This window comes from Temnothorax americanus, unplaced genomic scaffold (genome assembly GCF_048541705.1).
Source record: "Temnothorax americanus isolate GAGA-0224 unplaced genomic scaffold, ASM4854170v1 Scaffold73, whole genome shotgun sequence".
NCBI classification, from domain to species: domain Eukaryota; kingdom Metazoa; phylum Arthropoda; class Insecta; order Hymenoptera; family Formicidae; genus Temnothorax; species Temnothorax americanus.
In genome coordinates, this window is record NW_027509796.1 from 107,572 (window position 1) to 320,000 (window position 212,429).

The window sequence follows — 212,429 nt, forward strand, 5'->3', positions numbered from 1 at the left end:
AGTCTTTAGGTGAACTCTTACACAAGCATTCGACAGGCAATTCGTGACAATAATGTTCTCGCAAGTCAGAAACCGAAGACTTTCCGGTATTCAGTCTTCAAGATCGTCTTAAGTAATGTCTTGAGACGCTAATACGGCTCTGTGATTGGTTCATGACATCTTAAGATTGAACTTAAGACGGTCTTAAATAACTATGAATACCGGCCTCAAAATAGTTATTTGTGTAACAAGTGCGGGAAGACGGAAATTCACGGGTGCGGAGTGGACGCACGAGCCGAAGGCGAGTGCGATCACCGCACCCGTGAATTTTCAACTTCACGCACGTGTTACACACCCTATTTTATATTACAAGTGCGTGGAAAGTGGTCTATCACGCGCGCGTTGCGCGCGGATGAATGGGCCACTTTCCACGCACGTGTGACATAAAAAGAATTTCGTTTTTGTATCACGATCGCTTAAATATTATAAATAACAAAGGAACTATAAAAGTAAAGAACAAAAGCGACTTACAGGCTTAGTGCGTTGTCAGCAAAATATAACGATGTGTTAGTAAAGTAAAAAAAAAATTCATTGGACGTCCATTGGAGGTTGTGTTCTGTGTGGGACCTAGCTGTTTATACTAAACATAAACTTTACGTTGGTTTGTGTACGACGGCTTTAATGTGCACTGAATGCCAGTGCAAAAAACGCTATTATAGCAATCAAAGAACGTTCTGCTTAAAACATTAACATATAGAATTCTACATTAATTACCTTAATTTCACTGGGTCACTCGGTTTAAACGATGGCTTGGCGCAAAAAGACAGGAAATACCGCCATGCTTGATCTTTCGCAATTTTCTGCCGATGTTAAGGCTTGTCGGAAATGACATCATAAAATGAAATGTTTTGATTGGATAACTCATAACGCGGCGTCGTGACGCGCGCGCGACACGTATAGTGGAAACGCACCCTTAGGCCCGTATTCATAGCCAGTTTTATAGATGTTAACCTTACATTTATAGAAATAAACCTTAAGGGTTGGTTTATAATAGCCGTAACCGTTGATTTAAGCCGTAATCTTTAAGAAATTGACCAATCACAGTCGATTATTCTTCTCACATTCGACTATGATTGGTCAATTTCTTAAAGATTACGGCTTAAATCAACGGTTACGGCTATTATAAATCAACCCTTAAAGCTATTGCACGTAACGCAGTTGTAGTCATAAATCGTAAGGTCGTAAGAAAATAGACCATTCACACTCGATTATTCTCCTTGAGCTCGAAAAATAATCGAGTGTGATTGGTCTATTTTCTTACGACCTTACGATTATGACTAAAACTTTGTTACGTGCATGGCCTATGCACATGTGTCTGGCTGGACCAATCAATTTTCTTATGCTTAATGCAGAAGTGTGTGCTCCGGGCTCCCCGCTTTTATGTGATTCTAAATTCTAACCTCTGAAAACATAACTTATTTTTTAGTGCTATATAGCTCCAGACTCCAAGGAGGGGGTGAAGGCACTTATCTTCCCTCACCCGAGGAAAACTCACAAAAAAAACCTATTTTTTAATTGCAAAATATTGTCGAGAAGATTTATGTAAAAAAACTGGAGCCTAGTTGGAGACACGATGATAGGAATGTGCCTATCCCAAATCAATTAAAAAAAAAAAGCGGAATATTGTATGAAGTTTAAAAAAAGGAGTCAGATTTGTGTAAAAAAAAACTAGGGTCGATTGGAGACAAGGTGATAAGACTAGACTAGTCTTATTACAAACATTAAAAAAAAAAAGTAAAATATTGTAAGGAGTGTAAATTTTTTAATTAAATTCATATTCAATCATGAGGAGGAACACGGACACTCGTATCAGCGGAACGAACGTAATTTTAGTACCGTATCAAGAAAAGCACGTTATAAAGTTTGTATTGTTGCATGTAAACTATCTCTTAACATTTAATCGGATGTGCCCTTACGACTGACACGCCGTCTCGGAAATCATGTTCAGGTATCACGAGTGGATGAAAAATCCTACATTGCAGTATTTGACGAGCTCCGAGCCGTTGACATTGGATGAAGAATTCAAGATGCAGAAAAGGTGGTTGGAGGATGAGGACAGTAATTATCATATAGACCTAGACTAACAGAAGGTTTTACACTAATACCAGCGAAGATATGTAATTCTGGGCATTGACTTGAAGTGTGTGTAACATTTTACACCCATTGTTTTTTTTCTCTTTTTTATCTCCACACATTGATCTCTTCCTATACTATTTTAAATATATGTGGATAGAAAGTCCTGCGCATTTCTTTACATTCACAAGTATATGCAATCAAAGCCATAATATTATTTCTACGTTTTGTATGTATATTTCTATATTAAAAATATTTTACATATATATATATATATATATATATATATATATACATATCATCTAATATAGATGATTTAAAAATGCAAATATATAAAAAACATGTGTTTTAATACACAATGCCAAAAAGAAATGAATGCTAAGGGGTATGAAAAAAGAAGACAATAGGCATGAACTACTAATATATGTAATGCCGAGAATTACAAATTTTTGATAGCTCTAAGCAAAACTAATACTTTAGAAATTCTTTTAATAACTCGCTATATAATAGTTACTCACACTTTTAGGTGATTTTCATACAATTTTGTGCTTGTGTTTTTATGTTGTAGAATGCACTTTCATTATTCTTGATAAACATGCCTACCTGCAAACCGGAAGTGAAGTAGGTATGTATCTTTAAGTGTCGTATCAATCAATCCGTCTCTTTCGACCGATTCGTTTCAGATGCCATGGCGGGGGACACCAATCTGTTTCTCCACAACTCGCAAGAATTATGTATCGCCGAAATAGAAATTATGATAGCCGACGAGGCAAGTCGGGGCAAAAGGAGGGGTTGGGAATCTGTTATTCTAATGTTACTCTATGGTAACTTGGCCGTACGATAACGATTATTTAACTCAACACTCCTCTTTATGATTTATATTTATTTTCGTAACAGGCGCCGAAACGTTGAATATTAATAAATTTTGCGCCAAAATCAAATTAGACAATGCAGTGAGCATAAGAATGTTTGAAAAACTTGGTTTCCGAGAGGTGGGTTAAACGGCGTGACTTTCTGTCGCGCATTTAGCATTAAATGTCTAAAGTCCAATTTCTTCGAGATCTCAATAGTTCAATGTAGTTTATATTTACGATTTAACATTTGTTTAAATTAAAAAATAAAATAGACTACAAGTTGTCTAAGTCACGCGCAGAAAATTAGCCATTTTTTAACGGAAATAACTAACTATAAATAATGACTATACAGACAAAATTATAATTTAGGTGGAAAGAAGTGAAGTGTTTCAAGAAGTTACCCTGGAGAAGGAAGCGTCTACTGATTGGATAAGTTGGTTGCATTCCGAACTACAAGCCGTTATGCCTAATTAACTATTACTGTTATTACAGCAAATTTATAATAATTGATACATTTATAATTGTACGACTTTAGAGAAAAATGTATAGAAAAAAATATTCAAAATATAAAAAATTTTTTAAATATAAAAATTCAACCTGTACGTTTCTCCTCCCTGCAATGTATGTACATTGTAATAGGGATTTGGGAAAGAGGGAGAGGAGATAATGCTGATGCCGATACAATTGACATAGTTGAGTCATGATTGAACGTGATTGAGTCTAAATGCTTAGTGCGGCCTTTTATACGCCAGTATCAGCGTCACTCTTCGAAGCGGCAATATCCAATTTCTTATTCAACACTAGTAAAACACTACGACAGCAGAGTATCCAGCTTATTTGATAACGCGTATCAAATAACGTGAAACAAGTGATAGGGAGTCGCGGCTGTAGTAAAAAGTAAGACTGTATTAAAATAAAAATAAAGTATGTCGTTGACAAAGGCTTTTCGAATTGTGAGTAGTGTTATGCAAAGAAGGCCGTTGTTGTTTAATTCGATGGTGTACGGTTTCTTCTACACGAGCGCCGAGTTCATCCGACAGAGCTTCAGTAAAATGTCCGAGGTGAAATTCCCGAATTTCGGAATTCTTTTACGAGTAAAATTCTTTCTACATTATATTCATCCTAATGAGCGGATTGTAATCTTGTAGCCGATTGCCGCGGAGTCCGAAATTTCTTCTAATGTCAAAGGACCAATATTAATTCAAGTACAAAAATTTTGCGAGACGTTAGATCTGGTAGATAAAAGTGCTGATTCGACGACCTACAACTGGCCGCAATTGAAGAGATACGCGATCTTCGGTTGCCTCTTGGCCGGACCGATGCTACACGGATGGTATTTCGGCAATGTTTTCATTAAGTTGTAAAGTACTTGTACAATTTCGTAATGAACTTACGAATTAATTTTATATATTAACGACAGGTACAAATGGCTCGATACGTTCTACAGTGGGAAAACCACGAAGATCGTGTTAAAAAAACTCTTCGCGGACCAATTTATCTTGACCCCACCATTACTTATCTTGTTCTTTATCAGTTCGTATCTTTGAACGCTTCATGTGAACGTTACTCAAATCTTTTTCACAGCTTAATCTGCCTCACAAATCTTACAGGTATGAGTTTAATGGAAGCTAAGTCGGATCTCCTTCGAGAGTGCAAAATTAAGTTCGTGCACACTTTTCAGGTTCGTTTCCAAATTCAAAAATTAATACATTACGGAAATTATATGTAACCTTTGTTTTTCAGACTTCGTGCGGCTATTGGTTGCCGGTGCAATTTGTGAACTTTCTATTAATTCCGCCGTCTTTTCGAGTGATATATGTCAGTGTTGCTGCTTTCTGCTGGGTCAACATTTTATGTTACTTGAAAAATTTACCCGTTTCCGAACACGAGCACAAAGCAGAATACTGAGATTTTTCATATGCATGCATGTACGTACCTGAATAATTAATTACTAATTCGTTAACGAGTCAGATTTCTCGATTTTTTACGTGATAATATCATTCCGTTTCTACTGTCAATAAAACATTTTCAGAAATGTCAAAATATTGAATGCACAATTAGCACATGTATAGACAATTCATTGTTTAATATTTACTTCCGAATATGATTTCATTTATGGAAATAGCTTAGGAGATCAAATAATTCTTTAGAGGAAATAATGAAAATGAGTGATAGGCCCTCAGAATTTATTTTGTATGTACAGAGTGTGTATCGTTATCACTTTGTGGCCTTATAAATGGTGGTCTAAATAAACCAGCTAAGAAAATAAAAAAAAGGAGAAAAGAAAATACTGCGAATCCGCGCGCGCGCGTGAATCTTTAAAATAATGTCTATCCTAAAGCTAGGTTTACCGTTCAATAGATTGTTCATAAGAGATTAGATCAAACTTCTGGAAGATAATTTCTTTTGGTGTTCCGAACGTTACACTGTCAAGAGACAAGTATCACGCATATTATTGCTAAGTAAAAATTCCTTGTAATGTTGTTACGATATACTGCCTGCCTACTCGGTTCGATCGTAAGCGACGCAAGTATTTATTTCGACGCAAGAGCGTTACCGAGGAGCGGTTGGTGCTTGCAGTTTATCCACGTTGATCAACATCTTCGAGCAGTCTTATGCGTATGTTTCTATGCTACATTAACCGTGCGCAAGTTAAATACATGACTCAACAGCAACAAGATGAGTAAGTAAACCGAAGCTATATGCGCCATTTCGCCTGCGTGCTGAGTCATGTATTTATTTCGGCAATACGATTCGAACGAATACCGGTGAATAATTAAGAAAGACGTCTAAGAGGAATCCAGCCCTATCTCGTGGACGAAAATATATTCATTGTTCCGCTTGCTGTGCGCTTTCTTACGAGTCTCGCCGCTACTGTAAATGAAAACCAACGTATACATTCGTATTTCTTTGGGTTAAAGTTTTTATACGTTCCGGGTACCGGCTTACCGGTCGCGTCCTGTGGCGTTAGCGGTTTATCTATTACTTTTTGGATCACGTTGATCCATTGCGATCTGTCTTCATCGCTTTGCGCAGAGAGCAGGTAAGTTCTATCAGGTGTTTCGAGAGTAAACGAAAATCCTTGATCCCTAGCACCTGGCGGTACGCCGGTCTTTACCGCAAAACCTTCGGAACTATGTCCCATAAAGATTTCACCTTTTGGATGGGCGTCCTTAAAAAGTAGAGAGGAAAATGTAGATCGTTTAAGTAACACAAGCTACTCAATACAAGTAAAAATTAGAACGTACCATAGGATCGTCATGATACATGAGTTTTCTACCGTCTAACGTGAACCATCTTTTTTTGTAAGCGTCTGTATGTCTCGGACCAGTTTTCCATAGAAAGCCTTCGCGCGGAAAATCCCTCGTGAGTTGCGACAGTAACTCGTTCTCACTCGCACCCGGATACGCCACTTGTAAACGATGCAGCTTCGCACACCTGATGGCGAGGTACCAATTTGTGATTACTTCCGGATCCTCGTGATACACGTAGATATGTCTCGTCGTACCATCCTTCATGAAGGACAATTGAAGACTGTTCTGATTGCCAGTTTTCGGTGGCGCAAACGCCACATTCAGTTCAGATATCCTTAGAACAGCTTTGGGTTCCTTCAAGTAAACGTGAGATTATGCACTTGTACTCTCCTGAACTTAAATTCATCACTATCTCACTCAGGTTACCTTATTTTCCTTAACGTGATACTTGAGTGTGTCCTCCGCCTCGCAGAGTACAAATTTACGAGGATGGTAACGCGAATCTTCCTTTCCACGTTTCATTAAAAATCCTTCCATGAATCCTGACACATAGTGATTTTGTCTTTCGGGGTGACAAAATTCCTCCCTCTCGTACTTCGCCCTTATCCACTGTTCAACTAAAACTCTATAAAGTTTTGTAAATTACTTTCTAAGGTAATTCAGTCACTTTACATAATATTGATTCAAATAAAAATACTATTAAGATACTAATTAAAATATAATACAACTGCCAGCTGATAACCATATCATAAGGCAATAACTAAAACAGGAAAACCACAGATAGCTTGATAACTCACTGTGGGGCATCTGGGCTTGGTCTACGGTAACAAGAGGGTACACGTTCCTCGTAGTGCAATCTCGCTGCGGCATTACCCACTTCGCATATCCTATTCACTTGAGAATCTTCCCATCTGTCTAACTTTAAGTGCTTCACTTTTGAAATATGTGCTCCCATAGACCTGTGTACACCGGCGCACCTCGTGCAAACGAATATACCTATATTGTAAGATGCCCATTCTGGATCTGAAACGTAATGACGGCCCAGTCAGTGACAATAGTGTGTGACGCTGTATAAGAAGAAAGAAAGAAGAGATATTGTGTGTGTATTCCCAGTAATCAAGAATACAACTTTCGTCGTTTAGTTTCAAGCGTACTATCGCTAACGATATCATCGAGTCCGGTCGTCGTTGGAATTCGTGACGCCGCACAAATCAAATATCAGGCGTCACGAGCCGTGACCGTTCTCGCGCGACGCTACATTATGTAATCGTAATATTTAATATCACGATAAAAACAAACATTCCGACGTCGCGGGACAAACGCCGGGAGGTTAAGAACGCACGTCGCGGCTGAATGTGTCTCGCTCGGCCGCGACGGCTCGGGTAAACGGGACCTCTTTTACGGAACACACTCACTTTTGGCCCCGCAGTCTGCACACACGTTGTTCCCAGGCTTTTTCAGGAGTTCCGCCAGCAACTTCTCATTCGCATCCGCCATCTTAAAACATTGACGAACGTGGGCGACGTTCATATACCGTGAACGAGCGGAGCGCCCTCCGTGCTTGTCCGACAAAAACGATCGCGTAGAGGGCTACGTTCGAAAACGTCACCCGGGTGCACCACGAGTGATGAAAATGAGTCCTGTTCGCGTTGCTTGCACTTTTTGCACTCATCATCTTCGCTTTCTCTCTCTCCAACGGCCGAATATTATATTTATCTCATTCAAGTGCAAAAATGTTTGGGGATTTCAAGCAACGCGAACAAGCCTAATATCTATAGCATGTGTCACGTGCACTATAGAATTTTCTAGGGTTTTCATCCATTGGGTGACGTCTTCGAATGCAGCCTAGGTAGTGGCGTTGCTAGGAAACGATAGGGAATGAACTCGGCCAATCAGCGCGCGCGCGCGCGCACTAATTTTACATTTGCGCACACGTTTCTCTCGCGAATGAATTCAAGAATCGAGCTCCAATAACCAACGGCATAGAGCCCGGTGTCCACGATGCAAGAACTTGATCCAAGTTTTGGTTAAAAGTCTTGTGTACACGATACTAGAAATTGGTCCAAGTTTCGGTTTAAACCAATCAACTTGCAGCTCTTACGGAAAAGCAGCAGTTTCATTGGTTTAAGGGGATCCTAAAGTGAAGGCTGAACTTCCTCGACGTCGGTAATGTCAACATTTCTAATCCTGTTTTCTATGTTATATATCTATATCTGTCCTTGTCTAACGAGAGGCATCTGTCCTTGTTTCGATTGCTGCGCCATCTCTCGCTATACGCAATGTCAACCTCTGAATGTGCTTTTGCACATATAAAAGTTTATTTAAACTAATCTTTTTTTCTAGGCTTTCAATCTTAGATCTAATTGCACGATATTGTTCTTAAATGTTGTCCCTAGGTCATGCCGGTCTAATTTTGTGGATATTTATTGTGGAATTTTTGTACAAAGCAAATATTGTCGTCACGTATACCAAAATTAACAAAAATATTAATTTTTTCTCGTTTTTGATATAAATTCGACCACCATGACCTAGATTTTGATGCGTACTTTAATTCTAGACAAGAATTTTGCATTTCTATAAAGCCACGTAAAAGATTAGTGCTAAGAAAAAAAGCCGGTATTACAGACGGCTTTAGGATCCCCTTAAACCGAAACTCGGACCGATTTCTAGTATCGTGTACACAAAGCTTAAGCCAATGAAACTGCTGCTTTTCTGTAATGCCCGGTGTCCAAGATGCAAAAATTGTGTCCAAGTTTCGGTTTAAGCCAATGAAACTGCTGCTTTTCTGTAAGAGCTGCAAGTTGATTGGCTTAAACCAAAACTTGGACCAAGTTCTTGCATCGTGGACACCGGGCATAATAATTGGTCGCGTTCAGCAGACCAAGCCGCTCAGTAGCAGTCGAACGTGATTGGCTCTTACTTTTAGAACGAACCAATCAAGGCAGATTGTTGATAAGACGAACTCAACAGTTGTGCAACAATTGTGTCTGCTGAACGCGCCCAATTGTCTCTCGCGCATGACCGAATCGCACAACCAACAACATGCGGCTGTAAACAATAAACATATGTAGTAGCAGTAGCTGCAACCTGCAACTGCAACACATCCATCCATAAAACGATTCATAACCTCTTAACAGTCACTCTTTAATCCGTCATTTAAATCCGTTGAGTATAATCAATATTGTGTTCAATTATTCCGTTAAAATCCAGTTAGTGCATACATATGAGTGAAAGTATGACTGAAAGAGGTGGATATCGTTGTGCCTTCAAAGGCTGCCGAAGTGCAAGTAATGACAAACGAGGGATAAAAGAAACTTTGTTTCGATTCCCAAAAGATACAGAAAGGTCAGTTTATATTATGTTACTTGCTTTCCACTTACTATAGGCTTTTAAGGCCGATTGCATGAAGTGTTGAAATATTAGACAGTGTTCAAATATTAGACCAATTTTAAAATTATCTTTGCATTTAAAGGTGAGTTTGATTTTATTTTTGAACCATGTTCTATAATCAGTTATTAAACAATTAATGAAAGTAATATTTGCCTATGTTTCTATTTAATACGACCAAAAGTATGATAAATTTAATTGTTATTGATACATAACAAAAATTTGAAAAAACAAAAAAGATAAGAAAGGCGCCTATTGCTTGAAGGTCAAAGTTATGGGTATCAGCCTGTGGTCGAGAGGAATTGACTTCAAAGACAGCCATACAACTTTATAAAGATTATAGAGTATGCAAACTCCATTTTGCAAATTATATGTTCTTAAATTATGAGAAAACGAGATTGCAGCCACATGCCGTTCCAAGTTATATTGTGAAAAATAATGGTAAGTTATTTTCAAATAATACAATAACCAATAACGTTAGAATAATATTATACATAATATATAATATTATTTCACAGATAAAGAAGCAATTTCAAGTAGCTCAAATGTAGAAACACGCTGTATAAATACCTCAAAAATTAAAAATACGCAAAAAGAAAATACTGCATTGGATTTGACTGTACCTAATAATATGGACCTGGATGTACTTACAGACAGAACAATAGCAAAAGTATCAGATGTATCAGAATCAGGAACACAAACGCCTTTGTCATTATCTTCTATATCTCTACGAAAAGTACATCAACGGATAACAGAATATAAAAGAAGGATAACCAATTTGGAGTTAGAATTACATCAAGCAAAAAAAGCCAAAAATGAAAATATTAATGAAGATATTAATGCATTAGATATGTTACTAGACAAATATTTTCCAAAACAGACATCCGATTTTCTAAAAATGCAAGCACGTCTCTTTCGAAATGCAAAAGGTAGAAAATACGATAGCGCTTCATTCAAATAATATTGTTTATCCATATATTTTTCAAGTTCCAAAGTATATAATAACTTAGCAAATAAATTATTTTACCTAGCTGTGCAACTCTAAAAAGATTTACACAAAATTGTCATATATGTCCCGGATTACAAAACAGCGTATTTCAAATATTAAAAATTAAGACTGACGGTTTGCCAGAAATTAATAAATACTGCATATTTTGTCTTTAAAAGCACACTTATTTTACAATATAACAACATACCAAGTTATAAGTTTTGAAGACATAGAATTGTTCACAGTTGCCTGCATGTAATGTAGCAGTGATTATGGTTAAGGGCATCTGTCAATCATGAAAAACCATTAAGTTATTTATTTTTAAACTCTACAATTAAAGGCATCTAATTTACTGACAATTATACCATAAGCAGTAAGAAAGATAAAAAGCATTGGTTTGAAAGTTGTTGGTCTTACTTCAGATGTGGGCTCCAACTTTTATCAATTAATCCGATCACTGGACTGGACTGATAATAGAAAAAACCGTATTTTACAATAGACGAAGAAACATTATATTACTTTTTTTATGTATTAAAAGCAACTATGTATCAAGTGCAGCATTTTTTAATTATATCACAGAATTGCATACAAAATTTTTCAAAAATATTAATATTATTACTCAAACAAGAGTGCAAAAGTTTCTGCAAAATCCACTATTCAGTTTATAAGTCGTTTCCATAATAAATACTTATATATCTTCAAATAAATTTAATAACAAAACTTACTAACAATAAAAACTTACACGAGAAAATAATCCCTAGTGTAACCTCTGCTAAAATTCCTGGTGAACATTTTCTCACAATTTATAAAAACAATTCACAGAATTTCTAAATTCTTTACAAACTTTTTAAATTATAATTATTTCTTATTACTTTTTTTTATCTGGGACATGCATTTGTTAAAAATGTCTTTGTTTCGCATTTAGTCTTGTATAATTTATTATTTATTTGTTATGCTAATTAATTAATATTTCTAAATATTTTTTCAGGGTACAATAAGAGTGCATCAGTAAAATCAAATTAAAGAGAAAAGAAGAATTGGACATGATATTTAAGTTTATGACTGATTGAAGACGGATACACATTTGTATATTCAATTTTACATCTATCAGATTATATTTTTCTAATCTCTTGCAATTTTAAACAAACTTCGATTTAATTTACTTATTTAAGGACTAAAATAATGAAGGTGTTCCGACATAGGTACGTGTCCACTAACTGTCCAGGCATTGATACATTTACCTTACAGTGATTTCAACAAAATTGTATTTCAATTAAAAGTAAATAATTAATAAAATCTTTTTATAGTATTTCTATATATATATATATATATATATATATATATATATATATATAGTATTGTTATTAGATATAGTATTGTTATTAGATATATATCTTTTTTTGATTGTATCGATTGCCTTTCAAATTAGAGCCCGCGCATAACCAGCGCAAAATATGGCGAAACCTATGGCCTAGGGAAGAAGTTCGAGGTCTGTCATTCGGAGTTGGTCCTTTTGGCCACTTTTGGGTTTGAGTCCTTCTTGATCTGTCACGATCAATCACGATCTGTTACTAATTTATAAACAGAAACGACGAGCTGAGAACTTTGACAATTCGAATGAGAAATTTTATTAGAGAGAAGATATTTGACGCATATATGAAAGATATTTTTGCCAATACTTTTTGCCATTCTATAGCGAAATGAATGCATTATTTTGATTTTTTGGGGTTAGATTACTCCAACTGACTACAGAGTAGCAAAGCGCCTTCAACTCTGTTCTTGGATTATCTGACAGAAAAGACTCTTAAACCATGTTATGATATATTCCTAAATCAAAGTGATTACATTGTTTACATTGTTCTAGATTGTATCAATTTACTCTAGAACACTAGAATTTGATATTTGAAGTATTAAAGTTTTTTCCACCATTTTATTGACAATTAATACTTTTTTGACATACAAATGACACGTACGTGTATGCATCTGCTGCAAATATCGTGCGAGCAAAGACGTATCACTGTCGGATGTGTCGCTTTTCGGGTAAGTGTACTTACAATATTAACATTCAATAAAGGTGGTCAGTCAGGTCGAATTAAACAACAATTTTATTAGTTATTACTGGCGAAGCAAAGGATTATTTTCTGTCTACTTACAGTTTCTTTACAATGAATATCGTATCTCGTTATTTACTTCGCAATTCATTTAAGGTTCCCAAAGTCGGACGAATTGCTGAAGAAATGGTCGCTCGTGATCGGCACGGACAAGAAGATTATCGGATCGTCGCAAATATGCTCACGTCACTTTAAGGAAGAGGACTTTAGGTACAGACTAGTCGGAGGCAAACGTTATTTGAAGAAGGAGGCGATACCGTCCCTCCATCTAAACAAGGATGAGACAGTTTGGACAGTTTCGAACAATCAAAGCACAATAATTAAAGAAAACCAGTCAACAAACACTGCTGTAATTGAATATAGCGAGAGAGCCCCTGAGAACAAAGTTTCAAATATTGTAGAATTACATATAAAAGCTGTAAGAGACGACAAACTGTCCGAAAGGTGAGAAATATTTAATATGTAATGATGCTCGGGTATTTATAAAAGTAAACAAAAAATACTAAATACAAAATAATTAATAATAATAAGTGAAACACGACCCCGTTATGATATACAATCAATTAAAGAGAAGAATGCCATTTATGGTCTGGACTAGATCTTATTGTTAGTAGTCTAATAATATTGTGTGAAAAAGTATATAAAATTCACACAATATTATTAGACTACCAAGATGTGCAGTCCAGACAAAATCCGTAAATGGCATTTTTTCTCTCTAATAAAATAATTAATTTTTTGTAGACTATCGCTCGCTCCAGCAGGCCCAAGTGAGCCGGAGAAGAACCGCAAGAAATATCTGTATGACGTTCGATGGGAAGAAATCTCCACATCGTCAGTGCAAGCTAAAATTTACTGGGAAGTGGTGATAAAAAAAATCATGCAGCAAAAGTTGACCGTAAGATTTTTGCGACGGAAAATCAGGAGACTAGAAAGGCAGATACTGGACTTACGGACTTGAGTAAAAAAAAAGCGATTACGGATATCTAATAAGTGTTAAGAAATGCTGTAAATAGTTGTGCGACGGACGAAAATTGTGATGTACAGTAACAATATAATTATATTTAATATAAATGAATTTTGATCGACATATTGTATGTTAAATAAACCGAATTTAAACGATTGGTGTTCCGAGACTCGTCGAAAAAAGACTCAACCTGTTTATGCTGCCAAACATTCAGAACTAAAATCACTGAATTCCTAGAGATACACAAGTATTTTTACGTAATATTTTCTTTAAATTCTTTAAACACTTTCTTTAGATATAATTATTTAATTATATCTAATTACTTTCTAATTAATGGCAAAAATAGGATCCGAATTACGTCCCATGATAGACATGGACAATCATCATGAATCTTGATATTTAGTTATCGTCATCTCCTACTAGGTGGCTCAGTAGATACATAGTCTGCCGTTTTCTTATATAGTAACATGCGAAGCAAAAAGCACTCGCGAGAAAGTATTTATCATTTTCTAAACATAAAATAATGTTAAATAAATGTATAACAATAACTTTTTCGGGAATGATAAAAAGGAATTGCGTGTTTCATTTTGCTCAAAATTAGAAAAAACGATATTTTTGTTATATAATACACGGTCGGTCTCGCTCCTCGCTCCGCGTGTACTTGGCGCGAGACACTACCGTGTCTCTTGATAAATATATATATGTTATATATTTTTATATAAACTTTCTAATAATAATTTGACATTTTATAAAACATATAAATATACAATACTTAATTATCTATTAAATAATTGTATAATATATCGATCTGTATCTTAGAGGTAATGAATCGTATTTCCATTATTATGAATTTAGAGAAAACAAAGTTTAAAGTTTTAAATAGAAAAATGATATATTTTTTTAGATATAAAATAAAAGTAGCAACTTGATTTATTGAATTTTTAATAAAGTAATTTAACTAACATATTTTTTAATAGTACAACTGCCAATAACATGTTGTATCTGGTTTAGAAATTAAGCACTATATACATTTTTAATATTACTTTTTCTAAGCATTATATCTTAGAAACTAGTATAATAATAGACGCGCGCGCGTAAGACGTTTTACCATTATACAATTTAAGCTCTCGTTATATTGAAAAATTAACTCCATTTTGGCAAAAACTGAAGATACGATATTCTTTACTTCTAAAATACAGATATGTGTGTATCTGTATTTATAATTTATATTCAATTACATTATTTATAATCAATAATGATAATCGATAATTGATTATAAATAAATAAGCCAGTTTATGTTATAGGTATATAAACGAATGAAGAAAGCACGTTAGTTATCACGTTTTACATTTTCGCCTTTTATTTTTTAGTTTTGGATTTATTTATAGTCGGGTTATTTTATATCAAATTATTAAAGCAAAAAAGAAACGATCGATATTTCGCTATTCCTATATTCTGCTTCTATCTATCTATCTATGTATTCTATCTGCCTCCGATTCAAATCTGAACCGCTGTAAGCTCGAAAATGTTTGTCGACGATCTATCGATGACAAAGTGCGTAGGACAAGCTTTGAAATAGACTGTGCAAACACCGAGCGACTTGTGATTAATGTTTTTGCAGACGGCCGTTGTCGAGAACGAGCCCATAGGGAGCTCTCACTGTTTTGTAGCCGACCATTTGCCACTCACCCTCTGGACATTCGTTACGAGTTGTTGGGCGTTTCGATTGCTGGCATCTTCGAACTATTTGGAGACCGTGTTTCTCTCGATTCAATGCGAAATTTTTCAAAATAAAAAATTTGCTGGAAAACTTTGTCTTTAAATTCTTCGATTTAAATAAAGTTATTATAAAATATAAATAGTCAAGTTCAAGCTATATAAGACTTTAAAAGTTAAAGATCTCTTTTCATGCTTTAAGGTTTAACAATCGAGATATTTAATATCGAACATTTGAGAGAGAGAGAAAGAGAAGGATTTGGAGAATTTATGAGATATTGGAATATTATAAAACAGTTACAAATAATTCCGTTTTTTCTTTAAGACGATCTTGTGTGAAGGAAAATTGACCTCGACCTCGTCGAAGAATCTGTTATTAAGATTAGGGTCTAGGAGACACTTTGGTATCGCTGTTGCGACAATAGGGAAATCGGAAACTTTCGCTCGCACCCTCGAATTCGAGATGCTAATTGGTGGGTGGTTAGCCCGTAGCCACCGGCAAGTTTTCCGAGATTTATGAGTGCGCGCGCGGGCATTGCGGCTAAAGGCGTGAATAAGCTCGAGTCGTGGCCAGGGAAGGGTAACACAAGATTTTGAATTAAATGTCAACCGCACGATGAGACACGAAACTAACGTCTCGCCGCAATGTCTGGCAATAACGACGCTTCTACAACTTCGCGCATTATTTCCACCTGGTAATAAGTTAACGACGAATGTTTCGCGATCTTGAACGACAAGTCAGTCGGTTATAGGCGAGATCCATATATCTGGCCAGCTCTAGGGCCATATATGCGTCGCGAATGACGATTTATGGGTCAATGTAATCGGAATTGTAGAAATCTAGGTATTATGAAGAGGAAATAAAGATGCAGAGTATCTAAAAAAAAATGTAGAGGACTTAAGAGTCACAAATTTGAAAAATTTAGAGAGAGGTTCACGAACTAATGTTCGAAAATCTAAGGATCAACGATTTTAAGTTACGAGGAAAAGTAGAAAAAAAATAGAAAAAAATATTTCATTTGAAATTGAAGTAGAAGGCTCTGATGTTATTGGATATCCAGAAATATATAGAAGAGGGCTAATTAAGAGCGTAATCTTCTATTTGTAAATTTCATTTGACTTAAAAATCTCTCGTATAGAGTAAAATATGTTTTAAATTAAAATTATGGAAGAGGTTGAGCTTGGACAGGAATTAGGATTATTAAATATCTTTTTTTTTTTTTTTAATAAAGATAAAAGTAGCCACGTTACACGGCTTGTATTTTTTATAGTTTCTGTGTGCCAGGTGTACGAAAATCACAACAAAATTTCAAAACACGGTTTCGTCGTAATTATCATTTGTTCACCGGCTGGTGTTATTTATCGCTGCTCGCTCGCGCCCGAGCGAATCTCACGTTGGTTTATTCACGCACCCGTATACGCTACGTTAAAGTATGAAAAATGACGTATCTTGCGTGGCTTAATGGTCCATCCCCTTTTTCCCACGCGCGTCGTTCGCGCACCGCGGCGAATCATTTTGGAAAATAATGATGCTATCGGTGGATACAGTCTAAAGATAAAATATCTTCGATGCGAATCATCGAGGAGAATTGCCATAAAAAAAAGCTAAAAGTGCCGAAAATAAAACAAAAGCCTCGAGAATCCCCCTTCTTTATGATATTATCCCCTTTCCTCGAACATCAGATTGCCCACAATTGCTCTCCAAACTTCGTGTTCAAAAAATTCTATAAATAAACGTAACGTGTAATAAATGTGTGATACGTGTGTTTCCACTTGAGTGGCTCTCGCCCCCTCCACCCCTAAAAAAACTAAGAAAGACGAAGAGGAGCTATAAATTGGGGGTGACGAAACTCGGCAAGATGCAAAGACCGTGGGGGCAAGTGCAATGAAAGTGCCATTTGGTACAGCACACACGACGCTCACCCCTACGACTGGCACGTGCCTCGAATATAATTTATTGCAGTTGGAATTTTGTGGGGTGTCTCGCGGATCCCCGGCGTGCTCTTTGTACCTATAGCGACGGGTACAAGCCACTTCTGTTGTCTGCTCGAAACACGGGATCCAGCTCCTGCCAATAATGACGATCACTCGACGGTGAGTGTGTTCGGCAAAACCACCTCTCTTTCTGTAGGGTAGAAAAAGGGAAAACAGACGCAGAGAATCATATAATATACATATAAGATTACGAGTCGTTTTAGCAAAAGATAAAATAAAGCCGTTAATCTAACGAAATCGTAAATCATTTTCTTAAAAAATATTGAATAGCGTTTAAATTTGTTATATTTTTTCAAAATGCGATAGGAAAAAAGAAAATGGAATGTAAATTCCTCCATCTATTCAAAGCTGATTAAAAACCTGCACAGAAGAAAAAGAAGTGTTAAATCAAGACTCACATACTTGTATATAAGCAAGAACCTATAATCTTCTTATAAGAGAATTTCAACTTTATATTTATTTCAACTATTTTTTTTATTAAACTATATAAATACCTTTATTTAAACAAGTTTTCTTCGTTTAACGCAATTTATCTTATTTCAAGATTATATAGATTCTTGCTTATACAACTTCTTGTATATAATTCTTGATTTAACACTTCTTTTTTTTTTGTCAAAAGCAGTATTGCTTCCTATAATAATTCTTGATAATTAAGCAATTTATATTATTTTATTATTAGCAGGACATTATTGAGAAGTAAAATTTGTTTCTCTATCCGTTTAATAACACGGTTTCTCATGTATTCCTAACGAGCTTGTTTTTCCACCCCCGTCGTGACAACCCGTTTGAAAGGAAGAACACTCGTGAACGATATATCGACTTCATATACGTGTCGCACTTGGAAATCGCGATGGTTTCGGTGGAACGTCCCAATAATTCGGATCTCGTATTTTGCCGAGAGCACCGCCCGGGCGAATCCCGGCTACCCTCATCGCCAAAACAACCACCCTCGCGTACGTGAGCGGGATGAACAAGCGGGATCAGGCGGGTGAGTGGGCTCAGCGGGAGGGAAGATCCCGAAGTTTTTGAGTTCGTGAAAAGTTCGACGGTCCCTTCACACGTCTTAGATTCTTTTTCCAGCAGAATGCCTCTCGTGCCGTGCAGCCGCGATCGAATCGCCCGCCGTCGACTTCGTTTGATTCGAGTTTATTTTGGACCGTTCATTATCCGACCTCGAATATAGCACTAACCGAACTAGAACGGATCGACAGTAATCGCATATCCGAAATAAAGATAATAATGATAACCGTATTAAAATAATCGATTTAAAAATGATCCTTGGCAACGCGCGCTTTGTGAAATTACGTCAAATGAGACTTTCTGATCTTCCGATTTTATTTTCACATCTCTTTCCCTTGCTCTTTCCTGGGTCTTTTCAATCTTCAAAATCAGTCTTTGAAATCCTCGAATTTCTTTTTTAGTCCCCCTATTAATTTCCGTCCATTTATTTCCATTTTCGAAAAGGCTATATGGAAACATGGAGATTAGGAAATGAATCGCGTATTTTTTTAGGATCAAATTAAAGCGCGGAGCTCTTTCAAATTGCAGACATGAATTTTTTTTCTACACGCTGCTTGGCAAAAACGCCGAGATTTTCCTCGAATTAAATGGCACCTTTCGAGATTGCCCCTTTCACCATTTCCGTTTGTGATATTCTTAAAGCGTATTAGCTTCCGTCACGAGTCCCGCGGGAGCAATCTCCTAGAAAGTTTCATTCAAGTTTGGTTGCCGGTTATATTCGTATATCCCTCCTGTCGTCTGTCCGTTAGGGAAATCCGAGATTAGATCAGTCGCAAGATTTATCAATTTATATCTCATCTAATTTGCGGGTCAACTCGCGCGAAGCTATATACATATATTTTCTTCATACCTCGGTCGAAAGTACGTACTTTCGTCCCTAATAGCAGGGACAAAAGTTTAACATTTACTCCCTGTGAGAAGTACACGCGCGCCCTCTATAACCTTAAACCTTAACGCCCTTTAACCTTAAAAATAGTCATCAATATTGTTCTGTCTCTCTCTCGTCAGTTAATTTAATATTAAAATATTATTAAAGTCAATTCAATAATCTAGCAAAAATGAACAATATGTCATCTGATGAATCCGTAGACGAGGAAGAAGTTATACGAAATTTCGATGCAGAAGCGCGATTGATAATAAATACAGATACGTTGCCAAAGAAGTCTGTTGATCGATACAATCTATTTTTGATAGAATGGAATTAATTTATTTTTACAAAATATGACAAGACTTGACTTTTCGACATGATGCCTGCCCCCACGACCAGCAGCACTCGCTTCGCTCGTGCCGCAAATGTCGGGGGCAGGCATAAAAAACATGCTTATTAACATTTAAAGTTAAAAAAAGTAAAATTAATAACGTACTTTCGACCGGTTATGAAGAAAAATCGTATACACTACGCGGGCCAAAAGTTGAAATCTCGGTCCTGCTCGTCATGATGCCCTCGGCTTCGCCTCGGAAATCATGACGCGCAGGGTCGAAAATTCAACTTTCGGCCCTTGTAGTGTAATATACTATTTATGACTCAAAATCGAAGCTGGTTAATCGATACACAGAAGAAAAAGCGAAGTGTCAAATTAACACTGATATGCTTGTAGGTATATATGCAAGAATATATACTCTTCTTATAAGAAATTCAACTTTTTTTTCTTAATTGAACCATATAAAACTTCGTTTAACTATATATAAATGACTTTATTCAAGCAAGTTTTTTTCGTTTAATGCAATATAATCTCATTTCAAGATTATACATATATCCTTGCGTATGTACAACTACATCAGTGTTGATTTGACACTTCTTTCTTTTCTCCATACGTGCCAGAAATAATAATGTAATATATCGTGTAGTATAAGAGTATAAATAATATCTTATAAACAATTTTTAATTTTAATTAAACAATTTTTAGACATTTTTAAAAATCTTGTCTAAAGACGTTGTAAACAACATTTGTGGGATCTAAACTGACGAATGTGTTCTGCAGAGAAGGTAAAATATATCATTGCGAGAGGTTCTCGTTAACAATATCGGAGGGCTGCGTGGATTCTGCGTGATGCATCGAGAGCATCACGGCGGGGGCGGCCGGGGGGGGGACGGCGTGGACGAGAGTAAGAGGGAGATGCTATAGATGTTACTACTGGACCGAAATCTGGCCTCAGTCGTGCGCGACGCGCCATATGCGGTGGACCATTTGTCAGCCCGCTCACAAAGGCCAATAATCTCGCGTGACACGTGTGCCTGCCCCGATAAAAAGCGTTACGTGTCGCGCGCTGGAAGCGTTCGTGGAAAAAGCTTTTTCCATCGCGACAGAGGGAATTCGGGTGTCACGCGGTGCGCCACGGGGCTCGTGACACCGGTAATATAACGCGACGATAACCGGATAACTCATTTCCCTATAAGTCTCAGGTATATCGAATATCGATTAAATTTAGTCGCCGAAAAAAATGTTCCTAATTATTATTCAAGTCGCGAATCTACCGAAGTAACCGAGGTCGGATTTGAATTTCATCGATCCGCGAGAATGTTCTGGCTCTGCTGCATCTCAATAATCTGGAGCACGTGGCAATCGCCGATGAGGAAGGCGCAGAGAACGTCGTGAGCGACTTCGTTATATGAAATAGGTAAGTATTCATATACTTATACTCATTTGCGTGCATCTTACATCAGATATACGTAAATATGAATGACTAACTTAATATGATTATAATAATGTATATATTATATAATGATTCAATTATATATTCGCGGTGATCGTTACAATTATGCACCACAAAGTTACCGCTCGTATTTCCTCTCCCTCTTTTTATGCCCGCATGCAAATGCGCTTTTACTACTAATACTATTTATTTTGATTACTTTCGCTATTCACGATAATCACGCACATAAATTCTTTATTCAACGTATCACGAGGGTAATTTCAGTGACAATTAAAGTTTAAACCTTTCGATGTAGAATTAAATTGCTTAATGGATTCCACAGATTCCTCGGAGTATCTGCAATTAAAACTTGATGCAATTGCGACGCGCCACCATCAAATAATGCGAACTTTCGGGAAAATTGATCCGCTTAGCGAGAGCTTACTTATTTAATTATCGAAAGCGTGTCATAGGAAATTAAAGAGCGTCGTACGGATCACGTTACAAAGTGCGCAAAAAAAGACAGGAAGAGAAGAAGAGAAAGAGAGAGAAAAAGAGAGAGAGAGAGAGGGGGGAGAGGGGGAGAAAGCGACGATATACGAGACATAAACTAATTTAACGGCGTGCCGAGAAATACCGTTATAAATATACCAAGATTTAGATAATTACGGGGGGTAAGACTGATTACACGCCCAACTCGGGCGGCTTTACATTTATTATATAGGGGCGGACAAAGCCCGGCCGAGATAAGAGCGCGCTGAATCACGGCCCTGATGAGATACGAGCGTGCAAATGTGTTTTCGGTGTAGCCGCGACAGTACTTAACAATTGCCCAAAATAACACCAGATTCTCTCGTGTGTCACTCCGGTGTGGAAAATGGTATTTTGCGCCGCGCGTGCCGCTAAATTCGGACCAAATCGAGAATCGAGATGTTTTCATGTGTGCATCATGCACGATTCGGTCGACTCGGCGCGACAACGTGCATTCATTTGCTTACCCCGCGCTATCCGCAGATCCTTTGACCGTAGAAGTAATAGTCAGAGCGCGCAGACTGAAATATATGTATCTACGAAATACCCGGGAGACATATCGCATCCCGAGAAGAATACTGTCACTACTCAAAAGTACACAATTTTCAGGAGAGAGAAAAAACAAATTTGATTCAATTTTTTTAAATCGTCAGATAAGTAACGCAATTACAATTACGATATTTTGTTATAATAAAACTTATATTGTTTTTTGAAGAAGTCTGCTGTAATTCACTTGTCAATTCACTTATGACGCTATATTCATCCAAGAAACCGCAATATAATCGGTTTATAAAAATAATAATTTCCCATGCAGCGAATTTCGTTCACTAAAAGAAAAAAAAATTGTTAATCCAATATAAAAAAACTAAATAAATTGTTGAAACAACTAATAATGTTTAGTTAACTAACTAAAATGTTTAGTTGAACGTATCGGATTAAATATTTTTTCGGATTAACATTTTTTTTTATTGTACGTAGACTTGTGACACTATTATAACATGTAGATAACATTTTAGGAGCATTCTTTTTATAGGCTGACAATATTCTTCTCGAGGTGCGATATGTATGTGAATTGAAGAAAAAAAAAGAAAATTGATAATTAATGCACGCAAAGTGTACGATACTTCAGTTATACGATATTTCAGCAACGTAATGAATTCTGATTTCAACTCTTTGAAATAATCCATTTACAAACAATTTTTCCATACCATATTAAAATGTTTATTAAACGTGACGTCATTTTATTATCTTCAAAAATAATTGCACGCGCGGAAGATAATTATAAATAATTATAACAAATACGTAAAATAATAAATGAATTACTCACCCCTGGTTATTCTCGCGCCGTTCGATGCCTCCTCGGTCTCCTCTTCTCTATTTTCTCCGTTGTTGCTTCTTCATGTCACAACACTCACTCGCGAAAATATAGCCTATATATTAGTAATTACATGCACAATGCATTTTGCGAATCTCGCAAAATATCCGTATTTAATAAACAGACGTATCACGACTTGACGTTACTTCGCGTGTTATTCTGCGATTTTAATCCGAGAGAACGACCGCCGAGTTACATATTGAGATGCGGAATATCCAAAGCGCGACGGAAAATCTATTCCATGTCATGGCGTCGTTAAAAGGATCGCTCGTATAAGCATCGTAATGAGACAGTAATTTATCGTAATAACACGTATCAATTTATAACATCCTGTTCTATACCGCTTCGATTCCCATTCCGAATGTACGAGTCGCGGGTAATATCTAATTAATATCTCTTATAATTATACGCCTGGATAAGCTTACGCGGGCCATCGATCGCGACAGTCGATGTTTGGTTGCTAAACGATCGCGGAAAGATTAATCGCGTTTCTTCGACACTATTTGCATCTCGAAGGATAATATTTGCGACAGCACACGAGCGCACTCGTGCCAATGTCTTCCCGCTCGAGCATTTTGTCGCGCAAATGACAAACGACCTCGTATACAGCACGCTATATACCAGCACATACACCGCCAGATAACTGCCGACGTGCCTACCGCGCGTTGTTGCACGAAGTGTTTTGAACGCGTATTATGCGCAAATGTAATATATATATTCTCCGTTCCTTTTCATCTCAAACTGATTTCGACGGATGGGTTGTTATCGCGCCGCGCGCGCTCCGTTTCGCGAAACTCGTTAGCGTCGCCCAAGACAACGATCAATATCCGCTCGACCATGAATTAAAGAAAACGCGTGAAATAATTTGTAGCAGTTAAAGTTTGCTATTCGTAATTAGTTTATCAAATCGTTCGCTTATAACCGAAATATCTTTTTAATTGTCAAATTTTACTGTAATAAATTATCGCAACGTAATCAAAGTAAATAACATCTTGCTAATAAAAAAAAATTCAAATAAAGGTTATTTTGGTCGATCGAGAAGTACAATCCGAAAATAAATCTTATTTTATTTTCCTTATTACCGCAAATGAGTTACGAGTCAGCAACTTGTTGCGCCGTCGTTTCTCATTTGCGCAATCCTTTCTTATTCTTCGATATTCCGACTTACAGCGACGAGAACCGATTACGAGCGCGCGTGATTCTTCCGCTCGGAGGAAAAGATAGTCGGAGGACTCCGAACTTCCGCGTCTCCGGGATAAAAAGGCCTGATTATCCTTTGTTTTTTTTCCTCACGGATAGTTCGGCCACCGCGCTACCCACCCGGGGGAGAAAAAGAGAGAGAAGGATCTCGGAAAGTTCCTAAAGACTGACGCTATTTCTTCGGGAAGGATCACTGGCCGTGACCTCTCTCTCTCTCTCTCTCTCTCTCTCTCTCTCTCTCTCTCTCTCTCTCTCTCTCTCTCTCTCTCTCTCTCTCTCTCTCGCTTTCTCTCCCTGAGATGGCTCAAACAACTTTAAGATTTTTCGTCGCGCGTCTTCCCAAAGTTACAAGGCTTACATATATCCTTCGTTCTTACTCGCCGCTTATCCACCATCCTTCAACTTTATCCCGCTTTTTATTTTTGCGCCGTTCGTCTCCGCCCGTAAAGAGGAGATACGTCGAGAGAATCTCAAATGAGCGGGCGAATTAAAAAGGAAGAACGATCGAATCAATTTCGCGAAAACTATACAAACTCTCGAGTCTCTCTTGCGGTATCAGTCTTTAACGTTCAACGCGATAGTTAAATTTGTACTTATTTCATCATATGGCACTAATGCCTAATACCTAAGGATAATTAATGAGTTAATGACCGTCGAGATAAGATCGCGAGATAAGTTCCCGACGTGGACGTTTTTCATTTCGCAGATAAGCGCACCTCGCACGGATAAGTTCGCCGCTTTTACGAAAGGTGAGCCTCCGCGATGAGAAGAGCGGAAAATGAGTAAAACCGGAAGGCGAGGAGGACGTGAAGCTGCAGGGCAAATCGCGCCATAATACACCGCGGGCGAAGATGAGATCGGAAACTGCGTTGTACCTGCTCTCGCTGCTGATCCTGTCGCTGAATGATCCTTCGTGGGCCTCCGCGGAGATCAGAGGTTCGTCGACGCCATTAAGTTTGTTCGCTAATTAGCGCTGCAAACGAGACATTGTTATCGGTTATTATCGAGTTGTAGATCAGCATAATTGTGGCTTTCTATATTTAACAAGCAAAAATCTACTAGTTTTCTTACAATAGACGCACCATATTTCTTCTTAAATAATTTATTTGTGATGTTATTCGCGTCGATGTGAATATGTTCGAGCAAATCGCGAATAATTTGATTGAAGAGAAACTGCAATTCCGGTAGAAGCCTCGGCGGGAATGAGATTGCGCAGCTTAACGAAGTACGAGGGCCGAAGCTCCATCGGGAAAGAACCGTTGATCACCTTTGTAATGGAATAACATTCGCCTAGATCGAGGGACAACGTATTTAGCACTATCCGTTGAAATTGCTGATGAGCGCGAGCAACAGATTAAATAACGTGCGTTTCGTCGTTTAAAACAGATGTAAAAAATTACGATTGCAATATTTTCGGAATTAAACGTGGCAGTATCTCTCCATGGCGGTAATGATACAATTAAAATACCCGTCTCAAGATGCCTGACGTGTTTTCCCTGTATTCGACGCGTTAGAGGAGCCGCTAGTTGATGACTATTCATGTCCCTTGTAACGAGAAAATCGTTACGTAGAGAAGCGTATACCGCCCGAAGATACTTGATGTAATTAATCGTATGCATTGTCACGCGTTTACGCGATACGGATGGCCCGCAGCGATCGTGCACCACTATCAATGGGAGGTACTAAATATATACTTGTTCGTAAGAAATAAAAGGGTACGGTATGTGATTTTCAAATCACATAAGGTACAAGGAGAATGAAAAGTAAAATATATGTAAAAATTAACTACATGTAAACAAAATGTAATACATATTTTATCTTGTTTATTACACGTTACACGGATCTAAAAATATAGCTAGATACAAATCTGAAAATAATTTTGTTGCACCATCAAAATAATTATGTAATAAGAACACTCAAACTAATGGCTAAAATGTCAAAATTTTTTACAGCATTATTATAATACTTCGGCGACTTACTATAATTATTTTTATGGTGCAACAAAATTATTTTCAGATCTGTTATGTATCTAGCTACATTTTTATAAATGCTTCGGCAAAACCGTTCTTTCCGTGTAATGCTTATGTTCGTTTACCGTAAAATAATACGTTTGCAATATTTAAGATTAAATTCCAGCAACGTTATTGAGGTTTAATTAAATATTCGGTATAATTTATAAAAGATATTTACGGAAATATATATTGCTAAACAATATTAATTAATTAGTCGGACAGTCGCATCGCACGAACACAGACATGTTTCTCCCGCGTGTACACGCATGCGTGCACGCATGATATAATTAAGATGACAAATATAGCTGAGTCGGGAAGCAGAAGTACACGGGACGAAACACGATATCGGCAAACCAGCAGCGCCTCAGTTCAGCGAGATTGCTTACATCAATGGCAATTAATTAGCCGGTAAACTCTGAGTAATTTCATTAGTCCGGTGAAGGGTTGGAGGGTCGTTATATATAAATGAGATCGCGTTTTCGTCGGCGAATACCGGCGGCATTTCGATAACCGTTTCTCGTCCTTTCCTGCGAGATAATTTATCTGACGAAAGATCTCGAGAAAATTTTGCGGAAGGAATATTGTAAAAAAAGAACCAGCGATATGCGAAATATTATTCGGAATAGCTGAACGCGTAATACTTGTCCAAAATATTACTCGAACATTTTCTATTATATATTATATATAATATGATTTATTATATATATATATATATATATATATATATATATATATATATATATATATATATATATATATATATATATATATATATATAATATGATTTATATGTATGTGCGCATACTTTTTGATAAAATAATGGAAAGTGAGAAATATATAATTATTTAATCGGTGCACTCTGCGTTTTGGAATACGCATCAGTGGGCCTATTCTGTAACTCTTAACGACAGTTTCGTTATCGTTATATTGTCGTGTTGCGCAGCTTTTTTACCATATATAATATCTGCGCAGTGCAAATATAACGATAATGGAACTGTCGTTGTAAGAGCTACAGAATAGACCCAGCACAGGTCTTTTCAGACAAGAATTTCACATTTTTTTTTTATTACGTATAATACCTGCGCTTGTTTTGCTATAAACGCAAGGTATCTAATATACACGTTATTTTTTTTTTTTTTTTCATTTGAATGATACATTTTTCGCGTTTACAATAGGATGCAATCGTACTATCAGAAATTCAGTTGGCTGGATTCGCTGGACGGGACGAATGGGTCGATGCATCGTGCGAATCAGAGCACCGCTCAAGGATCCGCAGGTTATTCGCAATTATATTTGCAATAATTATCTCTTCACAACGAATTACAACTATTTAATAAAAGAATAAATGCAATTATATAATCAAATAAAAGTCGAAGAGAAAAATAGATAATTAGTGTACGACAAATTTAATTAGTGGTTAAATTCACGATACGTGCGGGCTTATTGTAGGTGATCGAAGTGAAAGTCAGGAAGTTGCAGGTGGGCTTTCTGAAGGAGGCCCGTTGCGAAGGGGCGTATTTTCAATTCTCAGACAGCGCCGACGATCCCGACGACGAAACAACAGGTCGATATTGCGGCCACGTGACCGGAAACGCCACGAGGTACTCCATTCCCCTTTCGCGGACCGGGGTAGATCCCGTCGATTTCCGGGGGGTGGTTATCTAAATCCTCCCGTTCGTTTGCGATTCCGCAGGCTGTTTTTACGACGCGGTCCCAATCTGACGATCACCCTGTCGTCGGACGAGCAGTTCGCCTCGGCGCATCCGGTCATCTTCTCCGCTCAATTCTCCATCCTGCCAATCCGCCTGGCGGTCGAGCGTCATCGCGGCTACTCCGCCTCCACGTCGCCGACGTGCCCCGTGGAGTGCACCGTGCGCAACGAGCACAGATCCTGCAGGCTGACCTCGCCGGGCTATCCTAGCGTCTACCCACGTGGGATTAGGTGCGCGCACGTTCGACTACTTTGAGTTAAGCTCGAGTTCGCCGAAATTTCGGAACAAACGCGGTTCGCCAAGATAACAAACCTTTCCTTTGCGTCAGCAAACCGGTTGCAAATTCTGCTTTCTTACACGTCATCACGAATTATTTGTCAAATAATATCGAACAGTCGAGTCGTTCGAACGTTCTGGTGAAAGGAGAATGATCATTAAGGGCGTTTTCTCGCCCCCACAGGATTGCGAAAAACAATTTTTTTTGTATCGTACGATCACTAGGAATGTCAAAAGTAACTATCAGATGAGAAAAAACTCGATCCATAAAGCCAAAATTAATTATTAGTCAAGGTATGTTTATGGTACCTAAGCCTTTTTCAGGACTAATAAAATATTTTTGCTCATACAAAAAAAAATTGTTTTTTGAAAATCCCGTGGGGGCCAAAAATTATTTTATTGACCCTCCTTCTTTATCGAGCTAATTTGGAAACATGTTTTTCGAGAATAAGCGTCGATGAGAGAGATGAAATTCTCGCTATTTCAGAGTTCTAAAATTACCAACATTGCGCGATCGCGCGGTGAATCTTATTGAACGCCGAATTCGGTCGATTCGTATAATTCTCAGATGCAGGGTATCCTTGGAGTCGCACGCCGGTCGCTTCAGGATAGGCGGTCAGCCGGAGGACCTTTTCGACTTGATGAACTACACCGATCAGGAGAGCTGTCAGATGGAGGATTGCGAGGACTCCTTCGAGTCCGGGGAAAAGAGCGGATCGTCAATCGCCTGGGGTCGGGAACACGTCGAGGCGGATGAATCTATTATCGGGGACGATCGATCGAGAAATGAGCACAGGAGCCGGATTCCGGCGATGAGACGCACCGCGGAGACGAGTGGACAATTAACGAGGCTCAGGCATTACGAGAAAAAGGCGACGCAACGTTACAGCATGGGGAGGCAGTATCGTCACAAAGAGATGCCGCCTAGGTTCGACACAAGCGAGCCGAAGCTTCGCATAAAATCAATGCGTCCGAAGATAACGAGGAAGAACCATCGAGGGGTCGTCTTCAATGGCGATTCCGAAAGGCCGAGCGAGATGATCAGTAGCGCGACGGTATGTAGTTTAAGACCAAGGAAAGGCGCATTAGCGAACGATCAATGAACTTTTTTTTTGCTAATTGGCTAATAATTGCTCTGCAGAAAGAAATACATATGCGTTTTCTTCGCATACTTTATTATTCAATTAATAGTATTTTAAAGTGTTATTTCAATTGTTACACGGAAAAAACGATTTTGTTGAAGTATCTAAAAATTTAGCCAGATACAGATCTGAAAATAATTTTGTTGCATCATCAAAATAATTATAGTAAGTCGCTGAAGTATGATAATAATGCTGTAAAAAATTTTGACATTTTTAGCAATCAGTTTCAGTGTTCTACATAATTATTTTGATGGTGCAACAAAATTATTTTCAGCTCTGTATATCTAGCTAAATTTTTAGATATATATACTTCGGCAAAACCGCGTTTTTTTCCGTGTAGATATATTAGTTATTTAAAATAATGATCTATATATATATATATATAACAATGTTAAAATTCGATTTTTTCATCGTTATTTTCGAATAATACATTTCTCGCGTAGAACTGACAGTATATTTTATCGCATTAAAATATCGAGATTTAGAAGATGACTGCGCGAGGAGATTAACATTCTCGCTTAACGAGAATATTTAATCAAGGAATGTGTATTTCCGAATCCGAATCTACTTGTTCGCCTAAATCGATGTGCGCCCCGTATATAATCCATCAAGGCAGCGGAATCCAAATACCTCAGGGAGAATCGATCGACGGGAATCGCGTGCGGCAACGGCGACTATCTCGCGCTTCTGGAAAACGTGAACGGCAGAATTCTGGAGATCTCCAGGTTCTGCGGCAGCGGCCGGGTGCCGCGCATCTACTCGCGCGGGAAAAACGTGATCCTGGAGTTCGTTGCGCGCGAGGACGGCACCGTGACCCACGACGGCTTCCAGGTGACCCTGCACGAGGAGCGCGTCTCGCGGGAGGTGATGAGACGCGCGAGATGCGAATTCGCGTACAGGAGCACCGGGCGGCCGCGGAACGGCGGCAGGGAGAACATCCGTTCCCCGCGGAGTTGGTATCCCCCCGACACCGTGTGCATTTACAAGTTCCTCGGTAGAGCCTCGGAGAAGGTTTCCATCCACATAAAGATCCTCCGAAACGAGCCCGAGCACGAGAGGCCGGAAACGGGGAAGCAAAATTTCACCCTGAGCTCTTGTCCGGGCAACGAAATCACCGTTTATAATGGAGCACAGGTAAGCGCGAGCTCTGTCGTACTTGAAAAAAAGAATATTCTTGATTTAAAAATATCATTAGTTTCAATGTGGAAATCTTAAAATAAGACTATATTTTTATAGTAACTTTGAGTAATTAAAATTAATTTATCCATCACGCAAACGCGCGTTTATTTAACCGTGCAAACAAACATGGAGACAAAGAAATGTTAAACAAAGAAAACTCGCTTAAATAAAATCATCTTATATAGTTCAACCAAGAAAAAATGCTTTTAATATTACAAATTGTAATTTTAATTAAATAAACTTTAATTATACTAAAAATACGAAAATGGATGAGAGAGCAACGGGAAATTCGAAAATCTTTGCATATAGTCAACTTCGAAGATTGAAATCCTAAAGATCGATAAAAGGTTACGGGCATCTTTGCGAAATAAATCCTTTTTTTTCTTCTTTTTTCTTTGTAATTCATCTTTTATTCGCGGGATCGTCGCGTTCGCTTGTGAAACGTACTGAGCTGTGTTCTAAGAAACCGACACAACAATTAACAGGTAAACGACAGCTTCCTGATGTGGTCCTACTGCGACGCGTCTCACTGGGACATCAACAACATCCAAGTACCTTTGACGTCTAGCGGAAACGAATTATTGATCCAGTACTACAGCGCCAAAGGGTCCCACGATGGGCAGGGATTCACTTACGCCATATCCTACCGATTCGTCAGGAAGGAGCGGAACTCGACTGTCGCGAGACGCAATTACAAATCGATCTCCCTGAGGCCGGTCAACCTGTCGGCTCTCAATCTCAACGACACCGACGATTACGATTGCGACACCAGGATCGGCACGTTCAAGAACTGGTTCGCGGTGCTCGCGGTCTTCGGGATCGTTTCCTTCGTCGGGGCCGTCGTCACGATAGTCGCTCTGACAGTCAAATGCCTGAGGATCGGATCCTCTGAGAAGAAGCTCCTGCAAACCGCGAAATAATGAGGTCGCTCGCGCGCAAGGATCTCGGGGTTTCCCTTCGAGCGACAACGATCGAAGATATCGAGATTCTGGTTTTGTATAGGAAAACAGAGACGAGACGAGCTCGCGCAGAAATCATCGGGGGAAAAGAGGTCCCGTCGAGGCTTGAATTCAGGGGGTTCGGGTGGCGTACCTTGAAACGAGATGAAAATTACAGAAAGGGAACAGATCTACACTACTTAGATTTCGACAAATGAAATCGTAAATACTGTAGTAAATTTCCATACTTTTGTAATTTTCACCTCGTTTCAAGATACATAAATCGACTCCCAGAGGATCGCTGGATTCGGAGTGCCGCGGAGGGGGCCGCGGGATGCTCGGTCGAGCATTTCCACGAGTCGTCGGACAACGCGCGTAAATATTTGCGAGGAAAAGGAGAGACACGCGGCGGAGAGAGAAGTCGCTTGCGCAGAAGACCTGCAAAAGTTGACTTAAAAATTTTGACACCGCGCCAACGTCTCTTATCCGATATCACGCGGCGCTGACGGGGTTTTCCCGTTTCCCGACACCCGGAGAACGATGTACAACCAGTACAACTCTACCATTGTATACCGACCTGAATTTTTATACGTAATGTACGGAACAGTATATAGTGAACCGCAATAAAACACACGTGTAAGCAGAAATAGTTATTTGTGCAACAAGTGCTGTAAGGGAATTTTCATCATTACGCACGGCTTGCACACCCTATTTTATGTTGCAAGTGCGTGGAAAGTGGTCTATCACGCACGCGTAGCGTGCGCAATGGGCCACTTTCCCTGCACGTGTTACATAAATAAATTGGCGGATTCATTGCCGGCGATTACACTCCAACCAACTATATAATATAACTATAATTTAAAGTAATTTTTTTCTTGTTCTAAGAATTAGAAAAAGATAAAAAGTAAATTAAACTGAGATTAAAGTTAATCCACATTGATAGAAGTGGGCACAAATCAATCGGATTTGATCGCAATTACGTTCGCGTCAGTACGCGCTAGTCGCTATAATTGCAGAAACAGGTTATAATACTCACTTTTTTAAGGAAACGATCCCGCGATGTTCCTAAATCCAAATGCCGTCAACGTCACAAGTTTCATTGCACATACATTTAATCACCGGTCACTTTAACGTTCGCACGTATTACTTAATTTTCTTTCGAAATCGAGCGAAATTGCGAGACGCGGAACGTCTCCCAACTCCCAACATCCGGAGAAAGAGACACGATCAGACTATCAGACTTCTTCTTCTTCTTCTTCTTCTTCTTCTATGACCGGTAACCATAGTCTGTTCTTATATTTAAGACCATCTTAAGTACAATCTTAAGATGTTATTAACCAATCACAGAGCCGTATTAGCATCTTAAGATATTACTTAAGACGGTCTTGAAATAAGATCTGATTATGAATACCGGCCTATGATTGGCCTTCAAGCAGTACTGCTTCAAAAACGGCCAAGACGAACCAATTGTCGAACATCAGACTATCAGACATCAGACACGATTTGAATGCCGAAGACGCGGTAAATGTCACGTAAACCAACGTAAACTGTAGACACCGTGGCGCCGACAATCGTCGCGAGTCGACAAACCTCTGCACCGGGAACTACATACATACCTTCCGTACCGACAAAGGTTCACCAGGTGTTCGCATATCCGCCGCTCCTCTCCGCCATATGCGCACCATCTGTCGATACAGCTGCGCCTGAAACCTGAAAGTGAAAAGAACGTCGCTAGCGGAACGGGCCGAGGGGCGCGGGGCGGCGCGGGCCGCCGCCGTCTCGTCCGCCATATGTATAATCTCGCGCACGCGCGCCTCGCGGTGACGTCATGCGGCCGTGTGCGTATGCGCCCGCGCGGCGGCGGCGCGCGTGCGCGTGTGGTGTGGGTGCGAGCGTAAAGGTTACCGACCAAAGTCTCGCCGTCTCGCGGTCGAGACGACGACGACGACACACGACACGGACACTTGGCGTTGCTTGGCGTGCGAGCGGCAACTGCCCTGCGGAGAGGAATTTTCCGGTGACTCGCGGCCACGAGGAAACGCGAAACGCGTCGCGGCACAACGACGAAGGGAGAGATGGCCGGAGGAAACGGTGGTGGCGATGCCGCTGGCGGCAGCGGCAGCGGCAGCGGCGACGGTGTCTGCTCCACGGTCGTGAAGAAGCTCGGCCTGCGACCGGTCACGCGGTGCAACCTCGCCAAGTTCTACGCGCCGGCATTCGGCGCCGCCTCGTACACCGCGATGTCCGTCAACGTCATGAACCCGAGCCTCGTCGTCAAGTAAGTTCTCGTGGTCTTCGATTTAATGCGATGCAGGTGCGACGCGACGAGTGGCGAGTCTTCCTTCCTCTCGTTCCTTCTCTTTCTCTCTGTGTGTGTGTGTCTCTTTTTCTTTTCTTACGTAACTCCACGCAATTTATGGATGTCACGGCAAATAAATGTATCGCAGATTTTCAAGTCGGAGAATGTATGGCCGGTATTCATAGGCCGATATTCAGTCAGATTTTATATATAAGATCGTCTTAAGTTCGTCTTTAGATACATCGTAGCCAATGAAACGAGTCGTACAGCATCTGAAGTCATACAGAGAATCTTGAGACAATCTTAAATATAAGATCTGACTATGGATGATATATTCATATTCAGATTTTATATATAAAATTATCTTAAGTTTATCTTCAGATACTCCATAGCTAATAAAATGAGTCGTATAGCTTCTGAAGATATATAAACTTGAGACGATCTTAAATATAAGATCTGACTACGGATGATATTCATATTCAGATCTCTTAAGATTATCTCAAGTTCATCTTCAGATACTTTATACAGTGTCTGAAGATAAACTTGAAACAATCTTAAATATAAGATCTGACTACGGATGATATTCATATTCAGATCTCTTAAGATTATCTCAAGTTCATCTTCAGATACTTTATACAGCGTCTGAAGATAAACTTGAGATAATCTTAAATATAAAATCTGACTACGGATGATATTCATATTCAGATCTTGTAAGATTATCTCAAGTTCATCTTTAGATACTTTATACAGTGTCTGAAGATAAACTTGAAACAATCTTAAATATAAGATCTGACTGTAGTCGGTATTCATAGTCAGATCTTATGTATAAGATCGTTTTAAGTTCATCTCCAGATACTCTGTAGCCAATATAATGTATCGTACAGCATCTGAAGTCGTACAGAATCTTGAGATGATCTTTAAATGTAAGATCTGACTTATGAGTAGCACCCTTAAGAGAGACATTGTAAATAACGTTGGCTTGGTTTTTCAGAGTATTCCCAAAGAGCGATATTACGAATGTCTTGTTGGCTGGCACTTTGGTTGGCACCGGATCGTACATCTATACACGTGAACACATGAAATCCGCGCCGCAGTCTGTAAGGATTCTATACAGGTGAGGTTTCGTGTTGATGGATACGCTTATACGTGTATATTCCTTTCGAATAGAACTGAAACAAGAAAAGTTTATTGATTTTGACTTCTTAGAACTGAATTATTTTCCACTTCTATGTCCCGTCTACTTTTCAGCGCTACCGGAGCGGTGTTATTGAGTCTGGGATCGGTCTTGCTGTGGGCAGTGATACGTTCCATAGTACCGCCAAGCCCGGTCTGCTGTACGATAGCTGGAATCGGCACCGGAGTGGCGTTTCTGAAAGTCGGCTCGAGTTATCTCGAATTTGTGGATGGGCAAATAGCAAAAAAGTAGGCTGCTCCCATACGCTTTCTATCCTTTTCTTTCCTACTTTGGATTTGTATCTCGAATTTGTTACCGAATGAAATTGTATACTACGTCGAAACAAGGAACACGGCACCATTTGTCTGTTGCATTTTGAGCGCGGCTCTCTCGAATCTCGTGGAATTTTTGTTTCATGTGGCGAGAGATTGTGGAGAGCGATTCGACGCTTGATCGGTCGGATTCCCGAAACGTTTTTCGGGTACAAACTACGAGTATATGTAAGTAATTGTGTTTTTTCCACCACGAGTTTTATATACGCGCGTTTCCTTTCGAAAACCAAAAAGATAACAAAGAGAGATACGAGTGGATACTGCGACACTCGTATCGATTCCGAAAGTGTGAATTGTCGTATTGCACGAAAAAAAAATGTGACATCGGCGATTCTATAGCGTTGAAGATGGTTTTAGGTGAGTAGCGAACGCGTTAAATGAACAGTCGTACGCTTTTCTCTTCGCTCATCATTCACCGCAAAGCCGGCATGTTGAACGGCATTTGATAAATTGTTCGTTACGGTATATCGATAATGTGCACGCACTTTAGGAAACTTAAACCGTGACTCTCGTAATTCCGGCGCATTTAGGAAGTCGGGAAGTATGAGCGTCGTGTGTTTATTGACAAACGTGTTTTATATAATAATAAGCTGCATAAGGATGCATCGTCATGTGTAGATAACTTGTCACCATAAATATATAAATATATGGATTGTGACACGATAGAAAAAACGAATGAAAAAAACAATTTCCTCACCTGCCTGAATTCCATCGTCCATTTTGCATTTCTAATTCTTATTGTAAAGACGAAGGCCAAGTAATATTATCTACGTTAATCGAAGAGCGTTTAAAATTTATCACGCAAATTATTCTAGAAAATATCCTAAACGCGACATGGCTTTTGGTAGATAAACTCGATCGCGCGCGTTTAATAGTTGAAATAACTCGAAGGTGCACGTAAGAGTTGGAATGTCAGAAATGCGCGAAGCTTCGCGCGAAGAAGCGGCGTAAACGGATAGCTTACTGTCTCCTTCTTATTGTCTGAAACGTGTCTGTTTCTTCAAAACCTTTATCGTTTATTTACGCGTGCTATTGCACCCTCGTTCGATTATGGCGAGCATTGAGCCAGATAAGGTGGGAGCCTCAAAGCGATACAAACGAACATGCTCGCCGCGATACTTTGTCGAGTTCCTCGTAGTCTACCGTTCGATTCTCAATGCTCGTTGCTCGTCACGCGAGAAGATCCCCAATTAAGCTTTATTTGTAACGATAAATAAATGAAGCTGCGTAAAAATTGATACTTTTAAAATCGCGTGTCCAACGTGAAAAGTCCGTGATACGAATCTTGGGGTTGCTTTTCGATCATGAAGGACGAGATTAAACGCGATCGATTGACGAAGATTCGAATCTTGTCTTACTTTGCGCGTTGTGTTCGATACGTCCCTATAACTGCAGAAATCCGATAATTTATTTTGTTAAGACAGCACTCCGTACGTCGAGAGCCGCAGACGTACGAGGGCTTTTTATGGAGGGCCTATATACAGGGTGTCCAAGAGGCTTTCTTTCACTTAGCCGGTATTCTTCGCCAATTTAGAAGAAATTTGTTCTTGGCAAAAGAATCAAGTGTGTCGCCGTTTTTTTTTTTTTTTTGCAAACGACCGAAAATGACGAATGACTCTCCGGGAATCAGGCTCAACAGATGAAATTGTATCGTTCTCTTGACCTTAGGAAACAGGGACACCCTGCATATATACATATAACCGCAAACGTTGGTCGATCGCTGCATGGCGCATAGCGTGCCTCTTCGTGCCTCGACGCTGCCGCTATTGTTTCGACGCACCGCAAATAATGACGCGGCATGCTTTCCAATAATAACCGCTCACAACGCGACACCCGGATGACGTTTACGAAAGCGTTTTTGCCTCAGGGAGAATTTCAAAAGTGCGTTTTTCAAATAAGCGTGAATGATTTTTGCTATAGTCAATTCAAAAAGATAAGACTAGCTAGTCTTGAAACAATGAGATAAAAATAATAAAAATTCTACTAATTAACTTTCTATAAAAATATGAAGGAAGATGAATATTTAGGAAATCACGAGGTCTGAAAAATCTGCCGGATTCCCATTTCGTTCTATCGCTATAGGTAAAAGAATGCGACGGTCTTAATAAAAAATATCTGTGATAATTTATTAAAATTCCTTATTATAAATGCGCATAGCCTGCACGGATTCGTTGAGTTATTAGGAAATCGATGGACCGCGGCTCTCGCGATAAGCTCGGCGTCCATTTCTTTTTATATTGCTAGATCAACTGTGTAAACTCTAGAGAACGCCTTCGTACATTACTACCAATAAATATTTTCGATACCGTGGAGTATCTTGGTCTCGAAGGCACTTATTATAAATAATCATGCAACTACAGATTAACTTATTCACTATTCGTATCTAAAAAAAAAAAAAAAAATAAACTCGCCTCGTACACAAATATAATATATCGGCGCGCGAGCGTCTTTTACCGATCGCGACTTTGAGCGAGAAATTCTTCTGACCTATTCGCGATAGTCTAGCGAAAGCGTCAGAAGTCCGTAAAGTTTCTTCTCCGACGCGCAGTTTCCAGTCGGAGTTTCCAGTCGATGAAAGACGTACGTCTTATCGTAATGCAACGTTGCGCAGCGGTGCGCGACACGAGTTTCCCGCCGTTTGCGCCACGTCTGTGAGGAAAACGTGTGGTCTCGGATTCGCCGATCCGATTTTCCCCGGCGCGCAAAAATTCACACGGTAAAAAGTCAGCTCGACCCTGATCTACCTCTCTCGTCTCAATATCTCATTTTCTTATTTCGCTAAGTGATAAAAAAATGCGCGTGATAAGAGTCCCCTGAGTAAAGGCATCTCGAGAACCTCGAGCTTCCCGAGAGATCTTGATTGCGCTGAATCTCTGAAGAGGATTCAGCCGTGGAGCTTGGTACTTGCGGGAACCCGAACATCGGACCCCTAACTGCGCTGAGGGTTTAACGGGCTGATCTCGCTCGCGTCGTTCGACTGTCCCGTAGACGGCGAGGACGTGAAGGCGTTGGAGAGGGCCTCGGCGATGCTGTCGGTCACCTTGTCGATCGCCCCCGTGACGACGTTGTGCTTGTGATCGCGGTCGTGATCGCGATCGTGATCATGATCGTGGTCGCGATCGTGATCGTATTGCTCCTCCATCGTATGCGTGTGGTTGTGGCCATCGTGCGAATGCCCGTGCGAGTGGGAATGGGCGGCTGTAGACAGAAAGCGTGGATGTTTGAGATTTTCAGGCGATTTTTTTAAGCGCGGAGGTAACCAGTCGCGAGATCTGTGAAAGGAACTGGCGCGGCAATTCATTTTGCAAAGTTATACCTCCCCAATTGCGGAAATGAGGAATTAGAGTGATTGAACTGTTTTGCGCGTTTCTCCGTGTGTCTTAATTTCCGTTTTTCTAAATTAAGAAATAGGTTCTTCCATCTCTCTCTCTCTCTCTCTCTCTTTATTCCACATTTGTTATATTGTTAGATGAAGGAACAATTGAATTCTAAAGTCTCACTCCTTGATTTTTTAAATAAGTTAACTTTCGCGGGTAGCTTTTAATCGGCCCACCTGGCTACATTTATTATATTAATAGGTGCTTTTTATTTACATCAAAACTCAGATAATTCTCACTTGTGATGTCATTCTGTTTTTATTATGCATTAATTGCCAAAACGGATAGAACGACGTCACAAGTGAGAATTATCTGAGTTTTGATGTAATATGGAAAGCACCTAATATCATGACGTTTCGACGATGGTTTTTTGTTCTTATCAAGTGTGTGTGATATAGTAGATTCACAAAAAATTTTAACCAAGAGTCTTAAGTCTATTATATTACACACTTGTGTGTGTGTGTGTGAAACGTTGTGATATTAAATTAATAAATGTCGCCAGTTGGGTCGATTAAGAGCTATCTACATTAATTATTTAATTACTTACTGATGAAGCATAGTCATTGTTTTTGTTATTCAACTTTGTTATTTAACTTTGTGGAAATACATGTTTGTGAATTTATTTTAATTAAAAAATTATTTACTGGTGAAGCAAGTCATTATTGTTTTTGTTATTTAACTTTGCGGAAATACGTATTTGTGAATGTATTTTAATTTATTTTTAATTTATTATTATTTTTTAAATCTTCATATGCTTTTACGGGATAATTTGGTAAGAGCAAGAGATTAGTTTTTATTATAGTTATCATCGCGAAAGAGAAAGGTCGGCCCGTCGCGAAGCACGGTAATACTTAACGTTACATTATTGGACTCAACTAAGCATCGGAAAGTATCTAATCAACGATAATGTAGCGAATCTTCTGACGATAAAGCGAGCGGCTTGGTCGAGCCGAATATAAGAAAGCTCTCCAATAAGTAATAATCGACGATTTCAGTTATCATCCTGGAATCATCTCGATACCGTTATTAGTTATCTGAGCTAATAATACGTTAGTAATACAATGAATATAAAAGTTTCCTTGAAATATTATTTTTTGCGATAAAGTTTGAACTCCTATATAAACTTAAACGCGTGCCATGCTAGTCGCGCGTCTGATCATGCACCGTCCGTTTCCACTGCATCGGTCGGCAGCCGTTCATCGCGAAGCGCTCCGTAATTAACTTCCGCGCGTGTATACATATACATAAAAACTTCTCCAAACGGTACTCAGACACTCGACGGCAATTTCGTCATCGCAAAATGCCGTCAAACGGTCGAGAAAGCCGTCGAAAGTCGGTCGTCGATCGTCCATCGACCTACCCGTCCCGGGTCATTGCCATGGGCGGAGAGAAAGCCTTGGGATTATAAGCAGATCCCTTATGAGATCGAGATTCGTCTGCTTGTCGTCAGCATGACAATGTTCCCTCCCGTACTTAACGCACGGTCATTCCAGCGTGCCGCCACGTGAAACCCGTGCGTCTGTCTTGGAAGAAGTGGGTTGTTTCCGTATGCAATTTGCCAATCATATGGCAGCCGACGCGAGTTGTGTAAAAGTTCACGTTTCGTACAGTCACGAGTAGGAGTAACGAGCTCGTATTTTATGCAGAGTAAATGCTCCAATAAACCGTTTAACGGATATGGTATAGCAAGATTTGTTAATGCGTGTAGCATATTGCGTCATTTTGAGTGGAAACGGAACATTGCAGCTATACGATCTCTCGCGATCTTTCGCGAATCTTTCGCATTCTCGTGAGAAGGTCAGGATGCATTTAAGATTGCGTAACGGGTGACATCCGCAGAGGTGTATAACCGTTATTACGATTCATCTCTGCCACCTGTTGTTACTTTCTCGGCGAAATGACACGCGTGCAATCTGTTATTGGGTACAAAGTAATATATGCGGCATGCGGCATGCGTTCGATCGAATATCGCGTCAGCGATATTATAATTAAGTCTTCAACCTTGTCGAAAATATTCGGAATTAATGGAACGAGCTATACCGAGCCACATAAACTTTTTTTTATGTAGTCAGAGATGAAATCCTTTTAGGTGTTATTTCCAATTACATAATGTATTTGGTAATGTGTTGCATGTTTTTACATGCTGAAAAAATTAAAGAAGAGAAAAAGGCCTCGCTCTGGAGACGAAATATCGGATCGTAAAAATAAAGGCAAATGTCCTTGACTGTGAAAAGAGGAACGGGAATATAATCTCAAAGTACGAATTGGAATCAGATTTTCCGATTAATACGGAATAACTTGTCGCTTCTGCTAGAATCCATAATCCGCGTCATTTTATCAAAGTCATTAACTGCATTCGACTGGAATAACAATCACAACAAAGTAGCTTAAATTATCAAAAGCGAACAGAGTTTATCGGCTGGCGTTTCGAGAGCAGCGAATAATTTATCTGCGTACAGGCGTATTCGTACATACATATATGTATGCGTATGTCCCCTATACAAGTGTCTGCTGGATTCGTATGTAATTTTTAACGGAATAACTTCTCGATAAGATCTATTTTCGCGGCAAGTTTCGAACGAACGAGCGTTGCACGCTACGAGAATTTTTGCCACGAGAGATCCTTCCACTTCTCCCACTTCTCCAATTTGTCCTGACCCTGACTTTTCAGGTCGTACCTCGTCGGTTTAGGGCAAATCGATAGATTAGACAACTACGCGATGAACCAACACGTGAAGTGTATCAAGAGCGTACCTGTAACAGGTTTGCACCGAGACGGGAGCGATTCTGAAAATTTTTAATCGCGAGGATATCGAACGGCGCTCAATCGACTTTTCCGCCTAGAGAAAGTGCACATTGAATCGACAATCGACGCACACAAGTAAAATGTTACATAATACCTTAAAGCATCCTGGAAAAAATGTCTGAATTATTCAGGATAAAACTGGCCTCTGTGAATAATAAATGCATCCTCGTATACGTCATGCAAATTTGAATCGAGGAAGTCGAGGAAGAGATGGCTTCCGGTGAATCCTAATGGTGCCCCGGGATGGACTTTCACCCTACGGCAATAAATTCGCGCGCCGCGCGATTTCCCGGTTTTGACACGCGGAAATTCACCGGTCACGCGAGAAGCAAGAGGAAAACGGAAACGCGCAGTATGCGCGGGCCACGCTGAAGGACGACGGTTCGGAGCGCGATGACGATAATGCATTTATCCGGCGCATCGGCGGTGTGTCGCGTCGCGATACGCTTCGATGCGCCTCTAGAGACGCGCGGGATTCCCCTCGTCTTCCGGGAAACGAACTCACTGGCGATCTGCAGGCCCAGCATCAGCGCGAAGCCGATAATGATTGCGACCAGCTGCAGCAAGCCGCTCTTCTCGTTCGCCCTCTCCCGCGCCAGCACCTCGAAGAACACCACGTAGAGCAGGGTGCCGGCCGCCATGCCCTGGAGTATGGTGGGTGTAGGCCCCAGGTTCTCGCTGTCGTTCTTGAAATGATCGAGGACGAGTCCCACGGCGATCCCGATCGGCGTGACCATGGAGAAGATCGACAGGTAGCCGAGGATGGTCTTGGTCGACGCGCCGGCCACGTAGAGCTCCATTCCCACGCAGAAGGAGATCACCAGTTTGTGAGTCGCGATAGCGGCCGCCAGATACACGACCGAACTGATGGACGGTTCCAGACCCACCGCCAGACCCTCGAATATCGCGTGAAAGGACAACGCGAGCACGGTCAGCAGTCCTTGCACCGAGGTATTCTGCATCATCGCGCCGTGCTGATGATGGTCGTGGGAATGATGATGATGATGATGATGATTGACCGAGTAGCCCAGTTCCGGCATCGCTAGCTCTAAATCGGAATGCTTCTGGACAACCCGATGTCCCTCGTCCGCTAACGCGACCGGCAGGACGAATATAGCCGGCAGCACCTTGTCGTCCTTGCCCGCCTGATCGCGAGAATCGTCGAGCTGGAGTTTTGACCGGTCTACGTTCACTCGATGCAGGTTACCCTCGGTATCGTCGGTGTCTTTCCACACGGTGGACTTGGTCGTCGTGGACACGGTGGTGATCGAGCCGTTCGACATCATCGACGAACCCGACGGACCCGTCTGATTGTTGTTGCATCTTCGCACCGACACCGTCCGGTAGAGCAACGCCTCCGAAGACTCGGGTTTGCCGGTGAGGACGGCATGCACGGCTTCCTCGACCAGATAAACGAGGAAGAAGCCGCTGCAGAAGAGCAGCTCCGCCAGACCGAGGGTACCCAAATTGGGCAGCTGTCCGTTCGACTGGTGATTCTCAACGCTGGCGCGCACTTCCGGTGCCAGATGTACGAACGTCGTAAACAGGAGCACGCCGCCGCCGAAGCAGAGCAAGAGCGACGTCAAGAGACCCTGAGGACGATGCCGCGATGCTTTGGGATCCATATTTTTTTAGGATTTATATTTGTTAGATAGGGCGCTCGGGTTACCAATTTCTACAGACTCTTTGACCGCTTTGGAGTCGCTTTTTAAATTATACGAAAAAGTTGCAATTGATCGTTTAAATTTTTACTTGCTTCCGCTACTATAATTAAATACATGTACACGGTGTTTGCAGCTAAAAGAATCAAGACTCAATTGACTCCAAATAGTCCACAAATTGCCAATTGTAAAATACCGAGCACCCCGTAATCAGCAGCTACTCCGGATAACAAGATCGAGCGTCAATCATTAAGCGAGTTGTGGAAGTAAACATCTTTTGCAAGCACGGCCTCCCTATTCCCTTATTCCTTCCAATCAAATGTTATCAAATATTATCCGTCTCGACTTTGTGCCGTTTTAGGTATGTTTGCGATTGCGCGTATATTGATACATTAGATAGTACTTAAAAGACACGTAAAGACTCAGTGACGGTATTATAGAACGTAAAACTGATTGATATTCAGGAATTTAAAACACCGTAGAATTAAAAAGAAACGGTCTACATATGCAGCGCAAATATATTTAATAGATATGCTAGGATATCGGTGTCAAGGATATTCCACCGGTATCCTTAGTTATATCCGTTATTTTTCCACGAATATGACTTTGACTGAAAACATCAGCGGCAAGTCGAATTCGATTTACGACCGGCACAAAGACGAGCCTTCCGGAGAGCTGCGGAAGTGGACCAGATATTGCTAACTCTATCGAGGATTTCTCAGACCGTTTCTCAGACGTACTTGCTTGTTCGTCGCGGAGGCCGAGTCGACGATCGGCGTGGACGCGTTGGACGTCGAGGTCGACGTGAAGGTGCTGGAATGATTGGAGGAGATCGCTTGGCGACGTTTCTCACGAAGTCGCCTCTTGGTCCTGTAACGTCCCACCATCAACGGCAACGTTCCCAGGGCGAGGGAACCGAAGCCAAGACCAACCATCGCGCCGATCTTCGACATCAGAAGAATATTGGACGTCTTGTCCACCTCCATTTCGTTCGACCGATATTGATATAACGAAGATATGAAGAAAGGAACTTTGCTCCCTCGTCTTCTTTTTCGAGGATTTCACAATATCGAGGCAGCAATCACCACGTATATCTCGGCAAACATACGCGAGTGAAGTGTCGAGAGTAAAATCTGCCTGCAAGAGAGTTTACTTCTCTCGTCACCACTTCACCACTTCTCTCATTCGCGCGTTCCTGTCGACGAGATTCATCTCCCAATCCCCACACTTTCTATCGAGGACGTCCCGTTCTCCGATTCTCGAGGACTCTCTCGCGCGAGGACAATCGAGAGGACGTTCGCGGCAACCCGCGTCGGAAACTGGAACCTGAGGTTCCTCGATTGGCTGTATCTTTTGCGATCTTGCGCGAAACGAACGATCGCGAACGGCGGTAAGCTCCACGCGGCGCGACGGCCGATCGGACACTACTCCGGACTCCGGTCTCGAGGGGAACTCGGCTCGATCGGACCCCTCGGCCGCCGCCTCGTCGTCTTACATAGTGCGAACCGAACCGTTTCCTGCCCACTCTCGCGACCGCTACGCTCGTCCTTGTCCAACGTTCACTTGTCAGCGTGCATACTCTTTCTGGCACCTGCACCACGACTGATCGTCCCTCATTAAGTGGCGTACAAGACTGACGGCCCTCGTCGAGATGCACGCGAAATCGAAGGAGGGGAGAAAAAAGAGAACGGGAACGCACGGGGAACGGAAGTAGAATGGAAAGGAGGAGGAAAAAACGGAAAAGAAGAAAAGGAAGGACGTGAGAGAAGATAAAAATATAGAGAAAAAGTGTGCGATACAAAGAACTTGACTGCCATGAATTAAATGAAGCGAGGAAAGGACAAGTAAAGGAGCTCGAGGAGAAGAAAGCAATAAGGAAGAAAAGTTAAGTGAATGCTGAATTTCCATTTTGTTTTTAAGCAATTGTTGGGCATGCTAAACATCGGTTACACCGCAGTAACTGGTCCGTGTCCGACGAGGAGCGACGCGTGATGCGTTTTCCCTCCTTCGCGCAGACGGCGGAGGGAACGCGTTCGTGCGTAGGCGCGTGTACAACACACGTGCACACGCGTGAATGGAAAGAGGTTCGTCGACGACACTCGGAGACGTCGTCGTGTATACGTGCAAAGGGCACGCGTGCAGACGCGGTCTATTACACGTTCGCGCCCACAGTGTCGTAAATAACGTTCGCGCCGCGAATTAGACCGCAAAAGAAATGAATCTTCTTGAGTGTGGCGGCGGCATAACGAGGATGACTGACAATAAGAGGCTGACAAGTAAGTGAAGGAACGGAGAGATAAGAAGAGTCCGAAAATTCCCAAGAAATCAACCCCCCTGGAGCTTTCTTCCCGAGAAGATTCAGCGGCGCAATTTCGTAGAAATTAATTTCTCTTAATTGAGAGAGATTTATTCAATTTCTATTACGTTGTGATACGGATGAGAAAATGTAAAAGTAAAGACGTTGGCACTGCACTCGAAGTCACTTTCGAAGCAAAAGCGAATGAATTTAGCGATGTGGGCCAACGAGACGATCACGTCTCCGTGATTATTTGCCGGCTCTATATGGATACTTTCACCCTTTTCGCGCGAAAAGCGAAAGGATATACCATTATCACGTTGGATACTCCATTGAACGTCCTCGAAGTCATTAAAGCTCAAGTCGAAATCGACGACGGCGTAATTTACGTTACGTTTGCGATAATTTCCACATTTTTCCCTTTACTTCTTACGATCGCTGATGAGTGATAAGTCGCGCTAGCGAATTTGAAGGACACCGCGCGCGAGTCAAGAAAAGACACAATTTGATTGACTCATAAAATAAACCGAGCGAACGGAGCGCTTTTTCGTGTCGACAATTTTTCTGATTATCGTCGAACGACAATTGAGTGACTGCAAGCGGGAGAATTTTTCACGACGACGAGCAAAATCAAACGTTACGGGAAACCGTGCCGCGCATGAATCATCAGGCAGGATGTCCTTTGCGTTTTGTGCTCCATTCTCTTTCTCCCCCCTCTCCCTTTCCGCTCTTCCCATGCTATATCATATCCTGCAGTATGTACAATTTGTACGTCATTTTGAATGTTAGCTTCGACAAAAGCGCGTTGCCTGTTCGCTCTTTTAAAACTATAACGAACGCGCGTACGGACACTTATATACGTCGCGATAAGCTGACTGTTGACTAGCGACAATAATTACTCGCTGAGAATCGATAAGTGTCGGCCGCGTCGATGATCTTTGACCTCGGATACATACACTCGGCCATTATCCTCGTTCGGTACATCTCGAAATTTCATTCACACAATGCTGTCGCGTTCTTTCCCACTTGATTTGTGTGCTTTCATCTAATTAAAACGTATCTTTTCGTTCTTACGTTATATTAATGTGGATTTTGTTTGGAGAGAAAAAAGAATCGTATCTATTAATTATTAGAGAAAAACTCACATTGGTCGAAAATTATCCCAGCTAGGAACTTGAGAAATAAACTGATCATTAATTACGCATAATCTAGATTCTCTTATCGCGTAATGCTATTCTTACAAACTATTCTCGTTTATAAATATCATTTTTTTTATCGTTAGTTCTTATTTTTCCACGTAATTGATACGAGGAAAGATTGCGCACTTCCAGAAGACGGACGAGCCGATAAGTAAGTGCAAGACGTATCTCTCAACACAGTATTCTTATCTATTAAAATTCCCAGTCTTATTTGTTAGATATGAGAAACCCGTTTAACGGAGCGCAAAGATCGGGTGTTTACTTAAAGCGCTAAATACCCCGATTCTTATACGCCTGCTATCACCGAGGGATGTAAAAACGATGTCGTTTAGCGCGAAATAAAATCGTTTATACTTACTCAACATCTGGAGCCCGAACATCACGAGGAAGCCGATGAGGATCGAGAGGTACTGCCTCAGCCCGGTGCGATGCTCCTGCAAGATCTCGAAGAACACCACGTAGAGGAGGGTTCCCGACGCCAATCCCTGCGACGAGAAGAGAAAGCGATAAAGGTATTTTTTTTTCCACGCGTTTTTAAGGTAAAAATCAAAGATAAAAATATCTTTTATTTTAATTCGCGCGTTATACTTATTTAAAAATTAAAATTAAAAATTAAAATGATAAAGGTCCAGACGTAGGTCTTAAGTGTCCCGGCATCGGTATACATTTACCTTACATATACCGCGCTATTGCTGCTTGATCAGTCATAGATTACACAGAATCCCGAGTGTTATTTGAAAATGAAGATTTTCCTCTGACACGCGTATTATGAATGTGTCATCGGTTGTGTTATTGAAATGTTTTATCTCGTCGAATTGATATTTCCCCTCATCAAAAGATTGAGAAACTTGCCTGCAATATCACCGCCATCGGTCCGCTGCCGGACGCGCTTCCGCCGCCGACGAGTGCCATCCCGATGCCGATTCCTATCGGCGACACCACGGCGAACGTGCACGTGTAAATCACGGACAGGTACGTCCTGGTTCTGCACGCGATCAGTTCAACGCCGATGCAGAAGGCAATTACGAATTTATGCGACGCCACCGCGAGGAACATGTACCTACGGGCGAATCAGATAGAGTTCGTATTGTTTGTCATATCGCCGCTCTCGATCTTTTTACGAGAGCGACTTAAATCCGACGGTACGTGAAAATATGTGGCGCGATTACTAATTGTAAGGTGGACTTTATTAAGCATCAGCTAATTTAAGAGCTTACACTGCAAATCCAAGTGTGCTTTTTAGCTGAAGCTTTTCTTACACATTTTTTACCGTTTTTAAATCACGCACCATTTAACGCGATTGAACGTATTAACTTTTAATTTAATACGATTAACGTGATAAATGTGTTAAATAACGTAATTTAACACATGAAGAAACATGTAAAAAGAGCTATAGTCAAATATGTGTCATTTTTAGATATGCGTATAAAAATGACACACTTTTGAATTTGTATAGTGTAATCTCAGCGCTTATTAATTCAAGCTTAATAACAATGTTTTAAAAAACTTTATATTAATTTTAGTTCTTGAATCCAAATTATACCAATAAAATTGGTATAATTCAAAATTATTGAAACGTTTTTTTTTCATTACAATTACAAACGCAGAGCAGTTTGTGAAAATAATGCTACATTCAATAGCATGAGGGAGTTTGTCGGTCCCCGCTTTAACGGTTTAATTTAGAGCACGAGGGCAGATGAGCGCGGCTCGAATTAGGAATTGAAGAGACATTCGCGATGCAATTACCAGACGTGACCGGCTGAACTCTCTAAACCGATCGCCAGTCCCTCGAACAGCTCGTGCACGGATAAGCCAAGCACTATTAATAATCCTCTCAGCGAAGTTATCACGAAGTCGTCGTCCATTATCGCCGGTAAATGGCTGTGGCCCCTATAAATTAATAAGAGAGGATGAAGTTTTTCTCGCGGTTTCTTCGCGCCGCCGAAGTGTCATCGGCACGACATAATGATATATAAAACGATTGATAAAGTCGGGAGCGCGCAAACAGGCTTACGTGTGTGCGTGACCGCTGCAATCGCCCGGCGGCGGCATTTGGCCGCCGTTCTCCACCAATTCGTTCGTGCTGAGATTCACGTCCTTCTTGACGGTATCCTGCTTATCCGTTTGCCGCCTCCTGAGATACGTGTGCACAGACTCCTCCACGAGATACATAATGAAAAACCTGCGGTGGAAATCCGCGGTAAATTAATTGTCCTAATCCCGAAGTGTGTGCTATTTCAGCGATATTTGTAGATTTAACATTATTAAAAAATATAATAAGATTAACATGTCATCGTAAAATTGCGTTGAATTAAGTGTGCAAGTAATTTATCTTCATCGCGATTAGATAAATAATTTTAAATTTAATAATTTTTATACGATCAGATAAATAATTTCATTTTAAATTGAATAACAAATAATATATATTGCTTCTGATTGAGACGAAGATATCTCACTGGTGAGATACATATTCCACGTCCGCGGAGGTAATTTTTACTTTATTTTGCATCTATATTTTGCATCTAATGATGTCAAAGGATTCTGACTCACCCGGCGCATGCAAGCATGTCTGCCAGTGAAAAGTTGAGCCGTGCCATCTGGCCAGACTCAACGAGGTGGTCTACGCCTTCCGCGACTTCTGGTATCAAGTGGAGGAACGTCGTGCTGAAGAGCACGCCTCCGCCGAAGCCAAGTAGAATACTCACCATCCTCGTTGATCTACGCGCGATAAAACGATACTTATAGTGATTTAACTCGTCAACTTACATCCATCGGTCTTAAAACGATATCGGCGAGACACACGCAAATATATGTTATTTTATACCTATGTCATTTGAATTGTTCTTCGATTTTACTAATTTTTCGCGTACTCTTTGTCGTACGAGAGAGAGAATATTCGCGAAATATAAATAAATTAATTTCAATGTTTATATTTATCTCGTGGAGTTTTTCTACAGATAAGTAAAAGTATCAGAAAATATTATCAAGATTATTGTCATATAACTTATGAAAGTGTAAATAGTTGAACAGTTAAACAATACGCGATTAAGTAACTCTCTTGAGAACTATTGCGATAATTCTTATCGTGATCTATACGGTTAGACTGTTCCTCGCTTAAGATGACATTTTTACCTGGGATTTTGACCGCTCATGTCCCATTTCAACCACTTGGCCAGAAACATCGGCATGATGCCCATGATCGTGCTGACAGTGCACAAAACCACCATGGTGACGGCCTTAGCGACCAATACGTCATGTTCCGAGTCCTTGGGGTGATGATGGTCTCCATCGCCGTGATAAGACGACGTGTCGTTAATGCCCACCGCCGCGAGCAACGCATCTATTAGCGACATGGTGATGAATCTTCCGATTCCTCCTCACTGCAAACGCAACAAGTTTTAATAATGTGATCAATCTTACAAGATATCGCATTACAGATTCGCGTGAACAAAAAGATTAATTTCTGTTCTGTTAAATATTTAATTTATCGAATAATTATCGTACAAGAGATTTGGGTAAAGTGTTAAAAGATAATTTAAGATTTAACTGTCGAATCTAAATCTTAATCAATATCTTGAAAATACGTGGATGGAAATTGATAAAAAAATATTAAAATTATCTAATAATATAATATTGGATTAATCCACCGTTTAATGTTTTTCGCTTTCGCGTACTGCAGTTTCTGCTCGATCTCTTCAAAATTCGTTACGAAGATACGTGCCTAATCTGTTTTTACGACCGAGCTTTATCTGGACATTTCTCGTGCATCATTTATTACAGTCAGCAGTTAAAGACGCCGACTCGTGCATCTTTAATATATTTTCACGACTTCAGAGAGTTATTTCGTTACCGTGTAAATTCTGTGTCAGTGCAGTATATTAGCTTACTATAAAGAAATAGTATCTTCTCAGGTCTCCGAGAGCAATTTCCGCGTAGTCAAGCTTTTCACTGTTACATATATTTGTTTCAAAAGAAATATTTATCTCCATCTCTTCCTTACTCCCCCCTTTCATTGTTTAGATTTATCTTACCCAAAGCAATCTAATCTTTTTTGCGGATCAAGGATTGAAAGTTAAGTTTCTATACGATGTTATTGATGATAGTAAATCCTCACTTCCTGGATCTTATTAGAGATAATATTAGAGATAATAATTGCGCGATATCTACCTGCAGCATCTGACAAGAAGAGATATTTTTTTCATGTGTTATGACCCGGAGGGCATATTGTCAATTTATCGTGTTAGTTAATTAAAGATTCGCTTAGAGGAAATCACGTCGAATGAAAAGTATAAAAGTATTGTAATTACAATTTTTGGACAAAAGTGTTTTGCAAGAACTTTTCGTACGTCTAAAAGGGTCGGTTTCACCATCTCCGATTAACTGTATAACCTTCGATTAAACTCACTCTTCGTCTCTTTCTAAGGGGGACAGTTAGAAAAAGATGAAGAAGTGAGGTTAATCGAAGGTTACAGTTAATCGACGTTACTGGCCCTAAAAGAAGTATATTTCCCTTTGTTTTATCTCTTTTTTATTATTTTCTTAAAAAAAAGATATACAATTTTGTATATTAACCGGAGTATAATTAAACTCTCATAGTTTCACTTTTGGAAAAATAAAAATGTACATACGGGTAAGAACTTTTTTGAAAAATTACTGTTTTCCAATTCTTCCAGTACTTTTTTATTGTTATTGATACGAGATATATCTTATATCTTAAAAGAAACCAATTATCTCGTTAAACTTCGATAGAATGTACGATAATATGCAATTTTACTATCGCGCTGAAAATCTGGATAGCTTTATTATCTCGATTTGTATTCTAAATAGAGTTACGTAATTTATTCGATTCGACTCGAATATATTAGGAACGCTGAAAATTTGTCTCATTTAAAACACGGGTCGTAATTATCGAAAAATTAGATTGCATCAGCGGCAATGTGAAATCGCAGCAAAAAGCAATACAATCCGGTGTCAAAAACCTCAGTCAGTGGACGGCACGGTTTCATGGAACTTGTCAATAAAATTGTCGAATTATTCTTTGAAACACTAAAATCTCATTGCGCCGAAATTATATTTTATTGTTGTACTATAATTGTTAAATTTTGCAATATATTATGCAAGTAACTAATTTAATTATCATATGTGAACTTTATATTGGAGAAGCTAACATCGAGTAATCTTATATTACTCCGGACTTGTCACACGTAAAGACAATTTTTTTCGAAATGAAAAATATTGTGTAAACCATTCGTCAAGATATATCGTGGCAGAAATATCGCGCCGGTAACAAAAAAATTACACAATCAATTACGAACAGATCGCACAAAATCGGATAAATCAGCGATTGTTTCGTCGCTTCTACCTCTTTTAACGTCTTCTATCGGCTTTTCCCCTCACAATAGCACACTAACGCGTCCTTTCCCAACGCGTCCACAGCGAGCACACGTTTACGACACCGTGTATAATCGCGAGAGTCGACGCACTTAATAATCGCGCTGCCTTTTCCATCCGACGTATATATACGGTGTGTCATTCGGTATCATCTTCCGATCTCTTCACGTTACGATCGTCACGTCGTTGTCGCGAGTGTCGCGCGATAACGCGCCTGAGGATGGAAACGGGCCTCCCCAGTTGCCGGCGCGGCAACAGACATTTCCACATACGTATACACATACATGTTCACAATGTGTATGTGCACGTATGTGGGATACCTGCGTCTTTGTGCGTGGGGGGGGGGGAAACCGATAATGATCATCCGCGGTTGAAGGATAAGGAATCGTTGCCGCGAAAGACAGCATCTTACCCTGCGACGATCGGATGACGATCGATTACGACATAGAATTACAGCTAAAAGAAAAGAAACGAAAAGAAAGAAAATGATTCATGCAGATGCATGTTTTTTTCCATCGATTTTAATTCATTGATTCGTAATTAGAGATGTGATTAGAGATGCGATTTACAAAATTGTGCATCGCGATTGCGATCTTCTTTAAGAATCGCAGCGAATGTGATATATATCGCATCGCGATTTTTATGTTATATTTTTAATTGTGCGTTTAATTTTATAATTTATATCATAAACGCAGTTTTAAATCACGTGTCATTTTATATCGCAAAACGCCATTTTAAATTTAAATATTAAACTATTTATAAACATATACAAATGTTTATTCGCAATATGAAAAAATGGCATATATTTCTTCCATATCTTGCCGTAAATAAAAACTTGTACAGGTCCATAATAATTTTAAGTTTATTTTCTTAGTTCTACGTTTATTAAGGATGTATCACTGGTACAATCTTAGACAAAAGTGCATGAAATTTGAAATACTTGAATATCTACGCTTAACGCATAGTAAATCTAGATGTAAGATACTCAAATGATAGTAGGAGTCTTATTTTTACTCCTACAAAGGTATTTTTTACTTTACAAATGTTTTTTCTAGTATTATTTGCGATTTTTGTAATTTATGAGCCTAAACTTTTGGCAGTGAAAATGCTCTGATTTCAACTTTATAACGTCAAATTATTAATAAAATTAATAATTAATAATTAATAATTATTATTAATTATTAATTTATTTCTTTAAAACGGTGTAGTGAAGATAATTGAAACTTGGCAGATATTTTCATTTATTCGTATACTAGATGTACAAAAAATTCAAAATATTGGTAGCGCTCCTTCAACATTTTTTAGCTGTTTTATCCGTCAAAATCGTCTCTTCCCATAAGAATACGTGTAAAATCAGTGAAAATTAAAATCGTTATATCTCAGCAACCGTTTAGTGGATTTGTTTCTATTTTTTTTGTAGCACATCAGGAAGACTAAAAGAACATTCTTACAAATTTTTATCCACTTGGTAGCGCTTTGAAAATAGGTGCAATACATCTTTAAGGCCCGGTTACACCAACGACGCGTTAATGTTTAACCTTACTTTAAGGGGTTAGTCTACTCGAGAGAGCCAAAAACAGGCGAATTTTCAAGAATTAATTTCAGACGAAGTATCGGTGATAAATGAATGTTTTTTTTTTATTTTCTTTGTTAAAGTTTCGAGAACATGTCCAAACTTTTATGCGTTGAAAAATTTTAAGATGGCGATAAGGCACTCCTTCGCGCGCAACCATGTTTTTTAGAGGTGGTCAAACGGTGTACATGGTTTCTGGAATGTGGATGGTCTGAAACAAAGAAAAAAAATATAGTCATAAACTATATTGTATTGTCTACGGAATGACGAAGCGTTTTTTCTCTCCTTGTTTTTGGCGTCAAGAAAAAAATTCCTGAATTTTTTGCTGCATTTTTGGACTCAAATTACGTGTTATTATTATTAATAATTATTGAACAAAATATTATAATGATAAAATCGTTCGTCATTCCGTAACTACTATTCCATAGAATATGTGTACCAAATTTGAAGTCGATTCATCGATTAGAACTCGAGATATCGTGTACACCGTTTTGAAAAACATAGTTTTGAGAAAAACGCGTTTAAAGTTTCGGTACTAGTTTTTTGAGTGAAAAATTGCATTTTAAGCGTCTTACCGTTAATCAGCCATTCCTGCGTCATACAGTAAACCTTCCACCTCGTAAAAATTCTCTTCGAGAGCCGATTGTGCTATTCTTCTATTAATTCTTTCTTGTTTGGAGGTCTCGAACGACCGCTTGTCAGCAATCGCAATTCGCAGCTCATCCGCTTTATCGCACATTTCGACGGCATTTGGCCCAATTTGTAAGTTCAGGACGTCCATCATTTGTAGAATACTCTCGTACCCGTGATTAAAAATGCTTGCTGCAAAATACGATGCCACTTCCACGGTTTTCGCGCCACTAAACACTCGTTTCAGAGCAAAATGATGCAATATTGGCGTGCTGTCTGTTGAAAATACTTCTGACTGACTATAAAGTATTTTTAACGACATTTGTTGGTGTCGTTAGTGTATTAGAGAAATTTAAAATTGAATGGTAAATCGTTATGTTGTACCCGCCGAACAGGTAACGATTTGCAGCAGATAGACGTTTCGGAGCACTCCGGAGCGCTTGGGTAGGAGCTCGAAATTTCAATGAAAACGAGTTCTGGCAGGTATAAGACTTTTTGTCCCTTATTCTAGAGGGTTCAAAGGATTTTTTAAGCCAATAAAAAAAAATCGATTTTTTGACCATTCTCGAGTAGACTAACCCCTTAACTCACTTTTCGTCTCTTTCTAAGGAGACAGTTAGAAAGAGATGAAGGGTAAGTTAAGCTAAAGGGTTAAATATTATGCGATGTTGGTGCAACACACCGGGCCTAAATACCACATTCTATATAATACGAGATTTTTACGAATTAATAAAGGGGAACAAATTTCAAATAGATTAATTAAACCGTGCTAATAATAAGCATTCAATAATCGGAACCAAACGTGCATTCATTACATTTAAATCATTTTGTTTTACCATTTTCCTATATAAATATTTAATGAATATATATATAGGATATATATATAGGATAATAAATATTTCATTATATATATATATATATAGTGCAATTTTACATCGTGCAATTTTACGATTAAAAATTTAATTGCACATCGGATTGCGATTTAAGAAAAAAAATTGCGGTATATCGCAAAATTACACATCTCTATTCGTAATACCGAAAGCGTTATCTTAATCTATCCGATTCTTTCGGTTCTCATGTGTTCCCTCACGAATGGAGCAAGTCGCCTGGCGCGCGCGCGATGATGCCGATCCATCGATCGGTATATATATATATTTTTTTCCTTCGAAGTGAGGCGAAAGGAAATCGTTGCGAAAAGCTTGCGCGGAACGTGCATAGGAATCGGCGATCGTACCGCGCCGATCTTTTCCGTTCGTGCCGATTCAGTGGCGCGATTTAACAGTGCTCGTTCGTTAGTCGACTCGGCTCGGTGCAATCGACGCGAACAGCTTAACGAGAACGCCGCGGGAAGAAGTAACGGCCTTTTGAAATGTGCGGCAGTGCTAGGCACCGAGGAATCGACTGCAGTGAAAGTGTAGTACAGGCGTGACCCTCCGGCAGGGGGAAAAACAAGTCAAAAGTCATCGGGACGGGAGAGGGGGAAGAGATTTCTGTGTCGTTCAAGGTAAACGTTCGAGGAGATCGATCGCGAGAGCGATCGATCGTTTATCCTGGAAAGAATAAGGAATTCGTCGGTCTGTCTTTTTACCATAACTTTTACCATGATGTCCGCGAATTTTTGCGATTAAGTCGAACGTTAAACGCCGGAAAAATTTCTCGTCGAAAATTGAATTTGTGGGAACGGAATTATCGCGAAAAACGATTTTCCCCACACTGTTTACTCGTTAAATTAAATCGCTTTTTAATTATTTATGAGTACGTTTCCATCACCTTGATTGATCGAGGAGATTTATCAGGCATTTTTTCTCCCTGTCTTTTCCTCTGCTCTCTCTCTCTCTCTCTCTCTCTCTCTCTCTCTCTCTCTCTCTCTCTCTCCGGCCTGTTAATCCATTTAAACAGCTGATATCGCCACCTCGATATTTCTATGATTACACAATTGCGTAACAGACTCTTCATATGTAAATACGTATGTCGGTCGATTACGCATCGCTCGCACGTAGGAGCGATTATGAGAACGTACTTTATACTGTCAATCATGTCTTGTTGATTAATTGGTACCCGAATCGCGAATCGGCATCTCTCGCCGAATTTTAACTATATACGCGAACCAGAAACAGAGTTGCTTAATATAGATACGAGATTGAAGATAACGGAAAATATTGCTACCAAGATTATTTATAATTATATTTTTAGTTTTTATTTGTTTATTAGTTTAATTACTAACAATTACGTTCGATATCATCAATTTTATCAATATTAACATATCGCGAATTGTTAATAACCACATTTAACTTAATAATTATTAATAATTAAGTTATTAATTATTTTTAGTCGATCTTAGTGTAGGCATCACGTTCCAACTTCTCTCGCAGTTGAGTTATTATTAACTGTTGAAAATACCGCGTACATACACGAATCTGGTAAAAACCTGACAACTTTAAATGTTATCGCGGCGGTCCGGCCGATTGTACGGTTTCAAACGGCAATTAGGAGTCATCGCACGTACATACCTTTGTATTAGCATTTTACCGGGTGAGCCCCTCGAGCATCGGGGAATCCCCTCGCACGAGGAAAAATAGAGAAAAACCCGTTAAAAATGAAAATCCTGTTCTTTGTTACCGGATATACAATTTTTCGTATTTGTTCTTTAGTATTTATTTCTAATACTAGAGAATAATTTTAATTTTTACTGTACCCGATATATCGATTTTCGCGCGATTTTTGAAAAACGCTCGGCGTCTGCTTTCGCCTTTTGGAAAGAGAGCGATATTCGGAATTTTATTTATACATTTCGCCGCCCCGGTCGGTTTCGGGAGAATTTCGGGGAATACCCTCGTGCGTGTAATGAGGTACGCGTAAACTTGTGAGCGCTCGTGAGTCGCGTTCCGTATAAGTAGCACGCGCGTATTACTCAATATGCGATACGAGATGCATGTCAGTCTTGCTTAGCGCCACATACGCGTTCAGACGCAGCGTCAGCATAATTCATGGACCGCGTTCGGATGCGTTTGACTTAGCGTCGATTATCGTCGTGTCAGTATATAGCCGTAGAATATGCTAATAATATAGTATGCTAATGACGGGGATTTAATCGCCACTTTAATGCACTTTATCTTCAGTCCGAGTCGAGAATTCATTCCATTGCTACTACTTAATTCCGATTCAGTTCTTAACGAGACTGTTATTATTCTTCGAAATATAGCAAAGAAAAAGAATTTAAAGCTCATTAAACCGAAGACTAGGAATTTCTAACTTCACGAGACAATTTTTTTGCACTGTTAACATTGCTGTTAATACTCAAAATTATTAATTAATCACTAGCCAATAATCACTTACAGTATTTTTCTGTGAGGGTATTTAGGCGCGTATCGTTCAGTATATTCATTTCTTTTCTTACCCGAATCTTGCAGAATTTAATCACAGACTCTCAACGAGAAAGACGAACGTTCCGTCGTTTTCAGCGACGAGTATTCCACTGGTCTGACAGCCAATCAATCCGAGGAATGCGCCGGCGAAACACTGAACACTGATCACGAAACGCCTGATCGAACCTCGTGATCACGTCAACGAGGAACGAATGTAATTGCAAAACGTCACGATATAATCGAGATAATTGGTCAAATCAAAGGCCATAAATGATTTCTGATGGCGACGAGACACGTTGTTTAATGAAATAACAGAACGTCAACAGACAACGCAACGCGTCGTCGTCGCCAAGATTCGCCGTGAATCAACACACACTCGCGAGAAGCACCTTGCAATCCGCGATAACGATCGCCGGGCGTGGTGTATTAGATAATTTTCAGAATGTTTACAGTTCGCGCGCGCGGTGGATAAAGGAGGATAGACCACGCGCCGGGCGTAGTCGAGGCAAGGATGGACCACACCGGGTTGGATCTTTGAACCTGCGACGCCGAACGATGCCGGAGGCGGAGTAGTGACGCCGAAGACGCGCCGGTGACTTTAAAGAGGTACCCGGCAGAAGGGATTCTCACGACGAAGCACCGAGCTGGGTGGAATGCACGCACGAACGAGGCATGAGGCATCAGAGGATTCCGTCGGAGGCCATTCAGGATTACCTTCGTGGTGGGGAAGAGCACTGAGCAGCGGAGGAAGTTTCGACCCAACTTCGATTAACTTCAATCGATGTTTAAAGCAATCTTGCTGTTAGCAATTCTACGAATTCTGAGTTAACATCGATTAATATTAATCGGGTCAAAATGACCTTCTCCGCGAGCAAACCTATACGTTTTCATCCCGATTACGTGCGTGATGCAATACGAAATGAAGAGAGACAGAGAAAGAGAGAGAGAGAGAGAGAGAGAGAGAGAGAGAGAGAGAGAGAGAGAGAGAGAGAGGGCATCCGAGTCCGGAATGCAGTTAACGACGATCGAATAATCGGTCAGAATGCCGGATGACGTCGTCGTATCTCTCGCATATGATTATCTTCCTTCGCGCGCGGTTTCCCATGTTATCGTCTATTCTCCCGCGAGAATTCCCCGGTGAGGGGAAGCCCCTGTCATCACGCTTTCTGGCAGATCTTCGCGCGTGCGAGAGAAAAGAGATCTAATTGCGGGTTTCGTAGATCGGAGATAACGTTTCTGGTGTAACAAGAGGCGTGCAGTGTTTAATTAAGATTACCCTCTGATCAATGCGTTATGATTATACGTATACAACTTATAGAAGATAACCGAATGATGATTATATTTACAGTTTTATCGTATCATTTTTGCAGCATCTGTACATTCAGAAATTACGAAGAAATTAGTGTAGATATTTAAATATTATGCACGGCACACGTACGTACAGAAAAGTGCATGCCACCTGCAAGCAAATATTATTTATTCTAAGTTTTTAATAAGTATATTTAATAAGTTCTGAGTATTTTTTTAATAAGTTTATTTGCGTAACAAAATTTGTAACAAATTTGTTACGATATTGTTATGATTTCTTTAATTCTCAAGTGGAACACAGGGCCTCTTAAGAGGTTCTCGTGCGGAGGAGTACAGTTTGGAACATTAAAATTCTCGCGATCAGGTAAACTCGAAATCCGGTCCTTTGGTTACGAGTCTAACTTTACCAGACCATACTAGACACTAGACACTAGATCGTACCCTCTGATTATATTCTTAGTGCTGCAGTATTTAGTTTTCAGAAAAAGTAATTTATTAATTTCAGGTCGTTCATATATATATATTCTTACTTAAAGAATCATAATAAACTAGCCTATGAAAATAAAAGAAATTACTTGTTCTGAGATAACATATTGTTTCTAAAATAAATATAGCGTTTTTCTTCTCCCGCATTTTCCGACTGCTCCACGTCACCCTCAGCCTCATCTCCAATCTCTCGTCCTCCTCTCAACTTCCTTCTTACATTCCTTCAACCCTGCACCTCCGTCTCTCTCTTCGTCCCTTTACCACTCCTCAACTTATCCACCTGATCCCCGCCGAGGGCTACGGGGGGGCTCTCTAAAATAAATATATTTATTTGAATTGAGAATGGATTTACTTAAAGCAAGAATTCATAATATATACAATAATATTATATATAATATTAGATATAATATTATAATATAATACATAATATATACAAGAATAACTTTTTTTCTTCCAAACTATATTCATTTTTTTCGATAAAGTTTCATAATATTCTTAAAAGAAGAATAAATTCTTCTTTTGAGCACAAAACGTTGAGCTTTTCTAAGACTTGTATATCTTATGCCAAGTATATCTTAAAACTATTATTAAAAAAATATTCTTTGTTGAATAAAACTATTATTTAAATTAAAAGAAATAAAATATAAAATAAGTAGATGCTTTCCTTGACTACGATATTTTTTTGTGTATCCATATTATTAATTAAAAGTAAATTTAAATTAACGTGACTAATATGCATGAGTTAATAGACATACAGTAAACAGAGTTAAGTGATAAGTAAGAGTAATACAAAACATTTTATTTGAGTTTTTCTTCTATTTCTTCACCTTTTTCTATTCTTAGAAGCATATTCTTAGAAGCACCGGGGAACACTAAAAGTTATCGAAACAGAAAATATATTAAAGTTGGTGAGTTATCGTAATTGTAAGTCATTTCGTTCTTACCAGAATCGCAAATGTTTTCAGTTTAACCGATATAAATATTTCCTTATTTTTGCTGCTCGCTTCGTTCTCCTTTTAATTCACTTATCGTTTAATATGTTCTCTTTTACGGCCTTGCAAAATTCCATAACGTCAATGTATTACTCATTTTTTTTGCTGATGTCAGATATTTTCGCGAAAAAAAAAGAATGATTTGAAATATGTTGAGAAAGAGTTAAATATACATTTTTGCAAATTAAGAATTAGCTTTAACAATCTTGGCTCTTTTATAAATCGTTTGATTGAAATAAAAACAAGTAGGAATATATCGAAAGAAATTCAGGAAGCCCCTTCAGGAAGGATTTTAAAGGTAAGGAATTTCTAACTTCACAAAACGGGTTTCCGTTGACGACCATTTCTTCAAGTCACTCGTTTCGTGCACAGATTCATCAGAACTGTGGGACCTTTGTCAGCGTCTGCGATACTCCCACACGTTTATTTCACGTAGTTTTTTTCCCTTTCCATTCTTTGACGAACGTAATTACGTCGAATTTGAATATCTGACTTAATGGCATCGGGAAAGCAACACTTGCCGATGGTATTCGTGCATGCTGCACGAATCGTGCATCGCAAAACAAGCGCATTATCTGATGCGCACGCGTATTGTTTGTTACGAAATAAATTAAGCGTTAAAATATAATTGGTTTACATCACCTTTTGCGAGTCATTCGCAAAGGATCTCGATCGCAGGCGACCGAACGGCGCAATTCATCATCGTCGTTGTCTTCGGCGCTGTCCGTAAACGTTCACGACGAAAATAAAGGACACCGTAAAATCGACGCCGCATACATTTTGCTTGTTACTTGTTACTCGGATATTTACATTTGCGATATAACGTGAATTACAACTGACGGGTGACTAAGAAGATGTCACGAACCACGTTTGGAATTCGTGAAGAAAGAACTCGCTTTTATGACGCGCGTTTTGTTACATTTTCTGTTCACAAAATTAAGTAGAATATGAGTCACTCTTCTTATCTTTTGTTTAATCAAATTAATTTTTCATTTTTAAAAGTAAACATTTATTTATGATAAAATCGTGAAGTAGAATATGAGTCACTTCTGTTGTCTTTTGTTTATTTTAATTTTAAACAGATCAATTTTTTGTTTTGAAGTTAACAAGTATTTATGTAGACTGTTTTATTACAGTTTGTGAAAAGAGGAGATCGATACAGATATTTCATCTAAAATAAAAATAAAAATCTTTTTAAAAAATTTACATTGGAATTATATTATAGTTCCGTTTTACGCTATACGCACAGTGGGTCGAAACCGGTCAAAAGCTGGACAAAACTTCATGCGAATGAGAAAATGCATTTTTACAGAGAGTTTTTGAGGTCGCTGAATTCGAATTTCACCTCAAAAGTATCCGTTAGATCCCCGCTCTCGGCACTATCCAAGATCAATGACGTGGACGTGGCGAGGATTTGAACCTGCTTGTGCATGTGTGTATCTTTGTTTGGTTGTGTGTGTGTCAGCAAAGTTATAAGGACCCTACGGTTCGTCGCACTCTCGCAGTATTTAAAGACTCCAAATTCTCTCTGCTATATGTGCTAAATGTGCGTGCGTGCATGGGATGAAATTCCTGGAAAATAAGGTTCACTCAAATCCTCTGGCGAAAATATGTTTATGAGATGTTTGCTTAAATGTTGAGTAGAATGTTTCATTGAATTTTAAAAAACATTTAATAAATTGTTTATGAGATGTTCACGGCTATGTTTTTCTTATGAAATGTTTAAATGGCGTTTAATAACATAGTCTGAAACGTTTCTCCATTATAGTTTTTTAAGTATTTATAAAATCGTTTGTTAGCAGAGGGTTAAACAAGTGTTTGCAACGTGCTTTCAAACAGTGTAAACATCAATAAAACTCTTCATAAATAGTGTGATCATTGATAAGACTCTTCATAAACAAATATAAACACAATCTCTCACTAAAAATTTTCGCCAGTAAGCAATAAGACTTATATTCAATAATAAAATTATAAACCACACACACACATACATATTCTGTATGAGAGTTACACAATTTTAATTGCGATTTACATTTATTAATACCTATACTGAATGAGAACAAGAACATCATGGAAGAACTTATGCTTATGCAAAATTTTATCTCAAGAAGTAAGGAAAACAAAAATATATTGCGAAATAAATTTGGAAATAAATGCAAAAATGGATTTTTGTCCGGTTCTTGACTTACTGTGTGCTACGTTTAAAAATTCTACTTGTCCAGAAATGGGAGAGCGTTATGTGTTCAAGTTTTGTATTATCTTTAATCGGATTGATTCTTGCGATATATTTTTTCCATAAGGAAAGTATTTGTTAAACGATAATTAAGAATGTGAAGTGTGATGTATCGATAAAAAATGTTCTCGCTACTTTCAAGGACCTCCACACTACACTGCACTATGACGAACACGAAATTCTGTTTCAGGTACTTTACTTAGCTTTCACCGAGAAACCGTCGAGATAACGAAGTTGCGCGAGATCGCGAACGCGTTGCCCGTTCGACGATTGCGATTGTGAAAATCGCGAAATTGTTAGAGTTCAATGCCAGAGCGAACTATTTGTTACTTTATCGCGTTACATTGATCTCGTATTATCACGTAGAACGTAGAACCGATGATTTCGATTGTTTGTCAAATAATACGCTTGTTTGTCCGTATATATGATTAATATTGTGTACTAACTTTTTCTGTGCCATCTGCGACCATGGTGGGCAAGAGATAAGGTGATGTACTTCTCGTTAAATATTAATCGCTCGTAAAATGAAAAACAAGATTACAACTCGTCAGTCCTGTTTCCCTTGTCCACGTCTCCTTGTCCTCGATATCGGAATTATCTAGAAAAAAATAGCATTCTTGTCTTGTTTTAGCTAATGCATGTAGTTAGATTTGTAATCGCAGCGATTAGATCTTTCTGGTTACCAGCCAGAAGTGCTCGATGTTAGAATAACTTGAAATCTAATTGCGTAATATCACAATTAGCTTCCTTCTTAAAATTAGACTTCTTTTCCTTTCTGTCCGTGAGAGCCTATGAAAGAATTTGTGGAAACTGTTCGATCAAACTGTTATTTACATTCAAATTGTAAAGAGAAGATTAAATTGAAAACGCAGGAAAATAAAACTATCTTGTTTGACAAAAATAAACCGTCAGCGGGATTATCGCTGGGTAACATCATCAAACTCGTACATACCAGATCGTACAAAGTATGCATTTGCAGAATCGAGGCAATGATAAACAACGCTCATTCTTTTGCCGAACGTGCATTTCGGAGTACCTAAATAAAATATTGAGATCTCAAAATCTCGAGTACTCGCAACTCGCGCGTTCGCGTAAAAGAGTTCCGGTGCAATCTCGCTTCGCGTGTACTTGGCGTGTACTACCGTGTCTCTTGACAAGTAATTTTACATTTTTAAACAAAGATATTTGTTAAATTGTATGCAGGAAATCTATTAAAAATTAAAAAGTTATGCACACAATCACATTAAAAATAAAGAAGAAATAAAGAAGAAATAAAAAGAAAGAAGAAATAAAGAAAAAAATGAAGAAGAAATAAAGAAGATAAAGATACTATGTAACAGAAAATCCTTGGAATCTTATATAGACTGTCTGGGACAATTACGATAACTTTGGCCCCTCGAAATGTTAATGGTTTTTGGAGGCATTTTTGGTTGGCGAGGAACACGGGAAAGATACCAAAAAAATTTTCCGAGGTTTATCCTACACGAACCGAGTTTTATCATTGTACGATTCGGGTTTCTGACTTTCTACACGAACCAAGATCTATCCCCACCCAACCCAGCCTGCGGGGGCTACCGCCGCTCCCCCGCCTATATGTGTACATGTCTAATGTCTATATACACACAATCAAAGTAGTATTTAAAAATTTATATTTATTTTTTCAACATTAACACTGTATATCTCGAAAACTAGAGCAATTAATTCTATAAGACCTGTATAATTTTTTGTTCAGCGTAAAAAATATGGGAAACCATCAAATCAAAAGGCCAAAGCTATTGTAATCGTGCCGACTTTTTTTTTATACTTTGTTGATTTTTGAGATTCGTTGAGTCTCGAAACTTTGAATTCGAAACAAATGCGCTCGAAATTCTGAATAATTTGAAAAAGCAAAGAAAAAGAGGAATGAATCTTATTCATAATAATCATTCGTAATATTCAGCTATAGAGTAGAGTTAAAAAATGTTGAAAATAAAGTTCATGCAATAAATGCATCTTGTTACATGTTCCAACTCTTCAATTGCAGGTGTCCAAAGTGGTAAGTATAAGGGCCATGGCACACAAGAAAACTTAAGCGGTAAATAGATCAGCCAATTACAGTGAAGAACTTAAAGGCATAACGCAAGCAATAGCAAACTGTTCTAAACTGTTGATTTTCTCACTGCTTTTTTGTGTGCCATGGCCCTAAGAAGAAGAGGAGAGCGTAAAGACGAACTCGGTGCTGCTCGATTGCTGATAACGGTATTTACTTGCGTCTTATGCTTATATTACTAGAGATTACACATTTACACACCTTTCTTAATTATTATTATTTATAATATCTTTGAACTACTGGATTTTTTAATCACATCTCTTTCTGATCCGATTTTCTTTATTAACGAAGATATTGATTAATGCGCCGATGCAATCTATTATATTTATAGTACGTCGATAATTTACCTAATGTCATAATTAATTTGTTATATTTAACAAAATACCAACATTCGATAAATTCACACGCTGGCGCTGTCGGTAACTATCAACGTCAGTTGATCGACAGAATTTAAATTCAAAAATTGGCAAAGTAAACTGTATATTAATAATAACATAATAATCTATTTCTATTGCGTTATAAAACAGCGATCTATGTTAGAAATATATAATATTATATACAATTTATTATATAATAGATATATATCAATATAGTAATCTAATAAGTGAATAAATTAGATAATCATATATGTTACGCTTATGATATAAAAATCATTATTTTATATTAAATAATACAGATAAGTTATTATATTACCTCCGCAATCACACTAAAATACATATCTAAATAAAAAAAACACATGTAAACTACAAAAATTATTTTTTATTACATTATTTATTGCAATTACTGATTACGGATTTAATTTGCATTTCATCTTAACGTTCCGCGTTCTTCCGCTGATCTCAAGATCGAGTACATCGCTAGTACCAGCAACAACAATACCATCGCGAGAATGAACCAAATTCACAATTTGAGATTCATACTTCAAGTGGCGAACAGTTTAACCTCCGCATCTGCAAATTCACTTTATTTGCACGCTCCACATCGTGAACCCCTCGGTTCTTATAACATTCTGAGGGTTCTACAATAAGATCATCTCCGAATACTGGGGTACTGGGGAGGGGGGGGGAGTACCACTGAGCGACAGCGACGGCGGCGGTACGCGCGATCTACGTGCTGGTGGTACGATCGCTGTTTGCCGCGTGGCATCGGCGGAAACGGCCGTGGATCGCCGAGCGAGCGAGCGGGCTCGTCGCTCCGGAGTCGCGCCGACACTGCCGACAGTTGCATGTCGGATTTTGTGCCGTTCGTATATAGTATCGCCCCGGCCGGCTGACTGTCCTCGCACGGCGAGACGGTGAGTAAATCTGCCCTGTAAACCGTTCGTTCGCGAAAATCGGTTTTTGCGACTCGCCAAACTCGCCGGAGCCGCGATCGCGCGCGCTCCGCCGCGTAGACCGATATAAGAGCCGATCTTCGATCACCTTCGCTCGAGCGCGCGATTGAATCCGTTATATTTTCGACAGGTGTAAATGGCGATATTGTCTTCGTGTAATTCGTCGCGAGTACGTGCTCGATATTTCGATCCGCCGGGGATAAACTTTGCGAATGTATATAAGAACAACAAAACCGGGTGCGAGCGTCGAACGAATCGGAGATCAACTTGTGCTAGCGACGCGATTCAAAGACAAGTTTGGAGAACCGGTAACTCCAGAAATATAAACAGTTCATACAACACGGAATATATATATATTGTTCTCTATTTTTTCCAATATTTTGCAATTAATTTCTGAATAGAAGCTCCGATATTTCCAGTTTCGGAGACGCGAAAATAAATTCGCGCTGAGAAGGGAAAGCCATATGATGTATCGATTCTTCATTTATTTTAAAAGATGTCCTGTTTTACAAAAGATAACAATTTAAAGGAATAACAAATTAAAGGAAAACGTTAATGATAATTTACCCAGATAACGTAACGTTCAAAATCGGGACATAAGACGTCCTATGCGGATATAACGTCTTGAGTGTGTTATCTGGATAAATTATTATTAACGTTGTCTTTTAGTAAATTATCTTTTGCAAAACAGAACATTTCTTAAAATTAATATCTTAAAATTAAGACGTTGTATGCCCCAATTTGGGATATTGTGTTGTCTGGGTATTAACTTCAGCTCTTGCATCGCCAAGAAGTGGACTTGGGTTTACAATTTTTCCTTAACACACACTCATATTATTTATACAACCCCTACAATCTTTATATTTATTACTACCTATTCTAAAGGGAAATGTGAAAATCAACACATTCGTTGTTACCAATTTGGTCAACAATAAATAAGCGGGGCAAATGATTCAGGCGCTCGGGCGCGCATAAGCTTTACGTAATGTATCACCGTGTATCCCTTTTACGGTGCGGCGGAGCGGGAATGAAAAATCGCCGTTGGGAAGTCTTTTTCCTTTATGTGCATGCACGCTCGCCGGTTTATCTAGTCCGTGATTAGGAGAGTGGAACGGCGGAGGGGGGGGGGGGCGGGCGCGGCGCGCGGCAGTGCACCTGCAGCAATGCGCGAATGCAAAAGCGCGCGGCGCGGTCTGGCCCGTGTGAATTAGTGTGTGAACCTGGCGTAAGCGCCTACGTGCACCTCGGTAAAACAATCCTAGCGGCCGGGGGTTGGGGGACGAAACGGGAGAGGGGGGGGAAGGAGAAAGAGAAAAATTGCCCGCGCTCTCTTGCGCGTAATGCACGATGATACGCGGCACCTCGCTCGCGAAACGCTCGGCGTTTCGATTGCGAAATATATAGGCGGGTGGATGAGTACCTTTGCAAAACCGTAATCACCGTTGCCGCGGTTGCGCAGTTTTTCCGCGTGTTTTCGCAACGGCGTCGTTTTTTTCTTTTATTTTTCAGGAGAAAGAGAGAGGGGGAGGGAATTACGAAAACAATGATCTTATAGACCTGAGACAGATCCCGATAACGATATACAAGTGATAACGACGTGTGAAAGAATTTTTCTCAGATAAGTGCGATATATACAATGAATCAGAGCGAATTGCGAGCGGTCGCTGTTTAGAGCGTTCGTATATTTGCGCTTAATTCACTATAAGTATATGTGTATACATGTCGCGAGTCGCGTTCCTCGTTAAGGTTCGAGATTGTCTTAATTACCGCTGAATTCCTAATTACGCACCTTATCTCGGATTTCTTATCGAACGCGTCGCGTAATTACGAGACGCTCGGTGTTACGCCGTTCTTCTGCAGTTTAATCATTCATGCCGCGCGCCATATTAATCGCGAACCTTAATAGGGACAGTTAAACCAATTTCACGATTCCTCGGAATTCCTCCCCGCATTAATCGCTGTTGTTCGAAAGAAGCATCATCATCAACGAGTCCAGTAATCATGATTAGCTTTAAATTTAGAGAGCGACCAGTTTGCTCTCGAGTATTTTCAAACTCGATCGAAATCTTTCGTCTGAGAGATTGAGTACTTTACACATGTATTTCTGAATACATTTTTTCCCGCAAGCTATCGAGATTATCCCGATCTCAGCGACTCTGCAAGGGACCACGTGCGATACGCTCTCACGTGTTAATATATCTTCGGTATATTTTCACACAGCCACAGTCTAATGATATCTACGAAACTCATCGAAATAATCGGAGATATAGCGACGAGCGTTCACCCCCCGTTGTATCTTTTAGCGAAAGTGCCGCGGCGAAAGTGAGTCGACAGAATCGAGATTACCCCCGTCGCGAAAAGAACTTCGCTGTCATTTTAGCGGATCCTTTCGACGAACGTGTCGTGTACGGATGTATTATGACGCGGCGTGGAGTCGCGTTACGCAACCGCGGAAAAAGAATTGCACGATCCTATATATGTATATATGTAGGTGCGGGCGAGTGCCGTGTGCTGTGCGCTTATGTGCCGTGAGAGACATCGAGGACGCCCATGACTCATATCCAGCACGGTCTCGATCGGCGGGTGCACATAAACGGCGGATCGTCGCCACTTCCGATCGCGCCGTTCGGTTCCCGAGGTCATTATCGATCGGTTCTCTCTTTCACGCGGAGAATAAATCGTCCGTCAAAAATTTGCATACCGAGCCTCGGCTACGGCGAGCACTCGCCAAGATCAATTTCCGGCCGTTTTGAGGGATAAATGTTACGCACATTGTTAAACCGATGACATTTGCGATGCATTTTGCAAGGAGTCGCGTTACATCATTGATCGAAAAAAGTTGACATATACACAGCAATATAGTATCTTAAAATGAGATCATATTATGTTAAACGAAGAAAAGGTGTCTGAGTAAAATCATTTATATTATAGAACTAGTGATTTGCTTCAAAGGCTTCGATATTCGAAGCTTCGACATAAAAATCTTCGAAGATCGAAGTTTCGAAGAATCAAAATTATACAATTGTTAATTTAACATAATAGTAATAGTACTGCAAATAGGCACACATTTATTAAATTTATACGACAAAATCCGAATAAAATTTTTAATGTTGCTATTATGTCGTTTATGTCGCAAATATATTTTTCGAAGACACCTGAAGTTTCGAAGGTTCGAAGCTTAACAGCCTAACACCAGTTCGTATCGAAGAGTAACAGCCTCAATTTATATAGTTAGTTATTAAACGAAGTTTTACATGGTTCAACCATGAAAAAGAAAATTGAAATAAAACGTTAAAATTCTTATAAAAAGATTATATATCCATTGTTGCGTACATATACTAATATCTCAGTGTTGATTTAACACTTCTTTTTTTCGTGTAACCAATGCCATTTAATGGTGGTAAGCGGAATAATAAGCAGTTAATTTAGCGGTAATATCCGCATATTGCGCAAATTAATGGAGAATCTGTCCACTAATATTTCGGTGCATCGAGGGCGGATACGGTTGAACTATTTTGCCAAATGTGCCGCTCCATTAATCGGCGCAAAATGCTGAGCGGAACTGGATGCAAATGGGAGATCGCGGGACCGAAAGCTCGACCCACACTGCACTCGATCTAATCACCAAGTGCTCTTGATGACGGCGATGGTGCTGCTGCGAAGGTTGTTCCAATTAATGTTAAACGACGTAAAATGATGAAACATACATCGCCGCGGCCGTGATTGAAACAAGAAACTCATCATCGCGCGGCGAATTTATTATAATTAGATCTCGCGTTTGCTGAAGTTTATTAATTAACACTCTGGGGGAATAAATTACTGGTATTTTAATAAACGCATCTCGAACTGTATTAACATATTATTACTCGCCGACTTCATTTTCGATATTGCGATCCGGGATAATTTCCGCAAAGAATGTTTATAGTAATGCGATTAATGTCGGACTAATAAGTCACGATATTACACGAGGATTATATATCCGTCGTTTTTTAAATTTTAGGTACGCCGTTAATAAAATAATAATAGATATAAACTGTCACATATATGGATCTATTTTCTCGAGAAAGCATTATATTAAACAAATTTTTTTTCCTTTTATTTTGGCCGTGGGTTTCGGTGCGGTAAATTCGGCGAGCGCTCACGCGTGTCTCCCTGTTTCGGTATGCCGGTCCCACCTGCCGTTTCCTGCTTCCTCTCGCGTCCCTTTCATTCCCTCCCGAACGGGCGCCCTTTCAATGGATTGGGGGCCTGTCGCGCGGTACGCGTCAGCGCGAGGCATCTCCGCCGCACGCAAAGTGCATTCGGATCCGATCCCGAGGTGCGCGTTAGCGCGCGATTGTCTCCGCGAGAGCGTGAGGTCGCGCGAACGGAGGCGCGGAGAACGCGAGAGGAGGCACCGCGCCTCTCGCTCGTCGGAGAACAATACCGGGAAAGCGATCTCATCTCTGACGGGTCGGGCGGAAGAAGAGCAGAGACGCCGTGCCCGCGCGAGGCGACCCGGGAGGGATCGATACCACCGCGCCTTGCTGTGCCGCGAATTAAAAAAAAGGGAAAAGAAAAAAAGGAAATGGTTAACGAGACGACGGTGAGGGGAAAGGAGGAAAACGACACAACATCTGGACGTTACGGTTTCTTCTGCTATATAGTAAAAGAAGGTGAACGAACCGAAGGCGAACGATTCCTCGCCTCTCTCTTTTTCCTCTTCTCTCTCTCTCTCTCTTTCTCTTTTTCTCTTTGCAATGCACCTCGCATCTCTCGGAACGCAGAAAATTGCTTCTTAGCATGCTTAGACGCCGCGACGTGTTGCAACATTGTTCGCCTCGTCGTTCGGCCGTATCGCTTCGGTAGGGATCGATTTGAGGAGCCGTTTCGATATATACGTCGTCGCCGTTGTTCATCACGCGGAGATTCGTTCTTGTGGATTAGCGCGATTCAAAACGCATACATCGCCGCGTCGCGTCGCCGCCGTCCCGTAGCCGCGATGTCCTGCGGATCGATGCAAGGATTTACCGCTGGCTTTTACCGTTACGATATCTCTAACGGGATGCGGAGAGTACGACAGAAGGAACAAGGCAATTTCTCGCGCTTTCCAGATCGACCGCGCGTTCCCAGCAGTTGCGACTGCTACTCGACACGGTATAATCGCGGTGTTACATATCAAGTAACAATTGCGGGCATTCAGAGTGTCTTTTATTTAGCTACTCCACCGAACTGTACCGAGTTTTGCGTTTTGTCACGAGAGCTCGTCTCATTGTCAGATATTTTATTTTAATTTAGAACGAAACATAAAATTAGCGCATTCAGAGGCGTAACAAACTGAAGACAAATGAAAGTAAAGATAAATAAAAGTAAAGATGATTATACCTAGATTTTTATACAGGGTGTTCGAGGTAAAATTTCAGGGTATTGTAGGAAATTGAATTTGGAACAAAAAAGTTCTTATAAATATAGGGGGGAAATGCTTCGTTGAAAAGTTATAGCTATAATAAACTTTAAAAAATTACGGTTTTTTTTATTATTTTTAAAAATATAACTTCAAAACTTTTTATTTATTTGAAAAAAGTAACAAAATAAGCTTTATAGGTAATTAAACAACAAACTAAATTACACCAATTTCATTTAATTGTGATAAGGCCTTGAAAAGAAAATAAGCTCAAAACCATTAAAAAAGCAGAAACTTGAAAAAACCATTATTCGATGATCTTCGTATAAACACTATATTTGTAGCATTCGCGCTTTTAGTGTAACAATTAGTAGCATGGTTATTTTTAAAAGTCACCAAAGAACGTGATTTTTAAAATTTTTATTAGCTATAACTTTTTAACGAAGCGTTTCCGGACTCATGTTTATACGAGCTTTTTTGTTCCAAATTTAATGTCCTATAAGACCCTGAAGTTTTATTGACCTGACCTGGAACACCCTGTATACGGAGTTTCGCGTTTTGTCACGAGCTCGTCTCAGACTATTTTATTTTAATTTAGAACGAAACAAAATTTTGGGGCATTCGAAGGTGTAACAAGCCGAAGACAAAAATGTAAAATAAATAAAAGTGCAAATGAATACTTATATCTAGATTTTTATTCAAATACTCTACCGAACTGTATACCAAGTTTCGCCGTTTTGTCAGAAACTGGTTTCAGATATTTTATTTTAACTTAGAACAAAGCATAAAATTGACAGATGAAGACAAAAAGAAAGTATTGTACGATAATAATAAGAATAAAGATGAATATATCTAGATTCTTCCGCAGCTCGCTTTTTTTTAAGTAAAAACGTTGTTCATATCGGATGCGCTCGCATGCAAATGTGACAGGTTTAGTGCACCGTGTCGCAACCGACGACAAGGGGACGAGGACGACGGGGGGCTTTTTCGAAATTCTGTCACGGCGCGCCGGCGCGGCGGCGCGTGTAAAAACGCGAGATGCAGCCGCTCGTGACGACCTTTGATCGCGCTTGCTTGCCTGTCGGATTGTCGAATCTGATGGTGACGCCGGAAAATACATATATACGGAACGGCGCGGCGTGGCGTGGCGTGGCGTGGCGCGGCCGTGTCGCCAGAACGACGGAGGAAATGACAAAACGACCCGTCGTTTTGTGCCTCTCTGTGTCTACGATTTTATCGTATGCCGTGCACGACCACCTGCACAACCCCGGAACGTGTCCGCCGCGCAAGCTGAACTCGAAAATTGTCGGAAGGACTGCGTTATGCAATCGCAGTTATATCTCTGCGCGATAGCAGACAGATGGATGAAAAATTGAGGAATTTGTGAATAATAATACCACTTTGAAAAAAAAAAAAAAAAAAAAAAAAACAGATCTCCAATTTCTACACGGTGTGTCGAGAGTTGCCCACATTTTTGTTTCATCTAAAGATCCTCATCATTTGGTAGTCAATATTTTAATCATAAGTCGCGCCCCATCTCTGGAGAATGAGTTGACGAAGACAAAATAAGTCGAAAATAAAGAATGACGAAATTACGTTTGAGAGTTTGAGCCTTCTTTAAAGAGTCAAATAATCAAAAAATTTATTTGGATTATCATTTTTATTTGAATAGGTTTGTAATTGTTTTGATAACAATAAGAACTTAAGAATTTTTTAGAAGTTATACTAAAGAAGACTATATAGATTAGAAGGAAATACGTATACTTTTTAAAAGTTATTTGATTGAAATTCTTTAAAGAAGGCTCAAATGTAATTTAGTCATTCTTTATTTTCGACTTACTTTTTGGCTTCGTTGATTCATTCTCCAGAGATGGGTCGTGACTTATATATATATATGATACACTCTATATAAATATATTAATTTTAAAAGCGGTTTTTTTTAAGTAAAAACGACAGCTTTAAAAAAACTGTGTTACTATTTTATATTTTATATATGGAATTTCTTTCGTGGAACACACACACACACACATTAATACCGAAAGAGATATAATTCGACAAGTGGAACATAATCCGACAATGTCTGTTGTTTTAAGAAAAAAGATATGGAAAGAATACATAGAGCAGCTGCACCATGTTTCGCCGAAGAGAAACGGCGATTATTTTGGAGTTGTCGTATACCTTCCGTCGCCGTCGCTTATCTCGATAACGCGTCGCGATAAGCGATAAATTGAAACCGAGAATTTCGATTTTCGCGTTCAGTCGCGCCGGAGGCGAGGGCCGAGTCGTCGAAATACACAGGGTATTAACGTTACAAGTGCAAACCTAGTTCCATCTGTCAATTTTCAAACCGATAAGCTTCTGCTTCCGTCATTACTGCAAAATTGTCTTGCGCGGCACGAGATGATATACGGGGTGTCCTAAAACCGTCGATCTTAATTCTACCAGCAGACAGTATCTTAGACACCTTGAGAATACTTATAATTATAATTCGAATAAGATCGAAGAAAAATTTTTTAGCGGAATGTAGAATTAATTAAATAACTTTTTATTTTATTCGAAAGTAAAATTAAAAATATTTTTAATATCGATTCGAATTTAAGAGACTGAAGAAACGATTTCATAGAAGTTTATAACTTTTTGACCATCAAATACAATGAGATTCATATTTTGTTTCCGAATATACATTCTGATAACGCTCGATAGTCATTTATCAGAATTGTTTATCTATATAAAGCTTTAACTTGAGAGATCCTCACGGACCACCGTTTGGACTGCGACCAATCCTCAATCTTTATCGACCGTCATGGCACTTTTGTTGCTTCTTCCGTCAATAATGCGCGGCTTAAAATAAGACCGAGAATCGCCGGGACTGCTAAGAATCTCCATTCAGCATACGTGGTAGAGCGGAAGTCAGGACGGACGGACACGATTCATTCGCCGTAAACTTGTTCCCCGAAAGACACGGTGCTAAAAAGTATGTCCGCGCCAGCAGAAGCTGTCGTCGGCGATTTGCGTTCCGCATAAGCGCGCGAGAATGACACACGGATTCATCATTTTGTCTTTACAACACTAGCTCGCTCGCATCGATCGCTCTCGTTGCGAATTTCAACGTGAGTCTGCGCTTTCGTACGGGATAATTCCGCGAAACTACCGGATATCCGTTTAACTATAGATATGCCTCGTTCAATTTGAAGTCGATTTTCTCTCAGCGAAGATATCGAGGAAGGTCGTCGTTTACCGCAATTTTCTAATATATATTATGTATTTCTATACCCTTAAGAAAGAATCAAATTGAAATTAAATTAAAATCTTGATGAAGCACACTTAAAATTGTTTAATTAATGTTGTTTGTCCAAGGATTAATTTGAAAAGGATTCTTCGATTTTTCAACAATTAATTTCCCGAAAGTTATCAACGACGCAATCTCCATGCTTTTGTTGAAAGAATATTAAATCAGCTGAGGAATTAATTGTGAAATAGCTAGAAAAACGTCGGGTGATCTCAAGATAGACTACGTACTAAAATGACATTTCTCATAAATAATTTAATTGTATTTTTCTCGCGTTAGAATTATAATTTATATCTATTAATATTATACGAAACGTTCCAGCTAATGCACTTTCTCTCTTCTCCATCTAAAACGAAGACTAAAGTAACGACGATGGAGAATAGAGCGGAGTGCATCATCTCGATCGTATAATCATATATGTTCCAGAGTGAAGCTCGGGATGGAGAACCAACAGGTGTGGGTCCGTGACCCCCAGGAGGGTTTCATAATCGGGAAATTCACGGACATGGTGGACGGGGATGCCCTGATCGTGCCCCTCGACCCGAAATATCCGCAACGCACCTGTCCGCTGGACGAAGTACATCCCGCCGGCGAATATACCAAAGATGTCGAGGACAATTGTAAATATTTCCGCGGCACATGCGCGTTATCTCGTGCGCGTTTACGAAAAAGAGACAGAGGAAAAATTTCGAGAAACGGTTCGACCTCGTAAAGGCAACGAGACTGATTTTACGCCGCGGATGTTGTGAAGGAAGAGAGAACGGAGCGAAGAGATATAGCGTTAATAGCGCCTGTTTACTCGCGATTGCTCCCTCCGATTGTTATACACCGTGACGTGTGCCTGTGCGTTTCGTTCATTTTATATACATATATCAGAAGATTAAGATCGCGCGGTCACGCTCGCTTCTCACGCGGGACTTTCGCTCTTTTGCAAAGGCACTTTCACTGATTTTTTTCTCCTCCTCATCTCCATTTTCTCTAAATTGTCTTCCCCCAGGTGCCCTGATGTACCTGAACGAGGCCACGCTGCTGAATAATATTCGCACTCGCTACTTCAAGGACAGGATATACGTGAGTAATTACGGCGGCGACGCTGAGAGGTCGAGTCGCTCTCCCTGCGTTTCCATTTTTTAATCTCTCGTTCCGCTATTAAATTTCAGACTTACGTCGCCAACATTCTGATAGCCGTGAACCCGTATTACGAGGTGAAGGATCTCTACTCGCCGAGGACCATCAAGTCTTATCAGGGAAAGTCCTTGGGTGAAACGCCACCGCACGTCTTCGCCATCGGTACGCGTATAACGACCCCTCTGGCACCCCCTTTCCCCATTTGATACGCTCCTGACGACAATACAGAGCAATTGTCCTTTATCTTCGCAGGCGACAAAGCATTCAGAGACATGAAAGTGCTGAAACAATCTCAGAGCATTATCGTATCCGGCGAATCGGGAGCGGGTAAGACCGAGTCGACCAAGTATCTCCTGCGGTATCTCTGCGATCTCTGGGGCTCGACGGCCGGCCCGATCGAACAAAGGATTCTCGATGGTAAACAAAAGAATTATAAGAACTTGATGAAGTCAGCGAAGTGTAATTCAAATCAATTAACACCGCGTGAAGACGTGTGCAAAAAATTGCGCAAGCTGAGATATGTGTCCTAAGAAAATATCTTCGTCGCGGTTCAACAAGTTAAAATTCAAATTATGACGTTTGTTTTTTGCTACAATTTTAATCCGCAGCGACTCCGGTGTTGGAAGCGTTCGGCAACGCGAAGACAAAGCGCAACAATAACAGTTCGCGTTTCGGCAAGTTCATGGAGGTGCACTTCGACGCCAAGTGCCAGGTGGTCGGCGGGTACATCTCCCACTACTTGCTGGAGAAGTCCAGGGTGTGCCTGCAGAGCCCGGACGAGCGGAACTACCACGTGTTCTACATGATGTGCGCTGGCGCGCCGGCCGATCTGCGCGCGAAATTGGGGATCACCAAGCCGGACGACTTTCATTATCTGAGGAATGGCTGCACCCAGTATTTCTGCAACGCGAGATCGGAGAAACGATTGAACGAGGCGCAAAAGAGTCGCGAGCAGATACAGAAGGGCAGCCTCCACGATCCCATCTTGGACGATGTTGAAGGGTTCAACGCTATCGATCAGGTATACGCTGGCGAAATTTCTTCTAATGTGCGACATTAAATCCCATGATCTTCGAACAAATTGAAAACTTGAAAAATTTCCGATGATTATTTATTCTCATTTTATTGATAAATGTCTAAGCTTTCTTATCTTTTGCGCTATTATTTTAATCATTTTCCGCGTTTCTAAATTCTTTATTATCTTTCTTATATCAAAGGCGTTTACCCGACTCGGCTTAACGGATGCCGAACGCATGGAGATTTACACGATGGTGGCCGCGGTGCTTCATCTCGGCAACATCACGTTCGAGGACAATCCGGAGGACACGAAGGGCGGCTGCAGAATAACCGCCGACTCCGGAAAAGCGGTGACGATATCCGCAAAATTACTGGGGGTGGATCCCGAGGAGCTGCGACAAGCTCTGGTCTCGAAAGTGATGCAAACCAGTCGGGGTGGCATTAAAGGAACGGTCATCATGTGAGTGCACAAAAATTTCAAAGAATATACCTGTTTTTATTGTTTTTTTTTTACGGATTTAAATATTTTTTAAATTTTCTTTTATAATGCAACCTTCCTCGAGTACTTTTACTGATTTGTCTAATCGTGACAGGGTGCCCCTGAAGGTTTACGAAGCCAATAACGCTAGGGACGCCTTGAGCAAGGCTATTTATAGCAAACTGTTTGATCACATTGTCGCGCGGATCAACAAGAGCATACCTTTCAAGGCCTCGAGTTACTACATCGGCGTGCTAGATATCGCAGGATTCGGTGAGAAAATTATTCTCGATCAGCGAACTTTCTTCCGGATTGTATAAAAACGAATCGCAATTATTTTTCTTTTTCGCACGTGTTTGCAGAATACTTTAAAGTCAACAGTTTCGAGCAGTTCTGCATAAACTACTGCAACGAGAAGCTTCAGCAGTTCTTCAACGAGCGGATCCTGAAGTACGAGCAGGAGCTTTACGCCCGAGAGGCCTTGAACGTCCCGAAAATCTCCTACGTCGACAATCAGGATTGCATCGGTGCGTGAAATTGAAATTGCGTGATAGAGTGCAAAATCACAAATTCGAACACTTATTCCTCAAAATTAAAAAAAGCACAAATCATGTAATTATCAAATAATGAATTATGCAGATTTTATTATTTTTAATATAAAGATAATTTAGAAGCGGTGTCGTTTTATCCGAATAAATTCTTTCAAAGTTTTACTTAAGATAAATCACGGATAAAAATGATAAATAGTTAAATATAGTACTTCCGCTTATAGATTTTAAAGATAAATCGCGTGTCACGCTAACTTTCAGATTTAATCGAATCGAAGAATACGGGTATCTTCAGCCTGCTGGACGAGGAATCGAAACTGCCGACTCACAGTTTTGCGCATTTCACCAACGAGGTTCATCGCGCATGGAGCGGTCATTTCCGCATCACTTTACCGCGAACGTCACGATTGAAGGCTCATCGAGAATTACGAGACGACGAGGGCTTCGTGATTCGCCATTACGCCGGTGGTGTTTGCTATCAAACGGTAAAGCAATGTGTTGCCCACAAAATAGTGTATAAAAAACGTCATAAATCATATTTGTTTAATAAGCACTTCCTGATTTCCTTTAGACGCATTTTGCATCTTTGCGTTCGGAAAAGAAATCTATATATCTGTATCTTGCACAAGTAAAGAATCGTATCTCCAGTTTTTACCAAAATGGAGTTAATACATTTTTTAATACATAAACTTAAATTGTATAATGGTAAAGTGTTTATTACTAGTTCCTAAGATATAATGTTTAGAAAAAAGTTGCATTGAAAATTTTTATAGTGTTTAATTTTTAAACCAGATGAAATGTGTTATTGACAGTTATACTATGAAATCAAATTAGAATCAAAAGCCATACGATCCAAGCTTGGTTCTAATTTAATTATATATCGTAACAGTCCCCCCTATTTCTCTTATTGTTATTTAATAAATCAAGTTGCTACTTTTTATATCTAAAAAGATATATTATTTCCCTATTTAAAACTTTAAACCTTGTTTTCTCTGAATTCATAATAACAGAGATACGATTCTTTACCTCTAAGGTAAAGCATGTAACAAATATATGTATATATACCTATATAAAATTGTGAGTTTATATTTTATTCCCGCAGAATCAGTTCATTGAAAAGAACAACGATGCGTTGCACGCCTCCCTGGAGGGTCTCATTCAGGAAAGCGGTAATAAATTCCTCAGGACGCAGTTCGCCAATCATTCGTTGCAAAAGGGGAAGCTCACCTTCATCAGCGTCGGCAGTAAGTTCAAGACGCAGCTCGGCGAACTTATGGACAAGTTAAAAAGCAATGTAAGAATAAAGATTTTTTAAACTTACAGAATTTCTACTGAATGCTTCAAGTTTTTTATTTACAATTCTTATTTGAATTTTTTTTAGGGAACAAATTTTATAAGATGCATCAAGCCGAATAGCGATATGGTGGCGCATCAGTTCGACGGCAACAGCATTATGAATCAGTTACGCTGCTCGGGAATGACGTCGGTTCTGGAATTGATGGAGCACGGATATCCGAGTCGGGTGCCGTTCCACGAGCTTTACAACATGTACAAGTCGTACCTGCCACCGGAGCTCGCCAAGCTCGATCCAAGATTCTTCTGCGAGGCGCTGCTGCACAGCTTAAAGCTGAACCAGAAGGACTTCAAGTTCGGCATCACCCGAGTCTTCTTCAAGCCGGGCAAGTTCGCGGAGTTCGACCGGATCATGAGGTCCGATCCGGAAAATCTGCGCAAGCTGGTCGCCAACGTGAAGAAGTGGTTGCTGAAGTCGCGCTGGAACAAGCTGCAGTTCTGCGCGTTGTCGGTGATCAAACTGAAGAACAAGATCATCTATCGCCGGCAGCATTTGATCGTCTTGCAAAAAACGGCGAGAATGTACATCGCGAAGAAGCAGCATCGGCCGCGTATCCGCGGTATCATGAAGATTAAAAATCTGCGGAAGCAGCTGACGCGAATGGAGGAGACCGCGAGTCAATTGAAGAATCGAGAGCGATCGACGCAGGACATGAAGAGGCTCGACGACGATCTAGAGGCGGCTATGCGCAAGATCAAAAACAATCCGAGGATCGCGCCGACGGAGATCGACGGTCTCTACACGTCTTTAGTGAATCAAGTGAACAAGCAAATGGCCTCTCTTCAAGATATGGTGAAGCAGCAAAAAGTCGCCGAGGAACAGGCGAGATTGAGGAAGATTCAGCAGGAGCTCGAGCTGGAAAAGAAACGAAAGGAGGAAGAGGAACGTAGGAAGAGAGAGGAGGAGGTGAACAGGCGGAAAAAGCTGGATATGGAAGCCAGGAGAAAGATCGAGGAGAAGCAAAGGAGGAAACAGGAGGAGGAGGATCAGAAAACTGCGGCTGCTCTCCAGGTTCGTCGAATTTCTATATGACCGCACTAATTTATAAACAAGTAATTTCAATATAAACATCTAAAATATTTTAGAGTTGCAAATTGTACATACAGTTGCAAATTGTTTAGCTTACTTTTAAATTTGAAAAATAATTAATATTCGACAAGAAAATAATATTTTTGTTTGCCAAAGAATGTCTGACAAATAATCAGACAATTTTTCGTAAGTGATTGTTGATATACATTATGCTTTTATTAAGGCCCAATTGGAGAAAGAAGCCGTGGAAGAAAGTCGGTATCGAGAATTACTGGAGCAAGAAAGAAGAGACCACGAATTGGCGGTCAGGCTTGCTCAAGAATCGAATGGACAAGTCGAGGATTCTCCGCCGCCTATACGAAGGTAAAACCTTTTTCGTTGATTAATATGTATAATTGGCTCAACCAAATGTACGAGCGATTTCTAAACTATTAAAATTCAGGAGAGCCTATACTTAGTTTATTATTATTAAAATTAAATATTAGACGGATGTATAATGTATTAAAGAAATCGGCCTTGGATAGTATCTCGATAATTACGTTGATTAATATGATTTAAGCCAACTACGCGGTTTACTACTGATTAAACTAATTATATATTGATTAAGTGTATCGATATCAGTTAAAATTTTATCTAACTGTAGTTTCTCATCGGTATCTATAATCGATAATATATATACTGTATTCAACTCATCCGTTCAAATACGATTCTGACGTCGCGAGAAGAATCATATAGAAAGTTGCTGAAACAGAAATAAGATATGTATTATTTTGTTGTTTAAATTGACACAGTGGCTCCGACGTACGAGCACCTATGAACAACAACAGGCTAATAAGGTATCGTATAAATTACTCGGGTTTCTTGCATGAAAGACTAATGACTAACGACTAATGATCCTTCACTCCTCCCCCCTTTCCTCAATTGAATTAATCCTTGTCGTCACTTATGCTCATTTTTCATTGGCCATTCTTCGATGAACCTTATTTCGCAAATAAATCTAGTCGAAAGAAAACGCGACATCGTTTATTGTAATTTTCAAAGATTCCTCGAAGAATCTGTCATGGAAAGTAGATGATGATTCTCTTTTCATACATTTCCAGGCATGCCTAATCGCAGAGATTTATTTTAAAATTTCAGCTTTTTGCGTAGATTTCTCTTTACTCACTCTGAATCGCATGAGCCAATAGAATTTCAATTATATAATTTCAAATCATTTCTATTTCGCACTAACTTTCCCATATAACGCACCGCGTGTCTTTAGCGTGTCTCGGCGTGTCCTAATCTTAAAAAGTGTTGCGTCACGAAATATTGTGAAACCGCGATTACGTATTATTTTCTTATGTACATACATCTGTCATGCGATGTAGATCGGAGCAGGTGCGTAACCAGCAGGCGGCTATGAGCAACAAGAAGTACGACTTGTCTAAGTGGAAGTACTCGGAGCTGCGGGATGCAATCAATACGTCTTGCGACATCGAGCTACTTGAGGTACGTGCACGCATATATATATATCGGTTGAATAACCGTAAATTTTTTATTTGGAAAAAAAACCCGTTCGTTCCAGGCCTGTCGTCACGAGTTTCATCGCAGACTGAAAGTTTATCACGCCTGGAAAGCGAGAAACCGCAGGAGGACCATCATGGACGAGAACGAGAGAGCGCCAAAGTCCATCATGGAAGAGGGTAAATAATTATAATCACTGCAAATGAATAATAATGAAATAGTGTTAATTGCAATTAGATTGGTACATTAATTAGCAATAGCCCAGTGAACACCGAACATTACACTAAATAATGTAAATAAAAAAAAATAACATAGATAATGTAACATATAGATGTAATGTAAAACTGATGTTTGATGTTTACTGAAAGATTGATATAGCGGTCGGTGACTGATAAAATATCATATGCGACCGGCCTTGCAAGCGATATTTCAAGCGAAAGGTGTTGCATTTTCCAGCTGCGAAAACACCGAGGACACCGTTGAAGCAACAGATAGTCGAGTCGTCCCAGAGATACTTCCGAATCCCCTTCGTCCGTTCCTCCGCGGCCGGGCAGCAGGAGAACCCGCACGGCGGCGGCAAGCGGGGCTGGTGGTACGCGCACTTTGACGGGCAATACGTGGCGCGGCAAATGGAGCTTCATCCCGATAAACCGCCGATACTCCTCGTGGCAGGTAAAGTCCCCGGTCTCATACGTCGCATTTATGTCTTTCCATGTATTTATTGCTCATGCTAATACAAACGCTCTGCATTGCAAATAACGTTCTGAATCGCGGCAGTAAATTCCGAAACTAATGAATATAACGATTAGGCCAGGTCAAAGCGATCATCAGTCTTGTGAGACGATGATAAATAAACGTAGCTATAACGGCGATAAAGGAAATAAAATATAAAATTATAGAGAACTGCAGAAACTAGAATGATTACTTATACTTATTCATAGGTACTAAGGGGTTTTTATCACTTCGCAGAAGTCTCCGAACAGAAATGCTTTTAATTTGTATTTATACTTTGCACGTTGAGTCACCCTGTTATAATACAATTTTCATTTCAAAGAAATTGTTCTTCTCTTCGCCAGGTATTGACGATATGCAGATGTGCGAGTTGAGCCTGGACGAGACCGGATTAACGAGGAAACGCGGTGCCGAAGTTCTGGAACACGAATTCAACCGCGAATGGGAAAAGTACGGCGGTAAACCGTACGTGGCGCCGTGCGATCGCAAAAAGTGAGGAATTCGTGACGGGAGTCACGTATGGGAGAATTATATATTTTTGCGTCATCACGTCGTCGTGAAAAAAAAAAGAAAAAAAAACGCTGCATAAATCAACTTTGCGATGATCTTTCCTACGTAGTTTCTCGCCCGATAAATACATCGGCGATTCTGTGCCTTGCGAGATGTGCCTTGTGCATTACGGCACGGACGATACATTTGTATTGTAAATTACATGTACTGTAAATTACGTCACAGTTACGTAAGTCGAAGAATTTTTTCGTCGATATATTATCGAATATTAAAAGTCCTATTTTTTTAGATTTAATTAGCTGTTCTAGAAATTGTGTCGACCTGATTCAGTATTCCATGACGCGTTTCATAAAAAAAATATATTTAAAAAATTGGCGACATCGCGTGTTGTATAACTCTAAAAAACGTGCAAGTTATAACAGTTTGCTTTTTCGCCGTCAAGTTTTGCAATTTAAAACAGTCATTATAAACTAGCTGAACAATAAGATAAGAAAATATAGGGAGGTTCCTTTTGATAAGCTTATGCATTGTGAGCATACATTTGTAATCTATAAAAATATAATTTTGGTATTTGCAAGATTCGTTTACGTTAGTTTAATGACGATATTTAGTAGATATGTAAGTCATTCGGAAGAAAGATGGTAGTAAAGAGAAAACGTACATGAGCGATTTATTACTGTTACTTGTACTGCGCAAGTCGAATGATTGCGAACGCGGTGATATATCGAGTTAAATTTTGCAAAGATTTTGCGCGATGAATAATAGTTATGAAGCGGTAGGTGATCTCATTTGGGTGATCTATTATGAATCCACGTGGTGCGCATATGAATAGTTACACGATATTAATAAATATTTATACATATAGTATATATAATATATATTAATAAATATTTAGCAACAGAGAGCATATATTTTTTATTTAGAAACATTATATTTTCAAGTTTGTTTGGAAATATTGTAAAAGAAATGACCGCAGCAGATCGTTACCTTATTTGCAGCTTGCATGCAAAGATACAGATACAACCCTCAACTTAATTGAACTTACTTACAAAATAAATTAAAAGCCTTCGAACATTCATTAATCACTTATCGATACTGATGGTGGCACCCACCCACCGAAGGCCATCTCCAGCTCTTTCGCAACCGCCAGGCAGAGACGGTCTTGATAAGGCGCGGCTATGACCTACAAGTTTTTATATGCATTACGCATCGAAGCGATTATTCTACTCTGCTTTATGTCGTACACGTGTTTAAAATTTTTTTAATTGCAAGAAGTAGAAGAACCTTGATCTTTTGACCAGTGAGATTTACCTGAACGCCTATGGGCATCCCCTCGTGATTAAGCCCCATCGGCACGTGCGCCGCGGGAAAGCCGACAATATTGAAGAAACCGCAGCTCGAAGTGGACAGTATTTCGCATAACACAAGCTGTGGAAGAATCGGGTTTCGGAAGGTGGGGTAAATAAATACTCCGTTGTCCCCCAACAGGTCCTGCGGTAGGGACAAAGAGAGAAAACGGCACATGTATAACGGCACTGGTAACGAATTAACTCGTATAGACATGATAATTGTGTCGGACTTCGTCAGGACACTAACCAGCAGCTTCTGTCGAATCTCCTCTCCCTGCTTCGTGTAATGCAATATTTCTGAATCCGTGAATGGGAAATGCGTTTCAATCAGCAGATTGAAGAAAATCATCTGCTTCGTGTGTTGCGACAGGCCGAACAGAGCTTTCAGCAACTCGACCGATACGTTTTTCTGGTGCTGCAAAAAAACAGGAAAATTAATATCAAGATGAATAGCACAACCCTTACGGGAAAATACTACAGAAAGGCTACTGTAGTTGTGAAAAAACTATACATGAAACTATGGTAAATATTACAGCAATTACTATAGTCTTATGTGCTTTTTTTCGCAACTATAGTAGTTTTTCCATAAGGGAAAACTTATAAGCATATATCTTTTACATGTAGATATACTACGTGTAAATATATATTTAATGTAACAATATATATAAATACAAACACAATATATATCCTCTTCTAAAAAGGGCATGTCGTAGGTATTGTTGTCATTTTTCCGCGATGCCGATTAATTCTCTTGCTGCGGTTACTTCATTTGCAGCTGTCATTGTATATTTTGACAGTTGTGTGTATCAAGGGTTAATAGTGTAATAGCAATATCATAATGTTAAAGCTAAATAGCGCGCGCGAAGCGCGCGTCTGTAGTGTCTAGTTTATAAAATAGAAGATTATATATTAATCTTATAATTAAATTAATTATTAATATTATATTAATCTTCCGTTTTTTATTTGTCTCGATTCCTGTGATATTCTAAATGATAATGATATTTATATGTATCGTAACAATGATAAAATAACGCATTCCACTTCTGAAATAAACGTTGCGGCAATACTACGCTACGCGGCTGCAATACACCGTAATGCTTCGCAGTGAAATACGTCCGCGTTTTTTTTCACCGCGATATGAAAAGGGCACGAACGTGACGTGACTTTCACGTACGGAAAATAAGCTGGTTATAATTATAAATTTTCCTCCTCCATCTCTACGTAAAACTACATTTTAGCAACAGTCAGCGAGGCGCTAAAAGTATTAAATTATTTAATATAACGATCCTCGTGTGTATATTTTACAGCGGAAAAATAAACCGCTCGTCTTGTATACCTTGGGATTGTTCGTGTCTATCAGCATTTGAGGGGGCTTCATATTCATGAACCCCGTTAGCACAATTTCGATGATTGTCACTGGCCACTCTATTGGTAACTGTAACGTCAAATTAACGTATACGTTAAATCTCTAGCGTGTACACACCGGTACCCCGTTGCGAAACATTTGTTACCTTCTCCGCGCAGACGTCATACCGCGCGAAATGATTAGCAGCTCTCAGAACGCACTTCTCAATTTCCGCCGTCATCGGCAAAACGCCGAGGGACCTGTCCAAACTTTGTCGATAGTAAATTTTTAATTGCCTCAAGTCCACCGGCACATCTAGACGCAGGTCGCGATTGCATTTCAATGTCATCACTCTCATAAGCAGGCCGAGATCCTCGGCGTATCTAGTCATCGGGCCGAAGGTCGCGAACTTTTGAAAGTATTCGTCATCGGTGTATGGGAAGTGTCCATCGATCGGAATAAGTCCTGCAAGACAAAGAGAGAATGCAATTAATATTATAGCGGACTTTTTAATTTTCAACTTTATGGGAAATGTTCATCAATCACGGAATAAATCCTGCAAGACAAGAAGAGAATGCAATTAATATTACAGCCGCCTCTTTTCATTTTTTATTTTATCTCGACCATTATAATGAATTTGTAAAATGTCTCTTTTTTTCAATAATAGGCTTTTTAACATATATAATAAATGTTACCAAAAAAATAATCTAAAGAAAATAAATTCAATTAAAGGATTTAAAGTCCAATTAGGTCCCTCAAAGGATCAGTGATGAAAGGGTGTAGAATACAAACATATTAAAGAATATCGATTTACCAGGTGTGGATTTGTGTCCAAAAACGCCATTCAAGAAAGACGGTACTCTTATAGAGCCAGCCATGTCCGAACCAAGTCCGATCACAGAAGCACCTGCCCCGAGCAGCGCACCCTTAAACAAGAATTTATTTAAACGTTATTTTCTTTCTATTTAGAGCGTATCAAATCGTTTCATTTTAAACAGGAGTTATAAATACAATTTATTTAGTAATTTAGTCGATACATATCTTAGTTGGATAATACTTACAAGGGGACCTTCAGGCTAACGGATTTTTTTTTTTTTTCGTACTTACTGTACTTGAGAGTTATCATTCGGACATCAATTTCCCAAAGTATTAAGGCGCGCTTTTCAGAAAAACTCGAGAAAATCGACTTTGAAGAATTCCGAGCGCGCTATGTACACAGAATTTTAATTTTAATGTAAAATTTATCAAATCCATGTTAATTAATATTTAATCGTTTTTAATTTCGTTTTTAATAAAAAATTTACACCTTCTTATTTTGAATATTGGTACAAAAATGAAAAACGTCAGGTAGGAAATAAAATGGTTTTATATTTTTGAAAATTACGAGAAAATACAGCGCAAAAATGATATTAATAAAAATATTGTTTAATTTTTAAAAGTGAATTATATGATATGAAATATATAGTTTAAAATATATTGTATACAGTCGTTTTACACGTCAATATTGCACGAACCAGGATGATATTCATCGTAAAAGCAAGGGAAACAGTAAGTTTCACGGCATCTAGCACATCGTAGGAACGCATATATTTTACAGGCATTTTAATTAATTCTCGAGAAAATTGCATTAAAATTCAATCTATTGTACATCACCAGCTGTTCTCTCCAATCTTTAAGAACATGATTCGATACGCGTGGCGATTCGCTTCAAACCTTTGTGATGACAGAGACATTTTTATGAACGTCAATGAAGTATGTTTTCCAATAGACATTTAAAAAAAAACCTTGCGCCTGTAAAATATCTGCGTTCGTACGGTTTTTCATTGAAAACGAAATTGAAAACGATTAAATATTAATTAGCATAGATTTGATAAATTTTACATTAAAATTAAAATTCTGTGTACATAGCGCGCTCGGAATTCTTCGAAGTCGATTTTCTCGAGTTTTTTTTTGAAAAGCGCGCCTTAATACTTTGGGAAATTGATGTCCGAGTGATGACCCTCAAGTACAGTATAAGTACGAAAAAAAAACAAAAATCCGTTAGCCTGAAGGTCCGAAGGTCCCCTTGTTAGATAACAAAGTAAGGATATTGCGTGGTGCTGCGTTTATGTTTCCCGAGAAAGGAAAGTGTTCTGAGTGAAAGTAGTTTTATGAGTAATAAATGACAACGTATCTCTCGCTCGCGTAAGATTGTTGGAATTTCGATGTTTCGAAGTTATCACCTGGAAAATGAATTCTCGCGGATAATCTGCGTTCGCAACCGATGAAGCAACGTCAGTAACTTTGCTGGTCGGTTTTTTTTATAAACTGGAGGAAAATGTTTCTTTTCTTGTAACACACTTTACGTTATTCTTTCGATCTACCTCGTCTATTTTATACACAGAAGAAAAGAAGTGTCAAATCAAAATATATACTCGTATTATATGGAACAATCTATGATTCTTCTTATATAAGAATTTCTATTTTTTATTTCAACTTTCTTTTTAGTCGAATATATAAGTGACTTTATCCAAGCAAGTTTTCGTCTGCAATACATGTCTCATTTCAAGATTATAAATTTTGCAGTATATACCATAGAGATATAAGAGTTTCGCATGCGCGCGTAGACAAAGACAGAAAGGGCCTATATATGCAGCGTTCTTTTTCTATTCCTATATCGCAGCCTCTTACGTGCTAGCATATGAGAGACTCGCGCATTCTATTCTTATATCTCTATGCATGGTATATATACTGAGTATAATAAATCTTGATCTGACACTTCTTTTTTTTCTGCGCACAGACAATGATTTCTCAAATATTTAATAATCAGAGAGCTGAATTACTTCTCCACCGGACGATCCACCGGCGGAATATCTAGTGTCGTAAGGATTACAAGTGCGGCCGCAAAGCAGATTCGTGCTGTCGAACCCGCCGCACATCTCCGGCGTGTTCGTGACGCACAGCGGTATCGCGCCGGCATTTCGGAGCATCTCGACGACCACGGCATCGTGGTCCGCCTTCACCCCTTTGCGAGGCAAAGTGCAACCTGTGTGGCTGCAACCTGCAATCGTATAGTAAACGTTTATTTATACAAAAAAAATAGAAGTGTTAAATCAAGACTTATATGCTTGTATATAAGCAAGAATCTATAATCTTGAAATGAGATATAAATTGCGTTAAACGAAGAAAATTTGTTTGATTAAAGGTATTTATATAGTTTAATCAAGAAAAAAAAATTGAAATTCTTGTAAGAGAATCATAGATTCTTGCTTATGTACATACAAGAATATACGTCCGATTTAACACTTCTTTTTTTCTATGTAACTGTTAAATAAAATTGCCCACAAATACTCGCTTTAATGTACTTAATTAAAATATTAAATATAATTTAAGCTAACGTTTTCTACTTTTGTACATTTTTATATGTATATATATATGTATTTGATTTTTTTAAATGTAAAGAGACACATTTAATAAAGTATTAACATCGAGGAATTCATACCTTTTAAAGCACAACATTCTTTGATGGTAATTGGAACGCCATAGAGCGGCTTTTCCTTTTCCAAAGTCTCGACATCGAATTTGCCCTCTTTCAATTGTTTGTCGCAGGTTTTCGCCTCGATTATCGCGTCGAGAAATCGATTGTCAACGACAGCGTTTAGGAAAGGATCTACTTCCTTGATGCGCGTTACATACGCTTGCACCACTTCGTAGCTCGTAATCTGTTTTTTGTTTAAATACATTTAAATATACGTTTAAGATAATTTCTATTTATAGAAACTTTTCCTAAGGACACATACTTTGTATCTATAGGGGAACGGGGGGTATAATAGCCCCGGACAGTGGGTAGCTCCGGACATTATTGAAATTCAAGTATACCGCGTATCTATGGCAATTGTTTAAACATTCTAATATTCCCTTCTGATGCGTATCTCGACATATGCAGAATGTTTAAACAATGGCCATAGATACGCGGTATACTTAACCCTTAAATGACCAGTGGGGTCCAGCGGACCCCAGATTCTTTAGAATGATATATTTTCAAATGTTCTTGCCAAAAATGGAGCTCATGTTCCCATTGATAATAGTTGAGTAATTGACCTACCCGTTTGTACACTTAGCAGTACTCAGTTTACTTAATTTTTTATACTATGTTGAAATTGAAATTTGAACAATATTAGCATTTTATACTCTTCTCTAGACCTTGAACAACATTGCAAGAAGTTGTCATAACTAAAGATAAAAAAATCAATGAGTAAGGAGACATTTTTCATGCTGGGGTCTTCTAGACCCCTCAGTGAACTTACGAGATTCTTGAGGGGTGTGGCATTTAAGGGTTAAATTTCAATAATGTTCGAGGCTACCTACTGTCCGGGGCTATTCTCCGTTCCCCTACGTGTTACAAAGTATATAGCGAATTGTAAAAATAAAAATTTATCGTAATAATTATATGCAACTGGCACAAAGCAAAGGAATAACCATCGCTAAAATTACGCGCAGAGGAATATCGCTAAAAATATAGCGAACAACTCACCTCTCTCTGTCTAATTTTTTTAGCGAGCGTCGTGGCGCTTAACATGTATATGAAATGAGTAATCGGTGGTATACTTGGCGGTTTCTTGTAAATAAATAACAAGATCCGACGAAATATTTCATATATGACATTTATGACGCAGAACACATAACGTATTTTCAACAACATTATGCCTGTAAGGTAAACACATTTATTCAATATGTATATATAAATTAATATTTATACATAAATTATTTACGCTAATTGACATAAACAAACTCAGACGATTTGACTTTTAAGCCGAAAAAAATGTTTAAATACCCGCCTATTTGGACGTACGTCGATACCTATATATTATTTGAAGAATCGAGATGCTTATCAGCGAAACATCGAACGGCCGAGATTAGCATTACGCAATTGCGCAACAAGTTTTAAAATCATGGACACACCTCACACACCGCATCATTATCAACAACCGCACATACATAGCTTTGCGATGCTGGCTAGGTGGTCTTATTGAATTTCGCGTCACGGTTCGCGGAGCTCCGGATAATCGTAACCATAAGTCTATCGCGTGCCTGGCGCGCACAGATCATTGAATAACAATGCCATGTTTACGATGGCTTCTTTCGCAATTGGCCGCAACTAGATATTTCGGGGCCAATAATCGTATTACATCACGTTTCGCATTTGCGGCGCAGGTAAATCCGAACGCGTTCTTCCAAGGCCTCGCGCCACACTTTCCTCCTTCCCTTCCCCACCCGAGAAATTTTATAATTTAATCTCGTTTATTATAAGGATAAACAAATTATACATTTTTTTTTAATTCTCATGAATATAGAAACCGGTCTAACTAATAACCAGCGCGGTAAATAATGCGCAAAAGTTTTATTTATACTTTTATTTTACATATTTTTCAACCTTTGACTGCGTGCCGACTAGATTTGTCAGACTTGAAACACAGCTCCGGTTGGAGTAGTAAAATCCTCCCCCCCTTACATCGATTCGATTTAATTTTTGATGATATATATGCATCTAAATATAACTATAAAGAAGGGGGAGGATTTTACTACTCCAACCGGAGCTGTGTTTCAAGTCTGACAAATCTAGTCGGCACGCAGTCAAGGTTGAAATATATGTAAAATAAAAATATAAATAAAACTTTCGCGCATCATTTACCGTGCTGGTTCTTAGTTAACCCGGTTTCTATATATGCGGATTTCTAATTGGAACCTATACTTCGCTTTTTAATTCTATTCTAAAAATTATATTTTTTTATCTTTATATAATACGAATATATATTATATATGTAATATATGTATATCGTATTTGATAATTCGCAGGTGCTTTTTTGCGTCTGCGTCAGCGAAGAGCTCGGTATGTCAACATGGTATAATAAACTCTCGTTTGTTTTTTCGCCTTTTACGTTAATGTTTTCTGCGGAAAAAGGACCCAAGTAGCAAAGATGACGTCTAAAGACGTCTTATTGACGTCACAGACGTCATTAAGACGTTATTAAGACGTCATTTGACGTCACTTTGCTACTTATTGGAGAATGACTAAACGCTCGTGTAAATTGACCGACGCGACCCGGGGACTGCTCTTTGGTCAAGTACACTCCCACTACGGACACTTGCGCGACGTACAAAATATCTAGACCCGGATACACGGAGCTACGTGTATCCTGAATAATTCAATTCTTCCCGCGCGGGGTGCCATGTAAGGCGATTTCCTCATCATCGGCCGCGAACGTAGACGAAAGAGAGCTTTCGCTCTCGACAATATTCAGCGCGATCCTCGCGCGGACGGTTTCGACATCCACGACAAAATCGGCCACATCGGTTACATCGAAAAAGCCTTCTCCAGCACGAAAATTATTACGGAAGATTATATTCGACTCTCAAGATCCCCAATAAGAACAGTATCGTTTTATATAAGTTTATTAAACGTAAGTATGGTATAAAACTGGTATAGGTATATGGCATATACGCATTAACGTTTTTTATACGATATAGTGTAATATACGTTTATAACACTTGTTTTTACTACGTATGTTTAATACGAAACGTACTTTATACGTTGAAAAATAGTTTATGTAACACCAGTATTTCATCTACGTTTATAATACGTATAAAAATAATATAATATTCTATTTAAATAAGCGTTTTTTTTTAATACGTTTATAACTTGCAAAAAATATCTCTTTAAATAACGTCTTAGGAATAGGATTTAATAATATCCAGGTATGATATACTTTTTAAATACGTTAATAAAAGATTGAGCGTATATTATATTTATATGCTTTCACCGCGGCAATTTTTAACAAATAATAAACGTATTTTATACCACATGTGCAGCTAATTACAAATTCGTTGAAATATTATTTATGAAATAAAAAACATAAACATTTGGGGAATACGATTATAATCCAGGTACAATTATTCAATTTTAATTATATTCTTTTTTTCGTCATTATATTCTTTTTTCATAAATATATTTACGAACACAACATTTTATAATGAGCCGGCACTGGTTTCTGACATTCACCCGACATTAAGGAATATTATATCATATATCCAATTCCAAATTCTATTACTCTTTTTAAACTGAATTTGTTTCTTAAGATGATTTTTGAAAAATTATATATTTGCGCTGGTTATGACATATGTAGACTATATATATAACGCTTACATCAAGGAGTAGTCTACCACGTAAGGCAGTTAGCTCACGATGCAGAGGTCCCGAATTCGAATCCCACCAATAAGGTGTAAGTGTGTTTTTAAAATACTAGAAAATATTTATAATCACAGACTGCATCTTATATAAGGTAGTTGTATCGCGACAGTATTAGTAAAAAATAATGGTCACACTGCAATACGATAATGTACGGAAAACTCTACTTATCTGTGTAAAACTTTTGACTGAGCTTGTACTGTTTTTACTATTTTCACTCGCGTCAGTAATGTCAGTTTACCATTGAGATTAAGGAGGTTCGATGGCTTTATCGGAGGGAGTAATGGGACGCGGGGGTTCTGGAAACAGCGCACTAGCGTTTGAAGTAGTGGGAATGAAAGGGATTGCTCTGATTGGTCGCCGCGTGCGTATAATGCGTGCTGGGTCATGTTCCAAAACTCACTCTAGTTAACTAAAATGCTATAGTGTACGTGACGTAAACTATAGATTTTAGTTACCCAGAGTGAGTTTTGGAACATGACCCTGCTGTTCGCGTCGTTCACGACCGTGGCAGTCTAGCAGACGAAAAATCAAGCAATTTAAGCTTTAATAAGTAATTAATTTTTCTACGAAATGTGCGGTAACCTTCCCCTTTCTTTTGCTCATTTATTTGTAAATTATTAAGTTACACGTGCATATTTTTCTTTTTTTATCATTTGCATTTTTTCTTGCGCACTTATTTCATCTGAAGGTATATGCAATATATCATTTCCCATAAAAACCTATGTTAAAAATGCAGCCAGTTTCATGAAATTTTAATATGTTGTTTTGAAATGCAAAATAGATATATGTGAATTTTTTGGGGATTTTTTTCAAAACGGGACGGTAAAAAATTCCCAAAAAATTCACATAATCTATTTTGCATTCCAAAACAACATATTAAAATTTCATGAAACTCTCTGCATTTTGTTGTAGCCATCGAACCTCCTTAACTCGCGACACTCGCGTTAGTATGCTATCGAGGTTAATTGTGTACTTTGTGTAACATATGCTTTAAAACTAAATAGATAAGGGTCTTGTACTTTTGTAAGAATATTTTTACAAGTCTCTTTTGTCATCTCTTCGTTTTTCATTAAAATCCTATGAGTAGTTTGATCGCTACAATTATAAACGTGATATAGGAAGCCGTTTTCGTCCCACGATACATGTAAAAAATGCTAAGTTTGATTTCCATTATTTCAACTTTGGTATAGTCAAGCTTTTTCTACTTGCACGCGTGTGTAGAGCGTGTTTACATTAATATGCTGTTCAAATTTTAAAAGATTCCTATGAAAATGGGTTTTGTGACACAACTATACCTTAAGAAACAAATTTAGTTAAAAAATAGCAATAAAATTTCGAAAAAAATAATTTTTTTACATCCGAATTTAATTCGTATATGTATAACGTTTAATACGCGAATAAAAATTGGTATATGAAAACGTATATGAGACGGTCATAGAAACGGAAATTATAACTCAAGTCATATACGTTTAATATATCATGTTTATACTATACGCTAATACCATAAATATACGTATATTATACCTTAATTCTCGTTCTTATATTGGGTCGTGACAATCGTCGGTTTTCTCGTGTTTTCACTAAATTGCACGAAGGCTCGCGCGGAACGTGTGAAAAAAAAACTCCCTTCTGCATAATTAAGTCATTAAAGTTGTCAACTATATTTTATATTATATTTCGAATGCATAATTTCTTGCGATATCGGAAATCATCTTTTAATCGGTCGTGACTTTCCGCGTTGCGCAGGAGCAATTAAACTGATACACCAGAGTTGGCTCCGATAAATGTCAGTTAAACTATATTACGCAAGCGCGAAATACTGATTGTGAGAGAAGTGTTTGTTTCAATAAAAACGTTTCGATAAAAACATATTTTCTTCGTCGGATTATAATTAATGATGTCTGAATTGTTGTAACAAATATCTTGTTGATAACAAGATATTTGTTACAACAATTCAGACATCATTAATTATAATCCGACGAAGAAAATATGCTGAGAAAATATCAATTAATAATTGAACAAATAATAATACAGCAGAGTCGATGTATTCATTAATTAAGCGATTCACATTACACATTATTCGAAGTATCTATACAAATATTTATCTTATCGGGTTTCGATATTGGCTCCGGATATCCAGTGCTTACTTTATACAGTATCGTCATGTAGAAGCGAATATAGTTGGTGCTTCTTAATGATAGACGACGCGTACGCCATACTAATCAAGAACGCGATATTCCAAACGTAGTTGTTTTTGTTCTAACCATTCTTTTTGCATAATGCGCATATAAAAAAAAACTAAAAAAAAAAACGAAATAATACGTAATAGGTCGAAAAAATATCAATAATTGAGCAAATAACAATACATCAGAATCGATATATTCATTAATTACACAGTAAAAAATGTAATGTCAATGAAAGTCTACTTCAAATATAAAATACCCAGGTAGCAAAGTGACGTCAAATGACGTCTATGACGTCTATGACGTCATTGACATTTTTTACAATGTATGTTTACAATAATGTAAAAATAACTTGTAAAAAATATTGATATAACATTTCTAAATGTCGACAAGGAACACGATGAATGAGTTATTTTAACACAAAATTTATAGAGTGGATTTTCATTGACATTTGGTACACAAAATTTTTTACTGTGTAAGATTCACGCACATTGTTCGAAATATTTATACAAATGTTTATCTTATCGGGTTTGGTGACGTTTGGCTCCGGATATCTGAAGTGCCTACTTTATGTTAGAAGCGAATATAATTGGTGCTTCTTAATGATAGGCAACACGTACGCCTTACTAATCAAGAACGTGCGATGATATTCAAACGTAATTGTTTTTGTTCTAATCATTCTTCTTGCATAGTGCGCATTAAAAAGAACTAAAAAAAAACGAAATCATACATAATAGATCGAGCAATCATTAGCTGCTGTATCTTTCCATCCTGTTATTTTCAATATCACTGTCAATGACAAATTTTTCTCGCGTTTGTCCGTCGTTATCACGCGCCCATACGATAACGTGCATTATGTAGGGCAAAATATACAATCTAAAATCTTAAGATAAAACGAGAAATGGAATCTTTACACATTTTTTTTTCTTACGTGTTTAATTTACGACGGCAAGTATGGAATTTTTTTTATTCAGCGTCTCTTAAGATAAAACAAGAACTAGAATATTAAAAAACTTTGTTTACATATGCTTAATTTATGCATGACTGCAGTTTTTATGATTTTACTTTGCGAGAAAAATTCTCCTTTTGTCGCACTGAAAGGATCACTGTCGTCACAAAAAGACAAATCGTTTTATTGCACACGTATTATACCGCCAAACAACGTTCCGATATTCAGCAAGTCGAATTCTGTTCAGACTTTTCTTTTCGGCCTCAACCGAAGAATTACTCGGAGAGAGTGTCAAAGGCGCCGCGGATGAGTAAAAGTACCGAATACTTACTTTCTAGCAGTTTGCTTTATTTGACGTGACGGTCTCTCGTCGTTTAAAAGTAAAACACCGCAGATCGGCGAATCCGCGAAAACGTACCGCTCCAAACGGTCCGGACGATTTGCGTAAGCGCGCGCGGGCAACCAGTTTCCACAGTCGCACCCCGAGAATGTGATTGACGCGCGGCACAGCGGGACTGAATGTAACGATGCCACGGCTTGGGATTTTAACAAAAGTCGGTGGGGGAGTCCGACACGGACCTCCAGGGTGCCTTATAAACTCGGAATTGCGCTCAATGGTCGCGTGTGTGGAGGACGACCAACGATGGACGGCCTTTAGAAAAACGAATCTGCGTGATACACGTATTTAGAATTGCAAACCGACCACCGGCATGTCCGACGATAGTTGCACAATCGGCGCATTTTCTTAATGCCTCCGATATTTCCTCGTCGATCGCGGTTTCGATTAAAAAAGTTCTCCGGGTTTTAATATAGTTTTCCAGGATATTAGATGAATTATATTTGTTATAATCGAGTTATATGTTTGAAATATATTTTAATTTGTAGAGAAACGCGATTTGTGTTAGAAATATTCATTTTTTTATAATACAATTGCCTACTTTTAATTTAAATTTAAGTCATAAATGATATTTTATTTATTTAGGTATACATTTTTCAATAAAAGAAAAAGCAAAATTATATTCTTATCTCAAACTAAAATGTTAAATTTTAATTAATAATCGAATTTGTATCGCAAGTAAGTTTTAATTTTGATTGGTGTCAAAAAACTTCTAACTTGAATATTAATATGTGTGCTATTTAACACATTAATGAAATTTAATCAAAATTCGTTGTACCTTTTTGGCGTTTCATACATCACTGAACAAGTCGCTAAGCTACAATCAGGTGCGTTGAAGTAAAAGGTTGCAATTTTTAAATTTCGACACTCGGAATTATTATATCGCAATAATTATAGTGCAAAACTGACAACTCTTCCTTTCCCCCATAACTGCGAATTCGTACACATCGTGATACGAAACTTATACATATACAAAATTAGCGAACAAAGGCACAAAATTCTATTTTTTTAAATTTATTTTTGTGAGGCGCAACATGACAATTGAGCCGGCCTGATTTGAAAGATAGTGGTCTAGGTAGTGTAGATTAGAAGAAAATTTTAAAGTCAGACAGAGCTTGTCACTAGATATTCTAGATAATCAGTTATTTGTGATCTAGCTGCTGTCTAGTCACTATTTATCAGATACGAATTACGATGATAGACTTGTGTTGATTGTGCTGCTATTAGATTAGATAGTTACTAGAGAGATTTTTGTGGGGAATGATATAACCTCAATTCTTGTTCGCCGATTAATTTAAATATCTAGTAACAAGCTCTTTCTGACTTGAAAATTTTATCTAACCTCTAGTCATCATATATCAGATATGACACTGCATTGTTATGCAAATCTAAAATAAAGCAAATAAAGTAAATAAATTTGTAATGCTAATTATTTAGTATGTTTTATAATATTTAATTGCATTTATAAAAAAAACAATATAATTGCGTCAGTTATAGACAAAAAAGTATACGTATGTTAATAAATTAAAATATAGCGTAGCAGCTAGGGTACGAGTCTGATCATCCTGATGAGATCCCGGGTTCAAAACCAGTCGTGAGCCAGCAAAATAATAAAACAATATAGTAAAAAAGGTAATAAAAATTAGTTAATAAAAATTTGTCTTAAGTTTAGAATGTACTCTTGAAAAAAAAAATTATAATAAAAAATTAAATAATTTTTTTGTCATTTTTATATCTAGTTGCAGTTAGTTTCAGCTAGATAAGTACTAGATAGTATTTCCTATAAAGTCACTAGAAAAGTGAGCGTTACATTACTGGCTCATCACTAGCTAGAAAAACTAGACAATGACGATGTATAACACAACTTTATTAGCTCGTGACTAGCTAGCCACTAGTTTCAATTTCCACTCGGGATGTGGACGAATACTATTGTTTCAAAAATTGTATGCTAGAATATCTCAATCCATATTTCTAGCTGCAATATCAAGATATAAATCTTTGATCTTTAATTCAAATTAGAGAGATGTTAATAACATCTGCGCTACCTCAAATGGCGTTTTGCGGTACTCTTTATATCGCTCTCGTCTAGCCGCGCTTGCCGCTTTAAATTCATTAATTAAGATAAATGTCCCAGTAACCGGACGTTTAAGCATAATTCGTCACAAATAATACAATTTATAATATTAGAAAGATCTTTGATTCAAATAATTTGTATTCTAAGAACCAGGCGCGGTAAATAATGCGCGAAAGTTTTATTTCTATTCCTATTGTACATATCTTCCAACCTTGACCTTGACCGCAGCCCGGGTTTGAACCTGAAACTTTCTTCATTCCGTGAAGGTATCGTACCAATTCGACCACTGAGCCATGTGGTAAAATATTCATCGCAATAGCCTATTATTAGTTGCGTAATACTACGCGTACTTTCAGTCAGCGTGATTTAAAATTCGAAGTATAGGTTCCAATGGAAATCCGCACGAATTATTCATTCGAAAACTTTGAAGATTCTCTTAAACAGGAAAAAATTAGACATTGTCCGACCAATTAGAAAATTAGCATGTTGATGAAAAATATATTGTTATAAATAGATAATTAATGACAAAAAACAGTTATAAATTGATGTTTATATATTTAATGACATTTTATTCTTGTCAATTACATGATGATATATAGGGCATTTAACTTACAAAAGTTAAATAAAGTTCTTAACTATACAGTGAACAGGTAGATAAAAAACCGACTAATTAAGCAAAATAATATAATTAGTTAAAGTTTAATTGTTCCTCCGTCAAGTCTCCTCCGGAAAGTCTCTTTCACTGACATAAAAAATCCAGTTAAGCTCAATGAGGTAATGAAAAATAAATTTTGACTTTAATTGTGGTAACAATAGCTATTATGAATTAATAATTAACTTGTTTCAAATTTTCACATTTGTAAGTGAAGATAAATTGTCGACGAGTTGTGTTAAAAGATCTCACATGCAATTAAATGCCTTTAAAAACATGTAATTTAATAATTAGTGTAATCACTTACCGCACAAATTTATTAATTACAACAGGCGACACTGTGCATGACACTAAACTCTCATTTTTTGGCAAGTTGCGTTCGCACATGCGTTCGGCGATTGGAACCACTGATACTTTTAAGAGGATGCTGGAGTGACGGCCGAACCAGTTATCCGGACACTTAAAAATATCGTTTTAATTGTTATTTTTAGGATAAATTTCTCGTCAAAACGAGTTTCTAACTAATTTTTAAAATTAAATAATTGATTATTTATTTACATATATAATTAAATATTCAATTTTTATACTATAAGCTATATGCGCTTACGCTTAACGAATCTGTTAACGCCGCGATTGGCCATCATTTTGACAAACAACAAACACGCGCTCTCATTTAATCAATTTTTTTAAATACAAAAATTTTTAATTAGGTTTACTTCTTTTTCCACAATTAATTGTTAAATATTAAAGTTTTTTTACAATAATTATTATTTTTATTTTTAATTGTTCAAATTAATAGTAAGTATTTTTCTCCAATGCGGTCGGACACTGGAACGTGTCCGGCCTGTACCGGGAGTCTGGGACTACTGGGAGTTGGGACCTGAGGCGTTTAGTCGTTTACCTAAATATTATACCGCTAGACGAGGCGAGGCAAGACGAGGCGCCGCGCGGGATAATCACGGTGGTGATTATCGCGCGGGAGCCGCGCCGTTGATTGGCCGAGGTCGATCGACCGGGTTCGGCGGGGGGCCGCGAGGTCGCGCTCGCGTGCCGCAACTCGGCACTCGGCTCGGCACTCGTGCGAGTGCCAGCGACCGATGGCGACGACCGCCGAGATGTGCCTGCGAAGTTACGTGGTGCCGCCGTGCCGTCCTTAGATCCGCGTCGTGCGTCCCCCTCCCGCGCGGGCCCCCGTCGCTTTTCCGCGCGTTTTCCGTCCCCGCGAGACGCACGACGACGACGACAACGACGACGGCGACGACGCGTCGACGACGACGACAGATCGCGTCATCGAGTGCGCGCCGCGAATCGTCGCGCGTGAAGCGTGAATGCGTGTGCTCGTCGGTGTGCCTGGCGGTGCGGTGGTGTGGTGTGCGCCGTGTCGAAGAAGTGCCGACCAGATCACGGTGGATCATCCGTCTGTACCGAGCGAGGGGGAGAGAGATATGCGTATATAGGTAAATATACCAGAATGCGTGCGAAAGAGAGCGAAAAAGATAGAGAGAGAGAGAGAGAGAACGCGTGCATGTGCGCGACTTGCGCGAGAGAAAGAGAGAGGGGAAAAGAGGCAGGAGAAAGAGGATGGAAAAGAAACCGAGATGTGTGTCCCGCGTTGCAGCTCACGGCGAGCCGCCGCCGCCGCCGCCGCCGCGCCGCGCCGCGCCGCGCGAGTACGAGAGTTGACACTTCCGCGCGGAGCATGGGTCCGCGGCTACACCGCCGCCAGTCGTCGTCCCCGAGTCGTCGTCGCCGCCGAGAAGCCGCTACACCGTCGTCGTCGTCGTCCCGGCGTCGTCAGTAAACACCGAGCCACCGAGACGGATATACAGAGTGAGTCATTGCTCTTTTGCTTTTCGTCCGTCCGCCGCGATCGTGGCCGCCGCGCGGCGGACTTCTGTGTGTCCCTCTGTCCCTCTTTCTCGGCTCCTCGCGCCGCCTCCCCTTGTGTTGTCGCCCTTTTCTCCTCCTCCTCCTCCTCCTCCGGTTCCTCCTCACGTCTCTCTGGGATTCGAGACCGCCGCGCCGCTCGCAATTTCTTCTCGGTGCCGGCGATTATACCCCGACCCTGACCCTCGGCCGCGTTAACAACCGAGAAAGTCCGAAAAGCACAGATCATCCCTTCCGCAAAGGTGCCCGCTCGTTCCGCGTGTTAAAATTATTGCCGCCTGTTCCGCGCGCGGATCCGACGAATTTTTTTTAAGTTCCGGCGGGGATTTTGGGGGTCAAGTCAACTGCGCTTTGCGCTTCGTAACCGTCCCGACCGCGCGGTGTCTATTAAGCTTGTTTGTGCGCGCTTCTTTGAGAATCCCGTAGGGATTGTTACCTGGATCTTCCATTCTGGGATTCATTGTGGTGCAAATTTCTCGCTACGTTAAAGGCATCTGGACACCGCGCATTGGCCTTCTTTCCCTCTCGTGTCTTTTACCCTTTAACATCGCCGCGCGCCGTCTTGCTCTCGCGCGATTTCGTATTTTCCTCGCGTGAAAAACTGTAAAAGTTATACAGCTATACGCTAAGTATGCGTTTAAAAAATTTGTCTGATATATTGAAAACTTTTGTAAATATGAGATATGGATCAATTCGTTATGAATGAGCACGTTAGGGACATAAAGCAGGGTTTTGAAACCCTTTGATTACTTTCTTACGGTAAGTCTAATGTTGAAGTACCTAACCGATCGTGTTTGAAACATTTTACCGCTCTTCGTCACGCGACTCCGCTTTCGATCAATTAAACTGTCAATCAAGGACACGCTGGCACCTCGTTTGTAGTTCGAAAAAAAAAAAAATACGGTATTTCGACGGTAAAAGCGGCCGCCAGAAGTAGGCGCACACAGCTGCATCGTTTAACACGACCTACTCCACCGAAGGGGTCAAAATAAAAAAAAAAAATAAAAAAAAAGAGAAAACAAATTTGTAAAATTAATTATCTGTATATTTTAATGAAAGTCGGAAAATTTCTTAAGTTTTAACGTTTTAAAAATGAATAATAATTCTTTTGAAGAATGTCAAACAAATCATTTTAACCCTCTTAGTAGGGGGGGGGGGGGTTCTAGTTCTAAAAATTATGCATATACAGGAGCATCACTACCGAATTCCAAATACCAGCAGAATTTCTTTCAATCTCCAGAATTGTATACTGTTATTGTCTCCGCTGCGCGGACGTTTTCTTTTGAAAACTTGGTTCATTCAAAGTGTGCTGCCATCAAGTTCGCCAGCGCAAAATACATGCGCGCGAGCGAGCGAGCGGACCCGCGTATCGGCGGACGCAGCCATGCGTTTTCTCGAGCCGCGGTGGTTTTCTGCGGTCGGGTCGGTGCTTTCGTTTCGACTGGTCGCGCGGTGCTTTTTCTTCGGCTCCTCGCTCCTCGCTCGCCGCGCCGCGCGGCTGTCGATGGCCTCCTACTCGTGGCTCGTATACCGGGTGTTCCCTCGGTCAAGATTTTCGGGCGGGGGGCTTAAGGGGCTCCTATAGTGGCAGTGCACTTTATGCACTAAAAAAGTGCACACTCTTTAACTCGTATTTTATTTATTATAAATTTTTAAGAGCAAAAATGCAAAATCGGGCTGCTTAGGGCACTACAGATGAGCTTACCGATTAAAAATATCCTAAATGGAATAAGATTCATTCGATATTTTGGCTAAATTTTTCTCGTGAGAAGCCCTAAACAGCCCGATTTTGCATTTTTTTGCTCTTAAAAACTTATAATAAATAAAATACGATTTAAAGTGTGCACTAAAGAGAGTGCACTGCCACTATAGGATCCCCTTAAGAGAGAGGAATTCTTCGGGGATTGTCTGACCGTTCGCTATTGTTGGCGTAACTCGAGAGAGAGAGAGAGAGAGCAACGTAACGAAAGAATCGGATATTTTTAACGTCCCAATGACATTCTGAGATACCGACCGTTTCCATTTGGAACTTTTGATCTACACCGACTCTTCTTCTCTATCGATTCGTCGTTCCTCGTCTACTTCCCACACAGATCCTCGAGCCGTACCCCATGCCGTTGTTCTCTCTCTTCTCTTGGCGGACAGTACGCTCGTATTTCCGGAAGCATGTGAGAGACACGCGCTGACGTTTGCGCGAAAGAAAGCGCACGGCGCGGCGCGGCTACGCGACAAAAGCGACGTACGTCGCGTCGTCGGCGTTGACGTTGACGTCGACGTCGACGTCATGCTGCGCCGAGGGCACAAGGCAAGGATAATGATATTACGGCTTAAAGAGACGGCTTAACCTAACCGTTAGTTTATTGGCGTGAAGGAGTCGCGGAGCGTGTCTACATCAAAGCGAGCCGCTTCCGAGCTCCACTTTGCCCTGCCCTACTTGTCGCCGCCGCCGCCGCCGCCGCAGCCGCCGCCGTCGCCGCCGCCACTGCCGTCGTCGTCGCCGTCTCCTCCGGCTATCACTACCACCACCGAGACGCTTCTGTCCGCTTCACCGAACCACGTAGTCCACGTATGCGAGCGGCACCCTCGACGGAGCCGCGCGCCGCCCGTGTGTAGCTGTGTCTAATCTATTACACCTATAACATCTGAAACGGGACACGCAACTGGCATCGCACGGCCATCGGTCCAGAGATGCGAATCTCGCGACGACAAACGACGACAACGATGACGACAACGTGACTCTCGCGATGACGCGGTCGTTTGTCGAAATGACCGCGGATTTTCAGATAAATTCGAGCGATAATGTTCCGAGAGGGATTTACGAGAGGGGAGTTACGACTCGAGAAAATTTACCTGTCGAAATTATGGATAAATATTAACCTTTACCAAGGACGTCGACGAGATTTTTTTCCGGGGGGAAAGCATGATTCACAAAATGTTACTTCCAGAATACTTTATAATTTGAAATTTATATACCTTTTATTAGTATAAAAGCTTTCTCACCGCGACAAGACAGGTGTATGTCGAGAAATGTTTTCTTCGCGTTTATTTATTTTTATTTTTTTTGCGTATTTTTAAAATTTTTGGCTTTCCAATTTTTTTAATTTTTAATTTTTTGTTACTTTTTGAGAAGACTACGGACAATAGAACATCGACCTAAGTCGTAGAGAAGGAAGGGGCGCATTTAATTTCAGCAACTTTCCTATACTTTTTTCATTCGTTCAATTTAATTGCAATCTCATTTATAGAGAGCAAAAAAACAGGCGTTAATTGAACAATAAATACTAAATAAAATTGAGATCTTATTTGATTTTTAAAAAGCAGGTGAAATTAATTCAAGCAAGGCAGGCATTGAAAAACTAAAATTCTGTTGAAATCCGAAAAAAAATATTTTTTTCTATATAGATTATAGCAGAGATCGGCAAGGTTTAACTTTTTGCTGATTCCAAGGGAGGCAAATCCCCTCTTGCCCCTCCCTTGTGGGCATCTACGACTTTTAAGCCTATCACACAACACAAAGGTCCAGGCAATGGGAACAAGGAATAAGACAGGCAACAAAAATAACCCCACTTCAACTTATAATAAAACTGAAAAACTGGAATTTGTCTGATACAGGCAATAGAGAATAGAAATCCAACGTGTTGAAATTCTGTTTATATTGCCTATTTCATATTCCATTGCGTTGACACACAGTAAGTTAAAATGTTATTTTTGTTGCCTGGCTTATTTTCTGTTCCTTATTGTCCGTATCTTTGTATTGTATGATAGGCTTTATAGTATAAACTCGTATAAAGCCTATGTGAAAAACCTTATCCTTAACATGGGTATCCACGGGTCCACTTATTTAAAGTGGTTCAAAAAAAATTCTCAAATCTCTGAAAAAATTACATATACTTTCAAGTTTCTAGAACAAATGTCTGTACTTCATTTTGGAAAAAAATAAAATGTAACATAATTGAAGACTAAAGTTTAAAAAAAACTCCCTGCATGGATAGAAATCGATCGGACACGAATTACATGTTTGTAAGGGTTAAAATCGACGTCCGGCTCGAGCGCGGCATTCGCGAGGTATACTGCGCGGATCAGGGTTCATTCAAAATCGAAGACCTCCGAGAATTCTCGGCGCGCAAGCTATCCGGCTTTGTGAAACGCCGCGCGCCGCGACGATTACTATTTAGCCGAGCCGTTCTCCTCGGGGACTCGCCTTTCCTATCTTTTTATTTACTCCCGCGGCGGAATGGCCGGCCGGTAATAGATAACACGGGGGAAATCTGCCGTGGTGCGGATCACGCAAACGGATAGGAGACGCGTGGCCACCCTCCGTGAAGGCGCCGCGCCGGGGCGGCCGAGAGGGGGCGAGAGAGAAAGAGACGAGCGGCACGCATGGCGGGGTACGGTTTAGGAATCCCCCGGAGCACGACACCGCTGAAGCGTCGACAAAGTAGCTGCTTAGGGTTCTCCTCATCTTCCTCCTCCACCTTCGCGGTCGTGCCATCGCGTTTGATACCACGTGCTTCTCGTCGGGATAAAAAGCGGCCGACATCGGTAAAGCAGGGGGAGGGGGAAATTCCTCCCCATTTCGATATCAAAGACTCTCCAGCGAGAACCCGCTAAAACGATGCTCTTTGACATCACAAAGCTCCGGTGTTCCCTTCATTCCCCTCTTAACCTTTCTCTTTGCCCGCGGTGTCGCCCACTCGCTCTTTCTCTTCCACTTTTCTCGAGTTCGTTTCTTGTTTGCCGCAAACGCCGCCCCGGCACGCCAAAGAAAGTGACTTACGTCGTATATATACACTCGGTGCCGTCAACGTCGTCGTCGTCTATAGGCAATATTTTCTCACCGAGATCGCGCCGCGCGGGTGAAAGGGGAGGAGCCCCCCTTTAAAGTGTCGCGGCTCCTCGATCACGTGAGATACCGCCTTTTCCTTTAATCCACTCACGTGCGCGAGATTTGTGGATATGTGCGTGCGTGTACGTAACGTTTCTTTTTGGCCACGGGCGATAGAGACGTCGCTTCTCGATCGATGATTTCGAAATCTATTCTTCTCCCGACAAATGTGTAAAACTTCTACATGTATATGTCGCAGGGATTTCGTGTAATTCAAAAAGGGTGTATATTTTGTAGATATAAAATAAGCAACTTGATTCATTGAATTTTTAATAATTTAACTGGGCATTTAATAGCACAACTGCCAATAACACGCTGCACCAAAATTAAGGCACTATAAAAGTTTTCAATACGACTTTTTCTGTATCTTATAGGAACTAAGTGATAATGGACATAAGACCCTTTACCATTGTACACTTTGAGCTGCTGCTATATCGATAAAAGTATTAATTCCATCATAGACGTAAATAATAGACTGAGCATTCCCATTGGAGATCTTCCGGCAAGATCTGAAGGATTTCCTTTTCTAATTGTATCCTAACTTAAATGGTATAAAAGGAAATCGTCATTGCAAGCATATATCTTCTGTCCTTCAGATCTTGCCGGAAGATCTCCAATGGGAATGTATGCTCAATCTATTATATACGTCTATGAATTCCATTTTGACAAAAGGAGATACGATTCTTTATCTCTACGGTATAGATATATATTCTTGAGAGAAATCATTTTATCGTTTTGACATATGACGTCAACCGTCAAAACGGCGCACGATTATCGCAGATCGCAGGACGCGCTGTCGCTAATGTAAACCGGAAGTATCGGGTGCCTTTCTGCGAGAGGGAAACGGCATGACGTAATGTCATTTCTCATCTGTCTCGTCTGCGTGCAATAATTGCCACTATGTATATCGCCGGCCGGTTCTCTCTGTTGTTCTCCGCCGTTTGTCCGTTTCTCCTCGGTACCCTTCCCCCTCCGGCTTTCTCTCGCCACTTCAGCCTCCTCCGGTCCGGTGTGTGTAAGTGTGCGTCGCTTCATCGCCGATCGCCGCCCGCTGTTCCGGCCGCTTTGATTCGCGTATCTATCGCAAAGCTAACCGCCGGGCGACGCTAATCGCCCGGTGAATTCGAAGTGCGCTCTCGCTCGAGTACCCTCGCTCTCGGACGAACGAGCGCCGCCGCGCCGCGCCGCGCCGCGCCGCGCCGCGCGGTGCTCCTTCTTTCAAAAGTGCCGTGTCGACGAAGGGGGACACCGATAAAGGCACAATGAAACACAGGGTGTCCCGTAGCTTTGAAAGGATACCTCGACGTCGGCTACCCGACTAATTCGTTCTGGACAGAAATACCTAGTTCTTTTGTCGAGCTTTGCCAATCCTGTGCCGATTTTTGGATGAGAAGAACAAGTCGCCCGTCTCCGGGAAGTCTTTACGTTCATCCGAGCGGAAAAATGTTTCCTAGAAATCGCTCACTTTCATGTTATTCATAAGCTTCAAGAAATCACGCATGATAATCACAACGTACTTAATTTGCGACTTTGTACGTTTGGAAACGTAGAAGATGTGACGTACCTATACCGCTCGAGGAGCGTACGGGAATTAAATTTGTCCCAAGCGTTGCCGATAATTGAATAATATGTCGCTGTATATACGTGTTACTAGAGTGTATTACAGTCTAATGCTATTATTAGCGGATATTACGATCGAATTTGCCTTTGTAGCGGCTGTATCGCATCGCATCCTTCTGCGCATGCTTCCGCTGACTTATGTACCTGTCTACCGTTAATTTGCAAATTCTCTTCTTTCGCGCGCTAAAGTTATTCCTACTCGCGAATTCGTGGAATATCACGGAATTATAATTAAATTAAAAAATCCTCGAGGGTCCACACAGTTAGCATTTTATTTTACGCTACGTTGGTTCGATTGCATTATACAGCGAATTCGTGCTGGTACTTATAGCGTAAGTGCGTTCTCGACGATGGAAACGCGAAGCGCGCGGCACGTAAATTTTTCAGCCGCGATACCGGAAGCGACGGTCGACGAAGACTATTGCCTCCTTATCCGGCTGACTGAATCTTTTAACGTCGGTAAGAGGCAAATCTCGTCCCCCGCTTAATCCCGTGTAAAAGTTTCGGTGGGTTTCGCCGGTGAATCTGCTGTCTCTCGACCTCTCTCTTTCTCTCAGGGAGCTCTGTTTCTTTCCCTCTCGAAGGACCGGTCGAAATCGATCAAACGGCGAAACTCGGAAAGAGCTATGCATTTTTTATCCGACGTAAAAGAAAACGCTCGTAAAACCCAGCGAGATTCTGCGCGTGTAATCCGCAATGCCGTTCTACGTTTCTCGGCACACAGCGAGATCTTAAACCACAGTTTTGTAACGATCCCTTACGATTCCTCCCTCTTAATCCCGCTGTGCAACGTAAACGTTATGGTTTTCCGAGTTTAACCGTGGAATTGTTAAAAAGAGAGGAATCGTGAATCGCTTGCGCGCGATTTTTGTAATGTACTTTCGATCCAAGTTCGGAACGCGGATTTATCCTGCGTATCGCGCTCTCTCTCTCTCTTTCTCTCTGTTGCTCTCTCTCGGCTCAAGAGAGGAGCCTGCTCGCTCGGGCGAGTCTCGCGGTATTCTGTCGTCCCCCGGGCTCCCTCGGCCACGACGGCGATCCCGTTAACGAACGACGCCATTAAGGGCGCATTAACATATAATTTTCCGTGAGAAATTATAGGCGACTCAGCGCCGGGTTGCTTTGCACGGTGTTTATTACGCGTGTCCGCCGCATCGCGCGGCGCGAGAGCGAGCGGGTCCAGGACGAGAAAAAGAGAAAGAGAGAAGGATAAAGACGAAGCAAAAGAGAAGGAAAGAGAGGAGCAGGAGCGCCGCACCGGCGTCCGGAGTCGATTGGCGGTGGCGAAGGAGAGAACGTCGGATCGTGATGGGGTTGACGCGGGGGGAGGGGGAGGAGGAGACGTAGAGGTTTTAAATCGCGTGATGTGTTAGTGCATTCATGCGAATCCACATCTTGCGCGGAGGGGGAAGAGGGGGGGCGCGAAGGGGGACCAGAGGAGCGCGCGTGTGTGGGATCGCGTGCGGCGGCGAGATCAAACGAACACGCTCCGTCTCTCTCTCTCTCTCTCTCTCTCTCTCTCTCTCTCTCTCTCTCTCTCCGTTTCGCGCTGACTTTCTCTCTCCTTCCATCTGCTCGAATCTCTCCTCTCTTTCTCTCTCTCTCTCTCTTTTTCTCTTCATCATCATCGTCGTCCTCGTCGTCGCGGCTTCTCCTTTTCCCTTCTCGGTCGCGCCCGAGCTCTGGCAAACACGCTACCAGTTTCTCACTTTTGCTCGCGCGAGCGCGGCGCTCTCTCCTTCTCTCTTTTTTTCTCCATCTCTCTTTCCTCCTCGACGACAACGTCGAACCGGCACCGGTTCTCTCTCGTTGGTCCTCGTCCTTTGCCTTCTGCCCTCTCCTCTTGCCCGACAAGGAGGAGCTGCAGGCCGCCGTTGCAGGCGCGATTCCATTATTATCGCCGATAGTTTAATTTCCATTAATTGCCGGGCGCGCGGGTTTCCCGTGGAGTCTGCAAGATTAAAACGCTAACCTCTTTTAAAACTGATATTTTACCTGAAGAATTTGCCCGCGCGAGCGAATCGCTGAATTTTGGAAACGATCCGACTTCGAGAGCGTTAATGGTTTTTGAACTAGAGAGCTCTGAAAAAAATCTAATACAATTTTATAAAAATATTTTATAAAATATGTTACAATAGAACATTTTTATATTTTTCACGTAGCAATATTTTCTGTGCAAAGTTTCCTTTCAATTATTCCCCGACAATTTATTTTTATGGAATTACATTCTTCTAAAATATTGAACGGATTCGAATCTTTTATTCTTGTATACATATATATCTATTTATTATCCAATTAGTGTGCAGAGTCCACGAATTTGAATGAATATAACAGAAATATTGGAATTATTATTAACCCTTTGTTGTACAAATTTTTTTGTTAAATATATTTTGCTGAATTTTAGTATTAGGTTTTCTGGAGTTGCTAATTGTAAATTGGAAATCGAAATTTAATAAATTAAAATCACGGATTCAATATGACAACTAAATTGAAAAAAATTAACAATGACTTATTTACGTACAAAATTTTATATGTAAGTTTTTTAGGGTTTTCTTGATTTAAAATCTGTAGGGAAAATTTGAAAATGACGAATCCAATATCGAAGAAATTTTTGCTATTTTTTAATAAAAAAAAGTTTCGCTCTTCGTATAATCCTCAGGAATTTCAAATATAAATATACCGTTAAATAGAAGTTAAATAGAAGTAATGTTTCAAAATTCTTACAAGAAAATCTTGTAAAGCGTCAAATTACAATTGTAATGAGATTTTATTTTAAAAGCGATAGATAAATTTAGAAATTATCAGTGGTAAGGCCAAAAAACGGAAAAGTAATTACAAATTTTTGTTATTTATATATTATACACATACAAGTCTTAGGAACATAACGATACTAAATATGTTAGACAAATCAATTATGAAATACCTAAAAACATAAAAAAACTGCGAAGAAATAAGTGTCCCTGGGACAAAGAGTTAAATTAATAAACTATGCAACAAAGGATTAAATATATAACGTTATAAATAGAGTGAAGTTAAAATTATTTTCCAAACATGCAAAAGACAGATTTAGTCTGGAACAACAGGTGATTAGCCGCATCGTGAGTTCCGTTTTAAGAGAATTTCGTAACGGGGTCGTGTACCTGACAATCTCTTTAAATCGGTATTTACCAAAGTCGATAAGATTGTCGGGATGCCAGCTGCCGCTGCGGTTGAATCGCTCAACTGGGAAATGCCAAATCGCATTTCAGATGCACTTGATGCGTCGATTTAAGCTTGACTGATGGCGACTATATTCAATATGAATTGATAATCTTCTTGAAATTAAGATTACATAAGAGTGTCTTTCCTCAAGCCGAACAGATCATTATATAAAAAAATCTAATTTTTTTTAGCGAATAACGTAAGATACATATTTTAAAACTATTTGATATTCCGAAAAGGGGCATTCTGAAAATAAATGTATATTTATAGATGTACCAATATTGAAATCAATAAATTGGTAAAAACGAAAGGAGATCCGGAGGAAGAAAATCGAGTAAAGCTTAACTTTTCATCGCAAAGAGAAATTTAGAGCATGCCGACATAAATTTCTCTTTTTTTCTCTTTTTCTTTGTCAGAACACTTCGTGTATATATATATATATATATATATATATATATATATATATATATATATCATTATCTTTCGAGATCGAGTGTCATCCGGCTTCTTTCGTTGACGATCCAACGTCGGCCCGGTCAAACCGCTGACACCTTTCAAGTCGCCGACTTTCTTCCCCTTACGTTTCCTCACTTTTCCGCTCTCCCCTCCCTCCTAGCCTCTCGCCTTCTTTCGGCTTTCGTATGTTTTCTTTGTCTTCTTCCTCGACTGTCACGCGAATTTGTCGCTTTATTATCACGTCGGTATATCTGTGAATCTTACTTTATAGTTTTATTTTTGCAAACAAATATATGCTTCGATTTTCTAGTAAAAGAAAATACCGAAATTATGCAATAATCACGCCCGAATCTTTTCTAGGGCATTTAATATTAATGGATAAAAAATAAAATTTTTATTAAATTAATCTATATAACAATGACTGCTATTTATTTTTTAAAATTATTAGCTTCTGCACACAATAGAGCACATGTTAGGAATAAGAATAAATATTTAATATTAGGAATCGGAATTAGATATAATAATTAAACGCAACGTACAATGGAAAAGAATAAAATACAGGATGTCCCAAAAATCTCGGAACGTCAAATATCTCGAAAAAACAAAAGTTGTAAGGTTTAAAAAAATCTATTTACTGACCTTATCACTTTGATCTTATGGCGTCATTAAGATCAAGTCAGGGTCACTTTGAATTTTATAAAATTAAACCCCCTTTTTTTATTGCGTATTCTTGCCTAAGTCGAGATGTTTTCAAAACACTATAGTAAAGTTCTTTTTTGGTAAAAATGACGAGATATTTTAAATTTTGTCACGACATTTTTAATATAAAATATGAAATTTCTCGTAAAGTATTCACTTTTCAATGACTTAACCATGATAATTTTATACGTAGAGTAATGAAAAGAATCGAATAATAATGTTAATTACATTTGCAATTTTGTGAAATTGATTGCATCTACAGAATGCATCACATCTTTTTAAAATTTTTTAAAATAATTTTTTTTACAACAATCGATTTCTTATGGTCAAACTGATAAGGTCGATAAATAGATCTTTTTAAACCCTGCAATTTTTGTCTAAAACGTTTTTCCATATCTTTCATATTTTTCGAGATATTTGATCGTTCCGAGATTTTTGGGACATCTTGTATATGATATTAAAATATAGGAATATTCCTACAATTATATATCCTAACATTTAATATTTATTACAGAAATATTCTTATACTTATATATCCTATAATATTTAAAATTTTTCTTATTCCTAACATGTGCTCTATCGTGCGTAGGGCCTTAGATATGGATGTGTTTTGGCGATAGTGGGGAGTGGTAATGGTGACCGATGTGATAAAAATCGTTATTCGTCTTGATCGTAAAGGCGGTTAATAAATACCACCGAAAAATCTGAGTTTCCGTTTAAAGATCTTCTTAAGAATTTGCCCTTGTACCTGGACCCTATCACTTTTTTGTTCAGCGGCTTCGTCCACCAAGATCCCTCTTTCTTCTCCCTTTCTCCTTCCTCTGATAGAAGGAGAAAGAGAGGAGGGCATGAGAGAAGATCGGTCTGCTTGCGAAGGAAGGTGGAGAAGCAGAATAAGTGGGGGGATGCAGCACGATAGAGGAGAAGAAAAAGAGAAGCATGCTGCAAGGAACAGAGCGAGAGGGAGAGACGGAGATAATGCTCGCTCTTTTCCTTAGCTCCTACGGTCACTGTGGTTTCAGTCTCACCGTGTATGTTGCGTAGGACACAGGTCCTACAGTCCGGTCCTCCGTCATCTTCTCCGTTGGCCGGCATAGTCTTCGATTCTTCTCTCTGGATTATTATTACGAGTCGTCTCTCGTATCCTTCGTTTTTCATGCCGAAACGTATCCCTTCACGAGAAACGTGATGTTTCGATGTTCCGAGTGATGTTCTGTTTCATGTTTGGAATATTTATCGTGTTCTTAAAAAGATTATGCGTGAACGTGAACTATTCATAGATATTTAAAATAATTGTGAAATTAACGTTAAAAAACCCGGCAGAAGCTGACATCGTAGAAGAAAAGTAAACCGTCAATCGGCCACTGTCGCTCTTACTAAAAAATAACATTGAGATAAGCTGATGATTCAGGTAAACTGTTGCAAAAAAGAAATTTCGATTTATCTGACGGGATTTAGGCGATTATGTTGGCGCACAGTTGTCAGGAAATGATTTCCAATGGTGAAAAATGACCGTAATTTTAACGCGGAAGTAAAATCGGCTCGATGATCGGTTGATTCGTGATGAAGAGAAGAGAGAGAATGTACATCTGACAACGGGAGACTTCGATGCCTCTGTCTGGAAAATCTCGGCGCTAGCTGTGATGCTGTAGTCATTCAGGCACGATATTCGCATGCTGCCGTTCGCATGATATTCATCGATAGATCACGTACGCCGAGCACGTGCAGCACGATCTTCTTCATTAAAAAGAGCGGAAAAGAAGCAAAACTTTACGGTGATCCAAGGATAAAAATAATTTTGTGGAATTGCATCCGAAGAAAAATTCGAATTTGAAGCACAACCGAACTTCTGAATAATTTGAAGGAATTCGAGATGTTTGTGTATCGATAGAATTCGAATTTAAAAGGCAAGAGGAAAAAGTGGAAGAGAGAGAGGGAGAGAGTTTGAGTTTTAAGAAAAAGCCTTTTCTGTGCATCGTGATAATTTTGTGAGAGAAACAATTTGTTTTTGTGATAACTTTGTGTATAGCCGCGAGTTCGTTGAGAATGGTACCGATATTATCGCACAATTGTTCCCGGCGGTACTTCAAAAAAGGCAGGTAGACGAGACGTCACGACCGATAGTCATCGGCCACGCACGACCCGACGACGATAATGATGAACGAGTCGCGTCGCTGAGTCCCCATGAACCGGCGCGGAGTTAAGGTATTGTGTATGAATTACAAGAGACTATTAATTACGGCGCGCCAAACGGATCGTTAATCGCGACACTTATCAAAGGGGGGAGGAGGGCCCGCACTTCCGTTCTACGAATTCTCGCATTATTATCGCGCGATATATAATATCCATGGGATCTGTGCTGTGAAGAACGTACACGGCAAGCCTAATTGAATGTTCGTAACTTCAAAAACCATCTGCCATCTTTCTTCTTTACTAGGTTTCGTGTTAACCCTCCATTACCCTCGTTCGACAAACGAACTTTGCCGCGCCCTGTACTGTATTAGTGCGGCGTTGTTTTTTCAGGGCACGTATTATGGAACTTTTCGGCATGGTTTCCAATCAGAATTATTCCGTTTTTCCTAAAAAAGAAAAAAAAGCACAATAGAAATTTAAACTGAACAATTCCCATCGGAATCCATGTCAAAAAGTTTCACGATACGTGCCCAAGATCAACACAATCTTAAACCCGTATCACACTACTGGATTAAGATTGGATTGAAATACAATGGAGGGTTAAAGCGGCACGTTGATCCACGCAGATCCACGTGGTTGAAATTTTGATTGAAAGCGTTGAAAAATGTGCTCATTTATGGAGTACGACATAAAATTATTCTACCATTGTTTATCCATTTTTACGTTTATTAACAAAGAATATGGGGTGAGTATCGTAATTATCCTATAACATTTCCGGGTCAAAGTACTCGTATTAGCAACAACTTCTTAGCGATAACTTCTTTGTATACAAATATCACGCCAAAAAGAAGGAGGACGTACACGTCTCTTTAACTATACCGTAGTTTGTCGTAACTCATTTAATCTTTTTGTCATCTTTTAAATGCTCTGCAGCGACAATGACATTGCCTAAAACGGACGGCATAGATATTTGGAAAACTCGAGATAGGTCAGGTAGTTGTTTGTTGGGAGGAGAAGGGGGGAACCGGCTTTGGTTAATACCGCGCTGAACGTCGTCCTTCCCGACGCCGCCACCTGGGGCGAGCGGCCCTTCAGAAGTTCCTTTGAAAGATTTGCAGCTCGAGTAGTATACCTCACCGTGAGGTGATGTGCGTGAAGTCATCTGACGATAACGGTGACACGCCTTTGATCGCTTCCGCCTTGTCTTCCACCGCGCCGTCATAACTTCCCCTTTGCCGGTCATATCGGTTATCTTGAACGGCCGTGTTCTCTCACAAGTATCGACAATGGCCGCCGACTTCATACGTGAGAAGAGAAAACTCGAATGTCCCGTGAAGTGTCACTGGTCCATTTCGTCTGCTTCGAGTTTAAAACTCCGTTTTTGAACTCTTGCTATACGAAGTAATGCCTGTGGATATATTAATAATAGGTATGATATTTATACCGAATATCATGGTGTGGATGAATGATGTAATTAATTGATAATTAGTTGCGTTGCCATTATATAGAGTGACCGAGACAAATCGCGGTCTATTAAGCGATATAATTAAATTTCAAATTGACTAATGATAACTTGTGATTTATACGATTGTAATAAGCGTGACACGAAAATAGAAGAGTATTGACGTTAGAATAGCAATATCGTCTTTCATTTATCGATGGTCAAGGTCTCAAAAGCTGCGAAAAATTAGGAAAAAAATCTCGCGGTTATCGCGGGAAAATGAATTCCGAAAAATTCGAATCTTTATCTTAAAATAAATAGGGAGTCTATGTGTGCGTGCTCTGAAAAGGGAATCGTAAGAAAGGAGGAGAAAAGTAAGGGGGTCCTCGGACAAGTCCCCGGTCCCCGCTCTCTTGGGCGCGCGGCGTAAAAGAGATTTCGCCGACGTTGCTCTCCGCAGACGAGAGGCCGAAGGGATTCTCGCGGACAGAGAGGAGCGGCAACGGCGGGATAGAGAACGAGGAGAGAAGAAAGGAAGAAAGGAGGGAGGAGGATTGTGCGGGGGGGCGCGCAGAGAGGGACGGAGAAGCCAGAGAGGGTTAGCTGAAAGGGTTAGCTGAATGGGAGCCGTGTGTATGCTTTCCTCGTTTGAGAAGCTTCGTATCGCCCAGGGCCGTAAGGGAATCACGCCGCGCCACTGTCCTAAACGCGCCCCGCGATAAACCACCCGCATAATTATTTAACACCCGTTAAGTGCGTCGCGTCACGACAGCGGTTTTCCACCGCGACGTGTTCGACATTTGGCTCCATACGGCCATATATAGGCTAATGGTAAGCGGTCGATCGGTTTTCTCGCCGGTATTCGTACGGATTCGAATCGATGGCGGAGGGTTCGACGGCATCTCTAATACAGGGTGGTCCGTGACGCGTCGAAAAAATTAGCGTATGTGCAAATAGGTGTATAAGTGAACAAGGAAGGAAAAGTGTGCCTATAAAAATCAGTTGTTACTTTCAGCTTAAATTGATTAATATAAGCGAGTGTACACACGAAAGTAAATGCTGCTTCGTTGTCGAAACGGGGATGCGGTACCAACGATGAGTTGAATTTTCGGTTCATTGGATCGGTATCTCGATCCGGAGGCGAAGAGGACGTTTACCTGCCCGCACGAACGGTTCTTCCTAGAAACATTCTCGTCCCGGGATGCCGCTTCTGATCTCTCGCAGAAGTTTTCCTGCCGTTACGGGAACTCTCACTCGAAAAAAGCTCTCGTCAGATATAATCTCGATAGGCCCTAATTCCGACGCGGTAAACATCCTTATAAATGTAAAGCATTGAAAATCAGATTCGCCGAGATTACTGCTCTCAACCCCCGGGATGTATATCGCGTTATTACATATTACGCGGTTATCAAGCGATACCTTCTCCGGCGGGAAAAAATTCGAAGTTTACGTTTTTTCATCTCGCGCTGTAAAAGCGCCGCTCTATAATTAGAATTTCAAATGCCTCGAGGAACAAGGAAAGGAAAAGGGAGGAAGGCGACGTGCTTTCATCAGCGGCGCTCGTTTCGAATCGTCGACATCATCGTCGTCGTCGTCGTCGTCGTCGTCGTCCGCGGTGACGAACCGTCTGTTGCGCGTGTCGAACCGCGCGGCATCGGACCCCCGGTTACGCGCTCGGGACACCCGTTAGACCGCGCGGCGCGACGAGGGAAGGGGACTCTCAAGCGGCGCGGCGCGGCACGACGCGGCTTGCCGAGCGAGTGAGCGAGCGAGCGAGTGAGGCGTTCCGAAAACCTGTAATTACGGACCCGGCGTACATCAAGCGGTGCCGCCGCCAGTCGCCAGCCGCCGGCCGAGGCCTACGTCTTCCGTCTCTCTTTTTATATCCGTTTCTTTTCTCCGCCTTTCTCTTACCTCGCTCTCGCGCTTCTTCACCATCTTTGCCCCCCTCCCCCCCTCAGGGCCGTACTCCTATAGAGTTCCTATAATATAAGAGCTGCGACAAAACCGCTACCATTTATAGGCGGAGCAATGTATCCCCCAACGCTAATTTTTTTAAATATAAATTGGATCCGCTGCATTTTCGTTCAATGTAACCCTGACAATTGTCAAGTTAAATTGACAACTGTTATCATAAGTGTAAATATAAATATAGGGATGACGCGTAGCTTCATGTGAGCGCGAATTATTAGAACTGGAAAATCTTAGGTCCGATCCCGGGTTTTATTCCACATGCAATATACGTACAGGGAAAGAATAATCCTTTCAGACTGCGGTGGGCTTTGGGTTATCCCATAGATTAGTTAATTAACAATATCTGGCAAAAAGAAATATAGTTGTTTATGAGTAACAGCTCAACCAATCAGAAGTCATCACACTATGTCGCAACACTTGTTATAGGAACTCTACTATAGATCGGAGTACTGCTTTAAACATTATCTGTATACAAAGTGGCTATATGCCAAGCTATATATACCTGTATATAGCAATTTATTAAAGAAAAAGAATTATTTTTTTACTCTTAAATAATAGTAAATCGTAAACTGCTTGATTGTATGTAAGCAGTTGGGGTGACGGCAATTAATAATTCTTTAACTTTTTTATTTTAGATGAAGCTATAATATCAGGAACAATATGCGTTGTTCTAAATATACTGTTATACTGTTATACATATGTATTATCATATATTATAATTATATTTCTTATTCTTTTGGAATTATATATACCTATACACGAGCTATAAAAACTCATTTTTAATTTCTGGTTCGCGAGTTTTAATAACAAACATGATGAATGCAACTGACAATATCCGAGGAGATACGAAGGAATCGCGCGCGTGGTACGGCCTTGCTTCTCTCTTCGATCTCTTTTTCTCCACTTCTTTTCTTTTCTTCCAAAAGTACCGCCGTACCTGCGTCGAGGGCCCAACTTACCTATACGCCTCTCTACTCCGCTTCTCTCTTTTCGCTCATGCTTTCTCTCGCCGTGTCATTCCGTTTCTCTTCTTTTGCTTGCTATTGGTACCCGTCGTTCTGAACCTTCCCGGTTCAATTTGAACGGTATTTCAAGCTCTAGTTACGCAAAAGATTTGATATATATTCTTCACCATCTGACGATTATCGCGATAATATTCCTAATTAAAAATTATGGAAATTCTTTAGGAACTTTTATTCTAATTAAGTTTAATTAGCAATCTATATTAGTGGATCATATCGTTCAAAGATCGAAAATCGAATAATGATGAATGTCAATTGAGATGCACCGACCCTTTTTTAAATAATACTATACAAATTAATACTGCAATCTGATTAATCCTCTGGCGAACAATTACCGATGTGAGCTGGAGGAGCGTATTGGTAGAGGAGACGAGAACAGAAAGTCGCGGTTTCCCGAGGGATTCGTTCGATCGCGACGCACAAAAAGCCGGCGGGTCAGCGGCTGCATAGAGAGGTGTATCGCCGGATGGCCTTTAAGATTCCTCTTCGTCCGCTGATGCCTTTCTTCTTCGCTCTCTCGCTCGCTCCTTGCCTCCCTTCCTCCTTCCCTCCCACCCTTGTCCGCGTCTCTCGTTTTTTGAAAGAATCTTAATCGCTCGCGCCGATAAACGGACCTCGCGAGAATCGGGAACGACCGACCGGCGCGGCGCGACGACTGGCCGTAGCCATTCTCGCTTCTAATTCTTTCCAGCCGTCACCGTCGTTCCTGATTCTTTTAACTCTAATTTCAATTAGCATTCAATACACAGAGTTCTACATAATTTTAATATATTAATTTTCTTCATAATTTTATTATTCTAAGATCTTTACTGAATATTTGTTATTCTAATAATCAGTATTCAATCTGAGGATTTTGTAATAATAGTTTAAATTAGACTTCAAGTAGTTTTAATCATAGTTATAGCGACATCGTTTAAGTGAGATAAATGAAAGAATATCGCTCTTCACGCAATAATGAGAAGTGAAAAACCGATTGTTCGAATATAGGGAAAATCCACGGAGATGCAGATTCGCCGCGCGAATCGTCACACATCGAGTGGCTTCGAATGAACAAATCATTTCGATGATCCTCCGCGGGACGACGGTTTCAAAGCGCATTCCAGGCAATCCCGTCGCTGCGCGACATCTCACACGGTAAAAAGGGGCCAAAGGGGCTTCGACAATTCTCGTCTCTCCTCGTTTCCTCCACCACTTCTCTCGAGAATGCTTTTTTTCCCGCGAACCAACCAATTGAACGCGATATGCGTTTTATCTTTCGAGGTGGAAATACCGTTTTGTTATTAAATTTGATATTCCGCAATGCGCATATTGAATTATTGAAGTATTGCACGAGACATTTTATATCTCAATGTAAAGTTAGAATTTCCGGATGTTTATATAATAAGATGTTTATCTCTGTATTTTTGTCGAATATAGTTTTCTCTATTTTAAAGTTTTTAAAAAGATTTTTTAACAAATAATTTTTAGGACGTTTTTAATAAATTTATTTAAAAAATTAATTTTAATAAATTATTTTTAGGAGTAATTACAAAAGAAATCTTCTAAAAAAAAATGTTACAGATAAAATTCCAAAAATGTGTCGTAAAATGAAATTAAATGACAGTTTTAATTATCGTAATAGATCTTTTACCATATCGGATCTTATTTCAAAAGTTACAACTTTTGTAATACTGGATAGTATTCACAATTATAGTTTAAAACGCTAAGACTTTATGAGGCTTTACTTCTTTCCTTTCTTCGTTTGCATTTCTGGTCGTCGTGTAATACATATTCGTGAGATATTGGTACAGTTTTAATTCCGTCTGCACTTTCATTGCACTTTCGTCGGTAATATCGCGATTCGGTAGACGATGGCCCTTTATCGGCTCTGGGACATATCGGGACGACAACCGTTTCTCGAATTGTACGCCAATGACAGTGAACGACACCGCGAGGCTCTCGATGACGGATGATCTCGTGATTATCAACTACATCGCGTCTCGTGACCTTCGTTATCCACGCTCATTTTTAGAGCTCGAGGTGCAAATGAATCCCAATCAATATTGATTGTGGGTATATATACGTGCTAAAATTTTTACAGCACATCGAGTTTCACGCAAAATTTTATGCAAAATTAAACATGAAATTGTTACGTTAATTCTTTATCCAAATGTCATTCGGCTAAATCTAATTAAACTACAAATGACACACCGAGGCACGACGAAGAACTTGCGATTTGTTCAAGCGTCGTTTTTACGAAACAAATCTGCACAGAGATACAAAAATCCGCGAGGGTCAGATATTCGGCGACACGTTACAGGCCCGGATATTGGCGGTGACCGGAAGCCGCGGGCGCGATTTCTTTTGTGCCTATAGAATCGGAAGTCACGGGGGCGTGAATTTTAATATCATTCGCGTAGAGGCGAGGAAGAAGCACCTCTCGCGCGTGAGAATTTCTCACGTGGATTCCTCGCGGAATCCATACGGAGGAAACCATATATGTGGCACGCTTCGGCAAATCTTAATATCTCGTCGAACGCATGTCCCTTTTTATACCTCCGCGGTATTTCGCTTCCTCGGGAATCGCGAGATCGACCACGATGCCACATCGACCGCGCAAAACGTGATTTCACGCTGGACGAATCGCGATTTTATTGTGGAATCTGGCAAGCGAACCGAGTATTTTAAACCTGTTCGGTAACACCATATGTGAAATATTTTATCGAGAATATAAAACATATAGCGCACACTCCATGTAAATATATTTTTGTTGCAAAGCGAATGTTTTATTTATTTAGCATCTAAATACTGAAACTCGTTTTTTTTCTGCGACGAAAAATGGAAAGTAAGCGAAACTAAAAAATTTATCAGACTTGAGAAAATTATCATAGATTTTACATTCTCGACTTTAAGGAAAACGCAAACTGGTGAATGAAATGCAAAAAGTAGGAAAACAATTTCCCTCAGATAAAAATTTAACGCGTGCAACCCCCGATTGGAACGTCGCCGAGTCGGAAAAGCTTTAATATACATTTCCAGTTCTGAGACCGCGAGGGTTAAGGTCATTAATGATAAAATGGGACGGCGACAAGTGGTGGAGGTGGAGGTGATGGCTGACGGAGCATACAGATAACTGTTTCGTAATTTGTTAGCGCGCGCGAAGTCTAATAACCACCGGGCGCGGCGCGAAATATAATAATTTTAATTTGCACCTTGCGCACATCCCAACCTTCTTTTTCCCCTCCTTATCTTATGCCTGTCTAATGACGTTCGTTTTTGTAATTATTCGATGGTGCGCCGCGTTCGCGCTAACATATAATTAAAAGAAAGCGAACGCGCGAATTATCGGGACGACCACTACGACATAAATCTCCTCCGCGAAGATGAGCTTCGTTAAATCTTAATTCTAATCATTCCTGACTCGCATACTCCCTTCCCTATACGTAAATAAGTAAGAGAGCATGTTATGCATACATAACGTTTTTTGTCGACAATTGAGAATTAATTATTTGCAATTAGCGTTAAATGACATTGATCGTCTTCAAGAATGTTACATTTATAACTTTTCGGATTAAAAACATTTTGCATTGTTATCTATTTGAAATATAACAATATACAATTTTCTATAACGCTCTAATATTGATGTGTCAATTTTTAGTATTATTATTCGAAATCTTAATTTTTCAAAATCGTACCTCGTAGAAATTTAGAAAATTCTTAATTAGGAAAATTCTTCGAATCATAAATAATGCCGATTATGTTCTTCTGATACTTTTTCAATTTTTGGGGGGGTTTGGAGTCTCGGAAATTGGTCAATTTTCGTGAGTTTAGATTTTCGCATTTAAACTTTCAAACTTAAAATTCTAGGAATTGTGATTTTTAATATCTTGGTTAATGAAGCGTGTGGGTTTAGACGGGTATGATTATTCATAAGACGAGTGTTTTGTAAATTTGTATCTGATTTTAGGTTTATTGAATTTAAAAAAGAAATTGCAAAATTTACATTTGCACGCTTTTTTATATTGGGTTCTTATGCTCTGTCGGTAAATTTCGCAATGTCGGTAACTACCGACATTACAGATACAAAAATTGTGAAGTTACGATTTAAATTTTTTTGGAAACGATCGAAAGATAAACGAGCACTTCTGTACCCATCGTGCTCGCAAACGATCGGCAATACAGATTCACCTTTGGATTTCAAAATTGGTGTCACCGTCGCGATAGGTGGCGACACCGGCTTGACACGCGAACGGAACACGGAACTCGAATATTTCGAGCTATACGTTACGATTTCGAAAGAGAGAATAGAGAGATCTCCACGATCGATACTAATATCGACGCTTTTCGACGAATCGAAATGCGGGTTCCCTCGTTTCTTCGGCAGGCGGAGGGGGCGGAGGGGGCGGAGAGTACGAGAAAAGAAATGCGATTCGGCGATGCGCGTCGTCGGTCGTCGGCAGCGATTGTGTCGTCGCGAGGCTTCTCTCGCCACTACGAGGAGGATATTTCGCCGAACAAATCGAAGGCGTCCGTCCACCCGTTGGAGGATGAACCTGGAGAGATTGTCGAACAATGAGGAGATGCCTGCGGTAGAACTGATACGGCTGGAAAAGCCTCTTAAGTTAATACCTGGTCGTCGTTGCTGACGAAACGTTTTCTTTCCCTTTCATCGGGGGATATCGCGTTCAGCCAGTCCACCTTCGCGACTCGCTCGGAAGAGGTACACCTGCAAACAAACAGGAATTTGCTGATCATTACGTCCACTGGCCGTTTGAAAGCGTGCGGGTGCGCTCAATCGTCCGACCTCTATTACCGACGATTCGTTGATGGCTTAAATATATTTTGTTTTCTTTATTCATTAATATAAAGAAAAAAAACAAATATATTAACAGCAAGATAAAGTTATTTGTGTACACAGAAAAATTATGAGGAGATATTATGCAGGTTTTCTAACGCCAACAGAATCTTTGTTATGTTGTACAGCATTAGGATAAAGAGACCATGTCCTTAAAATTAATTGAGATATTCCATGATTATTTCTCTAGGCTGTATTTTGTAGTTTAACAGTAGTGAGATATGTGTTTATAATTAATTCTGTAAAAATATTTGGTGCCAGACATAGGTAGGCAGACTAGAGAGTCTCGATTCATCTTCAACGAGCAATGCGAGAAAGGATTTTAGCGAGGCGTTTTGCTGTCGGAGTCGACATAGGTCGCAAGGAGTCTAGACGCTATCCCTACTCTGCCTATCGCCATATCAGCGTAGCTTCAGTCCTGGTCAGGACGCGCAGCCTTGGTTCAGTGTGCCTGCAGCAGTGCTATCGAAGCCATCGAAAGCATCCTAGGCTCATTCCTTATGATATAACAATAGCAGTGTTTGTGGTATCGGATAGATTCACTTTTGTCAGAATCATATAATAGATCTTTGTATACTTGGCAAATTTAAAGGCTGTCTGTGTTAGACTCACCACCAAGATGGTATGTACTCTGATATTCTTCTTTTTTGATTCAGGTAAATGTGCGGTGGAGCGAGATGATTGACTATGACAGGTTTTCATTTCATATTTCTGCCTTTGTGTGGCTCAGGATCAAGTTTCCATACTCATTCGAGAGCTATAGGCTCTTCTCTCTCGAATAGCCCTATGATATTGATAGCATTGTGTCGAAATTATTTCGTCATAAATTGTCCCGAGCTGGTGATACAAGTCGATTATGCTTTGTGTACTTTTGTGAATACATATAGAATATCCCTTGTGGATCTGTAATCAAGACTGTGTATGTAATGTGAAAATTTCAAGTTTTTTAGTGTGATTTGTACAGCGATATGTGTTGTATAGTGCAGTGAAAGCAGCTCTTGTGAATTAATTATGTATACAAGGGGTAATATCTCTTGCTCAAGTGGATAGTTGCACATTTGCCGTTCCGGGCTGAAGTATGGCCCATATGAACCATATTTCAATGCCCTGTCATAACAAAGGAAACGGGCCCTACAGGCATAAAAGGCCTTTTTTTCCCCTGATTGCCTTACCTCATAAACCTATTAATATTTTTCCACTGTGTTAGAGCTCAATTTCAGTTAATAGAGGATATTAAACTCGCAATATGGATTTTTAGGACTGGCAAGTACATTCAATAGCTTGCGTTATAGGTTTTGTCGATCAATACAAATGGTCTGCGCAACAGACCAATAGGGGTTGTGCATATATACATGTACACGCAAAAATGCATCCCTCTGCGCAGCCTGCCAGGAGATGGTCTATAGTTTCTCCCACTATGCTCCACCCTTAAGGTTCCTGGCAACAGAAAAAACCTCCCTTAGCTGTTTAATTGAGAGATATGACTCACTACAGGGCTCGATCGATCCAGCATCCCAGATTTCTCTCCTTTGTTAGCGTGTACCAGCTTCACTCTTTCACAGAAATATGACTGCATTAAAGTCAGTAATATTTAGGGAACGTGACTGCCATAAATGATTCTTATTTTTATTTGAATTCCACATATTGAAGAGTACACTCTTTATATGTCATTATAAGTGAGATATATATCTTGACAGCCGTTATTTCTACTTGGATACAATTTGTATCTTTGTCATAAAAATGCAAAATGTAAGATTTATATTATAAATGTAAGATTTATTTTCTAAAATCTATTTATTTACTGTTTCAGGTTGGGACTAACCATGTCCACTAAGAGGCATCGCGGGCAAAAATTAAGCGTAGATAATAAAATAGCACATGAAGGCCGTAATAGATAGAATGAGCGCATCTCGGCAAAGCGAAGCGCGTTGCTTCAGTGAAAACTCTCCCAGGCCGCCAGTGCCAGGTAAGACAAAATATACTTACACAAAAAAGTAGAAGAAATTACATATTAATGCACGTATAAAAGAAAATCAAAAGAATGTGAAGCTGTTCGTTTACATTTGTTTAAGAAATGCGATTGTAGCTCTAATTAAAAACCTATGTTCTTTAAAAACGAGATTTTTTAAATAAAATGATCAAGAATTTGTTCAAATATCTTCAAGATAAATATTTTTTAAAGCTACAATTGCTTTTGTAATATGTTATATTACAAAAAGACTATGTTGATATGTTGAAATTGCATTGCAGCAAGAACTTTGTATGCTTTAGGAGAAGAAACTGGAAGCTATGTCAGCCGGATCCGTCCACAGAGCCCCGCTCTGACGCCAAGACGCTCTTCTTTCGCAACACCGCAAGCCTCCGGCGGTGGTTGCGATGTTTCCGCGCCATTGGGATTTGAGCCGGAGGGTTGTTGCGGAACCACTACCATGGAGGGCAATTCGCCCCCTGCTTACGCACGGTGGGCGAGAAATCTGCACTCCCTGTTAGAGGATCCGGTGGGTTTAGAGCTGTTCAAGAGGTACCTTAGTCAGGAAGGGCATTTGGATCCGCTCAACTTCTGGTTCGCCTGCGAGGGCCTCAAAGAGCAGAAGGACATGGAGAAGATCTCGCAGTTGGTGAAGCTCATCTATCGGAGGTTTTTTCTCAAGTCGCAGCTAACCATACCGGAGGATGTGATGAAGGAGGCGGATCGACGGGTCAAGGAAGGCCGCGCCGATCACAAGGTGTTCGACATCGTGCAGTTGGAAGTCGAGCGGCTGATCAACGAGACGACATATCCCAACTTTCTTCAATCTGACCTGTACGTGCAATACGTTCAGTCCTGCCAGAATCCCGATTCCGGCGGTTGCCCGAGCTCGAGCTCGGGCAGCCGCGAGATGTCCATCTCCTGCGGACCGAGTCTGCTGCCCACCGTGCACGAAGACAGCGAGTACATCGGCACCGGTTGTGTACACATGCACAATTCGCACTCGACCGGCGGGACGCCCGGGGAATTGAGATTGACCAAAGATGTGCTAATGGCTACCCAACAGAGTAGAGCGATGGATCTACGACCGAGGCCAGAAGCGTACGCCGGGTAATGCGCTTTTCATGAAATTATCGAGTCTTATTAAAATACCATTCGTTATCTGTATAGTACGCTTCAGATCAGTCCTGCGAATGCCTTAACAATGCTGTCGTTTTTGTCTTCCTTTCTTTTGAAGCTTGATGTGATGATACTTGCATAATCTGAATTATATATTAAGTTTACATTTTATCGTTACCGATTTCCAAAGCGATTGACGTTGCCAGAAGTTAGATTCGCTGTTCTATCCCTCAATAACGTTTTTTGATAGTTTGTCCATATGCAGGATATGCAAAATTTTATTTTATTTATTTTTTTTTGTTTGACGGATAACCATGATATTTTTATTTGTCTTTTATTTAGTTGTTATTGTTTTGCTATTTTGCGTGGCACTTATAGCATTTACTTGCAACATGGGGCTAGTCCGTATCACATGCACGTATCCAGATTGCACGCACAATATTCCTCCTACAACCCAGTATCCAGACAGGATTCCGAGCTTCAGAGTTTGAGCAGTGATGCACGTACCGAGGTGGACAATGTCTCCCTCAACAGCGGATCCATGTAAGTTCTATTTCTCATTTTAATTTTACACAGCATTCTTTGATTTTGCACCCGAGATAAAGAGTGGAGGATTTCTCCAATTTTTAACTTCATTCACTTTGAACTTGTTGCATTGTGTAGTGCATTACTAATCCGTATGTATTTGTAATTTGTCGCCCGCAGCGATGGGACGAGCAATAGACAGAGGAGCAAGAAGCAATACAGCAAGCAATCTAGTAGGGCAATTAAAGAATCCGCGAATATAAATCGCGAGTCCATGGCACATCATGTTGTCCCACGAACCCAGCGTATGGCGTCCCCGAAGCAGATGACGGCGGAGCAATTCGCGGAAATGCTCACGCAGAAATTGGAGATCCTGGTACGAGAGCAGAGGGCCCACGAGAAACTGGAGAAATATCTGTATCAAGAGAACGACGTGTCGAATGGTAACGATACGTTGGTCGAAACTTGTGGAGCTCCCAAGACTCTCGGTGATGCGTTGAAAGAAAAGCTGTCTGTAGAGGAAGACAGCGATCAGGCGATTCTCGACGAGCATGTATCTCGCGTTTGGTCAGATCAGACACCCTCAAGGTCACCCAGGCTCTCGCCCGAGAGAAGACGTCCCACTCACAATTATCCACGGCCTTACAAGCAGAGGAAAGAGAAAGATATGGACTCCACGTTCTCAGTGGATAGCGGTAATATTCACGACTTCCCCGAGGGTAGCGATCTTGTCGGTGCCGGTTCCATGAGTTCACTAGGCTCACACTTGCCCAAATCTAAATCTGTGCCATCAGATTACTCCGATTTCCTCCACAAGCAGGACCTGCATATTCAAGGTAAATATGATGAATGGCGGCCTGCGCGTGAATTGTGTACGCGAATTGTGATCATTAATAAAATAAATTTTTTTTTCTCTTGCGCAGGCCACGACCAAAGATTCCGAAGGTCGGACATGACGAGACGATCAGCCACGAAAAAGTCAATGACAGAGCTAACAGATAGCGGGGTAAGCGTAGTCAGCGACGTGCAGCCTTCCATAAATAAGGACGTTCGTCTGATGCCTCGGTTTAAAGAAGACAAGAAGGTTGATTTGAAGCATAGTAGTCGTCACGGTAAGAGGTACGGCTCGCGTAGTGGGTCCTTGGAAAGGCCAAACAGAGAAACCTGGAGTATGGGGGTACCTGCTCAACCGTTCGTTGCTGATCCGGGAATGCCACCTCTGACACCACCTCACACGGTGAATATGAGCTGTTCTTTCCCTTCTTTATTTGGCAATGAGATGTATGCGTCACGGATAACTATGTCACAGGTTATACAACTGGAGGAGACTTGTAGAAGGCTAATGGAGGAGAACAAGGCGCGCACTAGTTGCAAGCAACGACACATCAACGTTTCGAAACAGGCGTACGAGTTCGCGTCGCAGAGTCAACCGTACGTCCAATCCAATCAGTCCACTTTGAGGAAACCGAAGCAGGACGATTTCACCACTGTTGTGTTCAGTTTCTGTGACGAGCAATTCCCTTACAGGACCAAAATTCCTGGTCACAACGTCACGTTGAAGCAGTTCAAGGAGTATCTTCCGAAGAAAGGGAGTTATCGGTAATGCAACGTTGCTTAACGAGAGACAACTCAAATTAATAATTTCGTGCATTTTAATTACTTTTTTTTTCTTTAATTGCAGTTACTTTTTCAAAACGGAATGCGAAGACTTAGATACGAAAGTCATACAAGAGGAGATAACGGACGATGCCGAGGTTCTGCCACTGTGGGAGGGCAAAGTGATGGCGCAGGTTAAGGCGCTTGAATAATAGACTGAATAAAAGGAAACGAAACCGAGCGCGAAATGCGCGTATTCTGACCAAGTGCCGCAATAAATGTTATTTAAGAGACCCGCCACTAAACCGGCAGCCGACGCGCGCTCGGTGTTTATACATATATACATATTAACGCTTGTCACGCGGCCTCTTTCTCATAATTGCCTAAGAAAGTAGTTTTAATCGATGAAAAAGATAAAATATCGGAGTCGAGCAATATCGTTTCGTGCGTGAACGTTGCGGAAAAATTAAGAAAAGAAAGGCCTCACATTAAATTCTGTCGGTCGAATGTCCTCGAAAGTATCTCATAGACTTTGTTGACATCACAAGTACAGTAACTATTTCATTGTTGGTTCCTTTCCGCTCAAACATTTTTTAATAAGACTTGGTTAAGGTGTTACTTTATCGGCTGAAGTTTCGAATGCGAGTTTCACTCCAATGATTCTTAGAAGATTTTATTGGATCGTATAACGCACTGTTTTTTAGCCTCACTGATAAGGCAGACAATAACTTGAATTAAAAAACCATTTGAGCGGAGATCAGACCAGAGTGGGATTAGAGCCGTACTCTTTTCATTTCCTACTTTTCATTTTTCATCATATTTATACTTTCACATTTATTCAGAATAGAGAAAGAAAGAAGGAAAAGATGTTCGTTTTTTTGGTGATAAAATTACTTTGTCAACGAATTTTGTAAGACGGACAGATCGCTCGACACAGCGCTCTATTGTACATAATTACTATGTAACGATTTTGATGACAATGCTATGCGTTTTGTCGGTACGGGTTTTGCCAGATGAGATTATTGTTTATAATTTCGCCTGGCGCGATACCACACTTTCACGGGGTAGTTTGGGCGAGAACGGCAACACACGTCGATATACCGAATACATTGTGACCGACTAAACAATTTCTTCCTCTCGAAGACTTCCCATAGTTCCCCACACGACTGTACAAAGGATCCGCGTAGTTGATCGCCTTAGCAAGGTCCGCGTAGGCACTAGACTTACATAGGAAAGGATAATTATTACAAACTAGCATCTAATATATCGCGTATGAAATATATTACATATATTTCATGTAAATACGAGACGTCGCCTCGTATATAATATATGTAATGTGTCTTTACGTACGCGCGATACATTGAAAAGAAATTGCGAATCATGTTTTTTTTTCCCGTTGTGCCACTACCGTCACCGTTGCATTACCGTCATCCATTCGATATTGTGAAATGAAGTTCACCGAGCGTAGCCTAATACACGGGGCGATATTCGTAGTACGTGTCAACGCGCGGTTGGCATCGGGACGGCAAACATCGGTGGAGAAAAGAAGAAAGGAAGATCATTAGCGTTTAGATTGTAATAACGTTTGTATCAGGTGCGGAAATATGTGCCTTTTTAGCGCAGTAAGGTCGAAATAAGTCTAAGAGAGATGGTTAAGAGATATTTATAAATTGCAAAGTGTACAGGGGCCCAATCCTGATAGGAAAAACTTGTGTCCGATATTGAATCCCAAAATTATATCTAATGTCGATTTATCGGCGAGTTTTGTTTTTTTAAACTCGTTCATCGAAACCGATTGTCGTATTTTATTTAACTCTTTCAGTTGTAAAAGTCTGAATTATTCAAATTTTATCTGTGTTTCACGTGTGAAATTGTGAGGACTTTGACGTCTCACGTTGAAATGTTCGATTGTATAAAGATCACAGTAATGTAAGAATGTACCTAATCTATTCTTTCGTCTTTCGATTTGTAAGAAAAAGATGTATAAAAATGAGAGCTCTTTTATCGATGGAAAAAAAAGAATAAAGCTCGAAACTGAAGGGTTTAAATTAGAACGCACATTTATTACATTGTACAATGAATTGTGAAAAATGCCGGATGGCCCTCGATCGATGAATTGCGAAAAATGCCGGATGGCCTTCGATCGATGATTCGACTTTATAATTTGTGCCGGAACTCGCTTCCTACGCGTGATCCCCGTGGGAAAATCGATAAAAAAGAAAAATCAGAATAATATGCGTACCGTTTATTTGAAAATGTGATCGTGTCTCCGCAAATCAATACTGAAGACGACGTGTGCGATCGATGACAATTTTTCAATTGTACGTTATTGATCATTATCAATTAATATCACGAACGTTAAAGTGTTCCTGTACCTAATTAATTAATAACGATTATTATTGTATATCAAAAATATTGAGAATAATAACGCGATTTTCACTGAGAATCAATGAGTCACGCTGTTGTACCACGTTGTTTCAAAATCTCCCTATAATCCTACACCTTCGATTATATATCGACTAACAAACACAGATGATGTAATTTTTTATGACTAAGATAAGCATTTTTATCTCTAGAGAGACATGTCAATATGAGATAGAAAAGAATTTTCTTCCTCCAGATCCTAAGATTCCTTATACGTATCAAAATACATTTTGTCATGTGTCACCATCCGCGTTTGACGATATACGATATTAGTATTATATCGTACAGAAATTTTCCTTCTTATACCTTTCAAAAAAGTTCATTTCATAATTCAATATATCATTGCGATAAATATACAGGATTCTTAATCTGCTGAAGCTCGTGTGGGACATCATTTTTATTTACAATATTAGATCTTTCCTCTAGAGTCTAGAGTATTTTAGTGCTATACAAAGTTTAATAGCTTAATAATATATTTCTTCTTTTCCTTGTTAAATTTATATTTTATTGAGAGTATTTCATGAAACTTGTTCTATCCGTTTTCGTAAAATGGATTTATAAACTATATTTTTTGAGAATATATTTCTAACAAACATGTAAAAGTATGATAAAAGTATCGAGCACTTTTGTCGGACAATCTATTGAGTAAGAAAAACGTAACTGTAACCTGTAAACAGTAAAAATTTGCGCGAGAGTGTCTATGGCCTGGTGGTAAATAACCCACGCATATATACGTACAAGCATAAATCACAATCGTGGTGTGATATTACATGAACACAACGTATTCTTTGCTGTATTGACTTTTGTTGAAATTCGAGGATCGCTCGTACGGTAGAAAAAGAACCTCGTAAACCGTTCATCGATAACTATTAATTATGGCAACTATAATAACTGGGAAGATCACTGCTGCGGTGGATAAGCAGGATTGTACGGAGCCTGTTTAGCATACGCCTCGTTGTACGGTGGGGGTTGCGGCATCTCTAAAAATAATAAGAAAAAGAAATTATCCAAACAAGAATAAAGGGCTTATCGCGTGCACTCCTTTTTCGTGTCTTTGACGTTAAATAATATTAAAACTCAACAAAAGACTTATAAAAAGAATCAACTAAAATATCTGAGAAATTAAAATATTATTTTATATATATATTCATAACTGCGCGTCAGACGTTCAGTGATTGAATGTGAACCCAAGAAATTTTGATCAAGTACCTGTCGAGCCCATTGGGTATGGAACATAGTTTTGAGCAGGTTGACTGTAGCTGGGTGGAATAGTTGCCTGGGGCTGAATTACTTGCACAACAGGTGCCTGAACTTCTGTAACAAATACTCGTGTAACAGGTACAAAAGGATCCCAAGTGTATCTTAAATTCGTCTCAGAGACAGCGAGCAAATTAGCATCAAGAATAAAATTAACGAAATCAGAACAAAAATGAGATGTAATAACTCAATGGAGTTTCTTAAGCAGACCTTAAGTAACAAAAAGGCAAAATTTAATTAATCGAAATTGTCTTTAGAGAAATGTGTCCTTATATTATATCTTATTAATCAGTTAAACTAAAATGATGAATTGTGATATATTGGTGATGAAATCGGGGGTTATATATGTCAATAATGTCTAACATTTTATGAAAAAAATTTATATATTTTTTTAAGCGTCTTATAAATGAGATACATGACCTGCATGCTGGTTATATTTGATTAGCGATTTTGTACGTATTAGGCGAATCTAATGTTGCTAAGTTTAATGTTAGTTATATATATGCACAAGTGGAAGGAATGTTTATTTGAACACATTTCATGTAGTGTATTTGGAAGATGTAAATGCATCAATTGAAAAAAGGCCGAAGACAATTACACACAAAATGTTCCATCTAAATTTATATATGCTTATAGTGATGTCATTATTAAGCCCCTTGCACAATGCCAGGCAACAGGCAATAGGAACAGGAAATAACCAAAAAATCGTTAATTACAACCTAAAAAATTCGAATGCTATGATTGGTTGGCAACAGGCAATAGGCACAGAATTTCCAACGTGACGGAAACTCTGTGTCTATTGCCTGTGTCACTGTTTATTCTGCATTTATACATGATTTCTGATTTCTATTCCCTGTTCCTATTGCCTGTTGCCTGGCATTGTGCAAGGGGCTTTAATATCATATCCTTCTCATGGACATTGCTCTCAATATAAAAAAAATAACAATCTATAATAAATAAAATAAATATCATATATCATATTTTTATCACATATAAAGTGGAACATTTCATACGTACATCTTAGATACGCTTAACGCTATACGGAAGCATGGCTGTAACAAAAATATCAAAATGCGGTTTATATAAAATATTTGATACGTAACGCTGTTTACATGCGTATTATTGTACATGTATCTCAAACTCGGTTTCCACTGTGCAAAGTTATCTTATATCTAAGAGACTAGATTCTCCTTATAAGAATATAGCAATTCGGGTACTTAAACTTTTAGACCTTTTATAAAAATGCTCTGTCGTCAATATAATACTGAAAAGAAAAAAATATCGATGTAATGCAGATATTCTTATAAGGAGAAAATGCACTTTTGGTATATATAGTAAAATATATAAGTACATGTTCCTTATGGGAATTAACTTAATTTCAGGTTACATATATAGGAAGCAGGATACCCCAATAATCGTTAAAAATGTTTTAAACATTGACATACAAATACTCTTCGTAGGAGGAATGGTCTTTCAGAATGGTATTATGCCACGCCTGGTCCTAGAAAGAATGACGACTCTGTTACTAGCCAATTCAGAATTTATCGATACCTATACTTAATTTTATTAAATAATTTAACTGATGTTTGTGATTGTTTTTATCGTGCAAAAGCGTTTGTAATTATAAATATTTTAGAAGAATGCTTCCGCAAAGATAATTTTGCCGCTGTCTCTGACACAGAATATTTATTGATATTCATCAATGTATATTTGTTTCATGTATAAATGGAGATGTTTAAAATATGATGAATTTAATATTGGGAAAATTGTGTATGGTAATTCAATATTAATGCACGAAATTTAAGAAAGAGAAGACATACTTCCGTAGACAGTGCCTTGACGACGGCGATACCACGGGCAGCTGGTGCAGCAGAGGCAGGATATGCAGCACACTATTAGCCCGATAACTATAGCTGCTGCGATCACCACCGGCAAGATGATACCGAGCCTGTGAAGTAATAATACATATATACATGAAGAAAATGATAGAAAAATATCGTGTATTATCTTTCGTTATATGCAAATCGTTTTCTCAAATGATTTTATTATTTGCCATGTTATTTTGACACACACACACACCCGTGAATAATATAAAATAAATAAAAGATCGTGCGCCATTTAGAATTAACATATTAAATACAATTTATTTTGAACACCGTGAGTATGCTACGAGCGATTATGATATTTTACCCAGTTCTCGCAAACTCCGCGGCATTGCAACAATAGGGCTTCTCGGTAGACAGATCGAAGCAGCAGTAGGAATTCTCGGATGGATCTATCAATGGTCTTGGACAGGTAGTCAAAATCTTCTCCAAGAAATTCTTGTTGCTTTCAAAGGTACATTCCATTCCTAAAAATTAAGCAAGCTCTAAAATATTCGGCGCACTAAAAACATCTTAAATACTAGCTGTTAAAAAAATAAAAGCAAACTGAATTGCTAGCCGGTGAAATATTTCCCAAACAATTCCAGATTTCAATGCAACACCATCTTAATCTTATCTTGACGATAACAAATAATTATGTTCTATTTATTTGATGCTTAATATTGTAGGAATATTTAGCTACGAAAATTATAGTTCAAAGCACTCCTATATATAACTCTTAAACTCGCCGACGCAATAGCTTAGCAACGTACGGCCACGATTTACGGTTCATATTACCAGTATGTGTAAACTGTAATATAATGAGAGATTAGATGCACGTCTACCATGACGTCATTTCATTCCTAGAAAAAAGGGAAGCTCAAGCCGGCGATTCAAGAAGTTATTTTGCCAGGACTCAATTTTTTATTGCCTCGTAGATTTCAACATTTTTCTGCATTTGGCAATAAGCTTCTTCGTCTATCGATCAGTGATACGAAACAAAAGACGGTAGAAATTAATAAAATCCAAATTATAAATAAAAATAGATAAAGTATGCATAAAGAATATATAAAAAAACCTAATGTCTTCCAATGTAATTTTTACTATTCTCTATTTTCTATACTTTTATGCAAATATTTTTAATGAAAAGGACGCGAAATGGAGTTCGTGATAGCATTATTGGATTCCGCGTATCCAAACGTAATCGATCGCTATGCTGTACATACGTATACGCACACGCACGCAGAAAATATGAGAGCGTGAAAAAGGACCAAGGAAATCATCTGTCTAAACCTAAACCAACACTGGTTCAACCAATGCATTTAGTCTAATTAATTACTGCTATTACTGCGTCCATGTTACAGTCCACAGTTGATACTTGATAGCTCTTATCACGAGGGAAAAACAAAAGACCGATCGGGCTATGACACGCTAGACGCTAATCGATCGACATTACTTCAAATTGATAATCTGCACACGACGTAACGTTCCGAACGTCGCTGTAAATATAGTCAATTGCCAAGCAATAGATCGGCAAGAAGCCGAGATAACTAATGTGAAAATCAGACTGCGCTAAATTAAAAGAAGCAGCGTTTCCTATCGCGACGCGCTATCAGAAATCTGCCTACAGGAAACGTTTGTCGCTTATACATGAGTCAACTTGGACTTATTTTATCTCTACTTTCCTGGAATCCGACTAATAAATAGAGCGATTATTTCTATCTTCAGCATAGCGACATTACATATAAGATAATACTATATACATATTTTTGAAACACAAAAAAAATAACGAAATCGCTTCAAAAATAAGATATATGAATTATCTAAGAAAAAAAAAACCACGTAGTAAAGTAGATTTAGTAAAAATAAGGAATACAAAACTACGTAATTTTGACAATCGTGTTTCGTTCATCCACAGAGATCCTAACGAATTTTGATCCCATTTATTGCCAAATTGATGAATGGCCAAGAGAATTCGTTGTTTTATCAATTTGAAGAACTATTAAGGTAGTCGATCTCTTGTCTTTATACTATAGAAAATCGATTTTCTATAGATTTTATTGAAACTGTGAATATACGTTAATTTAAGTGTGCTTTATGCGTGGTATAAATTTCAGTACCTCCTCCGGTATAAAAAATCAAGATAGTGAGCCTCAAAGTTTCAATTTTTACCAAAAAAATTTTTAAATTTAATTTTTTTTAATTTTGGCATTTTTTCTTTATAGAACTCGACGAGAGGAGCAACTTTGGTCCTCTTGGCCAACCTCGTATCTCTTGCCGTTTGGCCTGGAAAACCTTTTTATTAGTAAAAGTTGAAACTTTGAGGCTCAGTATCTTGATTTTTTATACTGGAAGGGGTACTTACACTGAAAATACCACGCATAAAGCACACCTAAATTAACGTATATTCACAGTTTCAAGAAAATCTACAGAAAATCGATTTTCTCTAGTATAAGGACAAGAGAACTACCTTAACGCATAGCATTTGCGAGAGATCCGATTTCGCGAGACTTGTGAAAACGAATAAGATACGGACGCAACCTTGTCTCAGATTAATGATAACTTGGTACTTTCGTAAGCTAATTTTCATAGCATTCGTAGCATATTTATAGTATATTTTACTTTAAGGTTCTGCGCACAATAAAGCACATATTAGGAATAAGAATAAATATTAAAGATTAATTATTAGGAACCGGAATTAGAAATAACAATTATAAACGTAACGCACAATAGAAAAAAATAAGATATAAGATATAAATATAGGAATATTCCTATACATTTACATATCCTAATATTTAATATTTATTACAAGAATATTCCTATATATTTATATATCCCAATATTTAATTCTAGCTAGCCACACTTATTTTCGAGTTTTTATATCCCGGTCTATAATAGGTGTTTTAAAAGGCCTATTCTGTAAACATTAACGACATCGTTACGTGCTTTGCGGCAGATATAATGTACCATAAAAAAGAGCTGCGCAAAGCACGTAATGATGTTAACGTTTACAGAATAGGCCCCTAAGTCCTAAGCGCTAAGAAATTGACCAATCACAGTCGAATTTAAGGAGAATAGTCGACTGTGATTGGTCAATTTCTTAGGGCTTAGGACTTGGAAGCCTATTCTGTAAACGTTAACGACATGCATCATTACGTGCAGATATAATATAACATTTGCGCACGCACAGATATGACATACCATAGAAAAGCTGCGCAAAGCACGTAACAATGTCATTAACGATCAATTTCTTAAGGCTTAGAGCTTAAAACACCTATTTTTAGACCGGGACTAATTCGCCACACTCCGGTCCGTGAGGCCGCTCGACTTTGTCACATTTATACTACGTTTCGTATCCGACGTTTTGTTCCCCGAAAAAAATCTCCCGGAAATCAATTCCTGGAAAAAATCTCTCCGGAAAAAATCTCCCCATCAAAAAATCTCCCCCGGAAAATATCTCCCCCGCAAAAAATTTCCGTGCCCAGCAAAAACCGAGGTGCCGATGACCCCTCATTTTATCTCAGCTCAAAACATCTCAGCAAAAATATCTCGTCTATAATATTTCAGTCCAAAATGTCTCAGTTCAAAAATATTTCAGTCCACAAATATCTCACACAATAATGTATCGGACAAAAATATCTCGAGTAAAATAATAATAATGGGACGGAACGTACTTTGGGGGCACACTATGTGTCTAGTTTAACAATAGTGGAGCCCCCCGTAGGGGGGCGGAAGCTACTGCCTCCACGCATATACTTTCCACGCGAGACAAGGTGCTATATGGGTTCACAACTTGTAACTGATTACTGTTATTCGAGGTGATATTGCTGACGATGAGTAAACACAGTACAATCAGTTGACGGTTCCGAATATTAACATATACAAGCACCAAATAAAGTCGCACGCAGTCTAGTGTAACGGCCTTTAAAAATGCCATCTCAATTTGAAATACAGTAGTACTGAAATTTTGGATGGGGAGATTTTTTTCAGGGGAGATTTTTTCCGGGGAGATTTCTTCCTAGAACCCTACGTTTACGCGAGCGTTACAATTCTGTAGTAACTCACGATAATTCCTTCGCGTAGTGAATTGTCGTAGGTTACTACAAAAATAACGCTCGCGTAAACGTAGTAAAATTGTCATTTTCATTCTAATTTAATATTTTCAAGCTTGTACCGATGTAGAAATTGGTAATAATAAGACTCTGAATAAGACGTTTATGATATATAATATCAGGCCAAGAAAATTATTTGAATTTAAACTGAACTTAAGGAAAGTAGAAAATTATGTTATTATGTGAAAACTAGAAAATCGAAAAACGTTCAGCGGTTCGCTGAATCGGACTCTGGCGGAGCTAGGGTTAATATTTGTTCTTATTCCTAATATGTGCTCTATTGTGGGCAGGACCTAATGTATTAATTAGCGAATTATAGTATATTAAGTACGCATAAGAATACAATTCGTCTGATTTAACACACTATAAAATTATGAATGGAACAAAGCCTTGCAATTTCGACGTGCTGGAATTCTTCCTCGACTCTAAGATGCTGGGTGTTCGAAGTGCTGAATAAAAGTTTAACGAATCAATGCTTAACTTAATTAATTAAGCAATATCTGCATGTATTTTGGGTAAAATTAACTTTTTATTTAATACATGGAAAAAAGATTAGAACAGTGACTAATGAATGACTAATTATGCGGTTCTGCCGACAGAATTAATAGCCGATTAAGTCGACCAAACGCAGTTTGGTCGAAGTTGCGATACATCATCAGTTAGTCGAGAAAAAGCGCCAAATCTCTTGTTCGATCGCGCTGCGTAAAATAAATTTTCCGCTTCAGCTTCAATGGAAACAAGCTATTACCACTGTGATAGAAACGAGAACAAAAAAGAAAGGAGAAACACTCAGGAATTTGGTAAACACATCGTGATATCGCATCTCTTAATGTCGCTTAATGTGTCCGGAGAATCAGATAAGACCAACAATTATCGATTAATCGCGCACCCATTTTATAAAGAAAACGTTGGTTGCGTTGCGCAACCAAGAGCGAATCTTCGATTATATATGCGGGGTGTTATTAATCATCCCTCCCATATATATGACCGCGATAAGCGTCTAAACGCATGAATCGCGGCGCTAACGACCCTGTGCGTGTGTACATACGCACACACACACACGTACGCGCGCGCCACTCCCCCTAACAAAATCGCGCACTCGATTGTGATTGTTCCGCCGGATGATCTCGTTTTTTTTCCTTACCGTAAACGGACGCCGCGTGAAGGGAAATCAGCAGCAACGCTACCGTGAGACGTGACATTTTGATGCTGCGTTTCACTCGACGAATCTGCAGACGACGACGCTCGGTGGTTGGTCACACGACAACGGTACCAGTCTAACGACGAATTTCGGGCCGGGTCTCGGGCAACTACCTGCCGATTGCACGCTGCTGGGCTCACTGGGCTGCTGCACGATGCGTCCCGTTGCGATATCGTCTGACGCGAAATGGACGTGAGAACTCCAGAAGTGGCTTTAACCCATTCGACGCGTCCGAGAACGTAAGGGTGGGGGGGGGACGGGAGCACGAACACGCCGCATTGGCTGTACTCGAAAATCGCGAAGATCGAGAAAGGAATCTGATAGGTAGATCCAAAAGTTGCGTTATTCGCTAGTAATATCTGATTGGTCGAACAGTGGTTGCGTCATTTCGCGAATTTTTAAAAGACCGTATGCTGTTCTTTTCGAACAATATTTTTAGATACTTAAAAGTTGAGTTATAAACTCTGAATGACAAATATAATTTACGCATTACACGAAGAATAAAAATGTTGATTATATGTATACATATAAAGCATCTTATAAATTCTAGGGAGGCAAACTTGATGGCTGAATGTCCCAGATGTAAGTTCGTCTAGTTATATCGCTGAATGTAAGTGGCGCCAAAAATGAAAATAGAACCGAGCTCCCGAATACGAAATGAATAACGAAAATACCGTCGCCGCTGTTTTAAATCTAATTAAATTTTAACTCGATGGTAAAATAAAATCTTTGTAACAATTAGGTATAAAATTACATTTTAACTTCAGTATATAAAAATTGTCCTCATTTGTATCATTTTTATTCACATGTTACACTTGATCATAGAGAAACGATCGATGGCATTTCTGTAAAATTAATAATATATAAAAAATAATACCATAATATATGTATAATACCATAATAAACATATAATATAATAAAATAACTAATAAAATACTAATTATACAAAATACTAACTAATAATATAATAATATTGAGTTTGGCTTCCGGATTGGAATCGCATGACTTGTCTGTTTGATTCCGAACGAATACGCATGGTTGCTTCTCTCTGATGAAGTGAACTGAAATGTTCACAAAACGTCGGAATTAGAGACCCTTACTTGAGAATCTCTAGTCGAGAATCAAATAGTCAATTCACGCGGCTCCAATCCAAAAACCAAACTCAGTATATAATATAACAATAATAAATATATAATATAAAATACAGTAATAAAACAATATAAACCCATATAGAAAAAGTATAAAGAAAATTTTAGTTAGAGAGAGAAATGTGAGAAAAAAAAAAAAAAAAAAAAAAAATAATGCAAATATATAATTAAATTATACTAAAATTCAGTGTCTCGAATCTTCGTTAATGAGATCGGCGATGATACGTCCCATGTCCACGTCATCCTTCAACACAAACGAATGATGAAAGCCACGCTGACATACTTGAGCATTCAGATCAGGATGCCTTGATACAATATTTCTGTAATATTTCACTGGAGCCCAACCGTCCTTTGCACCGTAATAAAGCCAAAGTTTATCAGCATGTTTCGATATAATCTCGTGATCAGCTTCTTTCACATATTTCATCTCTTCATCGGCAAGATTGATTATTCTATGCAAAACTCTTGGATCCAGCATTTCTCGAACCGCTCTGATGGATTTTGGTGGAATACCACAAAACATCATACCGAAAATACGTATCATAAATGTTTGTAGAGCCACTGGAAATATTGTTGTGAAGATCCAAGACAGGCAAATCCAAATTGGTGCTGCGCGTGATATCTGAAAAGAAAAATTTAATTATTAAAACCATGTGGGAAATAATTACGATACTCATAATGTTTCATATAGATACGACAAATATATATATAACGATCGAAATGCCCCGAAACGTACAAAATTGTTGAAAAACCTTCCATTACGGGTCTTTGCCATATACTCTATCGTGGGAAACAACAGATAGCATTTCCGTATCCTTCTTTCAATGTCATCGTTCTTGAGCAAATTGAGTACGAACCAGGCACCTATGGAATGTCCAACGAGATACAAATGCGCATCCTCTGGAATGTATCGTCTTATGAATTCAGCCTGCCAACATATATAGAATTATAGCCGTGCCATATTGAGAGATCGGGAGATCAATAAGAAGTGTTTGAAGACCTCGAATACCTTGTGTTGAATCTGCGCCGTCAGACCGTAGCACTCTGCCCACTTCTCGTCGCCGGGCATAGCGATATCCAGGTTCTCCGGTGGTTGAACATGTCCGGCGTGTCCGATGACCCAAACAGGGGTGTCCGACGTTAATTTCGAGTTGAGCTCCTTGACGAAGCCCTCGTAGAATCGTGGAATACCCGGATTCCCGGGAATGACGAGGACTACCTGCTTGCTGGAATGCGGTAGCGGATCCTCCTCTATCCAACGGCCTTCCGATATCACCTCGGTCTGCACCTGATTGCAATTAATTATAGCTCGATGCATCCTTTATCTCGAACTGCACGACACCAAATGTTCGTATGGATGGTTCGTTCGCGTCGACAGCTGCTATAGCTGGCTCGCGGTATTGCGACGTGTCCAGGTATGGGAACGAGACTGAACAAAGATCAATCGCGATTCACCCGAACGGTGCATGATTATGTAGGTACGTGTTGGCATGCGACGTCCCAACTAAAGTGGAACGAAACGATCATCCGTGTGAGCCGAAATAGCTCAGTTGGGAGAGCGTTAGACTGAAGATCTAAATGTCCCCGGTTCAATCCCGGGTTTCGGCAAATTTATTTTTTATTATTCTTAAGTAATACCATATTATAAATTGCCGAATCAAGAAATAAAACCGATATATTTTTATTATTAAATTTTTATTTTTTTTTTGTAATTTATTAGGTCCTAAAAATATATACTGTCCATCGTCGTGTTTCTATTGTTACGAGTGAATATGAGCATGATATATTACATCTTTTGTCGAGATCATGTGTTCTATCGTGATATTCTTATTTATATATCTTATACAATAATTGCGCGTTCAATTTATAGAATTAGTTTCGATAATAATTCAATACTTATTATTCTTAGGACAATGTTTAATACTTTCCCAAGCATGGTTTTCTTACATCGATAATTTTTTCCATGAAATTTTCGAATAAAGCGACAGAGGACTCTGCTGGTAACAGTTTTGAAATTACCCTGAAAATGAGAGCCTAATTTTTTAAACATTACTTGAAATAAAGTTACAGTTATATTAAATTATGACACAAAAAAGTATATTGCTTGTATATTAATATTAATATTATCGATTCAATGAAATATATTGAAATTTAAGGTGCAGAGGAATTATTCTTACAGCCCGAGCAATATCAGAACACCTAAAGATTAAAACATCTGAGGATTCCCAAATTTGTGAAATTGCGTACACAAAAAAGTGTTCAACGATCCGACAATTTCGAAATTCTTAATAAATAGAGATCTCAACATTTTTAAATCTTAATTTCCTTATAAAACATACATATTAGAAATATCGAATAAACCTCAAGTATTGTTCGATTAACAATTGAGACGTCGCAGAGAGAATATCTAAGAGACGATGCGGTCAAGAATGTTCGTCGGATATTCGCATTACAACGAGCATTGCCGATCGCTTCCCAGATTCGACGTGCATGGATATCGTGACCGGCATCGCCGATCTTTCGTCCGGCTGCACGGAAAATGCGGCGGGCGAGGGAATAGAAACGAGAGAATAGCCGGCGCCGCGCGGCGCGGCTATAGCCGCCGCGACCGCGTCCCACGGCGAGAAGCCGTGCTTTCCATTGGAAAAGTATGGCGGCGGTAATTCGAACGCGCGTCATACGGTCCCGCGAGTGGAGGCGCACGCGTCATGGCGTTTAATCGCGCGCTCGCGGGGCGGGGCATTCGGCACGTCGGTGTGCATGCGGACGTACACGCAAAAAGCCCGCGGATCGGCCTCGATATCGAGGCGTGGCGCGCGCGAAAAGGTGGGGGTTGTTGGGACGACGAGAGGAGTGGGAGGGGGGAATGACCCGACGACGGGCGAGCCGCCTCAGCCGCCCCGTTCGCGGGTAGAGGCGCCATGCTGACGCGCACGCGACATCCGCGCGTAATCGGATGATCGTTCTTTCGCGTCGTTCTTTACGCGCGGTAACCCCACGAGCCCTTGGGGGCGTCTCGCTGCGACAACGGGCAACGTTAGGCCCGACCGTTGCCAGAAACGTTGTCTCGTTAGGGATAAGAATTAACGGATGAAATGAGTCGTATAGAACCAGATACGCGTCGGGTCAGGTTAGATTAGGTCGGGCCGCATTGCCGCCCGGATACAAATTTGTAGAACGACCGCCGTCGTTCGCTATACATTGTTATTGACGAATTTATGGACGATTCGAGGATTGTCATTAATGCGTTGTGAATGATTCGAAGAAATGCTTCGTGATACCTTGCTTATATCGTCCGAGATTCTCGCATATGATGGCTGTAAAAAGTCGCGATGTAAAAAACGCAAAATCGAAGTTTGCACAAAACGTATATACTATTCGGTATATACAATCTACAGAAAATGTTACATGATAGAACAAAGATATCTTATGTATACAAATAAAATTAATCTGGTACTAAATTTTCGACAAATTATTACACACACATTTTTTAAATATTTTAAATAATTTAATTAGTTAGATATTTTAATTTAGTTTACAATTTTGTACTAATTTAATAAAGTTTAATAGTATCTCCTGATTTAGATTTATTCATTATATGTTGGCTCTGGTACAGAGATTCTGTTTCCTTAAAATATAGAAACACGGGAAAACCGACTTATTATAAAATACAAAGAATATTTAACCGTAATTACTTCCGGCAGATTAATTAGACATTTTTTTATAAAAAAATTTTTATTCATAAAATCACAAAAATCGAAATATTTATTGATATTTCCTTTCACTCCTGACACTCTATTGCGTCATATTAGATAGAAATAATATTCTAACAAAGATTGGAATGTAAAATTTGTCAAGCTGCCATATACGGCAGTATTTTAACGAAGTGCAGTGCTTCTACGAGCTCGTTTTGTAAATCTGTAGGTGCATGGGTGAAAAATATGAATAAGAAATTCGATTAATGAATAATTATATATGAGTCAAATAAAATATGTATCAATGTAAGGCGATAACTATGTAGTAATGGTATGAATTAGAGACCCTATATTAATAAGAGACTGGCTATGTAAGGCAGCCAGTTTTGATTGGTCCGCCAGTTTTGTCAAAAGCGAGAGAAACAGAAAAAGAAAGAGATATAAGAGAGAAAGAGAAAGCGATATTAGACTTTTGACAAAACTGGGCCTTATAGCCAGTCTCTTGTTATAGAGGGTCTCTATATAGTATGAATTATTTTGGATATGTGTCATATTTTGGATGCGTAATCGTATTTGTAAAATCAAAGGAGCTTAATTCTTTTTAAATAAGATATTGGTACTTTCTTTTTAATGACGTATACTTCACGTTAGAGGAGTACGCATCTGATTGGCTAGGTGTAATTTCGTTATTACGTTGTTAATAGCTCCTTAGTATTATCATAGGACTCAATTATCAATCAATCGTAAACCTATAATAGTCCGTTCGAGAAGAATGCAATTATTTCCCAATTGATCGTGGAAATTAAAAGCTTCCCACAGAAACATTGCAATTATCAGCGGATTCGCCGATTCCGCGTTCCCCCTCTCGTTATCGGCGCGAGAAATTTTCGTATAATTAATTACGCCAATGAAATTTCAATCTGACATCGCCGTAGGTCGCAATCGAAGACGGCAGGCGAGTCCGCGGAAGGAGGAGGCGCCGACCTTCGGGGATGGAGGCGTGGACTCGCGCGGCTAATGGGCGTGGCTTCGCGGACGGGGCGGGGCGCGTTTGCCCCGTTCTGGGCTAAAACCCGCGGCGGGGCCGCGGCCTGCCAGGCCCACGGTCCGCAGTCCGCAGTCACAATTCGGTCGTCCAGCGGTGCGGACGTTACACCGTTTTTGTGTCGCGGCTATAAATTTCGCGAGAGATTGCCGGAAGTGCGATTCGGCACCTCCGGTCGAACATTCGAACGCCTGTCTCGTCCCGTTTTCCCGGGTACTCGTTCGGTGTACGCGATTCGCGGTGCTGGTGATATCGTTCGAAATCCAATCCTGGACGCGCTCGTACCGCGCGCGGCCGCTACAAAGGGGAATTATCGTTCGATTGCTCCGGTAATTTCAGAGCGGGAGACGTGAAACCTGTTGTTACGACACAGTGCAGTACTGTTCGCGGCGTCGCTCCTTCGGAACGTTTTTCTCGAAAGATCCGCTCGGGTGAAGCGAGCGACTTTAAGCTACGCCCGGCCGGCGCGGCGCTTGTATATTAAAGGGAGATATGCCCGAAGCAGCGACGGCAAACGACTGCTGACAGCTGCCGCGCGCTCCGTGGAATCGCAGCCGTTTTTCGGAGCGCCCTGGTCGACCTATACGTCCGAGTGATACTCCAACGTCGTCGTCCGGGGACGAGATGCGAAGTCGCCGAGGCGAATCCATGTAGATCGTCGCGCGCGACCAGGAGGCGGACTTTTAAGGGCGGACGGGTGCGGCTGGTGCGAAATGTAGCTTTGCGAAACACCTTCCGTGCTTCCGCGAAGGGAAGACGGCTGTCGGTTCGTTGATTCTCTTCTCCGTGTATCGAGGAGAATCAATTCCTTCATCCCCAACCCCCGCGTACGCTGGTCTCTCTCTCTCTCTCTACGCGCGCTCGCGCTTCCGTTCGTCGAGTGTGGTGAAACCCGGAGTGACAAAAACCCCCTCGAGGTTCGCGAAGGTTCTAATCCGGCGCTGGAACAGAAACGTCGGGGGAAGAAACGTCCCCGCGCGACGACGCTTCCGCGATGTGCCTGATGTGAATTGGATACTTGGAAAAAGGACTGCTCCTCTTCCCGTCGCGTCCAGGATGACGAAACGCTGCTGCCTACTGCCGGACGCGTTCGACTAGTCGTCACAGTGGAGTTCTGCTTAATCGCAGGTAAGAGTGATTTCCGACGGGCCGCGTTTGCCCGTCTGAGTTTGAATCCCAGTTTGAGTTTTGAGATAGGTCCTCCAGTAGTTTGGGATTTGTGAAAATAATGCATTTGTCATCTGGGTCCTATAGATTACGAACTGTAGAATGTACGTAGGGGCTGTTATAATAATTAGTTGGTCGTCAGTGAACAATGGCGTGCACTGAACGCGATATAACTGGGCGGTAGCTTATTTCATCAGTCATCGCATCTCTAGGCTTTTCTGAAGAATATTCCTTACACCTTGATGCGGGACGTGCTATTATTACCGCGAAACTTTTCAGGGGAAAATAGCTTGGGAAATTGTCGAGCGAATTATTGTTACGTACGAAGGAAAATCTGCGCCGCGGTTAGGATCATTTTGCCGGATCTGATACGCGCGTAATTTTATATGCGTTTCGCCGCAATTATCTTCATTTTCGGGTTTCCCTCTTGTACAGCTATAAGGATGATTAAAAAAGAATATGCTCTTCTTAGGATATACGAAGACAGCCGTAAATGTACTTTCTCCGTCGTCGGCGACGATCGATAGCGACTACTACTTCACACTTAGTTGATATTGCCTCGCTCGCGCATTAGCCCCTTCGTCTTGAAAGTGGCGACACGCAACTTTGGAAATTCACGCCGTTTTACTATTTATTAAAACATTCCGATTCTTTCAAGATTTGTAATACTTCGAAATTAGTGCCGTTTCAAAAATAAATTCGCAAAGATTAACCCGAATCGCTGGGTTCGTCTTCGAATTTCACTCGTGATAAAAATTTAATGTAATTTTACATCTAAAACTTGGTGGACGTCGACAATTCGCGGCTCGTCAAAGTTCCGCTGGCCTGCAAGTATCAGCGAAACGAGCTCCGTGCGTTCAACAGCTGCGCGAAACAATTTATTTAAACCCGGCCTAGTGAGCGGTGATGTCGCAAAGAAGCGGAGTCAGCCAAGTCTCTCTCGGTCGTTCCTCGCCTAGATTTTACAATGGACCGTTTCGAGTGCCGATAAGATACAGATACCTATAACTATTTCTGAATGAATCTTTTGTGAATCTCGAGCCCTTAGAAAACAAACTCTAACGGGAACGGACGATTGTCTCGACGGAAAGGTTGGTTTGGACAGTTTCTTTTTACGGTAGATTTTAAATATCATGAAACAATGGAGCAAGATGGCGCGTAAGAATAGTAAAAGACAAGGTTGGAGCGAGAGAGAGAGAGAGAGAGAGAGAGAGAGAGAGAGAGAGAGAGAGAGAGAGAAATAGATGAGATAGATTTATCCAGTCTGGGAGCCTAAGTCCCTCGAGAACGGTCAAAGAGTTAGACACAGTAATATATATCGCGAGTTAACGCGCCTGCGAAAGATTTTCAGAAGCGAGAGTCGGGAAATTTAACGCCCGAGACAATGCGTTAAGTTTCTCGGGGACGAAGTTGATAAAATAATCCGAGCTACTACGAAGATTCAAGAGTGGATTACGTAAGTGGGAAACAAGTCCGACGTTTGAATGAGATCGACGATGCGGTACCGATAACAGTATCGTGTATAGGCGAGGGAGAACATTTGCGGGGAATGTTGTTGCACGGCACTAACTATAGTTGTAAACAATGCAGTTGCGCTAACAATCAGTGGATCATCAGTTATGCTAATCTTCCGGTATCATTCGTCTTTATCTCGTTGAGTGTATAATCTAATTGAAAAATTTGTACTTCGTGAATAAGTATTTGGACTGATTTTTTTTTTAAATTAAGTAGGACCATTCACTCAACCTAATCTACATTCGTCATTATAATATTCGATCGATTTTATCCAATAACGGAAAGTTATAACGAGACTAAAATGAGCATGTTTTATAAAGGACGAGTCGACGCGACGAAATTTCGTTGTAATTTGGCATGTACGAATTCCTGTGAAACTATTATACGCCGCGGACCGACGAGCGACAAAGAATCGAAATTAAATAAAGCTACAAACGTTCACGAGACGTTTGACGTGTTGTACAAGAAAATCGGGCGGATAGAGAAGGAGGGAGATGTGAAAATTTCGTGACACGAGAACGAATCGGTAAAAGTTCAAGCTGGGAGGGTAAGCGAAAACAGTGGCACGTGACTGTGTGAGTCACAAACAAACGGAGTGAAACAAACGGAGAAGACGTCGCTCAGTCGCAGCGCAACCGTTTTCCTTCATCTTTACAAACGCGTTTCTGTTCTTCCGACGTGAATTTATTTGCGAATACCTCTCTCTTTATCAGACTACGTAAATCTGCGGGGCTGGGAAATACGGGCTGGTTTTCTTCGGAGCAACGGGTATAGAGCGAGGATAAGGGCGAGGAATGTTGGACAGAGGCGGGTAATGTGGGACACCGTCGTTTTCGTCCATCTGGCGCTGCAATTTCGCGGGGCACACCGAAGACCACCTTTTTTCTACGTCTAAAAGATCGCTTCAGTAGGCTATACTTTGACCTGAACCGGCCTAATTCCAGCCTTGTACCGTGTCTTTTTAGGAATTCAATCGATATCCGAGTTTCTACTTCTCTCATATCAGACAAATAAGTACCCATTCTTAATGCATTAACGCTATAGAAGAGCAACATTCTGTGTTTACATTACGAGACAAAATAAAAATCGATTGCCGATTAATGAAATGATTATTGGCCTTCTTTTCTACAATTAACGCTCGATGATATATATAGTTCACGTGATATATCGTGTTTTGCAAAACACGCATGCGTTTACCGTCGGCAAACCGCGAGGCGAATAACTTCCGCAAGTTGCAACTTCGAGGGAGCGGCTTTCTTTAAAAAAGGAATATACTTGTCTCGCACACACTATTGTCCTGATGGAAGCATGAATCTTAACCAAAGGGCAATAGTGCCTTACGACGTAATGTGTATAAAATATCTCTCCATTGATATATAAATAACACTGAAAAATGTTACAATATATATCTTTGTACAAAATATAAAAATATTATATAAGAAAATATATATTCTTCTTAATTACCTCATATTTTTTCTTTTTATCGTCGCACGTTCTCACTTAGATCTCACAACAACAACAACAACATTGATTGCGTAATTTTCATGATAGCTTTCATATAAAATATCTTTACATAGAACAATTAATTATTGTCAATAATTATAAATATCCGGAAAATATCGATATCTGTTGTATATCACTGTTTTATGGAATTATCGGTAGTAAATATTAACATAGAGATCGATACGCGCGAGAGATAAACGAGCTGCTTTCTTTTTTCTTCGGTGTCAAAGATATTTTGACGATGAGATATTCGATCTCTCTTTTTTTAGTTAAATGCAAAACACAATTTATTGACGAGCTTGTGCTGAAATAACGTTTTGTTTTAAAACCATCGACGTTCGCACTCGATCATTTCCGGCATAATCTCAACTACTACTTGCGTAGAGTATCAATAATTTATTAATCACAGATAGCGTTGGCACATCAGACTAAGAAATTTTTACTCAACTCGTGTATCAGCTTCTCCATATTTGCATGATTACATTTGATGCGATTTTAATGTCGAACCGATAAAATTTCTGAACTGTGGTCGGTCGCATTTAGCGTTTGTTTTTCATGCTGAGCGGTGACATTATACATATAGTGATGCAGTCAAGTCGCGAACCTAAGACTGGATATCTCATAAATAAATATTAATAAAGCACTAGGGGGGGGGGAGCGGATACAAGAAAATCTATGTTTTTACATTTCATATAATGAGCGATTATGCAAGCATTACGCATTACTATACAGTCACAACTGGAAAGAAACAGAAAGCCGGATGAATTTCGGCCAAGTAAAGATGTTACAGGGATTTAAATCCCGTCAATCATTCTCTGACGACTTTGATTGTAGTCGCGGACGAATATCATTCAATTAACGCGCTCTTGCATAATAATGCCACGCGATTTGCGCGAAAATGTATCTCAGTTATACATCAGTAAATGTGTACATCAGTCGTTCAAACAATAAAAATGTATAAAATTCGGATATATGCGATAAAGAGGGAAACGATAAGAATTGGAAAAATCTACAAACCCGCACGGGGGAAAACTGTGAAAGCTATAAAAAACAATTAGGTCCAATAAAAGAGTACCTTTTTTTACGTGACGTGAAAATTCACACAGCCGTGGATATATTGTTATGCATTTATCGCACACGTATACGTTATCGATAAGTATACAGCCGTGATTAGATCGTTGCATTATCTCAACTTCGTTTGGACAACGTTCCGTTTAACAGCGATAACCGATGTATGGGCACCGTGTGTAACGAGATTTTCTTCCATTAAATTTTTCAGAAAAATGCAGTTCTAGTATTTCGAAGACGCAAATACACATGCATGGGCGCAGTTCAATAAAATGTAAATAAGCAACAAAATCTTATCTCAGGTGTTGTTATCAATTTATAGCCCGGCTGAGAATATTGTATTTATATTTTAACGAACTCTAATTAAGCGTCGATACTCCTATGTATACATTTATCAATAACGCTGTAAAACAAGACTTCCGTTTACCTACAAAGGTCGCGCTTTAAATCGCTCCATCGTACTTTTTTCTATAACACATAGACACGAAGGTTACGAAAGAAGCGTGGAAAATGTGGGAAACCGGTTTGTCGCTTTAAGACAGCATTATGCGGTAGTGAGTCTGACAAAAGTTCTTAGACCCCCCATGCAGGTACTTTTGGCGAAATAACTGTGCGGCGAAATAAATCGTTTTTTTCCACGCTGCTTCAAGGTTCCCTGAAAAACTGAATTTTTTGTGCGTAAAAAATTTCCTGAAGAAAACGAAAAGTTTGAGGAAACTTTTTTTTTTTTAAGCAGACTTTCGCGAAAGATACATTTTCCAAAAATCAACGGAGAAGTTTTATGATTGCATGTTTTATGAGTTGCGAATAGTTGTAATGTTTATTTTAAAAAAGGTACAAAATGTATGTATATATAACTTTACCAGGATTAATTTTAGACCCCTTTGTTGCAATTTCACATAACATTCATAATAAAGAAAATAAAACAAATATTGGAAAACTTTATTTGGAATTTACTCCCCGTCAAGTGTCACAAACATGATTAAGTTCTTAATACCGTGAAATCGTGAATCTGTACGACGTCGTTTAAAAGAATCGTTGAAATTGAAAGATGTATATATGCAATGCAAGTGAATAATCTCGATCATCGTACCATTCTCCGTATGACTTTTTATTTTTCATCATATATCACGGTCTGCTGCTTAAAATTAAATTCGCCGTTACCGAAAATATACTTGGTGCGCGAGTTTTTTAAAGATATTGGCCGCCGTTGATATGCGCAACCCCTTCCCGAAAAAGCCTCGACCCGCCGCGGCCTTTAAGAGCCTCGCCTCGCCACCATATCAATCGTTCGCTGCCTGTGTCCCGTGTCGGGGTAAAGTGGCGTTTATTTGGCTTCGACGACTATCATTTCGAGCGTTCGTTATACCGAGGAGGACCGCCGTCGAGGTGCGTGCAAGCAATGTTCCGCCTACTTTGCCGGAGGAGAATGTTCGGAGGTCTCGCACGACACGATGCGAGCGAGCGAGCGAGCGAGGCGAGGCGAGGCAAGCGAATATGAGCGAGTGAGTGAGTGCATGGCTCGCATAGTCGCCTCGCGAATCACGTACATTTGCCTGCCTGTGCCTGCCTGGCTCCTTAATGCGATCGGGAAGTGCACTTTCGCGGAATACGAGAACAGAAGTCGTTCACGACGACGATCGTCCCCGTCGTCGATTAATGACGAATGCCTAACGAGCCGCGGAACGCGAGCCGGACACGAGGGGAGAATTCCGGCGCACACTTTCGTACACGTAAAACGTAAGGAAAAGTAATTCGATCCTTTCAGTGCTATAATGCCAGTATAAAGTTTTGCTGAGAAATCGTCGTAATTATTAATTTAATTATTATAATTATAAATTGTTACAATGCTACGCTCGGTTCAATTTTTCTTCTGATTTAGGAAAATTTAAGCACAGATTTTTTTTAGCAGTCTAACAATTTCGTGTTAATAGATGCTTAGACTTAATTCCTATATATATGTTTAATTTGGCTGTAAAACATACTCGATTGAACCATAATATCTTATCACGGAAAATTTTCAACACAAATAGAGAAAAAACGCGTCATTGATTGATGTAAAAAAAGTGAACTGTGTTTTGAGACTGAAATGCCCTTAAGTATTACAAAAATCCTAAAAAATACGGACGAATTTCCGGAGCACTTCGACGCTTCGCAAAACGTAGCTCGCTTGGAAAAGCAAACGTTTACCAAAGTATGAATTTTAATTTCACGTTTTTCTCCACGGCGTTCCGCTCCTCGTCGAACAATAGCGCGTATTTGAGACGATCCGAATTACGACGAGTAAGAGGACTCGCGCACGCGAGTGAACGCCTACCTTCGAGCGAGCGGGCGAGCGAGCGAGTGAACGGGCGGTCGCGCACGTGTTTAAACTCACACGCGTGCTAGAAGCGGTGGCGCAAGGAGGAGCGGAGGGGAGAAGGAGGAGGAAGAAGAAGAAGAAGAAGAAGCGGGACCACACTACGCTCTTACCTACGCGCATCACGTTGCGTGTAGGACCAGCGCGTCGCGAGTGCGTTTCATGTACTCCTCTCGTCCCTTTTGAATGATGTGACCGCTGGAGAGTGCCGTGAGGGGGAAGACAGGGCATGAGCGAGAAAGGGAGAGATAAAGGCAGAGAGAGAGAGAGAGAGAGAGGGAGAAAGAGAAGGATAGAGAGAGGGACACGAGGCGAGGCCTTCTCTCCTTTGTGCCTTGAACCGGTCGCCTTGCCGTCTTAGCGCCGTGTTGCGAAATTTCGTCCTATCAGCTTCGCGAAACAGGTTCGCGAAATAATCCACGTTCCTCTGCGGTTCGTAGGTGGCAAACGCAATTTTTTTTGCTCGTGTCACGACGGAAAATATTGTAATTTGCATGTATTAATTATATATATTAGATAATATATTAAAATTATAATTATATTCAAGGTAGGAAATCATACCGGAATATAGACACTTCGTACATGAATTTTTCTCATTTGGATTCTTTGAAGGTACCGGCATCTCGAAGAAGCGACACGTGAACTTGAAGTTCAGACAAAAGTCGTCGTAAACAAATCGTGTAATTTTTATTTCAGAGTCGAGCGGCGATGTTTGATTTGCAGCGTGATGTCTCGCTCCTGTCAAATTAAATTTTTACTTCAAATTAAAAGGAACTTTAAAGAGTACGAGGAGACGTGCAGCAAATCAAATATTTCAGACCGTATCCTTCATGCGAAAGGTCGGACATTTCGTTTATCGCGGAAAATAATTCTTTTCGATTCATTTTAATTCGTCAACTTTTCACGATGTATTAATCAATTCTTTCAGCTGCCAGTATCCTTGTTCCTCGGTACTTTAAACGATGATATATCACCAAGAAATACCATGTCAATTTTAATAGCGTACGTCGGGAGCATTATAGAAAAATATAGATTACACAAAGTCACCAAAAATATAACTATCGTGATTATAGTTATCGGCGGCGCGTAATTTGTCCGCGCGATAGACAACCAATATATCACAGTTCTTGGAGAGTATCTCAGATCCTCGAAGATCCATCCGTTCTTTAAACTGAATTTCCAACTGGGAGGGAATTCATCGGACGAGTTCTTTTGGACTTCTCGGTTTCCGCGTTTGGATCGTCTATAGTACGCTCACTTATCGTTCGTATAGATCGCGTTCGATCGCGAGCAATTTACAAAATTTATGAAAGCCATTCGGCCCCGTCTTGATCTTGATTTTAGAGTCACCGGTTCAACGCGCGCAGTCAACCGAGTTGTGTCGGGGACCATGACGTAAGTCTCGCTTCCTGTTTGCCCGGGTCGGCTTGACACCGGCACGACCACCGCTCGCCTCCTGGCCTCTCGTTTTTTGCAATGTTTTCGACGTATTTGCAATAACTTGCGCCGGCCGCGAACGCCTGTCACCTTCGGGAGCTCAATCTTCCACGACGTGATGTGGTTCGGGATTTTAATCTCCTTAACCGAGAGGCTATAGGAAATACATAACGACGATATATATATATATATACAGCTCGATACATAAAACTAGATACACATTTTTATGTTATCTTTTTTGCTGCTTGTACAACTTCGTTCCTGCGAGACGATAAATAAATTTCAAAGACGAAGAAAAAGTAGAAGAAGAAGAAGAAAATCCATTAAGAAGGTTTTTCTTCATGAAATTTGACAATTATCAAAAGTTTTTAAGATAAGGTTAAAAATATATATAACCCCTTCTCTCTACTATTAATTCGAGATTAAATTACCTTTAATTGAGACATTAATAACAAATGTATTACGGAATGACAAATCCTGCAATGTCTGAAAACCCAGTTTAAAGCTGTGGACGCGTACATTCGCGAGCGCGCCGAACAATTATTTCATATCCGTCGCAGCAGGGGGTGCAAATGGATCCTAACGAATACGGAGTTTTCTCCGGCGAAAATGGAACCGCCTAATGATCCGGCTGCTCGCCGGGGGTCGACGGCAAGTACAAGCCGCTAGACAAGAACATTTGGAAAGCATTCGGTCCGCTCGTCCTTCGGCTGCTCTCTTGGGCCTGAGCCGACCGTCAATCATTTAAGGGACACTATTCTACCTCTTCTGGCCTCATCGTTTCCCGTCACTCCTTTGATCCTACCCTATAATATTGTTCCTCCCCTCCCCTGATGGCCTACTCGAAATGTCAGTTAGCTTGGCCGCCGCTGCGCCATTCTCGCGCAGATAGGTATATACGCTCTCGCCTTCTCGATTTCGCCTTGCCGCATTTCGTTGTCGCTTCCGAACGGCGATTAACTACTAACGCTTTGCCAACGGCAGCTGCTCCGCTCCTCCTCGTAAAGCCGAAAATATCAGCCAATTATCGTATTTCCAGGCAACGACGTTGATAGCGCCTCTGAGCGTCGGTCTTTTCGCTTTTTTCGGAAGTTTTGCCTCCGCGGCGTACATGCCTCTCAAACTCGCGCTCAAGTGAGTTGTAAAGAGCAAAGGAGAAAAGAAGAATGGAAGATGGTAAGAAAGAGAAAAAGCGTAAAGCGGAGTTGCTACACGGAAACTCGAAAGTTCTCGGACAGTTTTCCCCGACTGACAAACTTTTTCTCTTTCTGACCTTCGCGAACTACAATAAACCTTTATAATGATTATTAAGGTTTCGAGAAAAATGCGCGGAAACTAAGGAAATAAAGAGAAGACGAAGAAATCGGCGTATGCACGGAAGAAAGTATAACTTTGTTAGTTTATATTATAAAATACGCGATTTGCCTTTTGAGTGAAAAGCTCCGTTAACTATGGAAGAAAATATGAGATTCTTGACACATCGATTATTACGACTATATAGTTTATTTTCGAGACGTCGGCTTTCATCGGTAATAAGCTTTTAACGTTATGGTCAACTCAATTTGGCTTCTTTGTCTATTACGTTTTACATAGCGGTGAATTACAGAAGAGAGTAGAGCGAATTTCTAACATAGGATTAGTTAATTTTACACCGCCCGCCCAACTGGTCTCGAAACGTTATTTTGTGGGTAGAGCAAATGCAACTTGCATTATTACAATGATAATTACCGGTGGTCTCCCGAGATATGGAAGTACAAAATACCCTCGCCGAAACCGGTAAAATTATATTCGGGTGCAGCAACGACGAAAATTCCAAAGCGATATTCCGATAATTCCGAATGCTCTTATCGGCTGAAGTGTCAATCTGCAGACAAGCTTAATAATGGTTTGACCAGTTTTGAGAGATATCTCCAACTCGTAGAAACGATAGTGATTGCCATGATCTCTACTATTCGAAACTTTCATTGGTATTGAAAGGAAACTTGTAAAAGAATTTGCCAACAATCGATTTAATTTCGAGAAACGTCTCCGCTTTATAGAAGTGATGGTGAGATGAGCAAAATGAAGTTCGGTTAAAATAAACGGAACGCCAAGAATTGATCTGTTATATCTATTTGTACTTCTCCACCTAAAGCTTAATTTGGAACTCGTTTATTTTCAATATCGAGAGTAACCTATATCGAGTAATGTGATTCGCGCTCGTTAAAATATCCGTCCGTTTTCTTATTTTGTCCTATATTCGCGGATTCCGAAACCCACTACCATAGAGAGAGTGTCTGCATACAATGACATATAGAGCAATACATCATAACTAACTGTGTAATCTTATTTCGCGCGCATCAACGAGATAAAACCTCACACCCATCCGGGATTAATTTCCCCCCTATTCCACTGACCGTATTTGCTTTATCCGAAATAACAAGTGCGCCCAGTTGGCTAGGTGGTTGCGCTAAAAATTTGCTCTATCGACTCGAGGGAGAAGGGGGAGAGCCAGCAACAATCGACTTGCGCGTAACCGAGCGGGAGAATATATGAAAGAAAGAACGAGGGAGAGAGAAAGAGGGGTGCGGGCAGGAGAGACGGAAAGGGGCAGGATGGAGATAGCGCAGGCATGCAACAAAAGTAGATATCGCAGCATGATATCGCTCGAGCGCGCTTTGCTGCGTGTGCCAGAGAGAGAAAGAGAGAGAGAGAGAGAGAGAGAGAGAGAGAGAGAGAGAGAGAGAGAGAGAGAGAGAGAAAGGGAGCGAATGCGGACTGTGAAGAGCGGGGCCAGGCTCTAGTCGGAGGGGCAGAACTGGCGAAGAAGGGGCCTGTAATCGTTGCGATGTATACCGAGGGTTCTTGCACAGGCTCTCTGCAATTTTTCAAATCGTATCAGAATACTTGGAAAAATTTGGCAAATACACAAAGGTCCGAGGATTCGAGATGTTCGAAAGAGTTACTTTAGAGGACGCGAGAAACTCGGAGGATTCTCCAAGGATTTTAAAGATTTAGAAGATTAAATACGGTACGCGATATGTCAAAGAACGGCTTATTAATTAGCAATCTGACTTAATCTCTCTGTCTTCTGAATTTGCATCGGTATTTTTTATTATTTCTGATTTGCTATATACGGACCTGGTAAAACGAGAGAAAGAGAATCTCGCGAAATATTTTCTATGAATCGTACTCTGATACTTTCCTAGTATAGAATTTCATCAAGTCTCCTAAAAAATAATAGCTTTTCTGTATATGCAAATCAGTGTAAACGCTGCGCTATCTAGAACGACGCCGAAAAGTCAGGAGAGGAAGTATATATACTGTTGTATTTTAACTGTCTACTTTTACTCCTACATCTTTATTAATGATTCTCGGCGCCACTCCGGTTATATATACGCTTACGACCTCAGTTTTCTGGAAAATCGCGCACGTGGAGAGCCAAACATTCCGACTTGATAAACCTCGTATACCCGCATCGGCATCAGGGAAGAGAACTCCAGCGGCGCGCTATTCATCATTAGTCGTAGTCCAGCGTGCCGTTTTTGTTAATTATGCTTATGTTTTTTTTTTTTAATCGGCCACTGCCGCCGCCGGGAGAGTTCTACCTTGCTCCAAGTCGAGCAATTATAAGTGGAATGGCGCAACTGCGTGGAGTAACCTAGTTGTGTACCTTATCTCGCATCGGCGGCGTAGCGTGCGAAACGCGTGTATCTCGTTGGCGCCATCTTTTTTCTCCCTGCGACCGACCGGGCGACCGTTCCCGCGATCGTCATCGTGGATCGTTTTAACCCCGTTCGCTCGCTCTTATTCCGCGACGATGCTTCTCGACGGGACATCTCTCTTTCCGTTTCTTCCAATATTATTATCTTCCCGAATAAACCGGACAAATTTCTTGCCAAGCAAATTATTAATATTAGATATCGATTTTGAGAATTTGGGTGCTGTGGTAAAATTGATAAGGAAATAACATCATATTCCGGTCGGACTTAAAATATTAAATCGATCGAGATAAGTAATTCCGAAAAATATAGAATTTTGCATTTTTGATGACGCCAAATTTCTCAATGAAATAAAGTGGTAGAAAAAGATGACACGTCGAAATGTCCTTTACCACGATATATCGATATGATTTAATTCAACAGGAGTTCTTGGACGCGGCCGAACACCGCGTTTCCTCGCTACGTCCAGCCTATACGATCGCACCTGTGAATAACGGACGCCACTCGCAACTACGTTGATCTGATAAAGTCTAATCACCCCGTAGCAGCAAGCAGGGTAGATAGGGTGGTAATGCCCGTAGTCGGATGCGCTTTTCGTGCGCTGACGCTAAAGGCGCTTTTCCGTTTTTCGTGTCGACGTCGTGCGAGCGACATCGCCGGCGGCGTTCGCCGTTCGAGAAACGCCTGGCTGCGTCCGTAACTTTCCGCATTGCTGAACTTTCGCTGAGAAAACGGCATTTTCAAATCTTGCCTGAGAAAAAAAAATAACTTTCCGTTAGGATCCGGTGGCAAAATCGAGATTCTCTCTCTCGAAGAACTTGATCGAAGCGCATACGGCGCGCGTGACTGCCGCGCGAAGGAGCAACGGTGCAGCAACGAGAGTTTTTACTCGTAATTCCGACCAAATGCCAAATCGCTTCCGAACGAGACTCTCGGTCGACGAGCACATGAGCCAAGACGGAACATATGGGGGAATCATATGGGAAGATTGAACCACGCGTCTGCCGGAGACCCACACGACAGTGTCCCCCGGGCGAGCAAAAAGATAGAGACACTCGCGCGGCCGAGGAGTTGACTTCGTCTCTTTTTCTCTAGCTGTCCGTCATAGCTAAAAACGTACGCCGCGTGTCCCCTTATTCACGCGTGTAACCCAATTTTCACACGCTGTTAAATTCCGTCGAGAAAATGAGTAAGAAACGCTCCATCAGAGGTTACATAAACAGCCAAAATAGTAACTCGGAGTAAATTCCGTTCTTGTGGAACGGAGCGAACCGAAGTCGCGTCTCGCGGAGTAGGAAGTTTTCGCGAAACCCTCCCCCTTCCCTGAAGCTTCCTACGGTAATTTCCGTCACGCCAAATGCGTATATTTCGCCGAATATATCGCGCACGCAACGCAATTTGTATATATTAGGTCTTTTTTCCCCTGATCGCTCGTTTTTCGCCAATAACGCCGAGATTACGAGAAACGAGCGGTGAAAAATCATAAAAACGAGTGAAAACGAAACGCATCGTGCTACACGGCAACGACAAATAATAAATCGGCACTTGTCCGCGGGAGGAAGCGATGGGGAGAGAAACGTGAGATAAAGAGGGAGGAGAGAAAGGAAAAAAAGGAAGAGACGAGCGCGAGAAGGAGTGAGCGAGAGACACGAAAGAAAGAGAAAGAGAGAGGGAGAGAGAGCCAGAGAGGAAAAGAAGCGTAGCTTCACCTCGAGTGGAAGAAGAAGCAGCGGACGAGGAGTCTCGTTTGGGAGAAGGGGCATAGAGGAGAGGAGGCTGAAAAATTCAGAAAGACACCGAGCAAGAAAAGGAGGCGGCGAAGGAGGGATCGGGGAGAGAAACGGGGACGGTAGAGGAGACCGGGAGGGAGGCTCGGCGAGGCGGGCGGGGGCGAGGGAAGCAGAAAGCGCTCTGAAACTCGTTGTTAAAGCCGATAGAGCGCTACTACAGGCCTGATGTCGGCCTTGCTCGCCACCGAGCCGAGCGTATATCCCCTTTATCCGAGCGATGGAAAGAGAAAGAAAGAGAGAGAGAGAGAAGTCTCTTTATCTTTATCTCTCTCTTTCTCCAACATTCTCTCTCTCTCTCTCTCTCTCTCTCTCTCTCTTTCTCTCTCTCTCTCTTTCTTTCTCTCGTCCACTTCCTATATATCTGAACGCGCGGGCGCGCAGATACGAGAGTTCCACCCATCTCTCTAGCCGCGCGAGCATATATACGGGGTGATCCGTGAAATCGTGACCGACCGATCGATCGGTTTTTCGACGCTCTTTCCTTCTTTCTTCCTCTCCCCCCTTCCCGTCACGCTCGACGTCCGACTGTGGGCTTCGAGAGTCCGCGACGAGGGCCCGCGATTCTTAAGACTGAATTTTGATGGCAGGTCGCTCGGGCGATTTAGAGCCGATTTTTCCCAGATCGTAAGAAAGTGCAAATAACATTCGAGTTAGAATTGGTTGAATATGAGATGCAACGAAACAGCGAAACCTTATTGCTAATTTGAATTCAAGCAAAATTCTATTCTTAGAGTATATTAATTAGAGACTATAATGATAAATAAACTTAGACGTTGAGTATCAAAAGATCTACAAACGCTATCTTTTCCAAGGAAATGGAATTCGGAATTTCACGTGAATCCGCTTTTGGAACCAAGCGATTTTCAGGGCACCGTATACACAGGTAGAGAAAGGGGGAGGAAAAGGATCTCCCGTCGTTGTTAGAGAATCTCGAAGGCGTCGGTCTTGGCCGCGCGTTAGAAACGTCAAGTCGGAGCCGTACGTTTATTTGTCATATGTATCGCGGCCATGGTTCTGGGTTAGGTCTGGCGCTCGGCTTCGGGTTAAGTTAGGTCTAGTTTACTCCAATTTACGAACGGCGGGCAGTCGCGCGGCGGACAGGAGCGGGACGGTAGGGAAGGAAGGGAGAGCGAGAGAGAAGAGAGAAAGAGAGAGAGAGAGAGAGAGAGCGGCCCAGAGGGACTTTAATTTCCTCGACGTACGGGGCCCGATGGTTTAAAAGCGCTCCTAAGAACCCGCGGGGCTTTATGGGGGTATGCCAGAATTAACCATTAACGTGTGATTGTACTGGCGGAACCCCGCCGAAACTTGACACCGCGATCTCTCCTGCGTGCTTGGTGCCAAGGCTACGTCGGACCGACGTGAAACATAGAACCGACTTGTTCGATTGGTCTTAACCGAGCGCGGCCTGGAACTGACTCTATCGCGAGCAACGAAATTAAGTTGGCACGACGCGAGCCACTCGACAAATAGCTATAAATCTAAGACATTGAAGGAAGTGGAGCTTCGGGGAGATCAATTTTTCACGAGGTGTACCAGAAATATGCGCAATACTACGCAACTGACAATATAGCTATACATGTTACAAAATAGCTGTACATTGTTATAATTATTTCATGGTTAACGTACGCAAGATTAACTAGAATACACGCAACGAAACGGGAATCCTCTCGTTATAATGTGAAGACAAAGACGGAAGAAATGCAGTCGCAGAGTATACTCCGGGTGACAGCACGCCGCACGAGTAATGATCATTGCTGCAACATTCGTTGACTTCGCTTATGCAATATTAATGTCGTTCCACGTCTCTCTCCCCCTTTCTTCTTTATTTCCTCTTGATTCGGCGACGTGCGGAAGATGTATCGTTCCATATCGGCCGTTGTAAGAGGTTTCGCACGGAGTTGCTCGCGAGCACAACGATTACGTGTTCAGTGGACACGAGATCTCCGGTGAGATTCGACGAGAGAAAGACAGGAGAAATGGGGAGAAAAGGGGAAAACGCCAACGCCAACGCCGCGCGGTGCAGAGTCATTTAATTCGGGTACACCCCGTAAACGCGACATCGCACCGCGGGCGATAGTGGGGCGCCAGTTGCCTAGCGACCTACCCCGGGAAGCCCTGTAGTCCTCCTCGGGCGCACTTTGTTTGCCGTAGCCCCGAAAACACAAAGCTTTTTACGTTCCTGTACGTATACGAAAGCGTATAGCCGGCGATCGCGGATCTCGGCGTAGATAACGACTAAGAAGGGACATAAGAATAGTGCGGGATACGCATGATGGATGCCCCGAGATTCGGCTCAAACCCGAGAATCATGCTTAAATTCTTAACGAGGGACAGAGAGAGAAAGATGCGATATTGATCTAGAACTGTGCCATTTTGTACTGTTACTCCATTCTGTAAAAAAAAAATTAAGAGTTTATAGAGAGCCAAAGTTGTATAATAATCAGCTGTTTATTTACTTTAATAACAGACAATCGCAATAAACTTTTATATTTAGAAGAGAATTCTGATTGATTTAAGAGCCTGTCGTTAATTTCGACGAATTTGGCGTCACTGGATATTTAAAAATAAAATATTGAGCGAAATACTACGGATAATCATGGCGATCGATAATAGTTCGAGAGCGCGCCTCTCAATCCTCTCTCGCTCTCGGGTGAAAGTTTTACCTGGAAAAACGCGCGGATGGATCCTTGATCCTTGATCTCGGCAGCTCGAGAGAGAAAGAGAAAGAGAGAGAGAGAGAGAGAGAGAGAGAGAGAGAGAGAGAGGGAATAAATGGAAAAACGTGCAAAATTCCGAAACGGACTCTCTCGGCTCTCTCGTCCCTTCAAAAGCCAGCCTTCGAATGCAAATGACGCGTGCGAGCTACTGGCGCAGTTTTTTTCGTTCTCTTCCGGAATAGCTCGCGTATACAATCATCCCTTAGACGCGCAATTTCGTCCTATATTGACAGCTTGATTGCCGCGTCGTACGTATATATAGATGACGTCTATACATCCGCGAGAGTTATGGCACTCGCTCAGATGTGACGACTATATTTTTCGCTTCGTTTCCGCGTTCGTCGCTAACGCACGACGTAAGAAGAAAAAAAGATAAACGAGATCTTTCAATATCTTTTTAACAGAGAAAAGTCCCATAACATATACGTATATACGCTACAGTTTCTGAGGAAATGCAAGCGCAACTCGTATCAAGTACACTCGATCGCCCGTGGCGGCTAAAACGTTAACGGGTGGTCTCCCTATCGAATCGCTGTTGCAGCTCAAACGGCGTGTAACAAGAAACCGGAGTAATAACACGCGTGGTACGCGAAGGTGGAGTCGCGTGGAACTTCGGGGGCTTACAGAAGGAGGCACGTAAGCGCGCTGCGCTGCCTGAAAACACAATCGATTCCTTTCAGAGCCACGTATTCCTTGACTCAATGAAGATACCTCCGAGTGTCTTTACGCACGATGACAAACACGACGGCGGCGAGAGTACAATCTCGGTAACTCGAAATGCAACACAAAATGCATTACTCATGACGCTCTCTGTTACCGGTGCTGACCCTGATTCTAGGAAAGGGATGAAGAAACGGAAGGACGGACGGACGGACGGACGGACGGACGGACGCACGGACGGGTCCTGGAATGCTGTGCCTAGCTTAAAACCCCTCGTATACCTGTCCTTGTCCTCCTACTACTCGTGTATTCACGTTCTCCACGCTGATCTCTCGATCTCTCCTCGGCCGCTCCTCTCCTCCTCACTTCACCGCTTCGGTCTTCTCGCTCGAAGAGAGTTCCTCCCTCTATCTCTCTCTGCCTATCTTCTAAGTTGGAGTCTCTTTCGTCTCTTTTCGCCTTTCGTCGTCCCTCCCCTCCATACTCCTTCGCCGGCTCTCGCTACGTTGCTTCTTCCTCCTTCGTCTCTTCGTCCTTCGGCCCTCCCTCCCGCCTCCCCTCCCTCTAGTCACCCTTTCCTCTCTGCTATCACGGTCTCTTTTCTTAGCTTCCTGTCTTTCTTTGACGATGCGTTTTCTGTCTTCTTCGGAGATCGGTGCTTCTCTCTTTCCTCGGCCTTTTTCTCCCTTTCTCATTCCTTCAGCTCGAGGTTCTCATTTTGTTTACGACCAGAAGGATTTTCCGATTTACATTTTCGTCAAATTTGTAATGATTTTGTAACTTCGTTGTAACTCGAGTCTCGTCCTTGAGTTTTGTTAAGCGGAAACCAGAACTTTTGGATAGATAATTTGAATCTACTTAACAGTCCGCGACAAGCCTCGTTATCTCGTAACAAGATACAACACGCTGAGGAAATGTACGGCGCTGAAAAAATTCCTCGATACCGTGTTTCGAGGGATTTTGTTCGATTCGGCTTGTTCGGCCGGCCAGGTGTTCCGGCAGTGAGCGAGCACTATCAGCGAACGCGAGATCCGTGGGTCGAGAGAAGAACCGACGAAGGAGCGTGTAGGTGAAACCCGACGAGAGGGGCACTGAAGAAGGATGGAGAACCTGTCCTCTCGAACTAAGCCTTCTCCTCTCGGGGGCCTTCTCTGAAGAGGCTTAAAGAAGGCCTTCAAGATTCGGCCCCTCGGACCTTGGTTTATAGCTACGAACACGACGAACACACGACGTTGTCGACCGCCTTAAACGCACGCTTCTAATCGCATCGGAATAATTTCTAGACGCGAACTAGGAGTTTTGCGCAGCAGCGAAAGCGTCGGAAATTCATCCGCGCGATGCAAAAACCTTCTCAAATTGTCAAGAAAATAGGTTAAACTGTTGTTGCACCGAACTCTATTTTCTAAGAGAGTCTAGTTTTCTTTGGATTTAGCAATTTATAAAAAATCCTTGTATAAGATACCCTGTTGGTCTCGCTGAAGGAAAACAGCATCTTCCACGCGGTGCGTTGTTAGAGATCGGAAATTTCGGCCCTCGAAATAGCGTGGGGCTGTGTGGAAATGACAGCCGGCTCGGCTCGGTCGCCCCCATCACGTCGCGTGGGGGAAGAGGGTGGTGCGCGCGGGAATCCCGGCCACCCTCTTCCCCGTCGCCTAGGCTGCATATATCGACCCACCCGATGGCGAAGCGGAGTGTGCACGACCCCTGACTCCCGCACACATGAGGAAGAGAGAAAGGGGGGAGAGAGAGAGAGAGAGAGAGAGAGAGAGAGAGAACGAGGACTCCCCTTAACCCTCATCCGCGTTGTCGCGGGGTAAAATTTGACGGACCGACGAGGATATCGGAGTAGGCGTCGGCTTGGCCGTTGTTGTTGGCGATAGCTTATCGATCATTCCGAGTGCAAATCACTGATAAATACGGTTGAGATTTAACGTAACTGATAATAATCGGGAAAAGCTGTGAAAGTTTTGGAAAAGATAGAAGAACACGAATATGCGTATTTTTTTCGGATAACAGAAGGATAGATGTAAGAGGAGAAAGAATAATCTCCATCTCGGAATTAAGCAAAGAAATGTGGTGAAAGAGAGATGATTCTTTAAAATCCTGGATCTTCGCGTCCTCGAATTTTTAATCGCAAACTTTTATTACAGAAAGCGAGGAAGAAGGAAAAATCAGAAAGTCCGCTTCTCTTTTTTTTTATAAAAAAATCCTACGATATAAACGCTCTTATTCTTGCCTATTCCGTTGGAATATAGTTTCAACGCAGTTTCATCGTCGACATCAATTAACGATAACAGAGTGAAGTTTCCCTGCGTCTGCCCGCGGCGCGGATAGCGATATTGCTCGAGCTATACGCGGTTGTCGAACAAAGCGGAAGTTAAAAAAGCAAGATTCCCGGCTGATTGTGGCGTAATCGGAGTCACCGAGTAGGAAGCTCTCTCGCGATAGTTCTCGACCCCATAATTCGCCTCGAACCGATTCGGGGAAGAAGAACGAGTATAAGGGGAAAGAGGGAGCGAGAAAAGTCGGAGGTGTCAGATTTTTACGCGAGCACCTGTTCACTATTTTTCCCTCCGCGCGTAGAGGGCTCGCGTCGTCAGGTAGATACGCGGGGCTCGTAGGGCCCCGCGCGTAGGGGTACCCTATCGACCTGGAAACCTGTTCTCTCTTCTCTCTCTTCCACCACTCTCTCGACCTCCCCGTTCCCCTTCCGCGGCCCCCGGGCTCCACTCCGCTGCTGGCGGCGGGAGCGATGGAAATGAAAAATTAGGCCGTTGTCGGGACCTCGCCTCCTTCGGAACCCCCGTCTTTCCCCCTCCCCCACCCCGTCTCCACCACCGTGCCTCGCGCGCGCCGACTTTTTCGTCACCGCCATTTATTTATCGCACGCCGACACGTACGTACGGGGTGTTTGTAAAACACGCGGCCGGATTTCCACACCGAGTGTGGCCGGGTATATGCGAAGAAAGTTCCTATAGGGGCTTACGTCAGAAGTTGCTTTGTCAAAGGGTTCCAGGGAACTTTTTTTGGTCTAATTCATTTGTTTCTCACAAATGTATAATATATCCTAAATCGCGATTCGTATAACACGTTTCACAGCCTAGCCCCGAATAACCCTTCAGTTTCAATCGTATTTAAAATTTGAGAACTACGGATTTTTCCATAGTTCTCCATCAAGGGGAAAATCAATTCCATATCGGATAGACAAACAAATTACTCATAGAAAAGCGATTTCCACCTAAACAAAGGTGTCTTCCGCTCAGAGAGATGATTGCCGCCAATTATACTCTACGTCATCGCGTCGCCGACACTTTCATTTAATGACTTTATTTGCGCGCGCATCCGCGGAAGCCAGAAGATAGACGACAACACTGAATCATCCGAATTCTATCCTATGCGTTTCGGACACCGCGTATATACCGAGTAGTCTGCGTCTGAGGGCTTTAATTCGAAATGCGTTGAAATTCTATCGTACGAGACGAGAGAGGGCCCGTGAAAGAGGGACGGCCGATCATAATAATTCGCACTCGCGCGACTATCGCGGCGTACGCCGCGCCACGTGTATTCCTCCGACACGGTGTATACCTGGCGGATTGACAGGTTATTGGCGGTTGGGTCGTTACTGCACGCGTGCACGCGGTAACGAGGGCGAATGTGCTCCGATTCCGAGTATGCGTATATAAGCGCCTGTGCGTAAGCGCGCGTGCACGCATGACCGAGCGCACGCGAGGGCGCGTCAAGGATCGCGAATTAACTTTGTTACTTGCAACTCGGAGCTGTAATGCCGTAGCTATTTTCCTTATGGAAACAGCGTGCACTCTCACTAACGCGCGTCATTGTGCGTCATACACGTGTACGGGCGCAATGGGCGTAACCGGAAATTAATCTTGGCCAAACTGGAGAAACGACGAACTTTTTACTTTGTCGATGCAAATAAATCCAGTTATATACATTAATATATTAATGTGGGTTCACTTTTTTATTCGTACATGTTAGTGCACTCCTGTCCCCAAAATACCCCGCGCCTCCGTGGATACAAATTAATTAACTACAATTAAACGTATCTTGTTCTTAATGAGACGCTCGATGTGAACGACGTGACCCAGACGGTCGATCTAGATCTCGCTTTACCAGATTTTCTTCTCGTAGAATTCTCTAAAACCAACCGTTTACACTCCTGACACTTTGAGCATAAGGCTCCTTTCATTATTTATGTCTTAATTAATTCGATCCTGATGCTACTCCGCTTGACTCACGTACGTATCTGCAGAAACTATCGCGAGAAAGTGAAACGATCTAAATTTACGCGACGGTAATTCGAAGACGTTAATAAATGAACGTTCTTTCGTCGATAAATTGTAATGCTGAAAAATTGCGTTGAGCCGACAGTCTCAAGACTGGATATACCGACTCATGACGATCGCCGTGGCGCACACCCTTAGGCGCGTCTGTATATCTAAGAGACTACATTATGCTTGCCGACCTGTTGCTACCCTTTCCTCTACCTCGCACCCTTCTGTTCCTTCCGATCTAATCCACCCGCCGCTACGAAACGGCACCCCTCCTCTCCCCTATCCTTTTCGTGTGCTCATCGCGCGCCTTCTCGTGCAGCTTATCGAAGGCGCTCTATATCCTTCGTTTCGGCCTCCTCTTCGTTTTACTACCTTCTCCTCTCATCGTTTCTCCCTTTCGACTGCCTCGTCAATCTCGCGATCTCCATCTTCTCCACCCCTTCTCCGTATCCCCTCTCTTCTGCGCTCTTCGTCTTTCCCCTATATATCCTTTTTAAGCTCGTTGAGCACTTTTCTTTCTCTCAAAGCCGCTTTCTACACGAGACGCTAATGATGCTACGCGGTATCGATATCTAGGTACTGTGGAATCGGTATTTTCGAGTCCGACTGGTTTACAAGTATAAGTAATTTCTCGTCTATACATCGCAACGGTATACTAAACGCGAATTCTAAACGAAGATTTATGAGCCTAGAAATTAGCAAACCGTAGTATTAAGGCTCCTGGTCCCTGAGCCGAGAACTCTGCGTTGACGGTGGCGCCGTACTTACCGTCGCGGCAGAAATAAGAACTCTCTCCTCTCACTCTCTCCAATGGAGAGAGGTCTGTCTTGTGACATGTTGACAATCTCATTTTAAGTTGCGGTATATTTCTTTATTATTCGCTCTGTACTTGTGCTCTAACGTTTAACGTATTCGTGAAACTCGTGAAATTGACCGGATGGTAAGATTTGCAAGAAATATATATGCGGAAGGAACATTCACCACTCCTTTCGATAGTCGGAAAACGGCTTGTTTCCCGCATGTTTAGGCTTCGTTTTATGGCTGTTTGTTTATTGTCGAGGGAAAAGGATAGTATCCGGTCAATTTTTGAAGGGTGCTGAAACGATCTGTCGTGATTTTTTATTGAAATGTCTTTTTATTTCGGAAAATACCGCAACTTAAAATTAGGTGTTTTCCTCGCCTGGATAGTAAGAATCCAATATGGCCGCGGTGACTACCCAGGAGCCTTAAGAATGGATGCTTTGACCAACGTAAAATCCATTTTTTTCTCTCTTTTTAATTGAAATGTGGAAGTGACGACGATCTTCTGTTCATCAACGATCCTCATTAATTTACTTACTTTTCGATTACGTTCTCGCTATGTTCTGAACTCTCTTTAATTGATAGGATATTTACAAATCAATACAGTGAAAATGTTGCGACGAACGATAACGATGCTCTTGAAAATTTTGGGAAAATTTTACTTGGTAGTTTCCATTCTTCAGAGGAGTCTTTACAATTGAAATTAAGATCGCCCCCCTCGGCCCTCGATCACCGAACGTCTCTCGCGCGCGCGTTTGTTTAAAATTGAGATTAATGCCGTGTGCTTTTTCGATACTCTGATTGCAGCCTCGGGAGGGGGTGGTTCGATGTTGGTCCCTCCCGTGGCCCAAAGTGGGACCGGGGATCGTCCCGTGGGGGACACGGTGGCACGGGCTCAGCAGACAACCGGCCCCGCTGCCGCTACGACGACCCTATGGCCTTTAGCACCTGCGCAGCCCAATCAGGTTCCCAATCAACAGTCCCAGGGCATACCACCTCTGGCCGCTACGCCTGCGCCCGCTCACAATCAAGGTTCGCATTACATTATACGTATCAATCATCATTATTATCTCGCGGCGGCGTAACGATCCGGGGATTGAACTGCCCCGAAAGGATTCGAGAGCCCCGATATCGAGTATTCCTCCCAAGTATATATATTGCGAAAAGTTACGTGTGTTTCTTACTACGCAGTATCGCGGGATTGTCGATCGAATTCTCAAACGATTTTTTCTTCTCGCTCTAAAATACAACTCGAGAGCTATGATCACAAAGGTATTTCTGCATGTAAAAAATGTATTGCGTTGATTAGATAAATTCATCTTGATTTGAATCTGAATCGAACATTCGCCAAAATGCAAAACGTTATTCGTTCAATTAAGTTTTCGCTGAGGAAAAATTGTCCTCCAATTCGGCAAAGAATATCACTGCGTTTCCAATCCAGTATACGTTATGTAATATTCGTTATTGATCAGAGGTCGTTCACGCTTGACGTGTAATACGCTTATCACGCTTTATCAATCCGATATCTCGAATTCGGGCTGAATGCAAGGCTCCTCGTGCGTCGAAATAGCTCAGTTGAGAGAGCATTAGGCTGAGGATCTTAAATGTCTCCGGTTCAATCCCGAGTATCCCGGCACAAACTCTTTCGTCTTTTATCGTTTTACGAAACAATACTTTTAGAGGCAACCAAATCGTGAGATTGTGGATTTCATGGACTTTTATCAATTTCGAGATGGAACAAGTATTTACTTTTTTCCTTATCAAGTTTGCGTCTGTTTCGGCACGGTTTAGCATAATGGACTGTGTGTTTCGCGGTCGATCGTTATTGTATTTACCTTGTCGACAGACTATCCGTTGAAAAACTGGACAAGCCTGGACGATGTATTACAATTATTTATCCTCTTACGGAACTAGCTGTGAACACGAGCCGTTAATTTTGTATAAAGTTCAGTTTCGAGACATTACGAATTGCGATACGAAATGCGGATATGAGTTATCGTGACGCATTGCATTTAATAATTCTATGATAATTTATGTCGTACATGTGTGGTGTTTGAAACGTCGTGCAGAAATTAAGATCGTTATATAGAAATTCTGATTTTTAGATTCAATGATAAAAGATATACGCAGAAAATATTGTTACAATTGCATTTGTGATTTAATTCATGCAAGACAAAACGATCTAACTGTAGATATAAGAGATAGACCGGCATGAAATATATTTTCATATTGCATATATATATATATATATATATATATATATGTTGGGCCAGATATTAAAGAAAGAGAGAAGGATACGAGGAAATATTGAATCTTTCCCGTTCTTTACTTTATAATAGCTAGTTGCGCGTCCACGTAATCCAAGAAAAGAATGTCTGATGTTTTCCTCCTTCTCTTTCAGAATGAGATAAGTACAGTCTATCTTTATGTATTAGTCGTTTTAACGTATTCCTTTTCAGAAGTATATCATCTGTCAGTCTCATTCTGAATAAAAATTAAGTGTCAATCGCGCAATCTCGTTGCGTTACCGTTTCTTTCTTAGGCTTCAATTAATTAAGATAAAAATAAATACGTTTATTGACTCCCCTCAGGGTTGCGAGGCGTTTTGTAGGGACGTTCCCAACCCTTTATTCAATTCTCATCCAATACTACCTTTCTCCTCTCACTTTAATCCTTTGGACCAACCGCTTAACGTCTCTTTCCGAAAGACGGAATGGTGGCTTCAATTAATTATTACCTGTTTAATATCTCGACGACGATGTTACAGGTGCGAACCGCTACGGACTGTACTCGTTATTCCCAGGGGGTGGCGGGGGCAGTTACCTCGCCGCCACCCCCGCCACCCCCGAGCAACCGATGCCAGCACGGGCTTATCACGCGACGCACAAGGGTAAGTTTACGACTTCCTTTCTTACGACTTCGCTTTCTTCGAAGACCGCGCTCGAGATCTCGATGCATATCTCTTGTCGCGGACGCGTTGCACGTTTTACATTTTTACAAAAAGAGCGAGCATTTTCGTAATCTGATCGCTCCTCATATCTAATGCTTAGTTAAGTGTCATATATATATATATATTTTTTATGTTTTATAAAATATACAGAATAAACAAGAAATTTCGAGGCTGACATTAATGATGAATTCTACGATCAAAACTTGTGTCGATTTCTTAATTACAGCCCAGAGATCGATAACTTTCGCGTTACACGCGATTGAAGATAAAGACATTTCATAGAGGTTCCGAATATGCGATGACAAATATACGTAGATTTCCTTATTTATGTTGTTATCTATAAGATTTTCACGATTGGAATATCCGCGATGTAGAATCGCAAAGGATTGAGGAGCGCTTGGCGATCGAAGGAACCGATTGGAAATCGTTCTTAATGTTAAACTTTGCCATCCTCGCCAATTTTTCCAGCCGTCTTCGCGAATAGGGCAGCAACCTTCCCCTTCGGATAATTGAAATAATCTCGCCGGCGAGATTCGATTTTCGACAAGACTCCGAGAAGGAGGAGGATTCTATCCTCCGACGCGTCCCTGCGTTTTCTCTCTCTCTCTCTCTCTCTTTTTCTTCTTCTTCTTTCTCGAATCCACTCACCGTCTACCACTTCACGCAGCCGCGTTTTGGGTTACACCTCGAACAATGAGGTCGTTAGGAACTAAGAAGGCGAGGCGAGCCGTCTACACGACGACTGGACACGCGGGACTGTACGCGGGAATTCTATTTGTGACGCGCGCGTTTTTCTTCAACTCCTCCGGGTCCTTATCCAGAGTTCGTCGCTTTAATTGCATAATTGCTCCATTGTGGATCGGACAAGGGGCCCGCGGAACCTGTGAAAGGTCTTTTTCGAGGCGCGTCTTTCGTCTTTTCGAACCGTCGAAAAAGTGGTAATACAGAGCGTTCGTTAATTGACGGTATTAAGCCTTCGAATCGAGTCTCGAGTCGATTTTTCAATGGGCAAAGGGGGGGGGAAATTCCATTTCTCCGTAATTTTTTAATTTTCAATGTTGTCTTTCATGCTTTCACGTTGTTGCAGAACGGACAAGTAAGTATATAAACCAATAATTTGACGCAATAAGGAAAGAGCCGCGGATACAAATGCAAATTTTTCTGAATGCGTTCTTTGAGAGAAGGACATCATATACTCTCGATCGATATATCCAATTAACGACAGCCAATTCTGTACATTGTTGCGGGATATCAACGGGATATTTTTCACACACATTAAATTGCATAGGCAGATACGTATCCGCATTTAGATAAAATCAATAGTCCTGGCAATGGCGCAGCGCGCCGCCGAAGATGTATCGCGCTGCCGCGCGCGCTGATAGACGCGCGCGTTCCCTCTCCCGAGAATTGTGCGTTTTCTCCTTGCGAAACGACTCCCGAAAATATTAATCATTCCATTATGTTGTGTGTATACGTCTCTCTTTACAAAAACTCCACAGTTAACTAATTATCGATAAAATATTCGATTACTTAATTAGCGGTAAAATACGGAATTTTAATTATTGGCGAAATATGGGATTAAAGTAGCCCCCATGAGCTACTCGTCCACGTTTTACCATTGCAATAATAAAGAGTAGAAAATATTCCCGTTTCGCTACGTAAATTGTGAAAATTTATGGATATAAATGTACAAGAGCCACTTGATTACACATTATACACAGAAAATTGTTGGAATAAAATGTTACAAATTAAAAAAAAGATTTTTTCTTAATTAAAAAATAAAAAATTAATATAATTTTCGCTATCTTGCTATATCTAATACATATGGTTTGTGTTCTCATTCTTATTATCCTTAAATTGGAGCCCGCGTATCTTGCTTCTGTCTTTTCTCTCAAATGATATTTTGTTGCGCTATCGTTTACAAAAATGTATATATGGATGTGTATGATGTTTAAAAATATACGTGTAATGAGAAAAAAAGTTGTTAACTTGACTAAATATTTTCCACTTATTATTATTTTTTTAATGGAAATATTTATGTATTTAAATTAAATAACGACATATATATATTAAATCTAACACGTGATTTGACTCAAATACTTAAATATTTCAATTAAAAGAATTATAATGAGTTGAAAATATTTAGTCAAGTTAATAACTTTTTTTTCTCAGTGTGTTTAATATGCGTGCGAGTATTCGCAATGTAATGAGCTCGGGTCCGTGAGTTTGTTAAGCCCAAATGACTGCGCGGCTCCGTCATCCCTGTGCGGGAAAGACAGAGAGAAGCGTATTACGCGTAGCATCGTATGGACACGATGCGTGAAAGAGTTAAACGTTAAACGTCCTTAGGGTTAACAAACTGCACGTTACGCCAAAGTAGAGTCGGCCTATTCGCGTATCGCGATACCGTACTTACACGCGTCTATTTCCTACTCGCGGCGGATGAAACTTACGTTCATCGGCAGAAGGCCGGCCGGGTCGATTAATCGGGGCGGCGGGTTCTCCAGTTTCAGAGAGCGTGTTTTCCGCGGCGGTCGGGGTTGGGGTGGGTGGCTACACCTGGGGCGCTCCCACGCCCCCGCCGGGATCGCCCTACAGCCCTGTGCCCGTGACACAGCTGGAGCTGCTGGCGAAAAATTTGGCGAACCTGGCGCCCGCAGCCGCCACGGGCCAGCAGGCCCTGAGCCTGCAGGGTGTCGGCGTTAACGTGGCGGGTAGTTTGCATCACGCTCAGCATACGCAGCACACGCAGCATACCCTCAACCTCACCGGAATTCATCATCTGCATCACGGTGAGAATCTATATATATTTGTATAACAACGTCGAGAAAAGTCGCGCAAGCACGATTTAAAAATATTGCAAATACTAATGTCTATTTCTATTAATATAAATTAACTTTATATAATCTCGGTTTAACTTACTTTTTATCTTTTTCTAGTTCTAAGAATTAGAAAAAGATTAATTAAATCAAGATTAAAGTTAATTTACATTGGTAGAAATAGACATACGTAAATAGTACAAATTGCGGCGACGTAAAACTTATCTTTTTAACTTTGAAACGAGACTTTCGAAACAAATAACGTGAACATTTTCGAATCGTTTACAGCTAACTTATATTAGTTTCGCTCGCGACATCGTTATAACCGATAAGAAATTAAAAGAAATAGAATTATAGATAATGTTATTGACACAATGTGCTAACTAATATTGAATCGTCCTTATCCTTATCCTGATAATATCTATTTAACGTTGTTATTATATGGTTAATGATAACCCGGCTACCCAGATAACTCACTTTACCCGATCCAAATCATCATCCCTAGTTAGTATATTATGCGATGAACAAAAGAAATGAACTTGTGTCAAAGAGTTAGGAATAACAGAATAAATATCTCCGATTTTGGAGGAGCGCCGCGAAGAGTAGAACAATTAGCATTATAAATCGTGTTAGATCAATCATGTCTCTTGTGTTAACCAAAATTTGACAAACTTAATCAACGATGATAAGCGAAAAAATGAACTAACATAGAGGGGTAAATTAGAACCAGCTTTGATTTCTTTCATACCTAGCAAACGAGTTCGCGTAACTTCTCGTTACGCAAACAGCAATTTTATCTATACAGCGAACGAACACTTGTAGCACTTCCCGCGCGGAGGAAGCATCGGAAAAAGCTCGAAAAAACATGTACGCGAGTTTTTCCTATATTCTTCGATTGCACGTTCGCCGCTGCGTTTCGACAAATTATTTCTGCGAAATTCATTTCCATTTCAAATTATTTTACATTACCGGCACAATATCAATCATCACGAAAATAGCACCAGGTCGTTACGTTCGATTTGTATCTAAAGCACTCTCGTTTCTCTGTTTACAGTATATCGATGTGTATATTAATTTATGGAAAATATTGACGGGGCTGTTGACGGATCCGGATGCGGATGATGTATCATAATTACCCGGATTAATTGTACAATAAGAATATATGTTAACGTAATTTTCTGTGCTTCTCGCGAAAGGTGGTCTCCATCAGAACGCGTTCTCGCCTCAGCTGTCATTAGTAACCGGCAGCACACCCACGCTGACCATCAACAGTTTCTCGTCACCCAACTCGACCATCAACGGCATCGCGCCGACGACGGGTGTCCTCCTGCAGGAATATCAACCGCCGATAGGCGCAACTGCGGCGGCGACAGGATGTACCGTCACCGTGAACGGTTCGTCCTGCCTGACCAACACCAGCAGCACGAGCAGCAGCATGATGATGCACGGCGGTATCGGTGGCGGCGGCGGTGGCAACCAGACGATCGGCAACCAGATCGCCGTTCAAGCCACCGCCACGAAGAAACGGGAGGCTTTCCTTTCCAGTCAAGGCCAACCGGTGAAGCTGGAGAACAAATCGACCAGGGCGTCGTGCCTCTGCAGGAACAGCAACGGTACGGCGTCCGTTCTCTCTCCCCCGGAGACTTTTCCATGCTATAAGTCCGAATGAATAGGGCCGTGCGAACGAGCGCGTCACGCTTCGAGATTAGGGCTGATACTTTTGGACCGGGTAAAATGAGCTTATAGCCGAACAGCCCAGATACCTGGCTCGATACTCGAGTGCGCGCGCGGGTAATATCCGGGTATATACCCGGAGTATAATTGGCTCCGTTCGGAATACGAGACGACTGCGAATCACATATTTTTTTCGGTCCCTTGCATTTTCGAACTTTTGCATTCTAGAATTTCTGGACGGCCGCAGAGACGAGCCGTTGGTCCTCGGGCTGCGCCTTTGGTTTCTCAGATCGGCGAAACTTCGAATTTCCCTCCCCAAATTTTCATAATATTTGAATTTTTCTACGACTATATTTTTTTATTCGTATATATTTTCAAAGTCCGAGTGCCAGTCTCCAAGAATTGTAGAACTCCGAAATTCCAAGTTCGAAAATTCGACGAACTGAAAATTAAGTTGTCAAATTCTCGAAATTATTGCCGCACACATCGTAATGGAATCACAGATCGAATAACTCTCGATTATTATTATTTTTTAACTTGTGTGCGTTAACAACGAGACCGGAAATTGATTGATTACAGGGAAGACAAAAGTCGTGCATTCAGATATGGGATGCAGCAGGACATTACCTGTCGTCTCGTCCTGGAACGGGCAGGACAGCGGCGCTGGTATTAATAATAGCGGCGCTGGCCTGACCGTGAAAAGGGAACCTTTGGCTTCGGTGCCCTGTCAAGTCGCAGAAGTTTCCACGTCTCTTCATGCCACCACCACCTCCGTCAAGATCGAACCCGTTCCGCCAAAGTCCGAGAATGGTAAGTCGATCCCCGACAAAAGTCTTGTCTCTCTAAGAAAATACACGTCTAGCCTATACGACCTGTTATACGTCGTAGTTACATTTAAATTACGTACATGGTTGCGTTACATCACCAGCCACACAAAGAATCGCCATTCGTCGGGTACGTAGGCGTACGCAATATGCGAGGGAATCTTATTAAGGATATAAATAAGGTTTTCAAAATTAAGATATTTGGACCTCTTGTTAATGAGCGTACAAAGAACTGTCGTTTGCGAAAACTGCGATCAAGGCTCTCGTGCAAGATAACAGATAACCATCGGAAATCAACATGATCGCGCACTTTTCAACCGTATATGAAGAATCCGTCACGCCGTTCGTCTAACACGAAGGCGGTGCGGACGCCTTTTTTGATAGGCGCGCAAGTTCGGGAGGAGGGAAGAAACGTGCATAACCGCGCGATATGGGAGCATGAAGAGCGAGAGAAGCAAAAGAGGGAGAGAAAGAGAGAGGAGGCTGATGCGAGACGAGATCGTGCGAGACGAGAGACCGACCGGTCTGTCGGTCGGTTGGTTCACAAGCGCGGCGAGATGGCGAGAGGAAAGGAGCAAAGAGGAGGCGAGGCGTGGTGGTAAGAGAGAGAGAGAAAGAAAAAGAGAGAAAATAAAAGAGAGAAAGAGAGGAAGAGAGCGGCAGGCAGACAGTCTCGTTAAAGTAGGAGGTGCGTGGCACGCATGGCGACGCAAACACAAGGCGTGGTTCGAAAGAGTCTCGACCCTCTCTCCGGTCCTGACACATCCGCACTCCCTGGTACACCACACGGCCCTCGTGCCGGTGCGTGATGCCCACACGTGTTACGTCATGCGAGCATAACGCGTGTCGCCGAAGGTGCGGAGAAAAGAGGCGGACGGTGCGAGGAGAAACGAAAGGAAGGACGATATGGAGCGCGAGGTAGGCGCGGGGAAAAGAAAGATCGAGTTGGTGATTTAAGTGAATGCACTTCCGAGCCGCGTTCCGGTGAAATTACCGGAGTACCGCGAGAATAATATCAAGAAGTGCGGATAGGACCGAGGCGGTGATTTAAATGAATGCGTTTCGGAGTACCTTGACGAAAACGCACGTAGACCACGGGGTGTTTCGGTAAAATTGTAACACATTGGCAAAAATTTCACGGGGCTTAACGATAAACTCACACTGAAAAAAAAATCTGGTTGAATTAATTGGACGGTGGAAAATGAACGAACCAGATTCTTCCAATTAATACAATCAGAATTTTAGTTGTGCAACCAGAATGCCTAAATTAATTCAATCAGATTCTGGTTATAGATTCAACCAGTATTTTCTGGTGGAAAATGAACCAGATTTTTTTCAGTGCAGAAGCGGAGGAGATCCAGGGGGTGATTCGGACAAATGCATTTGAGATATCAAATCAGATATGAAATCCGCGTGGAAAGTTCCGGTATCGAAAATTGCGTTTCCTTATCTATGATTGTATCTACAATTTATCTATACCTTATATAAATTGAAAGTCTGAATCGAAACAATTCTTATTTCAAGTAGTGTGTCCACAATATCGATACGCAAAAATGTGGTTTGCTAATCGCAATGATCGACATGTTTTTATACGTCTACGTAAAATTAAACTCGACAAAATATATCGTTTTCTTGTTTGCTTGGAGATCTCTTAGTTCAATGTTAATCCTTAATCTCTGTCTTACAAACCGCGACACGTATCATATTCAGACTGCACAGAATTAAAGAAAAGCCTATCAATATTTAATAATCGATCGATTTTGAATCAATGTTCTTTGGAACCTTTTTTATTCGTGCTTCATCACGATCTCAAGTTCCTTAAATACCGAGTCGACGATCGAGTCGACGCGACTGCGGCATCGCATGCAGCTTCTCTCATTGCGATTCACGCGCGATTTCCTTAATCGTTTCAGGGATAGCCGTCTCTAACGCGGGAGCCGGTGGCATACCGGTTGGCATTGCTGTGGCGAGGCAGCGATTGCAGCATCAAGAGACTTCGACGTCTATGCGCAATGTGTCCTTAAGTCATCACACGTCGCATCACGCAACGAGCTATCATCATTTCCAGCCGGACAGCCTGGGTAAGTTTTTCTCACGAAGATATATCGCGCGCGGTTATGAAACTCTATTCCTGAACGCGATGAATGAAATCACGAGCGTTGGAACATTCTTACCCGTAACGTAAAATCGACATTTAATAATGCGAATGTAATACACCGTACTTATATAGAGACCCGTGCTGGAATATGTAAGAATTATGCTTCTCGCGAGCGTGAAAGAGCAATGCAAAAAGCGCATAATGGAAGAAATATTGCGATTTCTTTACAAAAATGTGAATTCTTTCGCTTATACTAATTGCGTTGCAATGTAAAATTGTTTGCAAGGTCGTACGTTCCAATAACCGTACGATTGCCGCTTTTTATATCGAGTACGATGTCGAGTATCTAAGAGGCATATTATATATGACGAAATATTAGTGTTAAACTTGGACAAACTTGTACGCTTTTACAATATTTTTGTTTCAGTTAAGGATATCCCTTTCGAATGAGCATGCTCCCCAGTTGCATGCAATACACACGGTATCCAATTACGTAGCATATTCTCGTATAGCGCGATCGTTCAAGTTGCAACCCTAAAGCGAATCAATTACGTAGCATATTCTCGTATAGCGCGATCGTTCAAGTTGCAACCCTAAAGCGAATATTAAAGAGAGCTCGCTTATATAGATTTGCTGGTGTATACTCGAAAATTTATTGGTCGCGCTTGAAAAATCTTTAATATTATATACATTATACTTTTTCCCAATTTCCAACTTTTCTACACTTATCGCTTTCAGTATCAATGTCGCGGAACGAACGATTTTACCTGCATCGCCTCGTATCTTGAGCGTAATTTATTGCGAAAAGATATCCGCGCTATTACTGCAGCCTGCGGCTATTATTTTTATGACGATAACTTCTTCGAAAATGACGCCTTCGACATTGATAGAAGAGAATGCAGAGATTTTGCGTAAATTCTAAGTAATGGATTTTTAATCGGTATAATTTCTCTGAAACTTTCATCAATACAACAAAATTATCAGTATATACGATCTTTTTGTTTCGATATCCTATTCGAGAGTTCTTATACGCTTAGGTAGCTTATATTATCTTAAAAATTTGCAGAAATCTCACGATTTCGATATTTTAATCTACTTTATAACGTAAATTTAAAAATTTGACCGACCATATACCCAACAGACGTTCGAATTCCGAACTTTTTGAACTAACGTTTATCTAATTTCTAATTTGCATCTAATCTACATCTAATTTCTCTAATTGCTAGCTTTTATTGTCATTTGGTGGAAAGGGAGCCCCGTCTCTGTATAGCTTAGAAGCTTCCCTGCCACCGATGACTACTCCCCTCGATCTCTGCCGATCTTTAGTAGTGGATGAATCCCGATGAACAAGCCTGGGTCCGTTGTAGGTTCCAGCACGGCCATGGCGGTAGGCGGCACTACCCTGGTGCACTGCGGAGGGCCTGGAGGGGAGGATCGTGCGGCCCACCTCGCCGCCATTCCCTCCGGGGCTCTCGCGCCCTCGCTGAGCCTGAATTCCAGTCTGAATTCCAGCCTGAATTCCACCCTGGGCAGCATCGGTGGCGGACCGGCAGCCGCGGCCGACACGGCCGCCGCTGCTTGGCCGCCCACACTGTGGCAGTATCCGGCTACGGCGGCCGCAGGTGGGTAATCCGCGGCCGAACGTTATTATAAGAATAATAGAGAGCGATCTATGCGAAACCACCCTCAACCCCGTCAAATTAAGCCCGAGAGTTGAACGAAATCTGCGATCGAACGAAATTTCATACCTCGGGATAGATAGTTTTTTAGCTTGGGATATAGATTATAGCTATAGTTATGCCGACATTCGAAAGTCGAGATGATTGGGGATTAACGCGCGAATTAGATTTTACGCGAGAAATACGAAACTGTGCGAGATAATTACGAGTCTCTCGGTTCATCGATCGTGATGAAACTGTTTTTGTATAAAATTCTGTTAATATATACTAATAAAATCATACTTGTTCTGTATCAACACTCTCCGCGTGCTTACTTGATTTATTTACCGAAGTAAAATTTAATGACAGAGTGGCGCGCACCAGTGAGAAACGCATCACACGGAGTATTTACCTATACGCGTGAATGCAAATTCGCATAATGTTCATTTTTTACGACATAAGCGGGTCGCATGCTTCAATGAACAAAGGTTTCGAATTAATTAACATCTCGCGATGTGTATATATATATATATATATATCATATATATGCGCATCTATCAGCACGAGGGATTAACCGGGCCACTAACGAGCGACCCTACACAATTTCGGATCGAATTCACCCCTCACGCTGACCTCCCCGCCCCGGCCTCGCTGACCGAGTGACATTTATCCAAATAACGCTGAACTACATTGCCCGGTCTGCAGCTCGCGCGCGTATTTTCGCACCGTGTAAATCATTCACTCATATACCCGTTTAATTTAATTCGTCGCTCGATGGGCCTTCGGATGGAGACAAAAATTCACGCGTTAAAGCATAGAAGTCGCAGAGCCAACCGATTTTACGCTCTTTGCATATTTAAATAATAATAGTGGTAATAGTAATCTCTTCGTGATCTTGGACGAACGAGAATTACGATATAAAAGGTTACAAAAAGGTTAAACAAAAAGAATGTCTGAAAGAAGAATGACTCAGTCAGAGATATTCTTTAGGCTTTTATAGTGTGAAACAATCGAAATTAATGTACGGTTTCATGGAGGATGAGAAATTGATATTGCTTTTACAGCGATGCCAACGGAGCCGGTCGGCTTTCCGCAGATGGGTTCCGGGCTGCAAGGTGGATTACAGTTAGTCCGCGATCCAACGACCGGACACATTCTCCTTATTCACGCAGCGGGTAATGCGGAAACACGGTTTCTAAATATATCCCTCTTAACGCGCGAGCGGCGAAAATCAATTTTGCATTTTTTTTCCCCGCCCCGACAGAACAAATGCAGCAGGCTCTGGTGTGGCCGAATTACTCGAACCACAACAGTAACGTTGCACCGCCGCCACTCCTATTGCCGCCGCCTCCACCCTCGATACAGCTTCTTGGTGATATCGGCGGCGCGCGATTAGTGCTGACTGAGAACAAAAGGAAACAACAAAGCGCGCTGCCGATAGTAAAGATCGAGACGGAATGCAGCAACAGTCCGACAACCATAATCAGTACGTAAGACCACTTTTCTTAACAGAGAAGTTGGGGACAAAGAAAGAGCTTTTTTTTTTAAGAGACATGAATATAGTATGGTAGCTATGATTAGAAAAAAAGTAACTTAAGATAAGATACGATTTGTTTTAACACTTGAAATTCTGAAAAGTTTAAAAAATTCCACGCTACCTAAAATGAAGTAAACACGATGAGTTAAGATTAATTCTTCCAAATTTTTGGAAGAAATAACCGAGCCAAGTGATCATCAGTAGTTGGATATACTACTGGTGCAGCGAATCGTTCGGTTATATTTCATACGTTACACAGCCGCGTTCAGACGTTCCTCAATCTTCCGCAGCGTCCACCGAATCGTCGAAGACCGCCTTGCAAAGCATGACGTCCATGACGGGCGCTCTGGTACCGGACGCAGCCCTGGTCACCACGCTGCATTATTACCCTCAAGCGCCGGCGCTGGTGCAAATCAGCCAGGCCGAGCCTACCACCACGCACTGTAGGTCACAGGTAGGTAACGTCACCTTTCACCGGGGTTTAAACACCGTGCGCGCCTGTACAACCGAGGCGCGCGCGCGCGCGGTATGCAGCGCGCAACACGAATTATTGCGCGACCGACCGGCTAGCCGGCCGACCGGCGCAATATCTATGCAGATAGCGATGCAAATCGGGTTTGCCCATGATTAATACAATGTGCCACAACGTTTCCACATTATGCGAATGGCTGGACCGCGCCCGGAGTTTGACGTAATTACCGCTGCGCACTGCACCGTATACTCCCCCTCTCCCGTTCTCACCCGAAGGTCTTTCTCTTTTGGTTTTCCTCGTGTGAAACAAATCTAACGATATATCTGCGCGGAACAATAACTAAATCTTGACTTTAAAAAATTGGAGAACGCTGTCATATACAAGAGTGTGTATGAAAAAAAATTCTCGACGTCTTTTTATTTTTATTTTTATTATTTTTTTTTTTATAGTACTTTTATGCACGAGAAATTAGAGAGGACTTTAATAATAATAAAAAAAGAAAAAGAGATTCTTTGAGACCACGAAAATGTAAGAATAAAATTTTCGCGAAGGCCACGTCGCCGGTCTCGTGTCTGACACCACCCCCGGAAATACCGGCGACGATTCATGCGATCGAGCCATCGTCATTCGGGGTTCAGGACGCCTCGAATCAAACCGACGCGCCCGAGGACACCGAGGAGAAGCAGGAGGCTCTCGTGAAGCAGGAGCAGAACTTAAGTCCCTGCCAAGTCGCGTCTCAATCTACGGGGACGAATCTAGCCGCCGCGAATTTCGAGATCGTGCCATCGCCGACGGAGAGGATCTGCAACGTCGTTCGAATCACGACGACTACGACTACGGTGAACCCGACGGTATGCGGCATCGTAACCAAAGTGGACAAGGCGGAGAACACGATCATCAACATGGCCGATTGCGCCAAGTACTCGGCGAAAGACGGGGAAGGTCACGCGAAGGCGATTGAGCACGATACTCGCGGTGACGAGGAAGCTTGCAAGGGCGACAAAGTGCCGTCTGTCTGCAGTCGGGGCAGCAGGCTTGGTACTAGGATCATCGAGATCACCGAGGAGAATTGTGATAGCTTCCACGAGAACCTGGAGTTCTTCGCAAGGAGAAAAGACGTAAATCAGCGTGATTATCGAGATGATTATTCCAAGGACGAGGAGAAGTCTCTTGCGCAAGAAGCCAACACTCATGAAAAAGAGGTAAGCTTTCAATTATTTAACATTTTCTGTATACCGCGTAATTTTTTATAACTCGTTTTGCTCAGGACATCTTCTGGTGTAATATTTAGAATTGTCCTAATACTTTTCAGGCCGAATCGAAGATCATCGATGCTTCGGAGAACATTGAAATTCATCGTCAAACATGCTCCAAAACATCAGAACCGCCGATCGTCAATGAGACAAAGTCAAACGTAGCCGATTCGACGGAGTCGCCGAGAGTCAATTGCGAGAGTTGCGACAAGAACCGAAATACCTCGAGTGGCGAAACCCGGCCTCAGATCACGGTTAAGTCTTTCGACATGCCTAATATCGATTGCGACGATCATGAAGTGCAACAAGTAGCTATCAAGCAAGAGGCCGACGACAGCTGCTACGAGGTGTGCTACGATTCGTCTCAGTGCGAGCCAACGTCCACCAGCGAGAGATCCAGATCCAGTTGCGAGAAAGCGTCGCAGGAAGCGTCGCAGGAAGCAACGAAGAGACACTCGGTGGAGAAGACTCACCATCCGGGCATCGAGAACGTGGTGGAGAAACTGAAGAAAAATGCGGCGGCTTTGCAGGAAGCCGCGCTACCTAACACCCATCAAAAAATCGAGGAGTCCATGGAAAGATTGAATGTAGAGATTGTTAAGCCGCGAAGGTACTCCGAAACGATACCGAAGAAGTTGCATCTTCTAAGATCATGTCAGAACTCTCTGGACAGTAGCACAATCGACACAGAAATCTCTTCCTCGCAAACCGCGATGTCGGAGCAGCATATTAGAGATCAATCGGGACGACACTCGCCTCAAAACAACAGGCATTTGACCACTAGCGACACGTCCGGCAAGTGCCCGCTTAACGAGAACAATAACGACAGCAGCAGCAACAACAATAACATCAAGGCGTTCGTGGATAAAAAATTGCTAGCGAAAAATGAGAAGAATGATATTACCGTCTACGTTAAGCCTAAGACTGTCTGGCGGTGCGAGGTACAGCCATTCGGGAAACCCAATGTGACTCGTAAATCCGATCACGTCGAAGACGCGTCTTCGGAGACGATATCCAGGGTACAGAAGCAAAAGCCAGCCATTGATGTGAGTGGTCTCGAATTGCTGTCGAACAGCATCGAACAGTTGGAGCAACGAGTCGGCCAGCCGGAGCATCAACAAGTAGACACGGACGTCGAGAAGTCGCCTGTTAAAACCAAACTGATAAGTCAGCAGAGTGAGAATAATAATAATAACGTCGGCAGTCCTCTCGGCTTGCTCTGCGCCCTGGCCGAACAGATTATGGAGGTGGGCGACAAGGTTCCCCGGAAATTAAACCTCGAAAGTTCGGAAGAGATCTCGCACGCCGGTAGATTACTGCTGAATCTGGGCAGAAGCGGCTCTCTCGAGAAAGACGAAAGCAAAAGAAAATATATTGAGACTGACGATCACCGTTCCAAGCGATTCAAGATCAACAATCACGAAGAGGAAACTAAGAATGCATCGCTGAATTATTACGAGAAAGATATCGAAGAAAGGACAACGGAAGTTAACGAACGAAAACAGGAGAATGCTCTGAAATCGAAAGAAAGTGTTAAGAATATCGATAATTTCTCTGAGGAGAAAATTAATAAGATCACCGATGAAAAAGCTATCGACTCGGAAGAACAGTCTCTCAATCGAGCCGATGAAGGTTATTATTCCAGTACAAAGGCCGCTAAAAATCTCCAAGTTCTCTCGGATACAACACCTAATAATTTACAAAGTGATGACGCGCTTTACGATAAGATCGCGAGAGAGGACAACCTGTCGGATTCGGAGGGCGAAATATTCGAATCGAAGGTCCTGTCTGAACAGTTAACGAGCTGTGAAATTAGAAATAACAAGCGTAAACTATCCGTCGACGAGAGAGACCCTCACGACTACAAAAACGCTCGAACAAAGTTAGAGGCGAAGAAGTTCATAGCCAAGAAAGGAAATCGCGATAACGAGGACGACTGGCCGAACATGAACGCCACGGAACTTGACATGAGAGTCAGGATGGCCGACATTCAAAGACAATACAGAGAAAAACAGAAGGAGCTTTCCAAGTTGGTTCCGAAGAAAGATGACAATAAGAAGATCTCTGGCAGACCGCGGAAAAAGAGTCATTCTTCCACTAGGTGAGTGTAAATCATAATAAAAAATTGTGTAATACAGAGAACTCATTTTTAATACACGTAATCTATTTTGAGACACGAAATGTAAGATAGCAATTACCTTTTCAACAAGTTTGATAGATATAAACACAGAAATAAACTTCTTCGTCTCTAAAAATCGATTAAATTAGAACACAGTAAATTTTACATGTTAATTTTATTTCAATCTGAATCATTCGAAATTAACAATTTCTCCAGTTCTGATCACGGGCCATTGTCATCGCCACCCGCGTTCGATCTTATGACCTCTCCGTCGCGAAAGTCGCCCTCGAGATCACCAGGATCACCGGAACCTGATAACGCACCCTCGCCGTTAGCTTCAGCTGTTCTGACCATGCCGAGGTGCAATGTGAATCTCGTGAAAATTGGCGAGCCCAGAAGTCATATAAAACTTTTAGACAGTATACCCAGTATTCCGATACCAGTACCGCCGGTGACGTCGCCGATCCCAGTGTTACCTGGCTCCAGCAAAGCAACACCAGAGGATGATGAGAAAAGCACAGGAACGGTACGTAGATTAACATCATTCTAGATCTTTTTATTTATTAACGTATAAATTTTCGTGTTTATTTATTTATTTATTGTTATTTCAATCTTATTATTAATACGACAAAAATATGGCAAAATAGAAGTTTTAGAAATGTGATTTTCTATTCGTTTATTTTTATTTTCTATTTTTTATCTTTTTATAGCTGGGATACGACACGTCGTCACCAGCACCGACTGTCGCAAGCTCGACTTCTGCTTCCAAGAAGAGAAAAGTGGGACGACCGCGAAAACTCACGTGCACCTCGGGCAGCGTCAGACACTTGACGGAGACAATTGTGGCTAAGAAACCTAAGAGCAAGAGTTCTCTAGTGGGTTACGTATTATCTTCAAAGAACAGACACTTACAAACGAAGGTAATTTGTTAAGATTTTTTTTTTTTTAATTCCTAAATATCTGCCATATATTATTGATTTTAATAAGTGCAATGCCGTCCTTGTTTTCAGCAATGTATAAATAATAAAACCGGCTATACCCCGTTGCCATTCAAATCAAGAATCTCTTCCCCGAAGCCACAAGCTAAGGTGCAAAAAGTTACAAAAATGAAGGCAAAACCAGCAAAGCAAACTCCGCTGCACAACAAAAACGTGATCAGCTCGATTATCGCCGAAAAAGCAAAGCTAAGTCAGGAGGTGAAGCTTGAGAAGCATAGCGGTAAAATAAAACCGAAACTGAAAGCAGAGGTAAAGATGAAAAATTGGGAGGATGACGAAACCGACACGATACAACCCGAAAACGTTCCGCCTAAAGAAGCCGATGTTCAACAACCTGTCAAGGTAATAAAGTTATTCCTACACTTTTTCGCACAATTTCGCACAATTTCGCAAATAAATAATTTCAAAAGAATTAGCAAGAATTTTATAAAGTTATAAATTTCTAGTTTAAAAATACCTAAAAATTTTTATCAAAAAATATAAATTAAAAGAAATTTAAATAATTATTCTACAAGTTTTTGATGCAAATATTAAATAAAATCGCACTTTCAACGAACATAGGTTACATGTACGATTTTTAACGGGTTACGCCTTAATGCACACACTTGTCATTTTACAGATAGAATTGACAAAATTATCAAAAAAAAAAAAACAAGTAAAAGGGACAAAACATTTTTTAATCATAAAATTTCACTGTATTAGGAGACGTCGATCGAATCCGCAGAACAATCGGAGAAGGAACTGGAAAGATCATGGCATGAGAAGTCGAAGAAGAAGAAACGGAAATCTAGTTCGTCGCAGTCGCCGAATCGTGATAAGAAGGAGTCTAAGCGGCGTAAATCCCTGGAGTGTAAACAATGCGCCAAGGCAGCCGCCGCGAAGACTTCCGAGAGCATTGTCAATCGGTGCAAGTTGACGTCCGCACATCTGGCCATCGATCAGCTGCGAGTTCTCATGGCGATAGGCGGTCTCTTCTACGCGGGCAGGCTGAGCGCTGTGCAAGCGCCCGACGTTTACGCTATTACGCTGGACGGCGAACGCGGTAACAGACCGCATATTCATTCCAGGGAGGAGATTCTGAAAGATGCGGTATGGTCGACTTGACATTTAAATTCTGCCAAAAATATCGACTCATTTAACTCGTTACCTTGTAACGAATCGCACGGATCAGAATCCAAATTTAACAAACACGAGTCGTGATACTCGTGGTGTCCCACCAATGTTCTGGCCAATTATGCAATCGTTACAATAGACCGACGTAAAACAGTCAATTCTGGCATAAACACGTAAAAAAGATCATAAGGCAACGAGTTAATACGCACAAAAATGTTGATATTACTAACACAAAAATAGGTTGGTTGGTATTATATATTCACAGACGAATTATACTTATTTATACTTATAAGCTGTCATTAACACTTCGATGTTTCCGAAATATTAACAATATTTGTTAATGCTACATATTTACCAAAATTTTATTCCTCTATTCATGACATAAGAGAAAAATATATAGTCACAAACAATTCTATAAAATTAGGATAGCTCTTAAAGACTCAAAATTCTTCTTGTTCTTGCTCAAGATTCTTTAAGAAGTGATCAAACCAATTTTTTACGATAGGCATCAAAATTTTACTATTCACTGATCACAGTATAATTCGTTTTTTTAGCTTTCTGGTATTTACTTACGTGTTCGTACGTGTATTAAAGAAATAACTCATTCTTCATTATAGAGGGGAAATATGAAATTTTTGTAATAAAATATTTCGAGATTATATAATAATATTTTATCGCGTAGATTGTAGAGGTATGTCCGACTTCGACGAAAGAGCTACCACCCGGTACAAGGCTATGCGCGTATTGGAGCCAACAGTACAGATGCTTGTATCCGGGCACTTCTGTGAAACCTATGATACCTGATCCGCAACATGACGAGAAATTCGTCACCGTGGAGTTCGACGATGGGGACAGCGGTTTAATCGTTTTGGATGACATCAGACTTTTACAGCCTAATTATCCTGTCGTAGGTACGTGTCTCACGTATACGTATCTTTACGTCGGTCGCTCGAATCGGGACTCGGATATGATAAAATATGATAAAATTTATCTCTTACTTATTTTTTTCATTTTTATCTGCAGTGTACGATCCGAATCCTCTACTCTCACTGGGCAAACGACGACGACAAACGTCAACTTCGGAAGACAAGCGTTCAACGAGCAATCAGAGCGTTCCATCGAACGGTCAAAGCGTTCTGTCGACGTCTCGGAGTGCGACGGCTAGCAACAACAGCTTCGCCACATGTTCCTACATTTCTAACGTAGAATTGACAAACGGCAACGAATGCGCCGAGGTGGAGACCGAAACGAATGTCGACACGAGCAGTACGAGCGGCACGGAGTACCACAAAAAGAAGCACATGAAGAAAATAAAAAAGAATAGGAAGCTACTCGAGGCTCAAGAGGGCAAGAAGAAACACAGAAAGCATAGATCCTGTAAAGAGCATCGAAGGCATAAGCATAGAAAACATCGAAAGCACAAACACAGACATCATGGTAGCATTGGCGACGCGAACAGCATAAGGTATACATATATATTATCATAATCTGTTGTATATCTATATGTGATTTATACTTTACATCGCAAATTATCGTAGATGAAGAAAATTTTATTTATAACAATGTGTGCTGCGCGTACAAAGAAAATATAAAATTTAAATTTAAATATAATAATAATATTATAATTTATAAGATTCATTTTAAGTATGATAATATCTTTATCAGAAATGTTGAAATGTTTCTTAGCAATCGGGAGAACAGCTGGGAGCAGAGGAATGAGGAAGAAGCAGATTTTCCGAATACAAGTTTCTCCGCTATCGAGGAGACAAGGTTGTCCGAAGAAGATGATGAAACTGAAGAATCATTAATAACTACTCAGAAAGACAACGAAGCTCAAGTGGAGCTTGAAGAACCGTCAGAACCAGTTCAAAAAGATGACGATGTTCAGATGGTATCAGAACCGTCGGAGCCCGTTCAACAGACTCAACCAGAACCTGAGAAAGAAGAACCTGTTCAGCAGACTCAGATAGAGTCCGAACCATTAAAACCCGAAATTAGCGATGAGACTCAGATGGAATCTGAAGAAATCTCAGAAGAGGTCCAGGCAAACGACGAGGAGCCGGAGGAACCGACAGAACTAGTCGCGAAGAAGCTGAAGACACAGCCGAAGGCATCGACGACCCGCGCCTCGACGAACCGTGCCGCGGCCAATCGCACTTTGACGAACCAAGCTTCAACGGTTTCGGCAGTTCGCGGTACGAATCGCGCCTCGGTGAATCGCGCCTCGACGAATCGCACAACGACGAATCGCGCCTCGACGAGACACGCTTCGACGGTAAACAACACCTCGACGAGTTCTGGCACAACGACGAGTCGCGCCTCGAAGAATCGCGCCACCAACCCGACAACTGTGGCTACCAACCCGTCGAATCCCGTCGAGACTCCCAGTCCGATAGCGCGCATGTTGCCTAACAAACGCCACTGGAAATGGGCGAGCAGTAGTCGTGTATCTGGCGGAAATCAATATTTCACCGCTATACGACGCGGCAGAGAAACGATAAACATAGGCGACAGCGTATTGTTTTATTCCTATCGAAAACCTCACGAGAAACCTTACATCGGCAAGATTGTGTCGTTGTGGCTGAACCAGAAATTAGAGATGAGAGTCAGATCCCAATGGTTCTACCGTCCCGAGGAGCTACAACCGCCTTGCAGCCTAAACCCTCCGGTAATTTTTCTTTTACATATTTAAGCAAGAAACCCTTAGCGTTTGAATTTTCAGAAATATTCTTCTAAAGTTTTTCATCATTCTCTACTGTCATATCGGATTAAAATCATAGATATAAATTTATTTTTGCGCTATATATCAAATAAATTTTTTTTACATATAAGAAAAATATATTTATATGATTTTCTGATATCACATAATGTAATATAGTTAGAGTAAATGAGCCTTGAAAGTGGAAGAAGTATTTCTAGAAATTTAACTCAATGTGTAAAATTATCAAAATATATTGAGTATTAAAAAGATCTCAGTGAACACAATGTCTCAAATCGAGACATAAGACGTCATAAATTATGATAAAACGTCTTGAAAACGTTTTAATGATGTTTTTAAGACGTCATATGTCCCGATTTGAGACATTCGCGTTGTCTGGCATCGCAAGAAATATAATTCCTCTATTTTCAGATATCAGTAAATTCGAATAAAAGCAACTGGTAAATTTGTTTATTCACAGGGCGGCCTGTTTGAATCGAAGCACAGCGATTCGAACGACGTGCAAACGATTTCCCACAAAGTAATGGTGCTACCACTTGAAGATTATAATAAGACATTGCAAGCGTCGCACAGACATCAAAAGGGTTACGAGGACAACGATCCTTATTACTACTACGCCGGCTTTTATACGCATCCAACGGTAACTTATGCACCCGGCGTTACGGCTGTTCTAAATGAATGAGAACAGCTTAAGCTGACGATTAAGTTAGCCGGAATTACTTAATCGCGGTCAGCTAAACACAACTCTGCGAAATTTTCGATGCGCGGCGACAACCGTTTAAAATGAACGGCTCTCTTTTATTGCGGAGGAAGACAAACTCTTGGAAGCTTTATAGCCAATATGCTGATAGAAACGTAGGCGATACGTTACACGCAAGAGATGAAATTATTTCTCCACGTCCTTATTATTGCGAGAGCGTTTGCTCATTAAGTCTACAAGGCACAAGCATTACTTCATTCGCGAAATACTTAACAAAACGATTGTTCTTCAGAACAAAAAACTTATTTACCATCTGACTTAATTTCTTCATTGATTATTAATTAGCATTATTTCATCTATTTTTTCCGTCGCATTTTTTATGCAATATGAAAATGTATTTTCGTCGTATACTGCGTATACATGACATACGATTAAATATTTCATCGATTTACTTAAGATCGTTAAAAAAATTAAAAGAAGCATATTGTCCTTAAACGCGCACGCGACCTAAAATGGTGCAGATTGGCGAATGCAGGCTTCGTAGCCTGCAACTTTTAAAACTCCATAACAGGCAATACTTGTGCCTTGTTCAAAAATTCCTCCCATTGAAATGCGATCCGACTGCCGTTCGGTTTCTGTGAATTTCCGAATTGTAATTACGCTTACATTTTGCTAGCAGGAGAGAAAGAGAGAGAGAGAGAGATAGCGAGAGAGATCGAGAGAATGAGAGAATGAGAGAAAGAGAGAGAGAGAGAGAAAGAGAGAAAGAACGAGAAAGAGATGGATCGATGCAATAATCACACTAAGTGGCATTAAACGCAGAAGTGATCGATATATAAAAAGTTATTTGCTGTACATATTGTAAATATGAATTTAAGAACGTGTGTCTAACACTTGCGTGCACACACTCGTTGATGTAAATCGCGTTACAAAAGCGGTAGATTCAAGTTTATACAGCTTAAGTTTTAAGTCGTAAAAGTTAATGACCCGAGTAACAATAACGTTTCGATATTTGAATAATAAAAAAAAAGGGGGAAGTACACACTATTTTCATGTTCGGAGAGTCAAATTTTTTTAACGAAAAAATCAATGGAAACAACGTACGATAAATAATGATAATGATAATGTTGGCTGAAGACGAGATGAAGATATGAAGATGATATTCGAGTCATTCTTTATAGGGATATACAGCTTTTAGAGAATTTCACTCGATTTGTCGTAGTGGATCGATAACGAACACGAGCATGTCGTGTTTTTACTTCGCTAATCGATATATCTTCTAACGCGTTTATAGAATAGACATTTGCATACCTTGCGATTCAGTCAGATGCTTTGACCTGAAATATCGCGGATGTAACGAGCAATAAAGAATTAATCCCATCAAAGCTCGCAAGAAAATCAATTATTTAAATAACAGGCTGCACGCTGAGTTTGAGATAGCGCCCGAGGGATAGAGAAGTAAAAACGTTAACGCCAAATTAACTGGAGGAGAGAGAACCAGACGAATCTTCTTAATGAAGCTTAACGAGATGTTAAGATATTGAAATGCAAATTTACGGTATGCATCGAATAACATAGCGATAAGCTTCCGTCGAAACGATAGTAAAGGGATAAGTAACCTTTACTTATGGGGATTAGGATGATTCGACGATATCGATTCGTATTAGAGCTTATGTAAATCTGACTCGCAAGACTCGGGCCTAAATGATTGAAAAATGTACTTACAAAGAGAGCTCGTGATACGCGACTTACTGACTCATTTTATAGTTTACGAATAGAGAGCAGATAAACTTTAAATAGGTAAGTGAGAATGCTTGTTGAATTATAAAAAAATAAACCACGAGAAGTTGCTCCCGCAGACGCGCAACTATATTTAACATAATCCGATAACTGTAGAGTATAAATGTTACATAACTGAACCCGAAGTCGCATGTCACGTGCTCTTTGTTAAATAAAAATACCACACTCGCTTCTTGTACTATTTTCGCTTAAGTGTCAATATGTCAATTAGCTTGATAGTATTTGTTTTCCCCTTTCCCTCTAACAGAAAGAAATTCTGATATACAGACGTAGTGATACGAAATAAGGTGCTATATGTCGAAAGATAATTTTTTTTCATAAAAATGAATATATTTAATCGAAGAAATTCGAAAAATATCGTTCCTTTTTGTTTTTTAATTTTAACAACGAATCGGAAAAATTAGTTAATCCTAAAGGGGACAGTTTCTTTTATGACGTCCACTTTTAGGTATATTTACACGCAATGCGTTACGTTCGGCAATGAATGCGGCAAACACCGTTTGCACTTTCAGTAGTTAGAGATACATAATTATCGTATCGTTAACGTATTAACTCTTCTAATGTTGTGAGATTTTTTTATGCCGAAGACTATTGAAAAAGAGTTGAATTACGGTCAACATTTGTGGAACAAGCTCGCTCCGTTGCGAGAAAGATACGAAACGAAAAATATTTGCTAAATTAAAAATAACGAACTAATAACGTTTGCTAAAACAGAGCGGTGTAAATCTCAAAACATAAAATTTAACATTCGGTCTTTATGTGTTTGCAGTTATATTTACTCGCCCTCGGAGCGTTTGTCAGTTACTTTTGACAATGGATGGATGTGATTATTCATACGAGAATATACAATCGAGTTTTAGCAGAGTACAATTCCCTAATAATAATAATAATAATAATAATAGAATCACGTTGCAAGAGAAACGCTTCGATCGTAGTTTCTCATCTCATCTTCTCCATTTGCCGGGATGTTTGGATTTCGCTGAGGTAGATTTTCGGGCTATGGCCGAAACTCTTAAAGACTTTTATAGATATAATTTTTAGAGCATTTTATGTGAGAAAAAATTTTAGTGTTATATAGAGATGATAAACGATCCTTCAGGCAGTCGATCAATTTTCCTAAAAAATAAAAAAGCAAAAATTTATATACACGAAGTGTTAACGAAATTATAAATTTCCTTATCGCGACAGCATGACATTTTAATTGCGTAAGATTTACGGGAGATTTAAAAACGCGGCAAATGAATAATAGACGTGGATTAATCGACTTCCAGAAGAGATTCAGTTTTTTTGAATAATCATAACACGACTTCGTCGAAATTCTGAGAATGGTCCGGCGAAGTCTTATCGCATTTTCTCGAATGAAACCTGTACAGCACAGAGAGAACATTTCCGAAAATTGCTATAGCGTGTACTATAATACTATAATACTATAATACTAGCGTAGAGAGCCCTTCGAAAATTGAACTGGTAGGAGTGTGAAGTACAAACTGAAGACACAATAAATACGCGCGCGAGTGATATGGATAATCGAGAAACCGAAAAAAAAAGGATTATAAGAGGTACTTATATGCGTAAAATATGGTAAATTTGTTTTCTGTGTAAATATTATACCTAATAGAATGCTCCGTTGTGTACATATGGCGCGCTGAGACTGCGCGGTGTTTCACGCCGTGTCGCTTTTAAAGATATTTTTGACGGTCGAATTTGATCCATTGTATAGAACACACGATTCAATCATGTAGTACGTAAAAAAATAATATAAATACGTGTGTATAATATATAGTATTTTTTCATGAAGGGTCGCAACGAGACGACGACGACGACGACGCGCGCGCGCGCGCGCGAGTCGGCCAGGCTTTTTAAACATAATAAAAAGGGAAGATTTTAATCGTGCCGTTAACGATGCACCAGTAAGCTTCCGTGAGTGGTTACTGAATGTCTAGACAGTGATTGGGCGGACGTAATCAGGCCTTATCGAAAAATCTCTAGAGCATTGGCCCTAAGAACACCGAGATCGGCCGAGCAGCGCTTTTGCCTTTCAGCTTTTCATCTCGACTTTTCGTGTCAATAAAAAAATGTTACAGAGTAAACCGTACAAATTATTTTCTGTCTCTCGTAAAAAATGCTTAAAAATGTATGCTCGCGGTACGCATATTTAGAAGCGTATAGGTCGCGGATTTGCATATGGTCGATACCACGGCTACGTGTCGCCGGAGTAAAAACTACCCCTTCGTAGTAAATATATAGTCGTCAGATATAAAAAATAAAAAGATCCTGAAACAGCAGCTGTGTGCAAAGTGGCCCGCCTTTCTCCGCTTGGGTAAGAGCGTATAACCGATAAGGAGCTCGGTGTTCTCGGGGAGGGCTAAGCATGAATGATGCGGTGGTGAATTATACGGTACCTTCTCTATGCGCAAAGAACGCGCAACGAGTCGCAATCTTTCTACACGCTTGTAGTAATATTATAGCGCCGGTTATTAATATTTTATTAATTACCATTAACCGCGAGACGAGACGTAGCACTGTGCGAAATATATATATATTTACACATATATATTTTATACAGTGCTATATACACACACCCGTTATATATTCTGAATATTATATATTTTTACTGTGTAATTATAATAAATTGCTATACAATTACTAATTCAATCCCGAACGCGTAATTCACCTACACAAATTAACGGGTCAACATTCGATCCATTCGAAATTGCCATGAAAATGGAAATTCTGTCCATCAGCTGGTCTGGCTTTTCGACGTGCCGCTTTTGGACCGCTGCTGCATCCGCGAACGTTACGAGATTAGCGTTCGCTTTTCGAGGTTTTTGTAAATATGTAATTAGATCACAAAAAGAGAAAAAGGGGAAAAGCGAAAGAGAGAGAAAGAGAGTGTGTGAGAGAAATATCAAATTAGAAATATTGATGTTTTCGATGTTCGATCGTTCTTTCTATACGACGCGTGATTAAAATTTGTCTATAAAACCCTCCGCTTCTCCCTGCATCTTTCAGAAGACGGGGAAAGCAAATTAATATTAATAGATCTCTATATAAATATCGATATTCCGCGTCCACTTATCTCGGATTTTGCGTGGAATCGAGCAGTGATGGGAATCCAAACGTTTTCGAGAACTTTTATCAACAATGAAATACAATCAATACGCGTTCTAATAAAAAACGGAAATTCAAGAATTTTTATCGCAGATTTTTCATCTAGGATTTAAAAATCGGACGTGAATTATGTCCCACACATGATATCACCCTACGCATGAATTATTAATATATTTCAATTTCGCGATGACACTCCCATGTCATTGAATAGTAAAATTCGTATGATGTAAAAGTATGATTCGAGAATTACAGTATACGATTAATACTTTGCTTCTTGTGTTTTTGAACGATATCTAAATATATAGAACATTCCATGCCAAATCAACCGAGGATTTTCCTCGACCATTTTTTATTTGGCTGAAATTTTTTTGTGTTTTTATATTAAATAAAAGTAGCTTCTATGATTTTTTTTAGATTTTTATCTCTACCCATACTTAAGTTATGGATTTTTTCAAAAAAAAATGCAGTTTAAAATTTCAAATGCCTATAATTCTCCTCCTTTTTCTAAAAAAAGGCATGCTCGCATCTCTCGAAGTCTTCTCGAAAATCTCGAATTGCTTTGTTGGCTCTTTTCCGCGATGCTGATTGATTCTGTTGCTGCGCTAACTTCGTGAGCGGCTGTCATAGCATATTTTGACAGTTATGTGTAATATTAAAGCTAAATAGCGCGCGCGAAGCGCGCGTCTGTGATGTCTAGTAAGAAGAAAAAAAATATTGTAAAAAATGAGGTAATCTTTTTTTTCGTTTTTTTACTGTACTTTTCGAAGAAAATATTGAAAAAATTTTGAATGGACAATATAACTGTTTTTTTAGGATTTAAGTAAAACATGTTTTTTTCTCAATGCAACCGTTTTAATTTTTTTCAAAAAAATATTACCACCTCTAGACAGTTTCGAAATTTTTAATTGATGAAGATGGGATTTTAATAACTTCAATTTTTTAAGACTTCATTTTTTTTTTAAATAATTGTTTTTAAATAAGATACTCTACCGATGGTTATATATATATATATATATATATATATATATATATATACATACATACATATATATAAATTTGATAAATTTATAGACAGTAATCCTGAAATTTTTTGATCTATAGATAAAAAGAAAATTTGAATATTTTTTATTTTTTAATTGCATTTTTACTTGTTTTTATTATTAAATTACTTTTTTTTAATTTTTTAATATTATAAATTAGGGAACTTTAACGGATAACATGTAACAATTAAATCACATAGTTAATGAAAAAGAAACACGTATATTATCTGTGAAAATAGCAATCAGATTTATTTGAAAATAAAGTAAATAAAAAAATTAAAAATAAACAAAATAAATGAAAATTTATAATATTCTATAAAAAAAGTAATTTAATAATAAAAATAAGTAAAAATGCAATTAAAAAATAGAAAATATTCGAATTTTTTATTTATCTATAGATTGAAGTTTCAAGATTGCTGTTTATAAATTTATCAAATTTTTTGATAGCCATTGTTGCTCTCATTCAAAAAAATTATTTTCGAAAAAAAAAAGAAAAAGTCCCTTAAAAAATCGAAGTTATTAAAAAGATTACCTCATTTTTTACATTTTGTTTCTTAGTTACAAGCATTTGAAATTTTAAACTGCATTTTTTTTTAATCCATAACTTAAGTATGGGTAGAGATAAAAATTTAAAAAAAATCATGGAAGCTACTTTCATTTAGTATAAAAACACAAAAAAATTTTGGCCAAATCAAAAATGGTCGAGGAAAATCCTCGGTTGAGATTTGACATGAAATGCTTCATATATATAATACTTCTCTATGTATATATTATATTATATATATAACTTTTTAGTACTTATTTTCGTTTGATGAACGTGCATTTTGTTCACATTCACCGGAATATTTCCTTCAGTAAATAAGAGCAAAAGAATTTTCGCTCCCGTTTATTCATACGACTCAATTATCGCTCGAAACTTTCTGGCCAAGGTTGCTAGGAACAAGCATTGCATCCGTTCCCGAGCAAGTCTGATTTATCTGGCACGTAGCGGGGCCAAAGTTTGCCCACGTCTCGCCCCGTAAACGAACTTCGAGATTAAGTCTTTTCGTTCATGTTCTATATACCAATCAATAGATAGCAATAGGCGGTAAGTATTCCGACATTATTTTCTCGCAATTTCATATCCTCCCGATAAATACGCGACTAATTGAATTCCCATCACTGTGGCTATAGTCGTCGAGCAACGTGTATATACGGCGGCAACGGCGCGGCGGCAGCAGTAGCAGTAACAGCAGCAGAGCAGACGCGCAGCACCTTGTACAAACACGCATTTTACGGTAGAACGGAAAGGGCGAATGAATTTTAATAACATGCCGCGCATAAAAGGAGCAAAACGGCGAATCGATTCGAAGTGGCTCTATCTCTCGCGCGCACGCGCGCGCGTGCGAGAAGAAAAAGAAGCGGCATTTTAGATCTGTATAAAAAGAATCGAGATTGATTATATTTTTAAAAGCAATTCGCGTTTAATATCCGAGGCATTCCGAGGAAAAGTATTTCGAGCACGTGCAAAAATTTCGTAGGAGGAGACGCGACGATAGATATAAAGAGGGAAGATATAAAGCGAAAGAATAAGAAGAGCGCATCGTTTCTATCTCCTTCTATCTTGTACTTTCAGAAAACGTGCCTGTATGTGGGCGGTTTGATACTCACTAAGGACGACGTGTGTCGCGAGATAAGAATTTAGGACGCGAGATTCTTTTCTATTTGTGTGCTTCTAGAGACGAGAGACACGTAATAATTGTGTGCCGATTGTCTTTAATATTAATGACCGATCAATTCGTTCGTCGCTCCATTAATCCACTCGCTATTCCGAATCTATATATGATCCGTGTCGTGAACTGACACGCGAACGCACATGAGATATACAAAAAATATACGCATACACATGCATAAACAGATCTGTACATACACCTGGTATGATTAATTATGAGATTTTAGAGAGATTATAAGTGAATTTCGACCGGAGAACTTGGTTACGAGCGAGCGCGCTATTGTCACGCGCAGACACATATTCTTCTTTATTTTTGTCATACCGATATCTGGTCGATAATAAAGTGCATATTAGACGAGTGAATAAGTAATTGATATCTGTCAATTTCGCAACCTTATAATGCCTGTTCCTAGAGCGTTTATTATTCATATCGCTTTGATTTGAGTAAACTGATGGCTTTGAACTTTCTTATGCGCATATTAGAACACAAAGAAGTCAGATTAATTTTAATAGAGCAATAATAATTTCATTAGTAATAAAAAAGTAATAAAAACTATTAGATGTATCAATAAATGATCTCCAGCGCGGCAGCAAAAACGTTTTTTTTTTTTTATGCAAGAATCTTATTGAGGTTAAATGCGAGTTATTTTTCGCGACTTTATTTCTGCCCCAGCTGATATTGTTTTTCTAATTATTCGAATATTATTTGACACGCGAATGCAAAAAAATCATTCTTAATAATACTGAAATCGTTGCTATTGAAAATTAATTAATCGGGCGATGGATAAGCAAGACAAACGGCAGTTAGCGAGAGAGTTATTGGAATAAGTAGCGGAAGAGAAATTACAACCCTCCTTTCTCTACTGCGTGATAAAGAAAAAGAACGACCCATAACGAGAGCCATTTTCAAGCAGTGCTTCCAATATGTCCAGGATGGAAACTACCATAGCGCTCTAATCGAGCTTGTCCTACTTTCTCGCACCTTCTGGACCTTTTGTACTGTATATGTTACTGCCATAATAAAAAGTTATACGTATACGCTGCCGCGGAAACACGGCAAAAAAGACAACCGCGTTTATGCGAAGTTTATACTTTAACCAAAATCCTATTTGACTCATTAATGAAAATAATAAAAATTAATTGAAAACAAATTGGTAACGATTATATTAACCGAAAATAATGTTATACGTAAGAAATATTTGCTCTCGAAATTGTAATCGAATACTTTGTTAAATATAATTAATGGATACGGATAATGGTTTCTAATCATTCTGTTTCGCGAGTTCTGTTTCTTGAATTATAAAGTGCAGATAAATTTTATATAAGTCACAGAAACTGAAGTTTGCATTCGAGATGAGAGTGGAAGAATACAATTATTATCATGAAAATATATTACTCTAATTATCTGTAAAGAGCTGGCGAATTTGTCGTCGTTTTCAGAATAGATAATCTATATAGTAACAGAAAATTAACGTAGAGACAAAGATTGTCCTAATTAGAAGCTCATGAATCCAAACGACCAATAACTGTGCGCGGTGCTCGGCTAACTGTATATTTGGTTTACCCCAGTTTTCGTACAAATGTAAAACAAGCCGGTCGCATTTGTAACCCGATGCGTTCTATATCCTTGAACCACTCGCTCCTGCGAACGAAACGAAGCGACCCGCAACTTCCGGGACAAGAGGGAGAATGGCAATTAAAAATTCAGAAACGCCCGCACTCTTTTGTTCATCGGGCGTATTATTGTTGCGTGTAATTAAGTCTGTCAAAACGCGGCACGTACGCCGATCCACGATAATTATCTCCTCGCGAGATTAGTCCGCTGAACTGCCCGTCATCATATGCGCATCAGGAATATGATATCTCGTTTTCGCGGAGTTTTGTTTTGTAACCGTCGTGAAAACACGGAATTACATCCGCGATCAAATTAAAAGTACTCTTCGGTTTTTTTTTCGTCTCGGTAATGGAGTTCGATTTCATGCGAAAACACGAATACGTTATGCGAGGATATATACTATCGCGCGTATATCTCGCCGCCAATGAAGCGATCGCCGCGCGTGTGACCCCCTATTTCTCATCAGCGCGCCGACCTTCCCCGGCGGCGACTGATATAGAAAGCTATTGCAACAAATTGGATTTTAATTTAACTCGGTTACAAACATGTTCGCGCGCACACGTGGCGCGGATTGGACCGCCGCCAGATAATCGAGAGCTTAAATGGAGTTCGAATGGAAAACCGATTGTTCTTTGCAGGCCATGCATACGGCGCGGCGGCGGTGCCCACTGCTTTGACGTCCGCCCGTGTCGGCCGTTGTTTCGTTTCGTACTTAACGTTAAAAAGCGCGTTGACAATTGTCCTCTGACCCGGAGGAGCGAAATGTAACGCGCGCGATCACGAACCCCTCGTTTAATTTAATAAATGTCATATAACAACGCGTGAGCGCGCGATATATCAATTAACAAATATAAGATCTGAGCTAGGACGAAAAATCAATTTATTATTTCGCACTTTGAGAGACTATTTTATTCATTCGGTTTTTATTCATCCTTTAATATTTCATCGCGATCGCGATAAACGCTGTAATCGCGTCACTCCGCAATTTTTTCGTTCAATTGAACTTTTCGATTGCGGATCGTGCGACAAACGCGCTTATCACACGCAAGAATGATGCACCCCACTATATTTAGTCGGCTATACTAAACCGGATGACGCTTCTTGTTGCGGCGTATATTGTGCGGCAGCCGTGACAGATGACACGGATGGAGCGCCGACAATCGATTAATTTGCCCGCTCGACCACCGGCTACATCCACTTACATCCGACATTCGTTCGCGCCGCGACGCGACGCATGTATCGGCTAATCAGCGCCGATTTGTTTCGCCGATCGGATCGGAACGGCAAGCGTCCGCGCGAGAGCGGATCGTCGCGTTGTTTACAACCGGAGCGTGATTAAATAGATGGTGGATGATAAATATTTCTTCCTGTCCGCGTATATATACGCTCTCTGTCGTATAGGTATTAAACGAATATTCTTGGAGATCCAAGTAAATGTCTTTCAACGTACAAAAATATAACTTATTCGACACAATGGCGAGAAAATACGTGAAGAAAATTGGAAATAGTGTAGATAAATAAATAATATGAAAATTTTGAGATTTCTAGAAATATGCAACTTATTTTACTGAGTATTAAGATACACATTATAAAGTCAAGTGAGCCGAATTAAATAAGAATGAAATAAATAAATTGATATTTAACGAGGACACAAAACACAATTATTGGAAATGCGGCAAAAATATCGCATATAGTGCAAGTCACGACTGGAAAATCGCAGTCATTCAAAATAGAGTCGTAAACATCAAAAATATGCTGGTATTATTCTACATTATTGAAAATTCTATATTCAATTATTATTATAGCCAATTGCCCAATTTTAAAATCAATAATTTTAAATCGCGTTTTAAATTACAAATTCTTCCTTCATCATTCAAACCCCCAATCACGAGCAGTCAAAATTGAGCACCATTAGTTATATATCACGCGAATATAAATTATAAATACGACAGGCAACTTCAAAATTACCGAGATAATCTCTAATGGCATAATTTTGCAATGGGCCAACTGATCGTTAAGTGGATTAAACACAAAGATTATCGCACATGTTCTCTGTGCAAATGAATAATAAACTTGAACTTTTTTCCTCGTAGAAATTGAATTAAATTTTTTAATTTATTCTCGAACATAATAATATCTCGAAAATATCACGAATAAAATATTCATAACATTTTATTTGCGTTATGATAACAATTAGTCGCGTCGAATGAACGAGGCGGCCAGTATTAAGGTCGCTCGATAAAACGGAACGGTATCAAACGTTATCAAACGATCGCGAAATTTTGCGGGTCGACGCACCTGGCAATAATAATCGGATATCACGTAAACGATTCCTAATTATCGGTGCCACGACAAGCGCGGCAGGGCAGAACGGAATTTTATACGGGCAGACAAATCGTTGAGGGACATGCGACGAATACCACGCACGATTCATCACGATTAAGCATTGATACTCTTCGATATCAGAGAAGTGGAAATATATAAAAATAAATTTATTTAAAATATGTAATGCTGAGAGAAATAAAATTTGTATACGTACAATTTATGAGGTATAATAATTTTCGCATAATTACGGTCTAATCTTATTGATTAATTCTACGAAAGTTTGACTAGCGAAATCCGTGCCGACATGCTGATAAGAAATGTGCGAACGATCAGCTCCGCGTGTATTCTACGATGACAATGAACGATCTAATTAGATAACAGCAGTAGTGAATGAATAATGTTGTTGGTGATTAAAAGTGCAACTGCAACAACGCGGGTAACGAGATTCGTACTTGCTTCGTGTTAGAAATATCAGATGCGACGCTGTATAATATCAGTGCAATCGCAAATAACGAAATGTCAAGAGAACCGGAGCAAACCGGAGTTCGAAATATTCCGAGCAAAAATCTATTCGTGTGTTTCACATATAATGAAAAGAGTTAAAAAAGAAAAATCGATCAAATAAAATCAACTAATTTTCTGTTCATTAAATATTAAAAATATATATCAAGGTGTACATCGTCAACATAGTAGAACTAAATTATTTGCACAGAATAATTTTACAATTTTATTCATACGCTATATACAGCAGTTTATTTTATTCTTTAAATATTAATTTCAAGTTTTTTTTATTTTATCCGAAACTATATTAATTTAAATGAATAATTGCTTTAAAATGATGTCATAAAAAATTCTTTTTTTTTGCGACAAAGTGACTTCTCTTAAATTACTTCTGTAATAAAAATAATAAATCCGGACAATTAATCGATTCGCATTTCGAACAACAGATATTTTGCCTGTATAATGTATAAGATTGGTATAGCATTTGACATTTATGACACTTTTCTATCTTAATTTGCAATCTAGCTTATAATTCTTGACGTTTGATGAGTCTTATAAAAAATCGTAAAAAAAATACAAGAAAGTATTCCTTCTTATAATCTTATTTACCATATCAAAATTACATGATGGAATTACTATTCCGCAATTATAATAAAAAGAAGATGTAAAAAGTACGTAGTTCGGATGATAGTGATGGGAGAAAAGAAGAAATCTTCAATTCTAAAGTAGCGTGTTTTCTCGGGGAATGCCAGAGCGAAATTATTTCGATTAAGCAGGCAATGGATATCGTTCCGACAAATGCCGGCGGTTCATCGCTCCCATGACGCAATGCGCCCCGAGGAACGTTTTTCGCGGCCGATACCGCAACTCTGACAGAATAATGCGCGAGTTACAAATGCGTCGTCTATATACCGGGAGCGGTGTTATCTTTCTGCAACAATGCGCCAGTTTATCGACGCGCTCGCGCGCGCGCGCGCGCGCGTTTATTAACAATCAGATCTTTTTTGTCGCTTTTATCATTTGCGCTTCGTTTATCGGAACCCGCCGCCGCGCGTCGACTGCGAAAAAAGAGCCACCTAGGTGCTCCACTGTGTTTTATCCAGTCGTTTTTTAATTATTATTTTAAAGGACCACGTTGCGCGCACAATACATATACGTACGCAATTATAGTCTCGCGGATAAAGTTCGAAGCGAGTGTAATCTCTCGTGTGTGTCGGACCCGGTCGGACCGTTCGCGCGCAATTCATGCAACGCGCGATGTCCGTTTTGTACCGCGCGTGGAACATTTACTTAACGCTAAAGAAAGCGTGTCTTTGCGCTCTCTCTTTCTCTCTCTCTCTCTCTCTCTCTCTCCCCCTCTCTTTTTCTCGTCCGACGTTTATCTTCGCCGAGTCTTCGCGGAGGCACTGAATTAGTCTCCACCTAATTTCCACGGGGTGTAATTTTGACGAAACATTCCGCTGTTTATCTCGCCACTCGTATCGCAGTCTCGTCGGATTCATTTCGCCGGCTACATCGCCATACGCTTATTGGCCAGCATGCTCGCAGTTGCGCTTGCAGCGGCGAATCTTTCTCCGGAAGAAGACGCGAGAGATCATTGTCGATCGTTATTTACTAATATTCCGATATTGAAAAACGATCATTAAAAATTAAAGAAATAATACTCGTTTGTAGAACGAACAATAAAGTTTCACTGTTAATTAGATGCTTTGGAAATTTGATTCGTGAGAAGTTCATTATTTTCAACAAGCAGGTATTTTTAAACTTGAGTTCTGGAGTTGAATCTGGTAATTACTTTCGAAATTACATTTCTTGTCAAAAGAAAATTTACTTGAAATTAATTGAGACGGGGGAAGTTGTTTGACTCCTCCAAACTCCGGAAGCTCAATTATTCATACTTTCGCTAACGGAAGGATTGTGCCATCTTCCCTCACTTTAGGACCGCGATATCGCTGATCGATAATTTTCGGGGCCGACTTTGTACGCCGCGCGAATACGAGAGGCAATAGGCGTTAGCGAATCTCAAAGGGTTAGAAATGATCGAAAGGGATGGAATTATAACAACGCGTATCGGTATATTAACGGTATACATTAACGAGTCGCCGCGCTCCTGCGCACAGACGGGGTATGTAATATAAGTGCCGCAAAGTCCGTATATATCAGCGGCGATGGCATACACTCCAGGATTCTCTCTCTCTCTCTCTCTCTCTCTCTCTCTCTCTCTCTCTCTCTCTCTCTCTCTCTCTCTCTCTCTCGCGCCCTCGCACTCGCCCTCTCCTGACAACCTGCCTTCGTCGTATAGCACGTTCCACGGTGTGCAGAATATACACGCGCGTCTCTGTGTTAAGCCTTCGTAATGCTCGCCATTCGCCATGTATCATGGTGCTAGCGCACGAGCTGAAGACGAGGAGGTAACACGGAGGACGACGGTGTGCGGTTGATACACCGTTGTAATACGGCGCATGTCGCGCAAGTTTTTGGCGCATAGTGCATGCACGGCCGTTTAAGCCGCGTCGTTGCTTCATTCGACGTCGCTTTATTTAAGTAGGGGAAGACAGGAATATTTGGCGAGCGTCACACATAGTTTTGGACGTGCGCGATTCCCCGATTTTGCCATCGAGCTATTTCGCGGTATTTTCGATCTTTACCCCTCCGCGACATTCTCTCGCGCCCGAGTGAATATACGGTTACGTACTACATACGTAACGGGTGGCGGCGTCGTGCATGCTGCTTCTCGTCGGGGATAGAGAACGACGACCATTAACGAGTAGTAGTATACGTGAACCTCCTTCTATATCTCCTCTTCCTCTCTCCGTGCGCGAGTCCCTCCCGAGAGGGTCATACCTCAACGAACGCGGGAGTCCTCGTTTATGGCTACGAGCGTGAACCGTTACCGTTACTACCCTATACCTATGCTAGTCAATTTCAAAAATTGCGAGTGTTCATATTTTAAGTTTTAACAATGCCGATCGCGCGAACCGTGTCGCCCCGATTATCGATTCGACGCGACGTTACGATTACAATAACCGCGCACCACTGTCAGTGTCCCCTGCCCGCCTGTCCCCCTTTTCGTTCCGACGAAAAAATACAAGCGTCACAAAGGTGGAAAAAAAAATATATATATATATCTGCACCATTTATATAAAAATATAAATTTCCGATCTGTGGAGACCTGTAAACAATGAACGCGACTGCAGACTGCAATTCTGCCAGAAATAAAAACTGCTACATTCCGGTAAGAGAGTCTGGCGCGCGATGGAATTTGCAGCCTGGGAAGGATATTTATTTCTCGAGGAACAATTCAGGCGAATTTGCATTTATACGAAGGACTAAAGGTATAGGACCTAAGTCACATTTATAGCAGAACTTGAATTAATGCAATAACAGTTCTGTACGCATGTTACAGTGCTTTGGGACTACTTTCGCCAGCTATTGTTCGAATAGTGCAGGCGGATATCCGAACTTCCCTCGAACTCGTAGAGGATCTTCCTAATTTCCTTTTTGGCGCGTGTACAATGTTTTAAAATTCTCCCGTGGAACGCGCGGAAAGATCCTTTGATATCTCGAATATAATGTCCGGAGATATATTGGCTCATTATGCCTGTCATGCTACGGGGTAACATTAACATAAGTCTCTCCCTTATCGCTTCGGTCATGTCTACCTATATATATATATATATATATATATATATATATATATATATATATATCTCACTGTACCATGATAGACACTAGCTGGAGGCCTAGAGGCAACGGGAGGAAAGGAGGGAGAAAGAGAAGAGAGAAAGGAGAGATTGCGATTCGTAACCATCGCAACTCGTAGGATCAAGAGGAGGATTCGAGGATTCGCGTAATTTGACGCCGTCATCGGCTATATCTGCCACATCATCGTCGGCTTAGCGACCGCCGCGAGGCGAACTTCCCGATCGTATTTACGAATTGAAAGCAACTTCCCGTAGAGAGATAGAGAGAGAGAAAGAGAGAGGGGGGAGTGGAGATCCGCGGGCAAAACTTCGGCCGTGAATTAATTAAGACGAGTAAATACCGGGGGAGCTTTAAACGGCACCGACGAAAAACTTTACTTTGTTTAAGTAGCTCACAGCCGAATTCGAAAGTTTTAATTGGCGGTGAGTACGACTCGGGTGCGGCGCGTACAATCGAGTTTGCCATTTGTATTTTAAGGCTATCCCTAAACGCGGACTGGATGTCAGGTGGCTGGCTTCGCGTCGTCATATCTTCCGGACATTCCCGCGGTGATTTTCAACTAAAAGCATGATCAGCAAGGGACTTCTGCTCTTCGATAAACGTCTTATTTTTTATTATTTGTGCATATAAATTTTTGATAATACAACTTATCGAAAACGTATATATATCTGTACCTTATAGTAGAAGTAAAAGATCGTATATTTTTATACATTCAGAGCAAACACGGTTTAAAATTTTAAATTGGAAAATAATATATTTTTTAGAAATAAAGTAAAAGTAGTAAGTTGATTTACCAGGTTTTTCATAAAGTAATTTAACTGACATGTTTAATAATACAACTGCTAATAATACGCTGTATTATATACCTGGTTTAAAAATTAAGCACTATACAAATTTTTAATACGACTTTTTTATTGTATTTTAAGAACTAATAATAATAGACATATAAGACGATTTACCATATTATCCAATTTAAGCTTCTGTTTTTATTAAATATAAAAACTCCATTATATAGTAATAACTCCATTTTGACAGAAACTGGAGATATACGATTCTTTAGAAGGTACAGGTATTTTTATATTGAATAAATATAAGAAACAAGTTGCAAGTAAAAAAACGTATTATTAGGTTCCGCAACGTCCAGAATAATTTTAGCGCAACGTAAAGTTAAAAATGTTCCTCTTTATCATTTTTCTTTTTACGAACGTGAAATAAAACATCATAATAAAGCAACTGAGAATTTTTGCATTTTAAGCGCTCTCATAAATACATATGTATGTACAAGCTCTTACATGGTTTGCGCATAAGTATAACGCGAAAATAAATGTGCTTGCGGTTAAACGTATAGTGTATAGTGATATCCGGCGATAACGTGTGACGATTGTGGCACCGCAGGGCCTCGATCCGTTAGAATAATAATCCGAGACGTCGTGCCGGGCGCGTCTCGCGCGCAAAAAGCCGGATTTGCACTTGCCCGGGACCAAGCGACAAGTTTCAGAGAAACTTAGCCGGACGCGTTCTCGCGTTTCTCTTCTCCTCGAAGTGGAAAAGCGAAAGAACGAAAGAGCGTCGAGGGCACGGACGTGTCTGGAAAAATTCTGAGAAAATGTAAGAGGAAACCCGTTCTCTGTTACTTCTCTTCCCTTCGACTTCCTGTCTATTACTTGTTTCTCGCCTCTCTGCGATCTCGCGTGTGCTATGATGATGCTGGACAGCATAAACGTATATATATATATATATATATATATATATATATATATATATATATATATAGATGTGTCATTATAACAAGGGAAAATTTGTACAACATATAAAGGCGGTGTACGGAATATCTTTAAATTATCGTCACTGCTTTTTTTCAACTATATAATTATCAAAGGACAGGTTAAAAAAAAAACAGCGATATCAACATCAAGCGCTATCGGTTCTTCGTTAAATATTCCATTCAAAGATTAATCTCTATGCATGCATTACGACTGCATTTACATTTCAATTTATACAGGACAATCCAGAATTATTGTCAATTGAAGAAGATCCCTGTGCAAGAAAAATTCAACGGCTATTTTAATATTGTATTATCTAATTATTAAATTATAAAGATCCGAAAATGTTGGCGAATAAAAAAGGGATTTTGTAAATCGCAAACAGAGATTTGCGCTTTAAAATTATATTGAATTAAAAATTAGTGCGAGAAGTACATCCCAGATGGGGGGGAGTGAAATTCTCATTAAGGCAAAATCGATTCGAAATTGGTACAAGAATACTTAGAAAGACGAGAGGCTAAAAGGATTCCAGAGGCGCTAAGAGGCGCTAAAATACGTACACGCATACACCTTGCACAAAACAAATTAAAGTAAATTGGAAGAAATTCGTTTCTACGAGAGAGATGAAACGGGTATAGTCCAAAATCTCACAGATTGATTTGAAAATTCTTCGCGAGAAATTTACTTTGGCGCTATCTTGATTCATTTCTCTGAAATCCCGGTCGCTTCTCGTTGCGGAATAAAACGAACATATAAGAATAGATTTCGCGAAATAAATTCCTATCGATTCTTTTCAATTCGCTTATCTTTTTTTGCATCGCGCGAACGACCGAGGAAGAAGCGGCAGAAAGAGATCGCAAACATTAAACGCGGCGGTGTGTCGTAACGCATACGGGCAAATAATGAGCAAATAACAGATATTTACCGTTCTATCGGAAACAGAAACCTTAAAGAAAATACCAACGTACGTTTTGCTTAGTAGCACCACTATTTTCGTTAATATAGCGTTAACCGATATATTTTGCACATAGATGCACCATGATAATATATCTAAAATTGCAACGTTACATTGCACGCTTCATCGTATTGGGATTGGCGGTCGTGACGTCACAAGGCAAATAGGCCGGAGAGAGTAGGTCACTTGTCACTCTACAATATGACGTATGTGCTTCGTCCCTGACGCGACGTTTTACCAAAAGTATATGAACGAGGGGTAGACGTTTTTGTGGGAAGTGCCACTATGTGTATAGTTTTTTGTTACCACGTTTCTGGAAACCGCGTTTTCCAATTCGATTCAGGGGTTTGTGCTGGGCGTTGATGAGTCAGTCAGTCAGTCAGGACATCTTCCTATATATATATAGATTTCAGTAATTAAAATGAGACTGCCCATAAGTGAAATATGCAATTTTACCAATTCGACGTCTTCATGCCGCAATTCGATTTATTTATGTGGCAGCCGCGACCTACTCTTTTTAGTTCTGTTTTCGCCACCAGATAGCGTATCGCAGTTTAGCCATTTCCAATATTAGAAATCGTACTTAGCCGTTTCAAAACCACTCACACAGCCAAGCAGAAATTAATAGTTTCCTCGAGAAAACGCGATTTTGACGATTGTACCCCCATTTCCCCGAAAACGATATGATCAAAAATAATCTCGCTGCCGGATGCGAGGTAATGATGGAATTAATACATTCGAACTAAGGAAAATAATGTTACCCAATTCTTTCTATTCTATTTAAGGAGAAAGAAGAAAGAATGTTAAATATGTATATAATGTTCTTTTCCGGACGTATAATAAACAACGCTGTCCTAATTTCAAGATAGAACTATTATTGACAACGTTATAATTGCTACGATAAATTAATAATAGAATGAACTGCTAATAGAGTGCCTTTGTAAATTTTTCTTAAACGACTAAACACTAAACATTAAAAAAAGAAAACATGAGAAAATGCTTCCGGAAATAACTGGTAAATTTATCTCTCTAAATTAATTTTTCAAAGTGCAAAATACGTTGGTCTCAGAATTATAGCAAGAGCTCGGAATTTTGATCACGTAAAGAGTTATCTTCGCAAAGAGACCTCATCATTTATTAATAAACCAATCTCTTTTTTATGTCATTTATACGTGTCCCCGCGCTTACAGTATAGCTTAAATTATTCCGGGTGAGATCCTATTTTGTGATTTTAATTTACGACGCAGCGAGCGGCAGGATAAACGCTCGAAAACGACGTTTGTACCGGTCGTCGTCGTCGTCCGGCAAAGTTCATCGCGGCCGTTTGCAGACGTGTAAAAACTAATATCCGCTTTAAAACGGAAGAGACGTTATATTAATATAACGGCATTCTGCGTCCCATACAAGTGCACTCGACGTAATTATGATATGTGCATAAAGAGCGCGCGCGCGTGTGTAACTCCCGGAATTCAGAAATTTCTTGCGACGCCGCGCGCCGTAATACGAATGCAGACGTGTGTGCTGCGCTTAGGCGTGTTCCGTGTTCGCGCACGAGGCCAGGCATGAGGTCGTGCTTGTAGTTTTTAATGCAATTAGTAAGAAATAATGTCCGGTGCGTGATACGACGCAATTCGGTTACGCGCGAAATTCGGTCGGCGCGCCCGGTAAAGCACATGATAAATGGAAATACTAAGCGTGTTCTTAATTGATGATTAGTCCCTGACCCGAGTTTCACTTGGCGAGTTTAAAGCTTCGCACACCTCCGCGCCTTGTTTTTATCACTTACGTTTGCACTTCCGTAGGGAAAAGGGTAAGTCCAGGACCAAAATAAAATGACAAATTATAGGATAAGTGCACTTTGCAAATTGCGTAAGATATACGGCTGAATAATTTAAGTTCCTCGCTAAGAGTAAAAATATCTCTTACGTTGTTTGTGCACTTATTCTTCAGATATTCAATAAAGTTTCATCTCTCGAAAGAGATATCGGTGCCTTGCTTGAAAAGTGATCGCCTAAAATAGCGCGTGAGAGACAATATTTAAATTAAATTAAGCAAGATTAAATTAAATTTCGATAATTTATTGAATTTTATAGTTATCAAAAGTTTGTAATATTCATTCATAGTACACGGAGAGAATTTTTTGTTATATTTTACCGTTAAATTACACTACAAGCTTGGGACAACTTGGCAACCAAGGAATTTTTGAACAAAAGACATTTTACAAACAATATGATACAAATTACCAAGCAGATTGGTAATTTTTGAAAAATTATTGAAATTTCCTAGATATAAAAATAAAATTAAATTATATCAAGCTTGTATATGTATCAACAACAATATGAAGGTTATAACATATATACCGAAGGTAACAATGTAACGGCTAATAACGAGCATGAAAGTTGTTAAATTCAAAGGTTTATTGTTACAAACAATTAGTTAATTAGGAACAACACAGTGTCGACAACACACAGTGTCTTCTTCAACCTAAATTAATAAATTATAATAATTATCGCAATTCAATATCACATTCGTCATGAGTTACACGTCTCCACATTCAAGTAATAATAGTATGAACATCAAAAAAATACTAAACAGAAAAAATCGGAATCGCTGTATATTTGTGAGGTCCTTAATTGGAAAATGTAGTCGAATAATAAAATTCATGATTGATTCTTCAGTCGGAAGTGAGAATAAATCGAATCAATCATCGATGTAAGCTCGTCACAAGCAAGAGTCAGATAAATAAAATTAAAAGTGTA

The 212,429-nt window shown here is 40.3% G+C and overlaps 13 protein-coding genes, 1 long non-coding RNA gene, 1 other non-coding gene and 1 pseudogene across 28 annotated transcripts; 10 read left to right on the plus strand and 6 right to left on the minus strand.

Moving 5' to 3' along the window:
• The first annotated feature begins 1,294 nt into the window (after positions 1 to 1,294).
• Positions 1,295 to 3,492, plus strand: LOC143906597 (alpha/beta-tubulin-N-acetyltransferase 9-like). The gene is made up of 6 exons (XM_077422790.1): positions 1,295 to 1,900; positions 1,988 to 2,097; positions 2,681 to 2,737; positions 2,796 to 2,936; positions 3,010 to 3,104; positions 3,336 to 3,492. Exons 1-6 carry the CDS (start codon positions 1,824 to 1,826, stop codon positions 3,438 to 3,440), a joined length of 585 nt encoding a protein of 194 aa, XP_077278916.1. The 5' UTR covers positions 1,295 to 1,823; the 3' UTR covers positions 3,441 to 3,492.
• A 237-nt stretch (positions 3,493 to 3,729) lies between these two features.
• On the plus strand, positions 3,730 to 5,221 carry LOC143906596 (mpv17-like protein). Of its 2 annotated transcripts, XM_077422789.1 has the most exons (6): positions 3,730 to 4,027; positions 4,115 to 4,299; positions 4,387 to 4,499; positions 4,577 to 4,647; positions 4,710 to 4,894; positions 4,999 to 5,221. In XM_077422789.1, the coding sequence occupies exons 1-5, from the start codon at positions 3,893 to 3,895 to the stop codon at positions 4,872 to 4,874; spliced, it is 669 nt and encodes a 222-aa protein (XP_077278915.1). In that variant the 5' UTR covers positions 3,730 to 3,892; the 3' UTR covers positions 4,875 to 4,894; positions 4,999 to 5,221. The 2 variants fall into 2 exon arrangements, with proteins under 2 accessions (XP_077278915.1, XP_077278914.1); XM_077422788.1 differs by having other exon boundaries at positions 4,710 to 5,219.
• LOC143906594 (arf-GAP with dual PH domain-containing protein 1) lies at positions 5,123 to 7,782 on the minus strand. The gene is made up of 6 exons (XM_077422784.1): positions 7,636 to 7,782; positions 7,018 to 7,243; positions 6,647 to 6,845; positions 6,215 to 6,574; positions 5,916 to 6,138; positions 5,123 to 5,840 (listed from the first exon to the last, which is right to left on the minus strand). The coding sequence occupies exons 1-6, from the start codon at positions 7,748 to 7,750 to the stop codon at positions 5,773 to 5,775; spliced, it is 1,191 nt and encodes a 396-aa protein (XP_077278910.1). The 5' UTR covers positions 7,751 to 7,782; the 3' UTR covers positions 5,123 to 5,772.
• Positions 7,783 to 9,292: 1,510 nt separating this feature from the next.
• LOC143906591 (uncharacterized) lies at positions 9,293 to 12,523 on the plus strand. Its single transcript, XM_077422782.1, has 4 exons — positions 9,293 to 9,565; positions 9,873 to 10,048; positions 10,126 to 10,536; positions 11,584 to 12,523. Exons 1-4 carry the CDS (start codon positions 9,444 to 9,446, stop codon positions 11,616 to 11,618), a joined length of 744 nt encoding a protein of 247 aa, XP_077278908.1. The 5' UTR covers positions 9,293 to 9,443; the 3' UTR covers positions 11,619 to 12,523.
• A 47-nt stretch (positions 12,524 to 12,570) lies between these two features.
• LOC143906537 (uncharacterized) lies at positions 12,571 to 13,839 on the plus strand (annotated as a pseudogene). Its single transcript, XR_013259560.1, has 3 exons — positions 12,571 to 12,635; positions 12,803 to 13,150; positions 13,448 to 13,839. The product of XR_013259560.1 is annotated as an uncharacterized LOC143906537 (transcript).
• Positions 13,840 to 20,571: 6,732 nt separating this feature from the next.
• Positions 20,572 to 32,047, plus strand: LOC143906590 (uncharacterized). 2 transcript variants are annotated; one of them, XM_077422780.1, is made up of 9 exons: positions 20,572 to 20,805; positions 20,866 to 21,020; positions 24,848 to 25,077; positions 27,329 to 27,429; positions 27,603 to 27,754; positions 27,847 to 28,095; positions 28,710 to 29,196; positions 29,896 to 30,417; positions 30,948 to 32,047. In XM_077422780.1, the coding sequence occupies exons 3-9, from the start codon at positions 24,993 to 24,995 to the stop codon at positions 31,380 to 31,382; spliced, it is 2,031 nt and encodes a 676-aa protein (XP_077278906.1). In that variant the 5' UTR covers positions 20,572 to 20,805; positions 20,866 to 21,020; positions 24,848 to 24,992; the 3' UTR covers positions 31,383 to 32,047. The 2 variants fall into 2 exon arrangements, with proteins under 2 accessions (XP_077278906.1, XP_077278907.1); XM_077422781.1 differs by having other exon boundaries at positions 20,572 to 20,755.
• Positions 32,048 to 33,321: 1,274 nt separating this feature from the next.
• Positions 33,322 to 35,438, plus strand: LOC143906592 (uncharacterized). Its single transcript, XM_077422783.1, has 3 exons — positions 33,322 to 33,678; positions 34,691 to 34,813; positions 34,948 to 35,438. Exons 1-3 carry the CDS (start codon positions 33,476 to 33,478, stop codon positions 35,123 to 35,125), a joined length of 504 nt encoding a protein of 167 aa, XP_077278909.1. The 5' UTR covers positions 33,322 to 33,475; the 3' UTR covers positions 35,126 to 35,438.
• A 2,696-nt stretch (positions 35,439 to 38,134) lies between these two features.
• On the minus strand, positions 38,135 to 58,156 carry LOC143906538 (uncharacterized). The gene is made up of 10 exons (XM_077422681.1): positions 57,536 to 58,156; positions 49,677 to 49,924; positions 49,095 to 49,262; positions 48,559 to 48,726; positions 48,291 to 48,434; positions 47,397 to 47,604; positions 46,903 to 47,029; positions 43,790 to 44,109; positions 41,894 to 42,980; positions 38,135 to 38,403 (listed from the first exon to the last, which is right to left on the minus strand). The coding sequence occupies exons 2-10, from the start codon at positions 49,895 to 49,897 to the stop codon at positions 38,135 to 38,137; spliced, it is 2,712 nt and encodes a 903-aa protein (XP_077278807.1). The 5' UTR covers positions 49,898 to 49,924; positions 57,536 to 58,156.
• A 159-nt stretch (positions 58,157 to 58,315) lies between these two features.
• LOC143906593 (uncharacterized) lies at positions 58,316 to 60,673 on the minus strand. Its single transcript, XR_013259573.1, has 3 exons — positions 60,242 to 60,673; positions 60,125 to 60,169; positions 58,316 to 59,609 (listed from the first exon to the last, which is right to left on the minus strand). It is a non-coding gene; the product is annotated as an uncharacterized LOC143906593 (long non-coding RNA).
• A 5,062-nt stretch (positions 60,674 to 65,735) lies between these two features.
• Jar (Myosin heavy chain 95F jaguar) lies at positions 65,736 to 83,819 on the plus strand. The gene is made up of 18 exons (XM_077422723.1): positions 65,736 to 65,905; positions 75,043 to 75,236; positions 75,614 to 75,687; positions 75,777 to 75,906; positions 75,997 to 76,161; positions 76,353 to 76,765; positions 76,962 to 77,221; positions 77,355 to 77,512; positions 77,602 to 77,766; positions 78,049 to 78,272; positions 78,890 to 79,081; positions 79,169 to 80,152; positions 80,394 to 80,533; positions 80,962 to 81,006; positions 81,538 to 81,658; positions 81,735 to 81,852; positions 82,130 to 82,345; positions 82,750 to 83,819. Exons 2-18 carry the CDS (start codon positions 75,056 to 75,058, stop codon positions 82,899 to 82,901), a joined length of 3,738 nt encoding a protein of 1,245 aa, XP_077278849.1. The 5' UTR covers positions 65,736 to 65,905; positions 75,043 to 75,055; the 3' UTR covers positions 82,902 to 83,819.
• On the minus strand, positions 83,806 to 99,556 carry LOC143906569 (fatty-acid amide hydrolase 2-B-like). 3 transcript variants are annotated; one of them, XM_077422733.1, is made up of 10 exons: positions 99,400 to 99,556; positions 90,123 to 90,295; positions 89,091 to 89,310; positions 88,432 to 88,649; positions 86,424 to 86,535; positions 85,776 to 86,074; positions 85,601 to 85,699; positions 84,512 to 84,679; positions 84,227 to 84,406; positions 83,806 to 84,098 (listed from the first exon to the last, which is right to left on the minus strand). In XM_077422733.1, the coding sequence occupies exons 2-10, from the start codon at positions 90,288 to 90,290 to the stop codon at positions 83,994 to 83,996; spliced, it is 1,569 nt and encodes a 522-aa protein (XP_077278859.1). In that variant the 5' UTR covers positions 90,291 to 90,295; positions 99,400 to 99,556; the 3' UTR covers positions 83,806 to 83,993. The 3 variants fall into 3 exon arrangements, with proteins under 3 accessions (XP_077278859.1, XP_077278858.1, XP_077278860.1); XM_077422732.1 differs by lacking the exon at positions 99,400 to 99,556 and adding an exon at positions 96,301 to 96,503; XM_077422734.1 differs by lacking the exon at positions 99,400 to 99,556 and adding an exon at positions 94,362 to 94,576.
• A 575-nt stretch (positions 99,557 to 100,131) lies between these two features.
• Axn (protein axin) lies at positions 100,132 to 130,899 on the plus strand. Of its 7 annotated transcripts, XM_077422730.1 has the most exons (9): positions 100,148 to 100,549; positions 100,711 to 100,922; positions 125,055 to 125,210; positions 125,516 to 126,323; positions 126,711 to 126,875; positions 127,038 to 127,693; positions 127,781 to 128,094; positions 128,167 to 128,456; positions 128,539 to 130,899. In XM_077422730.1, the coding sequence occupies exons 3-9, from the start codon at positions 125,123 to 125,125 to the stop codon at positions 128,663 to 128,665; spliced, it is 2,448 nt and encodes an 815-aa protein (XP_077278856.1). In that variant the 5' UTR covers positions 100,148 to 100,549; positions 100,711 to 100,922; positions 125,055 to 125,122; the 3' UTR covers positions 128,666 to 130,899. The 7 variants fall into 7 exon arrangements, with proteins under 7 accessions (XP_077278854.1, XP_077278851.1, XP_077278856.1 ...); XM_077422725.1 differs by having other exon boundaries at positions 100,134 to 100,549; positions 127,781 to 128,456; XM_077422731.1 differs by lacking the exon at positions 126,711 to 126,875.
• Positions 130,900 to 131,256: 357 nt separating this feature from the next.
• LOC143906571 (uncharacterized) lies at positions 131,257 to 139,449 on the minus strand. Of its 2 annotated transcripts, none has more exons than XM_077422738.1 (5): positions 139,253 to 139,449; positions 134,325 to 134,484; positions 133,955 to 134,082; positions 132,087 to 132,188; positions 131,257 to 131,857 (listed from the first exon to the last, which is right to left on the minus strand). In XM_077422738.1, exons 1-5 carry the CDS (start codon positions 139,308 to 139,310, stop codon positions 131,778 to 131,780), a joined length of 528 nt encoding a protein of 175 aa, XP_077278864.1. In that variant the 5' UTR covers positions 139,311 to 139,449; the 3' UTR covers positions 131,257 to 131,777. The 2 variants fall into 2 exon arrangements, with proteins under 2 accessions (XP_077278864.1, XP_077278863.1); XM_077422737.1 differs by having other exon boundaries at positions 132,087 to 132,191.
• Positions 139,450 to 140,192: 743 nt separating this feature from the next.
• Positions 140,193 to 141,953, minus strand: Sturkopf (lipid droplet associated hydrolase sturkopf). Its single transcript, XM_077422736.1, has 3 exons — positions 141,467 to 141,953; positions 141,194 to 141,385; positions 140,193 to 141,079 (listed from the first exon to the last, which is right to left on the minus strand). Exons 1-3 carry the CDS (start codon positions 141,773 to 141,775, stop codon positions 140,642 to 140,644), a joined length of 939 nt encoding a protein of 312 aa, XP_077278862.1. The 5' UTR covers positions 141,776 to 141,953; the 3' UTR covers positions 140,193 to 140,641.
• A 39-nt stretch (positions 141,954 to 141,992) lies between these two features.
• Positions 141,993 to 142,065, plus strand: Trnaf-gaa (transfer RNA phenylalanine (anticodon GAA)). Its single transcript has one exon. It is a non-coding gene; the product is annotated as a tRNA-Phe (tRNA).
• Positions 142,066 to 145,283: 3,218 nt separating this feature from the next.
• Wge (BAH domain and coiled-coil containing protein winged eye) lies at positions 145,284 to 199,188 on the plus strand. Of its 2 annotated transcripts, XM_077422776.1 has the most exons (21): positions 145,284 to 146,325; positions 169,018 to 169,242; positions 170,978 to 171,100; positions 173,668 to 173,952; positions 175,176 to 175,592; positions 176,233 to 176,463; positions 178,391 to 178,558; positions 179,943 to 180,197; positions 181,298 to 181,408; positions 181,498 to 181,719; positions 182,061 to 182,224; positions 182,794 to 183,444; positions 183,555 to 185,596; positions 185,831 to 186,140; positions 186,325 to 186,534; positions 186,625 to 186,954; positions 187,315 to 187,701; positions 188,408 to 188,636; positions 188,749 to 189,190; positions 189,412 to 190,393; positions 190,905 to 199,188. In XM_077422776.1, exons 2-21 carry the CDS (start codon positions 169,038 to 169,040, stop codon positions 191,124 to 191,126), a joined length of 7,986 nt encoding a protein of 2,661 aa, XP_077278902.1. In that variant the 5' UTR covers positions 145,284 to 146,325; positions 169,018 to 169,037; the 3' UTR covers positions 191,127 to 199,188. The 2 variants fall into 2 exon arrangements, with proteins under 2 accessions (XP_077278902.1, XP_077278903.1); XM_077422777.1 differs by lacking the exon at positions 169,018 to 169,242.
• Positions 199,189 to 212,429: the final 13,241 nt, after the last annotated feature.

Bases quoted from the DNA above. Each gene is read 5' to 3' on its own strand.
- LOC143906597 (XM_077422790.1), top strand. From the start codon at position 1,824: ATGAGGAGGAACACGGACACTCGTATCAGCGGAACGAACGTAATTTTA. The intron at 1,901-1,987 runs GTTTGTATTGTT...AATCATGTTCAG, and splicing joins CAAGAAAAGCACGTTATAAA to GTATCACGAGTGGATGAAAA. The intron at 2,738-2,795 runs GTATGTATCTTT...GATTCGTTTCAG, and splicing joins GCAAACCGGAAGTGAAGTAG to ATGCCATGGCGGGGGACACC.
- LOC143906596 (XM_077422789.1), top strand. From the start codon at position 3,893: ATGTCGTTGACAAAGGCTTTTCGAATTGTGAGTAGTGTTATGCAAAGA. The intron at 4,300-4,386 runs GTATTTCGGCAA...TATTAACGACAG, and splicing joins GGACCGATGCTACACGGATG to GTACAAATGGCTCGATACGT. The intron at 4,500-4,576 runs GTTCGTATCTTT...CAAATCTTACAG, and splicing joins ACTTATCTTGTTCTTTATCA to GTATGAGTTTAATGGAAGCT.
- LOC143906594 (XM_077422784.1), bottom strand. From the start codon at position 7,750: ATGAACGTCGCCCACGTTCGTCAATGTTTTAAGATGGCGGATGCGAAT. The intron at 7,244-7,635 runs GTGAGTGTGTTC...ATTACGTTTCAG, and splicing joins TGCAGACTGCGGGGCCAAAA to ATCCAGAATGGGCATCTTAC. The intron at 6,575-6,646 runs GTAACCTGAGTG...GTTTACTTGAAG, and splicing joins ATCACGTTAAGGAAAATAAG to GAACCCAAAGCTGTTCTAAG.
- LOC143906591 (XM_077422782.1), top strand. From the start codon at position 9,444: ATGAGTGAAAGTATGACTGAAAGAGGTGGATATCGTTGTGCCTTCAAA. The intron at 9,566-9,872 runs GTCAGTTTATAT...TATTGCTTGAAG, and splicing joins TTCCCAAAAGATACAGAAAG to GTCAAAGTTATGGGTATCAG. The intron at 10,537-11,583 runs GTAGAAAATACG...ATATTTTTTCAG, and splicing joins TCTCTTTCGAAATGCAAAAG to GGTACAATAAGAGTGCATCA.
- LOC143906590 (XM_077422780.1), top strand. From the start codon at position 24,993: ATGAGATCGGAAACTGCGTTGTACCTGCTCTCGCTGCTGATCCTGTCG. The intron at 27,430-27,602 runs GTTATTCGCAAT...GGCTTATTGTAG, and splicing joins CACCGCTCAAGGATCCGCAG to GTGATCGAAGTGAAAGTCAG. The intron at 29,197-29,895 runs GTATGTAGTTTA...TAATCCATCAAG, and splicing joins AGATGATCAGTAGCGCGACG to GCAGCGGAATCCAAATACCT.
- LOC143906592 (XM_077422783.1), top strand. From the start codon at position 33,476: ATGGCCGGAGGAAACGGTGGTGGCGATGCCGCTGGCGGCAGCGGCAGC. The intron at 33,679-34,690 runs GTAAGTTCTCGT...TTGGTTTTTCAG, and splicing joins AACCCGAGCCTCGTCGTCAA to AGTATTCCCAAAGAGCGATA. The intron at 34,814-34,947 runs GTGAGGTTTCGT...TCTACTTTTCAG, and splicing joins TCTGTAAGGATTCTATACAG to CGCTACCGGAGCGGTGTTAT.
- LOC143906538 (XM_077422681.1), bottom strand. From the start codon at position 49,897: ATGTCGCTAATAGATGCGTTGCTCGCGGCGGTGGGCATTAACGACACG. The intron at 48,435-48,558 runs GTAAGCCTGTTT...ATTAATTTATAG, and splicing joins TGCAGCGGTCACGCACACAC to GGGCCACAGCCATTTACCGG. The intron at 38,404-41,893 runs GTGAGTTCGTTT...TTCTGTCTACAG, and splicing joins GCTGGGCCTGCAGATCGCCA to CCGCCCATTCCCACTCGCAC.
- Jar (XM_077422723.1), top strand. From the start codon at position 75,056: ATGGAGAACCAACAGGTGTGGGTCCGTGACCCCCAGGAGGGTTTCATA. The intron at 75,237-75,613 runs GTAAATATTTCC...GTCTTCCCCCAG, and splicing joins CAAAGATGTCGAGGACAATT to GTGCCCTGATGTACCTGAAC. The intron at 81,007-81,537 runs GTATCGTATAAA...CATGCGATGTAG, and splicing joins AACAACAACAGGCTAATAAG to ATCGGAGCAGGTGCGTAACC.
- LOC143906569 (XM_077422733.1), bottom strand. From the start codon at position 90,290: ATGTTGTTGAAAATACGTTATGTGTTCTGCGTCATAAATGTCATATAT. The intron at 88,650-89,090 runs GTATGAATTCCT...ATACGATTGCAG, and splicing joins AGAATGTTGTGCTTTAAAAG to GTTGCAGCCACACAGGTTGC. The intron at 84,680-85,600 runs GTATACAAGACG...GTTTTTTTGCAG, and splicing joins TAGACACGAACAATCCCAAG to CACCAGAAAAACGTATCGGT.
- Axn (XM_077422728.1), top strand. From the start codon at position 125,123: ATGAAGGCCGTAATAGATAGAATGAGCGCATCTCGGCAAAGCGAAGCG. The intron at 126,324-126,710 runs GTAATGCGCTTT...TGGCACTTATAG, and splicing joins AGGCCAGAAGCGTACGCCGG to CATTTACTTGCAACATGGGG. The intron at 126,876-127,037 runs GTAAGTTCTATT...TGTCGCCCGCAG, and splicing joins TCCCTCAACAGCGGATCCAT to CGATGGGACGAGCAATAGAC.
- LOC143906571 (XM_077422737.1), bottom strand. From the start codon at position 139,310: ATGTCACGTCTCACGGTAGCGTTGCTGCTGATTTCCCTTCACGCGGCG. The intron at 134,083-134,324 runs GTAAAATATCAT...ATTACTTCACAG, and splicing joins GCGGAGTTTGCGAGAACTGG to GCTCGGTATCATCTTGCCGG. The intron at 131,858-132,086 runs GTACTTGATCAA...TATTATTTTTAG, and splicing joins ATACCCAATGGGCTCGACAG to AGATGCCGCAACCCCCACCG.
- Sturkopf (XM_077422736.1), bottom strand. From the start codon at position 141,775: ATGCATCGAGCTATAATTAATTGCAATCAGGTGCAGACCGAGGTGATA. The intron at 141,386-141,466 runs GTATTCGAGGTC...ATATGTTGGCAG, and splicing joins CGGCGCAGATTCAACACAAG to GCTGAATTCATAAGACGATA. The intron at 141,080-141,193 runs GTACGTTTCGGG...TTTTCTTTTCAG, and splicing joins GAAGGTTTTTCAACAATTTT to ATATCACGCGCAGCACCAAT.
- Wge (XM_077422776.1), top strand. From the start codon at position 169,038: ATGTTGGTCCCTCCCGTGGCCCAAAGTGGGACCGGGGATCGTCCCGTG. The intron at 169,243-170,977 runs GTTCGCATTACA...ACGATGTTACAG, and splicing joins TGCGCCCGCTCACAATCAAG to GTGCGAACCGCTACGGACTG. The intron at 181,720-182,060 runs GTACGTAAGACC...AATCTTCCGCAG, and splicing joins CAGTCCGACAACCATAATCA to CGTCCACCGAATCGTCGAAG.